Here is a 288,358-nt window from a genome sequence, read left to right as displayed (position 1 = left end):
CTATCCTGTTTAACATCTTCACATCAGATGTTCCTCCCCTTCCAGGTGGTGGTATTCTGTTTTTATTCGCCGATGACACTGCCATCATCTATAAGGGTCGAGTGATCCGTGCTCTAACGAGAAGACTGCAGGAGGGCCTCGATGTTTTGTCCGGCTATTTCAGTAGCTGGAAAATTTGTATCAATGCGGCTAAGACACAGGCCATTCTGTTCCCACACTCTAGATCACATAAGCTTGTTCCGCCTAATGATGTGTATGTCAGCCTCAATAACACTCCCATTGAAAGGTCGAGGGAAGTGGTTTACCTGGGTCTCACAATCGATGCCAATTTACTATTCCGTCCCCATGTGGACAAAATAATTAATAAATGTAATATCCTCAAGAAAGTTTTATATCCACTGATCAATAGGAGATCGTCATTGTCCATCAAAAACAAGCTTGCTATACACAAGCAAATAATACTTCCGTTGATAGAATACGCTTTGCCGGTTTGGGAGTCATGCGCAAAAATACATCATACTAAATTGCAAATTTTCCAGAATAAACTACTTAGGATGATACTTGACAGTCCTCCAAGAACTAGAAACACTGAGATCCATCGTCTGGCTGGTCTTCAAATGTTGGTTGAGAGAAAAATAATAATTCTGGCTAGGCTTAACACTTAAACTGTAAATAATATGTAACCATAAACCAGTGTAAATAAAACATCATTTTTTTACTTTACCTAGGCAAACTTTCATTCTTCGTGAGGAAATCGACTGAACAACATCGTTGCTGGGCGAGCTGGACGGCGAGGGATCGAATGCTTTTCTCAAGGCAATGGGGATGGAGGACTAATATTATGGATAAAGCAAAGTTTTCCTAGGGCCTTTTTGATGGTTAGAGACGAATGAACTGAAGAAGTTTAAAATCTCAAACAAGGAAGAGAAGCAAACTTTCAGTATAGTTCTGTATTCAAAGCAATGAATATCGTTTGTTCTTCCTCGTTTTGCGTCATCACATGTCTTCGTTTCGAATTGAGCTACCGACTAGGCTATCATCAGCTCACCAAGAAAATACATATTCTGGAATTTTGTCAGTGATTTGGTTTCGCTTGCCAGTAGCAAAACTAAAGATGATAACTGCGCTTATCTCGAGCATGTATTGTTCTGCGAGCACAAGAATGAATCTTCAAACAATTATCGTCGAATGATTCTATAATAAAAAAAAAACATTTCAGGGCGACCAAACTGGTAGAACGGCTGTTTCAAGATTTTCGTAGCATTATAAAAAATTATCTGCAGTTACAAACAAGCGACTTGAATTAAACTACAGCGTAGTTCTACGTTACAAATGCGGTCGTGTCTTGAACACAACCTCGTATAATTTTTTTATCCCATTTGTTTATTTATTTAGGTTCATTATCATTCTAGCTGTTTTAATCGTTCCGTTATATGTTTTTTTTTTTTGATTTTCTATAAATTGTAAATTATACAGTAGAAGAAATTAAGGCGCAAGAGTATTTTTTCTGTTCCATCACATTATGGTAAATTACACAGTTGTAGCCATTTAGGCGTAAGAGTATACCTTCTGTTCTTCCATTGTTCAGTAGACCGGACAGCGGATACAGTTGTTATCGATCATTGTTCTGTTATAGAGAGAACAAAAGCCCGATGTTTCTTGCAGAGCAGAGCAGGTCGATCTTCATTCGACCGTGGATCGATCTCCATCGCTGATGATTGTTGTGTGGACGTAGTTATCCTATAACAACACAAAGATGTTCAATTGAGGGACCTGAGTCTTGAACTCACAATCGATCGCTTAGTAAGCGAACGCGTAACCAATGTTGTTACGAAGACCCCCGCTGGAAGATCTTAATATGAATGATATGTGGTTTCAACAATACGATACCACTTGCCAAACAGTGCACGTTACAATGGTTTTATTGAAAAGTGAGTTTGGTGAACGTGTTATTTCGAGAAATAAAACTGTCGATTGACCGCCTCGTTCATGCGATGTGACGCCCTCGGATTTCTTTTTATGGGGCTATGTCAAGTCACTGGTATGTGCCACCAGCTAGCAAATTTAGAAGATCTCAGAGATAACATCCAACGTGGAATTCGCAACATTCCGGTTGAAATGTATGGCCGAGCAGTGGAAAATTGGGTCCAACGCTGTGAATGGGCCCGTGTTGACCGAAATCAAATTTTGTTCTTAAAATATTAGAGGTGAACTACAACCAGAAATAAAAAAAAACTTTTTAAGTTAAACGGTTTCATTGTGATAAAACAGAATAATAATATAGATAATGTACTAAAAGCTGAAATCGTGGGGCACGTTGGATTTCCGTTATCCATATTAAAAGTTTCAGCATATGCCCCACGATTTTATTTTAGTCTCATCGATGCCCTAGATTAAGGGAAGTGGTGTGATAACTACTAACTACTACTTGCCTTATTATTTTTCAGCTTTTCATACATTGTATTATAATTATCACAATGAAACCGATTAACATAAAAAGTTTTTTTTTTTACTTTTTGTTATTTTCTAATTCTTAGTACATTATCTGTATCATAAATAGATTTCTCTACCATAAAAACATTCCCCATTTTTTTTAAATGTTTGATTTTTACCTAAATTTTGCGGAATGTTTTTCATGAAGTACTGTACTGTTAGTCAAATCATTTCATTTAATACCGATAATGATGAAATTGCAATACATAGTCACCATTTTGTGTCGGCGACCTTTTATGTTGTTCAAAATGTTGTTTATTCTTCAAGTCAAGTCCATTCATTTGATGCACATGTCCCATTTAACAGTTTTTCAAACTAATATGAAATCAGCCATTTTATAGCGGCGGCCAAATAGGATTTTTCAAAATAATGGAATACGCAGTATTATAATGACAGCAGAAATAAATGTGTGTTCCAATTTTCAGATCAAATAGTCAAAAAGAACGGGTCAAATTTTTATTAATGTGGGACATCCCTACAGACGTGCAAACATACATACAAGTAGGTCAAGTTGAATGAAACCGTTTAAAAAAATTATAGGAGGTTGTGTCCAAGATACGACCGCATTGTTGACGTAGAACTACACTGTTATTTTATATAAGTCACCATACATTGGTGGCTTGAAACTACTAGGAATATAAACACTTTTCATCATTTTGCGCTATTCTCAAAAGACCTGTAACACCCATCGATGCGAATTCGCTGATGACTTTGTCAAGAGCGACCGCCTTCACCACCAGCGGGGGGAGCTTGATTTTGGTTGCTGTCTGGGTAACGGCGTTTACATTTTCGACCGACGCGCCGAAATCGCCTACTTCGCTGTTGTTCGATGCGGTGTCACACTCGCGAAGGCTCGGTTCAGTGCGAGCGCTTTTCACTGCACCAACATCGCGTGCAGCAGTAGATGACGCTTGCCTCGAAATTTTATTGCCCCTGGCAATGCGTTCGTTTTTTTTGCAGGACTCGAGCCTGCCTTCCGCTTCTTCTTGCTCATCACACACTACGCGAAGCGTCCTATTTATGACGCGGAAAACAAAACACACGATACGAATAACGTGAAAAACGAACAGAAAAACCAAACGACGATATCCAAGTTGGATTACTACTGGTGGGGTCCAATCTTAGATCGAAGCGCAGCGAACTGGATTGCTCAACAGTTCGATGCCGAATGAAAGTTTGCCTCAGCGAAATCCACTGTTTATACTGTAGGCAAGTATTCCCCTTCATTCTTCTTCTTTTCCTTTGTTCACGGTGACTTTATATCCTATGATTTCCCCTTCGTTGCTCGTCGATAAGTTGCTCGTTATTGACAGCTCTGTTCGGGAAAGCACACAAATGGACAGAACAAATGTATGGGAAAATGGAAACGCTTAAAATTTTCATGAATTTCAACCATCTACAAACCAGAGGAATCTAATGTATAGCATATTAAACAAATCTTACGGAATTTCCTATTCGTTTAGTATGTAAATCTCGCAGTTATTAACGTTAACTTTATTTCATAAAAACGTGATCTGTTTTCTGATTTGGCACCCTTAATGAAAGACGTAGTTCTACGTCAAAAAGTAATTGGCTATTTTGTTACTGCGGTCATCTTGGATTTAAATTTTCCATAAATAGCTGTGATCTACTGGTCAAGCCCCTTCATTTGATACCCATATTGATGGGGTATTTTTCCAAAATATATATTTTTGTTAAGGCTTATACGGCTCTGTACGTGTGCCCGACACGGGATACTTCCTATTGGGATGCAGCTGACCATTAATCAGCAACGCCCCCCTAGTCTGTACCCCATATCTAGCGTGGTGCTTCTTTCTCGACTCGAGGAATCCAGGATAGAATGGTCACTAGCCGGCACAATCATCAGCTCATGTAAAGTTGTCACGAGCGGTACAATCCTCAGCTCATGGTGAATGACCGGTGGGCTGCACAATCTTCGGCCCGTGAATCTGTAAAAAGTGTGTGTATGTATTGCCGTGACTAAGTAAAAGTTTAAGGATCGGGTAGGAGAGATATGAAACAGGGATACAACGGAGGAAGCATCATTAAACGTTGACATCAGGATCACGGCTACATAAGATATCCCGGACGGGGTATCCGATTGTCTGCCTAGTGCCCTCAATGCTCTGGAAAGCTGAGAGCGAGCAGCATGGAAGCGGATACACGACCAGACAACATGCTCGATGTCGTGGTAGCCATCGCCACAATCACAAAGATTGTTATCTGCGATCCCAATGCGATAGAGATGCGCGTTTAGGTTGTAGTGATTGGATATAAGCCGAGATATCACGAGAATCAAATCACGACCTACATTCAATCCCTTGAACCATGCATTCATCGAGACCTTAGGGATAATCGTGTGTAACCAACGACCGAATTCATCTTCACTCCACATGCACTGCCAACTTACGAGTGTGTGCTGACGAGAAATGTGGAAAAATTCATTATAAGCAATTTGCCTTTCAAAAAGTATGCCTTCTGAGGCGCCCACCTTAGCTAGCGAGTCCGCTTTCTCATTCCCAGGAATTTTTTTTTTTTTTTTTTTTTTTTTCAAATTTAATATATCGTTTATTCCATTCTATTTTAAAATATTGTTTACATTTAAATTAATTTTCGCATCTTAAAAAGAATGCAAGTTCGCCTACATCGATTCTATCGTTCATTGAATTTACATAGGAGATGTATAATATAAATATTTTCAGTATTTGACTTCGTTTGGTAGGTCCGATGTTTGGCAGCGCTGGTTTAATCAATTCTTCGAAAGACAGGAGTTGCCATCCTTCTAGTATGTCAGTTATCTTCCGTTGTACGTAAGCCCATGCACCTACTACGCGGGGGCAGCTACTGAATTTATGTTGTAGTGTTTCTACTGCAGCATTACAATGTAAGCAGCCTTCACCGTCTGCTCGTTGAATGGTTCTCATCAGTTTTCTGTGCTCTATCTTTTCGTTTATAAACAAATATAAGTTGCTCCGCTGGCATGATGATAGCTGTTTCGTCGCAATGTTCTTCCATATTCGTTTCCAATTCGCTTCCGGATTTCTCCTTTCAATACGAGGCGTTTCAGTTCGCTCCAAGAAAAAGCGGTGTATTAGATCGCTCGTGGGATGTACTCTAACAAGTGGGGGGAGAAGGGGGATTTGTTGGGAAAGGATTTTGAGGCAGGGAAGGTCTGCGGGAGGAGGGGTAGCTTGGTTCAGAAGGGATTGATAATAGGGAAGGGAACCACTTGCTTGCATGTGACGATTTACCAATAGCGCTTTGCATTTTATGCCTGGTAGATGCAGTTTCAATCCACCAGCTTCTTTGTCACGCGCCAGTTGCTCCATTGGAACTCGCGCCGGTATTCCGCGCCACAGGAAGGAGCCCATGATCGCCGCTAGTTTCGCTGTGTGGATACAATACGTTGGCAGGATTGATGCCACATACCATATCTTTGCGGTAATGAAGGTGTTCAGTAAAATAATTTTTTGTTGTAAATTTAGATTTCTCAACGAGTGTAACCACACCTGCTGAGCAAATTTCGATACAAGTGCGTTCCAATTTATGTTTACCATTTCCCGGATCGAGTTGGTAAAAATCACACCCAGGATCTTCACCTTTTCTGCTGTGACCAGCCACGGAACATTCAATGGATTCTCATCTATGAGCCCGACGTTTATTGCAACAGTTTTTAGCCTGTTGAGTTTTGCTCCCGCAGCGTGCTCGAAATCATTAAATAGATCATTGATACTCTCTATTGTATTTGTATTGGTTACAATCACAGATATATCATCTGCATAGGCCACAACAAGATCGGAACCGAGTTGTCGCTCTAGTTGTTTCAGAAACGGGTGGAGGTATAGGACGAAGAGCAGCATCGACATCGGATCTCCTTGCCGAACCGAGCGTTCGATGCGGATGCGCTCCGAGAGGTGTCCGTTCACTAGTAACCGAGAGAAAGATCGCTCGGCAATTCGAACTAATAAGCTTACGAAAGCTGGGTTTATTCCTAGCTGCCGCATAGTTTGGTGAAGGTAAGAAAGGGATACCCGATCGAACGCATGGTCGAGATCGTAGCTAATCAGCTTCCCTTTTTGCTTGCTCGCTTTCAGCTGTGCGATTCTATCTTTCAGAGTGCCCGTCGTTAGAGCACTTTTGTGCATCGCTCAGTACTTGATGAGTCTGTATTACACGCTCGAGGCGAGACTTCAGGATTCTGCTCAAGATTTTAAAGTCCGCATTCAAAAGGCTGATTGGTCGATATCCTCGTGCAGTGTTTTCTGCTCCTCTCTTTCGTACTAACACGATTATACCGTTCGCGAACTCAGACGGCATCTCCGATACTAGGGCCTCGTTTAACACAAGGTTCAACTCTCGGTGGATGACGTCAAATGTGCGTTGATAAAATTCGATGGGTAACCCATCACTCCCCGCCGCTTTCTTCTTAGCTGATGTTCGAATTGCTGACCAAATTTCTGCTGTTGTTATCTCAGCCATGCAAGCTTCGTTCGACTCGTCATTTATTGGTATCACCCTCTCGCATTGGAATGGATACCGAGATGTGTCCTCTACCTCTGTCGCTGTGTACAATCTCGTGAAATACCGAAGCAGATGGTTCTCGATCGCTTCGGAAGTGTTTAGAGTTTCGTCGTTTTCGCCACGCATTTCTGTGATAATGTTTTTTTTCCTACGTCTCTCACCCAGCTGAAATGTACTGATGTTTTCTCCAGCATTAATGGTGTCGTTGATGCGCATGAAATTTTGAGAGAAACTGCGCTGATGCGCGAGCATTTGTGCCTTAACACGGTTTATTGTGGTTAGCATCGCAGGATTCTGGAAATACCCATCATACGCTTGCTTTAATTGCGTGTATAGTCGTTGATGTTCCGCGTAAAATACGCTGTACGCTTCTCGGGATTTCCATCGAAAAAAGGACTGAATTTTTTTCTTAGCAAATGATAGCCACCACGTGAGCCAGTTTGGGTAGTTTTGCCTCTGTCTTGTAACATATTGCCATGAGATTTGGAATTCATCTATGTTCTCTGCTGTTAAAACATGTGGACGTAGCGACCAGTATGCGCGACCAGGTGCGCGTCCGAGACTTGGGAGGCATATACGAGCAGTTAGCGCTTTATGATTTGTAAACGAGCACACGTGTGTTGCTGCATTTCGCAGATGCCTGCAAAGTCCATGGGTGACGTAGATGCGATCGAGCCGAGAGACAGAGTTGTGCGTTATATATGTGGGGGCAGGAGTCGTGGGATACAATTTCACCCAAATGTCGCTGAGTTGGAGCTGCTGTATGGTGGATTGGAGGGCGGGGCTGTTGTTGTAGCCTGTCGAGTCACATGTGCGCAGCACACAGTTGAAGTCGCCAGCGAGAATTATATTGTCGGTATTATGACGTAGATAAAAAGAAATTGTGTCATTAAAGAAACGCTCTCGTTCGGCGCGCATTGCTGTGCCCGATGGTGCGTAGATGTTGACCAACGTCGTGTTTTCGACGCGAAGAGCAATCAGTCGGCCGTCCCAACTTTTTTCGATATGGGAGAAACGTATGTACTCTTTTAGTGCTATTGCCGTCCCTCTCCTTGACTGATCAACGTTTATGACGACATTGTAGCCAGGAATAAGCAGCTGCTCGTTCTCTACCTCTTGCAAGAACACGATGTCAAGATCCATCGTTCTGCAGAAGGTTTTGAGGGCATTGATCTTCGTTTCGTTGGTAATATTGTTTATGTTTATAGTGGCGACGTTGTAACTGGCGATATGAGTCATTATATATTGGCCTGTTCCCGCTCGTCGTCGCTTTCGTCCCGGCGCTTCTTGCATTGCCGGCGTGTTCTCGAGCGTGTGATTGAAATTGCCGCTTCGTCTGTTTCGTTCCCATCGAATTTTCCACTAGCAGGTCCGTGGTACACTTCGCCACTAGCAGGAGGTTGTTGACCAGAAGTGCTGGGCATTGACCTGCTATCCGATGGTTGTTTCGAATCCGATATGGGTATGATGGGAATAGTGAGAGGAGGAAATTGTGTTACCGACTGCGTATCGATCGGTTTACTTGTCTGTACAGGCATCGGCTGTTGTTGCTGTTTCTGCTTTTTCGACGGCGGGAATCGCAATGCTGACGTATTTTGACTCGGTTTCGCTATTTTTTGGACTGGCGGCTTCGCAATCGGCTTTGCCGTTGCTGCTGCGGGCTGTTTCGTAGCATCGGCGTACGATTTTTGCACTAGCAGCTTTTTGTTCTGCACACAGGACGCTCCGACATGGATGAATTCCCGGCAGTGTCGACATGTTTGACGCTGTCCAAAATAAGACAGCAATGTTAATTCGCCATCAATGACGACCCACGACTCAATATTTTGTTTCACGATCATTTTCGCGATTCGAACACCTGTGCAGATACCCGGAAAGAAGTACTGCTGGTCATTTCCGCATATCTGATCTCGTATTGAGATAACATCACCATATGCGGAAAGGAATTCAGTGATGGCTTCATCCGATACATCTTCAGACAAATCGAACAATTTGACCTCCACTGCACCGTCCTCCATCGTAATTCGTAGGGGAAGCTTCACCCCTCCTTCCACTGTCACTTCGTGCTTCCCATCGTGCTCTTCACACACTTTTTGTGCCAGCGCTAGATCAACGACCTTCACGAAGGCACATCCAAGGCTTCGGCTGCATTGGATTCGTGTCACTTCACCTGGTTTTAAACCCAGAACAGTCCCAACGAAATTTTGCACTTTCGCATAGTCCGGTTTTCGTTGCAACACCGCATAATCTATGCGGAATGTGTTTTCGCGGCGTACCATCGCGGAGTCGTAGTATGCGACAACACGCAAACGGCTCGGCGACAATAATGACGCAGCGGAACGATAGAAAAATTAGCTTGTTTTGACTTCCTATTTTGGCTAAAGCGTGAAACGCGTCTGCTTGGCTCGGAAAATGAGCGCTAACTGCAGGAATCGAGCAATGAGAGGGAACCCATGCTAAGGTAATCTTGAATAATTTTTCGACCAAAACACTCAATAGATGTCTTGTTCTTGTTAGGAAATAAGATGAGCGTTTATCAACTTTCATTGAGCGGATTGCCTCTATTGAGCTGAGACTGTCTGAAAAAATAAAATAATGGTCGATGGGCAGTATTTCAATTATCCCTAGAGCATAGTATATCGCACCCAGCTCAGCGACATACACGGAACAAGGATCTCGGAGTTTAAAAGAGGCACTGGAATTTTCATTGAAGATGCCGAATCACGACCTACATTCAATCCCTTGAACCATGCATTCATCGAGACCTTAGGGATAATTATCCCTAATATTGTTTTTAGAGGCGAATGAACTGAAAAGTTGAAAACCTCTATAATTCATCACGTTCGTTCGTTCCCTAATATTGTGAGCCTCCGTGGATAGGTTGTTCAGGGTATCTTGCAAGAATTTTAATGGGGTTTGTTCCGAGAAAATATGTGATTCTACTAGGGTGTGTCACATCAAATTGCATCACGGAAAAAACGCTGTAGAAATTTAATTTTTAGGAATTATATCTTCAGCTTTCGCTTATAATCAGATAAGAGTGTATAGATCACGTTGTCCATGCTTCACTGTCAATTTTTTGTAAATTTCGAAAAATGTCGTCGAACGAAAAAGAGCGTCGTGAATTAATCCTGTACACTCATTTCGAGAATCCGGAGTTGTCACATCGGGACATCGGTAAGATGCTGGGAATCGTCCAATCCACGGTCAGCAGAGTACTAAAACGATACTTCGAGAACCTAACCATCGACCGGAAGGTGAAGAACGGCAAAAATGGATGCTCCGTCAGTGAAAAAGATCACAAGCGCGTAGTTAAGCAGTTTAGACGTGATCCGAGAAGTTCGGTCCGGGATGTCGCCAATAAGCTGAATTTGTCAAGTTCATTCGTCCAGCGGACCAAGCAGCGGGAGGGCCTGCGTACATACAAGGTTCAGAAGGCTCCAAACCGCGACGAAAGACAAAACATGGTGGGGAAGACGCGAGCCCGGAAGCTGTACACCGAAATGCTGACGAAGCCGCATTGCCTGGTAATGGACGACGCAACCTACGTCAAAGCGGACTTTCGTCAGCTGTCGGGCCTGTTGTTCTTCTCCGCAGAGGACAAATTCAGCGTTCCGGAGGAGATTCGCAAGCAGAAACTATCCAAGTTTGCCAAAAAGTACATGGTGTGGCAAGCGATCTGCTCTTGCGGAAAACGGAGCGCCTCCTTCGTGATGACCGGCACGGTAAACTGGCAGGTTTACCTTAAGGAGTGCCTACGGAAGCGCTTACTACCACTATTGAAGCAGCACGAGGGCCCGACCATCTTCTGGCCGGATCTCGCTTCGTGCCACTGATCAAAAGACGTGTTGGAGTGGTACGAAGCCAACGGGGTCACCTTCGTGCCAAAGGAAATTAACCCGCCCAACGCGCCGGAGCTTCGCCCTATAGAGAAATATTGGGCGATTATGAAGCAGACCCTCCGGAAGAACCCAAAAGTTGTCAAATCGGAGGCGGACTTCAAGAGAAAATGGATTTCTGTTCAAAAAAAAACTACAACCTGACGTTGTACAGAACCTTATGGTCGGGGTAAAGAGGAAGGTGCGAGCATACGGGCTTGGGCTCGAAGTATGAATAAAAAGAAAATGCCAAAAGTTGTTTAATAGTTTTTATTTTACTGTCTAAAATTTTCAAAAGGATAGGTCTACTGGGCGAATTTCTACAGCGTTTTTTCCGTGATGCAATTTGATGTGACACACCCTTTAATCAATCCCTTTCCAGTCGACCTCGGACCCATCCGTTGCGATTCTGATCGTATGTGATGAACACTGGGTCGCCCACCTTCAGTGGTTTCGAGTTTTCCAGCTATTTGGGGTTCACGTTTAACGAAGGGAAATACTCTTAGCCACCGCTTCCATAGTTCATCGGCGATCGATATATTGAGACCCCTGGTAAGTGCTTCGAAGCGCTTCAGCCTGACGTGTCGGTGCGATGCAAGGATCCATCAACTTCAACGATGCAAGGTACCACCCAAAAAATGATCTGGCATGAGCGCCTCGGCGTTCGTTGTGGACCAATGGCCTGAACAATTTCCGCATCCTTTCGGTAGCATCTGGAATGATCTCGATTTGCGTTCGATCAATCCGACGACGACATTTCAAAAGGATCCTGTAGACGCCACAGGTCGTACGCAGTAGAACATTCCACCGGGAAAACCGGCTGACATCGATTATTGGTTCATGAGCCTTCGATAAGTGGCATGCCCGAAGTTTGGTCTTCGTGTTTGGTGCGAGTGTTTTCTGTATCGGCCACGTTTCCTCTGGTTGCTGTAGGCACGGAGGTCGAGCAATCCAGGGTCCATCAGAATCCAAGCAAGGGCTTTTGCCCCCCTTGGTGAGCGTCAGTCTTCAGATTGCAACGCGGTGCTGATTGTGTAACAAGATTTTTGTATCCAGTTGAGTCTCCACTCCTTGTGCCTCGATTCGATTTACATAATAGGATCCAACACCTCTATCGGATCGATTGTAAAATGCGCCCGATCTGTTTGCAAATAAACGAACGAGTGATTAGTAATTCTGAAATTAGAGAAAATCTGTTCCTGGAGAAACGACTCGAATATCTTGAGTTTGAAAGATATTAAGTCAAAACCCTTCAATAAACAAGCACTTGTTAAAACGGATGTGATACATGAATATATCAAAACATTCACAACTTTTACAAAAATAGTGTTTATTTGTTTCTCCCTTCCAAAACACAGTCTGCGATCAGAGGTACTTTTTGTTAATCTGTTTATCTTTTTTTCGTTATTTTTCCTTCTCCTGTTTCTGTTCTCAGTTTCGGGGGGGCTAAATATAAATAAGAAAATTGAGTTTGGGTTACAATGGTTAATATGGTTTTCTCCCTTACAACATCACTATATGTGTGTTTTCTTCTCTCATTTTTTTCTATTCTTGTTAATTGAATTAAACGACAAAGTTTTAACATACAATTATTTGCTCTCCAATCCCAACTTCGCCTCTCTCAAATTTCGCCTCAATCAGTTACAGAAAAAAAGCATGTTTTGTTCTACAGCAGAATCAATAGTAACTTGTTCCGGTCAACAGTGGTATTTCGGTCGGTTATTTTATTTTCTTCAGTTCTGCGTCTAACAAAGGAATTCATTCCTTTCATCAAAAAGAAACCTTAACGAAAGATTGGGACAATATCTTAGTTATATACGTATTTATATTATTAAAGAACATAAATAAATAACATTGTGGTTGTTGAAGGTGGTAAATAAATAAAACAAAAATCGTCTCAAAAATTATAGGAAAAAACAAAATCAACAGCGGTAGTTCTTTTTTTTTTGGTGAAATCTTAATGGAAGCGAAAACAAAATCAGCAATTTCTCAAATGGGACATTAACTTTCCTTTCGGGTGCCGTTTGTGTTGTGCTTTGCTTGATTGTAGACTAGATGGTTGTTAATACACAGCATATAATCTAGATTGATTCACGAGTTACGAGTGATGATGTTCAACAGAAGAAGACTTACTTCTGTCGTTGTTTTGCTCTGAAGTGATTAGATGATTATAAATGATTATTCTTCTTCTTTCTTTGTTTTTAAGAGGCTTTAAACTTTGCAGTTCATTCGCCTCTAAAATGATTATTATAAATTAGTGACGAGATTTCCCTCTGCTAATGTTTAAATAAGGTGTTTCTCACTTTAGTCGTATTTTTGGACAGTTTTAATCTCTTCTTAAAATGATTCGAAGCTAAAATCTCCCCCAATTTAACAAGGAAGCTTCAGTGATGCAGTTATCTTCGCTGCGAGCCCGCAAAAATGCGCGACACCTATCCTTAAGGGGTCTATAGATCATAGTAAAGTAGATTGGTTTCATTTCGAATATAGATACTTGTGTCTCCCTCCTATTCTAATCGTTATTGCTACCAAATAACAGTAATTGTGTTAGAAATTAGATAAATTAGTTTTTTTTTATTGTTGTTGTCGAGAATTACTGGCCGATTTTATCCTACTGCGCCGATAGCGTATCGGCCGATACGGACGACGACGAAGACGCTGAGTTTTCGGCCTCACCACTCGATGCACCTCCGCCAATCGTCGACGTCGTCGTGGATGAGGAGTCTCCATTCGAGAGAGAATCACTACCACTCATCTGGTCCGCGCTGTCCACAGAATCGCCGAAGCTGTTGGAGCATCCGTCAGCGAAGGTGGCTTGCTTTTTCAGCTCTAGAAACTTTTCGGCGTCGAAGCGGTTCTTCTCGTCATCAATGTCCTTTTTGGTTTGAATGAGAAATTATAATTGGAGAGTGTGAAAGGTTCGTTTTTATTAACTATCTCGACAGTGAGTGCTAAAGTTGCTTTTTGCTGAACAAATATGGTGATGATTTGACAGGTATTATTCTACTCGTGGAACATGCAACATTCATACATGGCCTATTGAATATTCCAAATGATATTTACAGAATTAAATTGTTTCATTTTTTTATATTATGCGCCGATTGGTATTAGGTATGTGATGTTAACATATTACGGTCCGCTCACGAGTTTTCTCGTATTTCGCGTTCTGTCTGTTAGAAATGGATCACGAAATAACCCGTGTTTTCTATACGCTACACGCTGCTTAAATGTCGTAGCCTCATTTTGAATAGTTATAATTCACAGAAAATATTTTTTACACAATATCATACTTCAAAAAAGTACTAGAGGAAGTTTACCCCAAAACGCGCGGTCCCAGGCGTATGTTTTACAGATTTCTTTGCGGTCCTTAATATGTTAAATAGCATATTGTCTTTTGATGCGTTGCCAACATTATAGCTCTAGTGGAGCGACATGATAGGCAATGTTGCCACATTGAAATCTGTATTTCTTAACTTAAAACATCAAAATCTTTTTTATCAGTAGAGAAAATATAAAATCTGTATTGCGAATTTTGCACCTGATAAAACTTTTGCGTTACATTTATGTACGAAGTAATAATTGCATACTTGTAGCAAAGCAGTCTTTAGAAAACATATGCTGCGCTACACTTGAGTTTAATTTTCACCAGCGCGCGTTCATAACAAATACGTATTCTCTTTTGGTACGAAGTGTACAAAATTCATAAACACGAGAGCGCCGAATGAACGTAGCACAGAATTCAGATACTAAATATCGTTTCTCACTTGTGTGATGCGCGTCTCATTTTCTACACATACACACACATCAAACTCTAGCGCTCGTTTTGTCTTCGCTCGTTTTAAGCAAACCATAAAAACAACAACGCACCTCCATAACAACTGTATACGCTTGTGTGAAGAAAAACAACTCCACAGCGAAAGCAAACCAGATTCAAGCGCGGGGTAAAACAGGTTTAGAAATACGGTGCAAATCACGGCGCAAAACACGACGCGAAAACAATGCTGACAACAAAACATTTGATCTGTGTTTCTGAGCGTGCTCATTCGCCAGAGCGCAAGCAAGTGTATACAAAGAGTGAGAGCTCAACTGAGTACAAAAAACTTGTTACACATCAGCACCGCGTTGCATTCTGAAGACTGTAGTAAAGTGTATATATTCTGCTTATCCATAATTTTTAGCTCTTGATCACTGGTGTAGCTTGGCAGTTGTTTTTGAATAAGACTATTTTTCAATTTTCAGGCCTATGCAAAAAGTTTACTCTGTAATTCTTTCTCACAAGAGGTATAATTTGATGAAAATGTGTAATATCTTAGATTGAGAATTTTAGATTCCTCGTGGTGTTTATACATGGTCTTGCAGAATTCAGCCTTGGTGTCATTTGACTACTGTACTGAGGCACTTCCCCCTCGGATTTTAACAATTTCGATTTGATATTTGCGTTCACTGGTTCTGTAGCGAGATGATTTCAAACTATTGTTTTGTTCGCATTATATTGCGAAAAATACGATTTCTATCACTACTGTATTTGACACATTTGACAGTAGCAAAAATAGTTCATCTTGTTTCAAAATCTATATAAAATCTGCATGGATATCCTATAATCTGTAATCTGTATATACAGATTCTTGGTCAAAAAACATGCCAAAAATCTGAATCATTACAGAAAAATCTGTATATGTGGCAACACGGATAATAGACTAGATTGAATCATTGGGGAATCTTATTTCCAGTATAAGGAAGGAGCATTAGTCACTCTCTCAAGGAAGCACTTCACGATATTAACGCATTCAAAGCAACATGGTTTGTCACCTATACTCCTGAAATGCTATGTGAGCATGCTGGCGACTCCTGAAGCACATCTGTTTAATCGGTTAACAGACAAAACTTTCCGGAACAGAAGACCGCAAACGAATCCAAAAAACTTGGAACGGCTTAGTCCCAAACAACTATTTCTACACTGAAGCAGCGGTCATCAACACCAACGAAGAAACGCTGCCTACCTAGATGTGTTGCGACTGCCAGAAGACAATCGTCCACTCTTGGGAGTACCACTATGCGAAGAATCATGTTGGTGTCCTCAATGAACTGATTCGTGTTCTACACCTATTTCATCTGCATTGCTTCAGAGATTGACATGAACGGTCGCCCACGAATGCTTACAATGTGTCGAGGAAGCGTATCCAGAGTTCGTTGGGAGGCTTGATCAAAACACGATGAATACGAGACATAGAGCGAGTGTATGTACCAATTTTCTTTCACAATTAACCCTTTCCCGTACAACATCGAGTCTCACTCGTGGTTGGCAATATACGGTTGAACAATCCGCACCCGATTCTACATCACACAATTCCTAAGATTGATGTTGAACAACGCCTGAAATAAAATGGATTTAAAATCATTACCGGGTACAATTTTAGCTCACGATTTTTTGAACACTTGCAGAAAAATGTGTTGCTACCACATAGAAAAACGAATTCAATACTAGAAAGTTGATTTACGCTCACAGCTTTACTTCAGAAGTTTGCTTATTCCATCTGAAAATCTTAAAGCTTCCTGAGCGGTTGGCAATAGCAACAACAATCCTTGGAGTGGATTTTATATTGTGTCATAATATGAGCTCCATCAACGGCGAACTTTTCGAGTTTATGAAGCGCACAAAAACAAACAGAACAATTTTTGTGCATAGATTTTTTTTGTATCAATTAAATAGAATTTTAAGATAAGTAAATATGGAATAGAGCGCATGCACTGATATCTAAAGATCTTCATTTGATAAAGGATTGAGGAGTAAAGGGTCGAAATTTATAAGCGATTTCAAAACGCCTGTACTTTCGATATAAATCGATATAAATCGTGGATATCGTACGTACATATTTTAGTTGAATGTGTATATGCGTTGTAGACAAAAGTAATTGCAAGAAAAGATAAAACGTTTTTAGATTGCTTTAGATTGTTTCTATAAATTTTGAAAATATATTCACAATTACAATCCAATCAACCTGATTACAGAGAAGAGAAGTGGAACTTGAGAGAAAAAAGTGGCAACGATTTGTGGCAAGAAAATGTAAACAGTGAAAAAATTGACAGATGGTTTACGCTCTAAAAATTGAACATAATGTTGAGATGTCTCTAAAAGGGTGGGAGACATCATATATAAGGTGGGAGGTTCGTATATAATGTTATTAATGTTAGCATCATCATGATAAACACGGCGAATGGGATAGAAATTACGAACTGAAAATTGAGTAAAATATACATATAGACGCTGAAACGCTGTGGACTAATATTATAATGCATTTTTATCGGTTTATGTATAATGCATTATCAAAATAAACCCATATGTATTGTAATCATAACTTGCTGTGCTATTCAGAACAACATTTATGGTCGTATTCCACCAATGATGACAAATATGTAATTTACGAATGAAGCTTCGCCATAGAAACTGAACATTGAATAAAAAAATTAAAATGTGGTAAGAGCATCAGTTGAAATATTTTAAAGCATTCTCATCGGAATAAATTGAATGACACAATAATTATACGACTAAATGATGTATGTACGCTTAAAAACAACATAAAAATATGATTTCTGAATTAATTTCTTTTTTTTCAGTTTCGAACACACCCCGTAAAAAGCCATTTATATTTTTTTAAATACCCTCTGTTGGTATTGTATCCTGAATTTACAAGGCAATGAAACGTTAACGTCAATTAGTTTCTAGTAATCAGCTTTTTAGTTGCAGGTGAAATTAACCAACTATATTTTTTTAGTATTATATATATTCCATGCCAAACCAACATAGTGGTTCTCAAATTTTCGTGTAAATTGGTAGTTTTGTTCCTTATCGTTAAATATTCGATTCCATTCCATTTTAGGGTGGTTCAAAAAATCTAGTTTTTCCCCTTTTTTCCAAAAATATTTTTTTTAAATTCATATCTTTTGAACTACTAAACCGATTCAGATGATCGACATATCGAATTGGCCAGTTAGCTAGGTTTTTTTGAAAAAATACTATACTTGTAAAACAAAAATAATTTTGTTTTCTTAATTATTGGTCGTAATTGTTCTTTATAGTTTTCATTCAGGGGCGCTATATTTTTTTATATTTTTTCTCGAAAGCTGAGGATTTTTTAGATAACATATCCTAAAATGTGTTCTTCTTCGTTTTTAAATTATAATTTTTCAAATTTAATTGATGGTTCAAAAAATAATTTTTCTCCTATTTTCCAAAAATGACGTTTTTTAAAAAATCATAACTTTTGATCTACTGAACCGATTCAGATAATCGACATAGTTAATTTAAGTCAATAATTTCACACTTGCAAAAAAATAATTTTTATTTTTAAAAAAGAAAACAGATACAATTATTAATCACGAAAACAATTTTTTTTCGCTAGTGCAATATTTTTCCAAAAAATTCTAGGCTTTAATTTGATATATCGTTCATCTGAATCGCTCTAGCAGTTCAAATGTTATGAATTTTTGAGAATAGGAAAAAGGGGAAGAAATTAATATTCCGAACTATCGGTTAACTTTAAAAAATTATAACTCAAAAAAGAAAAAAGAACATATCTAATTTTTAATAAAAAATGTGAATGTGTAAAAAAAATTTCAGTATAAAAAAAATATAGAAAAATATAGCGCCGTTGGTGCCGAAACCATGTAAACTATAAAAACGGATACAATCAAGAATTACGAAAACAAAATTCTAATTTCTTGCAAGTTTGATATTTCTCCAAAAAAAAAAGACTAGCTAATTAACTTCAAATGTATTGATCATCTGAATCGGCTTAGTGGTACAAAAGTTATGAGTTTTTGATAAAAGTAATTTTTGGGAAAAAGTGAACAAAATCGAATCACCCAAAAAAAAATAATACAGGTTCAATGTTTTACCATAACGAAAACAAGCTACCAATTTTCACGAAAATCTGAAAAGCACTATATCAGTTTGGCATGAAATGGCAATAGTTCACAAATTTCAAAGTTCGCGTTTTTCTTTTTGTTGTTCATGTCTTTTAGTGCGGCCATAATAATAATTAGGATTACTGCATTTGGATTGATGCTACAAAATATCATTAACTTCCTTGAATAGTGAATGTGATATAATTCACTTTATATATGTATATATATTAATAAATATTTTCAAACGAATAAATTTGTAAAACATAATGCAAAACTAAATACTTTTATACAGTGCCTTCATTTTTTGAGTTTAACGTGCAAATACCCTTCAATAAAAATGGTATTGGAACAACAGAGTAAAACTGACATACAATTATGACGGAGGATTGCTTTTTGTTGGGCGTGTGCTCCAACTGGCGAACCGCCAATTAAAAGGCACTCCAACTAAAAAAGCGCCAATAAGCAAATGGTACTGTGAAACTGTGAAAAATATATAAAAAATACACAATCGAAGACTCTTTATGTCGTTTATGAGTTTGGTCTTTTTAAGTTACTACTAGGCATGTTTGCGGATTAATGGAAAGATATGATATGTTGAACCTTGAAATAAGTTTGAAAGTTAAGAATTGGAAAAAAAATGAAATTCATGTGAATGGAGACGACTTTTGTGTACAGCACATGCCACTGGGGCCTTTTGCTGATTAAGTAAGTAAGATTTCTTCCAAAACATCATAACTTTACAACCATTGAGTCTATTTCAAAAATCGTCATATAAAATGAAATCTTATTCTTCTATGAATCAACTTCAATACTACAGAAAAACTTTAATTATAAAGCTTAGAGAATTTGCGACTTAATTCTCCACAATTCGCTCTTTCACACCAAATTTCTATCTTGTCGAAATTTTAAACCTCTCAAATTGAATTGTCAAAATGATAGGTCAAAGAACGAAAAGCAGGAAAAATTAACAAATAATGTGGGGGGGGAGGGGTGGCGTAAGTAATAAAGCAAGGGTAATCATGGATTTTTCATAACCATCTTAGCAAAATATTGAAAAAAAAAATCCTTTTTTAATTTCTCTTTCAAATTTTGATAAAATTGCACTGAATAGTTAAATAAGGGCAATATTAATATTTAAATAAACTTATGTAATTATAAACATGTTTATATGAACCTTCCCATCTTCTCATTCTTCATTAAAGACCTTGCGTCAGGACAGCTAGAAATCGATACACTCTCAAATCAAGTGTGCCTGAAAAAATTATATTCTTCACGTAAACAAGCGATGAAAATGTGAACACTTTTTAGTCAGTGAATTGTATGGAGTTCCACTGCTGTGCTAATTATTTCGCTTTCATTTGATTCATAGAAAGTACCAGTAGAACTATTTCCTACAGAGCTATTCTCTATCGAATGATCCGTTTATCCTTTAATTTTGAATCAAAAATATTTCATGAAATAATAAACACACCGCAAATCGATGGTCAAATCTGCCAACTGCAAACTTGAAAATATTCTATACAAGGTCCAGTTGTTGCTTTGACGAATGCATTATTTTATAACAGAGTTATAACGTTTCAAAAATCACTCATAATTTTCGATGTTGCTCCTCTATTTTTTTGTCGAGTGTAGTTTTTTGCCCACTCCGGAGTACGATTGGTCACAGGAAATGTCGATTCATTTACACATTCGCTTCACTTTAAGTCATCAGCGCAATGAGAAACCTTTTCCGCAATAGTTCCGGGAATTTTCAAAGGGCACCAATAGCGTATTAGAAATGTTTTCAATGTATATTTTTTTAATCTTTCAACTGCTTATTGACCATTCTTCATTGAGTGTCTAGATGGCTTTCAAAATGCTCGCGGGGAAAAACTACCACTCCTATTCTGTATTTCGATCGATTCGAAATATTTTGATCGACTTGATAAAATTCCATTCTGTATTCCGTTAAAGTTGTTTTTGCATTTCGTTCAATCTGCATCTCTTCGAACATTAAATGGGCAAAAAAATAGGGAATGAAAAAATTATATCTCGAACAAAACAATGGTTTCGGACGGAATGCACAGTCGGGATATACATCAGAAAACTCACGACTCATTGATTTTTCACTAACCTTGCCCGAAAAGTTATTTGTATTGCTTTTTGGTTTCCCTCCACTTAAATCCTTATCAAAACATCACTTATCAAATTCGAACAGTTTACTAAAGAACAATTTAACGCCAAATTAATCAGTCGCTGCCCCGATCCTCCCCATTTTTTTAAATTTGTACATTTTTGGTTTGAAATCTGCTGCCCGATTGAAATAAGTTCTTGTGAAATCAATTATTTTATAGAAAGTTAATTGATACCTCAAAAACATGAAGACATGTTTAAACTGCTGAACAAACTTTGTCATAAATTGTATAAAGTATCGAAAACTATTATATCTGTTTGAAATATTGTTATATACAAGATGTTAGGTAGCTGATCCGAAAAATTTCGGGTGATAGAGAATCGTATTTGATGAAAAAATCTTCCACGCTTATGGTCAAATCAAAAAAATCAAAAAATATGGTCAAAAGAATTATTAAACTTTCCCTTGAGACCGTTGTTTTGCCTTAAACTGACTTTAATTCAAAAACTACACTACTTAGCACGATTCAATTGTTTTCATTTGAGAAAACTGGGCATAAATTATGTTGTGAATCATTTAAATTTTTGCAAGATAACAGGAAGGATAACAGTGTAGTGTCGAGGAAAGAATTGTAGAATGGTTGGACAGCTTCAATTTGGTGGATAAAAACAATCCAGTTTATCATGCATGTGTGGAAAATTTATAAAAACCTATAAAAGCACAAAAATTTAAGTTTCTTCTTTACCTCTAAAAGTTACTTGGTTCCATTAATTTAAATGTTTTACAACTGCATTCTACGCAAAATTTTCTTATTTTTCAAATGAGTAGCACAATTATTCTAAGTGACGTACTTTCTAAATTAGAGTCAGTTCAAGACTCAAGAAAAGTTCAACAACACTAGTTGAGAATTGACCAAATGCGTAGAATTTTTTCGTCAAATATGATCCTCTATCACCTCATGCAATATTCCGAATCAGCTACCTAATTCCACGTATATTTTTATCAGAACGCTGGCTCAATTTTTTGACAACTAGTAGAAATTGATGAGATTAAAATACTTTGGAAAAATAATTTTACACGCAATTCTGAAAAAAAATCGAAAACAAAACTGAAAAACTATACAGACATTATTATCCTAAGACTAACTGTTCTCGAGATATAACAAAGTGTATGTAAAATTATGTATGATGAAAAATTATTTACGCTTATCATGAAATCTCAACCATTATGGAATCGATTAATTTTTATAGTTTTGAACTATGAGTGTCTATACATACCCCGTAACTATAAAAGTTCGATCATAGGAAATAGCTTGGTCATTAACAGTTTACGTGAGATATTTTTATAATACAGATTACACTGAAAAAGATCAATGATATGAGAAAAATTATGAACGTTTGACTGGACAGCGCTCTCAGGCGGCTCAACCGTTTATTTATAAATACGAAGAGTTTTGAAACTGTCCACGTGGACTCGATCTATACCCCCTCCCCCCTCTCCGTGGACAAGCGTGGACATTGTCTTACCCCCTACCCCTCCTAAAGTTGTCCACGTGGTATGTGGACAGCCCCATTCCGATGCGTTGAAACAAAGCTCAGTACGGCTGAGCAGTTCATTCGCAGATAGGGCTTACGAACCGTTAGCACCAGTGGAGGCAACCGTACAAGTACCCCGAGACCCAGATCAACAACTGCTACGCTCTGGCTGACGGCAAAACTCGGCACGCATGTACAACAATTGAGCGTCATATTAAAACGACTAGAACGTTATTCTGACTCCGCAAAGCTCCTTCATCTTTATATATAAAAGAGAGTTTTTCCCACGTACGTATAACTCATCATCACGGGAGAATGGCTGATCAGTATATTCGTTATTTTGACGTAGGACTACGTCTAACCGGAAGATATAGGGGGTGAAATGGAAATCTAGGCACTGAACAAGTAAGAAAAAATGCAAGATTTGGAACGCTTATAACTCGAGCATTTCTCAATAGATCGCAAAGGTGTTTGCAGCAATTGATAGGAAATATATCTACGCATCTATCATAATGAATAACATTTCATTTTTCTTGAGATAAATAATTGAATAATTGTGAATATCAAGCATTGTCAAAATGCACTATGCCAGTCAGCTTAAAAATCCCCGCTCCGCTGCCGTAACGATCATTCTTTGTGTGGACACCGACTGGACAACATCGTTGCTGGACGAGCTGGACGGCGAGGGATCGAGTGCCTTTCTCAAGGCAAGAGGGCGGAGGTGGTAGCGCTGGAGTAGAGTAGAGTTTTCAAAGGGCCTTTCTCAAGGCTAGAGACGAATGAACTGCAAAAGTTTAAAGTCTCTATAATACAATACCTTCCTTCCTTCCGTAACGATCATACTCATTCAAATCGTACACATCAACAAACCAACCCAAGCAGCCATGTCTGGACATGGTAAAGGAGGAAAATGAAGGGAAAGGCAAAAACCCGCTCGAACCGTGTTGATCTGTTCCCCGCAAGGGTAGCTAGGCCGAGCGCGTTAGTACCAGTGCACCAGTCCACCTAGCCGGCGTTATATAGTTTCGGTCGCCGAAGTGATCGAGTTGGCTGGTAAAGCTGCTCGCGACGATAAGAAAAACCGCATTCAGAACAGAACATATCAAGACAACAACAGGCAGTTGCAGCGAGTGGCGAGTGGCAAACGCAATCGCAAAACGGCATCAGGTAGCAGAAGAAAAAAGTTTGTTCTTTATACAAACTGCTTTGGTGGCAAATCCAGAACAAGGCGGCATCGAGGGCGTTCGAAATACGTATAACTCATCATCACGGGAGAATGGCTGATCAGTATATTCGTTATTTTGACGTAGGACTACGTCTAACCGGAAGATATAGGGGGTGAAATGGAAATCTAGGCACTGAACAAGTAAGAAAAAATGCAAGATTTGGAACGCTTATAACTCGAGCATTTCTCAATAGATCGCAAAGGTGTTTGCAGCAATTGATAGGAAATATATCTACGCATCTATCATAATGAATAACATTTCATTTTTCTTGAGATAAATAATTGAATAATTGTGAATATCAAGCATTGTCAAAATGCACTATGTGCCCATTTTTGATTGGTCCATTTGTGCTCCTCAAATCGTACCGACCAAAACGGGCAACCAGAGCAGCAGCGAAATAGAATGAAGCACGATTGGAAAGGAAAAAGAAAAAATGAACGAAACATTGGTCGCAGTCTCACACATGCGTAATTCTCTACCAGCCAGTCAGCTTAAAAATCCCCGCTCCGCTGCCGTAACGATCATTCTTTGTGTGGACACCGACTGGACAACATCGAATGAACTGCAAAAGTTTAAAGTCTCTATAATACAATACCTTCCTTCCTTCCGTAACGATCATACTCATTCAAATCGTACACATCAACAAACCAACCCAAGCAGCCATGTCTGGACATGGTAAAGGAGGAAAATGAAGGGAAAGGCAAAAACCCGCTCGAACCGTGTTGATCTGTTCCCCGCAAGGGTAGCTAGGCCGAGCGCGTTAGTACCAGTGCACCAGTCCACCTAGCCGGCGTTATATAGTTTCGGTCGCCGAAGTGATCGAGTTGGCTGGTAAAGCTGCTCGCGACGATAAGAAAAACCGCATTCAGAACAGAACATATCAAGACAACAACAGGCAGTTGCAGCGAGTGGCGAGTGGCAAACGCAATCGCAAAACGGCATCAGGTAGCAGAAGAAAAAAGTTTGTTCTTTATACAAACTGCTTTGGTGGCAAATCCAGAACAAGGCGGCATCGAGGGCGTTCGAAATGGTTTTTTTTTCAAAACCACGAGTACTAAGTTTTCTAAATTGGAACCATTCCATAAAACAAGGCGCTTTTCAGGGCCATTAAACCTTCCAAAAAAAGAGTTTAGGAAATACAGTTCAATGCTTTCTGAAACAATATCCAAAATAATAATAAAACACAAATTGATTTTTTCATAATTTGTTTGCCAGAATATGATGAGTATGTGAATTTGGCAGTTGTTCTGAGCTTATTGATTTTCACCAATTCTTAAATTGCTTCTAGATTGAAAGTACAGTAATTTACACTTATCTCGACATTTAGCTAATTGGATGGACCTGTAATGCGACATATTTAGTTGGACATTTTTGTAAACATAGAGTTCGGGGTCCAAATTATGACCCCACATTGAAAGTCGACACTGTACCACTGTCATCGCAAATGTTCAATTACAGGTTAAAATTACCTCCAATCCGATACTGAGTGGTGGTAATGCGACGTGCCATTGAATGTAATTTACTGTAAAATATGTCACAAGCTGGATGGGAAGAAATTTTCAACTGTGAAAGCTGTGGCGAGTGGCAAACGCAATAGCTAAACAGGAAGGTTTAACCGAACAAGATGGGAATATCGAGTGAAAAACACAACACCAAAGGTTCTTTTCAGAACCATCAACATATTCATAAAGAATAAACAGTAAACTAATCCATTTTTCAGGTGGATAGGTAGGTATTCACGTAGGAGAAGAAAATAAAACAATATATTTAAAATATATATTTAACAAAAGCTGTCCCCTTTGTATAGTCCTACGTCACTCCGGTTATGTCCCCGACATTACCCACCCGTCTTTTTTACCAACCAAAATATTCTCTAGAAATACATTATATGGCAGAACAACGAGTGCCGGGTCAACTAGTTCTTTATAAATCAGTAGGAACTATTTTGTCAACTACAGAAAATATTTTTTTCGCTACACTTGGAATGTTGTTTCAATAATTTTCTTACCCAAAGACTTCTAAGAGTTTTTTAGGACTGCTAAAAACGTACAATTTGAATTTGGGAACCAGTTTATGTGAACAAAACGCGATTATAGATGCAAGAAAACCGATGCAGTCGTAGTCGGACAAGCAATACATAACCACCGGAACCTTAGAATGATATAGAAACTATCTGAAAGCTCATGACTTCATAACTATATCTTCGTTTCTCGTCGGAGTATAAGAGTTCCCTCAAATTGAGCCCGCCGTCGTGAGGTTCCTACAGATTGCGATGAAGCAGTGGAGCACCCAAGTGGTGGAAAAAATTTGTTCCAAACCGCTTCGGGCAGTTAAACAACCACTTAAACCCATCAATAAGACGCTCAAGAGAAATGATCTATGCCAGGGGTTCTCAAACTATTTTGGGTAATAGACCCCTTTTCCAGAATTAAGTGATCAGACCCCTTTAGTCAAATTTTTAAACAAAAATCTATTTCAAGTTTCTGTCTTATTCATACAAAATTCTTACTAATTTCAAGACTTTGCGGTTGGTTTATCTGTTATAACTAAGGCCGTAACAACTATATTGCCACCCACAGAAAATATTTTTTTGCAAACTTGTAATATTCCCCTTTATTCCAGGCCGATTACGCCAGCACCCATTGAAACCATCAGGACCATCCAAATTGATCTTGTTTCCGTCAGTGAAGATCACCAATACATTAAGAACTTTTCGTTATGGTATATAGCAAAATGTATTCTTTTGGAAAGATTCTTTGTCACAACATATCATGTCCCACAGTCGATTAATGTAAGCTTTGGCAAAACTCAGACGTCTTCCGATGTGAGATGGTGTAAGATGAGGAGCGTTAACCTTTTAAACCCTCTTTATGAGGATTTTTTTACTAAAACTTGACGAATTGTCACCCGAGTAACATTTAAATTGAAATGTTGCTTTATGATTTTTTTTCGTTTTGGATGGGGAAAAGGTTGCTAATTTGAGTAACGTCATTAAAACTAAATCTTATTTCCGACATTCTTCAAAAAAGTGGAAGTAATGTGACGAACCAGCCAAATGTGTTGAAAGTAACTATAATACAGGAAAAAAATCACTAAATGGAGAGTTATGCTACAGATTCCATGAAGTGTCATGAAGTTTACAATATTCGATAACGCTCCAGCTCCAGCAATCCACAGTGAAGGATATTTTTTTTTAACTATTAAATCTGTTTACTCGCTTTTCACAGTCGCAGCCGCAAACTCGAAACCAATTCAAGCAAGACAGCAGCATCTGAGAGTGGACTGAAAACGTTGATTCCCAAACTGGAAAATTTCTAGGACGACATTTCGGAAAGCCAGCAGTTACTGAAGGCACTCTATTCTGTATTCCCAATTCCCATTTCGTTCGAAACTGTTATTTCTTTCGAGTTATAATTTCGCATTTCCTGTTTCTAACGTTTTGCCTATTTAATGTTGGAAGAGAAACAGATTGAACGAAATGCAAAAACAACTCGAATTTTATCAAGTCGTTCGAAATATTTCGAATCGATCGAAATACGTAATAGGAGTGATAACCACAAGGTTGGCGTGGGACTACCGTTGTCTTAAAAAGCATTTGTATTGTATTGATTAAATTATCGTTTGAATGAAACAATTTTCGAATTCAATTGATTTCAACATATTTGCTTTGTAAGTAAAAAAGGTTGAACAGTTGCCATGTAAGATTAATTCATGCATTGTAATAGATAATATTCTTCGTTACAAGTAAATTTGACCACCGTCATTTTACCTTCGATATGATGCCAAGGACTACCAAAACATGTGAAAGGAAGAATTGTCAAACGATCATTGTATTTTTACTTTTTTTCTTTTCACTCTGAAATAATTGCATCTCTCATGTTTACGTAGTTTTCGAACCGCGAAAGTGCATTCACCTCTAGTGTCTTAAATGACGATTTTCCCAGGCTTCTCAATTTAGAAGTACGTTTTGTCTCATATTCCGAACAGTCTCAAATTCCGATCACTTCACTTTTAAATGTAAATTTACTAAACTTTTATGTTATAAATAATTGAATAATGAAAACACAGACATTCTTTGAGGTATAGGCTTCGTTTTGACATCATTTACAGGTATTGATACAGCCTATAATTTATAATATTAGACATTTTCAAAAAAGTGACAGTCAAAACCAATGATGAAATGTTTGCGTTAGCAAATTCATAACTACGGATAACGGTTGTCTATTTGATGAAAACACGGCGGTTGTTGCTGCTGATATTCGTGGAACAATGGCCTTGAAGTCTTCACAAAATGCAGACATTTTATCGTCCAATAGTTTGATCGGCTTCTTGATCAGTACGGAAAGATATTCATACGCACACGCACAATGCATCGATTCAGTTGGGTCGGTGTTTGCGCTAGCTCAAACCGTACAAAACTACCGTCCGATAAAATGTCTGCAGTCTGCGGAAGCTCTTATGGCGGGTTTACATTAGGGAGATCTATAGCTATAGATGGATTTATTCACGTGAAAATAGGTGTAAACGGGTGAGAATAAATATGATACACTTATTCGAGGTATATATAACTTGAATAAATTCAGCATATGTAAACGCTTGTGAATTTCTCACTGGTGAGAAATCACTAAAGTTGGATGCAGTTCTACTTTAGGTGAATAAATTCACCGAAAATATGAATATATTCTTTATAGAAGTTCACGGTTGATGCGATTTCTATAAATCTCATCATATTTCTTCACATGAATATATCACTAGTCTAAACCCACCCTTAGAGTATGAGCGCCACGCAACTAAAACTCGTTGCCATCGCTACGCTCCTGCCGCTCATGACACTGCTCCAGCCTCTCCTGTCGTTGCTGCCGCTCCATGATGAAACGATGACCTTAGCACATCCGTTCTGCTCCGCGGTTAGAAAAGAATGAAGGTTTTGGAAAGCAACAGCCAAATTAATATCATTCTATTTGCGATAGAATCACAAGTGGGAGTGGTGTGCAATATGATTCTTCATTTGTACCCAAATTATATTCCGCTATTACTCTGGTTGCTCGTTTTGGTCGGAGCCATTTGAGGAGCACAAATCGGACCAATCAAAACGATGCACACAATGCGTTTGGACAATGCTTGACATTTCACAATTATCCAATTGTTTGTCTCAAGAAAAATGAAATGTTATTCATTGTGTCAGACGCGTAGAAATATTTCCTATCGATTGACGCAAACACATTTGTGACCTATTAAGAAATGCTCGAGATAGAAGCGTTCAGAATCTTTCATTTTTTCCTACTTGTTCAGTGCCTAGATTTTCATTTTACCCCCCATATCTTCCGGTTAGACGTTCACTGGAGTCGCTTTATACGCGGGGATAAGTGCCGCGTAAACAAAAACCGCGTAAAAATAAACTGGGTAATTTTCAAAATCCGTGTAAAAATCTAACAAACAGTGAATTAGTAGTTTGAATTGCAACCCATACTCTAACAATTGATTACCTCAATTTTTTTGCTATCTGTATCTTCTTTAATTTCTCAGCTACTAATCAGTGATACAATACAAACTCATTTCGTGAAATGTCACATTAATTAGCATATTTATTTTCACGCGGTTAATGCGTCCCGCGTTGAAAAAAACGCGTAAATTTCGAAATCCGCGTAAAACAACCGCGTAAAAAACCGCGTGAATTCCGAAATCCGCGTAAAAATAAACCGCGTAAATTCCACATACCGCGTAAAAGAAAACCGCATATGAAAAAAAAAAACGCGTAGAAAACGACTTCAGTGTAGTCCTACGTCAAAAAATTATTTTTTATGCAGAAATCTTCATTAAAATTAATATTGAAGTAGTGTTCGGAATATGAATCATGTTTCTACGCATGACTCAAATTCCGAAAACTTCATTTTCAAATGTAAATTTACTGAACGTTTGATGTTAATAATTGAGTAATCAAAATCCTGAAATTCTTTGGGTTATAGCCTTCATTTTAACATCATTTATAGGTATCGATACAGCCTATAATTTATAATATTAGACATTTGCAACAAAGTGACGGTCAAAACAAAATGATAACAAGCATCGTTAATTTTTCAATTTTTGTATTTTTTTTTGTTGTTTTCATGTTAAGTGCTAGAAATGGTAAGAATCTACAATAAATGGATTAAATAAAATGATGTTTATGCAGAAATCTTCATTAAAATTAGTGTTCGGAATATGAATCAAGTTTCTACGCATGATTCAAATTGCGAAAACTTAATTTTTAAATTAAAATTTGCTGAACTTTAATGTTATAAATAATTTAATATTCAAACCCCTGACTTTCTTTGGGCAATAGACTTCATTTTAACATCATTTACAGGTATCGATACCGTTATAGCGCCCTTGGTCCCGAAACCATGTAAACTATAAGAAACAATACAATCAATAATTACAAAAGCAAAATCCAATTGTTCTTGCTAGCATAACATTTTTGCAAAAAAGACTAACTAATTAACCAGGTCCAGTAGTTTAAAAGTTATGATTTAAAAAAATGCATTTTTGCTGTTCGGAATTTGAGACAAAAGTGATTAAACATATTTTTAGTTTTTCACCATAAATATGTATTGGTAAATCAATTTTTTTTAGTCAAATGAAAAATAAGGCTCTATTATATACAAAAATCAAATTAATTTCGCGAAAGAGTACCATTTTGAGTAATGAGACACTGTTCAATGGCCATCAAAGCTTAAGTGTTCGGAATATGAGACAAAACGGTACTCGCAGTACATATTTGCAATGCGAATTCTCCCAGGCATCTTTGTTTTGAAATTCATCTTAGGGAAACACATTTCGGTGGGAACAAAAATACCCCCGACTTGCATGTATTGTCAAAGCGGATTCCCTCAGGCACATTGATTTTGAAGTCTGTGTTGGGGGAACCGTAAGTCGGGCCAATCAAAACTTGGCAGTTAGGACGTTTAGATAACTCTTGACATTTTACAGTTATCCAACTGTTTATCTCATGGAAAATTACATTTCATTAATTGTGATAGACGCGTAGAAATATTTCCTATCAATTGATGCAAACATCTTCCCGATCTCTTAAGAAATGTTCGAATTCCGAATGCTTAGAACTCGAACATTTCTTAAGAGATCGGGAAGATGTTTGCATCAATTGATAGGAAATATTTCTACGCGTCTATCACAATTAATGAAATGTAACTTTAATTTTTTCCTGCATGTTCTGTGTTTAGGTTTTCATTTCACCCTCATATACTCCGGTTAGACGTAGTCCCACGTCAAAATATTTGCGGCATGCTTTCTAGCGTTGGTTCTTTGTTCAATCGAAAGTAAATCTACTAACTCTGTTGACTTTGACATGTGTTCTGAAAAGCTGCTGCTAAGTTGATATGGATCAAGATGCTGCGATTTTGTGTTCGTTTCATCTGATGTTTTACACCCATACCTCGCTATACGGCCGCTCTTTATACGGCATTTCACTATAACAGACCTCTTCAATTGAGGCACGTTTTCGATTTACGGTCTAAAATGTTTCGTTATAACGGCAAAACAAAATTTGAGGATTGGTTCAAAAATCACTTTTGTACAGAAGTGAAACAATATTTGCGATACAATAACTTAAGCAACATACAAATTAGGTGTAATATGAAATTGTTTCATTTTTTTATAGATTATTGTTGGTTTTTATGTATGTATGTTGTATGTATTGTATGTTTTATGTTTATGTTACGAATGCAGTTTTGATTTAAATGAAATAAAAATAAAAAAAAATTAAATGCATTTTGAATGATAAATCACGTTACATATTTAACAAATTTGGAACCGATCTGGTTGAATTTGTATGAATTTGTATTAGAATAATTGATTCCTTATACGGCTTTTCGCTTTGCGGCCGAAGCGAGGTATGGGTGTATCTTCAATTTCATATTTCTTGTTTCGGTAAATTTGATCTTTCGTAGGAGAACGAACACAAAGATTTGATTACAAGGATACACCCATGACACCCGCCCCAGGAGTCTCCCATCCACGCACTGGAGAGTAGTAAACCTTCTTAAAAACTAATTTCGTATTCAGATGTCGACATCGTACCGTTGTCATCGCGAATACATTCCATTTTGTTTTCACTGTGAAATGTATACGGGAATGAAGCACTTCTTCTTTTGCGCCTATTTTGTTTACCATTCTGAAGAGCTAGCTTTACTCGCCCGAAAAAAGCAAACAGAAGGTACTGAAGAACCTGACTATTTGATCACATTTCAAAAACCGCAATAATAAAAATTCTGATCGGTTTATTTAGCAATCGAGAAGTATTGCAATTTTTTCATGATTGGTGACGAAATTCCATGATCTTGCCTCATTTTATTTTAGGTAGTCAATACTCTATCGTACTTTCGTTCTAATATCTCACAAATTTCGCCGGTTATTCCAGTTGGTTCTGTTGCAATGGAAACACTAAATGCCAATAAAATGTAAACTAACTCATCGCGAAAAATGCTCTGATATAGCAACACAGCCTTTCATTCCATGAAAGCAATTATGATCATGAATACTTACCTGAAGACGCTAGACGTTAGTAACTTGCAACGTACAACATTTGCAGGTGGGTTTATTGAACATGCAGCGATGATAGACATTTACCGAACTCCAAACGACAACGACAAATGATTCTACTAAAAACTATGATACAGTGTTCGGTTAGTAATAGTTAATAAATTTTATTCATTTTCGAGTGAAATATAATACATTATATGTATCTATATTGGAAGGCATCGATATTCGATTAACTGTTAATCATCTGTTATTCAGCTTTTATCACTTTGGTTTGATTGTTTTTAAGACTAGATACAAACCCTTCGAGAAATCGGCGTATAAAACCAACTAAAAACGATAATTTCATTTTTTCATTCGAGTCGTAACAAACAAATTCAAAGTCTAGAGATCCGATCTGATTCGATTCAACACAAAGGGTCAAAAATCAACATTCGGAACAAGGTTCCAACAAATGGTCAATAAAATAACAAAAACGAAATAGTTTGGTTTCGTAATTTGAGAACGGAAGAATTGTTTCAGTCGTCAGTCGATTTGTATCGGATCAGCCGATACGGGATGGCACTTTCAATGCTTCCACCACTGCTGTGGATGAGCTTGTATCGATGAAACGATTGGGTATTGCCCTTGTGGAAGTGATGTTGAATGCGCCCCGTTCCGGCCGAGATGGCCATATCGAAGCTACTGGTGCTGAGCGCCCCGTGGCGATTCAAGAAACCTTTCGCAAGATACTGAGCCCTTCGCTCCCTGTGAGCATTGAAATTACCATTCTTATCACTAGTGCTGTTAATGTTATTGTTGTTAGTATCGTGATTACCACAGCCATTTTTGTTAGTATTGGTATTAGTAGTGGTAAGTGGAAGGATTGCAGTGGTGATGAGATTGCTAGAGGGTGAATCATCGCAACTTATACACTGGGTTCCAGTTGGGCGGTCACGATTGCCCGTTATATCATCAGTGCCTTCCGATCCGAAGGTATCGTTTACCTTGTTTCGTACTATAAATGGTAGCTTTTCGCAGATCTTCGACCAGTCACGTGGTAGAGCCCATGAGTGGGGAGATTTGGAATAGTAGATCAAACGTTCGTATTCGTGAACGATTCTCACTAAAAAAATAAATACAGACACAAATTGTGACAGCAGCATAATTGAACACTTCTAAGCGCCTCCTACCTGGTGTAGAATCGTCCTTCGTAGCTGGTGTGGCGCCAGCGCCATCTTTTATGCCCTCCGGTGCACTGTCCTTACGCGAAAAATGGCTTCTTCTCGATCGGCTCAGACCGTTATTCACGGGCGTCGAAGTGACCAGCGTTGAGTTTGATGAGCTGGAGCTGTCACCGGATTTAAGTCCACCCGTCAAAGTTGGTGGATCCACGATGAACACATCGTCATCCACTTCGGTACAGTTTAAATTCATCGTTCCCATACCAGCAGCCATAGCATCCAATCCGACGCCACTGTCGACAAACGGTGAGCCGGTTATGAGCGGATGCTGTCCAGCCATCGGTGTCACTGGTGACGCCAACGAGGTTGGAAGATCAAAACTGGATCCCATCTCTACAGAGGCTAGGAATTCATTACTGCTGAAGTAGTCATCCAACACCAGTTTGGCAACCTGAAAAATAATTCAGCCGTATTAGGACCAATCATCTGTCGAGGCGAGATGAGAGTGCTCTTACCCTAACCAGCTCGAAACAATCTCCGGTAATCTTGATGCTGTGCCTGCCTATATTGACGGTGTACTTATACTCCCCCAGAGACGCATCGTTCGTTGAGAAGCTGTGAAGCAACATACCCGACTGTTGCCCATTGTTCTGGGACCCGTTTCGAACCAGCTTCGGATGGGATGGATATTGCTGCTGCTGCTGCTGATGTTGCTGGTACATGGTATTGTTGGCCAGGTTAAGATTCAAACCTGCAGCCGATTGTGGTCCCGAGATTTGTTGATTTGGCACAAAGGCGCTCTGATTGGACAGCATCGAGTTGCGTTGGCCTGCATTGCCGGACATTGTAATGTTTGACCCATCCGAAATCTGCCGCCTGGGGATCATTTCGTCCGAAGCGGACGATGCGAGCGAACTACACGAGCCATCCTGGGATGTCTCCAGTCGCACCGGAGATGCATTACGACGGATTGTGTCTTCGATCAATTGCTTCGCGTAACTAAAAAAGGGCAAACGTTATATTACATAGCAGTTTGGACGGTTCGAAGGTACCGTGAAGCTCCCTTATTTCAGCTTGTGCATAACTTCGCCCACTTGACATAAAATACTGTATTTCACCCTCGCTACCTTATTTCTTCTGATAAATTTTGTTTGTGTATACTTGCAAAACTACAACTATTCGAAAAAGAGAAAGTGGGTTATATCTTTGGTATAACCGCAAGGTTGACGTAGGACTATCGTTGGTTTGGAGATCATTTGTTCAATAAATTCATGATAATCACTTCAATCGAATGATAAAATGTCTACGAGCTATAAGACCAGGGCATGATCTTGCTGCTCTGCAAAATTCTGTAAACAATAATTCAATTTATATTCTTGTGTATTGGTATTGGTGACTACCATACACTGTTTTTTCATAAGTGTGTGTGCAAGCGCTAAGCATTAACTAAATGCTAAGTGCTCAAGTGTCAAGTTTATTAGCGAATTCGTTTTTAAAACTGAGTCAGTGCCAAACTGACTCTGTAATAAAAAAACGTTTTCAGTTTCACGAATGCGGTGGTTTGTTGGTGTGCGTTATATAGTCTGATTTGTTTTTTATTTACGACGGCAAATGTACAGTGTCGACGTCTGGTGGTGATATTAGTGCTTGGGAGGTAAATTGTTCTCCATCAGATCAGAAGGGCCAAGTGCAGTGTAAACATATAAAAGTTTGAATGAAAATTTTTACTTAATATTGTTTGATTACCTAACACATGTAGTTCTGACACTCACTTAACCATTTGTCGATGCATTTCCTGTTTGTTCCACAAATAATTACTATTATAATATAAAACCATCATTAGACACAGTTTTCGTTCAATATTCTGCGATATCGGAAAAAAACTTTTATTTAATCACATAAAATAAATATTCGATACGTTAAAGTAAATTTTCATTCATAATTTTGATTTTGAAATTTATTCCACCTGAATATCCATCATTATTTGCACCTCCCAATGAAAGCACACGTAGCTTAATGCCGTCTACTCTTCTCTTCAAAATCAGAATCCGAATTGGATTACGATTCCAATAATACAAAAGCAAAAGCAGCAGGTTTTCTATTTTCATAGTCTTTATTTTTAGATTTTCCAAAACAATATTCGGAACTTGACAGTTCAGTATAGTTGTATTGGTGAACCCGAGTGCTAACCCGTGAAACATCTCAGTGCGAAACTAACATCTTTCGGGGCGAACTAAAGGGTGTGTCACATCAAATTGCATCACGGAAAAAACGCTGTAGAAATTCGCCCAGTAGACCGATCCTTTTGAAAATTTTAGACAGTAAAATAAAAACTATTAAACAACTTTTGGCATTTTCTTTTTATTCATACTTCGAGCCCAAGCCCGTATGCTCGCACCTTCCTCTTTACCCCGTCCATAAGGTTCTGTACAACGTCAGGTTGTAGTTTTTTTTTGAACAGAAATCCATTTTCTCTTGAAGTCCGCCTCCGATTTGACAACTTTTGGGTTCTTCCGGAGGGCCTGCTTCATAATCGCCCAATATTTCTCTATTGGGCGAAGCTCCGGCGCGTTGGGCGGGTTCATTTCCTTTGGCACGAAGGTGACCCCGTTGGCTTCGTACCACTCCAACACGTCCTTTGAATAGTGGCACGGAGCGAGATCCGGCCAGAAGATGGTCGGGCCCTCGTGCTGCTTCAATAGTGGTAGTAAGCGCTTCTGTAGGCACTCCTTAAGGTAAACCTGCCCGTTTACCGTGCCGGTCATCACGAAGGGGGCGCTCCGCTTTCCGCAAGAGCAGATCGCTTGCCACACCATGCACTTTTTGGCAAACTTGGATAGTTTCTGCTTGCGAATCTCCTCCGGAACGCTGAATTTGTCCTCTGCGGAGAAGAACAACAGGCCCGACAGCTGACGAAAGTCCGCTTTGACGTAGGTTTCGTCGTCCATTACCAGGCAATGCGGCTTCGTCAGCATTTCGGTGTACAGCTTCCGGGGTCACGTCTTCCCCACCATGTTTTGCCTTTCGTCGCGGTTAGGAACCTTCTGAACTTTGTATGTACGCAGGCCCTCCCGCTGCTTGGTCCGCTGGACGAATGAACTTGACAAATTCAGCTTATTGGCGACATCCCGGACCGAACTTCTCGGATCACGTCTAAACTGCTTAACTACGCGCTTGTGATCTTTTTCACTGACGGAGCATCCATTTTTGCCGTTCTTCACCTTCCGGTCGATGGTTAGGTTCTCGAAGTATCGTTTTAGTACTCTGCTGACCGAGGATTGGACGATTCCCAGCACCTTACCGATGTCCCGATGTGACAACTCCGGATTCTCGAAATGAGTGCACAAGATTGATTCACGACGCTCTTTTTCGTTCGACGACATTTTTCCAAATTTACGAAAAATTGACAGTGAAGCATGGCCAACGTGTTCTATACACTCTTATCTGATTATAAGCGAAAGCTGAAGATATAATTCCTAAAAATTAAATTTGTACAGCGTTTTTTCCGTGATGCAATTTGATGTGACACACCCTTTAGTGCGACACTTAGTGCGAAACTGAGTGAATAAAAAAACGTTTTGACAGCAGTTAGTGCGGCACTGGGGTTGAAACTGAACAAAAACGAATTCGCTATATATAAGACATTCTCCGTTGTTTTAGTTGTTTTGATCAATAAATCTGGAAAATGTCAAAGGGAAAAGTTCTCACGGAGAGAGAAGAAAGACAAATCGATGCATTTCACCAAGAAAATGTTGATATCAGAGAAATTGCTCGTCAGATTGGACGATCCCATCAAGTAGTGCTCAATTATTTTACGAATCCTCAAGGATACGGTAAGAAGGATAGAGCTCCACTAGGGATTGTTAACCGGTTTTACCGGTAATACCGGGTCATTTTCCATTACCGAATTACCGGTAATTCTACAATCAATAACCAGTAATCTCGGTAATTGTCTTTTTTACACCATAAATAATATTTGCCTCTATGCCGCTCTGGAATATTACTCGAGAATCAATTGGTCGTTGTTAAGTCAAACCGGACCATGTAACATTTTTATGGGTTCGAGAAAAACGAGCTTGAAGTTTAGTGCTGTAAGGGGTTTTCATTGATCATTCAAAACGATTTCGATCCGTTATTCCTGCTGTATGCATGATTTTCCAAAACTGATGAATGTGGTATGTAGCTTAAAGCATGCTTAACGTAATGCGATCAACAACTCGAAATTTTTAATTTTGCGACTTGGTCCCCTCTGACATAACACCGACCAAAAATGATCGAAAAAAAAAACAACTGGTAGTGTTGCGCCGATTGTACGACCTTCGAACTTCAGTTCAAAAATCGCTGCTCGATCTGAGCAAGAAACACGAGATAAGCTTCAGCGATGAAGAGCTGACAGTGATAAAGAAATTGATTGCCCTCGAACCAGTTCTGGTCGCTATTGAATTGCTATTTCGGAAGAAATGCATCCTTTATGAAGCTGACGTCAGATTGCAATTTAGCTATAATAGCTATCAAAACAAACATCGGAAAGCATGAAGCCCTGATTGGAAGGATTACAAAAAGACGATTCGTATATTTGTTCCCGTATATGAATAATCATTCTGCTCGTGATCGTGACACAATCAATTATGACTTTGGCGTCTTCTGTCAAACGTCACGGACTGCATTTCACGGCATTTCAAATTGTTACTGACTTGATCAAATTTGACGATGATGATATTGATTCCGTAGCTGGACAACAGGAGAAAAAATCCACTGGACGATGCGAAACCTGCAGTTGAACATCAAGGAAAAACTTGAACCACGATTGCAACAATCAAAGGTATCAACGTCCAGCCCAAGCTAAACGTCTACAATGTTAACCCCTTGCCATTTTTAATTTCAAACAGCATGGGCCAATCACGAACACAGCGAGTTCTACTATGCTATGCCTACTATGCCGATCGTACGGACCTGAGTTATACCGGTAAACAGTGTTAGGATTTCGATCAATATTGAATGATACACAATGTGTCATGCAAGTAACCTCTCACGAACATATAATCAAAATTTGAGTGGATCATTCACATACTTGTATGAATGACAGTAATCACTTGTGTTACACTAAATGATCAAACCAAGAGAGGAACGAAGACTGTTGATTGCATATTCGAACTGTACAAGTTTGAACCGTATATAGCGTCCCGTTCTACTATAGCGAAAACCACTGCACATACAAGTGCAGAGCGAGAAGTGATACAAGAAAAATAACATTCGGTCACCATTTGCGGACAGTAGCGAATGGGAAAAGAGCTAAAACGTGAGTGTTTTTGTTTCTCACTGAAGCGGTGTTGCTGGTAAAACTATGCTCTCTCTCTCTCTCTCTCTCTCTCTCTCTATATATATATATATATATATATATATATATATATATATATATATATATATATATATATATATATATATATATTTCAAGGGATAGCAGCGTTAAAAATGAAAAATATAATCTGACAACCCTTCCCTTAGCCTCCATCGAGCTAAATATTTTCAGAGAATGGATCAATTGGCAAACACTGCCGGTAAATGAAACAATCTTTGAGTCTTGTCTTACTATCCCACGAGCACCATGCGCCTGAAGCTATGCAATTATTTCACATCGATACACCACGAGTGAGGTTCGATTTTGTACGTTCTGGCACAGTCTAATCGCCCACGAGTGTCGTTCGACGTTGTACGCGAAAGAGTTAATCGATGCGTATTATGAATTATTCTCCATTTATCAGTTGTTGTATTGTACAGGGTCTTTAAGATTAAACCACTCGGTGAACAAAATTCTGCATACACAACTCTAACATTACGAATTCGAAGCTGTTGAAAATCCGAGTTATTTCTTCTTTAAGTTCCTTCAAATATTGTGGCTTATTAACATTGCAACGGGACGGCGCCAGTGGTTGTATGGTTAGCGTAACAGCCTCACAATCCGATCGGCCTGGGTTCAATCCCAGCTGGCGTCGTTGGGATTTTCTGAGGCGAAAAATCTCTGGTTACGTCTTCCTTCGGAGCGGAAGTAAAAGAAGTTGGCCCGGCTCATGAGTTGTTGAGTCTGATAGGTAGGAACAGGTGGAGTCGCCTCCCTGATGTCGGTGATTGGCACTAAAGTGGCGGAAATAGGCCGACGAAAAATAAGCGAAGATAAAAAAAAAAAAAAACATTGCAACGGTCTTTCACGTCCCCCCAGAGGAAGTAATCGACGACGAGAAATGTTGAAATTCTTACCATAAGAAGACAAAGTTTCACTAAGGCTTCGGTTGTTCGAATAATACGAGTTCACTAAAAATACACGTTCTTGTAAATTGTACATCTTGACACTAAAAACCGTCCGGTCAGACTGAACGAGTAGCCGAATATTATCGTCCCGAAGTGGGGAATGCAGTGTTACCATCGACGGGGGGAAGACATTTTTTTATAAGGAGCTATTCGATTTTTTTGCGCGAGTGTTCAATCTGAAAGACCCTGTATGTTGTCCAATCAATTCGTGCTTAATTCACGTTTTATCGTGTAGGTCTTGCTACTAACAATTTATGTAATGTTGGTCCAGGATATCATCATATCGAACATGTTGTTCGGTAATGTAAAAAATACATTTAAAGAATTGCTGGTTGCTGATTTAGAGGTTCGAAAGGGTATATTCACGCATATCAGATTCTGATAGCTTGAATAATCTTTATCTTAATATATGTATGTCTTCCTTAGATGCCCGCTTCACTTTCTCGAATGCACTTTCCCATTCACCTTTCCCTTTCCTATGCATAAGCAGAACTTCGCACCCAATGAGATCTTTTCACTACAGCAGCTACACGAAGTTCTCAAGAGAGCACTAATGGCCATAGGATACTAAATATACATCACCTGGCTATGAAGTTATTACAACCCCCTACAAACAATGTTCCGGACAACGTGGAAACGAAGAAGAAATGCTATACCTAAAATATATTTCTGTAGCCATAGATTCATTTGACTTAGGGTTATATTTATGTAGATCCTTACTATTTAGACTTGGTTTCAAAAATGATAAATGATGACTCTATGTTTTCTTCTGCATTATTGAATAAACAGAAAGAAAGGGTAGTAATGGCTTTAATGGTATTTTTGTGTACATTTTTGAACAGAATGTTGTTCCTGGTTCTACCACGTTATCACATCTTAGGATACAAGTTCATACAGAAAAGGTTTTTTTCAGGGCTTCCTTTTGATGTATCAAAAAAGAAAAAAAAATTGATTTTGAACAATGAAAAAATTTAAATGCAATTACTACACACAATCACAGTCCTATGTCAAGATCCCGTACGTGCCCCTAGGTCCAGACCCATCAATTTTTTTTGTAAACTAATCATTCTGAATAAAAGCCGTCAAAATTGGATATTTCAAAGTATATTTTTACCGGTAATTTAGCGGTTTTACCGGTAATTTAGCGGTTTTACCGGTAATGAAATTTTTATTACCGAATAACCGGTTATTGAAATTTTGGCACGGTAATGCAATCTCTACCGACTACGAAGCACGGTGGTGGAAGTATCGGTGGGGCGGGGTTAAGAAACTTAGCGCAGACCAACGGTATTATGACTGCCGATAGTTACATCGACATTTCGTGCGAGAACCTAAAAGAATACATGCTGAAAATGGAGCTGGAGGATAACTACACCTTCCAGCAAGATCCCGAAGCAAAGCCCCGTCTTGAATCCTATTGAGAATTTATGGGCGACTTTGGACAACATGGTGGACGAAACTGACGTTACGAACAAGCAAAACTATTTTGCTGCGTTGAAGAAAGCTTGGGATGAGCTGGACCCCCAACTCCTCCGGAACCTCGTGAAGAGTATGCCAAAACATTGTTAGTTGGTTATCGAGGACTATTATTTATTTGTTCATATTTGTTTTAATAAATCATGAAGTCGATTTTTATGTGATCGGTGTTAAGTCAGAGGGAACCAAGTCGCAAAATTAAAAAAATTTGGAATTATTGATCGCATAAGGTTAAGCATTTTGTAAGTTATGAGATTTGGAGAATCACGCGTACAGCATGAATAACGGATGGAAATTGTTCTGAATGGTCAATGAAAACACCACTATGCAATAGAGATGGGCAAAATGGTTCATCTCAGTGAGCGGCTCAGAGCCGTGCGTTCAATGAAAAGAGCCGGCTCATTTGAGCGGCTCAACGGTTCTTTTCAAGAAATGGTTTATTCGGATATGTAAAGAATGGAAGACATAAAAAATAAAGTTTAAAACAGTAATCAGTAATAGTATAGTGTAGTAAAAATATTACTTTACTGAAGGTTTTCTCTGATATATTTCCATCACAATAATCTTTTTTATTTTTTTTATTTATAAACATTATCTTTTCAATGTTATCTGATGAAAGTCTATTACATCTTTCACTGCAAACCTGTCCTGCTTTCGGAAAAACTCGCTCACATGGTACTAAAGTCACCGGAATACATAATATTTTCAAAAAAAAATAGAGCCGCGGAGAGATAAATTTCCTTTCATTCCACCAAAGCTAAGGGTCGCTTATTCTCAGCAAATGTGGTTCCACTAAATATTTATCTACAATAGATATTGCAACAGCTTTTGGATCATGTGGGGATCGAAGATTGCCAACCAATGTATCAAACTCCTCCCATACAGATGACCGCACTTCACCACCAACGATTTGTAGTAGTTTCGTAGGCGTGTATTCTATGGACGTCATTTTTAGCGTCCTTATCAACGACTAATGTGCACAGTAGTACTTTCTGTTATCCCCAAAACCTTGCTGCTTGAAGCGAGGATCTAGCAGTATTGGTTAGGCTACTAATTCGCCTGACTCAAGATTTGTAAAAAACATTACCAGCTCCGAAATCAATTCATTACAGAGCTTTTTTAAAATCACTAGAACTGATTGCTATTGATCCATATAATGTTGGTCATGTCGAACTATAAGTCAGGAGAGTATATCAGTTTTCGATAACGACACAGTTTTCTCCCCGCTTTACATCCCAAAATTTTTTTAAATGTTTGGAATGTAACTTGCACTTTACATAAATAACTGTGTTCTACTAGTCAAGCCCTTTCATTTGATACCCATATGGGGTTTGGACGAAATTTGTTTGTCTGTCATTTTGTAACAGCCGCCATTATGGATTTCCGTTTTACATAAATAACTGTTTAATCCTACTAGCCAAGTCCTTTCAATTGATACCCGTATTTATGGGGTTTCGACAAAAATACGTAATCCGCCAAAATTTACAACCATACAAATAGCTAAAAAAACCGCTTAAAAATCAACATGGGAAACATATTTCTTCCGCACTGCCGCAGGCCACGGTGCGTCAGAACGAGCGTACGATCCACGGTTCCAATAAGCCGGCTCTTAAAAGAAACAAGGTTCTTTTTTGAACCGTGGTTCTCAAATGAACGGCCCTTGAATGAACCGTTTCATTTAAGATCCGTTCACTTGAGAGCCGCTGCTCATTTTGAAAGAACCGTGGATCGTACGATCTTTCTGACGAACCGGCTCAAATGAGCGGCTCGTGAGCGCTCGCCCATCTCTACTATGCAGTCAGAGTAAATCATGTACACCCAGGTTTTTTTTTACACGGGGGATACGTACCTCGTAAAAAAATCACGCAAAAAAAAATCCGCTTTAATTGTAAAATCCGCGTCAAAAACGCGTTAATTCGAAAATCCGTAAAAAACCGCGTTATTTGGAAATTGGAAAATCCGCGTAAAAAAACAGGTCACCTAAAATCTACGTAAACATCGTGATAAATTGCGACACTAATTTCCGTCATAAGCGCTAAGTTCGGTCGCAAGCACTGATCACCGTCATATGCTCTGAGGGAGTATGAAAAAGAAATGTGAGCTGAGAAGGAGATGTAATATTGCCCAGGTTTTATTACGCGGTACCCGGGTAAAAAAACACGTTAATTAGAAAATCCGCGTAAAAGAACCCGTGTTGATTGGAAAATCCGCGTAAAAAAAACTAGTAAAAAACCTCGTAAAAAACAGCGTAAAAAAACCTGGGTGTACTATTAGTGCTTCGAAAATTACAGAGAACTGAACTTCAATTTCGTTTGTCTCAAATTATAAAAATGTCACATGTCTGGTCTGACCGACCATGTGTAACTTAAAAGTATCCATTTAGGAACAAAAGTATTTTTTTTATTACGTAATATTGACTGCGATACCGAAAAGTTTGAAAAAAAATTATATTGGAATGTTGGAATACTACGATTTCGAAATATACGCTCAATCAGTAGTTTTTAGAGTACACAAACGTTAAATATTGTCCTAGCTGAGCGGTATATGGGTACTTCACGGTAGTCGAAATTGACTTACTTTATTTTTTCCTCGTTGGGGCCGGTAATCTGTACAAGACGTTCCTTAGCTCCTGGATTAACTGAAGGGGAAACAGAAAATACAGATTACCACTACTCTTCCAAAAAACGGTCACAATCGTACGTCACACAACACACACGCAAATAAAATATTTATCGCAATCGCTTCTTTCTCTTGTCGTTTCTGTTTATGGGATAAAGAAGGAAACCGTCGCGCCGGAATCGACCAAGCATTAGCAGTAGTTATGAACAGAGTGCAAAAATGAAAGCAATGAAACATGTGCGCTGTGGAAATGCGTGCATTCGGTCAGGCCGTAATCCAATAATGTATGGCGGAACACTCTATTATGATCTATTTTTAAATCACACAAATGAAAACGTGCATCTTCTTCTGTATGGTGGATGTGGTCAGTTTCTTTTTGCTGATCGATACGTGACATTGTTATCAAGCATTGTTAGCCAAAACAAAAATTATTTTTCTCTTCGCTCCAATCCACACATAATTAGGTGAGTTATTACTCGTGATGTGCTGTTTATTGCTGGGGTGCAGGTGTTAATGATTTGTGCTCTGGGAAAACTCACACACAACTAATCCCCTGCTAAGGAATGAATGTTTACCTCTTTGGAACGATATAACCGTTTCGCTTAATTCCTCAATCATGTGAACTCTACGTCCCTTGATTCCCATTACTTAGAAATATAACAAAGATTCGGAAAAAATACTGGTTTTAGTATGATCATATGGTACACCCGATCTTTTCTTGTTGAAACTATCGGAACCTTACATTACCTTTTCCTGAATCAGCATTGCGAATGACGATCTCGTCCTTGCAGTACGTCTTGCCGGGAATTTTGGTTGGCTTCGGGAACTTGCCCGAGGTGCGAATTAGCTCACCAGGGGACAGCGAGGGAATCACCTGCTGCCCAAGAGACAATCCAGGAGGGGAGGTGCTTAGCAACGATGGATCACCCATAAGGTCAGGCTAGATGGAGAGACCAAACGAGCATGATTGGAATCCAATTCGCATTTTGGTGGAATCGATTAATTTAAAACCACTCACCTCAACGTTAGTCGCCTTATGTTTGTAGTATGTGTTGATACCGTCCGACACCTGCCAGGATTTGGCACGAAGCTCGATTAGCTCGAGCAGATTGAGCCGAGTCATGATATTCAGCCGCTCGTCCTGTGAAGCATTGCGGAAGATAACAAATGCCTTGTCCAGTGTGTCTTTCGACACATTCTCAAGCTGCGGACCGTGCAGCCGCAGGTTTGCGAGCAGCGCATTCATACCGTCCGCATTGTTGCACCCATTGGCCAAGTTGGTGGCCACGTTTTCCGTCAGTGAGATAAGTTCTTCAACTGGAAGATGAAAAGGATCTGTTTTTTGAGAAGGTTCCTTTTGGGATTTAAGGACTTTCTTTGAATTAATTTAATGAATGCATTATTATATATTTGAACTTTTTGTCTTGCATAAATGTAGAGATTCCAACTGTAGGTCGTAGCAAATTATATGATCTTCCACAGCGCACAATATTATTTTTATTTACAGTAACTCTAGATATGTTTTTTATATAGAGTTACTATGAGGTGGTTTCTATCATGCCAGTCACACAAAACCAGCCCCAATTGACGACGATTATTACGAGTGTGGTGTGATGTATACAATGAAATTGATTGAATGATTGATCACATTCCACACCAACGAGGCTAACGACCTTTTAATGCGAAAAAAATGATACCAAAAAATATAAAATTGTTATACAACGTTGAATCATCTCTGGCGAAGCAATTTATGACTGACGTAGAGGTGTTCCACAGTTATCATTTGGAGCAGTAATTGCAGGCTGATTAAACAGCTTTCGAATTTGTCAGGTAAATTAAATTACGTTCTCTGCTTTGAAAATTTTGAAGTCGGTAAAATTTTTCCGACTCCGATTCCTAATATGTACTATGAAATTCCTTCGGACTCCGACTCCGTCACCATAGCCCAGCGATTATGTTCAATTTGTCGTTTACGTCACCAATACAAATACGGGAAGTACAGTAGTGTCGAAAATTTCATTGTCAAATATGTTTTTGTGCGATTCGAGATTCGGTTTAACCCATTAACGACCAAGCTGTTAAAATTATTTTTTTAACGAACTTCATTGGTGTAATTTTGATTATTGGCGTTACAGAAACCCAAATCTTCAAGAATTATTTTTTTCCGTCCTTCCGTTTTCCGGAGAATGACAAAAAACCGAAAAATCGCCAAACAAAAACATTGGCTAAAACCTACATGTATGATCCTGTAGGAGGTTCAATCCAATGGTTTCTTTTTCTCCATCACAATGTGTGTTCTTTTATCAAAGTAATACTGTAAGAAAGTTTACATGTTTTTGCATTTTAGAAAGTTTTGTTATTTATTATGTTAAAGGGTGTGTCACATCAAATTGCATCACGGAAAAAAACGCTGTAAAAATTTGCTCAGTAGACCGATCCTTTTGAAAATTTTAGACAGTAAAATAAAAACTATTAAACAACTTTTGGCATTTTCTTTTTATTCATACTTCGAGCCCAAGCCCGTATGCTCGCACCTTCCTCTTTACCCCGTCCATAAGGTTCTGTACAACGTCAGGTTGTAGTTTTTTTTAACAGAAATCCATTTTCTCTTGAAGTCCGCCTCCGATTTGACAACTTTTGGGTTCTTCCGGAGGGCCTGCTTCATAATCGCCCAATATTTCTCTATTGGGCGAAGCTCCGGCCAGAAGATGGTCGGGCCCTCGTGCTGCTTCAATAGTGGTAGTAAGCGCTTCTGTAGGCACTCCTTAAGGTAAACCTGCCCGTTTACCGTGCCGACCATCACGAAGGGGGCGCTCCGCTTTCCGCAAGAGCAGATCGCTTGCCACACCATGCACTTTTTGGCAAACTTGGATAGTTTCTGCTTGCGAATCTCCTCCGGAACGCTGAATTTGTCCTCTGCGGAGAAGAACAACAGGCCCGGCAGCTGACGAAAGTCCGCTTTGACGTAGGTTTCGTCGTCCATTACCAGGCAATGCGGCTTCGTCAGCATTTCGGTGTACAGCTTCCGAGCTCGCGTCTTCCCCACCATGTTTTGCCTTTCGTCGCGGTTAGGAGCCTTCTGAACCTTGTATGTACGCAGGCCCTCCCGCTGCTTGGTCCGCTGGAGGAATGAACTTCACAAATTCAGCTTATTGGCGACATCCCGGACCGAACTTCTCGGATCACGTCTAAACTGCTTAACTACGCGCTTGTGATCTTTTTCACTGACGGAGCATCCATTTTTGCCGTTCTTCACCTTCCGGTCGATGGTTAGGTTCTCGAAGTATCGTTTTAGTACTCTGCTGACCGTGGATTGGACGATTCCCAGCATCTTACCGATGTCCCGATGTGACAACTCCGGATTCTCGAAATGAGTGCACAGGATTAATTCACGACGCTCTTTTTCGTTCGACGACATTTTTCCAAATTTACAAAAAATTGACAGTAAAGCATGGCCAACGTGATCTATACACTCTTATCTGATTATAAGCGAAAGCTGAAGATATAATTCCTAAAAATTAAATTTCTACAGCGTTTTTTCCGTGATGCAATTTGATGTGACACACCCTTTATGTGAGATTATGTACTTTTCGCACATAGTTGCTTTAATCCGAATTTATTGTCCAATAAAGTTATACAAAATCGAATGAAATTCATGGTAAGTGATAGCTAATAAATTGAGCTATCATTTGATGCCAAAACCTTACCATATGATAACTTTCCAAAGCCATGAAAAATTATCGAAATTATTGTTCGATTTTTCGAACGCTTGGCCTGAAATGGGTTAATAATAAAATCGCACGAAATTAGGTATGACTATAATACGAAAATCTTTATCATTCGATAAAGAATATTTTTATTTATCTTTAGCAAAATTTCCATTGGTCGGAAAAGGGTCTAAGAATAGTTATAGGCCAAAACCTGTACAACTTGTATGAGTGAAATAAATTAATTTGAAAAAAAAATTGAAATGAAAAATAGAAAAAATATACTGAAAGTGCTACAACATACAACATCCATTATGTTAAATTATCTCAGCATGACACAAGATTCCTTTCTCTTGTATCTTCTATGGAGAGAGTTTTTAGTATTTCTGACGTATTGCACTCCTATTTCTAACCACGAAAGTTCCGTTGTGCTATACGATTTATTTGAAAACCCATGCCATGGTCGCTTTTTATCAGACCTTTCAAATATTTATTGGCCTTGTTGAAAATTTGTTCTTGAGTTGTCCGAGACTCATGCAATAGCGTAAAGATACTGATTCAGAATCTGTTCGATTTTTTTGTGTACTTGTACGCCATAAAACGACTTTTTTTTGGAACCCCCTTACTTCATCAGCTTGTAACTATTCTAACTATGCATATTTTTCCGTTCAATTTTTGTTTTATTGTTTAAGAATAAATAAACAAATAATGATATAATGGATACTTCCTTTTTACTTTTTACTTCCTTACACAGCCAGACTCTTTCCCCCGTACAACTCATGAACGTTTTGGCCTATAACTTTTCTTAAACCCTTTTCCGACCAATGGAAATTTTGCTAAAGATAGATGTAAATATTGTATATCGAATAAGTACTATCTCGAGAATGTGTTTTGGGTCCTTTCATATAACCTTTTATCAATTTTCTTTAACATCATAATTTTTTTCCATACAACTTGGCTTATAACTTTTCTCATACCCTTTTTCGATTAATAAAATTGTGGCTGTAAGATAGGTAAAATATTTCTCTATCAAACAACTTCGATAATTCTATTCGAACAATTTTTTTTGATTTTCAAAATTCTGTATATTTTCCTATATTGACCCATGCTCACGTTTCAGTCTATATCTTTTCTCTGTCACGATCAAGAAAAAAATGAATTTTGTGGAAAGATGAATGATTCAATTCTCTATCTAATGAGCATGATTTTGAAGGTTGTTACTTGATAATAATCAAATTATTTCAATTGAAATAATTTATTATTCATTAAATCCATGAAGCCGTTGAACAGAAGCTTGCACGCAACAAAAACTTTTATCCGATAATTCCACACAAGTCCGTAAAGAAGGAACGCAAAAACGAGAAATCTCGTGAGCGGTCCGCAAAATGTTAATACAAAAATATGTAAACTTTTCTATAGTATTACTTTGATAAAAGAACACACATTGTAATGTAGGTAAAAAAACATTGGGTTGCACCTCCTACAGGAATAAAAGGGCTGATTTTGACCAATGTTGGTTCCTTAGTTAAATGTGCCCATCGTCCGATGTATGGAAAAAATGTTGGAAACTGTGAGGGCTATTCATATATATATTTTTTGGAATTTAAAAAAAATACGTTTTTGAGGAAAATGAATTTTAATTTTTAAATAACTTTTTTTTCAGCGAAATTTTGTTCCAAAAAATGTTTGGTATTTTTTCGTAAAAATTTAAACAATTTCATACTTTGACATGAATTTTGAAGGTATCATTGTTTTTAAATTATATTTTTTTGTAAAAATTTAAGAAAAAAAATTTGGCTTTTACCAAAATGTTGTCTAATTATTTTTCGAATATTTCAAGCATGCAAAGTTGCTTAAATGGCCCAGCTTTACACCCACAACGTTTCACTGCTATCTCAGATGGTGCTGCTAACGGACAGTTCGTCATTACTATCACATTATTCATTTTCAATAAGATTTCAATAAGTAAAAATGTTCAAATTGTGATTTTTGGGTATTTTTCCCTTTTATTTGGTAAATCATTATAACATTTACTATTTCGATTAGGCAAATTACTCACAAACTATTCTACTATTCGTTCTTTGACATCAAACTGCTATCACTTTTACTTTCGCTGCACTTTCATTTTAAGCACACCATGTTTGATCTTCAATTGCGACCATCAAAAACCATTTTCTACTCCACTGTGTCCACGTGACAATTACGAAGTGAAACGGCCACAGTCTGACACTTGTGTTCAAGTAGAGCAAAAGAATCATGAGGTTTTTGAAAAGTTATATAAAAATGGATTTCTGTCTGATTCTTATGGACTCGGAAACTACTGAACCGATCGACATGAAAATTGGTATGTAGGGGTTTTTGGGGTCGGGAAAGGTTCTTATGATAGGTTATCTTATCTGGAGGTTTTAGGGTGCAATTAATATTTCTCCTCTCTTACCTCTCTAAGGGGGGACTGCCATACAAATGAAAGACAAATTTCTGCATAACTCGAAAACTAATCAAGCCAATGGAGCCAAATTTGGCATGGGAAGGTTTTGGAGGTCACGAAACGTTTATATGGTGAATACACACTCCTCCCCTATCTCTGAAGGAGGGGGGGGGGCTGCCATACAAATAAAGCATACATTTCTGCATAAGTCAAGAACTAATCAAGCAAACGGAACCAAATTTGGTATGTGGAGGTTTTAGGGAGCAATAAATGGTTTTATGGTGGTTTGACACTCCTCCCACCTTTCTAAGGGAGGGCTGCCATAGAAATGAAACACAAACTTCTGCATAACTCGAGAACTAATCAATCAAGTGGAGCCAAATTTGGGATGTGAGGGTTTTTGGGTACGAGAAATGTTTCTATGATAGTATGACACCATTTCCTCCTCTGGATAAGAATAATGCACATATTTTAATCAGACATAACAATTGCAAATTTTCGGAAAACTCTCTGAAAAAAATGGGAAAAATCAAAAAATTCAATTCGCAAGTGTTCTACAATTACATATTGACAAGCGTTGTCAGTCCATTTGATGTTTGCGGTAACGAAATCGATCTTCGTTCGAAAGTGGAAATGGATTTTAAAGTGATAAAACGCACTCCTATATCGTCAATAGATAAAAATGGATCGCCGAGTGTGTTGCTAAGAGCAAAACTGGAGAAAAGAATTGTCCAATTTAGGGCTGTCTCCATTATATCATATTTTCTGTATTAACCATTTATTCCATGTAACGGAGAAATATGTTATTTGCAAGTGGATGAAAAATCTTGCACGAGAATTGTGTCTGAAAATAATATAATATAATGTCGAGTTTTGGTAGAAGTACTGATATTTTATAGTAAAAATTGTAAATAGTAAAAATAGTATAGTAAAAATTTCCAATTTGAAATGAGTTCTGCGATTGGACTCATGGACATGCGCCTCATAGGAAAACGTGGATGTGATAACAAAAAATTAAATTTGGACGGGACGAAGTTTGCCGGGTCAGCTATAATAGTATAAATTTACCCCAAGACGAGAACGAGACGAGCTGCGGGCAAGTTCTCTCTATATCCGGTATCGGAAGGTGAGGGACGTTTTGCAAAAGATTTGTTCATCTTTGATCCCCTAAAAGATTTTCAGTAAAAATATTGATACTATAACAGGGTGTCGACTCAAAATCCGAAAATAAATTCACCGATATTCTCTGATTTTCCAGTAATTTTTCAAAAAAAATCCAGGTGTAGACTAGTAATTAAATTCTCTAAATGTATTTTAGCTGTAACTTTTAAAACATCTAGTTAGCTTAAACAATGAGATTTAAGAACGTCTGTCGATATTTTCCAATAAATTAATTGTTTGTGATTTTGTTTCCCGTAGTCGTTTTATTAACTTTGATTCATATGACGATAAAAAGAGCTCAACATCTTTATTAATGCTATCCTTCCAAAGTGAAGTATAGCATCATAAACCTATCGCATAGCACAACCGTTTCCTCCCACATATTTTCATAAAAACATTCGCTAATGGAAAAGCCCTCTCAACGTTGAGGTTTCTAACGAGAGACGGAAGACCATTTTGGGTAAAAAATTCCGTAGACCTGTCCTTTTCAAAAATGGTCCAGTCGTTAATTTTTCGAATCATAGTGAGCAAACTTGTTTATGTTGCTAGCAATATTCTTTCAATGATAAATCTGCTGGAGCTCCACTGATAGATACGACCAAAATCCGTCAAATATCAAAAAGCCAAACACCCATACCTCGCTTTACGGCCTAGATACGTTCCATGAAATTCGGCCGCAAAGCGAAAAGCCGTATAAGGAATCAATTATTCTAATACAAATTCAATCAGATCGGTTCCAAATTTGTTAAATATGTAACATGGTTTATCATTCAAAATGCATTTTATCTTTTTATTTTTATTTCATTTTAATCAAAAATTAAATTCATTTAAATCAAAAATACATACATAACATAAACAAAAAACATACAATACATACAACATACATACATAAAAACCAACAATAATCTTTAAACAAAAATGAAACAACTTCATGTTACATGGAATATGTGTATGTTTACACACCTAATTTGTATGTTGCATAAGTTATTGTCTCGCAAATATTTTTTCACTTCTGTACGAAAGTGATGTTTAAACCACTCCTCATTTTTTTTTTGCCGTTATAACGAAAATTTTAGGCCGTAAATTGAAAATGTGCCTGAATTGAAGAGGGCCGTTAAAGCGAAATGCCGTATGAAGAGCGGCCGTATAGCGAGGTATAGGTGTAGTCAAAAGCTTCTCGAATCGTTTTCCCCTCCATTTTCTATCGGAATCAATGATGGAAAAATCCAGGATACATCAACGCAGTGCTTCGCATCTCAGACGAAATTTCAATATTTGTCAGTCATAAAACTTTGGCGAGATTTTTTAATCCTTTGATGAACCGTGTAAAAGATGCAATCCGAGGCTACCCAAATTCTAGAGCTTTTTTTTCTTCATTTTGAAAAACCAGTTGCAGCTCGCGTAATATGACCAATTCACGTTTATACCGTCCATCGACACAAAAAGAAGTTTGTTCAAATATATAATTCCCATGCCTTCTTCAAAAGCTGCAAGTTCATTCCTGATGCTTGAGAATGTCCCAAGAACATTGATGTCATGTAACTATTCACCAAACCCAACCTCTTCTTCATCCCAAAATCTGACATTCAGATCCATCTGTAGCCTCTTTGAAGTCTTGTTCAAAGTTTCATCGAACCAAAAATCATCATTAAGCTCATTTTATCACGCCCTAGTTAGACCTTCTCGGCTTCCTGGTTGTCATGAAACATTCTTCTCAATACTACCATGTATTTTTCAGCAGTGTGGAGTGATTTGTGCTACATAACTGTTTCCAGACACCGCGGGAGCTCAGCTTTCATAGTATGATTTCCAAGCATTAATTTATTGGCAGTTTTCGAAGAAGAAAAGGAAGGGAATTGGTTGAAGCTGAACGGCAGATACTGATGCCAAAAATGCCAGAAAAACATCGCGAATGTAAAAGCCCTCTACTTTTGCGCTGTTTACCCTTCGGAAGGCAAACAGGCAAACGCAACCTGAAAAACCTACAGAGAGTCAAACTAGTCAAGTACAACTTTTTTTTACTGCAATTACTGCAATAATCAAAATTATAATTGATGGAATTTCATTTTTTTCCAGATTGGTGACGAACTTCCCTGACATTGTTTGAATTCCCTAATATTCCCTGATTTTCAAGGATTTTCAAGGTAATCGACACCCTGTAGAAACAGTAGCAATGGTAACAATAGCAATATTTTGTTTTATATGATATTCTGCTGACAATTCCAGTCTTCAGAAATGGAATGTACAAGTCCATGCATGCGATAATTCGATTAAACATTTTTCTGATTCCAACGAATCCACGTCGAAGGCCGTGGTCCGAAATTCATATCAACCTTCATGATACATTTATTACCACTCCATAAATTAAAGAAAACCGACAGGAATTCCCCATGACTAATTCCGATGCAATGATTGACAGGTTGATTACCTATCTATCGTTGCTGCGAAATCATGTGTGACAGCACGAGCAGCACCCCTGTATCCGATGCGTTATCCTTTCAATAATTGATCGTTGATGTTGGTCAAATCTCAAATTTTTCAATGCATCACTCGCGGCTGATAGAATCCTAAGACACTGTGCGTCAGTGTCACGAGGCAAACATTTTAATTTAATATGCATTTTGTCAGCTTTTTTGTTTTTTACGTTGTTTTCATTTGACGGTTGACGATAGGAAAGCCACACGTTACTCGAGGATATGAAACGTGATCAACTTGAGTGGTTGTTGGTACACTGCAAGAACAAATTGTTCTCCGAAATAACGGTGAAAACACTGTGTCGGTTGCGTAAATCGCTAATCCCCAGCAGTTCTCACGAGACTTGTGGTATCCGAAACAGGAATCGATAGAAGGAAGAGATCAAACGTATACTCACTAGACTGAACTTCATACACGGGCACATGGACGTGGGACTGCTTCATCGTAGACTTGAGCGGACGTGGCGGTTCCAAATTCTTCACCGCTCGACCCATCTGCGACATTGTTCTGGTAATGTTGCTCGGATGCGTTTACCGAAGAAATCGAGGCTGATCCTTTGCGTGCCCGGTGGGGGAGGCTCCAAAAGCCGCCTCGTCGTCGGTGTTAATGGAACAAGTTTGGCAGCTTATTTCGATTCGTTTGCTGTGGGCTTCGTACGGCACTGAAAATCTTCTTTCACTTGCTGCGCGAGGCACCAGCACCAGGGTAATGACTTTCACTCGACCGATGCCGAAACAAGACTGATAGTTGCCGTTCGATATTGATGGATTCCTTTTCCTGGCGTAATTAGTAGTGGTATCAACGTGGTGCTTCTTAATGCTTCCTCCGGTTTCTACTGCTCCTGCTCCTTCGCGAGTGTGTCCCGTGTGCTGTGTTGTCTGCCCTCCCGCGTTAGAACTAGGCAGTGCATCCACAAACACTCCCTCACGTGGAGATAGATCGCGGCACGGAAAACTATAAAACCGTACGATGGTAACAAAACAAAAAGGAAATAAATGGATTGCCGACGTTTGCGCACCTCCCCTGCGGGCGGAAAAGTATAAATGAAAGAAAAGAACTGTAGTAAATAAGCTGCTCAGCAATGGTGGTATAATGGGATGGTTTTATCGAATAAACAAAGTGGAAACACCGGCGAAATCCCCTCAAAAGCCAATAATTTCGCAAATCCTACGTCACCGGCCATCTCCTCCGTAACACTCACATTAATCAATTACATGCAAAATGAAAAATAACTGCATGGTGTTGCGCTTTCACACCAAGAAAATTCAGAGAAAGCGGAAACTGTCTAAAAGCGATCTGATCAGTGAATGTGAAAGATAAAAAAAGAGAAGTCATATCAATTATCTGCTGAATAATGCAACCGTATGTCGGTGGAAAACTTGCAGCGAAAGGAGAATGAAAATAATGAAGCCAATAAAAAAAATCGCGTCATGGGGCAGCAACACATAATCTTCCGTATGATCCGCGTTTCGCTGATCCCTCCTCCACATACACGTTCAATGTGACGAATACGGATAAAACTGATCCATGATCGCGCAGAGATGACACATTCGTATTATTTTCTCGCATTTTTTAAACCCTCCTTGCACTGACTGACCTCGGCTCTTTTGCAATATTTTTTTCTCTTCTTTCCAATAAGTAATATTACGATACATCTGACCGAACTTCTGTTTTCAGAGTTTATAGTTTCAAACACCTCAACAAGCACAAGGGTCAGGTAACCGCCCACTATTGGCTGCTGCGCTCGTTGTCCTCCACCAACGCTACCGTTGCAGTAAACCGTTCCAAAAGAAACATTTTCCTATCACTACTAAACCCAAAGCACAGCTGCTGTCAAACGCGCTAATGACGGTGCGCGAGTTTCTTTTTTTTTTGCTGCAATCTACCGCGAGCAAAAGAAAAAAAATATTTCATCGCACTTTCCCAACATCCGCCCTTTCCGAGAAGGAAACGAAATTATCCGCACACGTACAGCAACACTTTATCCGGCCAATTGGGCAACAATCTAGCAGCGGCAGGATTCACGAGTGACAATTATGGGAAAATTACGCATTTTCCTTCTGCACGGTTCACCTTTTCTGCTGCCTGCTGCAGATCCAACTTTCCTGAACGCGAACAATTTGTCGAATGTGGAAAATGTGGATATGTGTAGCGACAGCGCCGAGAGCTTAGTGGATGCTTTCTCGCTCCCCCGCACGCGACTCGAGTGTGTGTGTGTGTGTGTGTGTGTGTGCGTCTTTATCGGGTCTTTTCTCACGGCATTGATGAATCCAAGACGGGTCTATGGTACTAGGTGAGGCCGTTTCGTCACTAACTTGGTTAGGGGAGCGGTATATGAAAACAGCACGGAAGAAAGTAGAAGAGGAATTATTTGCTTGTAGCGTGAAAGAGACAGACTGATCACGAGCGAGCTTCGGCAATAGCGTATTGTGTTTTGTTTACAAACAAAACACAGTAGACTTCCAAGATGGCTGAAGAGTGGTTTTAGCAAGTTGGCCCACCTTAGTATATACTTCTAGGCGCCTTGGATGAATCGTGGCTCGCGGTATGAAAACTCCTTCGAAGAGGTTTTTTATAGTGGAATTGGACTAGACATCAGCCTGATTGTTGGAACAGGTTTGATCAGCTGAGCGAAAAGCTTGGCTAGCGCTCACTAGGATTGGACAATTATCTAGCCATTTTCATGTGAATCCAGCTTGGCAATACGGCCTAGGTTTACCCAAGGCGCGTAGAAGTATATCCTAAGGTGGGCCAACTTGCTAAAACCACTCTTCAGCCATCTTGGAAATCTACTGTGTTTTGTTTGTAAACAAAACACAATACGCTAGTGCCGAAGCTCGCTCCTGATCAGTCTGTCTCTTTCACGCTTCAAGGAAATAATTCCCCTTCTGCTTTCTTCCGTACTGTTTTCATATACCGCTCCCCTAACCAACTTAGTGACGAAACGGCCTCACCTAGTACCATAGACCCGTCTTGGGTTTACCCAAGGCGCCTACAAGTATATACTAAGGTGGGCCAACTTGCTAAAACCACTCTTCAGCCATCTTGGAAGTCTACTGTGTTTTGTTTGTAAACAAAACACAAAACGCTATTGCCGAAGGTCGCTCGTGATCAGTCTGTCTCTTTCACGCTACAAGCAAATAATTCCCCTTCTACTTTCTTCCGTGCTGTTTTCATATACCGCTCCCCTAACCAACTTAGTGACGAAACGGCCTCACCTAGTACCATAGACCCGTCTTGGGTTTACCATCTTATTGGTTCTGTACAACGATAGTTCAAAAAAAATTATCCTCAAATATCGTTTGCAATTGTGCTGTACAGATATCCTTTCTTCCTAAAAATTCAGGGTTGTTGCGGGAAAGATCTAACACATTTCCTACAAAATTTCTGTGATGTTATGTTCAGTGTTCGGGGAAAATACGGAAACGTTAAAGAAATAACCATTCCTTGATTATCTTCGAATAAGAAATGATTCGAAACCTTATTCGAAGTTTATCAGTGTTTCATCAACGTTCTCGTATCTTCCCCAATTACCGATTAGTAATTCCAATAAGAATGGTAGGCAGAAGAAGGTCAAAATCAGAATCACGTGTTTCCCTATTTTCATTCATAGCTTCTAGAACAGTTGGCGCGTAGATTTTTATCGCTTGGAGCGAGTGTATGTTTGACTAATACCAGGGACAGACATACAGCTGTACTTGCGTTGTAAGTGTACAGCGTTGTACAGGTACTATCGTACCATGACAGACATACTATGGTTGTACATTGTACCGCATGTCAAACTGATAATCAGGAATTTAAATCTATTGCATTCGGGTTGACGACGGAATGGTGTCGACATCTGGATACGACATTAGTTTGTGTGAGGCCAACTCTTCTTCTTTTTTCTTGGCATTGTTTGCCTACTAGAAGTACGTTGTTCTGACCCTAATTTAAACTATTTTCTATAAATTTCCAAATATTCTCACCAAAACTTACCATTATAATATAAAATTATATTTAGACATAATTTTTGTATGATATTTTTTCACTACTTGCATGCAAAAGTGATTTTCATTTACATGGAGTACTAATTTGATTTGGGAAAAATAATTATCATTCATAGTTTTTATTTTGAAAGTGTGTTCATTTCTTCTGCAAACCCATATTGTCATGCCTACTCCCCCGTTTCGTAATACGAAGCTCAATGCCGTCAACGTTCTTGCTTGTTTATTTTTTGTATCTTTATTTCTTCAGGATGCTGAACGTAATCAGAACGAAAATGATTCAAAATAACAGAAAAATTCAAATGCTGTTGAAGCAGAGCAGAAAATATAGGATGTTAGCTTTGATATCTAGGAAGCTCTACAGGAAATACGTTTCGTTACTCTCTAGTCCGGTTAAATCCCGAAAACGTAGGGTGTGGTCAACTGTAAGATGCATTTAAATATCAACTTTAATTTCTCTAACTATATCGGTCTTTCAGGTAGAAAATTCTAGATTTTGGGAAGATGAAGTACCAAAGTTTAGTGATAAAAAGTTCAAAAACACGTTTCGGTTTGACAGATGTACGTTTAATTTGTTGGTCAAAAAATTATATCGCCTGCAAAGAGAAGATACTCTTTGGCGGTCTGCTATTCGGTTGGAGAAACGCATCGCTATTGCCCTGTATGCTTTCGGATCGTCAGCGGAATATAGAACTATTGGAAGTCTATTCGGTCTAGGAAGAACAACTACGAGTGAACTGGTCATTGAAATCTGCAATGCGGTTGTAGATGTTGTGCAACACGAAGTGTTTGACGCATACCCACCAACCTCGGAGAAGAAATCAGAAATAGTCGGTGGCTTCGAGAAACTGGGTTTTCCACAATGCTACGGTGCCATTGATGGATGCCATATAGAAGTCAAAGTACCAAAAAATGAGGCAACCGACTACTATAACTTCAAAGGATGGCATTCGGTTATTCTGTTTGCTGCGGTGGATCATCGTTACCGGTTCACATATATCAACGTAGGAGTTCCTGGCCGTTCAAATGATTCAACTATTTTTGAGAACTCCAAACTCAAAAAAGTACACTGCACGAACGAGACATTTAAAGCGCATTCGAAACTAATCGAAGGGGTTGTAATACCGATACTGTTGATCGGCGATTCGGCTTTCAGACTGTCAAACCAGGTGATGAAGCCGTTTCTATTTTCTGTAGATCAGCCGGAGCATGAAAAGTTATTTAATTATCATCTATCAGCATGCCGACGGGTTGTAGAGAATGCTTTCGGCCATCTGAAGGCCCGTTTTAGAAGAATCGGGAAAGGTTTGGAGGTCGACCTAAGTAATGTCAATACAATTATCAAAACTTGCTGCATTCTACATAACCTATGTAACAACCACAATGACCATATTAACAAAAAATGGATGATCCAGATTCAAACCTTAAATTCGAAGCAACAACCACAAAGAGGATTGATAGTAAGAAACGAAAACGCATCAGCATCCAGGATTAGAAACGCACTGATGGTACATTTCGGTAAATATCACAGGGAAACTGTCCCATTATCTCCCTCTATATTCACTGTAAAAACAGTGGGTGGTACCCACCACCGCAAACTTTTCATCAATTTCTGTATTCATTTGATTTTTTGAACATGTTTTATTTGGTTCAAATTTCCAATTTCCAATTCAAATTTTATCGACCAGCTTGCTCATCAACGCGTTATTTTCTTTCATGAGCTCGATTATTTGAAGATCTGTAGTCTTGGAATCCTCCATAAAAGTAACCATATTTTCGTTTTATTTTATAGCCAATTCCAACAATTTTTCCTGCACATTTTGTTTTCTCTTTTTAGGAGCGGAATGCCTGCGGCTTGATGATGGCAGTGTCGGTGATGGCGATGATACTGATGATGTCGGCGCAGAAGGTGACATAAACATAGATTGAGCGAATGTGTCGTTCTCCGGGTTGTACGCTTCATCTAAATACTCAGCATCGCAGTAGTCATCATCTGGAACAAAATAAAAGATATTGTTAGTTGCTTCGTTAATGCCTGATATAGATCAAAAAACTGTTTTCAAGTTGAGTGAAAAACTATAAAATTTGGCTGGAATACTTTCCAGAAGATGCCGGATGAACTATCTATTCTATCTTGAATCAGAACCCAACTCAAATTACTCATAAATCCAAAGCTGCTTCAATGAAAATGAATTTGAATGCTAAGACTGAGTGGTTATTTACATACATTCACGTTCCGCGCATGATTCTGCAAGGTCTCAGTTTGATTCTTTTCAGAAAAATTATACCAAACAGGTCATTTGGACCACCGCTAAAGTCACCCATTGCATGAGATTTGATACTATATTTGTACGACTCAAATTGAAAGGGAAGTTCTTATCTCACATTTAATAAATTAAAAATGGTAAGGAAAGCTTTCTAGATGATGTTTAACACAAGAGAAAGTCGATCCATGCAGTCTCCTTCTTTCGAAAATTTACTGTCAAAATTACTTTTAACTTACCGGAACCAATCACCTCATCCATCAAATCGCGAGTGCTGTTTTGTTTATAAGTATTGAGAAAGCTGTGTAGAATATCAAAATAATCCCAAGAAGAAGGTGATCCTCCCGAGGGCCCCATGGCGTTTCTTTCGGATCTGTAAAAGCACACTATCTCAAAAAATTGCCCGTAGACTCAAACGTTTTAACAGCCGAAAAGCATGTTAATTCGAGCCAAAATAAAAGCATATTTGGTCCGTATGCTTTGTAAATATGTCTTTTTAGTAGCTCAGTTGTCAAAATAATCACAAATGCCACAAAAAATATCTTATCTCTGGCATTAATTTCATGAATTTTTTCAATGGATCAGGAATTTATGAAAATCAGGGGCACTTGTGATTATTTTGACAAAGGGCACATTTCCCCACGTAGGGACCAAATATTATTTTGACTTGATTTTATATTCTTTTCAAAAAGTATCTACCTGTACTTCCGAGAGAGATTATTGATCCGGTTTTTCAATTCGACCGCCGTAAGTATAACGCCGTGGCCTTTCAGCTCCTCACACATTTGCTTGTAGATGTGGGAGTTCTTGGAAGTGCTCCGAAGGGACAGAATATTGTCCTTCCACACTTCAATGACGACCAGCATCCCCGATTTGTCGGGTGTTCGGGTTCGATTCCCGTTCTGGTCGGGGGATTTTTTCGTCAAAGAAATTTCCTCCGACTTGCACTGTGATCACGCGTATTCTAGAGCTTGCCACTCAGAATGCATTCAAGGCGTGTTATTTGGCATAGAAATCTCAACTAAATATGTACTAATAAAAATGACGCAAGTAATACTACGTTGAGACGGCGAAGTTCCTCTAGGAACGTTAGTGCCATTGAAGAAGAAGAAGAAGATCCCCGATTTGTCGAGCATCGTAGCCTTCCTTTTCTTTGCTAGCTCCATTACCATTGTTCAACTACTCTTGGCCACAGGTATATATAGTTTATAGTTTTTTTCCTCACGAACTGAATAGGAATTGGAATTGGTGTTGGATTTAAGAGACTTTAAACTCTGGGAGTTCATTCGTCTCTAACTGAATATTTAACACTGCGGTGTTTTGATTCGGTGTTGACAAAACTTGTTCATGGTGCCACCACTACCCGTCTATGGTGCTGCGAGCAGTTGAAATTGACATGCTGTAACCATGTACAACGGTGAAATAGGTCGGTACAGATACAGCGATTGTACCAGGGGTATGACTAAAACGTCAAATCCCTCATATTGCCAATGTACCCAATATTGCTGCGGTTTACTGACATTTTGGTTCTGACAATAATTGTTGTTTACAACACGGTCCGGTTATATAGTTAAATAGTGGTTAACTTTAAACTCCATGTTAGAAATAAAGCCGCGCAATTTCCGCGATTTCAACGATTTCAATCCCCGCAAATGGTATGTTGGTAAACAAATGACGCCATATTGATTTTGACTTTGGGTAGCCTATATTCAATTGATGTCTAACCCCTGGGAAATATTGTTTAGAACGTTTAGGACGTACGCCGCACATAGAACCAACACAAACCATAAAATAGGCGAGCGAGTGAGTGAGCGATCGTAAAACCAGGTGTATGACACGATTATCGCTATCTCACTCTACCTACCGTCATCGCATATCTCACTATCCCTCTGCTGTAAAAGTTTATCATCGACATCACGATATGTCAGATGGTGGTAAATTCAGGGGTACGACTAAAATGTCAAATTCCTCATATTGCCAGTGTACCCAATATTGCTGCGGTTCACTGACATTTTGGTTCTATCAATTACTGTTGTTTACATCTCGGTCCGGTTATATAGTCGAATAGTGGCTAACTTTAAACTCCATGTTAAATGTGAACACCTCCATGTGAAACCGAAATATGAAAATCGCTCATGCAGCTAGAATAAAGCAGCGCATTTTTCGATTTCAATCCTCGTAAATGATATGTTGATAAACAAATGACGCCATATTGATTTTGATTTTGGTAGCCTATATTCAATTGATGTCTAACCCCTGGGTAAATTGGTAATTCGCGATGGTGTCGACGTCTGGTGGCGACTTCAAACAAGGGCCATAATTTGTGTCCCAAACTCGTTAGTGTAATCTCTATCAGATTAGAAGACACGAAGCCGGTTTTAAAATTTTAAAATTTGAATGAAAATTTTCACATCATGTTATTTAATTACTTGAAACACGTATTTCTGACTTTCATTCAACCATATGGCTATACAATTCCAAAATTATTGCTGATTTTTTTCATTATAATATAAAATTGTCTTCAAAATAGAATACTAATTTCATATGGAAAAGCTAATTTTCATTCATAACTTTAATTTTGAAAACGTTCATTCCGACTGCAAATCAGCTATTCGTTGACGCTCCCTTAAACTAGTAAACGAAGCACAATGCCGCCAACGCTGATCGCTGTTTTGAAGAAAATAAATGCTTTTGACGTTTGAGATGTTGGCACCAAAAACATGGCGGGTGTCATACAGCTGCGTAAAACCAACGGCCGGTTGTGGCTGGAACAGAAACAAAGGATTCATATCGATAGTCACTCATTTCATTTTTCATATTTAGATTCATTCATATCGATAGTCACTCTGATTCTTGACCAAGTGGCACATAGAATTTATGCCTATATGAAGAAGCATTACTCACTTTCTCCTTCACTCCCAGTGTTTAACCTAGGATTAGGATTAGGAGCACAAAATCTGTATAAAAACCCGACAAAAATTAGATAAAGTATGTAGTCTTAGGCTGCCTTCTGCAGCCAGAAGTTCTCTTAACATATTGCGGACCGCTCACGAGTTTTCCCGTGTTTCGCATTCCGTATGTTACGGATGGATCACGAAATAACCCGTATTTTCTACACTTGATGGTTAAATCCTTTGTTTGCCAAGAAACTAACAAGACCTACCGATGACTCGCCTTCGTCTCATCCACACCGAAGGAGACGATGTCATTCGTGGAATCCGAACAAATGAAGCGTTCAAGTTTGACCCAAAACGTGCGGTCCCTAATATGTTAAGTAGAATTGAGACCCGTGTTGTTCCTTGAATATATCACAGTCTTGAGTCCGCTAACGAGAGATCAGCAGCATCCAGACTTCCTACGTTCGAAGCAATGATTGTATATGTAAGCAGCCCCATGGCTGCAAGCGCGCTAGCGAAACACAGCAAACATAGGATGATCACACACAATAAGTAGACATAGAAGGTTGCTATAGGAACATGTAAACTATTGGAAAAATTAGACATTATAATGATTCTTGTGCAAACGACTCGAAAGAACTGTTGAGAGAAATGAAGTGGATTTTAATTGATTAACATTAACATCGATTAACCAAGAATAAGATACTACTGAACTTGTAATATTGGGTTGGGGAAAAAGAAATGTCGTATTTCTGATCGAAATTTGACGCTTTATTTAACATACTTAAAATTATCCAATTTAAGTCAAATATGCGCCGTTTTGTTCGCAAACTTGATGCCATTCAGAAGGCAACTTCATTATCCCCCCCCCCCCTTTATAAAGCCCCCCTTCTTATTTGCAAAAAAACTCAGACAGCCATTTTTCGCAAACCTCTTTTGAGGCCAACTTAGTATTACCAAGAGCGTTTTGCATGGACCGGAAGAGATGATAATCACTTGGAGCCAGGTCCGGACTATACGGTGGGTGCAATAGGACATCCCATCCGAGCTCCCGTATCTTCTGGCGAGTCATCAAAGATGTGTGAAGCCGAGCGTTGTCCTGGTGGAAAACAACACCATTTCTATTGATCATTTCTGGCCGCTTCTGGTCAATCGCCTGCTTCAAACGGGAAAGCTGCTCACAGTAGGGAACCGAGTTGAGGGTCTGGATGATTTCAACGATTTTATCGATTTCCACGACGATTGGCCTACCAGTACGGGGTGTATCTTCGACAGCCACTACACCAGAACGAAATCTATCAAACCAACGCTGTGCTGTGCGAATCGTTACAGTATCGGGTCCATAAACTACACGAATTTTTTCGGCCGCCTTCGTTGCAGTTTTACCTCGCAGGTAGTAAAAACGTTAAATATGGCGAATTTCTTGCTTAGTGGACTCCATCTTTGACGCGCTATAACTTGAGACTGAAAAGGACAATCACAACACTGTCAAAACGACACTTGTAGCATAGATTGTCGTCTTTAAATAGCCGTATAGTATGACCCGATGCGATAAGTACAACACAAGATATGTTTAAGTGTTGCCATATATTGACAATATACGTCATTTCTTTTTCCCCAACCCAATATATACACATTAGGATACATTAGGAGTACATGAAAGGGACTAAACGTAAGTTTACACAAATAATACAATTGAACTGCTATTGAACTAATTATATGTATCAAATAGGAAAATTATAATATCTCCATCATACAACACCAAATTCCGTGTTTCATTCCCGGAGTATGATAGCTTTAGCTTTCTATATATTTAGTACTTACTTGATCGAAAGCATAGTGGTCATAGTCCTTCGTCACGTGGATCCCCAAGAAGTACCTGAATAGGAATGCTTGAAGTGTTGATGAAGCTGTTGATGAACTCTTCCTCGGAGTTGCAGGCGACGACCATATCGTTAACGTATGCGAGGATATTGGTGACCTTCCCATCGTGGTTGCGGATGTACAAATACGTGTCGGATTCGACCTGGTGGGAGCCCATAAGCTTAAAACTCCGTCGATCTTCTTTTTCCATGCTCGAGCGAACTGAATCCGTAGATGCTGCGCTTGAGGTGACAAACCATGGTGTTGTGTCGAGCGGAGCCAGTGGAGCTTCTTGCAGCTCCGCGTACAGGTAGGCGTTCTTTATATTATGTTGCCTGTTATCTTAGACCAGCAGTCTGATAGTGGTCTTCGTCTTGGCAAGCACCCCACGTTGCTTATACTACCTCTACGGTTCCACTCCCGGCTCCGGATAGCACCAATGTTCTTTCCGCACGAGCAGAAACTCGAGCTTCAAGCGCCAGGTCGGATAGTTGCTTTTGCAGCGGATGGCGGTTTCTCTCAACAACTTCTCCGATAATCAACCGAAGAATGTGCTGGCCTTGGCCCGATGTAATACACTGGAGTAAATCGTTCGGGTCGAATTTGCACAGTCGTCTTGATTTCACCGATTAGTTTGGCGATGACAGCTAAATTGACGGTATAATCTTGACTCGCGGGTCACATCTTCTTAACTGGGGCCTGGAACAAACGCTCAGATCTACACCTCCCCATTGTTGACGTCGTATCAATCCCATACGTTTCGAGTGGTTCCCGGAATAAAACCCTGCAGAAAACGACTGTAACATAAACGACCACTCAGAAAAAGTGTAGTAGGCTAGAAATATATTACTGCGACGATTTATTCCGGTCACTGTTTTTGAAATATTACATGACCATTTTTATGGCCACCCTAGTGTCCATATCCTAAAATTCTTATTCCGCAAGAGCACAAAAATTTCCCGTGTGCTACTGGTATATTCTTTGTCATAACACACTTTGATACAGAGAGCTTCCACTTCTTCGAGGGTGTGTAGTGAATGTGACTGCTGCACTGCTGTTACGCAATATCTTCCACTAATTTCATTCTTGTATCGAGCTGTGTGTGCATATGTATAAGAAATCAGCATTAGGAACGGATTAACGTGTTGTGCTTGCTAGCTCGCTCGCGACTGTGATTTCGAATCGCGGATGGCCTCTTTATACCAAATGAGTTGAAAACGGGCGGAAACGAATGTTTTAATTGCTCGTTATTGACGGTACGGGAAGGTAAGCACAAAAATCGACAGAACAAATGTATGGAAAATTAGAATGCTTCCAGCTTTCATTGATTTAAAGTTACTTTGGTTACTTCCACATACGCTTTCACTTCACTTAATGTTTTTGTGTCTATCACCATTGTCACGGACAGTTGCGTGTAAAACTAAACTCCCAGAAGTGGATAAGAGAAATATCGGTTGCATAATTCCGGGCGTTTGAACATTACAATGTAAGAGATAATATTCAATTTAATTAAGCATATGTTTAGAATGACAGGTTTGCGATCATACCTCGATGATCTGGTATTTCAATGTCAACTATTCGGACTCATCCCACGATTCATTTGTTTGATGCGTTAGTTTGCTGAAACAAACGCTGGTCAAAAGATAAGTAGCAATACTTGGTTGCTCATGAATAATAAAGTTATTGAACATATAGGGATGTAATATATTTTTTCACGTAGAACTACGTCAGGAAGTGTGCCAAATCAGAAATAGGTCACGTTTTTATGAAATAAAGTTGAACGTTAATAACTATTTTCACTGTGAACGAATTCTCATGATTTGCATACCGATCGAATCGGCAATACTCTAAGATTTGTTTGACACGCTATACATTACGATTCGCTAATCTCTTATCGGTTTAAATTCATGAAAACTGGAAGAACTTCCTTTTTTCCTGTGTAACTTGATTCCGCCGCTGGGAATCACCCATTGCAACCGGAGCACGAATACACGTCTTACCTTGTTGGCTCTTTGACTCTCTCTGATGAGGGATGCGGTTGTGACAATTCATCGAGCTCGAGACGGCATATAATATATGGTGGAATATGAGACACCATGTCTTGCCTCACACTTCCTCCTTCCTCTCCGGAAAAAGGATTCCAATGCCATTGAAAAAAAAAATGTAAGGGATTGCATCTAGGACACGACCGCAATTATATCATGCAATCCACTTGTTTACCACTTCAAATATTTTAGAATGCATCGAAATGTTTGTAATAGATTATGTTCTAATGGTGATCATTATCAGACTTCATTGTTCTTGGGAAGCCTACTTGATCAGCACCCCACAACATCCAACACTGTACTCTGGTGCTCAAACTTTGTACATTTAACAGGTCGTGGTGCACCTGATTGGATGATCTATTATTTGTTTACCGACATTCTAATACGATATTCATCCAAGCTTCTTATATGTTCCGGTCATGCCAAGAGCAACGGTTTCCATACGCATTTCGGATCAAACTGTTTTACATTTCCTTTCCGGTGGTTCATTACGGAACAAATTGCACATTATTTTACCCACTTGTTTGCGTCATTCCAGTTCACTACATCTGTCAACGGATAAAACTCTCCAACTTGGCTTTGAGTGGATGTTTTGCGTGAGCTATCCCCAATGTTTATCCTTGAAGCTGCTGGGGGATGACGGCACATCCATTTTTCACTATGATTCCTCTAATGGAATCCAGATCACCGCTACCGATTTTAATTTCATCAAGCTCATTGGCCACGTTTGAGTTTCCATGGCATGAATAATGTTTCGTCTCGCTTCGTGCATTCACAAATTTCCTCCTCGGAAAGAAATTCATTGTCCCTTAAATCTAAGTTCATGTGGACTTATTTTTTTGCAAAATACATTATCTATTGGACTGTTATTTCCAGCGGAATTGAAAGGACAAGTTTAAACTAATCACGACAAACAAATAATCTTTATTCGAACGATGTTCACACTTTGAATAATTAAACACGAATGAAAAATGGTGTTGTCCACCGTTTTGCTTCCTCTTCACACAGGGCTGCCACCCGTTCAACCAACAATACCAACATGACAGCACGAAGAGCCAAGGTGTATCGAGAAATAGGTGGCACAGTAGTTGCAATCACAACACTCCTCCTCAACGTTTAGTGCCACCATTTGATGACAGGCCCAACATACTTGAGAACCTACGTTGCTTCGTTGTTCCCAAAGGCTTGGTAAGCACGTCCGCTACCATGTGCTCAGTTGGACAGTACTCCAACTTGAGGAGACCCTGCTCACACAGCTGCTTAACGAAACGCTCTCTTGTCTCAATGTGTTTAGACCGACGGTTGATCTTTTCGGAGTTCACGAAACTTATACAGCTCTGGTTGTCTTCCATGACCGTTATGGGATCATCAACGGGTGCCCCCATCTCCTTCATTAACCCTTGCAGCCAGATCAACTCTTGCATAGCCTCGCTGAGAGCTACATACTCTGACTCCATGGAAGACAAAGTAACACACGTCTGTTTACGACTGGCCCATGAAACAACCGCACCAGCATAGAAGAACGCATATCCGGTTGTTGATTTCCTCGTCATCGCGTCGCTTGCCCAATCAGCGTCAACAAAGCCCATCAGTCCACCTCCAGTTCCATTGTAAACTAATTTCCAATGCTTTGTTGCTTTCAAATAGCGAACCACTCGCTTTGCCGCAACCCAACAAGCCTCTGTCGGAGCACTCACTTTACGGCCAAGTATCGCTGTACTAACAGCTATGTCCGGTCTCGCACACACCGCGGCATACAGAAGACCACCAACGAGACTTCTGTATTTGGTTTCGTCATTGAAAACAGCGCTTCTATCTTCCACTTTCAAAAAACCTTCGTCCATTGGCGTCTTAGCAACTTTTGCGTCCTTCAAACCAAACTTGTCTATCAGTTTATCAATATAGCCTTCGAGGCTCACACTGTAGTCACCGTTCTGTCGTTCAATTTCTAGACCAAGAAAATAACTCAAATGTCCCAGATCAGTGACCTCAAAATGCTTCTTCAACGATTGGTACACTGCGTTCATTTTGTTCTTATCTTCACAAGCAACAGCTATATCGTCCACGTACACCAACAGGAAAACTCTCTTACCATCTTCCAACTTCTGGTACAGACACGGATCAGCACTACTCTGCTGGAAACCCATATTCACCAAAACACTTTGCAGTTTTTGATTCCAGCAACGCGCGGACTGTTTGAGCCCGTAGATGCTCTTTTTCAAGCGACAAACCAAGTGCTCCTTGCCTTTTACCTCGTATCCAGGTGGTTGCCGCATAAACAAATCTTGCTCGAGCTCTCCATATAAGTAGGCCGTTTTTATGTCGAAGTGCTTGAGTGTCATTTTATTCTTGGCAGCCACAGAAAGCAACACGCGAAGAGTTGTGTGGCTTGTAACGGGAGCGAAAACTTGGTCATAATCTTCACCAAATCTCTGCGAATAACCTTGAGCCACCAGACGCGCCTTATGTTTGATCACCAGACCAGCTGAGTTCCGCTTCAATTTGAAGACCCAGCGGCAACCAACTACTTTCCGTCCGGCAGGTAATTCCACCAACTCCCAGGTTCCATTTTCCGCGTGAGATCTCAACTCACTCGACATTGCTGCTCTCCATTTAGCATTTTCTTCACAGCTTAACGCTTCCTTCAGATTCCCGGGTTCAACTTCCCTTTGCATAGTACCCGTTGCGTATGCCTCCTCAATCAATCGGACAGGCGCAATTCCCTTGCTCGGACGTGACGATCTACGAGCTGTTTCATTCATGGGAAAACCTCGAAACGACGGCTCATCATCGGTCGCACTATCGTAATTCGACTCATCAAGATCGGGTTCACTTCCATTAGAATTATTAGTACCGGCATCGCTTACATCTGCGTTTGCTTCATCTGGATATGGAGTAGGCTCAAGTGACACCACTACTACTCCTCCTGTCTTCGAAAGCTCCTTCTCGGAAATATCATCATCACGTTGTTCCAAAAACTTTGCGTCTCTGCTTATAGTTATTCCTTTCGTTTCCAGGTTCACGAAGCGATAGGCCTTCTGCCCCTCGGCGTAACCAACGAACACTAGTTTATCGGCCTTTTTATCAAGCTTCCGACGCTTCTCTTTTGGAACATGCACATAGGCTTCCGATCCAAACACACGAAGATATCCGTACGAAGGTTTCTTCCTATACCACAGCTCGTACGGTGTAGATTCCACTGAAGATGTAGGCAAGCGATTCTGCAGATAGTTCGCAGTCGAAATCGCCTCCCCCCAGAACAGCTTATCCATTTGCGAATCTGCCAACAAACACCGCATCATCTCAACAAGGTACCGATTTTTGCGCTCAGCTACCCCATTTTGCTGTGGGGAATACGGTGCAGTTCGTTGGTGCACGATTCCACGATCCGTCAAATATTGTAGGAGAGACTGACTGCCAAACTCTCCACCGCCATCCGATCGTATTACTTTCGGATAACGTCCAAACTGGGTATGCATCAGTGCACAATATTCTCGAATCTTATCTTCAGCCTCCGACTTCTTTTGAAGCAGGTAGATGACTGTATAGCGACTGTAATCATCCACCATAGTCATGAAGAATCGACTACCACGCACTGTGGACACCTCCATCGGACCTCCCAAATCGGTGTGCACCAAATCCCCAACGGCGGTAGCCCTCGACGATGACACTTTCGGAAACGATTCACGGCTCAACTTGCCTTCACAACAGGGACCGCAAACAGATTTCACGTCGCATCGATCCACTTTCAAACCGTGTCCCAAATCGTTCCGAACAATCTTTAACAATGCCTCCGTATCACGGTGCCCAAGACGACGATGCCACAGATGTATACACGAAGCTCTGTGATTAAAATCTGCTAACTTGGCTTGCTCTTGAAACTGCGTCAGATGATATAGGCCGCCCTTACGTTGGCCTACCAGAAGCACATTTTCGCCTTTCAGGACTCTGCACTCGTTCTTCTCAAACAAAACCTGAAACCCCAAATCGGTAATTCTACTTACAGAAAGCAGGTTTGTTGCTAGCGATGGTACGTGGTACACGTTGTCCAGCGAAACGTTCATCCGGCCACCCTTTCCGTTCACGGACACAAGTTTGCTGCTACCTACGCCAAGTGACTTAATGCACTGACCGTCAGCCAGCGAGATTCCTGTCTGTTTCGATTTGTCCAGGTTCTTCAGGAGAGACGCGTCGTTTGTCATGTGGGAAGTAGCACCTGAGTCGAAATACCACAACCCAGCGTCTTCAGCTTTCCCAACAAACAAACACAGATCCACTGTTTCTTCAGCCTCTACGGCCACGTTCGCCTTTTCACCAGGCCTTTCTTTCCTGTCCGCTATCAATTTTCTGCAGTCCCGCCGAAAATGGCCTTCTTTCCCACAGTAATGACAAACTTTTTCTTTCTTGCCATTTTTCTTGTCACTTTTAAATCGATTGTCACTAGCACCACTGGACACCAATGCTTTCTCCGATTTCACACTATCTTGTGCTCGACGTCGACCTTCATCCAAAAGTTTCCCTTTAACGAAGTCAACCGTAAGGTCCACATCAGGCCTACTCTCCAGTGCCACTATCAAACCGTCATACGATTTAGGCAAGCTGGATAGCATCAAGGCCACAAACGATGGATCCTTCATCTCTTCACCAAGTGCAATCAAACGAAGCCGCAATGACGTGAGCTGTTTCAGGTGTTCTCCAATGTCACCAGCCTCCGGCAACCGGGTAGCAAACATCTGGCGCATGATGTGGATTTTGCTCGAAAGAGATGACCGCTCATGGTAACCTTTGAGGGCATCCCACATCTCCTTCGACGTATGTGTCTGCATCACGTGAATTAACTGGCTATCGTCCAGTGCCAGACCAATCAGCGCCCTCGCCTTCTCGTCGTTCGCAAACCACGTAGCATCAGCGTTCTCGGGTTTTGGATCGGACACAACTTTGAGCACTTTCTCACGTGATAACAGAAGCTGCATCTTAAACTTCCAAATGGTGTAGTTCTGGTCACTCAGCTTCTCAATTGAAACGTGTGTTTCCGCCATCTTGCTTTCGACCCGCACGGACACGTTCACTCTTGACACGCAATCTCACGATAAACACTTTTTCGCGACGAAGAACTGCAAAACTTGAACCTTTCCACAATCAACTGGGCCCATAACCTATTGGACTGTTATTTCCAGCGGAATTGAAAGGACAAGTTTAAACTAATCACGACAAACAAATAATCTTTATTCGAACGATGTTCACACTTTGAATAATTAAACACGAATGAAAAATGGTGTTGTCCACCGTTTTGCTTCCTCTTCACACAGGGCTGCCACCCGTTCAACCAACAATACCAACATGACAGCACGAAGAGCCAAGGTGTATCGAGAAATAGGTGGCACAGTAGTTGCAATCACAACATTATCCACCATAACAAAAAGTATGAGAATTACTCCACTGTTCACTCTCCCGTTCTACCCCTCCTGCTGATTTTGAGCATATTTTATCTCAGTTTATGTGAATGATTTTCATGCAAAGCTTATTGTTAGTGGTGTATCTTCGCTGTTTACTAGAATCAATACAGTGCCCAATGCCTTAGGATATACATCTGTTCACAAAATAGTTTTGTTCGACTCCGAACAGAATCCCAAAAACGCCGAAATAATCATGCGTCGCTTAACGAGTTTGAATGCGCTTTAATGTTCTTTGCCGCAGCTCCATTTCAGCGCTGTGATAACTGACCACAAGGGAACATACATTCTCGCTATATTCTCGATGTAAGCTCAGATAAATTGGATAACTGTCGGAATGTTTAAATATTTCCATGTTTGATGCTTCAATACTGAAACCATTTTCACTAGGCTGTTGTTCCAAGAATCTAAAACGCGTCTGAATGCACGTTCACATTTAGAGAAAGGTTATTGGATCTATGATTTTCAGGACTTGAGGAAATGTCTCTCTCAGTTGGTTTCTGCATATAATAAAACAACACCAGTATCTACAATATCATTATCCACAGCCTTGAGATTACGCATCATTTCGCGCTGGAACTTTTCGATGCGCTACTGATGCCGAACATCATTTGAGTGAAACGACACAATCTGATTGCTGATACAAATATGGTAAGTTCACGCGATTCATCACTCTATGTGTGATAGATAGAACTTGGCGAAGTACAGTTTGCATCATACAAACTTCACCTTCATCTCATCGATGAGGGGTATGAAAAGTATTCTCAGGAATTGCCTTGTACGGTGCTCTGATAAACATCACTCAACTAAGTTCGTTTTACGCATACTAGTTTGCGCCTTTTTCCTCCTACCCCACCAACCTATTGCGATAGGCACATCTGGGCAAAGATGTGTTTGTGTTTCTTCTGCATGCATACATCATGCGAGCGGCCTTCTCAGCTCGCTATGTATGTATGCGTTCCTCCCTTCGTTTCTTTATGTGGCTCTCCCAGGGCACGGATTTCTGCAGTTCTCTCTACACGCTTTACTCTTACATGATAGAGGCTTGTCTAATCATGTTTTTCCCTCAGGCAGCTCTGTCACTGCACATTTCAACTGGCGTTTCTCACAGCTCGCTTTTCATTAATATTTGCGGTTCTCTCAACACGCATTTTATTCCACCTGTCCTCTCAACACGCTGTTTATCGTAATGGTATCTATTTTCTGTTGCTCTCCCGGCACACATTTATTTAGGTGGTCCTCACAACACGCCTTTTTTTCATCAGTATCTGCGGTTCTCACAACACGCATTTCATTCCAGCTGTCATCTCAACACGCTGTTTTTTTATAGCTGTTACTACTTTATGTGGCTCTTTCAGCGCACACTTAAATCGGCGGTTCTCACAACTCGCCGTTTTCACTAATGTTTGCGCTGCTCACAACTCACTGTGTACTCATCATACACCTCTATATCTCGCAGCGCACATAGAGAATTGCGACTCAATTCACTCACTTTTCCCTGAGCACAACAAAACCATCATTTTGGATTTACTTCCTCAAAGGTCGCACCAAATCATTTAATGGATGCCAATGGGTGATTTCCAAGATGTTTTTTTGGTTTTGTCAGTTGTATTACGCGAGAACACAACAAGCCTGTCACAGTCGCCAAATGTGTAACTTGATTCCGCCGCTGGGAATCACCCATTGCAACCGGAGCACGAATACACGTCTTACCTTGTTGGCTCTTTGACTCTCTCTGATGAGGGATGCGGTAGTGACAATTCATCGAGCTCGAGACGGCATATAATATATGGTGGAATATGAGACACCATGTCTTGCCTCACACATTTCCCATACATTTGTTCTGCCGATTTGTGTGCTAATCCTACCCGTATTTTGAATGCTAATAACTCGAACATTTCTTAACAGATTGGAAAGATGTTTGCATCAATTGATAGGAAATATTTCTACGCGTCTATCACAATTAATAAAGTATTATTTTCCATGAGATAAACAATTGAATAAGTGTAAAATGTCAAGCGTTATCTAAACGCCCTAACTGCGAAGTTTTGATTGGCCCGATTTACGGTTTCCCCAACACAAACTTCAAAATCGATGTACATGTGAGATTTCCACTCTGCTCTGCAAATATACATGCAAGTCTGGGGTATTTTTGCTCCCACCAAGCTCTGTTTCCCTAAGTGGCTGGGGGAATTCGTTTTGTCAGAACATGCAAGTCGGGGGTATTTTTTGGTGTTGAGTACTTTTGTACTTGTTGTCGGAATATGTTTCCCTAAAACGTACTTTTCAACTAAGAAGCCTGGGGAAATCATCATTTCAGATACTCGAGGTGAATGAACTTTCGCGGTTCGAGAACTACGTAAACATAAGATGTGCAATAATTTCAAATGGAAATGTAAAATACAATGATCGTTTGATAATTCTTCCGTTCACATATTTTGACAGTCCTAGGCATCATATCAAACATAGAAGGACGTTCATCAAATTAATTTGTAACGAAAAACATAATTACAAAAATTTCGATGCATTCTTAAAAAATATTGGAGGTGGTAAACAAGTGGATTGCATAATATAATTGCGTAGTTCTACGTCGGAAATATGCGGTGGTGTCCTAGAGATCTCTTCCTATAACTTACTCTTCAGATCAAACTTGACTATTATGTTTAAGAATTGACATCTAACATATTCTTTTTCTAAGCTCTGTCTTACTCGTTCGAATAGTGAGAAGCATTTAGTGTAGGACATTGTTAGAATCATTTTGTAAGAACCATTTTATATTTTTTTAAATAATAATAACTTCTTTAACTCGTAGCAAACCCGAATTTATCCACCTCAAGATCAGTATAATCTGAGCTACTCCCATATAGGATTCTAAATTTGAATCCTTTCATCCTTCCTATTCACTTGTAATATGATATACGGGACACGAGGTTTGACTTAATTATTAAAACAGAAACTGGTTAACAGTGTCGGTCGGAAAAATAATCTTCATATAAAACATCTGAAGGTTTTCAAGGAATTTGCTAAAAGCAAAAAGTGATGCAGATTTTCTTTAGACGGATATCAAAATTATGAAAAAAGAATTTAAAAAAATGGGTGGGTTATACCTATGATATAACCGCAAGGTTGACGTGGGACTACCTTAGCGTAGTAATCATTTGTTTGTGTTGATTAAACTTTTGATTGAATGAAACAATTCCCGAATTCAATTGAATTCAATTTATTTGCTTTGTGAGTAAAAAGACTGAATAAATGTCATGTAAGGTCAATTCATACATTGTGATAGATCATTTTATCCGTTACAAGTAAATTTAATGAAAGTTCTTTTACGTTAGGTATGATTCCTAGGACAAAATATATGAACGGAAGAATTATCGAACGATTATTTTATTTTACATTTCCCTCTGAAGTTTGAATCTCTCAAGTGTACGTACTTCTCGAACTGCGAATTTGCTGGATTTGATGAACTTCAGGCACTCAGTTTCGATTTTGACATGTACGTCGAACGCACATTGTTTAATCAATAGGCGTTATCGCAGTAAACGGTTATCAACATTTTGCCTAATCATCAAATGGTATGCGTAGAAATTCAGTGAGTAGAGGATTTGAAGGCATATCCTTCAATGCAATCTTGAATAACGAAGCCAAAGCGTTGTGTTCGTAGCTTTTTGTAATCCGTGTTAGGAGAACGCTTTTTTGAGAGCAAAACAAAACATACGGGTGCAGAAGTATCCCCGGCTTGCATGAATCAACAACATCAACTTCTAGTTTTTATACTACAGATGCTTTAAACTTGAATGTTCATTCGCCTCTAGTGTCTGCAAGATTTTCCCAGGTTCCTTAGTTTAGAAGACCGTGTTAGGGAAACATATTCTAGACTGTACAAAGGCAAGCGAGTATAAAAGTGCTCGCATTTCGCATTCTTTTGCAAAACCGATTTCCCCAGACATCTTGACAATTTTCACACACTCCATGGATTTGAAGTCTGTGTTAGGGAAACACATTTCAATCGGAACAAAAATACCCACGACCTGCATGATTTTGCAATGGAAATTTCAACACGCTCCATGGATTTGAAGACTGTGTTAGGGAAACACATTTCAGTCGGGACAAAAATACCACCGACTTGCATTTATTTGCAATGCCGATTTCCCCCAGGTACCTTAGTTTTGGAATCTTTGTTAGGGAACACATTTCGGTGGGAATAAAAGCTCTCCCTACCTTCATGTACAGGGTGGGCCATTTAAAGTGGAAGGATTTGTTTTTGCAAAAGCAAAGTAAAGAAGTGGAATTTTAAATTATTTTTTTTTTTTTAAATTAATTTATTTTGGTCCAAGGAGATTTGTTCTAACTACTTTTTGATTATGATATCTCGTAAATGACCGCCTCTGGCCTTGACCGCAAAATGTGCCCTTTTTTCGGCATTTTCCATCACTTTGCCCAATGTTTCGGCCGATATGGCAGCAATTTCTTGTCGGATATTGTCTTTCAGCGCAGCCAGGGTCCTTGGTTTACCAGTGTATACCTTGGATTTTAAATATCCCCATAAAAAAAAAGTCAGGAGGCGTCAAATCAGGTGAACTCGGTGGCCAGTCATAATCGCCGTTTTTCGATATTAATCTTCCGGGGAACATTTCGCGCAATAATTTGGTCGTGGCAGCCGCTGTATGGCATGTAGCGCCGTCCTGTTGGAACCAGTAATTGTCCAATTCATTTTCACGAACAAATGGCAATAAAAAATCGGTTATCATTGTCCGATAACGCTCCCCATTCACGGTTACCGTTGCTCCATTTTCGTTTTCAAAGAAGTACGGGCCGATGACTTTATCGGCATAAATGCCACACCACACAGTAACTTTTTGGTCGTAAAGAGGTTGGGTTTCGATGATTTGAGGGTTTTCAGTAGCATAAAACCGACAATTTTGTTTATTCACTCCTCCATTCAAGTTGAAATGCGCCTCATCAGACATTATGATTTTTTGCCAAAAGCCACAATTGAGAAGTTATTTTGAATGCACAGCTGAACAATTTCAGCGCGTTGTTTAGGTGTGTCTTGTTCCATGGTTAAAATTGTACTGAAATGACGCTTCCAACGCGGTATGACATTTGTTAATCTGACATCTCTGTCAAAAGTTATGGGGTTGCCAGATGCTTCCACTTTAAATGGCCCACCCTGTATTTGCAATGCCGATTACTCCAACGCTGCTTGGTTTTGAAGTCTGTGTTAGGGAACATATTTCGGTGAGAACAAAAGTCCCCCTTCTTCCATGTATTTGCAATGCCGATTTCCCCAAGGCTGCTTGGTTTTGATGGCTGTGTTGGGGAAACCGTTAATCGAGCCAATCAAAACTTGGCAGTTAGAGCGTTTAGGTAACGCTTAACATTTTACTTTTATCCAAATGTTTATCTAATGAAAAATAACATTTTATTAATTGCGATAGATGCGTAGAAATATTTCCTATCAATTGATGCAAACATCTTTCCGATCCAGTAAGAAATGTTTGAGTTATAAGCATTCGAAATCTTGCATTATTTCCTGCATGTTCTGTGTTTAGGTTTTCATTTTACCCCCTATATATTCCGGTTAGACGTAGTCCCACGTCAAAACAGTTTCTTATGAATGATAGTATCATTTTTTCCTTGTTTGAAACATGTTATCAGTTCCGTTCAGTTCTTCGCCTTTAAGAAACATTCAACTTTACAGTTCATTCGCCACTTGAAAATCACTTTTTTAATATTCTTTAATTCAAAGTATGGCTTCAAAACAATATCGTTGAAAATATATGTTATGTGAAAAGGAAAAAAATGGCCATATTCTTTATAACTATCTTCCGTTATAACGATCGTGCGAATGTTTGAATTACAATAGCTTGCTCTACAATGTTGGAAAAGCTTCACGGTTACCATTCAATACTCAAAATATTAACAAATAAATATTATTTATTTATTTATTTATTTATCACCGTCTCGAATTGTTTATAATTCCTCAGACTGAATCCTTATATTAAATTCTTAATCCTATTTTTAAAGACAGTTTTGGACACGTTAAAATCCAACACAGCACAAGCACTATTGAATTCACGGAAACAATTCTCTAAGGGGTTATGGAATCCGTAAGAAGTCCTATGGCGATTGATAAACAATAGATCTCGCTCACGTAGTTGTCGAAATGGTACATAGAATGATACATTATATAATAAGGATGGACAATCAAAGTTTCCATTTAACAGATCAAACACAAATATTTTTTGAATGTTGGCACGTCTAGAAGCTAACGATTCCAACGCGATCAGTCTGCAGCGGCTCAAGTAGTCGGGGAGATGGTCTGGATCTATCCAAGGCAGTTGTCGGAGAGCATATCTAATGAAACTACGCTGTACTCTCTCCATTCGTGTGATTTGGGTGATGTGAAACGGAGACCACACGCAGACACGCAGATACTCCAAAATGCTACGTACTAATGAGCAGTATAGCGATTTGATTGCGTAGACATCTCTGAAGTTATTGGTGCACCGACGAACAAATCCAAGGGCAGCAAACGCTTTAGCGGTAGTGACGCAGATATGCTCATTGAACCTTAGTTTGTTATCTAGGACGACTCCAAGGTCGCGAATGGAATCAACACACTCTAGTGTTTCAGGCCCGACTGAATAAGAAATTCAATTCGAGACTGCCGGCGGGTGAACGACACTGTTTTGCATTTTTTGATATTCAATTCCATTCCGTTATCCTCACACCACCGCCGTAGCTCCTCTACGTCAGCCTGAAGCGCGCAACAGTCCAGATGGGATGTTATTGATCTATAAATTTTCAGATCGTCGGCATAGAGCAGTTTTCCAGCATTCAGTCGAAAGCTCAGGTCGTTTATGAACAAAACGAAGATAAGCGGCCCAAGAACACTTCCCTGTGGTACCCCTGATGTGATGGGAAAATATCGAGAGTGAGAGCCATTGATGTTTGCATACGCCCACCGTCCAGATATGTAGGAACGCAACCACTCACACATCCAATACGGAAAACCTAGGTGACTAAGTTTCGCTACTGCAAGTTCGTGGGGAACCTTGTCGAACGCTTTCGAAAAATCGAAGTAAATTGCATCTACCTGGTGTCTGAGCTCGATTTCCGTTGATAAAAAGTTAGTGAACGTCATCAGATTAGTTGTTGTCGATCGAATTATAATAATTGTTTTTTTTTCTACTAAGAGATGACGAATTGTTTTTTGTTACACATTATTACAACGTATTCGGGCCAGTGGCCTCAAATTCCATTTTATGGCGTTGCAAATTTATTTTAGTCTAATTCTAAAAAATAGAAATAAAAAATACCTATTCATTTAGGACAACCGGAACTAGAGATACTTGCCTTTTGTCATGTTACAATGGGCCTGCGGGAGCTACATTTTTGCATAGGACTATGTCTTTCATTTCAATATATTGGGTAACTCTACGAAAAATGTAACGATTCATTAAGAGTTTTCAAACGCATATTACTCAAAATCGTTATTGTAACGTATGTTGTGTTGTACACTATTAGACAGGAAGTTTATCAAGCATTTGTTTGCCTATGGCATGAACAGTGGATATAGTAAAAAAAAATAACAATTTGACGATTGAAATGGGTTTGTTATTTCGATTTTGCTTGCCACTCGTATTCCCTCACAACGCAACGAGCAATATTTTTGCCTACAATTCGGCGTTAGCTCACAATGTGATTAGATGCGTATTATGAATTCTAGAGCAACATATCAAAAGGGCCTATCTTCTTTGATCGATTATCTTCATCTACTTCCTCTTTCATCAATAACTCAGCGGTAAAAGCATTTCCTGATGCGTTCGACGGTAAGGAGTGTCAAAGGGAACCTCGTTTATCAAACTACATGCCAAAAACTGGAGCAAAATCTGTCTGAAAGGCCGTAGTTATCGAAAGAGAAAGTCGATCAATGAAGATAGACCCTTTTGACATGTTGCTCTAGAATTATTCTTGATTTGCCGATAAAAGGCATTTATCAGTTGGCAGAATCAATGAAGGTATGATCTAGGAATGACCATGAAGACGATATTGGATGGTTTCACTCTATTCGTCCCACAGATTTGACGAGAGCCTGGCCCAAAAGGTTAAACGTTGATAGAGATTTTATTAGATTGAAGTTCAGGTTGTTGTCCAATCAATTATTGCTCAATTCACGTTTTATCGTGTAAGTCTTGCTACTAACAATTTATGTAATTGTGGTTCAGGATGTCATTATACCGACCATGTTGTTTGGCTATGTACAAAATGCAATGATTCTTGTGAGGCTGTCGCATTTGCTCAGGGTGTTCTTTATATGGGTGACGAAATTCAACTTGCGATCTAAGGTTAAACCTAGATACTTCACGTTATCCGACCATGGGACTTGTTTCACTCATGCGGTGATATGACTTCGAGGTAGGTTTCGTGGACTCCGTTCCCGCGTGAAGAATATTGCTTGAGAATTATTAGCGTTGATTTTGATTTTCCATCGCTTTGGTAGTCTTCAATAGCATTTTGAACCACACTCTCCGCATTGTTACAAAATTGTAAATACAACAAAACGATATTTTTTCATCTTCGATTTGAATTTATTTTTCGATTAATACACAAAACATATGCAAAATCTAAACAAAAAAGAGGTATATCTCAACGCAAACAAGTGCCAAATTGCATTCACCATATTGTCCAGGAAGCTAATCGCAACACGAATAATCAACATTCAAATCAAGCTCATATTTTAATCCACTTCGAGGTATTGCATCGCTTGCAAAGAATAACCATTAGTTAACACTCTCAGCACTATCGAAATTTAACTAAAATGAATCCATCATTTAGCGAAGCGGATCATTTTTCTCCCCCTAACCAATCGTTGCGAGCGAACGGCTGATTCTATTCGGCTGAGTCATGTTGCAAATTTCCGCACTGGAAGATATCAACATTATGAAATTCTTATCAATCCAGGTGCATATTCCAGTGCTTACCTTATCATTCTTGGCAAACAACTAGTATCCAGTCTGTATTTTAACACGCTAAGAATGGCGAGGGTTCGCAACGTTGGATTGAAATCCAGCACATGGGTATCACTGTAGTCGTACGACACAGAATTTTGCGTGTGTGATGGGCTGCAGAATAGGAACGGAAACTGTCAGTGATTTATATGCTATGGAATAAACCAAAAGGATACTACCAAGTTCCCCCGAATAAATACATTCGATGACCAATAACGAGACACGACTGTCGTCGCCGAGCTCTCGGGGGCTGTCCTTTCGGACGCAATCGCTGCCACACGTATCGCTCAGGATCGAAACAGTACAAATCATTGAAGTGCATATCCAGTATACCGTTGTAACCACCGAAAACATAAATTCTGTTGTTGTATACAACTATTAATAGAACAAAGTTAGGTCAAGAGGAGATTCATGCACAGCATCAAGGCAAATTTACATGACGAATGGCTTCTCCTGCCCAACGGCTCTTCTCCTGTCGTTCTCGGCATTACCCAACGATCCGTTCGAAGATCTAGAAATACAATTTTCGAGCAGTAGATCTCCTCATGTGAATGATACGGTCCATATGCGTCTCCTCGACCGCCAAACACAAACATCTTATCGTCAACAATAGATGCCGAATGGAAGTCCCGATATGTCGGTGGTTCGCCCTGCGTGTGAACGTAAGTCCAATGCATAGTGTTTAGGTCAAGATAGTGCACATCACAAGAAAACTTATCCATATCTTCTTCGAAACCTTAAGCAAAATCAATGGTTAAAAACACTATTGGTGTGCGACGTCTTTTTTCGTACTTACCGCCAAAAATGTACATCCGATCACGATACACACACGCGGAGTGACCATCTCTCGCCCCAGGAATTCGACCTGTCACCTTAGGTTTACTCCACCTCATCGTTTTCGTGTCATAACAATACAAAATGTTACAAACGACTTCATCGTTTCTTCCTCCCCAGACGTAAACTTTATTCTTGTGCGCTGCTGCTGTGTGACCGTACCGTTGGAATGGGACATCGGGGAACCTTGATGGAAGCCCATTCTCGTCTCTCATGGCCGGAGTTAATTGCCATCGCAATGTGCTCGTGTTAAGTATGTGTACATCGATAGCACTGGTCGACCGATAATCCTCCCCATTGCAGTAACCACCGAAGGAATAAATGTATTCTCCCACAGCCACGGATGCGTGATTTACTCGTCGTGGGCCACCCTCAAGGTTGACTATCCAGCGCATAGTTACTACAAAAGTTCAATCAACTGCAATACAGTCTCGACAAAATCCTACAACTCACTGATAATATCAATTATTCGATTGTTTTCTGGAACTAACCTGCAACAGAAGGGAAAAAATAATATCGTGTGAAATTACAAGACGTAGATTTTCTGTGTAAACAAATTTTTATCTTCTGGCAGGTATACTCGCAGAAATAACAATCTCAATTACATACCTAACGTAAAGCGTTTTAGAATCTTGAATGAAAACAAATTGAACAAAGTATCACCATTGTATCCATTTTCTTTCCTTTCCTTTACAAAATTGTGTTTTTCGTGAAACTTACAGTCTGAATATTTTGTTTATTTGACGTATACGTAATGGCCTAATATTCATCACAGAGAAAGAAAGACTGCGAACAAAAACATACGGGGTACTGTGAAATGAAACTATTGTTTTGGTGGGTGGTATTGAAAATGATATTTTAAGACCAGGGATGCCAGATGTAGAGATGAAGTATCATCAAATATTTTTTTTTAAATATACAGTAGAACCCCAATTATTCGCGAGCGGATAATCCGCGGTGCGGGTATGTGTACCAATTATGGAAAAAATATGTCACCAACTTACAGAAATTTTCGAATAAATACTATGTTTTAGTTGAATTTTTCTAGCGGTTTGAACACTGTTTTGCAGATTGTATAAAAAACTTGTTTTAAAATGTCCTCTCCATGTACCAATTATAGTGATAGTGTTCCTGGAGCTTCACCATAAGTGTATCAATTATGGTAGTAAATCATTTACATGGAAAACGTATCAATAACAGTCAAATAAGTTACTCCGGGGCAAATTGAAATTCGAGGTAAGTTAAAACGGAAATCATAGCTTTTACTAAGAATGATGGATTGACGTGATAAACATTAGTAAACATTATCTTTCAACCCACCCTAAGACCGTCATTACCAGAATATTGGAATGTTTTAACGCAATCCGCGCCTTTGTTTAAAAACGAAACATTTCCAAAATTGATATTTTTCGAAACATCCAGTATGAATCCCTATTTTTTATCGAAAGTCGTCTGTTATACCTTGAATATGTTGCAAAAAGATTTCAATTTGGCGACTTAGGCCTTCTACACATTGGGCACCGCAACCCGATCTGTGTTGGCGATATCAATCGCATCTCCAACTCAGCTCTGCACATTGAAGCAACTCAAACGCAATGAAATTGTTAAGTTTTCATCCGTTATCATACATCACACGTCATCACGCTGGCTGAAATGTCATTTCTTCAATTACCACGGATCATATGGAGAGCGAACTATTAAACTACAGTTTTTAAAAAATGTCGCAATCTATTTTTTTCTTAATTCGAACGAAATGAAATAAAATATAAAGCACTTTATTTTTGAAATGACATTGAATTCAATATATGCGTGGCTTTCCAACACTCTTCATTGGTATCAAATCGAGCAGCTTTATAATACAACATGATCTGTGCAGAAAAATGCTGCCGATTCAGTCCAATATTAAAATCAACTGCGTGAAACAGATAACCGTCATTACAACGAATTTTATAACATAAAAAAGACAAGGAAATATGACGTATCGCCCTTGGGCAGGCCACTTGATTAAGATTCCACATCAAACTGAAACAACTGAAAAAATAATTCTAATGTAATTGTAATTCTTATGTAATAATAAACATTTATGTTGAACATTCTATCGTTAGCGAGTTTAAATGTTTGTTGAATTCTCGCAATAGTGACGCACTGCTCTCATCATGCATCTCCTTCGACATAATCTCGGCAGTGGTTAAAGCAGCATCCATTGAAGCATCACTGGGACTGTGCTCATCGGTTATTCCGTTCTCTCTCCCTCTATTTCATTCGTATATCCGGTGTTACTAGAAGATGCATCATTCTAATTCATTTTGAATCGTGTCATACGGGACTTGGACGCAAGAAAATTGCGTTTCATTTGATGAAATAATGTTTTACCGGAGTGCTCTCTCGTAATTCACAAATCGAAATGTCCATTGTTTATAAAGTTCAGACTCCCCCGAATCCATACATACACACGAATGTATGAAGAACGACTGCCACTACAACTGCGCCTTGCTTCGGAATATCTTCACCTGAAAACAGTAAAAACAATATATGAAAATGTGTATTAAATTAGTAAAATCCTTACATTCCATTCGTACTTCTGTAAACTAGGCCAATCTTGAAAACATTGTTTGTTATTACAACTGACAAATGCTGATACTTAACGAACACAGAAATAAAAAAGTCAATTGAACGAAAAAGTTACCGAATCAGAAAAGTTGGTCCAACCTAAGTTGCCAGTTGCCTGGTGTATATGCTCCCATTTGATTACACATGCTCTCAACTTTTTTGACATATTCGTTAAATTGCTTTCCAACTTAGGTTGCCTAGTTTGTAGATGGCCTTAGTGATTTTTTAAAATAACTTTCAAGTTGAACTTTGAAAAAAGCGTTTCAACTTGCCCCGGTGTACCTTAATACATTTTTGGATTTTTTTTAATGAAACAATTACTCTGAATCTTACTGTCAATTGAAACGGAAAAGCAATTTATTCATTAAAAACAAAATATCTATTCCTGAAAATGTATACCAAACTCATACGTTTCGGTTTGCCACTAATAGTGCTATCCTACTCCACTACTGAACATTCCAAGGCCCTATAATATGCAATCGCACAGCGAGGAAACGTGAGATTTTCGTATTCTGATAATTGGATAACATTGCACGTTTCGGTATGACGAAAATTGGTACATAGATATAAAATCGTACCAGTTATGAAAATACCAGCTTTGTTCGATGAAATCGTTTAAATTTGACGAATCACAACATCAAGATGATTATAACGTATGCGTTTACAATGTGTTTGCATCAAAACAGCCGCCTTACAGCGTGAAAATTTCATTATTTTGATAACACTATCCTTAGCAAAACGCTAGGAAGCAACTATTTTCAAACTATATTTTTTTAATGAAGAAAAAAGTTTCGCATGGAATCAAGTACTGAAATCGAATCCCTACGCTCTTTTGAGAATCGATTCATCAAGATCGATCTTTCTATGAAGATCGCCCAATCCTAGTCGTAGATCTAGGAGAAGCAGTTGTGTAAGTTCGGTGAATACAAAACGGTCACAAGTTATATTTAATACATCCCATTCACTTAAGTGAAAGGGATGGTGTAAATGAGGCGAAATCATCAGTTCTAGTCGAAACATTGTTTTCCAGAATTTTCGTATGACGTATGGATGGACGGGTTTTTTGGGATTTTTGCCAACTGAGTTCTAAACAAATGGCAATTGTGAAGTACAGATTTTTTCGTTATTTTTGGTACAGATTATGTACGGTACAAAGTACAGATTTTCGTCAAAAAGTACAGATTGGTACAGATTTTTTCCGTGTGTGAAGTTTCTTACATTTGAACAAGGCACTATTGACGACATTTACGCCCTCATATCATTTGGTACTGCTGATCATAAAAGCATAAAAGCATTACAATGCAATAATTGATCAGTTTCATAAGGACGGAATTCCTTACAAGAATCGTCTGAAGGATTCACGTCGGACGGCGTGACCGTGATGATGGGACTCTCGAATTCCTGAATGTGATTGATAAAAATCGATTATCGAGATCTAATAGTTGTCAAGTGTACATGCCATTCGCTGTGCCAGTTATACATGTGATAAAATTCCTAACTAAATTGAGCATTTATTGAGGCGCATACCCTATGATCAGGAAGTACCGGGTATTTTTCATTAAAACAGAATAGAGTTAAATTTCAGGCAAATCTATTTTATCTCCTTCATAATATGATCCATCTGAAGCAACACACATGTGGCGACGAAGGGATCTTCATCTTGGGGAACAAAAAGTCACAGGACGGTTGTGTCTGAGACACGACCGCATAGTTGATGTAGGATTTCGTTAGGCTATCTGTTCACTTTTTCGAATATTTGGGTGAAAATGGGTGAAAATGGACACAACAAAACAGACAGCTTAAACCGAACGACACACTTTGGTTTCTATTTATGAAAATTGAAGTAAATCGTTTCATATATCAAGTCATTGTTATCACAAATGCTACCATATACAATTTTACACTTACACTTGTGCTAAATTTTTCACAATACACGTTCAGTCATTGATATGAAATTTCAGAAAGCAACCAACATTAAAGTTCCAAATTTAAATTTTATTTGCTAGAATTAATCGTATCACTCACCTTACTTGCAATATAAAAAATGCCCCCAACTTGCATATATTTGCAATGCCGATTTCCCCCGGGCACCTTAGTTTTGATGTCTCTGTTACGGAACACACTAGGTGCTCCTGTGACCGAGTGTTTAGCGTCACACCCAACATGTCAGGGGTTCGAGTTCGATTCCTATTTTGGTCGGGGGAATTTTTCGTCAAAGAAATTTCCTCCCACTTGCACTGTGATCACGTGTATTCTAGAGCTTGCCACTCAGAATGCATTCAAGTCGTGTTATTTGGCATAGAAATCTCTACTAAGTACTAATAAAAATGACGCAAGTAATATTACGTTGAGACGGCGAAGTTCCTCTAGGAAAGTTAGTGCCATTTAAGAAGAAGAAGAGAACACATTTCGGTGAGAGCAAAGACTCCCCCTACTTTCATCTATTTGCAATGCCGATTTTCCCCAGGCATCTTGGTTTTGACGTCTCTGTTAGGGAACGGCTGCATCTGTCGTTAATTTCGACCAATCAGATGTGGGTAATTCCGTCAGGATAGGGGTTGAGATTTTTCAATTGTTCGATAGTTAGTTTCATGACATATATTATTTTATTCAATATAAAAAGTTGTTATTGCAACAGATTGATGCAAAAAATTTGACGTGCTCGATTTTCAATTTTCAATTTTTACCCCAATATGTTCCCGAAAGACGTAATCCTACGTCAAAAAAAATTGTAAGAGGTTGTATCTAGGTATGTGAAATGACGATTTTCCCAGGCTTCTCAGTTTAAAAGTACGGGAAACATATTCCGATTTTCCCAGGCTTCTCAGTTTAGAAGTACGGGAAACATATTCCGATCTGCACAACAACGAGCGAGTACAAAAGTACTCAACACCAAAAAATCTGTTAAGGTTAGCAAAAAAAAAAAGAAATTCTTCCAGTTTCTATGAATTAAAACCGTTTAGAGATTAGCGAAATGTAATGTATAGCATTTCAAACAAATCTTAGAGAGTTTCCGATTCGATTGGTATGCAAAGCATGAGAATTCGTTCATAGTGAAAATAGTAATTAACGTTAACTGTATTCCATAAAAACGTGACCTATTTTCTGATTTGGCACCCATCCTGAAAGACGTAGTTCTACGTCAAAAATCCATTATCGATAAAAGCCATGTCAGGCGAACACGATGCTTGTTCGATGGTATTTACTTGATGTTTGGTCAAATAATTCAGTACAATTCGGGCTCGGTGCGATGGCGCGTTATCATCCTGCACAAACCACGAAAAGTCGGCCAGACAATAATGATCGGATGGCACTAAAATCTAACAGATGTGCGCCTTAAGGTCGTACCAACCTGAGACGAGACATGACAATAGGGGGCCGATTCCGGACCACTTTTTCTGTCAAACTCGGACCACTTGCAACACGGCTTCGGATTGGTTGATGAGGAAAATAATTGACAAACATAAATATACAGAAATGGAATTTCCAACATTTTCACGGTGTTGCCAAATATATTCAAAATTGAATATCTTTGTATTTTTTTTTTTGTTATTTTCGTTTCTATTACGTCCGGTGTTTAGCTCCCGATGAAAGGGCAACATTGCATTGAAATTTCCATCACTTTTTGTGATTCACTTGCCATTTAGCATGGCATAATAGCAGCGACATAGCAGAGAAGAGCAGTCAATTATTTTCCAACCGGATGGCAGTTAGCAATAAAATAACAAATAACAAATAACTACCATGGCAGCAGAAAAAGTATTTAAAATCATGTTGGAACTACAAAAAATCTGAATAAACGCTGTTATAATTTGGGAATGTATTATGTTATCAATATTTCAGTACTGTTAGTATTTAAACGATATCAAAGTTGAATTAGAAGGCCTTATTCCCGTATACACTTCACGGTGAAAACTGAAGTGTATCTGCGATGACAACGATATGGTGTTGATATCTGGATACGAAATTAGTTTTTAACAAGCCTTACTACTCGGCCCGAAGGCACTTTTAAATTGCCAAAATCTGAATGAAAAATTTTACTTGGCGTTATTTATTCACTTGAAGCACTAATTACTTACTCTAACTTGACCTATTTTCTATACACTTTCCGATTTTCTCACTAAAACTTATCATTATAGTATAAAATTATCTTCAGATACAATTATTGTACGAGATTATTTTACCAAATGAAGAAAGCAAAGTTATCCATTCACATTGAACACTAATTTGATACGGAGAAGTTGATTATCATTCATAATTTATATTTGAAAAGTGTTCATTCTACCTGAAAACCCATCATTTTCTTTTACTCGTAAAACGAAATTTAATTGCGTGTCGTTCATTTCGTTTTCATCGTGAAGTGTAAACGGTAAGGCCCATAATCTCTTGGTAAATCAAATGTACTTTGAATTTAATTCATGTATATCAACATATCATACTCCTACTATCAAATCTACGTTTTCAAGTTTGCTTTATCTCATCACATTTAATTTTTTTGCAATACCAGGAAAATACTCATAGTTTAAAATATGTGACATTCGGTTGAAAAATTAATACAAAAAATGGTGCAGCTCAGAGAATACATGATACGAAAAACACATGCTTTTCATGGGAAAATAATCTTCCGAAATTTTACATTTGGCAACCTTCACATCTCGCTTCCCTGTTATCTTGCACTTGGTCGACGAAAATGCAGGAAGAAGAGTAAGAAGCCAGTTGTCACGTCTTGTGTTAGGTACCAACATAAGAAAAAAAAATAGACAGGTTCCCGCATGCACGGTACGTTTAAAAAAATCCGGTTCTTCCTGATCATAGTGTATATACCTATATACACTGGATTTTTTTACGCGATTTTTTTACGTTATTTTATTTTACGCGATTCACTTTTTTTATAATTCGTTCATTTTTACAGGCTCAGTTACATAAGTTTCAAGGAGCCGAATTCTACGCGATTCTTTTGAAACAACGCGATTTTTTTTACGTTATTTACTCCAAATTACGTCGCTTCGTTGGGAAGAGTAAGAGAAGAAAAAAAAATCTGCGAGAATTTTGTGTGGTTGTGACGAGCGCGCGCTGGTGATGGATAATCTGTTTTAAAAAATACGCGATTATTTTTACATGATTTGCTCGAAACTACGTAATTTTTAGAATTCAAAATTCAGTGTATCCAATAGCCCAAAAAGTACTAACGATTTCGAGGTAATATAGTAAATTTTGGGACTTAAGTCGCCTAAAATCCTACACCCTAAACTCGGCGAGTATAAAATTACTAAGAAATATGGATAATTTTCAGCCAATAATGGAAAATTAAAAAAAAATCAAATGAAACTTTTGTTAGAGTTCTCAATTAATAATTTTGTATATTCCAGTGGAATTTCAGCTCGGTTTTGGAGTTCAGCTGAATTAAGGCCTGATTTTAATCGTTTTGGGCATAATTTTTAGATAAATTTGAATGTATTTTCAACAAGTTTTTGTTTATATCCATATAAATGATTAGCTATTTTTGTTACAATTCAATAAAGCCTGATTATATATAACTGATTATTTACAACTCGTCATTAAAACCTATTAAACAAAAAGCGCTGGATAAATCCTTTTTGGGTCTCACAATAATACAGCATTTCCTATTTCCCCCAAAGATTTAATGACAAAATCAATGTTTTTTTTTGAGTATGTTTTGCCCCAGAACAACAGATTGGATCGTTTGTTCCAGATTGAAAAACCTGAATTCACGATGCTACATGAAGAGCTGAATGATTTTTATTTGATCATTCTCACTAATATCTGCGAGGGAATCTCACGTTGTTTCAATGTCCAATGGTATTAGATTTGAAGATCATTTGAAAAGCGGCAAGAATTTTTAGGTTGGAATGGCAGCAGAAAAAATTACCAGAACAATGGGCAGCGAAAAGCAGATCATTTATAAGGATATTTGTCGTAGTTTTTTCGTGGGGCTGATCAAGCAAATTAAAAAAAGATTCGATTTTGATGATCCGTCGCTCGAGGCTGCGGCAATGTTAGTTCAAATTGTCCAATTTTTTAGCTTTTCCAATTTGACAAGCATTAACGTTATGTTAGAGGCGTTTCCAAGGTGCTGCGATGGGAATACACAAGATCTGGAGAATGAATTCCGGGCCATAAAGATAAAATCACTCCGTGAGAATATCACAGTTTCAGAGAACGAGCATGTGCAGAATTGGAGGACAAAAATTGGATGAAAATTTTTTTAACCCCTCTGGTACAGATTAAAATGTAGCAACACTGGGTGCAGTGATAAGACCTCAGCCGGGACGAATGAAACCACACCCTACATTCGGGATCTTGAACCATACACTCGTCGAGACCTTAGTCAAAATAGTGTTTGCAACCAACCATAATCATCATTCCACATTGTAGTAATCAAAAAAATATTCTACAATTTAATTTTTCAACTCGAACTAAGAAACCGAAACTTTTAAAATCTCTTCACACTTTGACATCAATTGGCATTTTGTGTTCCATTGATTCATTTGAGGTTACGATTTCGGATAACGGAGATAGCAGATTGAAATGACAGTATTATTGGTGTTTCCACCTTTACTCAAAATTTTGTCTACATAACGATCGCGTCAAATTGACGTATGTCCGTAGAGATAAGATAGGTAACATATAGAACTCAGATATTTCAATACTTTTAGAGGAAATAGACTTGAATATATATATTCACCTTGATCAATGGATAAAAGTCATTTCAAGAGATAGAATATTCCAGAGATGGTTTACCTCCATTGGAGGAGTATAACTTCCTTTCTCGTTTGATCCATGACAGCGCAGTTCGCGCTCAAACGAAACCCATCCCAGGTTCCACTATTCGCCGAAGGCCTCCCAATCTATGGTGGGATAGCCAGTGTTCCAAGCTTTATGTAGAAAAATCGAATGCATTTAAAGCTTTTCGGAAACGTGGAACCCCTGAAAATTTTCAAACGTATTTAGCCCTTGAAGATCAATTTAAAAACCTAATCAAAGGGAAAAAACGTGCTTATTGGCGAAATTTCGTGGGAGGTTTGTCACGAGAAACGTCAATGAAAAAATTATGGAAAGTGGCTCGAAACATGAGAAATCGCTCTTCAACGAATGAAAGCGAAGAATATTCACATCGATGGATTTTTAATTTTGCACGGAAGGTTTGTCCTGATTCCGCTCCTGTGCAAAAAATTGTTCGAGATATACCACAAGATAGGTGCGATCTTGATTCCGAGTTTTCGATGGTAGAATTCTCTCTTGCTCTCCTTTCTTGTAACAATTCGGCTCCAGGATCGGATAGAATTAAGTTCAACTTGTTGAAAAGCCTCCCCGATGTGGCCAAACATCGCTTGTTGAATTTATTCAATAAGTTTCTGGAGCATAATGTTGTTCCGGATGATTGGAGACAAGTACGAGTTATAGCTATTCAAAAACCCGGAAAACCCGCGTCCCACTTCAATTCGTACCGCCCAATAGCAATGCTGTCTTGTATACGGAAATTGTTGGAGAAAATGATCTTGTTTCGCCTTGATCGATGGGTTGAAACGAATGGGCCACTCTCAGATACACAATATGGGTTCCGCAGGGGCAAGGGTACGAATGATTGTCTTGCGTTGCTTTCTTCAGAAATTCAAATGGCTTACGCCGAAAAAAAAACAAATGGCTTCAGTATTCTTGGACATAAAGGGGGCCTTCGATTCTGTTTCAATAGAGGTTTTGTCGGACAACTTACACTCTCGGGGTCTGCCGCCTCTATTGAATAATATGTTATATAACTTGCTTTGTGAGAAACATTTGAACTTTTCTCACGGAGACTCGGCAGTAAGTCGGGTCTCTTACATGGGCCTCCCTCAGGGCTCATGTTTAAGCCCCCTTTTGTACAACTTCTATGTAAGCGACAACTTGCAGATGATGGAGTGGTGTCTGTCGTAGGATCAAACGAATCCGACCTGCAAAGACCCTTACAAGATACTTTGAACAATTTTTCAACCTGGGCCATTGGGCTAGGGATCGAATTCTCCACGGAGAAAACAGAGATGGTGGTTTTTTCTAGGAAGCATAGACCAGCAAAACCAAAGCTTCAACTTTTGGGTAAACCGATCACTCATGCTATGTCATTCAAGTATCTTGGGGTCTGGTTCGACTCCAAATGTACTTGGGGGGTCCATATTAGGTATCTGAGTAAAAAATGTCAACAAAGAATAAACTTTCTCCGTACAATTACCGGCACCTGGTGGGGAGCCCATCCCGCAGATCTTATAATGTTGTATCGAACAACTATTCTCTCAGTGATGGAGTATGGCAGTTTCTGTTTTCAATCAGCTGCCAAAACACACCTCATTAAACTCGAGCGAATTCAGTATCTTTGTCTCCGTATCGCGTTGGGATGTATGCCCTCAACGCATACCATGAGTCTCGAGGTTTTGGCAGGCGTACTCCCACTAAAAGATCGCTTCAATTTATTATCTCTTCGGTTCTTCATCCGGTGTAAGGTCATGAACCCATTGGTGATCGGAAATTTTGAGCAGCTGATCGAGTTAAATTTTCACTCCGGATTCATGAGTTCATATAATGAATTCATCTCCATGCAGGTTGATCCTTCTTCGTATATTCCCAACCGTGTTTGTTTCCCTGACTACATCAATTCCTCTGTGCAATTTGATCTGTCCATGAAGCAAGATATCCATGGATATACAGATTACCAACGTTCAAGGATCGCTCCAACGATCTTCGATGAAAAGTATGGGGGTATCAATTGTGATAATATGTACTTTACTGATGGGTCCACTATAAATGAGTCCACAGGATTTGGAGTGTTCAACGAATTTTTTAGCACCTCACACAGTCTTCAGAATCCTTGCTCAGTGTATATTGCTGAATTGGCAGCAATTCATTGGGCGTTGGACAGCGTCGCCTCACGACCTGTTGAACACTATTACATTGTAACGGATAGTCTTAGCTCTGTCGAAGCTATCCGTTCAGTGAGGCCAGAAAAGCATTCGCCGTACTTCCTTGAGAGAATACGAGAAATTTTGAGTGCTTTATCCAGACGCTGTTATGTCATTACCTTTATCTGGGTCCCTTCACATTCCTCCATTCCGGGTAATGAGAGGGCTGACTCATTAGCAAAGGTAGGTGCAATTGAAGGCGATATTTATCAGCGTCAAATCGCCTTCAATGAATTTTATTCTTTAGTCCGCAAAAATACCATCGCTAACTGGCAACGAAAGTGGAATGAAGATGAATGGGGCCGGTGCTTTCACTCGATTATCCCTAAGGTTAGCCTCAAACCGTGGTTCAAAAGTCTGGACTTGAGTCGGGACTTTATTCGCACCTTCTCCCGACTCATGTCCAATCACTGTTCGTTAGATGCGCTACTCTTTCGTTTCAATCTTGCCAGCAACAATCTCTGCGTCTGTGGTCAAGGTTATCACGACATCGAGCATGTTGTTTGGTCGTGCGAGGTGTATCTTGTCGCCAGATCGAATTTAAAAAACTCCCTTCGGGCCCGAGGAAGACAGCCCAATGTGCCGGTGAGAGATGTGTTGGCTCGGTTAGACCTTGATTACATGACCCAAATATATGTTTTCCTTAAAACTATCGATCTTCGTGTGTGATTGTCCCTATGTCTTCATACCCTCCTTTTCATCCATTGCGAGCGATTGCCCCCTTTGGTATAAACAATAAAATAAGTTGAAATGTAAATATACAATAGATATACGAATAGATTTAAGAATTGAGTGTGATCATCAACATTGTAACAATTCCCTTATATCCCATCCCCTTCCTGAAAGAATATGTCACCCTTCTAAACTCGAGTAAACCGCGAGTAATCGGTTTTCCACCTTACTAACCATAGTGTTAGGAAAATTGTATATGTATAGTTTCAAAAAATACATTTAAGAATTCGGCTCCTTTAAACTAATGTAACTGAGCCTGTAAAAATAAACGATTTATAAAAAAAAAAGAGATAGAATAAAAATGCAACCGGTTTTTATAACTTTCCTTACAAAATTCGAAATGCATCAAAATGACGCGTCCCGTAAACCTAGTGTTAATGCAGAATATAACTAAAAACCGCCCCATTCTTACTTGGTATGAGCATTATGAACATTAAAAGTACACTAAATTGAATTGAATCACTTCAAAACCGCTCAATATACCGCTCATTCCCGTTTGTTTGAGAAACCTCCTAAGTGCACCAACTTTGAAGCCTTATATTTTGATATTAACCTGTTATATTGATGATGTAGTGGTCCCAAATAATATGTTATAGGTCTAATAATCGAATGATAACTTTTGGGTCCGCGGGATACTTGATTGCAATTAAAAGAGATCGGATTAGGAAGACGACAAAGTTGGGAACCTCTGGTAGAGCGGCTATCCCACCAACATTACTAGCGTGTAATCCGTGACTATTTGACGTGACTTCTATTATTGGTAGAATGAAAGATTTATAAATGATCAAGAAAAACATTTTCCAAACCCCTTACGCATATGCAATTATGCGTCACATTTTGATGCCGTTTTGATCGCGTTCGCGTGAGAGATGCCACTCTGAGAGAGATTTTCTGCATATGGGAATTCCCCACCGAATGAGTAAGATTCGAACAACCACTTAATCGCCTATAGTCCGTACCTTGGGGGCGAATGTGCCTTCACCTGTTCAATTGCCTCGTTTGCATACGAACTATCGCTCAGCCTTGCCAGGACCATAACAAACACTATCGGCTGTGATATTCGAACAAAAAAAAAACACCGTAAGAACTATGATTAACATTGGGTGGAAGCGTCATCTATTTTCCACGAATTTTTGGGCACTGATTGGCCCGCCAAGTCGATTACTCTCAGGCGCATGCTGAGCACCACCATTGCCGGACCACGTGTTGCCCGGCTCACAGATTTTATGAATGAATCACGAGTTTATGAATGAAACCCATTACTACGAGCGCTAGTAGAAAGAGATCACAAACCAAAGTTCGATCGCGACTGAGAATGGTAATCGCAGCGTTTGGTTTGGGAGATTTTTCACTCTCTCACGCTTGTTGGTGGGATGCCAGGCGCACACACCACTGACTTCGATCTTCGTTCGAGACCGTTTTGTTTCTATCTTTTGCACTCTCATCTGCATTAATCATCGGTTGATTTTTGTTAAATTCGCGGTATTCAGTAAGCCTCCAACTGTCAACTTGTTCAGATCGGCGCCTTTCGAATTGGTCGTTATTGGAAGAAAATGTGATTTTGAGTGGATTGAAAAATGTGCTATGATGCTCGCATCTTTTTATAAGTTTATCGAAAAGGTGCCCGGTAAGGTGCCCAATGTGTACCAAAAGAAAAGTCAGTGGCGGTAGTAAATGGAGCTACCAGCGAGTGAGACGAAAAAATGCAGGATGATGAGTTTAATCGTGAAACGATCGAAGTCAGTGAAAATGATTCATCCTCGGAGACGGAAAAGAGTGATAACAGTCCCATCTATCTGCCCACCAACCCACTCGAGTGGACCAGTGAAGATATCGGATCCTGGGTGCAGTGGGTTTCGGAAAAGTTCAACATCTTCCCGAACCTGGAACCGGGAAGATTTCCAAGCAATGGTGTGGAGCTGGCCAAGTTTAGCAAGGCGGACTTTTGGGTTTGTGCCGGCAGTAAAGCCGGCGGTGACACGTTGTCGAAACATTTTGCTCATCGGTTACAGATTGGAACAGGAATCGAGGACATATCGCTAGCGAACGATACGGATCCAGGTAGTGATTGTTTTCTCATTGGAATAGAAATGATTTTCTCTGCGTCGATATCTAATGGTAGCAATCTTGATAAATGACCGACAGCGTGCACCCCTTTCCTTTGATTCTGTGGGGTGAGTGTTTCCGAAGTAAGTCCGAGCGGAAATGAGGATAGGAAATAAAATGACTCTGGGTCAGTTCCAAGCATTCGAAGTGATAATCCGTTTCAGTTTGACTCACCTTTGCTTTCGTTTCAGACTGAGAGGGAGTCGATAAAATAAACCTTTCCTGATGGTTATCTTAGAACGGATTCAATTAAAGATAATAATGGTTTCCGTATAGATTCATCCTATTGACATGTTTATTGAGTTTGTTTTTATTCTAACATTATTTTTGGGCAAATCTGAAGTTATTTAAGAGATTTTCATTCGATTATTGTACTGATTCAATGATGTTTATTGGTGATACAATGATACAATGATTCTCGTCTTGAAAACCGATATGAATCACTTCCCAAATTTACTATGATTTTTTTCAGGATATAAGTTTTATTCTTTGTTAGCAACCTGTCGTTATTATTTAGGATGAACGTATTTTAGGAGGCTTGTTTTAAGAACAATTGAAATACTACAAACGTACTAATACACATGAAAAAAATATCTAGACTACACTCGACAAAAAAATTAGAGGAACAGAAGTCGGAAATTTGGAGTGATTTTTGACATGCTGTATCTTCATGAAAAATCAACGCATATCGATGCAAATACAATTAACCTCATCAATCAGCTTTTTTTTTGGTTCCAAGAACGTTCCTGTAGGACCTTTCCACACAGAGATATTTAAGTTTGAATGAAAAAGTACCCATTCGTCTTTGATGATGAATAATTCAATAAACAACCATCGCACCGCAAATCGAAAAACAGTTTTGAAATCTCCAATAAATTTTGCACAAGGATATTTTGTTACTTTGACGAATAAAAAAATTATTTAAATTTTTTGCATCAATTTCAAAAAAGTGTCAAAAACAGGATTTTCATATTGCTTTACAAAATCCACTGTAGTTCTGCAAATATCGCAGTAAATTCTAATGTTTGCAGGCAATTTTTTAGCCTAGTTTATTCCCTAAACATCTGTGAACGTTTCATATTGATACAGCCGTTTTTTTCTAGCCGATTCTTCAAAGTTTGGAGTAAATTAGAGGAGCATTTAATCGCAATCGTATCAGAAGTACAAAATCCTGCGCGACGCTCAGAACGAACGATTCGTAAATGATGTAAATAAAATAAATAATTCAAAATGATGTGCATCCTATCGATATGCGTTTATTTTTCACGAAGTTACAGCATGTCAAAAATCACTTAAAATTTCCGACTTCGCATTCTGTTCCTCTAATTTTTTTGTCGAGTGTATTTTGTTTTTCTCAACGGTATCTTGTTTTATAAGACAAGATAGTGATAGAGATTGTTCTATAAGACGATGAGATATTACTAATGATTGACAGACAATATCTCCCCAAACTGCTCTTCACCTCGATGGTCTTCTGTAATTTACGACCGGATGCTGCTCTTATTCTGTTTTTTTAAAGAATCACTTTGAATGTTTTTTTAACGCTCATGAAAAATTAACATCCAGATTGAACAATTCCAGTCTGTACCACAGAACTAAACTCCAATCCAACAATCATTGGCTAATCCACTCCTCTCGAGGAACAACTCAACGAACAAAAATGTCCACAAACAACCGACGGCAACGGAGAGAACCATGGAGCACAATAAATAAATGATCTCCACCGACAGTGTGAACCATTGTCTGGCTACTTCATACCGAGCGGGCGACAATAATGGTTGTCACTCCCTTTAGCCTGGCCCCTCGATTCAACCGAGACCGAAGGGAGCCAGCTTTTCCGGCTGATGACAAACATCAAGCGGGTTTTTACAAGGAATTATGCTAATTTAAACAATAAAGTCACCCCGCTTAAGACCTGCCAGTTCACATTTATATCAATTTCCCATCCGACCTCTTCGGCATCTCGAAGAGCTAGGGGTGAACCACCATTTCTCCGTGGGGGTCCTTGGCTTGGCTGCTGCTGTTACTGCTGTTGGGGAAATAGCCGGAATCATTGCAGCACGCCAGATCGCACACTCGGCGGTGGTCGCTCTTTTTTCCACCGCCACAAAGTAGCAGGCGGAAGCAGGAAGGAAGCGTTTATAAATTGTATAAGGTACGATTTCCTTTCGTTACTGTTGCTGAGATCTATGTGGCTTTTTTGGGAGCAGTTGTTGTGGATAAATGTCCGACGTATAAATATTATTTCAGCACCAATTCAATATTGGCGGTCTTTAAAACATATCTTGATTCAAAATAACATTGAATGTATGGTTAGCAGAGTAAAAAAATAGTTGCATAACTCAATGTTATACAAACAACAATCAGAAATCAAGTGGGTCGTAGAGAAATACGAGATACGAAGTATACGTAGAAACGAATAAATGAAACCAAAGGTTGACAGATTGTTTCTGCTGATTTGTCAAACACAGACTCATTACCAGAAATACAAGAAGAAATGTAAACCGTGAAACAGAAGTGTAAATTAAATATAATACGATGAAAGCATAGTTACAAGAAACTGCAACTATAATTTAGTTGGACAGCAGAGTAATGTAAATAAGGAGGACTAGAAGCGTAGATATTTGTCAAGCTACATATGTGTCGCCTAGTTGCAAAACCGGCCATCTCCAAAAATAAAAATTTCACAGGGAAGACGATTTTCTGTAGCATCATAACAGAATGAGATGAAAAGTAAATCTCTTTGGTTGTTAGTGACGTTAGGCAAGGATGTTTGAAAGCACTCATTCAAATAACAGGGGCATATGGAGGGGGATGGTTATTCAAATTTTAATTTTGGATTTGGTTGCTTTTGCAACTCATTTTAGAGTTTACCGGTTTTGCAGCTAATTAGAACAGAAATATCGTTATAACTAGCTGTGTATATTATCGACAGCTAGTCGAACACCAGATGCTATCCCTGGTCATTACGCACAATGCTACAGTGCGTGCGGAAACCCTCGGTTGAGACAACGATACCCCTTATCCTAATCCCAAACCTGTCCTGTCTCACAAAAATTGTTGCCCTTTCAACCTCGAGTAAACCGCGAGTATTCGGTCGAATCTTACTAAACATAGCAATTAGTTGAAACTTTGTATAAACAAACCTTGAATTAGCGGCTCCGCAAAGCTCATGCGATTGAGCCTTACAAATAAATGAATTGGAAAAAAAATATTATATGCACAACTATTGGGGGTTTCCGGATGCAAATGAACAAAATTTTTTGAATAAGTATTTTTTGATTTTTGGAAAAAATATATATTGTGAATTTTTATTGAGGAACACAAACATTGAGACGATAAAATTGACTAGAATAATTTGAAAGGCAAATAGCTTTGAAAACAGTTTATAATGGATTTCGACACTAATAAACATCCTGGAACTCATACTCTTGTGGCATTACCGTCTTTGACTGGTTCACAAATTTCTCCCTGACTTCCTACATCGTCCCTCTCTCCTTCTCTGCTTCCTTTTCCTTTAATAGTTAATGCCAAGAAGTTTACAACAAACTTTCTCGCTCCAACCTCCGTTCTGTACAAAACCCCTCTTGAACCAGTATTATGCTTGTGATAAAAATATTTTTGTAGGGGCGAATTTCAAGTGCCATAGTACATAGTTTTGAGGAATGTAATGCTGACACTATTCCAATCCGGATTAGTGTAGTCTATTCCTGGCTTGAACACCGTTCCATTTCTCGAGAGAATGCCGTTGAACTTTAAAGGCTGAACGAGGTTCTCCATTTTTATCAATTTCTTGTCAATTTGGGCAAACACACGATCTGAATAAATGAATGCCCGGGAATGGGGCAAACGACCTCCACCTTTTCAAATGATTAGGGGCGCACCTGGTCATCCAGTATTATAGCATAAACATCATCGTAGTATTTTTATCTTGGCCTTCACAGCCGTCATCTGAGAACAGTAATTCCGGTGAAATCGGTATTCTGTAGCCTATGGAATAATGTTCAAACAATTTAATTTGAACTCTTTGGGTTATTCCTGCTCTCTCCAAGTGTGAATGAACACATTATGTTTTGCCAATGAGTTTATTATATAGGTGATCCAAACCCAATGTTAAATCTTGTGTTGAAAATCATTCTGAAATATTCTGAAACTTGGATAGTCGCCTGGCAACATTCATTTTGATCTGGAACTGCAGCGCGCCCTAGCGGATATGGAGATGGCCGGTTTTGAAACTCACTGTCGAGAGGATTTGGTCGGTTTTGCAGCATATCATGACTTTCAAACGCGTGTTTTATAGGGAATTAATCAATTTTGTCACTGTTTCTCACTACCAATTAGTGGAACAATGTATCTAAGGTCTAAAAAACCGAAAAAACAAATATCTCAAATTTGAGGAGTTGGCCGGTTTTGCAACCAGACGACACATATGAATTATATTAAAATATTCTGCCTCGAACATACTTATAAAGCGAGTTTCGCCACAAGGTTGTCACAAGTCTTCTGTCAGTTTTTAGAGTTGGCACATAGCTCTTTCGCGCTAAAGATAAAGATTTCGTGCATCATAAAAAAGGGGAATTGAAGTTGATAGAAGCTGTGCATCATTCTCCAGTCTTCATGAACATTTATTAAGCTCGATTGATGCTAGCCCTCTAGGAAGCGAGCATAATGTCGTTTGGTGAACCAATATCCTTCCCGAATTGCTCACCAACTAGTTCTGTATGTTTTGTTTCATATTCAAGAACACAAGTGAAGAACATCGGTCATCTTCGTGTCACTTACGGCCAAGTGAAACGATGTATAATGAGACATGAAACATACTGCACATAATGATGATGATGATGGTCCGCCTCATACCCTTACAAAGGTTTGAACAGGACGATTTACCTTATAGATAATATTTATTTTCAAACATATCAAGAAGTTAGTATTAGAAAAACAAAAACAAAGCGAACAAACGAACTATTTATCAATAAAACATTAAAAATAGGCATAAACTGCGAAAAACCAAACAATGTTCCTATCCATATTGACATTGACATAGTCATAGTCTCAACTTCAGGACCAAAGTTTTCATGTCAAGAAAATTTCCAACCCGAGAAGATCCTTGACTGATTGGGAATTGAACCCAATATCCAAAAGTTTTAACTTAGAACATAAAAGAGATCTGCTACAATCAGAAATAATCGATACAACCATCTGATGAAAGAGTGTTTACGAAAATTCTGAATGAGCTATCCCAATTCCAGTTTCCACTTCAGACCCTACATAAAATTTCATTGTGTGTCAGTTTTCTGCCAGTGTTCATTATTAACATTAGTCCAGGCCCACCGAACGCGCGCGGGGCTCAAACTTTTGCAGACAACGTTCGTTTTTCTTTTTTTTTTTTTTTTTTTAATATTCTATATAAATAAAAATGTAAGGCAAAATCTGTTGGTAAGCGGAAAACTCGAAGAAGACATGGTCCGATTTTAGCCTCCTGTATTTTGTTGTATTCGTCTCTTCCCGTAGATCAATATAGTGGAGAGAAAAACCGGAAAATTTTCGGAAAACTCTGAAGGAAGGTCGGAAAATTCGGAAAATTTAATTCCCACATGTTCGAAAATTACATCATAATAAGCGTTGTTAGTCCATTCGATGTTTGCGCTATCGAAATTGATCTTTGTTCGTAGGTGGAAATGGATTTTCAGGTGAAATAACGCATTCTTATATCTTCTATCTATATAAACAAAAATGGAAGGCCAAATGTGTTTCCCGAGGAAGGAATGGTCCGATTTGAGCTTTCTTTATTTTGTAATATTCTCTGTATCAAACATGTATTCCATGAAACGGAGAAACATGTTATTTCCAAATGCTTGAAGAATAGTGAACGAGAATTGTGTCTGAAAATAATTTTATATTATAAGGACGAATTTTTGTAGAAGTACTAGACAATTTATAGTAAAAGGAAATTATAAAGGGTCAAAGGGTAATCAATTAATGAAGAGTTCAGTGATTAGATTCACTAACGTTTATCTAGTAAGAAAACGTGGATGTTTGAAAGTATTCAAATCAAAAAAATCTATTTTGGGCGGGACGAAGTTCGTCGGGTCAGCTAGTCTACAATACAATACAAAGAAAACATCATCATCATTAAAACTAACATGGCAGTTTGAGATACCTGTAATTTTTTTTTAAATTTCAATAATTAGTAAACATGCATAAATTAATTTACAAATTTTTTTCGAAAACCTGTTTACAAAACAGATTTAACGTGGGAAATACACATTCTCTTAAACTCTGCCATTGTGGCCGCTCGTTTTATTTCCCTGGGCATCGAATTGAAAAAATGTATTGCTTTGTATAGCAACGAGTTCTGCGACCTACTGAATATAAAGTTAGGTGTTCTTGCATCATCCGCGTTTCTAGTATTGTTTCTATGAACATCACTTCTCTTTCAATTCGATCACACAAATATCGAGACAGCATACCGTTTAAAATTTGAAAGATGAACACCATTGTCAAATAATAAATTCTTTGCTTCACAGATAGCCACTGTAGCGCGTCCAACATCAAATTAGAGGAAGTGTATCTATTACATCTTAAAATCAAACGCATGACATAATTTTGTAAACGCTGCAATCTCGTTAATTGTGTATTGTTTGCAAGTAACAGGATCGACGAACAAAAGTCTATATGTGGTGAGATCAATGATTTATATAACTTAATTTTACTATTTATTGTCAACTCTTTCTTCAAACAACACAAAACGTCGTACTTTTCGGCAATCTTCTTGATAACATTATTGACTTAAAAGTTAAATTGTCATCAATGATAACTCCTAAGTATTTGATTTCTTTCGCCGCGTTCTAGTGTCTCACCATCTTTTTTAAAATTAACGTCTATACTAGAGTTTGTGGAAGAAATTAGCATGTATTTAGTTTTGCCAACATTCAATTTCAATTGTTTGAATTTAAGCCAGAGAATGCAAATCTTCGTTTATGTGTTCCTCGGTTTCTTTTATATCATCCACGATCAAATTAATGTCACAATATCGTAAAACCCGTCGCAGATCATTTATATATAAAATAAACAAAATGGGCCCTAAGACACTTCCCTGCGGCACCCCGAGTAAGTTGCCGATGGGATCGGAAAAAGAATCATTGAAACGAGTCTTGTGAGTCCTGTCGCACAAATAGCTTTCGAACCATTTGTACGACATTCCTACAATTCCGCTCCAATGTTTGTAATAATAAGGGCCTAGAAATTGTTTCAAAAGCCCGTTTAAGATCCAGAAATACCGCAAATATAGTCTCTTTCGCCTCGATATTCTCTTTCCATTTTGCTAACACCAGATTCAGAGCGGTTTCACAAGAGTGTCTCTCTCGATATCCCGACTGTTCCGGTATAAGCAAATTGTTGTTATCTACAAAATGCATCAGCTGTACTTTCACAACAAGTTCTAACATTTTTTTTCTAATATGTGCAACATGTTAATAGAGCGGTACTCTTCGGCTTTATCCGTCCCATTAACTTTGGGGATCGGATTCACAAGGGATTCCTACCAAAGCGTTGGCACGTGCCCAGTTCGTAGAGATTCATTAGGTCCAGTAGATCGTGTCCAATGACATGAAAGCAATTTTGTATCACTTTTGGGTTGACATTATCGATACCAGCTGATTTTTGCAATGAAAAACAAATATCTCTTAACTCAGCAAAAGTGATGGGTGAAAAACATTTTAGTCTACAATTGATATTTTTATAAAAATGGAACATTATTGTTTGTTACAAATGAATCATTCAAAATATTTCCCATCACTAGCTACCACTTTTCCATTTTCCTGGCGGAGCTTGAATGCCGTCAAGATAAAACTCTTTTGCGTTTGTGGCTATGTACAAATTAAGCTGTTATTTTGGATTCTTCGTACGAACAGAACTACTGATCGGCCTGACCGTGTGCCATCGAACGGAACAAGTAATAATCGGACGGCGCAATATTTGAGGCGTTTGAGTGGTTTCACGTAGGTTTTGACAGGTTTGACAACGTGAGTCCGAGCATTGTTGTGCTGTAAAATCACATTTTTGTGGCTCTGCTCGGATTATGGTCATTTTTAGTGATGGTATGCAGATGTTCAGTTTAAACAATCCATAACGAATACAGGGTCTTTCTGATTAACCGCTCAGGCAGCAAATTTTTATAGCTTCTACAAAAATGAACCGATTTTTATTTTTTAAAAACGAAAATAAAGCTTATTTTAGGACATTTTCGATGTGACCACCCCTTTTTTCGGTAACGCGTTTTAAACGGTGAACAAAATTCATTATACACAACTCTAACATTACAACTTCGAAGCTGTTGAAAATCAGAGTTATTTCTTCTTTAAGTTCCTCCAAATTTTGTGGCTTATTAACATAGCAACGGTCATTCAAGTACCCCCAGAGGAAGTAGTCGACGACGAGAAATGTTGAAATTCTTACCATAAGAGGACAAAGTTTCATTAAGGCTTCGGTTGCTCGAATACGATTTCACTAAAAATACACGTTCTTGTAAATTGTACATTTTGACACTAAATACCATCCGATCAGACTGAATGAGTAGCCGAATATTATCGTCACGAAGTGACGAATGCAGTGTTACCATCAACGGAGCGAAAAAAATATATGAGGAACTATTTAATTTTTTTTTGCATTAGCGTTTAATCTGAAAGACCCTGTACAATCGACATGAACCCATCATATACAAAGCATAACCTTCACTTTTTCCTATTGAATCCGTTTTTCATTACCAGTCACTATGCGATGCAAGCTGAGAATGGTAAGTGCTAAGTGCTAATACTCTTCTTGCGTTTGACAAGGAGCCATACCTCCAATTCAACGTCTTCGAAGATTCTTCCCTGACGGAATTGCTACCAGTGCAGGTCGAGGACCACTCTCCGACATTTTTTCCTCGGTATATTTTTCGTACCTAGGTGTGTCTTGGGAGGATGATTGTTCAATAGACAGAGCGATGACTATGTTAGGTGAAACGCGGAAAGGCGGAACAACATCTCATCAGCCTGCGTATGAAATACGATAAAGCTTCCCCATCGAGGGAAATCATTCCACAAATTCTCGCTATTCTGGACCTTGGTTGGTCATTCCGAGATTGCTTCCTTTCACTGGCCTCAATACCAGTGCCGGGGTATGATCGCCGATGCCGATGGGGATTGCTTCACGTACCGGATACTGGGTGACTCTTTTCCGAAGCCGGCATTGGTTTGTTTCAGATCGACATTAGTTTGTATGAGGCCAACTATTCTCTATCAGATTAGTCGGCCCTAAGGCAGTTTTAAATTGCTAAAATTTGTATGAGATTTGTTTCTTGGCGTTATTAACTTACTAGAAGTACGTTGTTCTGACCCTAATTCAAAATATGAACTTTCAAATATTCTTACCAAAACTTACCATTATAATATAAAGCTATCTTTAGACACAATTTTTATATGATAGTTTTTCACTACTTGCAAGCAAAAGTGATTTTCATTTACATAGAAAACTAATTTGATTTGGGAAAAATAATTTTCATTCATATTTTTTTTTCAAATGTGTGTTCATTTTGTTCATATTGTCATGCCTAAACCCCCATTTCGTAATGCGAAGCTCAATGCCGCCAACGCGAATATTCACGAGTGTAATGCTGTGTTGCATACATGAAGGCGCAGAATGAATTATTGAAATTAGAGAAGTCACTTGGATAACACGCTTTTTTCTTGACTGAGGAACATTTCTTATTCTTTCTTTTCATGTCATAGTCCTGCACTTTTTTTCATTCCTAAAGTACTCATTTCTCATCATTTGCTAACGGGTGAGTCAGAAGTAGCGAGACTGAATGAAAACATGTTTAGTAAAAAAGGTGTTTTTTTCTAAATCAATCCTTTATTGCATTTTTACAAGTCCATACAATGTGCGTTTGTGGTGTGAAACAATTAGACAGATAGAGGCCCTTAATCTTCAATCTTCCTCAAGATTCCCGGAACCCTCATCATCATGATTTGGAACACCTTGTGGAGCAGTTTTTCGGCACATCTGATGATGCGGGGTTTGAGTTGTTGAGTTGTGGAGGCTTCCCAACCATCTTCGTACACCGACTGGGGCAGTATGACGTGAAGCAAATCCCCAATACGACTCGATTGCCGCGTCTGGGCAACATTTGGGAGATTGTCTTCTTTGCGTACAAATGGTATGTTATTAGCGGTCAATCCATCCAACGAAGTCAACGAAGTTAGTTGTTGTTATGTTATGTTGACTAATCATCCGAAAGACACGCTCTCGGAGAAAACTCTGTTCCACGATTTTCATCGTAAACAAACGAAAACACACTTAGCACGAATAGTGCATGCAAAGAGGAGAACAAAACCACGCACAGCTGCTTGTCTCTCTCTAGCGCGTTCGGTGGAAAACGTGACATAAATTCAGTTCATCAATATCATCTGACCAAAAACCTCGTCGACTGTCTTTTAATCATTGGTCAGGCCAATGCAAGTACATGTTACTCATGTGTCTTCGGAATCTTGAATACCACGTTTTGCATGTTTTGATATCAACAACTGGTTCATAACGATTGCGAATCATAGGGAAGGCTTCGCTTACCGTATGTCCCGAGTCAAAGTGACATTGAATAATTAATTCATGCTGGTTAAACTAGGCCGCAGGGATGTATTCGGCCGTTCGATCTGGGCTTGCGGTTTACCAGTTCCCCTATTAGATGATATTAGATGCTCAGCGGTTACTTGGGGTTCTGCTAGTGGGTGGGTACACAACAGCCAATGGTTCTAGTACAATTCGTAGTTTAGATAATGAGAAGAAATTTTTGGAAATAATTTTAATGTATTCCGGCACGACCGTAACTTATCGTTATCCCCTCCAGACTTCTTCTGAGATAACGATAAGTTGCGGTCGTGCCGGAATACATTGAAATTATTTCCAAAAATGTCTTCGCTTCTTACGCTTTCGTCCCAGCTAGTTTCAGTTGCAAGAATAACATTGAATTCAGTGTCAGGCTTAATGTCAAGGTAATGCATGCTACCTTAAATGTTTAGTTATTAGTCGTGAAACCAACCGAGTCAAATGGATATAAGTCTCATTGCCATTAATGCAAATTTCACTTCTGAAGAACTTATAACCGAAAAACATAAAGGATTTGAACATGTTTGGGCAAAATTATCTATAGCTGGCGAAGTATACATATTTGCTACCGTGTATTTCCCACCCGAACACGCAAATGTAAAGTCGTATGAATTATTTTTTCAAACGGCAAATCGAATTACGAAAAAACTAGAGGTGAAATTGCATATCTAAGGCGACTTCAATCAAAATAAAGTAGACTTCATTCCCGATAACGATAATGAATGCATTCTACTTCCAGTCGTCGGGGAAAATGAAACCCTTCATTATATATTTGACGAAGTTGCACATCTCGATTTTATTCAAATAAATCACGTAACAAATTCCCAAAATTATTATTTAGACCTATTTTTCACTAACATCACCGACGACTTTTGTTTGAATGGGTCCATGACTCCCCTTTGGAAAAATGAAAAATTTCACACAGCAACTGAATACTCAATCTTTGTACATAACAGACTGGGAGTACGAAGAAGTACCGGAATACAACAAGACGAACTTTGAAGCAATCAAATGTAGCCTACAAGCCATAGAATGGCATACTTTATTAAACAGCGAACGAGATGTCAAGTTATCCGGACATATTCTTCACGAAATTCTGAATAACATAATAGCAGAATTTGTGCCGAAGAAATTCAACCAGCAAATATCCTATTTGGTATAACGCTCAATTAAGAAATATAAAGAATAGAAAACAAAAAGCACACAAAAAATACAAAATAGACAAAAGTAATCAAAATTTGCTGGAATATTCTTCTTCTTTCTTTGTTTTTAAGAGGCTTTAAACTTTGCAGTTCATTCGCCTCTACTGCTGGAATATCAGAATATTTCCAAAGAACTAAATTTTGCCATTAAAAGTGCACACGAAGAGTATAATAGAAGGGTCGAAACAGAAGTCAAATCATGTCCGAAGAAATTCTTTAATTACGTAAAGTCTAAGCTCAAAAGCAATAACTTATCGATTCTTGACCTTTGAAAGTAAAATTACCATCTACAAAGCATTGATCGCTCCACATTTCGATTATTGTGCATCTGTGCTATTTCTCGCAAATAAGAGGCAAATGAATAGAATGCAAATTGTTCAAAACAAGGCCATGCGCTTGATATTGAGATGCGATCGACTTACTCCACGAAGATTTATGCTTGAATGCCTACAATGGATGTCAGTGGGACAGCGTATCAAATATTGCACTCTTACGTTCATATATAAGATGGTTAGCGGCATGACACCGAACTATTTACAAAACACGATAACGTATGGAAGAGATATGCACCGATATAACACAAGGCAAGCAAGTGACCTCAGAACCATGAACTTTCGAATGTCATGTACCCAAAACTCACTTTTTTATAAAGGATATCGCCTGTATAACACATTACCAAATGAAGCAAAGACAGCAACAAGCCTTCGAATATTCCGTAGTATTTGTAAAGAGTTTTTGAAGCATGATTTAGATTTTTGACCCTGCATATAATTAATGTTAGTGTGTAAGATGACGAAGTTTAACGGATATTTGTATTTTCTTATCTTTGGACTATAATGATGATGGTTAACTTAAACAATATTTGTGAAATCTTCAATAGTTTGAGCCCGCGCGCGTTAGCACACATAGACAACTTGAGATAGAACATATGCAAAAACAATTCTTTTTAATGAAAGCATTCAAATGGGTTTAATGTGGAAACCAGAGGTAAGCTAGGGATAGCTCAATCGGAATACTTGTAAATTCATCTTCTCAATAGATAATTATAACAAGATTTTTCTGTGTTGTGGCAGATCTTATTGCAGATTCAGGTTGACACGTTTATACCCCAGATTGAATGTAGGGCCTGAAGTATCGGCTGGAATTAGGCTTAGGTTTGCTCAGCTATCTGGTTTCGAAAACGATTAACAGACCGTTGTCGGGTATCCAGTGAAGCGGGAATTCCTTTGTAAATTTTAGGCTAATGCTGACATAGGTATTGGGTTCAATTCCTGATCGGTCAAGGATTTTTTCGGGTTGGAAATTTTCTTGACATGCCTTGGGATATGTAAAGTAATGGGCCTGAAGTATTGGCTAGAATTAGGCTTGGGTTTGCTCAGCTACCAGAACTCGGAAACGATCGCAAATGCAGGCCGTGACCGGGGATCTGATAAAGTGGGATTTCCCTTGTAAGTTCATGGCTAATATTGACATAGGCATGGGGTTCAATTCCCGATCGGTCCAGGGTCTTCCCGGGTTGGAAATTCTCTCGACATGCCATGGGTTAGATACGTTAAGTTGATAACATAAATTGTTCTTCAATTAGGAATCTATGTTTGTAATATAACCGGTCCGTTTGTTTTGTTTTTTACTTCAATGTGCTTACTGGTTATTTTAATAATTGTTACATAAAGATCAACAAGAGAACTCGTACAGTACAAACTTTTTGAGGAGATCATCATCATTATTTCATTATTTCATAAAACGAGGAAATTATTGTCTTTTGAGTGTATGTGTGTCCGTGTATTTTTCTTGTCAAGACTATGGTGATGATGGTATTTTATTTTTTTTTGCTTTTATATATATCTTAGTTATTCAATTAAATTTAAAAAATAATTGTGAAGTCTGCAATAGTTTGAGCCCGCGCGCGTTGGCAAATATAGAGAAACGTGAGATTGAATAAAAGCAAAAGAATTTTTGATCGAATAAAACAAAGTCATTCCAAGGGGTTTAATGTGGAAACCTGAGGTAAGCTAGGGATAGCTCAATCGGAATACTTGTAAATTCATCTTCTCAACAGATAATTATATCAAGATTTTTCTGTGTTGTGGCGGATCTCATTGCAGATTCAGGTTGACACGTTTATACCCCAGGTTGAATGTAGGGCCTGAAGTATCGGCTGGAATTAGGCTTAGGTTTGCTCAGCTGTCTGGTCTCGAAAACGATTAACAGACCGTTGTCGGGTATCCAGTGAAGCGGGAATTCCTTTGTAAATTCTAGGCTAATGCTGACATAGGTATTGGGTTCAATTCCTGATCGGTCAAGAATTTTTTCGGGTTGGAAATTTTCTTGACATGCCTTGGGATATGTGAAGTGATGGGCCTGAAGTGTCGGCTAGAATAAGGCTTGGGTTTGCTCAGCTACTAGAACTCGGAAACGATCGCAATTGCAGGCCGTGGCCGGGGATCTGATAAAGCGGGATTTCCCTTGAAAATTCATGGCTAATACTGACATAGGCATTGGGTTCAATTCCCGATCGGTCTAGGGTCTTCCCGGGTTGGAAATTCTCTCGACATGCCATGGAATGAATACTTTAGACAAAGGCTTAAATTGTTCTATCGATTAGTAATCTATGTCTGCGGGATAACCAGTCCGTTTTCTTTCCAATTTAATGTGCTTACTGGTTAGTATGATGTAATAAACTCAGTAACTCAATTATTATCAATAAGATAACTCGTCCCGCTCAAGCCTTTGTAGGGGAAAGAGGTGGGACCATCATCATCATTTTTATAAAAAAAAAAAAATAACTTTCCATCGCAGATGCATCTCGATGAAGATGTAGGGCGTTCTTCAAACGAAATCTGTAATCTCTTTGCAAATTTCTTCCAGGAAGTATATACCACATTTTCCGAAGAAAATCGCGATCGGGACTACTTTTCTTTTTTTACCGAAATATCTAAATGACATATCGGTAAACTATCTTTCACAACAAGAAATATGCCATGCATGAAAGAAATTAGATGGAACGAAAGGACCAGGACCTGACGGAATAGCACCTGTATTTCTGAAGAACCTGGCTGAGGAACTCACCCTTCCCTTACATTGCATTTTCAATATGTCACTACAAACAGGAATATTCCCAGAAAAATGGAAACAATCTTTTTTGGTACCTATCTTTAAATCAGGCAACTGCAACTAATCTGTTGACATTTGTGACTTTTATTTCGAATGCAATGGAAAATGGCAAACACGTAGAAGCTCTTTACACTGACTTCAGTAAAGTATTTGACCGCATCGACATTCCATTACTACTCTTCAAATTGCAGGAAATAGGAACAAGGACTCTGAAACTGGCTGAATTCTTATCTAACAAATCGTGAACAAATTGTTCATTTTCAAAATTCTATCTCAAATCCAGTAAAAGTCACTTCGGGAATCCCACAAGGCTCTCATCTTGGTCCTTTTTTTTTCATTCTGTACGTTAATGACATCTCCTTCGTTCTCAAGCGTATAAATGTACTTGTGTATGTAGACGACATGAAGTTTTTCGCGGTAATAAAAACGACATCGAAGTATTCCAAAACGAAATAAATGTATTCCATACTTGGTGTAATAAAAATCGACTAAACCTGAATGTAAAAAAATGCAACTCCATTACATTTAGCAGAAAAAATCATGTCTTGGAAATCAAAATGTAAAGAAATGTGAAGTGTTTAGAGATCTAGGCGTCGTTCTGGACTGTAAACTCACGTTCATAGAACACTACAACTCTGTAATCAATAAGGCAAATAGTGTGCTGAGCTTTGTCAAACGCTTCTCACATAACTTCCAGGACCCATACGCAATCAAGGTTTTGTATATCAGATACGTAAGGCCCATTCTGTAATACTGTAACATCGTTTGGAACCCGTATATGGTCGTACATGAAGAACGCATTGAGTCAGTCCAGAAACAGTTTCTTATTTGCACTCCATAAGTTGAACTGGACCTCATATGAAGCACGCTGCATGCTCATAAACACCCAAACACTAAAGGTTACGGCGTTGCAACGCTTTCTTTTGTTAATGATCTAATTTCGCAACGAGTACAAAAATTACTAGAAAAATAAAATTTGTATGTACCTGGGCGTCAACTAAGAACACGCAATTTGTTTCTAAACAAAACATCCCGAACAAAATAATGCAAACAACGCTCCTATCAATCGCATGATGCGTATATACAATCAGCACTGCGAATTAATTGACACAACAATGAATAAAAAACAGCTAAAAAGAAACATGTACCGTAGGAATAATATTTAACTTAAGAAAACATTGTAACATTAGTATTTATATAATTTATATAATATATATATATACTTATGTATGTGGTCTACATTTGTTTGACGAAAATGGATGAATAAATAAATAAATAAATAACTTGTTTCCGCATGAATAAACAAAAGAGACAATTGTAAATGAACTTTGAATGTATAAATAAATTATTAATTGAATAAATAAATAAATAAATAATTAAATAATTCGCTTCGTATTTGAAGCGACTGGATCAAAAAAAAACTCTAAACACCAAACTGCATCCATGGTCCACCGGCGAGACATGAGAGTTGGTGTACGCTATTTATACTATAAATGTCATAACACTGTAAAAAAAAACAAAAAAAAAGGGTGGGTTATATCTATGATATAACCGCAAGGTTGACGTGGGGCTTCCTTAGCTTAGCAATCATTTGTTTGTATTGATTAAACTTTTGATCGAATGAAACAATTTCCGAATTCAATTGAATTCAATATATTTGATTTGTGAGTAAAAAGATTTAATAAAAACCCGCCTACAGAACAGAGCACATTCGGTTCGGTGACAACAACTAGTTTCAGCGAGTGGCAAACGCAAAACGGCATGTAAGCTCAATTCAAGCATTGTGATAGATTATGTTCTTCGTTATAAGTAAATGACATTCCTTTTTCGTTTGGTATGATGCCTAGGACAAAATATGCGAACAGAAGAATTAGCAAACGATTATTTTATTTTACATTTCCCTCTAAAGTTTGCATCTCTCAAGTGTACGTACTTCTCGAACCGCGAATTTGCTTGATTTGATGAACTTCAGGCACTCAGTTTCGATTTTGACATGTACGTCGAACGCTTATTGTTTAGTCAATAGGCCTCATCGTAACAATTAGTTATCAACCGCTTTTGTAATCCCGGTTAGGAAAATACTTTTCGGAGTGCAAAGAAAACATGCGGGCGCAGAAATACCCTCGGCTTGCATGAATCAACAACTTCAACTTCTACTGTTTATACTATAGAGGCTTTAAAATTGAAAGTTCATTCGCCTCTAGTGTCTGCACGATTTTCCCAGGTTCCTAAGTTTAGAAGACCGTGTTGAGGAAACATATTCTAGTCTGCACAAAGGCAAGCAAGTGCAAAAGTACTCGCAGTTTGAATTTATTTGCAAAACCGATTTCCCCAGACACCTTGGTTTTGAAGCCTGTGTTAGGCAAGCACATTTCATTCGGAACAAAAATACTCCCGACCAGTATGAATTTGCAATGCCAATTTCCTCAGGTTCTGAAGTCTGTGTTGGGAAAACACATTTCCGCCGGAACAAAAATGCCCTCAACTTGTATGTATCTGCAATGCCAATTTCCTCACGCTCCATGGATTTGAAGTCTGTGTTAGGGAAACATACTTCAGTTGGAACAAAAATACCCCCGACTTTCATGTATTTGAAATGCCGATTTCTCCAACGCTGCTTGGTTTAGAAGTCTGTGTTAGGGAACACATTTCGGTGAGAACAAAAATTCCCATACTTTGCAATGCCGATTTCCCCAAGACTGCTTGGTTAAGATGACTGTGTTGGGGAAACTGTAAATCGGGCCAATCAAAACGAGGCAGGTAGGGCGTTTAGATAACGCTTAACATTTTATAGTTATTCAATTGTTTATCTAATGAAAAATAACATTTTATTAATTGTGATAGAAGCGTAGAAATATTCCCCATAAATTCATGCAAACATCTTTCCGATGTTCGATGTAAAAAATGTTCGAGTTATAAGCATTCGGAATCTTTCAATTTTTCCTGCATGTTCTGTGTTTTGGTTTCCATTTAACCTCCCATATACTCCGGTTAGACGTAGTCCCACGTCAAAAACAGGTTGTATATCTTGCTTCCTGGTCGATGACCAACATTTCTTCAATGAACCAATGGGCACTGAATACTTCTGAACTTTCATCATAGCACAAGTTGTCAATTATACTTCAAAAAATAGTTTTTAAAGAATTGTACAGTAATCCAGCCTCCATTTTTAGAAAACAACGGTATGTATGTTTGCCTGTATTTTTTTTTTTTTTGCAGTTTCAACACGAGTCATTGGTCGAAGTAAGGTAAGTTTTTGATTGTTTGTTGGGGATTTTTGGTTGCATCTTGCGGTAAACAATGAGTCAATCCTCTGAACCTTCGTTGGTCATCTGCTGAAATGAAATCATCAAATCACGTCCATCCCGTATATTCGTTAAGTTTATATCCCGTAGCTATCCGCTTGCTGTTGAGTCCAACTTCCATGCAGCCCAACACGCGCGCACATAAGCCACTCTCCCGGCAAACGCCGGGTCAAGTTCAAGAAGAACGCACGTCCGGGATACAAAGCGACAATTTTAAATCCCTATGAATAAATTACCAATAGAACAAACCGCAGGAGTCTGCAGTTATTGAATTTTTATAAATTCGTTTGTGAGCATCCGTAAACGAAGTAATGCCGACGCACCCGCACCGGCACAATATGCACCGGATCCGGAGGAAAATTGACTGAATAACTTCACCAATTGAATGCCGTCACGAGTCGTGCGATTACCGTCCACTTATGAGGTAGATACTATCGCTATCGCTACAATGGCATTCCCCCCTTACACATCGGTTGAAATCATGACAGGAATTTTTCTCAGCACTAAATCTTCCTTCCCCGGGAGTTGTTGGCACGGGCATTAAGTGTGGCTCATGCGCTTCCGCAGCAAAACAAACAAACGATGGGGAGGGGGGAAGGCACACGACGGCTTTCCGTTGTGAAACATGATGCGAGGGAAAAGGGTGGAAATCTTTGCCAATCGGGCAACAACAAAAGATTTCCCAACGCGGTAACGGACGGTCAGTAGCGTGACAGTGGTTGACGGGATAAGATCGAGATCGAAGAAATTGTGTGCTTTCGCCTCCAGATGAGCGCGAGTGTTGAGTCGGTTGGTCTTGGACTGGGCACGGCCGCCATGTGGAGATTTTCCGAGGATCTGCACGTCGCGACTCGATTTGCATCCGTGCGGGTTTATCCCGGAAATCACTATAATCATCACCACTCGCATCCACACCATCACCATCATCGTTCGTTGCCGCTGCTCTATGGAGGTATCTGTCGCTGCTACTACTTCTCTAGTGATTAATGCAAATCTACCCAAGTGACTCACACGCATTTGTAGCCGAGAGTAATCCTACTTTTATCTCATAAATTGGTTTCGTCGGGGTGGTTTCGAAGCTCTCTACAGCGGGGCGCCAAATGTGTTCGCGGACGAAATACCAGGAAAATTGGCGAAATCCGTTGTGTGGTGTTGTGTTGGCTTGATTTCCAAGAATTGCTTGCGCCGGCTTTAAGCGCTTGGTGTGTTATGTAAAATAACAGCTGAAGAAACCTGTCGACAAAGTCGAGTTGAAGAGGCAAAAAAAACTACGGTCTGAATCTCCAAATGTGTTTTATCGCGGCTTCATTATGACCGAATTCGAATTGAATCATTACCAAAACCGCGTACATTAAGTGTGTTTTTATCGTGGGAATGAGTTGTGGAGTTGGCAGTGGTGACTCAAATCGCAGAGAAACAGAACTATACGCAAAGGACTAAGTAATCACGTTATGCCACATCTCAACGACAGTTATTATTCTTGTGTTAGACCAACAAACACCAAATCGAGTCCGAATTAATTCACTTTATCATTGATTTACAATAAGAATGATTATTAATACATGTGTTAATTATTTGTTTCATACAGGGTTAAGCACTACTTGCATGGGAATGTAAAGTACCCAATACAACACAAAGGCCAACTTATTCATTTTTCGGTTTGATAATTACACCGTTTCGAATGTTCGCCACGTAATCACTTCCACGACTCAGTGCCTTGAAGATAATTTCCAATTTCTTTTCAATGATTCCGATGCTCAAGTGATTGAGAATTTGTCGCATAATGGGCTGTCCACATACCACGTGGACAGAAGAATCATGTTTTTGAACACCCCCCTCCCCCACCGTGGACAAACGTGGACTTTTTCTATACCCCTCCTCCTGTTGTCCACGTGGACATTACACCAATTATTTCTAAAAATATCAAAATAAAATTGAACCTCGCTTAAATTTCATTTTTGGATTACTTCTATTTTCTATTTTATAGTTTTATGGATAAAAATGTTAGCTTTATTAATACTAACGGATTATTTTAAATTCATTTATTCGGAAAGTTATTTGTATCGCTATTTAGTTTCTTCCAAATTCCACTTATGTTGTCAGATTGTTTTCACCGCTAAAATCCACATAAAAAATTTACTTTTGAATCTATTCTCGGGAATTCTTTATTATTATTCTTATCATAATTATTATCATACTCAATTATTAACCGACGTAAATTGGTTGAGCTGTATATGTTTTCAAAAAAATCGGACAACGAATCTTAGGGCTTCATTACAAAATGGTTATTGGAATCACGAAACAAAGCAGCAGTGATAAAAAAATCGATATCGGTCATGCTATTCAAGTTATAAGAATGTCGTGTTAAATTATGTAGTGTTGGTTTGTTTAACCCACAAATGGCGGCTCAAACGAACAATGAACCTGCATCATGATCGCTGGCTTCATGTACCAATGATCTTTCTGTTCAACCTCGTATGTCTTGGAAAATTTTAGGTTGTTCCCGAATGCCGGCTTTGACCCTCTAACGGACTGTGAGAACTAGGCATGTAATCAACGCAAAGTACAATACAGCCACATGTTTGCATGCTGAAATACACAAAAGATTTTTTTCAATAAACAAAACAATTGAAAACATTAAAAAAAATTGGTGGTAATATATAGTTATAAATTGGTGGTAATATAGTTATACACCCATACCTCGCTATACGGCCGCTCTTTATACGGCATTTCGCTAAAACGGCCCTCTTCAATTAAAGCACGTTTTCGATTTACGGCCTAAATGTTTCGCATAAATTCATACGCCCAAAAAAAATCAGACACGTTGCTAGATATCAGAATTAGCTACAACAGTTAGGCTATAAGTAATAATGTATTGCTAAAGAAGAGAAAAAAATAAAATTGTTGGTGGCAATATAGTTACCACTACCCGTAAAAGGGTTCAGGGAAAAAATCCAAAGCATCACTCTTATAGACACACAATTATTCGAATATATTGGGTCATGAATAATTTTTTTGAAGCAAAACTACGTCTAACCGGAAAATTAGGGGGTAAAATGAAAATCTAGGCACTGAACAAGTAGGAAAAAATCAAAGATTTCGAGGGCTTATAACTCGATCATTTCTTAATAGATCGCAAAGATGTTTGCAGGGTATGGGTTATACCGTGGATGCATCAAAGCTTCCCAACTAATCGCCCTATTTTTTTGGCGCGTCATCAGAGATTTATGTGACACTTTTCTGTTGAACGATTTTGGTGGTTTCTTCCATAATCGCCTCGTGAAAACTATCCAGTTGTGAACCGCACAACAATGAATTAACTATTTGGCTATGTACCTCCTCATGATCGAAGATTCGCTTCCAGTTCCACCATACACACAGCGTCCCTTTTTCAAAGTCAAGGCTTTGATAATTATTTGTAGTGGTTTGTCTTGCTTATCCCACCCATGATCTTTTGCGAACGATATCGTATTCTCCTATTTCTATCACACGTGATTATTTGCTCCAGAAATGGGTTGATTTAGTTGTGCTTCGCTGATGAAAATTAGTCAATCAACTTCCTTTAGAATAATTCATGTGGCTTCCAAACATCGAGTTTCTCTGCGTGGCCTCTTTTTCAAACTATTGATTGCCCAATTCTTATTCCTAGTTTACACAGTGTGTGGTATTGCTGAATCGATCCTTCCGCAACATCTAAGCCCAACCTCCCAAAACATGTTTGGTTTCTCGTAAAAAACTGGGCAAGGTTATTTTTATGCTATTCTATGAGTCGAAGTTATTGCACTCAAGAAAAGTGACCCGAGCAATTGATAACCGGAAGGTGCAATAACTGGTGAGGACGACGGGTGAAATAGCACACCTTAGGGAAACATGACATTTTCGGCCGGGCTGTCAAAGAGAATGAAATTTGACATTGTCCGGTAGAATACGAAGTCTATCATATTGGCTAATTCTGTTAGTTTGTTCTGGATCGCTGACTTTTATTTCGTTTAGTTTTAAGCAGTACTTGTTAGAATTTATCGATGCTTTGTCGAAGCACATAAAGCAGAATTCCTTTTCAATCTCACCAGACACAAGATGCAATAATATGGAACCGATTTATTGTAGCGTTCTATGTAACCAAGCTTCACCAGGTAGTTCGTTGTTCATTTTCTCTTGGTTCATCACCTTTGGAGTTCTCGAAAGACAGATACAACAAACCCGTACCTAAGAAAACTATGTCGTGCATTTTTCAAATAACACGATTCTAAAACTCTTTGATGGTGTCTTCGTCCTGGCGGAATGTAAATAAGTTCATCACTCTCAGTTCATGTGCGTTACCCTCAGAATACGCATTTGAGCGAAACAGTTCAATGATATGAAAAAATATAATCTTTTACGGAGTACACGTTAGGAGCGGCAAGATTGAAATTCGATGTAAATGCAGAGCAGATTTCATTCATTTTTGATTATATTGTATTTTCAGAAATATTTATTTTATGTGTCCACGTGGACATTATTTGAACCCCCTCCTCCCTCACCGTGGACAAGCGTGGACATTTTCGTGGAAAACTGTCACTAGCGAGAACTGCCAAACTCTTGTGAGTTTGGTGTAAATCAAGGCGCTTGTATAAATGTATGACAGGTGAAGCAACATCATCACTTCAATAAGAAGGGGATTACGGTTTGTGGAGCGGGGGTTGTTTGTTTTGTTATTGCTAGGATACGCCATTTTTGCATTTTCACATGCGAGAGTAGGGTAACACGGGGTGAGTTGGACATATGGGGTGATTTGGACCACCCCTTTATCTCAAAAAGTACGGCTCAACTTAGATTTTTTATAATGCCATCTCCTTCTATTGTTGAACCATATGTACCTAGTGTAAAAAAACTTTGCTAAAATTCGACAGGTGGAAGGAAACGGTAGCATGAACACAACAAGCACTTTGATTGTCAAAAAATGTGAGTTTTCCGATCGTGCTTTTAAGGTTTTTCCCGCTGATTAAACAAACTTTTCGTGTATTATACAGTTAAGTTCTGTTCGTCTACAGAAGAGGAACAATTTGATGCAGCGAAACTGTCAGTTTGATAACAATAAATGGAATTAATTGCATTTCAATTTTTGCATGTTGTGTGGGGTGACATGGACACGTTTCTGTGGGGTGAATTGGTCCTATAGGTTTGAGGCTTTTCTTTTGTCTAATTGATTCCAGATGCCACTGAATTACAAAAAGAAGATGGGCAGACAACGTTGGAAGAAGGGAGAGCTTGAAAGAGCAACGCAGGCCATCAAGAACGGATTTTCTTTGACCAAGCATCGAAAGTGTTTGAAAATGCTCGAAAAACAGAGAAAAGATCCATGCAGAATTCGAGATGGTCTCAATCCAATTTTTCTGGTCTGGAATCTGACCAAGACACCTGGTATCGATCCCAGAACACTGTTACTGATTGTAACATTATCCCAAAATACTTTACATAAACATAAGTACGTTTTTTTTCGATGAAACACACACTGGACCAAATCACCCCACAGACGGTCCAGATCACCCCGCATCAAATTTTAATGTCCAAAAATCATCTCTTTTATTTTACGATATATTTGGTAATTTGAAGCTTGATATAATGATTAAACATTTTTGATTGAGAGAAAACAAGTGTAGCTCAGTATACAATGTGACATTTTTTTATTTGGACCGTATTGGTTTGGAAATATTAGGCGATTTGCTTAGGTGGTCCAAATTCCCCCCTTTTCCCCTAGTGGATGAACTGGATTAGAATGAAATTCTACAATATCATCCCTTCTTTTTCACAAAAATTCGCGAAAGCCGAACATAGTAGGCATCGTTCGAATAAGCGTCGTAGCAGTTTGTAGAGAGCCGCCGGCAGCGTTCTGATGATTTTCCTGTTCTTCCGACCGGGTAAAGATTTTCACCAGAGCTGTTTGTAAACAATACCGACAGCAATTCCAATATGGCTGAAAGTGCATTTCATATGATTGTTTCACCTGGTATATATAGAGGCGCCTTGGTGTAAATCAAGGCGCTTAACATACTGTCAGGTGGGCTAAAATGTGAAGCCATGAATTTATAGGATGAAATTAACACACTTCCAAAATTAAAAAATAATGAAAGAAAATTTACTTTTCTGTATCGAATACGTATTCTATGCAATACAGTATTACGTTTTCTCGCAAATTGTGAAATAATATTGAACTGAAATTGTGTCTGTCGAATTTTTGTAAATGTTGTGTGTGGCGAAATATATAGCCAAATGGTTAAGTAAGCGTCGTGTTTTAAGTAATCGAATAACTTAAGAGTCTCCATTCAAATTTTAAGATTGCAAAACTGCCTTCTTTAAATTTTCGCGAATTAGATTAAATTTTAGCGAATGGGCGCACATTGCTCCATAGATCTGCCTTGAGCTCGCCGAGTAGTCTGATAGTTTGGCAATGACAGCTAAATTTGCAACACATCTTGACTCGTGGATCATATTCTCTTGGCCGGGGCCTGATCAAAACAACTAAATCAACGGAAAATGTAACTGGTTTTATAGAAACATGACACTTGAAAAATACAAAAACTTTCGTTTACGCTCAGCGCTTGCACATACACATATGAAAATCATCCAATGTACGGTAGTCACCAATACATACACATTAGAATATAAATTGAAGCATTGTTTGTTTACAATGAGACAAAGCAGCAAGATCATCCCCTGGTCTTATAGAAGTTGGACAGAGTGTAGTATATATGTATTATTAAAATTTGTCCAACATTTTTTGGTCAAAGATACAAATAATGAAGATAGTTTCGATACAAACATGCTCTTTTCGCACTGCCAGTTGCGAATCAACTACAAATAAATCTAATCGTAATGATCCAGGATCGTGAAAGCCTCGTCCTCGTGGTCGTCTATTATAGTAGGATTTAAAATATGAAACTTCTCAGACGACAGAATCAATGGAGTAGAGTTCATCTTATGCGGGCGCTACACGATTTGTCCAACGTTTCACTCGAATGTTGGACTCAAACATTTGGCTCGATGAATCGACAAATGTTGTGACGAATGTGCTGCTACACGGTGAAGTGAATGTTCGATTCAATGCACTTGGTCCAAACATTCGGCGAGTATTTGGATCGAATGTTTATTGTTTTTATTTACCATCAAAAACGTTAGGAAACTGGATTACGATGCGAGTATTGAAATTGCTGCCGTAGCAGTTGTACTGATATCGGGCTGTAAATTAAAAATGCTTGAAATCAACATTATTAAACTGCAATATTTTGCCGAATATTTTGAATTTTATGAATCAATTTCATAGTTCCTTCATCTAAAACTTGTAAACAAACCAATCTGTCAAAGATAGATTCGGACGAATCGTGTAGCCGTGTAGCGGTGTATCGAATGCCATCGTGTGCCGAATCAACGAATGACAAAAATCCTTTGCCTCGTGCCACTCGCGTTGGAAGGTAATCCACAACGAACGGATTACCTTCCAACGCGAATATTCGACACTCGACATTAGAGGTTCGTAGCTCGTCAGTCGACTACACGATGCGTCGAATCATCGAGCGTCCAGCATTCGAGGGTGTTCGTAGCATCGTGTAGCGCTGGCTTTAGAAGTTGGTTAATGGTGCCCAGGCTATAATATATAACCTATCATGGTATCGTTATAGACAGGGATCATGGGAACAACTTTGCTGAGGAAAACATGTTTCTAGAAAGCATTCGTGAGAATTTATTAATTTTTCCACGTTATGAGTTCTTTCTTACCACTGCTTAGCAGCGGCGATGTTGTGAACTGAAAAAACGTTAGGCGAAAAAATTGTATCGCGTAACGGATCCGTGAATTGACCTCCAAGACCAAGTGATTTAACACCGTTGAACTATTTTTGTGGGGTTATGTGGAGTATCTGGTCTACGCCAATTCATCGAAGACGATGGACGCATGGGAATATAGCATCCGTCACTTTGTCACTGATATACGCCCTATGATTCAAAGTGATCGAAATTCGGACTTCCCAATTGGAATTAATGGTGATTAACACCATTCAGCTGTGTTCTATTTCAATTTGGAATTTTATGTGTCTATGGAAATCACCCTGTATTTGATTGCAAAAATCGATAGAGCCGCAGTAAGCGTACTTTTTTTGCCGGCAGGAAACTCCGATATCAATCAATTTCAATATCAAAGTATCAATTTTGGCGAAACGAAGCGATACACGAAGATACTTTATGAGTTTATGCTAATTTATGAGTTCCTTGATACCCCACTGTATTCTGATGAAGTTGTGAATTATCTACTAATTGAATTCTTGGATTCGTGTTGTTGTCACGCATTCAAATGATAACACGAAGCGCGAAAAATCATTGATAAAATCCGGCAAACATCAATATCCATAAATCGTATGAGGGCCTGTGCCTAATGGTACAAACGGAAGCTTGACGTAGGACTGTGATTGCTCGGGAAAATTGTTTCTGAATTTAGATCTTTCGATTGGTCAGAAATTCGAGAATTCAAATAATTTAGCCCTGAATTGAGACGTTTGATACCGGAAACATTAGGCAAAGAACAATTTACAAGTAAATTTGGAGAAGTGAAGTTAATCCACTTCACTTTCCCAAACATTTGTATTTCTAAATAAAAGGGAACATAAGATTATGATCTAATATATCTCGAATAAGTATATACAAGTGTACCTCCAAATCGGACATCGGTTCTTTCCTAGCAAAATTCTCTATATGGCCAAACAACGAGCGGTGTGTTTCACCATCTTGTACGTTAAGGCGGCTAACGGTTGTCCGAAAGCCCTCAAATCGGTGTGAAATTGATAGCTCCTATGATATGCTTTCGAGAAGCATGGTGTCTTCAGCAAAGTCGATCCTGGATTCCAGGCCAATAGAAAAAAACTCGTTACGCGGAAATATTAATAACATCTCTCGTATGCTTTCCTCAGCAAAATTTATGATCCTATGATCTCTGGCTATAACGGAATGACAATAGTTTAGTTCAAAATATCACCGCCAGGACGCGTAGTGGTCAAGCAAAATCAAAACGGAAAAAACATAACTTATCAGAAATGCTTTCTAGACACATTGTGTCTTTTCCAAAGTTGATTTATGATCCCTGACCTAAATGGGATGACAATAGTTTAATTCACAATTTTACCGCTAGGGCGTTCAGTGGCAAAAAAAATAATCAAACCGAGTAAAAATCGATTATTCCTCAAGACTAATTTTCCAAAAAATTGTGTCTTCTATAAAGTTGGTCTTATGATCCCTTGTAAAATTTGGAGCAAAAACGCGATGCCCAGATTCACTTTCTCCCGAAGGCGCTTAAAAAATTACCTCCTAGTAACTGAAAATAGCTTCATTCTGTTACAAACGAACTATAACATCAATCTTCACTAGGTATTCCTTTTCCATATGTTTATTAATCATAATTACCTGATTTGCTGCGATGCTTTAATTTGAGCGGTGCAGCAGGATGTACAAAAATGGCCGGTGCAGTTGCTCGTCATACATTTTTGACGTAGAACTACGTCTTTCATTAAGGGTGCCAAATCAGAAAACAGGTAACGTTTTTATGAAATAAAGTTAACGTTAATAATTATTTATGCCGCGAACAGATTTTGGTGGGGGTTTCCGTAGCCACATTGGTTGCGCGTTCGCTCAGTAAGCGATCGATCGTGAGTTCAAAACTCAGGGCCCCCATTGACCATCTTTGTGTTGTTACAGAACAACTACGTCCACGCGACAATCATCAGCGATGGAGATCGATCCACGGTCGAAATAAGATCGATTCATCCATACAACTGCTCTGCTCTGCATAAATATCGGGCTGCTGTTCTATAAATAACTCAACAATGGATCAACGACTGTCTCCGCTGTCCAGTCTTAACTGTGGATAATGGAAGAACAGATAGAAAACTCTTTCGCCTAAATGGCTACTGTGTAAATATGTACCATTTGCAATGGTATAGAAGGGAATACTCTAACGCCGAAAAATGGCAACTGTGTAATGTGCTAATTATAGATATGATAAATATGTGACATGTACACGATTAAAATTCGGCTCTGTTACAGCTAAAATGCTAATGAGCCTAAAATAAAAAAAAATAAAACAAAAGGGATAAAAAAAAAACAGATTTTGGCGATTTACATACCAAACGACTCGGAAATTCCCTAAGATTAGTTTGATATGCTATACATTACAATCCCATGGTGTGTAAATGGTTAAAATTCATGAAAACTATAAGCGTTTCCATTTTCCCATACTTTTGTTCTGTCCATTTGTGTGCTTTCCCGAACAGAGCTGTCGATAACGAGCAACTTATCGTCGAGCAACGAAGGGGAAATCGTAAGACATAAAGTCTCCGTGAACAAAGGAAAAGAAGAAGAACGAAGCGGAATATTTGCCTATAGTATAAACAGAGGATCTCGCTGAGGCAAACTTACATTCTTCGTGAGGACACCGACTGAACAGCATCGTTGCTGGGCGAGCTGGACGGTGAGGAGTGGAGGCTCCGTTGGTGCATTTGACATTGTATCAATGCATTGAACTGACGCTGTTAAGGTTTTGCACCACAGGAAATTATTTGGGAATACCAAGTTATTCAATAAGTTATAATAAGTTATAAATTTATTTGGGTTCACGTGCCAGTTGCAAAACTCCCTTCAAATAGGATTGCATTTGCGTTAATCATGATCATAATGAAGCAGTGCTACTCTTTTCGAGGTTGTTGAGATTAACAGGAAGAGTTTTTTTCGATTATTTAGTCACCAAGAAAGTAAATGTCGTTCTGGAATTTTTTATGTGATTTGGTTTCGCTTGCCAGTAGTAGTTCTTCAATAAGGATGATAACTGCGCTTATCTCGAGCATGTATTGTTCTGCGAGGACAAGAATTGATCATTAAACATTAATCGTCAAATGATTATACATGAAAAGAATATTTCAGGGCGACAAAACTGGTAGAATAGTTAATTCAAAATTTTCGTAGCATTATAAAATAATATCCGCAGTTATAAACAAGCGATTTGAATTAAACTACAGCGTAGTTCTACGTCAATAATGCGGTCGTGTCTTGGACACAACCTCCTATAACTTTTTTCTTCTGTTTAATCGTATCATCGTTCAGGCGGAAATTACCCAGATTTTTCTTCAGACCTTCTTAATATAAATACTAAAGAGCATCTCGAACGTTTTTAGAACTTGGAAATCGGTGGGATAGTATTTTAATCTTCTATTAAAAATAAAATGTCAGCTAATTTAACATTATGTCTTTTACCTCGCCCTATATCAATGTATTAAACCTCAAATGTGTGATCAGGCTATAAGATTGGTGAACCTCTTTATCGCATTTGAATGCGTATCATACAACTTAAAAAAACGTTGTGAAAAATGTAACTTTTTTGATTATGAAATAATCAAATTTTTGAATAACGACTTTAGTATGAAAATATTGGTAACTTTACCTTCACGATGTACATTTTTATTTACTACTAGCTAACCCGGCAAACTTCGTCCCGCCCATTTACTTGATTAATTCTCGAGTAATGCAGAAATTTGTGTTTTATTTGTATGGCAGCCACCCCTAAGAGAGGGGGGAGGGGTATCTAACCACCATAGAAACATTTATTGCATCCCTAAAGTTTCCATATGCCTAATTTGGTTTAATTTGCTTGATTAATTCTCGGGTAATGCAAAAATTTGTGTTTCATTTGTACGGCAGCCCCCTCTAAGAGAGGGGGAAGGAGTATCTTAACACCATAGAAACATTTATTGCATCCTAAAACCTCCACATGCCAAATTTGGTTTCATTTGCTTGATTAATTCTCGAGTAATGCAGAAATTTGTGTTTCATTTGTATGGCAGCCCCCCCTTTGAGTGGGGGAAGGACTGTTTAACCATCATAGAAACATTTATTGCATCCTAAAACTTTCACATGCCAACTTTGGTTTCGTTTGATTGATTAATTTCCGAGTAATGCAGAAATTTGTGTTTCAATTGTATGGCAGCCCCCCCTTTGAGTGGGGGAAGGACTGTTTAACCATCATAGAAACATTTATTGCACCCTAAAACTTTCACATGTCAACTTTGGTTTCGTTTGATTGATTAATTTCCGAGTAATGCAAAAAATTGTGTTTCATTTGTATGGCAGCCCCCTCTAAGAGAGGGGGAACGAGTATCTTATCACCATAGAAACATTTATTACATCCTAAAACCTCCACATGCCAAATTTGGTTTCGTTTGCTTGATTAATTCTCGAGTAATGCAGAAATTTGTGTTTCATTTGTATGGCAGCCCCCCCTTTGAGTGGGGGAAGGACTGTTTAACCATCATAGAAACATTTATTGCACCCTAAAACTTTCACATGTCAACTTTGGTTTCGTTTGATTGATTAATTTCCGAGTAATGCAAAAAATTGTGTTTCATTTGTATGGCAGCCCCCTCTAAGAGAGGGGGAAGGAGTATCTTATCACCATAGAAACATTTAATGCATCCTAAAACCTCCACATAACAAATTTGGTTTCATTTGCTTGATTAATTCTCGAGTAATGCAGAAATTTGTGTTTCATTTGTATGGCAGCCCCCCCTTTGAGTGGGGGAAGGACTGTTTAACCATCATAGAAACATTTATTGCACCCTAAAACTTTCACATGTCAACTTTGGTTTCGTTTGATTGATTAATTTCCGAGTAATGCAAAAAATTGTGTTTCATTTGTATGGCAGCACCCTCTAAGAGAGGGGGAAGGAGTATCTTATCACCATAGAAACATTTATTACATCCTAAAACCTCCACATGCCAAATTTGGTTTCGTTTGCTTGATTAATTCTCGAGTAATGCAGAAATTTGTGTTTCATTTGTATGGCAGCCCCCCCTTTGAGTGGGGGAAGGACTGTTTAACCATCATAGAAACATTTATTGCACCCTAAAACATTCACATGCCAACTTTGGTTTCGTTTGCTTGGTTAATTTCCGAGTAATGCAGAAATTTGTATTTCATTTGTATGGCAGCCCCCCCTTAGAGAGGGGGGAGGGGTCTCAAAATATCACGAAAACCTTCCCCGGCCCCAAAAACCCCTACATACCAATTTTCATGTCGATCGGTTCAGTAGTTTCCGAATCTATAAGAATCAGACAGACAGACAGACATCACTCCATTTTTATATATATAGATAGATAGATAGATAAAATCAGTTTCTAGTGATAGCTGGATAGTACCACTACATACAAAAAGGAATTTTTTCTGACTTTATTCAGTTTCGTACCACTGTGCGGCTCACACACCGGAGCAATAAGCAACTAGCAAACTAGCAAACTAGCAACATGCAATAAGCAATATTATCGCCAATGGGTTTTTTCATTTATTTTCTGTTGATTTCGCACAACGGCGCAATACGATATTGATGGTCGAATCACGTATTTTATGATCACGTTATTGATTACATCACCTTTTTGATTACATCCCGAGTTGAAGCGTTCGAATTTGGTCTAAGATTGACTTGAGCCACTCAATCTATTTATCAGAATGTTGCCTCATCGCTGCTCGTGGCTTGTGAACTAAATTTCCTGAATTTTTTGATACACTCTGACAAACCTGATTCTATTTCGTTGCAAACCAAACAGTAAAAATTTCAACAAGATACATTCATGCATTCATGCATGCTTAGAATAAAGTATATTTAACGTCAATTTCGTTCTAAAGAGTTGTTTGTTTATTTATTGTGCTTAAATATGATAATTTCAGCCGTCCAGTTTCTACCATTTCACAATTCATAAGTATTATCAATGAAAAACTGAAAACAATCGGCTGATTTACATGTCGATAATTGACAACCTTGACATTTCGGCCAATAACCTGGAAATATTCGTGTTGGAATACTATTTATCAAATGCTGCTGAACGATTTGAACAGGATTCAAAACTGGAGAGTGAGCCGACCAGTCCAAAAAATTATGTTTTTGGTCCTTAATCCATTGCTTACTTCCTTGCTGATATGAATAGTAGCATCGTTGTGCTGGAATGTGAATTTTTTGTGACGATATCCACGCAAAAACGGTAGGAGAGAGGACTCCAGAGCATGTATGTCATTCTTGAATGATATGAAAGCTATCTTAAGCTTTCCGGTTGCACAGAATCCCTCCCAAACCGTACACGAGCCCCCACCAAAAATCCTGGTTGAAAAATACAGTTCCTTTCTATTTTTATTATCAATTCCTGTTCATTATCATTAAAAAAAACAATGTTCACTGTATCAATTATTCAATGTGATTTTTTTTTCGCAATGTCAAGTTTATTCTGTACATAAAAAAATACATAATTAATTCATATCTAAATAAAATTCCATATTTGCAATATCTATGATTCCGTTAGTGTCATTTATGAATTTCACATAGTTACTAAAGATTCTTAATAATTCATCTCTTTTAATTTTCCCTATACGATTCAATGACGTTCTCAGTAAGTCTCCACACGATAGTTGTTGCCATCCTCCCAAGATATCTGCCGTTTTCCACTGCATTCTTGCCCAAGCTGCCACAACTCGAGGGCACTCGCTTATTTTATGCGCTAATGTCTCTTCCATTGCATTGCAATGAAGGCAGTTCGCTCCATCCGCCCGCTGTATGGTGTGCATTAGTTTTCTGTGCTGTGGCTTTTCGTTGACTATTAGGTACAATGCACTGTGATGTCCCGATGAAATTTGTTTCGATGCGATGTTGCGCCATATTCGACTCCAGTTGAGTCCTGGATGTTTTCGTTCTATCCACGGCAGTTCGTTCTGCTCAATATAGTATTTGATTATAGTTTCACTAGAGGGATTTTGTTGGATCGGAATTGGAAGCAGCGACATTTGCTGACGAATTTGTCTCAGGCATGGGAAATCTGCTGAAGAAGGATTCGTTTGTGTGAGGAGGGAGTAATAGAACGGGATGGATGAAATCTCTTGTAAATGCCGATTAATCAGCAGCGCATTACATTTTAGCGCTGGCAGTTGCAATTTCAGTCCGCCCTGCTCTATGCTTCGCGCAAGCTGCTGTATCGGCACTCGCGCTGGCAACCCTTTCCACAGGAACGAACCCATTGTTGCAGTTATTTTTGCTGTGTGAATACTGTACGGTGAGATTATCGATGCCACATACCAAGTCTTCGAAAGAATGAACGTGTTTAAAAGCATTATCTTCTGACATAAATTTAGGGTCCGTTGAGAATGAAGCCAAATATTTTGCGCTATTTTGGAAACTAGCGCATCCCAATTCAGCTTCACCATTTCCCGCAGAGAGTTAGTGAAGACGATGCCTAGAATTTTCACCGTCTCCTTTGTCTGAAGCCAAGGCACTGTCCATAGATTTCCATCGGTTACTCCCACATCGATAGATACCGTCTTTTGGCGATTGAGCTTAGCCCCAGCGATAAATTCAAATTGACAGAACATTTCATTGATCTGTTCGATTTTTTGTGTAGATGTTGTCACCACACTGATGTCATCTGCGTAAGCTACACACAGGTCATTACCATCACAAATACACTCCACTCGTGTGAGAAGTGGATGAAGATACAGCGAGAATAGCATCATCGATAATGGATCGCCCTGTCGAACCGATTTCTCGATTGGGAAACTTTGTGAGAGATGGCCGTTTATCAACAACCGAGACGTAGAACGTTCGGCAATCCGCTGCAGTAACCCGACGAAACTCTGATTGATACCGAGCGACCGCATGGTTCGGTGGAGAAATGTATGCGAGACCCTGTCGAACGCATGATCGAGATCGAATGATATTAGTTTTCCTCTTCTCTTTTCGGCGATCAGTTCTGCTATCCTGTCTTTAAGAGCGAGAGTAGCTTGGAATATATTGCGACCGGGATTGCAACATTTTTGTGCTCCGTTCGGCAGCCGATGGTTTTGGAGCACGTGTTCTAATCGGACTTTCATAATTCTACTCAGTAGTTTATAATCTACGTTTAGCAGAGTAATCGGTCGGAAGGCCCGCACGGTGTCGTTATTATTTCTCTTTCTAACTAGCACGATTATGCCGCTTGTGAAGTCTGAGGGGAACTGTGTTGCTATCGCCTCATTCATCACCAGATTCAACTCTCTGTGGATGACGTTGAAAGCTCTCTTATAAAACTCTACTGGTAGCCCGTCAACTCCAGGGGATTTTCTAACTGCTGACGCTTTTATTGATGTGTATATCTCCTCCGTGCTTATCTCTGTCATTAAAGCGAAATTCGGTTCGTTATCTGAAGGTATTACTCTGTCACACTCAAAGCTCTCTCTCGACTCGTTGTTCTCTTCCGGCGCTGCATAGAATCCCTTGAAGTACTTGAACACATGTTGTTCGATTGCTTCGGAACCTCGCAGCAATTCGCCACTCTCATTTCGCATATTCGTTATAGTTGTTTTCTTTTTCCGCCTTTCCCCTAGCTGGAATGTGGAGATATTTTCTCCAGCTATAATTGTGTCGTTTATGCGCATAAAGTTTTGCGCGAAAGATCGCTGATGCGCGAGCATTTGCGCTTTGAGTCGGTTGATGGTTGTTAACATATGAGGATTTTGGTAATAATTGTCATAAGCAAGTCTAAGCTGGTCATATAACCGTTGATGTTTGACGTAAAATTCGTTGTATGATTCTCGGGATTTCCATCGGAAAAATGAGCGTATTTTTGGCTTCGCACATGATAGCCACCATGTCATCCAACTGTTAAAATTTCTTCGTTGGCGGGTCCAGAATTGCCACCGAATTTTAAACTCCTCCATGTTCTCTTGTGTTAGTAGATGTGGACGTAAACACCAGAAGCCTCTACCTTGCGCTCGACCGAGGGGAGGGAGACAAATTCGTGTTGTCAAAGCTTTGTGATCGGAGAAGGAGCAAACGTGAGTAGCTGCGCTTCGTAATTGCTCGCACATTCCATTGCTGACGTACAAGCGATCCAGCCTGGAAGCTGCGTTGTATGTAACATATGTGGGTGCGGGGGTTGAAGGATATAATTTAACCCATACATCATGCAGCTGTAGTTGCCGCACCGTTGCTTGTAGAGCGGGACTCGTGTTGAAGTGTGTAGCGTCACTTGGCCGAAGCACGCAGTTAAAATCTCCGGCTAGTATGACGTGCTCAGTGTTATGTCGAAGATAGAATGCGATCGTACCGTTGAAGAATCGCTCTCTCTCGGCACGCAAAGCTGTTCCCGATGGTGCGTAAATATTACATAGCGTCGTATTCTGTACTCTCAGTGCGATGAGGCGACCATCTAGACTCTTCTCGACGTGTGAGAACTGAATGTGTTGTCTAAGCGCTATTGCCGTCCCTCTTCTCATATGGTCAACATTACATACTACATTATAACCGGGAAGACTCAGATGTTCGTTCTCGACCTCTTGCAAGAAGACGATGTCGAGGTCCATCGTGCGGGCAAAGGTTCGTAGCGCGTCAAGTTTAGTAGAATTTGTGATTGTATTTATATTCACAGTCACGATGTTGTAGCTGACGAACTGATTCATTGTGTCATTGGTTCTCCTCGCTCATCATCGCTTCCCTCTCGCCGTTTTTTTCCCGGCGATCTTACACGAAGTCTACGGGTCGAGAGTGAGGTGGATGAAGAGTCAGTTTCGTTGCCATCGGATTTGCTACTAGCGGTTTTGCGAACCACTCCGCCGCTAGCAGGGAGTTGCTGGACTTGTGTATCGTTCAGTGACCCACTGTCCGATGGCTGAGTCGCACTAGGTAGTGCGGATGGTGCTGTTATGTTTGCTGAGAAGCTAAGTCTTCGGTTTGAAACTGATGTCGACGACGTGTCGGTTGCGTTGCCATCGGGTTTACCACTAGCAGTTTCGCGATCCACTCCGCCGCTAGCAGGGGGTCGCTGAACTAGTCTATCGCTTATTGACCCGCTGCCCGATGGCTTAGTCGCACTTGATGATGCGTGTTGTGCTGATAATTCCGTTTCGGATTCCAAATCAATGGAATTCGGTGGAGGCATTAGCAGCTGCTGTTTTTGTCTCGATTGTGGCTTGGAACTTGATGGTTTCGATAAATCTTGCTTTTTTTGTCGACAACTTCGATGTGGTCGCTCGTGTTTCTGAAGCAGGCTGTCTTGCAGCATCAGCATATGACTTCTGGACCTGCAGTTTTTTATTTTGTGCGCATGTGATCCCATTGTGGATAAAGTCACGACAGTGACGACATGTTTGTTGTTGCCCAAAATAGGACACGAGTGTTCGCTCTCCATCGATCGTTACCCACGATTCGATGTTTCTCTTCTTTGCAACACGGGTACCTGTGTATATACCCGGGAAGAACAAGTCAGAGCCGCATACTTGCTCCTGTATCGATATCACTTCTCCGTATCTGTTGAGAAACTCAGCGATTCTTCGGTCAGTGACTCTCTCGGAAAGATCAAACAATTTTACTTCGACCGCTCCGTCCTCCATCGTGATTCGTAGACGGTGCTTTTTCCCATCTACATTCACCTCGTGTTGGTTGTCGTTCTCGTCACATATTTTTTTCGCTAGCTCGTGGCTAGTGACCTTGATGAATGCGCACCCGAGCGTCCTACTACATTGTATGCGTGTTACTTCTCCTTGTTTCAACTTTAGTATCGTACCACAGAATTCGTGGATTTTTGCGTATTCCGGTTTTTTCGGGAGGTTCGCATAATCAATGCGAAAAGTGTTTTCGCGACGATTCATCGCGGAGTCGCCGCACGCTGTGTCAACGGCTCACCGTTGCACGTCAATGAGAAATCTATTGACTACTTTGAGAATAGTTTGTGATCGACTTTCGCGGCAATTATTGCAAAACGCGTCTGCTCAGTACGAAAGTTGAGCGCTCACTTTTTGTGATTAGCAAATGTTTCCCTTCTCCTCAGCACAAACACGTCAATGAGAATTTATTGTCCGTGTTCTCTTTTCACTTCATTCATTTCAGTTATTCACAGTTTCATTTGGAAGTCGTAGAGAAGCACATAACATATTTGTTAACTAGAGAATCGTGTTGTGTAGTATATCGAACAATTTTTAGAGAAATTCAAATTCAATTGGTATGCATCAAAATCCGAGAATAGTTTCAGTCGCATACCAACTCATCAACGACCAGACAATATTTTGTTACGAAAGTCATATTGATTATTGGGGTAAAAGGAACCTAAATCACCTCCAGATTTTTTATTCGAGAAAGGTATTTTATGACTTCAAAAAAAAATTTTTTGTGCTTTCGTATAAGCGTCAGCGGTGCCGAAATTCAATAGATAGCAATTTTATCTTCCGCAATTGTTGTTACCTTATTGTTTGCACTGTTTATTTTTAGTGTTATTTTTAGTGCTATGAAAATCCGTATTTGGGATTTGCGGTATTTACATATGAACGCTACCGGTGCATCGCTCATATTTCGAAACAAAAATTAATCGGGCAAACGAAATGCACCAGGCAGAAGTACAACCAAACTAAAGGATTGTTTGCAAAAAAATTATCATATCTTTGCTTGCGAAAGTCATGCAAAATTATCTATGTTGCTGTGCGTTTTTTAACAGCTGGTCGTTAACGGGTTAATGAAGCCTCAATTTATATAAAAAGCCGACGAAAACTTGGTGAAGCCCCCAAAAATAACAATTCAACAAGTTGTTTCGATTTAATATCATCAATTTGTAAAAACAATACCAGTTCATTTTTTTTGCGCAACAACGGTACTGTAAACCTAAAAAGCGTTTGCGAGCAGTATTTACCCTCTCTCCAATATTAATATACGTCTTGTGTTAATTTTTTCAATACAGATTCGGTGCCGCGTCACACGCCATGTTCTTCTAGTGATATTTGAACAATACCCATGCACAAGACCTTGAATTGGTGAAAAGATTCCTTGTTTTGAACACTTCTACATTTGCATTTAATCCTAAAACCTTGACTTTTTGACTCTTTCAGAACCATACCAATTGTTGAATGCCGCATCCCATCGTTTGGTAGCACAAGGTTAGTTCCTGCTTTTGATTATTCTTCTTTCATAGGGTGATATAATTGATTTGAGTCACCACCTCAACTAACTTCAGTCGTACTTATAAAGCAACACAATCACGTAGCCGACATTTACCATATCTACCCTAAACCATCACTGCTTGCCTCAAGTTAACACACACACGCACATCATAATCACTTCTTGTCATTTTCCCCTTTTCAACCATTGCCTCTCTAACCGATGCTGTTGTTATTATTGCCGATTTCTATATAGGTGGGCAGATCCAACTGTGGCAGTTCTTGCTCGAACTGCTCGCTGATTCGTCGAACGAGAGCTTCATCCACTGGGAGGGAACCAATGGGGAGTTCAAACTGATCAATCCGGACGAGGTGGCTCGACGGTGGGGAGAGCGAAAGGCGAAACCGAACATGAACTACGACAAGCTGAGTCGCGCCCTGAGGTAAGCGTTTGTTTTTTATCTCTCTTCTTTTCGTTTGCAGCGGCACAGTGGGCTGCAATCGAAAATATAGGCAAATTTTAGGAAAAATGAAAATGATTGAAAGTAATAAGTAAATAAAAATATGCTTTTTAAGACGAAGGACCTGATCACGAACGTCACATCACAGTGAAAACGATATGAAGTGCGTACAAATTGCATACAATCCAGTTCGTTTTCACCGTGAAGTGACGTTCGTGATCAGGCCCGAAAAATAAAATCAAAAACAATAGTCACGACAGAAAAAAAGGTTTTATATCTGTAAACAGTTTTGCCTTTTCGATGGATTTCACTTTTCTCAATCGATGTAAAAAGTATGTCGATTTAGGTTCTTCGACGACGAGCAGGACTATCTACCCGCAACTCGCAAAACTTCACAGCGGACTCTGTGTAATTTTATTCTAAATATGTTTGCGACAATATGGAGATTGGAATAAAAGATTAAAGCCTCTCAAAAACAAAGAATGGAAAAGATTGAAAAAGCTGTATTTGTACTGCGATATACTAGTGGAGGTTTTTGATAAATTGTTTCAAACAACAAAATTTGACAACCTTGTTTTTCACCTTCCTTTTACAATATTTTTGATGACTATTATACAGCATTAGTAACATACAGCATACAGCGTACAACGTATACAGCATTAGTAACATTTTCTACAAAAAATCATAAGTCAAAAATAGAAATGAAAAAAAACAAGTTATCAAAATTTGGCTTTTGGCAATTTGTAAGAAAAACAATAAGCTCTGAAAAAACTAAATCTAATCTTGAAAAAAAATACTTTAAACCAAAATTTGAAAATATAAACATTTTCATCTCAATACATTAAAACGTCCTAATAAGAAAAACAGAATTATGGCGAACAAATCTATTTTTTTAATACTCTCTATTAATAACTCATTCATCTTAAAATCTATAAGGTTGCTCGAAAAGTAATTACCGATTTTTTTCATTACAGATCAAATACATTTGTTTTGTACATAGAATGAACACATAAAGAAGGGATGTACACAATTTTAAAGCTTAAACTCTCTAATTTTTATCTTGGTGCATGTAGATGTACTGGACAAAAATATCGGGAAGAAATAAAAAATAGTTTTGTTTCTGTTTTTTCAAAGATTTTGTGGTCAAACACAATTAGCCAATTAACCAATGTTCCTGTAGGATCTTTCAATACAATACAGATATTGTTGTTTAAATGAAAAATTTCCCCTTTGTCTTTGATGATGAATTGTTCAACGAATAATGATCGCATCGCAAAGTTTTGAAGTTTTGAAAACTTCAATAAATCCTGTACAAGGATAATTCGTTACATTGATGAAAAATAAAATATTAAATTTTTTTGCATAGATTTCGAAAAAGGGCCTTTTGATTTGCGATCGTTATTTATTGAACAAATTATCATTAACAGGAACGTTATAGGAATCAAATAGAGCTGATTAATAAGCCTGAAATTAAAATTTATTCGTGAAATATTCCAAAACTTGAGAATTTAATCTTTAAAATGATGTTCATCACATCTTTATGCTCTCATTCTATGTACAATTTTTTGTTTGTAATGAAAAATCGGCAAAGAAAAGAGTTTTTGGATCAGCTGCCTTAACTTTTCAGTAACTTGCGAGCTATCTTGAATGGTGCGATGATGAAGTTCTAAAAATTGATTCATGACATCACACACCATGGAACTCAACATTTTAGTCAACTCATGAGAGGATAGGCCGGAATTTTCCGAGAGTGCGATACGCCTGTTCTGGTGACGCCATGATACAAACTTATCCTGGAAATAAATGCCTACTTTGATTCTATACGCTTCTACTTATTTCCTCCTACTCGATCTTATGAAGTAGTTACTGATAATGCAGGGACTTGCAGAATATGCTTATCTTTGCTGAACATATGAACTAGAGCTGATTTCACATGACTACTGTTTGCTCGAACTTTCAGCATATCTTGGAGACTTTTTGAACTCAGTTTGTTTCTTGACTTTATGAAAATGGAACTAGATAAACTGAAATCTCGTTCAATAGAGCACTGTGTTGCAGGTACAGCAGGAACGATCTTAGCAATCGCCCAAAGTTGCGGCCCCTCAAATCTCCTCGCTGTCCAGTAGGGTAACACGGGGTGATTAGGTCATATGAGTGATTTGGACCACCCCTTTATCTAAAAAATTACGGCTCAACTTGAATTTTTTATAATGTTATTTCCTTCTATTGTGGAACCGTATGTACCTAAAGTAAAAAAAAACTTTGGTATAACTTCACAAGTAGAGGGAAACGGTAGCATAAACACAGCAAGCACTTGGATCGTCAAAAAATGTGAGTTTTCCAATAGTGGTTTTAAGGTTTTCCCGCTAATTAAACAAACTTTTCGTGTATTGTGCAAAGAAGTTCTGTTCGCCTACAGAAGAGGAACAATTTGATGTAGCGAAACTGTAAGTTTGATAACAATAAATAAAATTAATTGCATTTTAATTTTTGCGTGTTGTGTGGGATGACATGGACACGTTTCTGTGGGGTGAATTGGTCCTACAGGTTTGAGAGTTTTCTTTGGTCTAATTGATTCCAGATGCCGCCGAATTACAAAAAGAGGATGGACAGACAACGTTAGAAGAAGGAGTAGCTTGAAAGAGCAACGCAGGCCATCGAGAACGGATTTTCTTTGACCAAGCATCAAAAGTGTTTGAAAATGCTCGACCAACAGTGAAAAGATTCATGCAGAATTCGAGATGGTGTCAATCCAACTTTTCTGGTCTGGGATCTGGCCAAGACACCTGGTATCGATCCCAAAACATTGTTACTGATTGTAACATTGTAACATTATTCCAAAACACACTGGACCAAATCAGCCCACAGACGGTCCAAATCACCCCGCATCAAATTTTAATGTCCAAAAATCATCTATTTTATTTTATGATTTATGAAGCTTTATATAATGATTAAACATTATTTATTGAGAGAAAACAAGTGTAGCTCAGTATACAATGTGACATTTTTTATTTAGACCGTATTGGTTTGGAAATATTAGGCGATTTGTTTAGGTGGTCCAAATTCCCCCCTTTTCCCCTACTGAATAACGTTGAAGGGGTTTATCTGCATCGATTCTTTGTTGATATTGAATACTGCGAATCTTCAGTTCCTAGGAAGCCGATTGAATCGTTTGAGTAGCAGCCAATCCAATGGTGCTAGTTAAATACTCATTCAGTCTGAATTTATCACAAGATGGAGTTTCAACACTCAAGCAAATTTTAGGGATTGAATAATTTTCTTCTAGTAGGTTATTTCCAGATTTGATCCTTGACCAAATATGCAGACAAAATTTCTATAAAAATGGAATTATTGGTGAAAAAAACATGGTTTTGAGAAATAGTCACCACTATGTCTTCCTTCAATGTCTGCGGCTGAGAGAGCAAACTCGATACATTGAAATTGAGACGCGGGTCAAAAGTGACAGTTGCTCGGAAGATATGATTACGAAACAGCTAATTTCGACGACGATCCATTGATATAATGAGCTTCTTTTTGAATTGATTAGAATCTTCTAGCTTCTAGCGAATACTACCATATGCTCGAATCCATTCGACGTAGACATCTGACAGACTTAACTCGAGTTTTTGTACAGCTATTGTGCATTGATACAATGGATTAAATGCAGTTACATATTCCTTAATTAAATTCCAATAGTTTGATAGGTCTGAAAAGTGATAATCATTTATGCTAAGACTGAATGAAGACTTGAATATTATAACACTTATAGTGCTCAAATCCCACCTCCAATGGATATTCGATATCATCTGACAGAATATCAACTAATTGACCATATTTGACGCGTTGTCAATTGTAATGGACATTATTTGCTACATTTCCACGTCGAAGGTTTTCAACAAGCTTTGATGTTTTGGCTAGTGTGAAGATTGTGCAGAAAGGGAATTGTTAGCATTATTCATTCAGCACATGTAGCAAACGACGGAAGAACCTTCACCTTTGATCTCGTTCAAGGTTCAAACATTTTTCACAGATGCAAATGATACAATAATATTTACCAAGATTTCGTTTCACAGCAACTCCACTGTTGTTGATGTACTGACAGTTGATTCCCAGCATGCTTCGATACATTTTTGATACAATGTCTAATTTGAGTGAAATCAGCTTCCCGTTCAACTCTTGGCCTATCATCCAATCGATACCGTCTGCGGCTTTTGTCACGTACTGAGTAATGTTGTGTCTATTGATGGTCAAGTTATAGGCCCTGAGCAATGAATCTACCACTTCCCGAAATCCTTCCCATTCCGTGGCTTCGAACGGAAGTCCATGTATGGTCACCATCTTGATAATTCCACCTACTAGCCGTTGCTTTGTCATTCTTATTGTTATACCTGCTCTTTGCAGCAGGTGGACACAAGTGGTCATATTCCACCGGGTGGCACAGTCGGAAGTGACGCTAGAAATTTGACTGCCGGAATACCTTCTGCTCACATAAACAATTTTCTCCCAGGACACCGCAAATCATCTTTTCTCCATTAAACAAGCACTCTTCCGTGTAGGTGGTAATGATGGAGCGCTTTTCATGCTCCCGTCTCGACCACTGGTTACTTTTGGCACTACAGATACTTCTATGACCGGCGGATGGTTTCTCTTCCTGCCGACGAGCAAAAATCACTCGATTCACATTTCTCATTTTTCACATTTTTCCGCGCCTCGTTTTGTATTTGTTTTGGTTTGCTTAATGTAGTGAACTGTTCGACAGGCCCGTGAGTGAATAGTTGCTACATTCATTCATACTCATGAATCAAAAACACTAAGCATACTAGCAGCTGTGTTTCTCGTGAGTAACACATGTGTCACATTCATTCTTACTCATGAACAGTGTGTTTGTGTGTCGTGTGAAAATTTGTTCTTTGAAACCAAACCGCTATTTATTTTACTATGATAACTTTTGATTTTCCAAAAATTTTGACAAACATCGCATTGAATCCGATAGAGTCTAGCTATGATTGTTTGAAGTCATTTGATTTTTTTTTGTACGCTTCATGAAAAACTAGTAGCTATTAGAATTTATGATATTAAAGTGGAAACTGTAGTTTGAGTAGCCTACAGCGTATTTACACAGAATCTAAAACAATCGGAGGAAGACGACGCAGCTGCCAATTTTTTTTTGACGTTGAATTGCTGCATAGCAAATTTTACAATGTTGTAACTGCGGGTTTTGGTGCTCAGTGGCACGCACGAAACTCCCTTAAAAATGCCATAGGGTCGGCATATGCTTTATTGTTTGCGTGGGGAAAAACCTAGCGGTTGGCTACGTTGCCTTACCACCCAGTTCCTTAACCTACACTCACCTGGAAGTCGGGTTGCGACGACTCGATGTTCCGGTTGTACGGTTCTCCAAGCTTTATTCGTCGTCTTTCGGGAAATCGCGAACTCCCGTCCTTTTTTTGTAATTTCCGCGGATAATCTACGATCGCACCTTTTTTTCGCTCTTCGAAACCATCTTCTCAGTCTTTTAACCAAACTTCCGTCTGCGCGAACAATTGCTTTTTCGACGCGCGAAACTCTTCTCTTCTCTAAAGTCGTGAACTAAATCGCGCTAATTTCGTGTGTCTCACGCGTTCACCTCCACGAACAGTCACAATGCTTTGATGCGGATTTTAATGGAGAAAAAAACAAGGCAGCATAAATTGCATTTGAGAGAAACTGAGAAACAAATCAAATAATATGTTCGGCATTGTTAGACAACCGAAGAAAAAAAAAAGAAGGAAAAAAGACCACCGCGAATTCCAAAATTTTTCATTAGTTTTAATTTTTTACTAATGATAATATTTATTTGAAGCATATAATCAAAATAAAACTACATTGTTACAGGTGTCGAAATATGAATCAAACCTGAAATTGAAAATTAGCGTGATTATATCATTTCCAATTCTTTGTATTCATGCCACTGATGGGTGTTTTGAGACGCGGAGAACTTTAAATTAGTTACCTTGATCACTTGTTTGGTGTTTAAAAGGATTTGTTGTTTCATCATAAATGGTTGACACTCGAACAACGTCTACAAATTGTGCAGATTTTTTTCAGAAAACATGATTCAGCACATCGCGCTCTTCGTTCATTTTACAGTCGACATAATCGAGCCAGAGCATAACCAGAGCAATTATTTCCAGCAATCATGAACTCTTTGCACATCACTTCTGTTCTATAGGATAACACGCATCTTCGTAGACGTATATATCTTAGTTGTTGTTCAAAATGGAATAAGGATATTCCAACTCTCTCATTAGTTCCAACAGTTTTTTAAATTTATTTTTTACTTGCAGTTAAAATACTACATTTGTATCAGATTAGAATTAATTTTGGTATAATGTTTAGAAAACTATTGAGTTGTATATGCTTCACGCTATTATTTTGCTCTGTGTAAACAAATCTTTTATTTACTCTATTATGATGGATAAATTCATCGCATAAAGTACATAAAAAGCAACCAGCCACTTTTATTTACTCAAAAGAAAGCCGAAAATAGTCTCGATATATCAAAATGTATTTATATAATATGAGTGAACACAATTTTTATGAAAGTCAAACGAATCAACATTTATTGTGGATATATGAGTTTAATATTCGTTTTCTATCCTTCATGAACGAACATTATAATGCTCAGCGGATATGGAGAGTTTTCTAATAAAAACGATGTGATATAAGATTGACATAAAATACAGAAATTCGATCAAAATGTTGTGGAGTTTTATGATGATTTGAACAAAATATTATTCAAATGCCCCACGCACGACTTCTTTCTAATTTGGTATAGTCGCATGCTCCAACTTTCGTTGACTTGGTGCGCCTTTTTCCACTGGAATGACAAACATATCTCGGTCACAAGTTCATCAAGAGTTGCTACTTTGTTGGCATAAGCTTCAGACTTAATAATTCGCAAAGGAATTGGAGCACATTTCTCTTCAAATTTATGGATGCATTTCTGAAAGATCTCTTCTAGGGTACCCAGGTAGACTCTTCCGCGAACCTCCGTTGTGCTAGTCCAGGGTTGAGAATTTTATTCTCAACACTCCAACAGTTTAAGTCTGTGTGTCCGTGCACGCCCTTTCCAGACAGGAATTGCATATTCAATCGGATTGTTTATCCATCTGATTATCTAGGCAAAGTTTATAGTTTTTGCTTATCAACGAGTACAAAAACCGGAGCAGAATATTATATTTCGTTCTTATTATCCCAACGTGAGACTAAAAATCAGATCAGATTCAATGATGGAGTCACCAAACCGAATTCTAACGTTACCAACAAGTCTGAGTTCTCGGTATAATACTCTGTTAGGGCATTCAGGCCAAAACCGAAGTGCCGTCGGCAAATTGGGACAAAATTCCAATCATTCTATTCTAACGCGGTGTCGAATTTCCGTTGATGAAATCAATTCATGCAGATCATTCTGCACAGGACGTCTCAGTGGATGAATAGTAGTTTTCGGAGTACTTGGCATTAGCAAATGCCAAGCCTTCCCACATCTCCTTTCTTTTTTCAAAATCCGTTTAAATAATTCTCTAAAGTTTTTATGAAAGTGTATAAAATATTTCTATTTTGACTACTTAACCTTTCAAAACAATTCTTAGACAGAAATATTTTTTTTCAACAACTATCAAACAAAGATGTCATCAAAACTGTGATTCGTTCAGTTTAATTCATTTAGGTTTGCAGTTTCGAAATACGGATTCTGGAAATCCAAACAAAAACTGCCTCACTACTAGAGGACATAGAGGACAGTTTAATTGTCCTGTAATTGTAATTGTCTTATCCCTAAATTGGATACATTCAAATTTTTAATTCATAACTTCAATTGTGATGTTTTTGCTCTGTCCGAAACTTGGCTTTTTTCGCGAGATGATATCTCTTTCCACGATTTTAATATTATACGCTTGGACCGTGATGATAGATACGGAGGGGTGCTATTGGGGATCAATAAGTGCCACTCATTTTTTAGAATTGACCTTCCACCTATTGGAGGGATCGAAGCTGTTGCTTGTCATGCAAACATCAGAGGCAAAGACCTCTGTATTGTCAGCTTGTATTGGTCTCCGAGAACTGCGGTTAGCCGCAAACAACTTGATGACATGTGCTCACTCCTTCCTGAGCCACGATTGATCTTGGGAGACTTCAACTCTCACGGAACTGCCTGGGGGGAACAGTACGACGGCTTCAATATGACCGTTTTGAATACTGGAGAAACAACACGTGTTCCTAAACCTCCTGCTAACCCAAGTGCTCTTGACCTATCGCTTTGCTCGAATTCACTATCGTTAGATTGCAAGTGGAATGTAATCCAGAACCCCAACGGTAGTGATCACTTGCCAATCAAAATTTCCATCACCATTGGGTCGAATTCTTCTGAATCTATAAACATGGCATATGACCTCACAAGACACATTGACTGGAAAAAATATGCGGACGCGATTGCTCTAGCCATCAATTCCAGAGATGGTTTACCTCCATTGGAGGAGTATAACTTCCTTTCTCGTTTGATCTATGACAGCGCGGTTCGCGCTCAAACGAAACCCATCCCAGGCTCCACTATTCGTCGAAGGCCTCCCAATCTATGGTGGGATAGCCAGTGTTCCAAGCTTTATCAGGATAAATCAAATGCATTTAAAGCTTTTCGAAAACGTGGAACCCCTGAAAATTTTCAAACGTATTTAGCCCTTGAAGATCAATTTAAAAACTTAATCAAAGGGAAAAAAACGTGCTTATTGGCGAAATTTCGTGGTAGGTTTGTCACGAGAAACGTCAATGAAAAAATTATGGAAAGTGGCTCGAAACATGAGAAATCGCTCTTCAACGAATGAAAGCGAGGAATATTCACATCGATGGATTTTGAATTTTGCACGGAAGGTTTGTCCCGATTCCGTTCCCGTACAAAAAATTGTTCGAGATATTTCACAAGATAGGTGCGATCTTGATTCCGAGTTTTCGATGGTAGAATTCTCTTTTGCTCTGCTTTCATGTAACAATTCTGCTCCAGGAACGGATAGAATTAAGTTCAACTTGCTGAAAAACCTCCCTGATGTGGCGAAACATCGCTTGTTGAATTTATTCAATCGGTTCCTGGAGCATAATATTGTTCCAGATGATTGGAGACAAGTACGAGTTATAGCTATTCAAAAACCCGGAAAACCCGCGTCCGACTTCAATTCGTACCGCCCAATAGCAATGCTGTCTTGTATACGGAAATTGTTGGAGAAAATGATCTTGTTTCGCCTTGATCATTGGGTTGAAACGAATGGCTTACTCTCAGATACACAATATGGGTTCCGCAGGGGCAAGGGGACGAATGATTGTCTTGCGTTGCTTTTTTCAGAAATTCAAATGGCTTACGCCGAAAAAAAACAAATGGCTTCAGTATTCTTGGACATAAAGGGGGCCTTTGATTCTGTTTCAATAGAGGTTTTGTCAGACAAATTACACTCTCGGGGTCTGCCGCCTCTATTGAATAATATGTTATATAACTTGCTTTGTGAGAAACATTTGAACTTTTCTCACGGAGATTCGGCAGTAAGTCGGTTCTCTTACATGGGCCTCCCCCAGGGCTCATGTTTAAGCCCCCTTTTGTACAACTTCTATGTAAGCGACATCGACAATTGCCTTACACAAAATTGCAGCCTAAGACAACTTGCAGATGATGGAGTAGTGTCTGTCGTAGGATCTAACGAATCCGACCTGCAAGGACCCTTACAAGATACTTTGAACAATTTTTCAACCTGGGCCATTGGGCTAGGGATCGAATTCTCCACGGAGAAAACAGAGATTGTGGTTTTTTCTAGGAAGCATAGACCAGCAAAACCAAAGCTTCAACTTTTGGGTAAACCGATCACTCATGCTATGTCATTCAAGTATCTCGGGGTCTGGTTCGACTCCAAATGTACTTGGGGGGCCCATATTAGGTATCTGAGTAAAAAATGCCAACAAAGAATAAACTTTCTCCGTACAATTACCGGCACCTGGTGGGGAGCCCATCCCGAAGATCTTATAATGTTGTATCGAACAACTATTCTCTCAGTGATGGAGTATGGCAGTTTCTGTTTTCAATCAGCTGCCAAAACACACCTCATTAAACTCGAGCGAATTCAGTATCTTTGTCTCCGTATCGCGTTGGGATGTATGCCCTCAACGCATACCATGAGTCTCGAGGTTTTGGCAGGCGTACTCCCACTAAAAGATCGCTTCAATTTATTATCTCTTTGGTTCCTCATTCGGTGTAAGGTTATGAATCCATTGGTGGTCGGAAATTTTGAGCAATTGATCGAGCTGAATTTTCATTCTGGATTCATGAGTTCATATCATGAATTCACCTCTATGCAGGTTGTTCCTTCTTCGTATATTCCCAACCGTGTTTGTTTTCCTGACTACATCAATTCCTCTGTACATTTCGATCTGTTCATGAAGGAGAAAATCCATGAAAATCCAGATTATCTTAGATTGGGGTTCGTTCCTACGATCTTCAATGCAAAGTATGGGCGTATCAATAGTGATAATATGTACTTTACTGATGGGTCCTCTATGAATGAGTCCACAGGATTTGGAGTGTTCAACGTATTTTTTAGCACCTCACACAGTCTTCAGAATCCTTGCTCGGTATATATTGCTGAATTGGCAGCGATATACTGGGCGCTGGACAGCGTTGCCTCACGACCTGTTGAACACTGTTACAGTGTAACGGATAGTCTTAGCTCTTTCGAAGCTATCCGTTCAGTGAGGCCGGAAAAGCACTCGCCGTACTTCCTTGAGAGAATACGAGAAATTTTGAGTGCTTTATCCAGACGCTGTTATGTCATTACCTTTGTCTGGGTCCCTTCACATTGCTCAATTCCGGGTAATGAGAGGGCTGACTCATTAGCAAAGGTAGGTGCGATTGAGGGCGACATTTATCAGCGTCAAATCGCCTTCAATGAATTTTATTCTTTAGTCCGTAAAAATACCATCGCTAATTGGCAACGCAAATGGAATGAAGATGAATTGGGCCGGTGGTTTCACTCGATTATCCCTAAGGTTAGCCTCAAACCGTGGTTCAAAAGTCTGGACTTGAGTCGGGACTTTATTCGCACCTTCTCCCGACTCATGTCCAATCACTGTTCGTTAGATGCACTACTCTTCCGTTTCAATCTTTCCAGCAGCAATCTCTGCGTTTGTGGCCAAGGTTATCACGACATCGAGCACATTGTTTGGTCGTGCGAGGTGTATCTTGTCGCCAGATCGAATTTAGAAAACTCCCTTCGGGCCCGAGGAAGACAGCCCAATGTACCGGTGAGAGATGTGTTGGCTCGGTTAGACCTTGATTACATGTCCCATATATATGTTTTCCTTAAAGCTATAGATCTTCGTGTGTGATTGTCCCTACATCCTTACACCCTCCTTTCCTTCCTTTGCGGGTAATTCGTCCCCTTGCTATAAATAGTAGAATAAGGTGAAATGTAAATACACTATAGATATACGAATAGATTTAAGAAATGAGTGCTCATCAACATTGTTACAATTTCCTTATATCCCATCCTCCTCCTAAAAATATGTCACCCTCCTAAACTCGAGTACACCGCGAGTAATCGGTTTTCCACCTTACTAACCATAGATGTAAGAAAATTGTTTATATATGTAGTTTTAAAATTATATTTAAGAATTCGGCTCCTTTAAACTTAAGTAACTGAGCCTGTAAAAATAAACGAATTAATAAAAAAAAATAGAGGACAGTTTAAGACAAAACTCACATGTATCTGTGAAAACTTATGTTTGCTAGAACCCAAACGCAGTATTTGGCAATGCAATTGTTTTCCGAAATGATCTATCGTATGTCGCATAAAAAAGTGTTTTCTAATATTTTTACTGGAATAAAGCCAGAATCTCAAAAGGCCGGAATAATTAACTTTTTTTCATGGTGTGGGTAAACCGAGCAGGTAGTGTGATGTGCGAATCGTAGAAGTTTATCGCTCGCGAGACAAATAATTCCATTCAGCTTGGATATGCAATCATTTTAATATTCGTTAAGTCTCGAAAATTTGAAATAATCCACCTTGAAATGATATTATGTCTCCCCCTTGAAATTACTTATATCTCCAAAACCTATGAAGTGATTTTTGCATTCGGCAGTTCAATTTCCGCTTGTGGACGCCGGAGCATTCCATAGGAACAGAATAAATATGTGTACTTGATCGTCTTATCTTCACTGGCAGCTGTCCATTTCACCAAACCAGAACAATTATCTCAATCATTTAAAATTTCCACTCTCAAAAAGTTCAACCATTTTACGAAACAAAGGAAATGGATCACAAAAACGCGAATATGAATTCTTACATTTGATTAACTCTTCGAGCGATGTTGATGGGACAATTATCAATGTGGGAATATTGCAAAAGTATTCGCATATATCTAACGCTTCGATTGTTTAAATGTCTCAGGAGATGGAGTCATTCACAGTTTTAATGAGAGATTGATCAAATAACAGAAACCGTTCAAATTATGTAACGTTACTTTACCTTAGTCATGCTTACAGTTGAGCGGCAACTTTTCCGATCTGCGTGGAGGATCGGTTGATTCATCTCTCACTCAAAGTCCGCATTCTTCACACGGATGCCTCCAATGCGTCACTATGTTGCTCGCATCAATGTTGGCCAAATAAGAAATGTGCGGCCAGTTTTATGCTCTCTTTTTTATTCGCAGCGCTTGAAACCATAAAAAGAATCAGCCACGTGCTTTCGAAGCAACTGGTCAAACTTGAACCTGCTCCCAAGGCGGAAGCTGTAAATATGCGAAGAATGCGAAAGAAAGGTGACTCATCCTAATGTTATGTTACACATTTCTCGCGGTGGTCGAGCCTCCAAGGCGATTAGTTATGAGAATCTGCGCGCGAGATGTTTTTTTGTGGTTTTCTTTCATTCTAATGTTTCTGATTTTTTTCTTTCATCTCCTACAGATATTACTACGACAAGAACATTATGACTAAAGTCAACGGCAAGCGGTATGCGTACAAATTCGACTTCCATGGGCTTATGGCCGCTTGCCAGGCACATTCACAACTAACCGATCCCGGTCCAAGTACGATTATGTCGCCCAGCTACGGCAGATATTCGAGCCATGGTGAACCATACGTCGGAGGATCACCGACCAGCAATCAACCGGGAAGCAGTCCGAGAAGCTTCACAAGCCCCGATTCCGGATCGTCCACTTCCTCATCCTCATCCACCTCGCATGGAGCTATCAGCGGCGGTAGCTCGGCACCACTGGCCATGGCCCCATACTGGCCGTCGTATTCCTCGTATTCAACTCAAACCACTGGTACTTCTGAGATTAACGTTCCCGTTACGTCCCCTTCCTCCCAAACGACGACATCACCGGCAACAACGACGCCCTAGGAAGGTTGCGCGCGCTCTAGAATTAAGGTTCCTAAAGTTAGACTCAAATGTCCTCATAGATGCTACGATGTAATTTGTAATTTGTTTTTAACTTAGATTAGATTAAGTTTTCGCAGTAATCGCTGTAACCGTTCATACGTAATAGAAGACGATAATATTGTATTTATGTAGTAATAAACATGACAATTAAAAACGATTATCACTCACGGATGAGAGGAATCAAATCACGACCACATTGGTAGGGGTCGAGGGATAATCGTAAGTATATTCACAGTTTTCACAGTTTGTTCTAGGTGTCAAAATGATTGCACTATAGCTGCATTGGGCGGGAAAACGTTTACGCGGTGGTGTATTACATACCCGGTATGTTATAGTACTACGGTGACATGTACTCGCTCGCGTAGAGGCGGTGTGTGATTGTATAATAAACTGGGTAGCACAATATTGCCGCTATTAGATTACTGGCACACTGCTAAGTGGACAAAGTACAAGCGCCGTAAATCAATTAAGCGAATATAGTCAACCTTGTGCAGCCCCCCATGTGGACGCGGACCTGTATACATTAGGTTGGAGTAGAACAACGTTGTTTTGCATTTTGATCGAGAGAAGATATGTAGGAAGAAGCATAGAAGATCCAAAGTTATGATCATTATATTAGATAATGATGGTAAACTTTATAAGATGATATTATTGAGTTTGAAGGAATTCAGCGAAGAGACGCAATTGTATGCTTGACAAAATGTTGATGATTGGAGAATACAGTATGCATCTGGAAAAAAATATGAGACTTTTTTATTATTTTTATTTTTAATCCAATTTAGTTTTTTCTAGTTTTAAACACTAACTGTGTTGAAGAGTGTGCTTCAATTTCAACCAATATGTCCTCCACCCATATCGACGATCGCTCCGAGACGACACCCAAAGCTCTCACATACTTTGATAGTCGCTCAGAAAATCCTTCAATAATTGAGGCACGTATGGATTTGAAATTTGATGAGGATAGAAGGTCACATAATTCCAGACAAGAATCCTTAAATTTTCCTTTTGTAGCTGTATTATAGTGATTTGCAGCCTTTAGGCTGGTTTTCCACTCGGACCACGGCTTTACTTCCATTCCGAAGGAAGAATGTCGGAGATAAGAATTAAACTCCTGACATTTAGCGTGAGAGGTACTGCTATTAATCATTATGCCAAATCGCCTCCTCTTGCTCGTCCGCCACATCCGTTTCTTCATCGAAGCGAACATGGTCTCCGTCATGCTGGGACACCACATTTGCTTCCCTTTCGTACGTTGATCTAATCCATGGAAAAACATAGTCCTTAAGAATACCTATGTCCGCATTCACACTCAGTCCTTCTCTGGTAAAAACGGGCTCGATTTTATGTCTTCTGTAGGAATCAACTTAACGTCTGGTGGTTGTAGGTCTGTAGGTAGTAGGTTTCGACCAGTGTTGCCACATTTTTATCTTACCAGAGGGGTCAAAAATCTTTCTCATCTGTACTTTTTCTCTCAAAAATCTGTACCATCGAAAATATTTATTGTAGAGAAAAATCTAAAGGGTGTGTCACATCAAATTGCATCACGGAAAAAAACGCTGTAGAAATTTAATTTTTAGGAATTATATCTTCGGCTTTCGCTTATAATCAGATAAGAGTGTATAGATCACGTTGGCCATGCTTTACTGTCAATTTTTCGTAAATTTGGAAAAATGTCGTCGAACGAAAAAGAACGTCGTGAATTAATTCTGCGCACTCATTTCGAGAATCCGGAGTTGTCACATCGGGACATCGGTAAGATGCTGGGAATCGTCCAATCCACGGTCAGCAGAGTACTAAAACGATACTTCGGGAACCTAACCATCGACCGGAAGGTGAAGAACGGCAAAAATGAATGCTCTGTCAGTGAAAAAGATCACAAGCGCGTAGTTAAGCAGTTTAGACGTGATCCGAGAAGTTCGGTCCGGGATGTCGCCAATAAGCTGAATTTGTCAAGTTCATTCGTCCAGCGGACAAAGCAGCGGGAGGGCCTGCGTACATACAAGGTTCAGAAGGCTCCTAACCGCGACGAAAGGCAAAACATGGTGGGGAAGACGCGAGCCCGGAAGCTGTACACCGAAATGCTGACGAAGCCGCATTGCCTGGTAATGGACGACGAAACCTACGTCAAAGCGGACTTTCGTCAGCTGCCGGGCCTGTTGTTCTTCTCCGCAGAGGACAAATTCAGCGTTCCGGAGGAGATTCGCAAGCAGAAACTATCCAAGTTTGCCAAAAAGTATATGGTGTGGCAAGCGATCTACTCTTGCGGAAAGCGGAGCGCCCCCTTCGTGATGACCGGCACGGTAAACGGGCAGGTTTACCTTAAGGAGTGCCTACAGAAGCGCTTACTACCACTATTGAAGCAGCACGAGGGCCCGACCATCTTCTGGCCGGATCTCGCTTCGTGCCACTATTCAAAGGACGTGTTGAAGTGGTACGAAGCCAACGGGGTCACCTTCGTGTCAAAGGAAATGAACCCGCCCAACGCGCCGGAGCTTCGCCCAATAGAGAAATATTCCTTTCTAGGGTATATTCTTGAATTCCTAATAGAAATATGAAGAAATATGAAATATGAAGGAAAAAAATATTTTTTTCAAATTTCTAGACTAGAATACTGCCCCTTAAGTATTCGCTTAATTTTATATTACCCATATATGTTTCCCTTAGATGTTATTTTGTTATTATTTTGCCCGCTTCACTTCCCTTCTCTTCATTTGTCCGTTCTACATTCCCTTCCCTATAAATGAGCCGAGGTTAGCACTCGTATGCCTTCATTGTGTCGTGTTCATATGACTTAAAGCTACCTGAGTGAATGCTATAAGCTAATTGGCAACCTGACTTGTCTTCAGGTTCCCAATCAAAACGCGTATTACAGCGATGGTTTGTCTCCACAGAGTCAGCTACTGCTTCACACTTTGTGATTAGGGTTACATTTATGATTTTGCAGAGATTGGTGCCGATTGAATCTAGCTCCACTCGATTATCCGGGCTTGCGACCAGAAATTGATCTTCTCAGTGATTTCGTATTATTTATCGTCAATCGAAACTCTCTGCCAGATACAATAAACGCAGACGTGTTAAAACACAGTGACGGAATTGTCATTGTATCACTGTTAAGTCGAATTTAAATAGTGACAGCTTGCCAAGTCGGTCTAGAAAAGGCAACCAATCTCATGCTGTCCCAGAAAAGGCCACTCTTGTAGGTACTTCTTTTGATAGATTTTCCTGGTTAGAAATCTTAACTGTTTCAGGGGTTCTTCCTAACTTTTTTCTCTTTGAAACACGAAATTAAATGTAGCAAATCGAATCAAATGTAACGACACCTGTTGAGTCGGGTACTGGAAAACTAATGGTTATCGTGGAGGAGCTCTTCCCGAAGCACGACCCAGATATTAGGGAGTAGATGTGGCGAAACGCCTGAAAATGTACAAAGTGCCCGGTCTCGATAGAATCCCCTGTGTAGTATTGAAACTGGTGATTCGACAGACTCCGGACATGATAAGCGTGGGACTGCAGAAATGCCTACACGAAGATCGCTTCCCCGACAAATAGAAAATCCTGAAGCTGGTGCTTCGTAGAAACTCATATGCAGGGCTCGGCATAGTCATAGTCAACTGACTATGCCGAGCCCTGCATATGAGAAATGACTTTTGGCTTCTTCACGCAGTTTCTCCACCAAAACGACTAAACAGTCAACCGGGCGTTTAGTCGCTTTCCCCCTCTACCACTCGACTATCTCATTTCTTTGTTCCCAGTCAAATTGTCTTCATTGCATTTTGAAGTGACTTCCCCCAAAAGAAAATCTTTCCCCTCTCTCCCTCCCATGTGTCATTTATGCATGCATCGATATTTGAGTTCAACGTGGTTTGACATACGCTACGGTGAACTAGATTTTTTTGTATCATACACGAAAATTACTCACACGTATAAAATAGAGTGCAATGTGTGTGCGCTATGCTGAACGCTATTTACTAACACTAACGCGAGGACCTTTATAGAATACCTGATAACTGTCTACGTTCATTGGTTTGAGTTCACGATGGGTAGACAATAAACCGTCCTTTAATGGGGTAACTACTTTTTTGCATCAGAAATCAAGTTTTCGTCCCTCTTTATATGGACGTAAAAATAAAATTGGGTGCGCGGGTAAAAATTTCGTAGTGGGTAGAAATGTGGATTGAAGCCAGTTGAATGAAGAGGCAGATTTGAATTCATGAGTCGCGTCAGTTAGAATAACCACTGACTGAACTAGTTATTTATCATGAAGTGAGAATCAGGAATCACTACTCATCTTATAGCGGGGGTCATAGTAGGTGTACCTGAAATCATTTGACAGCCAATTGTTTGGAAAATCTATATCTTTCAACACTAAAAATTTCACGTTGATTCGTTTTGTTTCAAAAAAGATGTGCAGAATGGAAGCCGAGAGAAAAAATTCCATCTGGAGAATCCGTATACGAGAAGGTTATCGTAATTTCCGTGCCTGCAAGCCACTAAACCAGATGCTGAACAAAATCTGCTAGCCAAAATACGCGTTCGAACAACAAAGTTTTGACGAAGTACGGAGGGTGCATGCTAATGGATGACGCAATGTGCGTGTAGTTGAATTTTGAACAGCTCCCAGGCCTGGAATTCCACAAATCCACTGCCAGAGGAGATGTCCACAGCAAATTTAAGTTCGTTTTTGCCAGGCAATTCATTATTTGGCAGGGAATTTCCAACTGTGGACAAGAAACCAAGGTTCCCGTCCCAAACAAGACAAAGGACTCGAAAATGTGTAGGGATGAGTGCCTCCCGAAACGTCTCCTTCCATTTATGAAGGCTCATAAACGTCCGATGAAGAATATTGGGCAACTACAAGGGAACTTCGATATAACGTCACTCGATATAACGTACATTTTACTTCGATATAACGTACACATTTTCAATGTTTAAAAAATATTTTCGGAATACGTATTGAGAGTTTCATGTCAATCTCACAGGATCAACCAAGGCCACTTGGAGGTCTGGGTATAGTTTCCTGAATTTTAATTAGAGATTTGGAAACCCCATCAAAACAATCTTTCTGTGTATTGTGCATTCTGAATAAGCTGATTATAGTCTCATGTCTGAAACCATAGATCATAATCAGGACTTCCATATTTGGATTCTGGCATTACATGCTCTGCATTATCGAACACTTGTGCTGAATAATGAAAGGTGCATGTGGTCATTTTATCTATTTACCCTTAAGGTTAATTTCTGTTAGAATCCGGAATCCCATATCATTTTATACCAGCGTATCTCAAAAATTTTGACAGCAAGTTTGTTGGAAACCCTGTAATTTTAGGCGGTGAAAGCGCTGAATGTGGCTAAATCGGCAGTAAATGATGTACTGAAACATTTTCGTAAACGCGCAAGCGTTGTTCTGATGGATCAGTGGACGGATCTTAGTGAAACATACGATCGGAAGCTGAGGTTTAAATTAATGAGATAATTAACGCAAACTCTCGGACAACGACATCGCCACAAACACAACTTTAACCAAAGTCCATATCTGGAGAATCCATATGCGAAAAGGTTATCGAAATTTCCGTGCCTGCAAGCAAACAAACAGGACCGTGAAGCAAAATTTGGAAGCCAAAATTCCACTTGTGCCTTGAAAGTTTTACAGCAAGGTTTTGGCGAAGTACGAAGGATGCTTGCTGATGGATGACCAAATGTACGTAAAGATGGATTTTGGACAGCTGCCAGGCCTGTTATTCTAGAAGGACACTGCTAGACGAGACATTCCCAGCAAACTTAAGTTAGTTTTCGCTGATAAATATGCCAGGAAGAGCATGATTTTGCAAGGGATTCGTAGCTGTGGATAGAAAACCAAGGATTTCATCACAAACAAGACAATGGACTCGAGAATGTATAGGGAAGAGTGCCTGCAGAAACGTCCAGTGAAGTTTTGACCAGATTTGGTAAGGTACCACTATAGTCCAAGGGTGCTTCAGTGGTCCCCGTGACAATGGAATCGATTACATTGAAAAAGGCCCCAATCCTCCCAATTGCCGCCAATTCCGCACAATCGAAACATATTGAAGCGTAATTGCGGAATGTGTGCCAAAGTGACTCGGGATGCTGCAGACATGAAGAGATCGTGGAATAAAATGGCTGCTGAGGTTGACCTACAGGGAGTCCAAACTTTGATGAAGCGTATCCGAAGAAAAGTATGAAAACAACACTGTAGAGGAAAATTTTTAAAAATAAATTATCTATATTCTGATATAGAAACATTTTTTGTACCTTTAACTAATCCCGAGATACAATTGGTTTTATGATTCCGGATTCTAAATGAATCATGCTTTAATCAACAGTATAATCATGAGAATGATTAACTTCATCTTCCAGTTGAACTTTTCCATCATTATTGATTTATCTTACCCAAACATCAACACATCAAGTTCAAGTGGAAATTAAAGAAGGGTGTCAGACATGAAGAGATCTTTGAATAAAATGACCGCTAAGGTTGACTAACAGAGATGGAGAGTCTACAAAGAAAAGTATGAAAATTCACTGAAAGTGTAACGAAATATTTTTTTCAATGTTTTATGTTATGTTTTGTTTTATGTTATATGTTATTTACCTTATTTTTACAATATTATTACTCACAGTCCGCCTTCCTCCACTTCTCAGGGCTTGTCAGGACTAATAGAAGTCCCGTCCCAATAGTTTCATGCATATATATTTTTTGTTTTAAAAAATATGGAATGGTTAAAACAGTTTGAATGTGGTAATTTTGATCTGAGAAACTGCTCCAAAAACGACCAGAATATCAGCAACACAGAAGTGATTTTCTATGATAATTCATAGAAACAACGTCACAACGAGCAAGACCGACCAGGAAAACCATTGAACTACTCGATCAGGATCAACTACGGCTGCGGTTAGGGATTGTTAACCGGTTTTACCGGTAATACCGAGTCATTTTCCGTTACAGAATTACCGGTAATTTAACAATCAAAAACCGGTTATTTCGGTAATTTTGATCTTTACACCATAAATAATATTTGCTTTTATGCCACTTTGAAATATTGCTCGAGAATCAAATAAGATCAGCAGTGTTGCGCCGATTCTACGACCTCCGAACTTCAGTTCAAAAATCGTTGCTAGATCTGAAAACGAAACACAAGATAAGCTAAGGCGATGAAGAACTGACAGCGACAGTTGACAGTTAACAGGAATTGGTTGATGCCCTCGTACCAGCTCTAGTCGCTGTGAAACTGCTATTGCGGAAGAAATGCACCCTTTTCTAAGCTGACGTCAGATTGCAATTTATGCTAGAGCAGCTATCGGAGTAATTATCAAAAATTTTGAAGCAGCTGCTTGAAGTCCTGATTGGAAGGATTGCAGGGGACGTTTCGTATATGATCAGTTGAACAGTTGATCATCAAGCAGCATCAAACCTGAACGACGGTTGCAACAGTCAAAGGTATCAACATTCAGCAACATTCAGCCACGTCTATAAACGGATTGATGAAAACTCTCGGACAAGAGTTTTCATACAGAGGGCATCAGAGGCAAATACATGAAAATGGTATTCGATACTCTTCTACACAACATAATTTAGATAATTTTTTATATAATTTAATTTGTGTTGTCGAAGATGGTAGAAAAAAATAAAATAAAAATAATTGGACTCTGAACGGGCGTTTTCTCCTTCTGGAAACTTTGTTAATGAGATCCCATCTACGACAAAATTAACATTCTTTGTGTCATTCTTGTGTCCTCTACAACCCAACCCCACCTTTAGACGGGCTTCACGGATTTTCTTTTCAAATTATTCAGATATTATTTTCCATGTTAACCCCCACTAGAACGTCTTTAGAATATTTTCATCTATCACACATACACATTGGTTTTAAGCTGGCAGCTTTTTGCTAGGAGTATTTTATGTTGAAAGTCGGAAATTCGAGATAAAAGTGGAATGGGTTTCTTTTAGACAAATGAAAAATTTGGTTCCTAGAGGGTTAAGTATTACTTTAACCAGCAAAAACTTGCAAAATGTTTTTTTATAAACTAATCATTATAAAAAAAAGTCGTTTCTACAAGAAAATGGTTTATTTTAAAGTATGATTTTGTACCGGTAATTTACCGGTTTTACCGGTAATGAAATTATCATTACCGAATAACCGGTTATTGAAATTTTGGCTCGGTAATGCAATCCCGAGCTGCGATGTATTCACAAGCTTTGGCACTTCTGATGAATACTTGTTTTAATCGATTCCTTCTTATTGTGAAATGTGCAAAAATGGCTTGATGAGTGGCTTGGTAGGAAAAAAGGGTTTTTTCATGAATTGATTGACAGATGGGAAAAACGTGCGGCTTCCAATAGTCATTACTTTGAATAGAATACGAGGTTTGTTCAAAGCGTATCACTAATTGTTTTTAATCTTTTTTGAAGCAAAACGAATCAACGTGAAATTTTTAGTGTAGAAACACAGGATAAAACTTTGTACTTCAGCTTTGACGGTTTGGTCGTGGATCAAGTCTGCAATGCATTTGTGAATGAAACAAAAAAACAGTGACCCAGAGGAGTTGATTGCGTCACAAATTTCTGAAAAATTACAGATCGAAAGCTGCCCTCTGGCTTACTGTAGAGGCAATTAAATTCAATTTTGGTAAGACTCGTAATGATTATTTGATAGCGTTCAAAGATGGAATACGAGAAGTACGGTGGAACAATAAGAAAAAAATTGAAAAACAATTCAAAGGGTTTCTGAATATCTGCTAAGGTCAGTTAGGCTTTGCTTGCAGTAATTTCGCTAGTTCTTAATATGCTGGTAATGAAAAAAAAATCAAAGGATTTTCCAATATCTGCTAAGGTCGGTTAGGTTTTGCTTGGAGAAATTGGGTTTCACTGGTTCGTAATACTTTAATTATTAACCCCGAGTTGCCGCGGGTAATCGGTAATGCTAAGATTAGGTTAAGGTTAAGGTATTGTTTAGATTAGGTTAAGGTAGGTTAAGTTAGGTTAAGGTTTTCTAGTCATTTTAGCAAACGAAAATGCTAATTCAAAGCACAGGTAATGAATTGTAACTGATGAAAATGAAATAAATAAAATGAATAAGAATAAAAAAAAATGTCAAAACACGTGCAAGCTATGCAAAATTAAGTGAACATTCGAAATAGCCGAACTTGTCGCCATAAGTGAGAGACATGAGTACCAACATAATGCTGCAAAAAAAAAAGTCACAGGAGGGTTGTGTCCGAGACACTACCACATAGTTGACGTAGGATTCCGCTAGGCTATCTGTTGATTTTGGATATGTTTGAAGAATTACATCGTTAAACTCTTTGATAATGATTTGATAGCCCTGAAAAGAGCCGTTTTGTTTGGTTGTTGGATATTGTTTGTTCACTCTACCAGTGATGATGACAGAAGGAAGGTAAACAGTCGTTGAATGGTGCGTTTCAGATAAAAGAAACGAGATATTATGAAAACCGCTCTCTGTGATCCTAGACGAGATGTCTCATGTCATATGTATGAATGAAATAAAGAAAAAAAAACTCACCAATGTAATATAAGATAATAGCAATACCGAACACAATTATCAATTTTTCTCATCAGTAAAAACATGTTACATATTTGAAATGAAAAACGTAATTTTCTTTTATAATTTTTACTTTATGAGTGCTTATTAAACCCAATGCAAATTTTAATTGGACTAACAACACCTAATACTATATGTAGAGTATATGGGAAATCACTTTTTTAATATTCCTTCACTTTTACAATTTCTCACGCCGTATAAACTTTCCTTGTGTGAAAATGAACACAACAAAACAGACAGCTTAAACCAAACTGTTCTCGAGCGGGAACACACCTTGGTTTTTATTTATGAAAATTGAATTAAACCGTTTCATATATCAAGTCATTTTTAACACAACTGCTACCATATACAATTTTACATTTACACTTGTGCTAAATTTTTCACAATACACGATCGGTCATTGACATGAAATTTCACGAAGCAACCAACATTAAAGTTTTAAATTTAAATTTTATTTGCTAGAATTAATCGTATCACTCACCTTACTTGCAATACAAAAATGCCCCCGACTTGCATATATTTGCCATACCGTTTTCCCCCAGGCAGCTTGGTTTAGATGTCTCTGTTAGGGAATACATTTCGGTAGGAGAAAAAGCTTCCCCTACTTTCATGTACTTGAAATGCCGATTTCCCCCAGACAGCTTGGATTTGATGTCTCTGTTAGGGACCCGCCGCATGTGTCGTCAATTTCAACCAATCAGAAGTGGGTATTTCCGTTAGGATAGGGGTTGAGATTTTTCAATTGTTCTATAGTTAGTTTGATGATATATATTATTTTCTTCAATATAAAAAATTGTTATGAGGTGCCGAAATCGATTGACGCAAAAAATTCATCAATCCATTATGAGATGACCGAGCAATAAGCGTTTGAAATTGGACAATTTTCACGATGTCCTCGATTTTCGATTATCAATTTGTACCCCAATATGTTCCCGAAAGACGTAATCCTACGTCAAAACATCTAAAATCGCATATATGTAACCCACGGAAATTCACGTCATCAGGATTTCTGAGGAAAGCAGTGCGAAATTGAATGTTGGACGATATGTTGAGTTAGCTTTAGCAGACTGATGTTACATGACAGTAAGAAAACACATATGAAAGTAATTTCTGTAACAATATGCAAATGCACTCGAATCGCGAGCCATGCAGCCCAATACAAACTTTCATGGTTCAAATTTAGCTCAAGTAAAATTAATTGAAATCGCTCATTCAAAAATCAAATCAGACGAAAAAAGATCCACTGATAACACTCAACACTCCCAAAATAACTTATCTAACCATCTGAATCGCTAATAATCTGCGCAATTCCTGCTTATTCCTTTCGCTATTCTTAACTCTTTAACTGTCGAATTAATTTCGCTGATATACATGACAAAGCGAACATCAGCCAATTTGACAAAAGTCATAACACCCAAGAATATAGAACCCATTCACAATGGCAACGCACAATACTCGGTGCTCGGTGCTCTTGATTTATGCTCACTCATACGGCCACTCCAGGCATAAGTGTTACCCTAATCGAGATTCAAATGAGCTATTTATCAATGGTTGCGCATATTATTGTCGCACAGAATTATAAAAACTTCCTCTCGGGCGCTGGCCAGCTCCAGTTCTCGTTCGACAGTCGTTCGGGTGAGTGAGTGTTTCGGGAGTTCCGGGAGTGCTTTTTTCGTTCAGATTAGTGAAAGTGTTTCCCCCCATTTTTTTCAAAATGGGCAGAGGTTATTGTGTGATCCTGTTGTTCGTTTGTCTCAAAGGATTATGCTCCGCCGGAGATACATCCTGTAAGTTTGGTGAAATTGCTGACTACGGCTTGCATATATCCTGTGAAAGATCATTCTTATCAGTGCTAGTAGGGATGTGGCTAATTTTAACTCAGCTAGAAAAACAACCGATATCTTGGGAAGTGGAAAGGAAACAATCTGAATTGTGATACTGAATCGGTTGTAATAAATTTAGGCACGAAGAAAGTGAAATGACATTGAATGGTGACGGTTTGGTGAAAATAGTGACGAGTTTGCATGACGATGCTGAAAAATTGGATACTTCCTGCCGATTCGACAAATTGATCCCATTCCAAATGCATTCCACCAGAGTGCTAGAAAGTTTAAACAAAGTAGAACCATATCTATGCCAACACGATCACCACAACAGCCGCTGATAAGAGTGACTGGCGCGGGTCATCCGGTAGCTCTCGAAGCGAATTGAACAATATCTTCGCAATATATGTAACGACATGCAGTTGATGTTGGGTTCGATGTGTTTCTATCCTTCACTTACAGCCGAAAACGGTAGCGCAGTCTTATCTCAAACGTGGCCGGAGAAGTTGAAACACGATTTGCTAGAAAATTATGATCGCACCATCCGACCGGCACAGCACTACAATGTGACCAATGTTGATGTGAAGTAAGTGGCGTCAAGTGAGATACAATAGCTCCGTTGGATCAACGGCAACGTGGGAACTAAGTATGTTTTATCTTTACATGTTCTCTCAAGGTTCACCATCGTTCACGTTGACATCGATGAGGAACATTCGTTTTTCTCCGTGAGTGGATGGATAAAGATGGTAAGGATAATTGATAAAATAACTATGTTTTAAACATTGGTTGAGCGTATTCGGGATGAAGTTTTGTATACGTCGTGAAGAACTTCCTTCATCTTCAACTTCCTTCCTTCATCAATTTATGCACAACTAGCCACAGGAAGTTCTATCTTTTAATATCATCAATTTAGCGCTTCCTAGGTTGCATTAGGGTGACCATTAAAAAACTTTTTTTTTTGCTCTAACTTTTATATTTAAAATTCTACATCAAAATTGTCTTCGTACGACTTTTAGAGCTTATCAATACCAACATTTTGCAATGCAGAATTTGTCAATATCTTAATCCTGCTCAATGTTATTGATGGGTTTTCACCCAAAAACTCATGATTTCAATTTTAATTTAATCAAATGCAAAAAATAACATATTTTTGAAAATCACAGATTGTATAGATTCTATAGAAATTTGTTCTTTCAAATTCCGTCCACAAATTATGTTTGTCCCAGAAAGAATGGCAAACAATTGAAGAGAGCGTAGTTTTTGGGAAGAAATATCAATAATTTTGAGTGAAGTTGAGATATTGACAAGTTCTGCACCAAAAAATGTTTGTATTAGTATGTTCTAAAAGTCTTTCGAAGGCAGTTTGTATGTATAATTTGAAATATAAAAGTTAGACGCAACTTAGAAAAAAGACGCTATATCGGTTATTTCAAGAGATAGAAAAAAAACTTTGTTCTACAAAGATGTCTCAAATAACTGGGGCTACAACATTGTCGAACTATGTTTACCTCTATCTATGAAGATAAGAAAGTTAGACTTTCTATTTCATCGACGTTTTTGGTCACCCTATTTTTGATAACATGAAAATGAGCGCGCTATCATATGTAATAACTTTGTCGAAGACAGTTTTTGTCTAGAGAATAACTGTCGAGCTCTAAATGCTAATTTACACTTAAATGCATCTCCTGGACCATTGTGCAATGGGCTAACAATACCTCGACACAGAAATTGGAACCGTTGTCTTGATGTGTTTTGTATACACCTTGTTATCAACCCAAAGAGGCGGTATGGGCTTTGGTTTATTTTTGAGCACTTGAGTTAGTCGCCGGTTAGAACCGGTTCAAGTTTTCCACCCTAGCGGCAATGATTTCATTTAAGGCGATCCTTAAACCTGGAGAGCCAAAAACAAACATAGTGTTGAAGCAAGAATTCGAAAATATAGCATTTTGATATTTAATTTATACTGCGATCCGTTGTTCTGAATGACCCCACATTTCTCACTGTAACTTTGTCAAGGAACCAAGGGGTCAAGGAATCAAATGATAGCTTAATTTATTAACTTCCACTTAGCATCAATTTAATTAAATATTGTATAATTTTACTGGACAAAAAAACGGTTGGAAGCAAATATGTATGGAGGGTTTTTTGCAATTCCCATAACAACGCATAGAAAAATACAAAAACATGTAAACTTTTTTAGTTTTACTTTGATAAAAGAAAACCCATTGTGATGTTGAACAAAAATCTTTCGATTGAACCTCCTACATAGGGATACCACCTGGCCAGAGTTCAAAATCAGGAAACCCGTCACAGCTGCGATTATGACCTAGCCGTATCATTCTTCAAGATATAAATAAGTAAAAAAAGTCTTATGTGATTTGGACTTCAAGAGAGCAAAATTCCAAAATTTATTCATTTAACACATTTCTCACACGATCCAAGCGGTGAAAATATTTTGGATATGATGACTTCTGTTTTACGAGCACAGGAGGTTTTATGACGGTTTTCGAGTCTTTAAACATCATGTGCAATAGTACATTCCATGGATTTAAAGATGTTATGATGTATTGCAGTATGACACGCTTAAAGAAGCTCCAATTTATCTCATCTCGGATTTTAAATGCCTGAACAGTCTGTTTAATTCACGTTCTTTTTTCCTCTGCAATATTTCAAGATGTTTCTGTTTGCGCAATTCCTCTTTATGTTCCTTAACTGCCCCTCTTTCTGTACCTTCATATCTTCAGCGTGCTTCTTATTTTTCTTTTTCTGTTCACTTTCGAGTGTATTTTCTATTATGTTTGCTCCGTTTTGGTGTCTGAAGAGCCTGAAGAAAATTTGCAATATCGTCGGTCTTTTCCTTACCATCGCGCATAGCATTGGTACAATCTGTCATTGTATCCACCGTTTCTGTATCTCTGGACCAAAAGGATGCAGACCACAGACGCGGAAACCATTAACGATAGTGGACATCGTGATACCTGAGTCGATGGCTTTTTGCAGTAAAGACAGAAAAATTTCCAAGGTCAATACTACTCCACCGTGGTCTATTCGCCAGTTACAGACTGCTGCCTTCCATGCACTTTTTATTGGTTGAAATATCGCCACAACCGCCGGCTGGGTAGTACGTGTTGTGGGGTACAGCGTTTTGTTTGACTTACAGCTATTGAACCTATCTAACAGTTTATACAAAACGTACGGTGTCAAATAATCCTAACGCTACTTAAATCTAATTGCTATCATTAGTTATATTCGTCAAAAGGTAATACTTTGCCTAAATCTAGTAAAAATTATACCTAACTTAAAAATATTCTAAATCTAGCAGATTAATCTAGGAATTTGTAACCGATAATCTGAATTCGCCACTTCAACGTAGTTGGCACCCCGAGAAAACATTCATCAGCTTTACTGATCGGGTGGAAATAGTAAACGTGAGTTTCAATTGTATAAGAAGAGAACATAATCGAACTACATATATTGATTCCTATAGGAATTTTATAATTCTTCATCCAAGTGAAAATACAAAGGATTTATAAAAACGGAGAATATATTATTTCGGTGCGCCAACAGTTTATAAAATTCGTTTAGTCGAATAACCTGGATTATGTCGAACCGTAATGGTAATAAGCCGGTCACGGATGCTGTTCCCGAAAAGGCACACACAAATCGTGGAGCAAATATTGATGGTGTGCATGTGGTGACAACAGCGGAAAATGTGGAAACGACTCTATCAGGGCGAACATGCAAAATATGTAGAGGTCCTGACACTAACGAAATGGTTAAGTGCAACCTCTGTCACGATTGGTACCATTACCGTTGTATTTGTATGACGGATGAAGTTGGAGACAAGTGCTGGTGCTGTCCCAAATGCGCAGCTGCAACCGGGAACCAGCAAACAAGTTCAACCGCCGATCAGCAAATCGCAACAACGAGTGGTGTCAAAAATGCAGGAAAGCAACACCCGAACGTACAAGGAGTAATACCACCGCAACAGAACATACGTGTAACCAGGAGTTCTGCTAAAAAGGAAACTGTTTCATCAGCTGTGCTGTCTAAGCCAAATTCATCCTTGAAAAATCAAGCAGGTGCGCCACCAGTCGCACAACCACACCAGGCGATTGCGCCACCTCAAAAGGAGGTTGTAACTACCGAAACACCTAGGGAAAAAGCGCAGTCAACTGGCTCTCGTCGTTCCCTTAAACTTCAACTACAGAAATTGGAGGAAGAATATGCTCTCAAACGTGAATTCATTACGGAAAAATACAGTATCCTCGAACAAATGAGCGAGCAAGATGGATCAGCGTACGGTGGAGGCAGTGAAATCCACGAGTGGGTGGAACAAAACAATACGATGCTCGAAGAAGGAAGGTTGGATGAAGTTCCACCGAATGCTGTGCGAGACATCGCGGTACCAGACAATAACATTCCTGCTCCAGTTGATGATAATAGACTTCCGTACGTTCCAAGGCCACAGAATGTCCCTCAACCTACATTGATGCACAACATGGAGTTACCGGAGCTCCCTAGACAGCATAACCCGCTGAATAGTCAACAGCTTGCTGCTCGACAGTCAATATCTAGGGACCTGCCCACATTCTCGGGCCATCCCGAAGAATGGCCGGTTTTTTTTTTGTCAACCTTCAATAGTACCACGACAATGTGCGGATTCTCATCAGAAGAAAACACCATTCGACTACAGCGGTGCCTGAAGGGCAAGGCGTACGAAGCAGTGAAATGCTTACTTATGCATCCGTCAAACATTCGATGTGTGATGGATACACTGCGTATGCTGTTTGGACAGCCGGAGTCGATAGTACACTCTCTGATCTCGAAAATCAATTGTTTGCCAGCGATAAGGGAGGATAAACTCGACACGATTGTGGATTTCGCTGTTAACGTCCGAAATTTCTGTGCGACGGTTGACGCATGTGGCTTGGAGGAGTATTTATACAACATCTCATTGTTGCACCAGCTCGTCGCGAAACTCCCTGCCAACATCAAGCTGGACTGAGCTCGCTACAGACAAACTATCCCGAATGTTAATTTGGCTGCGTTCGGAAACTGGGTATATTCATTGGCCGAGGCTGCTAGCATGATTGCGATTCCGCCTCAGGAAGCGAAATTAATCCGTAGCGATTTTCGTGCGTCCAAAAAGGGAAATGCCTTTGTAAACGCACACAGCGAGACATCCGGTGATACACCATTCACGGTTTCAACGAAGCTGGATGCTGAGAGAACGCACGTAATCAACGAATCGTGCAAGATATGCAGAGGGAGATGTAGAGCGATCGAAAAATGCAAGCAATTCTTGGAACTTTCCAGGGATTCACGATGGGCCGCGGTTAGAGAGCATGGGCTCTGTCGTAGATGTTTTCGTGTCCACAACGGCACATGCAAAGCAAAGCTATGTGGGAGATCAGGATGCACATTGAAGCATCACGAATTGCTTCACAATGAACAAAAGGCTGTGCCGCCAACCACGAGGGTTTCTTCACAGCACACGGTTCTACCGTCCTGTCAGGAAGGAACTAGCAGGCAATCGCACGACTGCAACGTTCATCGTACAAATTCCAGTTCCGTTCTATTTCGCTATCTGCCAGTTGTGCTTCACGGAAAGAATCGAACCATTCAGGCGTTTGCATTCTTCGATGAAGGATCAGAATTAACCCTTATTGATCAAGAGTTAGCGAATGAGCTCAAACTTGAAGGTGTTGAACAGCCTCTGTGTTTACGATGGACTGGTGGAACGCAGCGCGATGAAAAGAATTCTCGCCTCGTTAGTCTCGATATCGCCGGAGTTCACCACCAAGACAAAAGGTTTCCTCTCACATCCGTTAGAACGGTGAAGGAACTTTTGCTACCAATCCAAACGCTGGATGTAGCTTATCTAGAAAGAATATATCCCCACCTCCGTGGACTGCCTACTGATTCGTACAGTGACGCCCAGCCACGCATTCTGATCGGTATGAAACACGCCTCGATCGGAATGGTTCTAAAATGCAGAGAAGGGAAGCTTGAGGAACCGATAGCTATGAAAACACGCATCGGTTGGACAATCTGTGGTGGACTTGGCTGTGATGACAAAGTAGCTGCAGCGCAATGTATGGTGCACATGATCGCTGACAATCAAGACTCGGACGAACTGCTTCATCAAACTATGAAATCTTACTTCGCCATAGATAGTCTCGGTGTGTCTAAACCAGACAAAATTCTCCTCTCCTCTGAGGACCAACGTGCTCAACATATTCTTCAATCGCTGACCACATTCGATGGAAACCGTTACGAGGTGAGACTGCTTTGGCGACATGACAACATTCGTTTGCCAAACAACCGAGCAATGGCACTGTGCCGACACCAACATCTTCGAAAGCGCATGGAAAAAGAACCAGAACTCGGGGATGTACTCAATCAAATGATCGCTGATTATGTGGCGAAAGGGTACGCCAGAAAACTCACACCAGAGGAGATTAATCGAAAATACAAACGCACTTGGTATCTGCCTGTATTTCCGGTGAGAAATCCGAATAAACCCGGGAAGGTCAGGCTGGTATGGGACGCGGCTGCAAAAACGTTTGAGCAGATTTGGATAAAATATTTATCTGATGTACAGAATAAAGTTCTAGACATTCATCCAACCATTAATACTTTTTCCAACCACCTATTATACCGGAATTTGTTGCAGTATTTCAGAACGGATCATTCGAACCGGCAAGATTATATCCGGCGGATCAACACCGTCATCAGCTCCAAAGCTGAACATGGCATCACATTTTCGGGCCCGTCAGCCTGTTGAACTTCAAACACGATTTACTTCCCCAGCACCGCCTTAGTAGTGGGATGAAGAAAAAATTAACTGTCATTTTTGTCCACTTACCAGGAAAAAAAAGGATTCGGTCTTCCGCTGGAATCCAAGAATGGTTTCACTTTGAACAAAAGAGACTGCTTCACGACTGGGAATCCCTTACACTCCATATGATTTCCCATTTCTCTTCCGGCATTGTCTGAGGCCCTTGATTTTTCCGCTCCATTTACCACTCAAACGGAAGCGGATCGTTGACTCAGGGATTTCCCAAAATTTACAAGCACGATGAGGCCATAATCTCACTGCAGGGGGCGTCAACGTGGCGTGAGCGGGGCGTGTTCACTTCTCGTCACGATATTTTAATTCACTCACATTGTACCGTGCCAATGCGTGTTTTTGAATGAAAGAATGAAAATTTGTTTATTTTTCAATATTCCAACATCGTTGGACATATCCGGCTAAAAACTCGGAGGGTGAAAAACATGAAAAAAAAATTAATTATGCCACTACTACAAAACAAACATATGCTAGAGAGAAGCGGAGAAGTACAAATATCGCCGGCGTGAAGTGTTTTCGTTAGCACGCCAGCCACACGTCAAAACCACGCTCACGACACGTCAGCCTGGTGTGAACACATCGGTAAAATCCAGCCGGGTGACGTCTTTAGAGAACCCCTATTGAACTGACAGGAGCCAACATATCGAGTATCTCACTGACATTTTCCCACATGAATTGGGTATCCCACTGACAGTTCTGCTTGAGATTTTGCTAACGCCCCTAGCATCAATCATAGCACCCGGGTGGTAAAAACACACACGATTAAGCGTAAGCGTCACACGCCCCACCCAAGCCACGCTGACGCCCCGCTGCAGTGAGAACAAGGCCTAAATCGATTTTTCACCGTTTTTTATGCTTCCGATGCACTGTCGGACAGCATCTTCATCGTAAACATCGATGCATGTGGCCGCACATTTTCTTCTGCTGCTCCATCCTCAACAAAAGTTTTAATTAATTCAATAGGCTCAAAGAAGAAAAATAACTTATCTTCCTTTAGTAGATATTAGGACCGCAATTATCACGGGAAGTTAAAAAATGCTCGTAACTGACGCACGCACTACGGTTTGTTTATATCTGCACTATCGTTCGTTTTGATCTGTCAAGCAACAAGTCTAACCGCAAAATGTAGGCACGATTACTACCATTATTATAGGAACAAAAGCTCGAAAATTCTTCCTATAATGGAGTTTTAATTTTCTTATATAAATTTATTATTAATCACTTATATTTATGCAGAATCATGTAGGAATAATCGCCAAGAAATTTTCTTTATGCGATTTTTACTATTTCACGTTATGAAAATTTTCCATCTCGTTACAAATTTCCTAAGCGTAAGAGATTTGATCACCAGTGAACTAATCTGTTTAAAAACATTATACAGATTAGTTTGAAATACAATACAGTTTGACCAATTTTAGAAGTATCTTTAAAAATTTATTAGAAATCGTCTGAAGATGGTAAATAAACCAGTGTATGCGTAAATAACAACGACGGTTACATTCCCACTATTACTGGTACACCCACAATTACTGGTGCATTTAGCCTATTGGTCTAGAGATGGTTTCAATACAAGCGACAAAAAGCGAGAAGGAAAACTTTCAACGCTAGAAGACAATGAATTGGAGGCGAGGTTTTCAACATTCGGGGACCTCTGTGACCTGACGATTTCTGTAACACATTCTGAATTCAACAATTTCATCGAGTAATAACAGAAGAATATACAGTAACGTTTGCATTAAAAAAAAATGGACAAAAATGGCCGATTTCTCATGGGTTTAACTTCACATGTACTGACGAAACTACTCATACAGCATCAATCATAGTAACCCATGAGTCAGCAGAAAAAAAAATTACAGCTCTATCAGTCGAACTCTTATCGTGATGGCGCGTTCAAAGAACGGTACCTCGCCCCGTCGGAAACGGACATCGTGCGGCACTTTGTGGACGCCAAATACGCCCGTTCCGGCGTCTACAACATCTTGGCACTGTTGGAAAACAATCAGAGCATCGAAATAAAGCCCGGTTCCGGACGGCCGACGACCCTGAGCGACAAGAAACACCAAAGGAAGCTGAAGAGAAAGATCGAGGGAAAAGTGGCTACATCGCTGCGTGCGCTTGGCCGGGAGGTCGGTGCATCCGGCCAAACAATGAAAAAATACCTGGCGAACATGGACACACATGTCAGGAAGCGGAAGACCCATACACTGGTCTTGGAGCTGCAGGCAATGACGCAGCGGCAGCGGCTGAATAAGATGGTCAAGTTGATTTTCCCTGTGAATCGCGACGTGGCGGTGGAGATGGCAACGACTGGCAGGGTACTTCGTATTTTACTTCCCCTACGAAAGAAGTGAGCTCCGAAGTGAAGTTTATTTCACACATCAAGTTCCCCAAGAAGGTGCTGCTGTGGCTGACAATCAGCGAGAAAGGGATGTCAAAGCCGCTCTTCTTTATCACCGGATTGGCCATGAACAGGGAAATTTGTAGTACAAAGTGCCTGCCGGAAGTTGCGTCGTTCATCAAGAAATGCCATAAGGGCGAAGACGCGGTGTTCTGGCCGGATCTGGCGTCGGCCCACTACTCGAAGCGATCGTTAGAGGAAATGGAGCGGCTGAATATCGATGTGGTACCCAAGTCGGCGAACCCGCCCAACTGCGTCCCATCATGAATTTCTGGACAAACCTGAAGCGTAAGATCTACTCCAGCAATTTTGTCGTGAAAACTGAGAAGGAGTTGATAAATAAAACGAAGAAAGAACTTAAAAACATGACTACACGAATGATTTTGTCTGCCATAGGGAATGTTCCGGTTAACTGCCGGAATACCGCTCGCAACGGCGTAGATTTTTTTTGCAAGTAAGCTAATATAAATTACCTTCCATGGGAAATTTATCAAACTCAATTATCTGTCTTAGTTTTTTTGATCACCATCCGAAAAAAGTCCATTTTTCCATGAAAACGTTATACATAACAAAAATTTGAAATTAAACTCAACTAAAATTAATCATGAATAATATCTAAAAAAAAAAGGGTATGATTTCTTGAAACCCGAGTTCTCAATGTGCAAACTAAGTTTATCGTTGCATCTGGTTGTCTAGCTAGCGGTGCTGCAAGACCAAGTGAGTGCCACATTAAACTTAACCGAACGAAAAAGCATGACATGCATGTTCATATCTTGGCACGAAAAATGAATTATCTCTATTGGATGCTCGACCAAACAAAAATACTAATAGCCTATCTCCTTCAACACGCCCAGAACTGGACGGACAATCGCATGATTTGGAACCGCGACGAGTATGGTGGCCTGCAGTCGATCACCATCCCTAGCAGTAATCTGTGGCACGCGGATTTGAGAATGCTGTCAACCACGCTGGAGCACGATGATACGAACTTCTATTTCACTTGCAACGTACGAGTAGCGAGTAATGGAATGCACGAATGTACGATACGGCTGAACTTCAAGACGTTCTGTGAAATGAACTTCCGTAAGTGGCCATTCGATACGCAACATTGTCCGGTGGTGTTCGGCAAGTCAGTACCCACCGGAAACAGTAGTGTACGAATAAATGCATTGCCCGGACAATTGGTAATACCTTGAGATGTAAGAGTAACCCACAAAATCATATAAAATACAATTTCAGTATGATCAACTGTTGAAAAATCCCAACTGGGCAGTGACCAAAGTATCAATTGAACCATATCTGAACCCAATGGAAGACGAGCTGAGAGATTTTACAGGTCTTCAGTACGGCATCGTTATTCAGCGCAAAGGCAAAACATTCCAAAGCACTATTGTAACTCCTGCGGTGGTATTCATCCTCATGACTTTGGTGAACTTCTGGCTCCCACCGGGTGCTAGCGAAAAGATTTTATTAAGTTGTGTTAACGCTGCGCTGGTGAGCGCATTTCTTCTGTACTTCACAATGCATCTTCCGTTGATGGCCACCAGAACACCATTAGTAGGTTGGATCGACATGCAATGTACTGTCGTTATAACATCTTGTTAATAATGCTGTTCAGTTCTATTTTTCAGTAATAGTCTATACTTGACCTCTTTCTGTCTAATAATGTCAGCTGTGGTCATCAACATGGCGAAAACGCAGCACAGAAATGCAGTTCATCCGTACATAAAGGCTTTTCTGACACTCCCCGGTGTGTGCATACTGATAGGCACTGGTAAAAATGCAAAAGTACTGCAAATGCTTGAATGGTGTACAGATTGACAGCACTTAAAATGTTCCTTTTTGTTTAGAACTTCACCGAAGATGAAGATTGGACTGGAGAGATGCAAAATGACACCATGACCAGGGAGTCTTGCTCGTCCGCTGACGAGGTCACTCAGGCTCAGCACGCCATTCAACAGGATTGGATACAATTCGCCGTTGCACTGGAACGAACGTGCTTTATCATTTATGTTTTCGTTTATAGCATCATGGCAGCATGTTACTTAAACTAACTTGTACACCTCCGAAAACTATACTAGAAATAAACTGATCATTTAAAAAAACAGCAAATTCTGTTAATTCGCACTCTATCGCTTCGTGCAAACTAATAATCATGCAAACTAATCTTGAACACTTGCAGGCCTGGGTCGACTACAAACTCAAATGGAATCCGGCTAACTACGGGGGGTTGGATGTAATCAGAACGAATCCAGGCAGTGTCTGGAAGCCCGATTTAGTCCTCTACAACAATGCCAAAGGTTCTGACAACAAACACTACGGTGAAACCAATGTACTGATTTACAACAATGGTAAAGTTCTGTGGGTGCCGCCCACTGACTATCACGGTTTCTGTGAGCTGAATCTACGCATGTGGCCCTTCGATCATCAGACATGCTTCATAAAAATTGGCTCTTGGACTTACGATGGCTTCAAGCTAAACATTACTGCCGAAGGAGATCCAGAGGTAGGACTATGATTTCGCATAAAATAATCGTTATTCAACGCTCTAGTTTTAGACCAACATCTTGATAGCAAACAATCAATGGTCAATTCGGAAGCTCACAACGGATCGCCATGTTGTATACTATTCCTGCTGCACGGAACCATACGTCGATATCCAATACAACGTAACTCTGCAGCGCCATTCGGCCACATACAAAGCGATCGTCATCAGTCCGGCTTTCGTGATCATTCTGCTTGCGCTGTCAGTGTTCTGGATTCCACCGCAATGCGGAGAAAAGATTGTCCTCAACGGAGTTATCCTCTTGGTCGTCATAATCTTCCTCATCTATTTCGCCCAACAGCTGCCAGCCATGTCAGGAAACACACCGCTAATCGGTAGGGTTGACAAATCCCCTGAAGATGAAATCACGATCACATCTTTCTCTCCCAATTTTAGTTATATTTTTCAGCACTACCCTCTTCCTCGTGGCGATCAGCACCATCATCTCGATTATCGTTCTCAGATTGACACGCATCAAACACTCACGACCCGTACCCAGGGCACTCAAGAGCCAACTGGATGGATGTGTTGGATCGATGCTTTTTGTCAGCAACGGTGGAAATTTCCCGTCGGAGGAAGACAAGGAGGCAGCCGGGTGTACCGTTGGTATCGATTCCAAACAGTACGATTGGTGCCGGGTGGCAGTCCTAATCGATCGACTGGCTTTCTCCGTGTTCGTAATCGTATTCGTTATTTCGATCATTTATTATAGTATCTAAGCTCTGTGTTCAGTAAATTGCTAATGTATATTGTAAGGTTAAAAAGTTAACCAGAAAATTATAACAATAACGCCATTAAGTCACATTACGCTATAATAAAATTGCTTGCTTGCTTATCTTTTTCGAATGATTCTAAATTACTTCTTAGCTAGAAAATCCTGCTTTTGTCACGAATTCCCGGAGACTTTCATTCAGTTGTTGTGCCGTGAATCTTCCAATGGAAGGTCTTAATCAGTTAACCAACTTAAACTGTCGTTATCATCAATTTTATTTCGTTCATTACTCTCAACCAAGGATGAAGTTCATAAAGTTTTTTTTTTTGAATAGTTAACCTAAAGTCATGTTGATTTCTTTAGATTCGGTATACGGAATTCCTTTGATTCTATCATTTGAAGTCCGTCAGCCTGTTAAAAGACCTCGAGAAGGAAAGCCCCGACAGCTGTAGCAGAATTGACTATTTTCAATGAACAGGACTGTAAGGTAGTGAATCTTATTTTTGAAAATTACCAACGCAACGACCATAAGGGAGCGTCTCAATTTCTTTGATCATTTGATCCGACAGCTGAACTTTGCAGGTTAAAAAGATGTGGTTTCCCAGTTATTTTTGAACCGCCCAGTATAGTTTTGATCTGTGAGTCATCCGTCAGTAGTCACCTGGAGAGAATCGGTGATAGCAAGACGTGATTCGAGAAAGAATTTTAGGCGAGGAATTGAAGGAAGGCGATTGAAGCTTGAAATAACCGCTCAAAAAAAGTATAATGTCACAAGTAGGCTAGAAAAGTTGTGACGCGCGAAAAATATCGTAGTAAATATCAAAAATATCAAAATATCAGTAGAGAAGGCGAAGTCTCCATCCAACGAAGATAAAGAATCGAGACGGTCCAAGCCGCTAAGATAACGCAATCTGAGTCGACCGCCGACCCGTCGTCGGAAGCGGCGGTCGCTCGCACGCAAACTTGTGTTCCACTGATTGGTTTGAAACATAGGATGTGATCCTTTAGCAAGGTCCGACCGAGTTCTAGCGAGCGTCGAACTGCATACGTTTGCCTGCTGCATTACGTTTGCCCGGTTAATTTTTGTTTTGAAATGTATCATTCATTGTATCACTATTGCACCATCTGAAGAAATTTCCACAATTATAGGAATTTTGGTTTGGACATTTAACACGCAAAATCATAATTCGTATGGCATGCGCATGATATCACAGACCGTCTCATATTCATGATGTTTTTCCGCGTCAGAATATTTCCTTGTTACCTTACCTTTTTTCTGAGCGGTTGTTTCTGTTGCAGTTGTTTTCTGAGGAGATTATTTCCCGGGAACCAATTAAATGATATACACTCACAAAGCAAAATCTTAAATGCTCAAGTAAAAAAAGAAAGTGACAAAACTAGAAAAATCTTGAAAAAAAACTAGAAAAAACTGCACAAAATATTTCTCTATTGGGCGAAGCTCCGGCGCGTTGGGCGGGTTCATTTCCTTTGGCACGAAGGTGACCCCGTTGGCTTCGTACCACTCCAACACGTCCTTTGAATAGTGTCACGAAGCGAGATCCGGCCAGAAGATGGTCGGGCCCTCGTGCTGCTTCAATAGTGGTAGTAAGCGCTTCTGGTAAACCTGCCTGTTTACCGTGCCGGTCATCACGAAGGGGGCGCTCCGCTTTCCGTAAGAGCAGATCGCTTGCCACACCATGTACTTTTTGGCAAACTTGGATATTTTTCGCTTGCGAAGCTCCTCCGGAACGCTGAATTTGTCCTCTGCGGAGAAGAACAACAGGCCCGGCAGCTGACGAAAGTCCGCTTTGACGTAGGTTTCGTCGTCCATTACCAGGCAATGCGGCTTCGTCAGCATTTCGGTGTACAGCTTCCGGGCTCGCGTCTTCCCCACCATGTTTTGCCTTTCGTCGCGGTTAGGAGCCTTCTGAACCTTGTATGTACGCAGGCCCTCCCGCTGCTTGGTCCGCTGGACGAATGAACTTGACAAATTCAGCTTATTGGCGACATCCCGGACCGAACTTCTCGGATCACGTCTAAACTGCTTAACTACGCGCTTGTGATCTTTTTCACTGACGGAGCATTCATTTTTGCCGTTCTTCACCTTCCGGTCGATGGTTAGGTTCTCGAAGTATCGTTTTAGTACTCTGCTGACCGTGGATGAGTGCACAGGATTAATTCACGACGCTCTTTTTCGTTTGACGACATTTTTCCAAACTTACGAAAAATTGACAGTGAAGCATGGCCAACGTGATCTATACACTCTTATCTGATTATAAGCGAAAGCTGTAGATATAATTCCTAAAAATTAAATTTCTACAGCGTTTTTTCCGTGATGCAATTTGATGTGACACACCCTTTAGGTCTCGAGTTGTTTAGCAACCTGCTCCCCCCTCTATAGAGAGGGGAAAGGAGCGTCAAACCACCATGAACCATTTATTGCTCCCTAAAACCTCCATATGCCAAATTTAGTTCCATTTGCTTGATTAGTTCTCGAGTTATGCAGAAATTTGTGTTTCATTTCTATGGCAGCCCCCCCTTAGAAAGGTGGAAGTGTTGAACCACCTAAGGGTGGGTTTAGACTAGTGATATATTTATGTGAAGAAATATGATGAGATTTATAGAAATCGCATCAACCGTCACTAGCGTGAACTTCTATAATGAATATATTCATATTTTCGGTGAATTTATTCACCTGAAGTTTGAGTTTGAGCATATAGGTTATGAGTACTAACCGCCGGACATTTTTCAGAAGCTCATGTTGCAGATGATGGTGATGCTATCGATGTCATATATAGTTTGTTGATATCATTATGCTGGGGATTCCGTTCGGCCGATACGAAAAAGATCTACAGTATTTGAAGTGCAACATATGCCACCCATATTTTGCCTAGTAAAAAATGTAAATCACAACACTTATACCAAGTCATTCTTCATACGTTATGAATGAAACAATGTAAAATGATGATTTTTTAACCTTTTCAGCGTAGAAAGAATATCTGAAACCGGGAAATTTGAAGAAGAATCCTTTTTTTCCTAAAAAATTTAAACGAATTTTATACAAAAAAAAAGTAAGGGGTTGTATCTAGGACACGACCGATTATTTTCGACGTAGAACTACGCAATTATATTATGCAATCCACTTGTTTACCACTTCGAATATTATTTTAGAATGCATTGAAATTTTTGTAATAGATTATGTTCTTCGTTACAAATAAATATGATGATACGTTTGATATGACTACCTAGGACTAGCAGAGTACAGCAGCAGAGTACTAAAACGATACTTCGAGAACCTAACCATCGACCGGAAGGTGAAGAACGGCAAAAATGAATGCTCCGTCAGTGAAAAAGATCACAAGCGCGTAGTTAAGCAGTTTAGACGTGATCCGAGAAGTTCGGTCCGGGATGTCGCCAATAAGCTGAACTTGTGAAGTTCATTCGTCCAGCGGACCAAGCAGCGGGAGGACCTGCGTACATACAAGGTTCAGAAGGCTCCTAACCGCGACGAAAAGCAAAACATGGTGGGGAAGACGCGAGCCCGGAAGCTGTACACCGAAATGCTGACGAAGCCGCATTGCCTGGTAATGGACGGCGAAACCTACGTCAAAGCGGACTTTCGTCAGCTGCCGGGCCTGTTGTTCTTCTCCGCAGAGGACAAATTCAGCGTTCCGGAGGAGATTCGCAAGCAGAAACTATCCAAATTTGCCAAAAAAGTACATGGTGTGGCAAGCGATCTGCTCTTGCAGAAAGCGGAGCGCCCCCTTCGTGATGACCGGCACGGTAAACGGGCAGGTTTACCTTAAGGAGTGCCTACAGAAGCGCTTACTACCACTATTGAAGCAGCACGAGGGCCCGACCATCTTCTGGCCGGATCTCGCTTCGTGCCACTATTCAAAGGACGTGTTGGAGTGGTACGAAGCCAACGGGGTCACCTTCGTGCCAAAGGAAATGAACCCGCCCAACGCGCCGGAGCTTCGCCCAATAGAGAAATATTGAGCGATTATGAAGCAGGCCTTCCGGAGGAACCCAAAAGTTGTCAAATCGGAGGCGGACTTCAAGAGAAAATGGATTTCTGTTCAAAAAAAACTACAACCTGACGTTGTACAGAACCTTATGGACGGGGTAAAGAGGAAGGTGCGAGCATACGGGCTTGGGCTCGAAGTATGAATAAAAAGAAAATGCCGAAAGTTGTTTAATAGTTTTTATTTTACTGTCTAAAATTTTCAAAAGGATCGGTCTACTGGGCGAATTTCTACAGCGTTTTTTCCGTGATGCAATTTGATGTGACACACCCTTTACTCAACACAAAAAAATCAAAGCGTATTCCCCCAGACACATTAATTTTGAAGTCCGTATTAGGGGCAATACAACTCAGTGGGAAAAAAATACCCCAGACTTGCATGTTTTGACAAAGCGGATTAAGAAGTCTGTGTTGGGGAAACCGCAAATCTGGCGAATCAAAACTTGGCAGTTAGCGCGTTTGGATAACGCTTGACATTTTACAGTTATTCAATTGTTCATCTCATGAAAAATAACATTTTATTAAGTGTGATTGATGCGTAGGAATATTTCCTATCAATTGATGCAAACATCTTTCCGATATATTAAGAAATGTTCGAGTTATAAGCGTTCGAAATACGGGTATGGTTAGTACACAAATCGGCAGAACAAATGCATGGGAAAAAACGAAGTTCTTCCAGTTTACATGAATTTAAACCGTTTAGAGATTATCGAATTGTAATGTATAGCATATCAAACAAATCTTAGAGAATTTCCGATTCTATTGGTATGCAAGTCATGAGAATTCGTTCACAGTAAAAATAGTTATTAACGTTAATTTTATTTCATAAAAACGTGACCTGTTTTCTGATTTGGTACCCTTCCTGAAAGACGTAGTTCTACGTCAAAAACAACGACGAAATCATCATTAGAAAATCGTCGTTTTACAATGTGATATGTATATTATGAAGAATGGCTTAGTATAAGTGTCGTAACTTCAGTTCTTCTCAACTAGGTAAACGATGTTACTGTGTTGCGCTAAAAATACTGCAAATCCTTTTCGTATCGGCCCCTACATAATCACGGATATCAGCCAACTTACCATGATATTAATTTCATCGCTATTGACGAATTTACGCAAAGCTGAATCAGCTCATGCGACACCTACATTAGAGCTCAGAACCACGAAAGTGATGATGTTTGTTTATTCCGCGCACTGAAAAGCAAGATTCTGTCGTGATTATTCATTTTATTTCTATTTAGATTAATTTCAAACATTAAATGTCGTCAGTATATGGTAAGAAAGTTAGGGCTTTGTATATTTACGATGGTTTCAACACGCGATTGAACCAAAGTTATTGATAATATTCGAAAATTTCAGGTTTGATAATGCATACAGGTTATGAATACGGTGGATAATGGTGATGATATAGATATCAAAAGCCAATTTGATATGATATCGATTTCATCGCAATTATCCATAGTATCAATTGACGAATTTACACAAAGCTGAATCAGCTCATGTGACATCTACATTAGAGCTCAGAACCACAAAAGTGAGGGTGTTTGTTTATTTTACGCACTGAAAAGCAAGATTCGGTGGTGATTATTCATTTTATTTCAATTTAGATTCATTTCAGTCATTGAATGTCGTCGGTATATGGTAAGAAAGTTAGAGTTTTGTATATTTACGATGGTTTCAACACGCGATTTGACCGAAGTCATAGATAATCTTCGAAAATTTGAAGTTTGATAATGCATACCGGTTATTGATACTATGGATAATTGCGATGAAATCAATATCATACCAGATTGGCTGATATACATGATTATGTAGGAGCCGATACGAGAAGTATTTGCAGTATTTTTAGCGCAAAACACCACATTCGTCGTTTACTTAGTTGAAAAAAATTAAAGTTACAATACTTATAACAAGTCATTCCTCGTAATGTACATAGCACATTGTACAAAGATGATTTTCTAACCTTTTCAGCGTGGAAAGAATACATGAAACCGGGAAATTTGAAGATAAATTCTGATTTTTCTAGAAAATTTGAACGAATTTCATACCAAATAAAACAAAACATCATCATTTCACTCGCTGCGCCATTTGGTTGTAAATCCAACGTAAATTCGTCAATTGACGAATTTACGCAAAGCTGAAACAGCTCATGCAACATCTACATTAGAGCTCAGAAACACAAAAGTGAGGGTGTTTGTTGATTTTACGCACTGAAAAGCAAGATTCGGTGGTGATTATTCATTTTATTTCAATTTAGATTCATTTCAGCCATTGAATGTCGTCAGTATATGGTAAGAAAGTTGGAGTTTTGTATATTTACGATGGTTTCAACACGCGATTTGACCAAAGTCATAGATAATCTTCGAAAATTTTATGTTTGATAATGCATACCGGTTATTGATACTATGGATAATTGCGATGAAATCTATACCATATCAAATTAGCTGATATCATTGGTTAAGTAGGGGCCGATACGAGAAGAATTTGCAGTATTTTTAGCGCAAAACACCCTATTCATCGTTTACTTAGTTGAAAAAAAAATAAAGTTACAATACTTATAACAAGCCATTCCTCGTAATATACATAGCACATTGTAAAATGATGTTTTTCTAACCTTTTCAGCATGGAAAGAATACATGAAACCGGGAAATTTGAAGATAAATTCTGATTTTTTCTAGAAAATTTAAACGAATTTCACACCAAAAAAAAAACAAAACATCCTCATTTTACTCGCTGCGCCATCTGGTTGTAAATCCAACGTAAATTCGTCAATCGGACAAAAGTTTCTGAGTTTTTGCCACTGTCCAACTGTACAATGAATGTTATAGCCATCTGTGTATCAGTATTCCAACTGAAGAACAGAGAAAATCGAGCAGCTCGCGTTGACGAACATAAAGCACCGACATCTGGTGGCGACTTTCATGATTGTGAGGGATATCATTTTCTAACAGAATGGCAGGCCCAGAGGTAATTTTAAATTGATAAAATTTGAATGAAAATGTTATCTTGATGTTGTTTGATTACATTGAACACGTATTTCTGATCCTTACTTGACCATTTTTCTATGAATCTTATGAAATTTCTATCAAAACATATCGCTATAATATAAAATAGTTATCGGACACAATTTTCATATCATATTTTTTCACTATTAACGGGAAAACGTATTACTATATTACATAGGATGCATATTGGGTACGTAAAAGTAATTTTTTATTCATTATTTTGACTTTAAATGTGTGTTTATTCCGCTTGGAAATCCATTATCCCGTTTCGCTCCACAATGACAGCACACGAATGCTCAAGCCGTCAACCCGAATTCCGTCATCATTCGTGTGTGTAAAAAGAAGACATCTCTCGTGTGATTAGCAGCACTCGCCCAGTTTCTTGGATACGTTTGCTTTGGTAACATAAGTTTTCAAATTGTCATCCCTTTGTTCGATTCCTTTCCTGCTGCCGTGTGGAAATGCGTTATCCACAGTAGATTCGCACCAAATATGCTCCACAAGAACGCAAAACCTGGTTACAAAGCGGTTATCAAGAAAACGGCCACGATACTGATCGCTGTCGAAGCAATTGCTTTCGCCGTCTCCTACGCAGGCTGGTATCGGCTGAACACAAACAGAGGTAAATCCGATTTTTCCGAGCTCTCTTCCAGGCTTCTCGATAATCATTTATTTTGAGTTGGTCATTTGCTGTTTATATTTTTATATACATTGCTTGCTGTCAGATTTCAGATATTATATAAACGAAAACTATCCCTTGATTCTGGAAAGTTACTACCAGGTGGGAGAGTTCTTCAGCTCGGACCAATCGATCCGCAAACACGACCAACTAATCTGGAAACAGGAAAAACAATTCCCGAGCAGTGAATGATGAATGTTTACATCAAGTCAGTAATATATTTAACAGTTTTCGGTGGAGTCGGTTACGTTCTATCGGAAGTGACCAAACCAAGTAAGGAGAAGATTGATAAAATCAGACAAAGTCAGAGCTACGCGGAAAGCGACGATAAAAGCCGAAAGGCACTTTTTATGAAGAAGTTGAAGGAAGCTGGCGAGAGCAGCGAGCCAATCTATTTGAAGAAAAGGAAAGAGGATTAAAACAAAATTATTCTGTTAGGTATTTGCGATGGTTTCAGTTCCAGACAGTTTAATTCTACTAATGAATTGTGTAGTTTCTTTTAGAAACACGAAATCAAACCGAAATGTCCGACATCGTTGATCACAGTGGATTCAGTGGGAAGGAAAAAATTACCGAAATCCTCAACCGCCGCCACAAGGAGCGCGAGGTCCAAATTCAAGCCGCAAAACTCGAACGCCTGAAGGATGCCGATGAGACGGAGGCAATACAATACTTTGAGTCATCGTTCGATGCGAAGGTCAAACTGATCCTCAACGGGTTGGATACCGTGGCGAAAAGTGACTCGAAAGCCGAAATCTTTGCCGAGGTTCAGAACGAGATCTACGATTTGCAGCGGTATCTATCCACATCGACTTTCTTCCTGCACGAGTATAAAATTAAAGTCTGTCAGAACACGATTAACGATCTGTGCAAACAACTAGAAGCCCTCAAAAACCAGTTAATCCCCAAGAAAAAGTTTGGGTTCAAAAGTAAGAAAACGGTAAAAATCAACCAGTCCGGAGGGGATATCACCGATAAAGGTAGAGATCACACGAAAGATGACGATGCGAACAGAGATAGAATGAAGTGGACCTTTTGTAGCCGGAGAAACGAGATGATTGTACTCTCTCGGACATCGGTGGATGATCAAACGATCACCGCTTCGAATCTAACAAATTGTATTGTTCGACTGGAAGGACATCCCGGTTCGCTGCAATTCGCAAAATTGGAAAATTGTCTAGTGATCAGCGGACCAACATCGAGATCAATATTTTTGGATAAATGTGTAAACTGCAAATTCGTAGTTGCTTGCCAACAGCTGCGCTGTCATCAATCCAAAGCTTGTGATCTCTATCTGAAAGTTACATCCAGAGCTATCATCGAGGACTGCAATCAAATTCAGGTGACCCAGTATAATAACAGTTATGATCTTTTCGAGGAAGATTTATCAAACAGCGGTTTGGATCCAGCAGCAAACAATTGGAACGAACTGGATGACTTCAATTGGCTGGCAACAGATAAACCATCCCCAAATTGGTCCGTTATCAACAATGATCAACTAATCCACAATTGGGATTTGTACCAAAACGAGTTTCGAAAGAAATATGGGCTTACTAACACATGAATAAAAACGCTTTTTGCTTTGGTTTTCTTAGCAGTAATTATTTATCGACTCGTAATGTGTTTTGTTTTTCTTCGACCTAAATCACTTCCACTCGGTTCCGCCTAGTTTTACAAGGATTCAAATCTAATTTAAACCTTATAACCGACCAGATGACGCTTGCCAATGCACTCGCCCACATAGAACCAGAAGCAAACCTCGGCAGTGACCAGTGTATTCAACCAGGCTTCCTTCACGGTCAAGTTCTTCCACGCGCCGGTGCGAGCCCCCGAGATGATGCGGGCGATTCCATCGCGGATGGCCGGAATGTCACCTGGCGTTGGTGGGGTGAGCTCTACCCGGGCGTATTTCATGAAAACATTGAACTTAGGCCGAGCCTGGGTAAGCAGAGCTGTGGAAACGAAATATATATCCGTAAATTATGTAATCAGGTTCGCAACCATTCGTTGAATGATTTTTTTTCGGTCATCTCTGGAGAGAAATAATTCTAAACGTGTACTTACTCGACATGAGTGTGGATCCTTTGTTAGCAATTGAAGCCATTGTTTCGCTATTGTCTGCGGTTCCAAAAATAATGCAAAATGTTAATAGAATACGATATGAATCAAATGAAATGTCGCAAATTACTTTATGATCAGCGCCTTGCCAAGTTCGAACACACAAGATTTGATGTTAATTCTTGCGCATTGACAGTCATAGTATCCACTGAACGTTTCACGTGAGGGATAGAACTCAGCAGATAAATGGAACTAATTGAAGAACGAGATATAGAGGCGTTGGTGTACACTGAAGGGTTGAACGGGTCGAATGTGAACATTTCTGTAGAACGAGAAATTGAACGCACCGTTAATTTGACAATTTATTCTACTTTCAATTATACAGCATTGGTTATATTTATAAACTACTGCATCCCTCCTTACATGCAGGGCAACCTCTCATGATTGATTCCTTTCGAAACCTTGGATATAACTTTTCGATGGGATTACTGTCCGAATGAATATTCATCTTCCCTTCGACCTCGTCTCTCCGGGTTCGGGATTTCAATGGATGGAATAGTGACTGCACTAGCAGCTTCCACCAATTTCTCCAGTCAAATCTTGGAGATCAGGAAGAGTGATCCGGGATAGTGTCTGTCGATGATATGCCCAATTCAATCTTACTGGGGGCAATCACTCTACCAACTCTTGCAGTACAAATACTCTTCCAAATCTGCTACCTTGATAGTGGCGCAAACATTCTGAGCGGCTACCCCGAAATAAATAAGCGTATGCAGCTCCTATGCTTTCGGTATCGGCATCTCCCGTATGTTGTTGATGAGCGGATGTACGATGATCTCTGGTCTACCGAACAGCATTCTCAATGTGGCGATGATGCTCGTAAGGTTTGATGGATACAAAAGGCGACATCGTACTGCTTCCAAGGCTTTTCCTTCAGACTATCAAATTTTCGTAACTTGCGATGAAGAGAGGCAATCCTTCAGGAATGCCCGAAAAGGTTGGTTATTCGCTGCTAATCAATCGGTTGAAACGCACCCATTTCAGAGCCACGTGTAGTTGAACACGCTTCTCTAAATGCTTTTTTTTTTATCTGTATTATAGTGACTTTCAACTCATTTGGCTGATTCGTCACTTTAACTTCCATTTTTGGAAGAATGTCGGGAGTGAGAATTGAACTCGTGACCTTTAGCGTGAGAGGCATGAATGTTACCACTACGCCAGATCGCCTCCTCCCTCTAAATGCTTGCCTCTTCCCTAAAAGCTACGACTGCTGTGTCACTAAGACATTCGGTTAATTATTCCCGTTCGTGTTCATTGTATGTAAGGTAAATGATTTTGGTTTGTCCAGTCGAAAATGTGATCATGGTTTGTCCACTGTTTTGAATGTTCTAGTTCAGCGCACCTGTGTCAAATTAGGTATTCGAATATTTCAAAACATATGAATAATATTGTCTTCCTCATGATTTACAGTAGTTACAGTGATCGAAATATACTATTCGGATTAACATGTTTTAAAGGATTATAAGATCCACATTCTGTTGGTGTCAATGCGCACCTCACTTGAGCTAACTTTTATTCAACCAACAGATTATTTGGCACGTATTCAGACCATTTCTGGATTATAACACTTACAAATATTGTAAACATCATTCTTGCACACCATTTGTATCAGATTTACATAGCTAAACCATTGAATTAACGCATTTTAATGAACTCAATTCTGATGATGAGTTGCTCAATTCAATAATGTTGTTTTGTCCACATGATTTTTATGGCAACCGTTTGGAGCGCTGCAGTTTGTTTATTGTGTCTGTCGCGTATAGCAGAAATAAAGTTTCTCTATGTTGAGTGTCTTGAGGTGAACACTTTTAAAATACTCAAGAAAACGCGATATTCTGAAGAAAGCCCAAATTATGAATGGATCAATATGATGACCGTAAACTCAAGCAATGATAAATGCAACATCTACTTGAAAATTCGAATGTTTTCATTCAAAAATGGTGATTTCTAAAGCCGGACAAACCATGATCACTTTTTGGACAAACCATGATCAGAGGTGGTCAAACCATGATCATAATGCCTCTTTGAGGAAATTTCGACAAACCCAAACTCGTATCGATTATATGTCATTTTCATGAAGAAAAATCGATTTGCATTTACTAGTTGCGTAAAAACACCCCAAATTGTACAAACTAAGATCATTTACCCTAAAAGTTTCGCTGAACTTGCTGTTCCGCCACAAACGGTTTTCTGTCTCGTACCTGGTGCTTCATACTTTCTAGCTGACGTTCGTATTTTCCTCGTTCATTTGACAGAATAGGGTAAATGATCTTGGTTTGTCCAATTTGGGGTGTTTTTACGCAACTAGTAAATGCAAATCGATTTTTCTTCATGAAAATCACACATAATCGATACGAGTTTGGGTTTGTTGAAAAGCCCCAAGTCTCTTGTTGCTAACACTACCATAAGGTGTTGAAATTATTCAAATTTTTATGTTTTTTAACGATTTTCCTTAAAGAAGAATTATGATCATGGTTTGACCACCTCTGATCATGGTTTGCCCAAAAAATGATCATGGTTTGTCCGGTTTTAAAAAATCTCCATTTTTGAATGAAAACATTCGAATTCACAGTTAGATGTTGCATTTATCATTGCTTGAGTTTACTGTCATCATATTGATTCATTCATAATTTAGGCTTTCTTCAGAATATTGCCTTTTCTTGGGCATTTTCGAAGTGTTCACCTCAACACAATCAACACAGAAAAACCATACTTCTGCTATGCGCGAAGCACACCATAAACAAACATAAACAAACTGCAGCGCGCCAAGCGGTTGCCATAGAAATCATGTGGACAAAACAATTTTATTGAATTGGACAACTCATGATCAGAATTGAGTTCATCAAAATGCGTTAATTTAATGGTTTAGCTATGTAAATCCGATACAAATGGTGAGCAAGCATGATGTTTACAATATTGATAAGTGTTGTAATCTAGAAAAGGTCTGAATACGTGCCAAATAATCATCTGGTGATCGATTAAAAGTTAGCTCGAATGAGGGGCGTATTGACACAAATAGAAAGTGTATTTTATAATCCTTTAAAACATGTGATTTCGTAAAAATGTATTATCAAACTACTATAAATCATGTAAAAGGCAATTTCATTTATATGTTTCGAAACATTCGAAACATTTGACACAGGAGCGCTGAATTAGAGCATTCAAAAAAGTGGGCAAACCATGATCATATTTTCGACTGGACAAACCAAGATCATTTACCCTATTTTGATATTGATAAATTGCGTTCACTTGGACATCCCTATCACAATCTTGTGACGAAAATAATCAGATTTGTTTATGGTATATCGAAGAACGAAGAAATGTATTGGTTGCACACACGTAAATAGAAACTAAACAAACTTCAGCTGCGATATTTGTGAGCTCAAGTGTTGAAAAATATAGACTTTCGGCTCAGCTAATATAGGATATTATATAAATTGGTTGCGCACATATAAAAAACGCTAAAAAGGAAGAACATTTGCTATTTAAATTGCAAAATATTTGTTTAACTAAGTTTACCAAAGGCAGAACAAATTATCAGTTTATAAATATCCTGGATAAGTGGTATCGCTTGATTAGTGACCTTCAGTTCAGTGCCGTTCGAACAGCACGAAAATAAACATGAACTATAATATCAACGGGACAGTCGATGGCGATACGATTGTGGATTTTTCGTCGCTCGGTAGGAATTTCGCAATTGTCAGTTTGAATCGTTCCTAAAAAACAACCCATTTTCATTGCTCCACAGATGGGAAAGTTCACGAACTTATCAACGCTGCCATCAAGGTCCGAAACAATGCGTACTGTCCGTACAGCAAGTTTGCCGTAGGAGCTGCACTTCGCGCGAAAACTGGCGAAATTTTTACAGGATGCAACGTAGAGAACGGAACGTTCGGACCTAGCGTATGTGCGGAACGGACTGCCCTATGCAAGGCCATCAGCGAGGGGCACCGTGAGTTTGAAGCGATCGCCGTGGTGGCGTATCAGGAAACACACTTCACAACACCATGTGGTACCTGCCGGCAATCATTGGCCGAGTTCTGCCCGAAGGACCTGCGGATCTATGTTGCCAAACCATCGCCAGCACGTGTGATGGTAACTTCACTGCAGAAACTATTGCCTCATGCATTTATGCCAAACTTTCTGCGTGAATAGTTGTTATTGGCCTCCGAAAGCGTGTGGAGAGTGAGGAATCGATATGATTTCTAAATGCTTTTGGTAAATGTTAATCTAACGCACAATTTTAACGGAACCGGTTTATTATTTTATTGTGATACAATTTGTGGTAGCTTGTGTGTGTAGTGATATGTTATTTACATTTGCTTTATATGTGAGGTATATAGCCTTCCAATCAATGTTATTGCCAAATAAACAAAGAACGACCAATAGTAGCTTTTGAATTTTTTACGATTTACGAAGAAATGTACAGCAACAAAAACAAGAATTGCAAGAATTTCGGATAGTTCGAGAGCAAACATAACAGCTTTGATTGCTTTCCTATAGGCGTTTATAACGCATATTTACACTTGCTTTGACACCATAAAAATCCCCCCAAAACATGGCCCAAACCAGAACAACATCGCACGAACCTTATTCTTGGACAGCGGTCATTTCCGCATCCTGTTGTTCTCCCCTGCGAAATTTCAGCTGCTCCGAATATTCAGTATATATTCGCTGCCACTTTGGCTGTGTTTTGAGTTGATCCAAAATTTCTTCGAACAGTGTGTACTTTGAAATACCGAGAATAGTCGATTTGGCAGTGTCTTCAAGACGGAACGACGTTCCCAACAGTTGATCCAGCACTTGGCGTACTTTCGCTTCGGTACCGTGTTGCGCCAGCTGAAATCCTAGCATCAGATACCAGTGCTGCATTTCCCTCGGTGAATTGATCATTTCAGCGAGCTTTATTTGATTCTCAACGAACGCGAGCATTGCTGAGGTTTGCCAACCATTGTTTGGGCTACAACACACAATATCAAATTAAATCAAAATAATCAACATAGGTAAATAACAACTAGAATGACATACTTCTCTAGGAAGCTCCGTGGATTAATTGGTTGAGCATTGGCAAAGCATTGGACCGTTGTAAGCGGAAATGACTTCATGTTCCGCACGTTGGCACTTGTTTTACCGGTGAACAACCCATGCCGCATGATCGGATCAGATGAATTGGTGATGAGCCAACTCTCCAGTTTTTTACAATAGGAAAATGATGCGCCATTTGCAAGAATGATGAATGGAACACCTTCGTCGGATACGTGAAGCATTGTTGCGAAGCCTGTTCGAAGGAAAAAATAGTTTAACCACTTCGCACGCTTCCATTTGAATTCGAAAGTTGATTTTTTTCTAATTTTGCAGACGCATTATTTATGACCAAAAAAGATAATTTGTATCATCGGTCCAGAGATGCCAGGTTTGAAGACATGTCTTCATTTGGAAGACATTTGACTGTGAAAACATTTGATTTTGTGAAGACATTTCAGTATGACAGCGAACGTGGGTTTATATTAGATATATATTATTTCTATGAAATTTTAACTGTTGGCCGAAAATATCGTCAAAAGAAGTAAGGCTTTTGTATCAGTATCATTCACTAGCTTTTTATCAGTGTCAATGTTTGTTCTTAGTAATTTTTGTTCTTAGTAATCATCGGAGGTTTTTGTCCCGGGCCATTCACTTGGTTTTTCAAACTTTTCCAACCAGAAAATCCACGAGCATATAGAATGAATTCAACAATAAAGCGACATATACTTCAAATTCTGGAGAACTTCAAGCGGTCTGAATACATATTGTCTCTAGAAGACACTAATTCATTCGCGCTCGAGAATTCGAAAGATTGTGACATTGTATTTCTATTATTTAGGACCTATACTATACAATAGATTAACCTAATAATTAGTTTTATGAATATAGTTTGAGTTAAAACCAAAACTTCTAAGTTGAAATATATTGAGTTATCACAGTTCCATTTTTGTGGAAGACTGCGGCTATATTCACTCAATCAATGGTTTATCGAGTCAATTATTATTTTTAAACTCATAAAATTTAGTTCGTAGTTGCGCAACACTTATTCACATTTATTGAAATAAACTTCAGAACCTCAAGGTAAGCTTAATGAAATGCTCTATTAAACAATATTAATTGGAATAAACATTGAATAAATTATCAAACTTTGTTCAAAAATGAGTTATGAATTTTAGTTTCCTCCGAAGACATTTGAAGACATTTTTTTCGTACCTAGTGATCCCCGATAATCGTTCGATTAATCGATTTATCGAATACTTCCTACAGAAATCGATTATTAATCGAACGAATATTGCGCAACTAATAATCGAAGCGACCGAATGAATTACATCGATTAATCGATCTAAACCCAGAGAAAAAAAAACGTACGGCCGCTGCAGTTTTATCCTGAAATTCAATCATTATCTTTGACGCTCCCCTATACTCGTAAAAGAAGATTAATGCCGTCAACACGAATTGAGCTTCGTTAACGAGTTAAGGAGAGCGTAGAAGATAATGATTGGTTTTCAGGCGGGATGAACACTTTTTTGATTTCAGATGGCTAGCAAATGAGAAATATTAGTCTAACTAATTATTTCTTTCAGTGTAACGATTAATCGATTAACCGATTACTTGGGGCGATTAATCGTATCGAAGAACAAACTTCTGAAGGAATTCGATTAGCTGATGAACGATTAATTTCAAAAATCGGGGATGCAAATGATTCTTCGGACAATGTGGGTAAAGAAAATATTGCAATTTAAGCTCCGCTGTATTATATTCATTGACAAGTCATTCGCGAATTCAAATTACAGTGTCCACAATTCATCAGTCACCTAGCGACCAGACGACAGCGAGGTTTTCGAAATGGTCTTTCTCAAGGCAGAGTGTTTAGATTACTTTTCCAAATTGGTCTTTGTTGGTAGCGCAACGTCGACCAGCGAGCCTAGCACAACCCTGATTTAGGCGACTAAAAAACGTCAGCCGCACCCACTGACTGAGAGATGATCGGAAACCATTCAAACAAAAAGAAAACAACGAAATTGATTGAAAGATCCCGGGTGCGACAGATTGCGAATGCGAAAAGAAAATTTATGAATTATATGTAATTTGAATTGAATTTAATTATTGTTAATTTCTATATGTTTATATTTCTGGTAAGAGTCACATCTAGTTTCCGCAACATTTAATCAATCGCATCTAAAACCTCTCCAGAACAGTATCTACGACTGGTAGTATAATATAGGAATTGTAACCTACAATTGGAAAGATTTCTCCAACATGTTGAAATAGAATCCTTGAAGTCTACACAGTTGAGGTACAGTACAGTGAGTAGAACTCCCATGAATGTACATTCTAATCTGAAGATTTTCTTTATTGGTAGGATTTTTTAGGATTTGATTTCACGAAATTTTAAGCCGCTGTTGTCTATCGCCAACAGTCTTTTTTTGAGGTTAGAGGCGAAGTAACTGATGAATTTTAACGTCTCTATAATTCAAACATCACCATCATCACCATTCATGTCGTCTTGCTTCAGCTATCAGACAACAATCTTTCTCAATGCTAATTTCACACACAGCGGTTTTGTTCGATTCTAAAGGTAGGTTTAGAGTTCCCGTGAACGTGCACGCGGAGAAACACTTTTTTGTTAATAATTCATCAGTCCATATATAAAACGCGAGGGAAACATCTTGAGACGATAGGAAGAAACATTTTCTAGTTAAAAAACATGTTTAAACACAATTCATATTAGTAAAAGTGGATTAATTCAATATTTCACAATGATTCTGAATTTCCACCGTGGAATCGAGATGTTGGTGAAATCACCATAGTTCACCGACTTCGGTGAACGTGAACGTGAAAACAGTGGTGAATATAGAAATCAAAATATTTCCCCGTTCGAATGTCCCAAGGCACTCTGAAAGTTATTTCACCGTGAACTGTAAAAGGATAGGGGTAGTGGGGGCAAATTGGTCATGGGGGGCAAAGTGGTCACCTGCTTGTTTGGTAGTATATCTATTGACTATAGATGCCGTATTGATAAAGGGTGTGTCACATCAAATTGCATCACGGAAAAAACGCTGTAGAAAATCGCTCAGTAGACCGATCCTTTTGAAAATTTTAGACAGTAAAATAAAAACTATTAAACAACTTTTGGCATTTTCTTTTTATTCATACTTCGAGCCAAAGCCCGTATGCTCGCACCTTCCTCTCTACCCCGTCCATAAGGTTCTGTACAACGTCAGGTTGTAGTTTTTTTTTAACAGAAATCCATTTTCTCTTGAAGTCCTCCTCCGATTTGACAACTTTTGGGTTCTTCCGGAGGGCCTGCTTCATAATCGCCCAATATTTCTCTATTGGGCGAAGCTCCGGCCAGAAGATGGTCGGGCCCTCGTGCTGCTTCAATAGTGGTAGTAAGCGCTTCTGTAGGCACTCCTTAAGGTAAACCTGCCCGTTTACCGTGCCGGTCATCACGAAGGGGGCGCTCCGCTTTCCGCAAGAGCAGATCGCTTGCCACACCATGTACTTTTTGGCAAACTTGGATAGTTTCTGCTTGCGAATCTCCTCCGGAACGCTGAATTTGTCCTCTGCGGAGAAGAACAACAGGCCCGGCAGCTGACGAAAGTCCGCTTTGACGTAGGTTTCGTCATCCATTACCAGGCAATGCGGCTTCATCAGCATTTCGGTGTACAGCTTCCGGGCTCGCGTCTTCCCCACCATGTTTTGCCTTTCGTCGCGGTTAGGAGCCTTCTGAACCTTGTATGTACGCAGGCCCTCCCGCTGCTTGGTCCGCTGGACGAATGAACTTGACAAATTCAGCTTATTGGCGACATCCCATGACCTGCTTAACTACGCGCTTGTGATCTTTTTCACTGACGGAGCATCCATTTTTGCCGTTCTTCACCTTCCGGTCGATGGTTAGGTTCTCGAAGTATCGTTTTAGTACTCTGCTGACCGTGGATTGTACGATTCCCAGCATCTTACCGATGTCCCGATGTGACAACTCCGGATTCTAGAAATGAGTGCACAGGATTAATTCACGACGCTCTTTTTCGTTCGACGACATTTTTCCCAATTTACGAAAAATTGACAGTGAAGCATGGCCAACGTGATCTATACACTCTTATCTGATTATAAGCGAAAGCTGAAGATATAATTCCTAAAAATTAAATTTCTACAGCGTTTTTTCCGTGATGCAATTTGATGTGACACACCCTTTAGTCACCTTATGTTTGAAGAATTTAATGACTTTTGAGTCACTCTGTACTTCAGTAGAGCTCTCGCATGTCAAAATACAAATGAAAACAGAAATTACTCTCTCGATAGCCATTCGGCCGTAGTTCTGTGCGTATGGTGTCTAAGGGTGGGTTTAGACTAGTGATATATTCATGTGAAGAAATATGATGAGATTTATAGAAATCGCATCAACCGTTTACACTAGCGTGAACTTCTATAATGAATGTATTCATATTTTCGGTGAATTTATTCACCTAAAGTAGAACTGCATCCAACTTTAGTGATTTCTCACCAGTGAGAAATTCACAAGCGTTTACATATGCTGAAGTTATTCAAGTTATATATACCTCGAATAAGTGTATCATATTTATTCTCACCCGTTTACACCTATTTTCACGTGAATAAATCCATCTATAGCTATAGATCTCCCTAATGTAAACCCGCCATAAGGAATCTCTCATGAAATTTAGTTCTATTTCTATTCACCATGTTTTTTTGAGTTGTTTGTTCGCAATGTAGTTCACCGTGAAATGATCGTACTATTCCACCACCTGTTCAAGTTCACGTTTACGGGAACTGTAAAATTTTTGTTCGGTGAGGACACCGCGTCGATTTGTATGCCGTCTGATGGAGAGTGCCTCTGTATTTTTGCATCACATCATAGTTGAATTTGTACTGAAGTGTTAGTTTAAAATTTCTAAAATGCGAGCTTTTCGTTTGGGTAGCAAAATTTGGAGCAGTCATACCTCTTGTCGGTTGAACAAAGTGGTTTGCCAATCACTTCATTCTAATGATAAGAGATGTATTACTAATGCTGGTTACTTATTTGCCTAAAGACTTTAAACTGCTCGCGCTAATTTTTGTTTTTGTTATTGTGTTGAACAATTTTTTTCCACCACAGAACGCATCTTTTGAATATGCAAGAAGGAAGCATAATAGAAGTAGAAGAGAAATATTCAATGAAATGTACATTTGACGGTTTTCATACTATGGAGATTGTAAGAATGGTTGATTCTATGCTTTATCAAATAGATAACGGTAGTGGTGGAATAAATATATAATCGCCTGGAGCCGCACTGTGTATAGTATGAGACGAATGTCGCGATGCATACTGATTAATCATGATTCATGCATCAACCATATTCAGCTGCGTCTACAAAACAACGCAAACGGCCGCTTTCGTTTTGGTAATTTCGATGCATTCTAAAAATCTATTCTATAGTTATTTGAAGCTGAAGGGAGCCTCTGTGAATTCAGTAATATGTTTGTATTTTTATTGGTGTAATAATATTGTTTTGAATTATAGTGGTTTTAGGCTTTCTCAATTAATTCGTTTCTAGCATTGAAAAAAACACAATTTCAGAAACTCCACTAAACAACGTCTTGAGAAAAACCATTTCGAAAGCCTTGCTGCCGACCAGTCGCTAGCGGATGACTGATGAATCGTTAATGACTTATTTGGGATTTTTTTTCAATCGTTCATTCAATAGTTTCGCCAACATCAATAGTTTCGGTTCGGATTTTCTGTTGCCGTTCTATGCTTTTGAGATGTTTCGTTCTGCGTTGAACATGTAATTTTGCTGAAAAACTACTTGGATATCAAAGAAGATAAGTATTCCAGTTTCAGTGCAGCGAGCAATCAACAGTACATGTTACTGCTTAAAATTAATTTGACAATGACAAAGACAACTCCTCACTCAGTAAAAGCATTTATTTATCAGCCCTTGTCATCACTAATAAATATTTATATCAAAGGGTTTTGTTATTAAATTCCTTTCATGTTTGTCCTCGCCGGCAATAATTTTGTAGTTCTATGTCAACAATGCGGTTGTGTCTTGGACATCTGTAGATATGGTAACCTTGGCCAGCAACTGATTATGTCTGTTGGTATACTGCACATCCTTCCACATCGTCCTTTTCATTACTTTCAGTGAATACGGTTCGAAGTCAAACGAAATTTTCATTCAGATATAAAACACGTTCATTTTCATTTGACGATTTGATAACTTCGCTTCAGTGTGAATAATAACTCAAATGAACTTGAAACGAAACAAGACTGTTCAGAGGTGAAGTGATATCATTTTTATTGAACGTGAAGAGTGAGTAGCATTATGTTTAGCCTGCATGAGTTTGCAATGGCGATAGACACATTAGTGAATGAGGATGTGCCAACTAAAGCAAAATTGTAAGGCCCTGATTATGACTCATTAACAAAATTGAATTTCTTATAAAAATCAGGACAAATGCTAGAATATGAAAAATAAATCTGGACGCCCCAAAAACATCTCAAAATCAGGAAATGTCTTGCTAAATCAGGACAGATGGTAACCCTAACCTTAGACCATAATAAATAACCACGTCACTCAATTAATTCAAGCATTGCAGTCGATAATCATCAACTATTCTAAGCAAATTTACTTCTAGGATAAAAACATTCGAAAACGACTAAACGTTGATAATTTTCAGCATTAAGCAAAATTTTGACTGTAATTTGACTGTAAATTATACGTACAGTCATAAAATCGGATCTAAAATATTTATAATTTTTTTTCACAATTTTCAAAAATCCTTTTTGTCCATTTTTTTTCCTGTTTGGCGCACTGTTGTGTGTATTCACTACGCATACTGGAACATAAATTTTTCAATTTCGTTTTCGCTCTGCTGTTGTTGCCTTTGGATATAAAAGCAGACGCTATCACTTGACGATTTAAACTGCCCTATTCTTTATCATTTGTATGTAACTGTCACATTTGAAAGGACGATAAATGCTTTCAATTGAGGGAATTAGAATGAAACAATATTAGTCTTGCACCCAGTCTTGCATTAGTCTTGCAGCTGCATACTGCACATTCTTTCACATTGTCATTTTCATTAATTTCAGTGAATGCGATTCGAGCTCCAACGAAATTTTCATTCGAAATGAAACACGTTCATTCATAAGAACCTTTAATCTTCATTTGACCATTTGATAATTTCGCTTCAGTGTAAAATGAAACGAGACTGTGCAGTGCAGTGATATTGTCTCTTTTGAGCGTGAAGAGAGAGAGTGAAAGGTGATAGACTCATTATTGAGTGACGATGTATCAATTGAAGTGAGCTTGTAAGGCCCTGGACCCAATAATAACCTAGAACATTGCGGAGGACACCAAGTTATATATTTTTTGAAAATTCTTAACCAATTTTTGTTTAGGCCCTTCCTAAACAAAAATTGCGATAAATCGACAATGCAAGTTGACCGTTTTTGGTCATAAAGAATGCGTCTGCAAAATATGAGCCAAATTAAAAAAAATACAAAAAATAAGTTTATGAAAAATCAAACTTCATTTGCGATGAAACAGCTCTGTACTTACTTGTTCCCATAATATCCTGGCAGGTTGCATTCAGGAAGATACATTGTTCATCCAAATCCCACACACGTATCGTGCAATTCTCTGTAAGAACAGCTCCCAATTTGCAACTTGAACTCTACAAAACAGAGGCATAAACATTATACGAACCATATACATTATTTTATAAACTTACAAACGTGCAGTGCAGCACCGGACTCGTAAGACTCATGATCGGGAGTATCGGTGCGCCTGTGTGGATATCCGCGAATCGAATGCTTCCATCCACGCTGCAAAACACTACAAATTTTTTCGAAATTGAACAACTGACAACCGGTGAACCAATAACGGTTTCCCATATTTTTTTGTCCGGTCCAGGTACTGTCAGCAGATTACCCACCACTCGGCACAGGGCTCCGAAGCCAGTTTTAATGGCATCGTTCGTTAATTGTATCCGATAATCACCGAAGGCTCTCACCGTTGTTCCCTTCAGAACACTTGCCTTGCCAGAAAGGACAGGTTGCGGTTGTACTCTGCCCTCTGTTCGATTATCAGAAGAACTCTTGACCGATCTTTCCGGTGAGAATTCAACTCGTCTCGGGGGACTGGGAACTCGTTTCTTCAACCGAACATCAAGCTTAACTGTTTGCTCCACTAGATCATTTATTGCCGATTCGTTGTCCTTCGGCGCTACGCTGACACTCGAAACAATCGGATCAGCTTTCATTTCGACAGTGATAATATTGCTTTTGCTAACACTACTACTAGAAAATTGCCCACCACCGGACGCGGGTGCTTCAGCATCGTCATTCAGTGGGATAAACATCGGAGTGATACGACGCTTTCCATCGGCTGTCTTTGTTTCAATCTGCTTGAGAATAGGTCGCTGGGCTTCCTGACTAACAGTAGATTGAGTCGCACTTGGTGGAACTTCTTTCTGGGCGGGTTTGTTTACGACTATGGCAGTTTTCTCTGTTTGTGATGGCATTTGGTCAGGTATTAACGAAGGTGCGGTTAGTTTGTTTTGCGTAATTTTCAAAAATTCTGCATTCTCTATAATCATATCCTTATCAGATTGGGCGTTGAGATCCAATGTTATATCTTTACCATACATTCGTTGATAGAGACTGTTCTTGTCTTCTTCCGAAAGTGGCGTTCCAAGCTCTTCGGCACTAAACTGAAGACATGCGACATGGCCATCGCCACTACAAGCCAATAAAATGTAACCATCATGACTCCAACTCAAGTCCAGTATTGAATCCTGAAAGAGATCATGAATCACCACCAGCGGTCGCTGCAGTGCTGTCAACCAAACCGACAAACTTTTATCCCTTGCACCCACCGCTAAGCAGCAATACTGTTGAGATTTGTTAGTCTTGGGCGCGGTCCTCTTGAGAATCGAGTTGTGAAATCTGACGCATGTTACAGCTTTTCTGTGACCAACGAAATCTTTGTCACATTTCCACCCATCTCTTTCGATAATTTGTGCTGTTGGTCCTCCTCCGTTCATGGCATGAGCCGACACAAGATACTGACCGTCAGGAGACCAAGACAATCGCAGGATATGTGTCGTACCACCACATTCCTCAAAGGGCTCCGTAATAGTTTTGAACAGGGAAAAGTTTGACGTCTTCCATATTTTCAACGTTCTGTCATCGCTCTGCGATGCAACAAACTTCCCCACCGGATCCCACGTTACTCCTTTCACCAAACCGGTGTGTCCCTTCATCACCTGCAGAATAGTGGGAAACTGCTTCGCGTCCCATATAATAACAGTATTATCCACGCTACAGCTAGCTATGAATCGATCCTGTGGTGACCATGCTAAATCCAACACGTCCCCAGCGTGCCCTCGCAACGTTGAAATACACCTCCAGTATTCTGCCATTTTACTTGTTCCGAAAAAACTTCCCCCAACGGATTTCTTCCAGATCATAATCAACTTATCGTCGGCGCAGGACGCCAACATTGTCCCGCTGCCACTCCACCGCACACAGTTGACACACGCCAAGTGATTATCCATTTGGCAGAGCATCCTCGGGACATTCTTATTCTTCTCCGCTTCCTCATTGACCACTGGCAACAAGTTCCAGATGACGACCCGACCGGAATCATTTCCCTGGCCGCCGGTGGCAAATTTTTCCCCGCCAGGGTGAATATCGATCGAGAAAATTGATTTCTCTGTAGGCAGTCAACCATTGATAAGCGTTAATTAGATGCAACATTCGTATATATATTCTTCATACCATCATGATGGACCCAGCTTGGCTGTAGAATCTTCATTTCTCCACAATTTCAAACCAGAAATCACAATCGAACTTAGAACTTTTCATACTAAAGTTTCACACCTACCATCGCATTGACTAACATGGTTTCTTAACGTTTTTTAAATTACAATTATCACTATTGAAGGCAAAAATATAGACAATAAAATTGCCACAACAATAAACATTAGGTGGTCCACCGCGAGGCGATGCGAAAACCGTATAGTTTTCGCAATTTGTTGACAGATGAAATGCGCCATAAATGCGGACCAGAGGAGGCGTAATCTGTGAAACAAAAAGGGGGTATTGCTTTCGACACTTTTGACGTAGGATTACGTCTTTGAGTAATGTACACTTCTATTCCGGTTCCCGATCGGGTTAGAAATTAGCAAAATGATGCATTATGTTACCCGTTCGACTTTGATTAAGCACATTTATCAATCCGTTCGAGTTCGAAATTTGTTTTCCAGCATCGCAAGGATGGCAAATTTGCCGACATGTTCGCAATTTACTGATATTTTATTTTTGTCGCAAACTCTATCCTGTTGTACCCTTATATTCAGTGATGTCTAAATTTTTCATTTATTCGATTATCGATTAATCGTTGGGGCATTTTTCAATATTCGATTCATCCGAATAATTGTCTTTCAATGTTCGATTAATCGAGCGAATATTTATTCCTTGTAATAATCACGTATCACGTAGTCATTGTGGTCGCGTGGTCGATGTTAGATGGTTGAATAAAAAAATTATATACCCTTATTCTTAACCTAAAAAATGCATTAACCTTGGGAAAGATCCCTTCTTTCATTAATCGCGATTACAGTGACAATTATTTGATGTATTCATATTTTGATTTTCAATTATTCAATACAAAATTACTCGATTAAAATTTCAGATATTCGATTATTTGAATTAATCGAACGATTAACCGACGTCTCTACTTATATTTTAGTTGCAGACTGCAGGGATGTAGTATTACTTTTTTTTATGGGTTGATTCAGCTCTCTGCGCTAACAACCTCTTTTTTCAGACACTTCTTTGCGATTCTGGCGGATACAAAGATAGCTGGCAGATATTTATACACATTAACATTTCAAATTTTCGTTGAAAACTTTCAAAAAAAATCATCTGGCATCTCTGGAGATGATGACATTTACTCTTGTATGTTTATAAAAGGCACTGTTTATACCCAGCAAACATTAAGTCGTATGAATAGCTATAATTGGAGGCGATATACATACAACCAAGACACATTTGTATGATATATGATGCAGATAACTAGCATATACACACAAAAGTGCGGGCGATATACGTATATGCCATATTTTGTACGCATATAAAGCCGTATATAACGATATGCGATGCTTTTTGGACTGATATGCGATTTGATACGACAACGTTACCACTCAATCCATCGATGACATGGAAAATCGTGTTTTTTGCATTTTATGCGATTTTAGATATATATGATCGATATTTTGATTGATATTTTATGCGATTGTGATTTGATACGAAATTATATGTGACTTATCATGTGCATAGTTATACGATTTAATGTTTGCTGGGTATTTTGTGCGCTCTATTTCATCTGTGTATAAAAAGATCAATTTAAAAGCAATTTTCGTGCTCAGGAATATTTTTGTGTAATTTATACAGTACAATTACTCTCTGGGTTGACTGCTACCGACCGTGTGAGCTGTCCAAACTGAACTACCACAAAACGCAAGCTACGCATCTAATTGAGGGGTTTAGAATGCAAGGGGTGTAAGTAACTTGATCGATTTCTCTTCATCAACTTTTCCTTCAGTTAATAACTGAACTGCAAAAACGTTCCAATTTGAGTTTTCTATAGAATCCGATAGATGAGGCTCTGACCTGTCTTCCGCATTGTCAAATACAGCTGGGAATGTATTAGGCTGTCAAAAAAGTCCTGCGGTATTTTTTTTGAATTTTCATTTGTTCATAAAATTAGTTACAATCATCTGTTTTAAGTCAAATACGCGCTGTTTTGTTCGATGACTTGTTCCCAACGAGATGCCAACTTCATAAAACCCCTGTTATAGAAGCTCGCTTCCTTATTGGCAAAAAACTCGGATAGCCAATTTTCACAGGTCTCTTTTGTGGCTATCTTCTGAGTACCTAGCTCGTTCGCCATGGACAAAAACAGGTGGTAGTCACTTGGTGCAAGGTCCGGACTATACGGCGGATGCAAAAGAACCTTCCATCCGAGCTCCCGGAGCTTCTGGCGCGTCACCAGAGAAGTTTGTGGCCTGGCGTTGTCCTGATGGAAGACAATGCGGCCTCTGTTTATCAAAGATGGCCTCATCTTCAAGAGTGCTACCTTCAAGCGGTCCAGTTGTTGGTAGTACAGGTCCGAATTGAGCGCTTGGCCATAGGGAAGCAACTCATAATAGATTATTCCTTGACAATCCCACCAAACACACAGCAGAACCTTCCTGGCCGTTAATGAGGGCTTGAACGCTTCAGCGGGCTTCAACCACGACCGTTTGCGCTTCACGTTGTCGTAAGTGACCCACTTTTCATCGCCAGTCACCATCCGCTTCAGAAACGGGTCGATTTTGTTGCGATTCAGCAGCGATTCACATGCGTCGATACGGTCAAAGATGTTTTTTACGTCAACGTGTGTGGCACCCATACATCGAGCTTCTTTGTGAATACAAGCTTCTTCAAATGGTTAATAACGGTTTGATGACTTATCCCCAGCTCTTGGCCGATGCTACGGCTGCTACTATGCCGGTCTTTCTCGGCTAATTCAGCGATTTTGTCGCAATTTTCGACGACAGGCCTTCCGGAGCGTGGCGCATCTTCGACGACCTCCACACCAGAACGAAAACGTTGAAACCATCGTTGTGCGGTGGAAATGGAAACTGTATCGGGTCCATAAACTGCACAAATTTTATTGGCAGCTTGAGATGCATTTTTGCCTTTGTCATAGTAGTACTGTAAAATATGTCGGATTTTCTCTTTATTTTGCTCCATATTTGCGACACTATAACTCACGAACGACTTAACCAAACAAAACACTGTCAAGGACTATAATATAGCGCAAAAATACCTTTCCAACAAGCTATAGTATGACTCGATACAATGAATACAACTAGACCTACGTGCTTACAACGACACCTCGCGGAAATACCGCAGGACTTTTTTAACAGCCTAATATTTGAAGCTAAGTTATGACCAAAAGAGAGAGTCGATGTAGAGAAATCGATGAAATCACTTACACCCCTTTCATTCTAAGCCCCTCAATTAGTCTTTGCTCCCAGGATGATTTCACGCATCTCATGTTCTACGGTCTTTCCGGGGTAAGAAAATTCGCATCATGTGTCTGCTGTGGGAACTTTATGGACCTGGCGTGGAACTTCAACACACTGGAATAGAGTTCTTCACAACGGCCTCGAACCGGAAGATGGAAATAATGACCGTCAGCAGTAACTACCACATCGAGGTGAATCCATATGATGGTGGTCATGACGGATTTGATCAAATAAATTGCTCAGACGCAGCAGATTGATCACAGTGGACAGAGAAAATTTAAGACGATCGTCTTGCCGAGGATGAGTTTACAAAGATGCCAAGCATGCGCTGAGAAGAACCATGGAAAAGTATGTGTCTGCGTGCAGATTGATTTTGTGCGTCAATTGTACTTCGCGGGTTATTCCCGCGGTTAGAAGCCGTTACTTGTGAATAAGAGTGCCGAGTCCATCTGAGGAGGATATTCTTAAAATTTTAAATGTAAGATTGTCATTTGTTTGTTTCTTGAATATAACGGCACTATATGCATTTCAGCACATCGAAAAGAAAGAAAGTTTACACATTCCTTCAGAGCTAGCGAAAATAATTACCGCCAAGTCCAAGCGCAATTTCCGACGAGCTTTCCTCATGTTGATAGTTTGCAAGGTACAACAGTATCCGTTCAAGATGAACGAAGAGATGCAGAAAACCGACTGGCAAGTATTCCTCCGAGAAACCACCAATCAGATTGTCCTCAAAGTTCACAGAAACTGGAAGCGGTGAGGGAACGGCTATAAGAGCTGCTAACCCAAGGCGTCTCATCGGATGTTATATTCCGTTAATTAGTACACAATCTGATTGAAAATTGCGATGAATCTGGAGGCGCAAACGTAGAACTTTGCCGGGTAGTATGGACACCGGATGCAGCAAGGATGCAAACATATATTCCATTTGGAAGCTTTCGTGGTGCAGTTTATGGCACTGTATAATCAGTTTCTCAACCAAGCCTCTGCAATATAAATGGATGATTTTTGAGCGATTCGAGACCGTATTTTCCTTTCGTTTCATTAAAAAAAATAATATTTTTTTGTGTTCATCTCACGTTTATTGACTACTCTTCAATCGTTCTGGTAATACTAATCTTGAAATAAAGGAACCTCGCCTTGTCGGTTTCTAACCACTACGAAACCCCTACCGGGCTAGAATTACAACAGCGTTATGTTTTCAAGATTTGCTTTCATCATCGGGAAATTCCGGAAAACTGACACTCTTCAGGCGTGTCCAACTGATCGCATTTGGCACGTCTGGGATGCTATGGCCAACAACTCGTATGTAGGCATTTCATCCGATTAATGCCATGAAGTTTGAAATGGTTTTCTCGAGTGAGGGATATTTTTCCTTCAAAACCTAGTACACCCTGAAGATGGTAACCACACCCTGTCGGTTTCCTGTAGCCAGAAAGCGATTGTTCAGACATGCAACTAAAAATGATCCATTAACGCAACCTTCATCGGTAAATGTTTACAAAACGACGCTTCTCTCAGTGGTAAACCGTCACATCCGTGTCGTTGCTGTGTTGTATTAAGAATCTGATGAGTAACCTCCTGCGACCGCTCACGGCTCTAAAATTCAATATGAAAATTTTTAAATCCAAATCTCTATCATTTTACATGGTTTTACCTTTTATTCGAATGTATTCCATTCCGCAATAAATAATTTCCTGCCGAAACTACAACTTCCATAACCGTTTGCCGTTTTTGTTTTTGTTCTGGTTTTACAGTTGTCTGATTGTTGCTACGAAAGTTCGAAACTCACCCCCTTTGGATTTGTTTGGATTTGAGGCGAACGTGTAGAATGCAAAATTTTCGAACTCGATCGGGATGTGAAATACAATCGCCGATTGTGAACCGGAATGAGGGTGTATTTCATGAAAACGTGACCTGTTTTCTGCTTTGGTACCCTTGATGAAAGACGTAGTTCTACGTCAAAAAGAAGGGATTGAATTCTCACATTAGACCTCTTTGGAAATACATAAATCGACTGCATATAGCAGACGTCCCGAGTTTCCAACACGTCTAGTAAAAACGTGGAGTTCTTTCCTTGGGTAGTCAAAAGGTTCTCTCTGGTGGCATCACTATTCGTACAATGTCAAACTTCATTATCGATGTCATCGAAACCGTTTCCACACCGACAAATAGTCACCTCTATTCCGGTACACGATCGGGTTTGAAATTAGCTAAATGATGCATTTTGTAACCTGTTCGACTTCGATTAAGCACATTTATCAATCCGTTCGACTTCGAATTATTTCAAAATTTTTTTTTCATCATTACAAGAATGCCAAATTTGCGGACATGTTCGCAATTTTACTGATATTGAATTTTTGTTGCAAACTCTATCTTGTTGCAGACTGCAGGGATATGGTAAACTGACCAGACCCGCATTTAAACAAAATGTCCGGCGAAATATCCCGCATTTGGCAAAATAAACGAAAATGTTCCGCGATATCAATATATTTCAATATCAATATAATTTGATCATGTTGATTTTCTTAAATGGATGAATCTCAAAAAAAAACTTTTATTTGGCAGACTGTTCGAGAGCTCTTCTAATGCATCCAAAGATTAATACGTTGAGCTGGTTTCATCGCACCGACATTGGGTTTTTTCTTTAGAGAGTGTCAACTGGAAGTGACAGCAACAAAATTGGAAAATATTTTTTGTAAAAGTCCCCTATTGATCCGCAGGGATCAACGTGAGTCAGACGAGAAGTTCATCTTTGGTCCCCTAGCTCGGTCAGGGCTTAACGTTTTAAATAAGCCGGAAGAACTAGTGAACTCGACAGGAAGAGGCAGAGTTGTTTGATGAAGTATCGTAAATGAAGCGCTGGGTGGTCTTACGGAAGTTGGCCGGAACCTGAACCAGGGCCGATGAAAAAATGTATATCGGCGTGTTATTTTACCTTGTCATGGCTTTGGTGGTCGTCTATCTCTCTGTTTTGGCCATTTGCCCAAACGTTTTCTGTCGGCGGCAACTGGGGAATGTTGGGAAGGTTGGTGGTCTTCACGACAATGTTTATCTCCAGCCGATCCATCCTTCAGTGATCTTTTGGAATAATTGGCTGATCCCAGATTCGGCATAAAGACCACATCACCTTCCCAACTCCGGCAAGCACTTCGTACTATATATCTCCCCGTTCACCATTTGACTCGAAAGAAGAGCAGCTTGGACATTCCCTTCACGTCTGTCAGAGAAGGATCTTCTTCGAGAATGCTTACCGAATTTGTTTGGATGAATATGCAACTTTGACCGACTATAATAGCGATTATGTTGAATTGAATTGCGATCTAATATGAATATATTCATGAATTGTCAAAGCACCAAATACGACTTTTGCCATACTCATATACGATTTATTACAAACATAGAAAAAAACAAATGGCGCAAAATATTTTCGTGAAATGTTTATTATAGCCTCACGAATCGCCATTTTTATATATGAGTATTTATGTTTGTAGAAATAATAATTGTTTGATTGACTTATGTTGGGCGTGGAATATGAATGTTTAAAATTGCACAGATTGATGTTTGGTGAAAACTGCTCCGATGTTGGTTCCAACTTCGGTCATCTGGATTATCATCCACCAGCCATCTCGCGCGGCTATCTGAAATTAAATTCAACAGCGGTTAAAACTTTCGAGTGCATCAGCATTCCATTAACATTTCAATATGATGTAATATGTTCTTTATTAGGATCTAATATGATTTACTGTTTCATGATTTTCTTCCGCATGCAACACGATTTACTACAGTACTGAATCGATTTAAATTATACGCTTATGCGACACACAAACTGCATTAGCGTAATATACGCATATGATGCGGATTAAATATATTTTACGACAATGTACATCATAAAATTGATGTTTATTATACCGAATTGCGACTTAATTTGATAATGGTATATGAAATCGAGTTTCTACATTTTATGCGATTTCAAATATACACGACACATACTTTGATTGATATTATATGCGATTATGATTTATTCGGATTTCTTGTAAGACTTGGCACGTGCAAAATTATACGATTTAATGTTTGCTGGGTAGCCTCCACTTTTGCATGCATATGCCAGTTAGGTGCATTATATGCCAACCAAATTTTAGGGCATATGATGTTATATATATATATATATATATATATATATATATATATATCCTTGTTATGCGATTTAATGTTTGCTGGGTATATACATAACGTTTTGTTTTTTGTGTCACGCGTTAGACCTCTGACCATCTGGTCACTTTAGATATGGTATTTCTTTTTTTATGACTTAGTTCAGTTCCCTGCGTTAACAACCTCTTTTTCAAATGTCACGATGCGATTCTCGTGGTTAAAAAGGTAGCTGGCAGATATTTATACACATCTACATTTCCGGATTAACATAGCAGACTTTCAAAAAAATCATCTGGGAGCCCTAGGGATGATGACATTTATTCTGATAAAGGCCGCCAAAACGAAAACAACACATTTGTAAACTTTCATTTCATTTCCTCATAAAAGTGCGAAGGTTTGGCTTTTCTGTTGAAATCTTCAGGTCTGCCGAACGGAAGAATCCCTCGGGATTGAGATTAGGAAATGTACCTATCTATGCGGGAATATACCATTTACACAACAATTTCTGCTATGTAAGTTTGGTACAAATTGAATGCCGACGTAATTCATGAACGTTTATGAGCATTTTTAAAATTGTTAGCTAATGATTACCATGAACACAGATTGTTTGATTGTGCTCTCGAATTTCCTTCTTTAATTCAACCATTGTCAACATTTTTATGTTTTCACTACTGAAAGAGGTAAATAAATAACATGTTATATATAAAATTGCGCAGAATTAAATTTCTTACAAACTCATCGCAATCAAATAATCTTTTATGATTATAACATTGTAATTTATGGAAAGAACTACAAACCTTCCATAAGCTCACATGGCAAAATTTAAAACCATCATCACTTTCACCGCAGCGCCGCCTAGATGTAGATTTGTACGTTAGATCGCCAATACTTTTGCTGAGGGACAAGGTAATACAAATTTGACGGAAACAAGATTCAAGTATACAAGGTGGTACAAAAGTAATGATAATATAACATCCCCTTTTCATTGTATAAAAAAACTATTTCAGAACAACAAAATCATCAAACTTTTTTGGTAGTTTTCTTTCACATTTCGATCAGCTATTTTGTTTCGGTCTCTGCGTTGTGAGCCTCCAGGTGTGTGGATTGTCAAATCCCTTTCTATTGCAGCTGTTGTCTGATTGTTATTGAGCCTGATTCTCGAATACACTTCACGGTGGAAACGAAATAAACGGCACGCCATTGAACTACGTTTTACGAGTTAGTGAAGTGTCCAAGATAATAATGAGTTTTCAGACAGAATGAGCACTTTTCAAATAAAAAATCATTAATGAAAATTTACTTCTACGTATCAAGTTGATATTCAATGTGAGTGGAAAACTTTGTTTTCTTCATGTGATATAATAATCTCATACAAAAATTTCATCTGAAGATAATTTGATATTATAATGATAAGTTTAGTGGGAAACTAATCTCGTATCCAGATGTCGACACCGTACCGTTGTCATCGCGGATACGTTTCATTCCGAGCCTTAAGGCCCATTTATACGTTGCTAGTAGCTGACTTTACAGTGAGCAGCTACTGGGCCGGTGAACTCGCTTGACAATTGGTTGACTCGCCTTGTCCGTTCACACAGTGTGAGCTGCTGACGAGAAACTAGATACTACTGCATTGGCTTACCAGGGATGCCAGATGATTTTTCAAATGTCCATCAAATAGTCAGAAACAGCAATCAGGTCCGAATTTGTCAGATGATTGATCCCAAATCGAGTTCTCTATTGACAGTTTTTTATTACACATTTACACATTTTTATCGCGAAATACACGCTGACCGTGTATAAAAACACTTTGAGCTGAATTTCTTCGAACTGAAGGTACTATCCGAAAAAGCAGAAGGGCAAAAGGATTTGGGCCAGGAATTGGATGCAAGGAAAAGGAGCAACAAAAGTAATACTGAAGGTACTCTACGATGATGATCCTCTAGAGTACAGAGCAGTGTTGAGAAAAACACCTGAATAAGTGGAAACACTGTTGGAATTCATTGGTCCAAAAATACAACGCCATGATACACTCATGAGAGGTGCTATACCTGCAAGAGTGAAATCAAAAAACGACATTGATGTGGCTTTCTTCTGGAATATCGTTCAGATTGTTGTCGATATGTTTTAGAATCTCGAAAGCATTCATAGCTAAGATAATTCCGGAAGTATGTGATGCTATAAATGGCAGTCTAAAATATTTTTTAAAATTTTATTTATTTCGCCTTGCCAACAGCTTGTACCAATTCGTGAAATAAAAATGATAGTAGATTTGCAAGTGAATGAATGAAAATGTCCTTTTTTAATTCGAATATGTATTCTGTTTCTTAGATCAATACTTTTTTTTGCAAGTTGTGTGTGAATTTTGAATGAAAATTGTGCCTGATAATGATTCTATATTAGAGATTCTCAAGAAAACTATCTCAAAAAGAAAGCGTGCCCGCCAGCGTGCAAAACAAAATAACAACGATTTCGTTTAGAAACTATGAGATTTTTATTTATTTTTCCAATAATTGTTAAGTCTATAAATATCTTCGTATATTTTCAATTATCTTAAAAATAGAGACATTTCTTTACATTTGGCATCCCTGATTCGAACACTAAATTTTGTTTTTGACGTTTTGAGGGATGCGAGTGCGAGTGAATTCAAAAAACTTTGAAGTAGCTCGCACGCCGGAAAACACATGACACTAACTGGCATGATGTGTTCACACGGTGTGAGTAGCTGCACTGCAGCAACTGACTAGACCGACTCGTATGCTTACTCGCACCGTCTGAACCCGGCTTTATTCCCGAATACACTACACGTGAAAACAATGTGTAGTGAGTGCAACCTTATTCAGGAATACACGCCACTGTAAACATTTGGTAGAATTCATTATCAATACACCGAGTTCATCCACCGATGTTATTCTGGTTTACACTTCACGCTCTCTATTGTGTAAACAGTCATACACTCTCCCGAAAAGTTGGTATATATGACGAGCTTTTTGGTAAATATTACCAATTTCTAATAAATGTTTGCAATACGAATTCTTCGTACATATTAAGCGATATGACGTCAAATCGGCCAGTATAACCCAGTATAAGCTGAGAGAGAGGAGCCAGCTGAATGACAGATAGTTTGTTTTCTTCTTATTCTTTTTACGCATTCTCATCAAGAAAATTCAAATCGGACAATTTCAATCAAGCAAGTTGTTGTCATTCATTTATAAGAAAAGTGTTCAAACTTGCATGAATTTTCGTGTGAATAAATCCATCTATAGCTATAGATCTCCCAAATGTAAACGGGCCATTAGAAACGACATCGGAAATGAACACAGGGTCATTTTGGTATCCACTCCATATTCTACACGAAGTTCATTTTTATACTTCACGATCGGTGGAAACGCAAAAAAGTGAAGTGAGATGTAAGCGTAGTGGAAACGTAAGTGTAAGTGGATACGGGAATAAGGCCCTCCGTTTCCACCGTGAAGTGTATTCGTAGTGTATTCGAGAATCAGGCCCTTCGTTTCAACCGTGAAGTGTATTCCAGAATCAGGCCCATGATAATTTCCTCACTCACCAATTGTATGATCCATTTGTTTTTGTTTGAGATGACAGTTTAGCTGGGAGGAAGAAGAACCACTAGTGATGCCGATTTGTTTTGTTAATCATTCCGTATTTTCGACCAACGAATTTTCGATGTTTGCAATACGAATTCTTCGTACATATTAAGCGATATGACGTCAAATCGGCCAGTATAACCCAGTATAAGCTGAGAGAGAGGAGCCAGCTGAATGACAGATAGTTTGTTTTCTTCTTATTCTTTTTACGCATTCTCATCAAGAAAATTCAAATCGGACAATTTCAATCAAGCAAGTTGTTGTCATTCATTTATAAGAAAAGTGTTCAAACTTGCATGAACCCTTGTTTGTGAGTACACTTGTGCGTTTTTATCTCCGATTTGATTTTTGACGTAGTACTATATCTAACAGGAATATATGGGGATAAAAAATTTGAACACTGATCATGTAGTACATAATAAAATATGTACCACGTCAGCCCACATCATGGTTTCCAGCAAAATCGGCTCATTCGAACAAGTTTTGTTTTACTTTTGATAATTTCGATATAGTTGTCTAAAAGAATTATTTCGATGATTTTAGTCTTTCTCTCCTTTGTATGTGATATAATTTGTATACCATTTCCAATAGTCAACATATCTGTCGCTTCCAATCAGTCTACATAAGTGTTGCGTTCACTCTGCCCTCCCTCACAACACCCACTTCCCGTTTGTGAAATTGTTGAGTGAACATCGTTTGTGCGAGTGTCAAGCAGGAATGAATTGTCTTTCTCAAGATTCATTGTACCCCTAATAAGTTCTTGAAAAATGTAAATGTATTTCGCCATATCAATCTTGAGCAGCGATAATATGATCCAACCGCTGTTAAATTATAATTGAGTGGTTTTCCGTGCTGGCACCTACTTATATACAGATTTTTGTGATTTCAATAGCTTGCTTTCAAAGCAATTTTTGAACTATGCAAACAAGTTTTTGGATCAATAAGTATCACACATATAACACGTAGACATTTTTCTTTCGAATGAAGCGGTTATCATACCATTTATTTCAACCGGCAAAGAGGTATTATTGCTCAACATCCTGTTTCTCCAATGTAACACTCTCGTTCTCGAAGCTTTGAACTTACACCCCAGTATAGAAATGAAAGATGTAGTCCGACGTCAATATTATTTTCTCATAAAATGTCTTGCAAAAATGTCATGTTAAAATTTTCTACATATTTCAATACCTCCCCTTGGTTCACCGTGACTGGTTCACGCTGACATAAGGGCGATCACAACAAACGCGAGCTGGCTCCTCTCTCTCAGAGAATAAGCAGTCGGTTCAACGTTCGTTTAACATATACAACATGTTATGTTAACCCTACCTTTATGCATATATTGTTTTGAATTTATTTAGCTTTGTATGCATCTTTATTCATTTATTGAACTATCTAAACTATTTAAATTATTTATTGAACTATCTAAACTATCGACATCTGGTCCTGCTTCGATTGAGTCTGATCCATGGCTACAAATTAGGAAAAAATACACAGTTATTACTATGAATAGCTACGACAGACTACTCAATTCTCACCATTATCCTCTCCCAGAACCAGCTTGTAATTACTTCTCAGCCAAACACATTCGGGAGATATCATGAAACTGACAAAACCCAGATGGCATTAAGTGAAGCTAGTTTATGCCTCGTTGCAACATTGACTTGACGCGCAGGATACGGAACCTGCGTCGTAAAGAATCCGGAAAACATCTAATTGATCGAACCACCGATCACAATCGTCTGCAAAACGTTTATGAAGTTGTCCTTGACCGAATCCAACAGGTAGAACTAGGACTCGACAGGGCTCGTTTTTGTGTATCGAAGTAGCCAGATTCCTTTTTATTGAAGTAATATCTTCGCAGACGAGCAAAAATCATTGCTATCCAATATGTATAAATATTAATTAAAGAACATAAATTGAATTGATTTTCACGAATATTACTTACCTATCCCGAATCTGAGTTAATACGACCTTCTTCTGTGAAGAAATCAATATCGGGAAGTAGTGCCTTGCAACTCAATTAACAACTCGGTAATTAGGCTAATAAAGTTATTTTCTTCGCGGTTGCCAGTAATGACAATCGTAGAAGTTACTAACACCGCGAAGAAAAATGAATCAATCGTTGGTAGGGATGTCTATTGCATCTGACATTCATTTTACAAACGATTGGTAATATTTACAGAAAATATGTACATTCTACTGTTTGAATTACAAAAGATTTGGAAGCTTTTTTTTAGTAATCTATTTTCTGGGTGTATCGACACAACTCGAGGACAAACAAATCAAAATACAACTGACGTTTCTATTATGGTGGGTATTGTAGACTCGTGTTCAAAAAATACAAATTACACTGTTTCAACGTTATATTATATTTTGAATGTATTCTCTTCGGATGATTTTCTCAGACTCCCAAACGGTTTTATAATGGAGGGGAACCTCACAGTCAGGGGTGTGTACATTTCAGGGTTGACTCTACTTGCACATTCGAGGGGTTGTCAAAAGTTTTGTTTTTCTTTCTCTTCTACGCTTACAGTATAGACTAGTGATATATTCATGTGAAAAAATAGGATGAGATTTATAGAAATCGCAACAACCGTTTACACTAACGCGAACTTATATGCTGAATATATTCATATTTTCGGTGAATTTATTCACCTGAAGTAGAACAGCATCCAACTTTAGTGATTTCTCACCAAAGAGAAATTCACCAGCGTTTACATATGCCTGAATTTATTCTATTCATAGTGGTTATATATACCTCGAAGAAGTGTATCATATATATTCTCACACGTTTACATCTATTTTCGTGTGAATAAATCCATCTATAGCTATAGATCTCCCAAATGTAAACGGGCCATTAGAAACGACATCGGAAATGAACACAGGGTCATTTTGGTATCCACTCCATATTCTACACGAAGTTCATTTTTATACTTCACGATCGGTGGAAACGCAAAGTGAAGTGAGATGTAAGCGTAGTGGAAACGTAAGTGTAAGTGGATACGGGAATAAGGCCCTCCGTTTCCACCGTGAAGTGTATTCGTAGTGTATTCGAGAATCAGGCCCTTCGTTTCAACCGTGAAGTGTATTCCAGAATCAGGCCCATGATAATTTCCTCACTCACCAATTGTATGATCCATTTGTTTTTGTTTGAGATGACAGTTTAGCTGGGAGGAAGAAGAACCACTAGTGATGCCGATTTGTTTTGTTAATCATTCCGTATTTTCGACCAACGAATTTTCGATGTTACGTATTTGGGGAGTAGGCATGACAGTATGGATTTTCAAAAGGAATAAACATACTTTTAAAATAAAAATTATGAATGAACATTATTTTTCTCAAATAAAATTAGTACTCAATGTAAATGAAAATCACTATTGCATGCAAGTGATGAAAAAACGTCATACAAAAATTATGTCTGAAAATAATTTTATATTATAAAGGTATGTTTTTGTGAGAATATCTGAAAATTTATAAAAAATAAATTAAATTAGGTTCAGGAAAAAGTACTTCAAGTAGATAAATAACGCCAAGAAACAATTTTCATATAAATTTTACCAATTTAAAACTGCCTTCGGGCCGACTAATCTGATAGAGAATAGTTTCTCTCATACAAACTACCCAGTCTACTTTGTTATGCGAGATTGGTCCCAATAAATGGTGTCGACAACGGTGCCGATATCGTGCCATTTTGCAATGATCTTGTCGACCTACGCTTAATATTCGACAACCAAATACGAGCCAACACTGTGCCAATCTGGCACCATGTCGACCGATCGCAAAATAGCAAGGATGAATGAGAAAGTAAGAAAAAAGAAATGATGAATTTTATTATATGTACAAATACATTATACATTACATTATTATATTATTATACATTGTATGATACGCATGGCTATTTTGAAATTTATTACTATTTTGTATGATTTCACACCGATCGTTCCCTGCCGGTATAGCAGTTACATTATATCAATCCAGGGCATCCTCTGGAAATATGTGTATTGCCAGGACGATTGAAAAATCTAAAAAATTCTGGGCAATATGAAAAATAAGAGAATTATAAATCGTTATCTGTAACAATATCAAATAACTTACACTAACCGCTCGATCTGTTTCGGAATGATTTTGTGAGTTATACAATAATATGAGCAGCTTAGAATATTATTGCACAAATAGGAGAAGGCCGCAAAATGCAAAATTATTATTTGCAATCATTCCAGTTTCCATTACTGAAACAAAACATTAATCCATTATATATGTAACTACATCGATAGAAACCGATGTCCATACCTTACGTTGTGATCCTTAGTGGGAAGTTCAAATTTAGACCTCCGATGATCGGCAATATCCGGGAAATTTTTTGTGAAGAAATCTCGGATCAAATGCTGCTAGTGGTTACTTTTTGTTTTGAAAAACTGCATATTAGTCAGAAACTGGTGTTCTCTCATAGTCGAGGGAATTGACCTTGCTCAATGTAAATACCCTTCAATTGTTCCGCTTCCAACACGTTATCAGCATACCGTTGAATACGTTGGCCGTAGTCTTACTTCTAACGACAGATCAAGACATAAAATGACACAACACCGGAACGTTTAGAATCTTTGAGCATACAATTCATCACTGAAAAACTGTCCGCATCATTATGTACTCATCGTTATCGTGGCGGTTCTCTTTATATCACCATAATCACGCATAACTATATAGATGAACTCAGGCTGCATATCGTCCATACTGCCGTTTTTCTTCCGAAATAAAAATATTTGATGTACGGAGACCCGTCCATGAAATAGATCGAACGACTGTTTGGTGCTGCTGTACTTAGTTTACTGCATTATGTAGATGTCGCACTCTATTAATGTTATTCAGAAAATCTGAATTGTGGGCAGGTCGACGCCTTGCACATGTTGGCAAAAAAGTGACGTCATGTTGTTCGATGAATGCATATAAAAGGTCGATAAATCGATTGCAAGGTGGCAGCATTTGAGATCGATTGTTGACATTTCATCGACCCAATCTTGGCGGGAAAAACGGAATGTGGGAACTGGCTTCAACTCGAGCGTAACGCCAAACTGTAACGCATCACATTCGGTATTCCATTATTTGGCCACTTTACCCCTAGTCATATGACATTCAGCTGGATACAGATTTTTCATCTAGCTTTTTGCTTACTTGTTTCGCGAAAATTAGGAAAATCAGTGTTGTGCGGAATAGATCAGAGCAACATTTGCTGTTCCTATTTGAAGAACATCTTAAAGACATCACGCTATAATGTCGGAGGTTCAGGATTTGATGTCTTCCCTACCGGACGATAAAATTGGTAAGTGTGATTTTGGATCTGTTTGTTTTTCCATCGCTTCGTGATTCGCGAGATCGATATTGGAGATTTTTCTTTCGGTTTTCCGTAAATAAACATTCGATCAAAATTTTCTGAACCATTTTTACACTTGATACGCAAAAACGACCAAATAAAAATTTATTCGGAAATGATGTTATCTAAGAAAAATTTAAATCACGTGACATCTCTTTTTCGTAGACATGATTGCTGCTACGAGCGTTTTGCAGCAACAGGCCGGAGACATCCGCCAGAACAAACCCGCTTGGTCGTCTTATATGCAGTAAGTTGATGCGTTGATATTCAGTGACCCTAAATCTAAAGAAATTAATATATGCTTTCCGTAGGTCTTTGATGATTTCACAGGAAGATTATGCATGCGTCAGCAGTTTGGACAAGGATAAGAAAACGCAAGCTCAATACTTGCAGGAAAATCCGAATCAGTGCGCCAAAACGTTCTTGAATTTACTGGCTCATGTTTCCAAGGACCAGACACTCCAGTATATTTTGGTGATGATTGATGATTTGTTGCAAGAGGATCGCACGCGTGTCCAGATTTTCCACGATTACGCAAACAAACACAAGGAAAGCGTATGGGGTCCGTTCCTGAACTTACTGAATCGTCAGGATGGGTTCATTGTAAACATGGCTTCGCGTATTGTCGGTAAGCTGGCTTGCTGGGGGCATGAATTAATACCCAAGTCCGATCTGCACTTCTATCTGCAGTGGCTAAAGGATCAACTGACCGTGGCCGTGAGTATGGCAAATGTTTATCTAGCAGAATAACTCTCAAAATTATTAACATTGACGTGAGCTATGTTCGTTGACGTTAATCTTAACAAACCTGCCGCAAGAAATTGAGTTTCTTTGATAGTTGAATGCTGCGATGAGTGTGATGTTCCTGTTTTTCTTCTGCCTGTCGTGTTCTTATTTGAATTATTTGCGCTTCCGTTACTAACCCACTGTAAATGTTTAAAAATAGTTTTCCGCGTGATTTGTTTTTCTTTTAACTCTCTTACTGCTTGACATTATACCGATTAGTAGAAAGTTACTGTAAACCTTCAAATATTTGTACACCCCTCTGCGAGATAGGCCCAAAAGCTTTTGGAAGAAATAGAGGAGGCCGAGAAGAAGCGAGCTGAAGAGTCAGCACACCATCACGGACACGGACATCATGCTCATCACGGTGGAGCCGGTGGTGGTGATCACCATCACCATCATCACCATTTCTTTAGCCACAATCACCACGACCACCATCATCAGCAGTTAACGGAGAAGTACCGCGAAATTTCAGTCGCTATTGACGAACCACGTCAGCGTGCACAAGGCGAAACCCTCGTCTCCCTAACGGTAGTCCATCTAACATAAACAATTCCGAGGACCACCATTTATTCAGTAGCGCGCATTTCTATCGCTCATTACTTCTTTGTCATAATTCTCGAATTAGGAACTTGTGATCTGCGGAAAATGCCATGTTGTCACCGATAACAAAATCTATCACACCTTTATTGTAGTATTAACTCATTTACATTCAATGTAGCACTGTACCAACACACACAAATCGCTCTCAACTCATTTCATGATCACCATGATCAAGAACAAGAAAAGTATTTTCTAATCCGATTGTTTTTATCTCCAGAACAACGAATACATTCAATCAGTGGCTCGTTGCCTGCAAATGATGCTACGCGTGGACGAGTATCGCTTCGCTTTCGTCACTGTTGATGGAATTAGCACGCTGATCAGCATCTTGTCTTCGCGGGTGAACTTCCAGGTAACTGTTCCTAACTAGGATATTTATACAACGGCGAACATGGTGGTTTTTGTATATCTTTAAAGGGCTGATTCTAAAATATTTTTTGTGAGAAATATATGACTGAAATTGGAGAACTCTCACTCTCGAGCAGGGATGGTAAAAAATCACATTCAATGATCAAATTAAGTAAGGTAAATGATTTTGGTTTGTCCAGTCGAAAATATGATCATGGTTTGTCCACTTTTTCGAATGCCCTAATTTAACACACCTTTGTCAAATCAGGTATACGAATGTTTCAAAACATATAAATAAAATTGTCTTTTTGCATGATTTACAGTAGTTTAATAGTATATTTTTACGGAATCACATGTTTTAAAGGATTATAAAATACACTTTCTATTTGTGTAAATTCGCGCATAGCAGAAATAAAGTTTCTCTGTGTTGAGTGTGTTGAGGGTAACACTTTAAAAATGCCCAAATAATGGCAATATTCTGAAGAAAGCCTAAATTATGAATGGATCAATATGATGACAGTAAACTCAAGCAATTATTGCAACATCTACTTGAAAATTCGAATGTTTTCATTCAAAAATCGTGATCCCAAAACCGGACAAACCATTATCAGAGGCGGTCAAACCATGATCATAATTCCTCTTTGAGGAAAATCGTTAAAAAACATAAAAATTTTAATAATTTCAACACGTTATGGTAGTATTAGCAACTAGAGACTTGGGGCTTTTCCACAAACCCAAACTCGTATCGATTATATGCGATTTTCATGAAGAAAAATCGATTTGCATTTACCAGTTGCGTAAAAACATCCCAAATCGGACAAACCAAGATCATTTACCCTATATCCCTCTAGTCGGATGTTATTAAATCAGCGGATGATGAGACCTTGTTCGTAAAATGTACAGGAGACGATCAATTGAGATCTTATGACGATCGTCGTGGGATTATTATTTCTCTATTGCATTGACCGCAATGAGTGGCTGACTCACTCTCGTGTCGATTTTATTCTGCTGTCGTATCGATCGATGCAATTGATTAATTTTATCACCAGCAGATTTGGAAGAATCTCATCCCGTCCAAAATCGTGTTTTAGATTCCAATAATTCTGAACATTTACATTTCTCTCCAAATAGTTTTTCTAATAATAATTCAATTAGTGATTTCACTAAACACTTTTCGAATTTGATTCGATTTAAGACTCTTTTCTATTTTGGAGATAAAACGGATCACATATTTATTCAATTCAATTCTGTGTGGTTACGTTTTTCGTTGCAAATTAGTATGGACGTATGGTATTCATATATCGTGGACTTCCGACATATGAGGCAGAAGGTTTATTGAACGACCAATTTTTATTAATATCCCGTCAAACTTGTTGCATCTCTTAAGTGTACATACTCTTCTGACCGCAGATTTGCTTGGTTGAATCTGGTTGATTTCAAGTATTCAGTCTTCATATTGTCAAATGGATACTGTTGGAACAATCGGTTATAGCGGAAAATGATTATTAACATCCTCGGTATCGGTATTAAACGGCATGCGAAAATTTTCAGGGAACTGACGGCATTGGAATATATGCTTTGTGAGGACCACACAATTATTATTAGAGCGGTTTAACGTCCGACTGGAAATCATGAACGTCAATTTAATGTCCTTAAGATAAATTTATCCTTTGAAGGTCATTAATCTTTCTAAAGATGATCAGATGGAATATATCGTGATGATGTTTTTGCAACTTACTAATGTTCTGATGTTTCATAACACGGTACCCTATTGATCATTCGCCGAAAATGAATAAAATATATCCTTGAAGTTAGCCCACGGTTTTAGTAGCAGTGCAATATGGTGAGCTAGTCTCAGGATAAGAAAGCATTTTAAAATAAAGCTTAAAACTTTCTCAGCTTTGTGATAGCAGATAATCATTACCCATTTGAGTCATATGAGCATTCCCCCCACAAACTGTGAATAGTCTATCTGCATACACATTATATAGAGTTCCACATTCCACAATTTTATGGGTTAATTTATGTAATCAAGAACTTTTCTAGTCACCAGTTTTCTCGCACCCGAAAGGAGTGTTCTGTGTTTGGGTTGGCGGGAAAATATATCTCGCAAGACCACGTGCTCGATGTCGTGTAGCCTTGGCCAATAACGCGTTTACATTAACTCATAAAACTAGTGATTTGATGGGGATTATTGTTTGTAGTATGAAGACAATCACCAAAGATTCTCTTGTAGATGAATCTAAACACCATCTGGAAATCCTCTGTGGAAAATTACCACATTAAGTTGAAAGTGGAAGCTAGCCATTGTTGTAGTATAGGTAAACCCACGGGTAAAAATGGGGTAATAGTGTTTGTGAGAGAAGAGCAAAGCACACGCAAATAGAGCAATTCACTGATCAGACACTGTGGCGTGTCTGGCACTTCATTGACACGAGTCTTGGAATACATTTGAAAAAAAAAAACAATTCAATACTAAAGCAAAATGTATGAACGACATGTTCCGATGAACAATTACAAATATAAATATATACATAGAAGGTGCATTTGCATATGAAGTAAAATTCTGACTATACGCGAGCGTAACATGAGCAAATTTATAACACATGAGAATTGGGGCTCTTTTGGTATTAACAAGTTCTTCCGCATAGTAACTCGATGTTGAGAATTCCTTAATATTTTCCTTCATTGATCGTATTGTTTTCACATATTCACGTTGGAGAGCCTTATTCCTTCTCTTCGTTGGTGAGGCATTTTGATTGAATGTAATACTTTTCCGTTTACTGTTTTTGAAAGCATAGGCAGCCGTGGCAGTGTTCCGAGCTCTGCAATCCAATTTTCTTACCCAATGTTAAAGTTGCTAAAACTTACATTATAGACCCCTTAAACGTAAGAATGATAATTCTGTTGATATCAACACAATTTCATTCTATTGGTTTTCATGACATGAAACGCTATGGCTCAGGAATAACATTTTATTGGGTGAATGTTTGTCAGAGACCAAAATGTGGCTTGCGAAGTGACGTTTTAAGTGCTGGTGGATCACACAGGAAGATGAAAAAGATCTCACTTTCGCTCGCGTTTGAGAAAGAACGGGATAAGCTTATCATATCTTCCGACGAGCTTCCCAAAGAGAAGTTGCATGATTCGAAAACTGTTTTCGTTGCCAAGTTGCCAAAAAGTTGGGATATATGAAATATAAGTTGAAAAAAACTCAGCTGTTATCAAGAAGAAGCGACAGGTTAGTCCGAGCTCAATTAGTACTAATTCGGATCCTCCGAACAAGAAAATTATGTCACGTTATGTCTAAGGGCACGAACAAATTGTTCGAACATTGTTTTTGAATTTAGTTCTTTTACTCAGCAATTTCTCAGAAATGCGTACATTTTATAACCCTAATATTCCAAATGGCGGCTCTGATAATAGCCGTTCTGTTGCACCAAGTGAATATACGAAGCGTCACTAACTGGGCGAAAATGGAAGACCAGTTATCGACATTCGCGTTTTAACTGGTCCGGCATGTTAAACGTCAAAAAAAATCGAGGGGCACTTCATTGAATTGTTTGATTCGTGTCGATCATGAAATTGGATAAACAAAAGAATTCCAATGGAAGTTTCGCATTGTGTGCGACAACAGGTATAAAATATAGTTTGAGGAAATTATTTTTCTGTTATTTAATCAATGTTTTTGTCATGCAAAAATGATGTCAATTTTCATAACATTTCAAATTACATTCGAATGTCCCTCATAACAAACCTTCCATCTGAATATGACGTCGATTGTTTACGAAATTCTGTTTTTTAACTGGACCAGTTAACGTTCGACCAGTGAAAAAGCAGACCAGCTAAACCAGGACCAGTTAGCGAACGATTACTGTATATCGTCCCATTCTTCTTCTTCTTGGATGGCACTAACGTTCCCAGTGGAACTTTCGACTTCTCAACGTAGGTATTACATGCGTCATTTTCATTAGTAATACATAGGCGTCGTGCACAAATTACGTAATGCTAAAAACGCGTTGGCATTGGTGCTTTCAACCCATATGGCGTTAAGCTGAAAGGAACATGGGTTGATTTAAATTGATGTTGATTTACACACATGTAACTACTCCTTGGTTCAATGCAGCAGTTCCTGTCGTTACATTCGCTACTTGCAAATGGTTCTGGGATGTCCTTACGTGACGAGCAAACCACTCGGTCTAATATCGTACTGATTTCGCTTCATCGATTTTGGGGTTTGCGAACTATATATATTCTGCTTTGAGGGAACATCCATCGATCGTTATATTATTCCACATATCAGCTAGCGATTCCCCTGTATACTTATAATATTTCGTTTCCAGTTGAGATCCCTTATGATCGTGAGAAAGCAAATTTATTTCGTTTTCCCGCCGACAATCCCGATCTGTTTTTCAATATTCCATCCATTCAAAAGTTTTGGAACGTGTAGAAACTACCCGTGATCTAGGGATCACGGTTTATAGCAAACTCCGGTTCAACGAACATGTAAGCGCGACAACCGCAATGGCCTTCGTAGTCTATGGATTTATCCGACGCAAGTGGCACCGATACATACGCTCTTAAGGCACTATACTGTTCGATTGTCCGCAACATCATGGAATATGCTACTCCGGTGTGATCGCCTTATCATGCAATCCAGAGTTTTTGCGAATGGAAAGGGTTCAACGCAGCTTTATTCGGTATGCTCTTCGACAACTTCCGTGGAATGATCCAACAAATTTGCCAAATTATCGAAGTCGCTGTAGACTCATTCATCTTGCACTTCTAGCCGATAGACGCAGCAACCTTCAGAGACTGTTGGTATTTAACCTCATCATTGGAAAAATAGACTGCCCTTCTCTCCTGTAAAATATTAACTTGTACGCACCTTTCCGTCAACTTCGTGAGTGTGATTTAAATTTAGTTAACCGTCATAGAACAATGTATGGGTACAACAATTGTTTTGATAACTGTGTTAGATCGATCAATGATGTAAGTGCTGTTTTTGATTTCAATTTGTCTCAATATGTGTTCAAAGGTAGATTAAGGAACTTAGATTCAGTCTGTGGAGTTTGTAGAAACTCGAGTAAATAAATAAACAAATAAAATATTGAACCAACTAACTCCCGGAGAAGAGGAGCCATCCGACATTCAACGATTGAGAGCACTACGTTCTGGAGCATTTGTAGTAACGCGTATTGGATCAAGATTCAATTGATTGAAATAATAAATCGAAATGACCTTTTTAAAACGAGGGTCTGGTCCTCCATCCACATTAATTATGATTACTGCCTAGATTATTTCCTAAAGCTGAATAATCTCGAATTCAGGCAGCACGCTCAACCTGTTAAAATCGAGCCCACGAGAAAATGCGTTCAAAAAACAGTGTCCTCCTGAACGAACCGCAACGTACGCAACGGACCAATGTATTAAACTGCTTCAGCATGACCAATGTGCCCTAGTATCCTGCGATAACAGACGGAATAAACTTTTGTTTTGCAGCAATGACAAAACTAAGCTCTGTGTTTTTGGTCTGAAAAAATATTTTTATCTCAGCTTTTTCTCAAAAAATCTGTATTAAGTTTATAATTCCAATTTTAGCTTTAGAATCATTGATTGGCATAGAAATTATTGATAAGACGATGTTGATGGTATCCACATAATGCCAGGAAACATATACTCTGCAGTAAAAATGCATTGCATTATTGAGGTGCAATGGAAATTTATTCAGTTACCAGGGGATGCTTGTTCACATTGGGCAACGTAAATACATTCATTATGATATATTTCAGGGACACGCAAAAATGTAATGGTAGTAATAAATTCAAGGGTAGCTTAATAAGAGTCAACGCTTGACAAGAGCACATTAAGTTACTATATACAGGGTGTCGACTACCTGGAAAATCCTTGAAAATCAGGGAATTCAAACAGTGTCAGGGAAAATCAGGGAATTTCGTCACCAATCTGGAAAAAAATAAATTCCGCCAATTAGAATTATGATTATTGCAGTAATAGAAAGTTCATGATACCAAAATAAATTGTGTTTGACTAGTTTGACTCTCTTTTGGATGGTGTAGGTGCCTGTAGTTGAACTTAGTCCTTCAGATGGATAAACAGCGCTGGGAAACATACAGTCAATCGCAAAATTGAGTATGTTGTTTGTTATTTTTGGGTTTTTCGAGGTTAAAAAGTAAATAATTAAAAAGAGGCGAATGAACTGCAAAGTTTAAAGCCTCTTAAAAACAAAGAAAGAAGAAGAATAATTAAATGTAATAAATTAAAAAAATTGAAATGGTCACATTTCTACTTCATATTTGAAATACAAAACAAAAAATCTCCAATTAAGACGTGGCAAAATTGAGTGCACAGTTCAAGTTTTTCTTTAAAAAAAAATTGAAATCAGTTCAGAAATGTTAACAGATTACAAAAATCAATCCCCTAGTATTTGGTATGGTCCCCCTTTGGCGTCCAGCACTCCTTGCAAGCATCGAGGCGAGATATCGGGTCACTGTAGACGGAAGTGCCTCCCAGATCTCCATACGCGTCGTTTTGAGTTCCGCTTCATTCCCTGAATTTTTGTCCTTGATGGTTCTTGATTTCCCACCATATATACTCAATAGTGTTCAAGTCCGGTGATTGCGGGGGTGTTTTGAGTTGACTGAGACATTATAGAGCAGGCATATCCACACCATGAAGTCAGTTTGCTTCGGGTCATTATTCTGTTGAAAGTAGTAATCATGAGGGAGTCCCAATTTCTGAACGGGAGACTACAGGTTATGTTCCTGGAATATCAATTAAGCCATCTTGTCCAACGCCTAATCGATAAACTTTATGGTTCCAGATCCAGAAGCCGCCAATGTACCATATTGACTGACTGCTGCTGCCGTGTTTTACTGTGGGAACCAAATGCTGAACCAGGAGCATCGATCCTGATTTCCTCCACATTTGTCTTCCAGTCGATTCAAAGATATTGGTTTTCGGCTCATCCGTATAAAAGACCTTGTTCCAGAACTCCTTAGGTCTATTTACATATGCCTTAGCAAACTGTAGTCGTTTTTTCATATTCACCTTTGAGATTAAATATTTTTTACGGCCAACACGACTTCTCGGATTGCCTCTGTATGCTGCTCTCCGGACAGTGTCTGCGCTGACAGGTCTTCCAATGTTGCCAGCTACTTCGATAGTCAATTTAGAAATGCTTGTTATAGGGTTCTTCCGCAATATTCGCAAAATTACTCGTTCATCATCAGGAGATAGGATTCATTTGTGTCCTCTACTCGAGAAATATTTCTATTTCGAAGATCTCATACTCTTTATCTAGAAAAGAACGAAAGTCGAAAGATGGAAGCTTTTGCTTTCAATGAATCAAATTTAATTAAACGCCTACGAGAGGCTCAAGCGAAATCTCCCGAGGTGAAACTAAGAAAATTTCGAGAACGCATAGAAGAAACCTGAAAAATTGCAAAAAAATTGTTTCGGTAGAATCATGACATTTTTAAGAGATCGATCCGAATCAAAATGAAAATGACTGGTTTTGTCATTTTCATTGAAGACAACTTTGAACTGTATTGATAAATTCAGTTTCTTATCTTTTACTACGCCTCTCAGTCGTCGTTTAACTTAGAAATAAAAATTAAATACATTAAAAATCACAAACAATTCATTTATTGGAAAATATCGAGAGTCGATCAGAAAAAAAACATTGCCATACAAATGAAACACAAATTTCTGTATAACTCGGGAATGTGTTTAAAGGGGGATGTTGATTCGATAGCCTTGAGAGCGGAGGTTCTGGTCCGATGGTGCACCGTTTCACTGGGGGAAACGTGTCTCTGGACACTTGAACTTAAAGTTCTCAGCGGATACACTTTCGGGAATCAGTTCTGGAAGGAACTAACTGGGCAAATGGCAAAAAACACACGTTGCGACAGGATTAAAATGTAAACTCTTTACTACTCAGTATTATGGAAGAAAAAACAGGATTCAACACGTTCACGTTTTGTTTCACGTCTCTCTTTCGTTGTTTGCTGCTTAGCGGTTGGAAAAATACTCCTGTGATCCTTGCTGCTAGACTGCTATTCCTGGTGACCGGAGAATCACCAAAAGGAGGTGGGGTGAAACTTGCGAACCAATGATTCTCTCTCTTCAGGGACTGAACAGGGGAGCTGCCATACAACTGAAAGACAAATTTCCGCATAACTCGAGAACTAATCAAGCAAATGGAACCAAATTTGGCATGTGGAGGTTTTAGGGTGCAATAAATATTTATATGGTGGTTAAACACTCCACCCCCTTCTCTAATGGGGAGCTGCCATTCAAATGTTAAACAAATTTCTGCATAATTCGAAAACTTATCAAGCAAATGGAGCCAAATTTGTCATGCGAATGTTTTAGGGGACACGAAACGTTTGCATGGTGAACAGACACTCCTCCCCTTTCTCTGAGGAGGGGGCTGCCATACAAATGAAACTAAAATTTCTGCATAACTCGAGAATTAATCAAGCAAATGAAACCAAATTTAGCATGCGGATGTTTTAGGGTGCAATAACTGTTTTTACGGTGGTTAGACACTCCACCTACCTCTCTAAGGGGGAGCTGCCATACGAAAGTAAACGGGGTCGATTAGAAGATCAATCAATAAACAGTTCTGCGATTGGACCCATGAACTTGCTCATAGTATGGAAACATGAATGTTTGAAAGTATTGATAACAAAAAACCAATTTTGGGCGGGACGAAGTTAAAGTCCAAGAAATTTGTAATATAATGAAATGATGAAATCTCAAATTGGACGATTGCTTCCTCTAGTTTTTCGCTTACCCCTTTCCAGAGACCACCCCCCCCAAATTTGGTTCCATTTGTTTGATTAGTTCTCGAGTTATGCAGAAATTTGTGTTTCATTTGCAAAGGAGTGAGCGCAAAACTCAAAAAAGGAATCGTCCGATTTGAGATGTTATCATTTCATTATATTTTCTGTATCAAACATGTATTCCATGTATGGGAGAAACATGTTATTTGCAAGCGATTGGAAAATCTTGAACGAGAATTGTGTCTCAAAATAATTTGATATTATAATGAAACGCTATGATAGAAATACTAGGATATTTATTTTAAAATGAAATTGTAAAGGGTCAATTAGAAGATTATTCAATGAACAGTTCTGCGATTGGACCCATGAACGTTCGCTTAATAAGAAAACGTGAATGTTTAAAGGTATCGATAACAAAAACTCCATTTTTTAACGGGACGAAGTTTACCGGGTTAGCTAGTTAAAAAATATATTTACAGTAATCTCAAACTGCCAGGTTCGTACTGCTGATGATGATGTTTTTTTTATTAGATTGTAGATTGGTGGGCCATCATCATTATCATCCAGCTTAACCATTCACTGACTACGTTTCGCAATTGCAATAATTTTTAGGTTCAATACCAGCTGGTGTTCTGCTTGTGGGTGCTGACCTTCAACCCGCTACTGGCGGAGAAGATGAACAAGTTCAACGTCATCCCCATTCTGGCGGATATTTTGAGTGACAGTGCCAAGGAGAAGGTCACCCGTATTATTCTGGCCGTTTTCCGCAACATGATCGAGAAGCCGGAGGATTCGCAGGTCTCCAAGGAACATTGTATCGCTATGGTGCAGTGCAAGGTGATGAAACAGTTGCAGATTTTGGAGCATCGTCGTTTCGATGACGAGGACATCAATTCCGATCTGGAGTTTTTGATCGAGAAACTGCAGAACTCGGTGCAGGATCTGAGCTCTTTCGATGAGTATGCCACTGAAATCAAGAGTGCCCGTCTCGAGTGGTCTCCGGTGCACAAGTCCGCCACGTTCTGGCGTGAGAATGCTCAGCGTTTGAACGAGAAAAATTACGAACTATTGCGCATTTTGGTTCATTTGTTGGAGACCTCGAAGGATCCCTTGGTGCTGTCCGTGGCCAGCTACGACATTGGGGAGTATGTGCGTCACTATCCTAGGGGAAAGCAGTAAGTTGTAGTAGATTCAGTATGATCACAATGAGCTGGTAATATAATTGTCAATGTTAAATCAACAGCATTATTGAGCAGCTCGGAGGGAAGCAACTAGTTATGCAGCTGTTGGCCCACGATGATCCCAATGTACGCTATGAGGCTCTTCTTGCTGTTCAAAAATTGATGGTGCACAACTGGTACCTGCAATATTTTTTTTGAAATCGTGTACTGTTTAAAACATTCTCTATTATTCCCAGGGAGTACCTCGGAAAGCAGTTGGAGAAAGATAGCGAAAAAACTCCCCAGACTGGTGGCGCCATCAGTGGAAAAGCTTAAGAGCCGTCTGTTTCCAGTGTTTATACGAATGATTTACTTCCCTTTCGGACAAAGAAGAATATGCCTCGATTCAGTTATATTTTACATTCCTTTCCATGATCGAATCAACAGCAAGCACAGTTTATAATGTGTGAAGTGTGTCCATCATCCAGCTTTGTGTTGTTTGTTCACGATTGTATATATTGGAAAGCAAAACTGCGTCAGCCAAACCTCAAATGTTAATCGTGTATGTATTTTGTTAAATGATGTATTATTGATCAAATGAAATGTTTAAAGTATCCTAGCGTAAACGTAAATCTGGTGGAATATGTAGTTTTTGTCCTGTTTAAAAGAAACTACTAAGCAAAGCTACGTAAAACTTAATATGTAATCAAATATTATTCAGCGTAAAAAAATCACCATGAAAACTGTTCGGCGACTATTTTTTATTGTAATTTTAGTTCAATGTCCGAAAAACTGCGTCATATCAATCATAGATCCTAGTATATCTCGAATTAATCAGAAACTATCATTGTTCAATTGGTTAAGGAAGGTTTGAGGAAAAATCTTGAAGCGTGAAACCAACGGAAGAATCGAAGAAACAGGTAAACGTTTAGATCGACTTTTGTTATGTACTTTCGTCTGCTAATGGAGCCTTTCGATTACTAGAAGCGAATTGAAAGCAAGATCAAATTTCCTGCATTGATCTCCCAACGTTCACACCTGTTCAGGTCTATCCAGGAATAGAGAATTCAGATCTCAGCACAAGATCCTGGACTTCCTTACGGAGTATTTCAACTGCTTGTCAGATTCATTTCTTGCTAGGGTTCTACATTCACAACCCTAACATTACGACTTCGAGCTGCAGAGCTGCACTTTTTCATCAATGTCACTGACAACTGACGAGCCACGTTAGTCACTTCCTATTGACAAAAATCTTGGTCAACTGGTGACCGACGGAGTATGATGCAACACTATGCCTGCTACTGAGCTTAGTGAATCTGCTGTGACCGATCAAGTAGGCGGTAAAATTGTCAGTAACGAATTGATGATTGTCGCAGATTGCATTTTATCTTCATCGAGCAAGCTTCGATTTTCGTTCACGCGTCAGCGATAGCAAATCATTTAGGCAACAGAATACATATTATGGGCACCTTACACGATCAACCGGATTGACAATAAGTGTCTTCAATATCGTGACAGCTAGGCTTTCAACATCTGATCTAACCTCAATCAATATTTTTCCACCTTACACGGTCAATATCGCCCTCAACCCGAGACAACGAAAATATCCGCGATTGCTAGTGGCGACATTCGAGTTTGGGATCCAAACTATTCTCTATCAGATTAGAAGGCTAAAAGGCAATTTTCAATTGGTAAAATTTGAATGAAAATATCTACTTGGTATTATTTAATAAGTTGAAGCGCGTAGTCCTAACCTTAACTTAACCTACTTCCTCTGAATTTTCAGATATTCCTACTAAACAGTATTATTATAATATAACGTCAATTTCAGACATAATTTTTGTATGGGATTTTCTCACCACTTGCAGAAAAAAAAAGTGATTTGCATTCACATAGAATACTAATTTGATTCGTAAAAGTTAATTTTCATTCATAATTTACACTTTAGAATTCGGTTTTTCTTCTCAAAAATACATCATAATACTCGTTTCACAAATACAGACTGTTCCTTTCAGTTTCAGAGATGCCAGATTATTTTAGTTTGCCAAAATATATGCAAGTTATTTTATCTGCAAGCAAATGTTTTTATTCCATAAATGAGACTATGACAGTAGAACCCCGATTATCCGCGAGCGGGTGATCCGCCCTGCGGATTATTCGTGACTGCGAGTTCCATAGTAAATCAATAGGCCTTTCCGGAATTTGTTAGTGAGTGGTAGGCCCATGCTCTTTTGTTGTGGTCATGACTTTTACATTATTTAGCCACTGGTGTACACGACCTTATAGATGGATAGTTGATTGATTTTTGTATTGATAGAACATAGTTTTTATGTTGAAACATCTCTTTTCGTGTTTGCATTTTTTTGTCCTTTAATGGGTCATCGCGATATTCGTTAATCGCGGTGAGTTTGCCCGACTATTCCGCGGATAATCGGGATTCTACTGTAGCTTGAATTAACACATGATGTTTTTTCATCTGTGATTTCCCCAGATCTTCTCATTCTCCAAATTTTATAGCGGAGTGTGAAGAAACACACAACCCGCTCACTAGCGCAAAGAATGACCGAGTTCAACGTTAAAAAATTCCTAAAACGTTGTTAAGTTTCATCCACTCTCTCACCATCACATTGTCAGTTTACTTTGAAGTTTTGATTTGTATCGTGAAAAGTACCGTATTTTGCTATTCAAAGTATCGGTTTTCCAAACCAAAAGCTTCCATTTATGATTCCTACAATTTCAGTAGTTTATAAATTTTAATTGCAATCGCAAAAAAGACTAACAAAAATTAAATGTGCGCTTGCATATCTGGCAACTCAGTCTGGAAGTCCGTGAGGTAAAACGTCAACATCATGCATCTATATGAAATGTCACGATATTGATGCTCGAAAATCAGAAAATTCGGATTTCTGCGTCGTCGGCCATGTTCAGCTGTCATTATGCTCTCAAATGTCATCATATTGTCAATAAAGTTGACCGTGTAAGGTCCGCTTTAGGGTGGCAGCGAAAATGGTCATGTCAAATTTCAAAACCCGAGCATGACCTGTGCAAAGTTTCAGTTCAATCGGACATGGTCTAGGGGTGCCTCAAAACGCTCAAAGTTTTGATTTTTTGACCCTCGAAAATCTCACAAGGGGGGAATACATGAAATTAGGAAAATCAAAAACCCTTTCACCCGCCAGAAAAATAGAAACATTTACACCCAGAGAAGAGTCTGTGTCGCACCCGGGGCAGAAGAGTCGATGTACAAAAGGATCATGAATGCCTGTATAAAAAAACCTACCCGATAATACTAAATAAAACTGATTCTTGCACAACCGGTATTGAAAACCTGTTAGTCACTGTCCCGAAACATAACACAACAGCGTACACACAATTTTGTTTCAGTGTCCTTGGTGAGCTCGTAACGCCCCACACCACTTGTTTTGTTTTCATTGCACAAAATGCGTAATGCTGGAACGTCAGTCATCCTATCTCACACAGAGGAGAAAATCTGTCAGAGTTGATCGACCATTCGATTGATAGATTCACTTTTAATTGCAATTTCTCGCGAATTGATTTTTCCTTTCTCTCTGTATTTGCCTTACATTCACCGTGTGTGTCCGTTTATGTGCGTTATATTCTCACGGGATTGCTACGTATTGGAGTCGAATTGAAATCTCAAGACCCCGTTCGGATGGTGCCCTTGAAACGATTATCGAATTTTGTTTTGATCCATTATAATCTCACTGCGGACAGTGGCACAGCGACTCAGCTGAATAGCAGCAACCAATAACAGCAGGAACAACAACAAGAAAGCTAAAAGAGACGCAGCGAGAGGCGTATCGCAAAAACGCAACATAGTGGACAACGACAGCGAGACGAAAAAGATGATGTGTCAAAGTGAAAGAGCTGCCTGTGCAATGGATGAGCTTTTTTCTTGGTTGGAATAAAAACAAGCATCCTTTTTCGGTACACAAAAACAAGGTTTCGCTGCCCCGTCTCGTCGTCAATACGGAAACTACACTTTGTGATTTCCGGACTTTCCGAAAATCGAAAACGATAGTGCGTTTAAATGAAAATTAAATGAGATCGTCTGTAAGCTATATGTTATCGCAAGGACCAGGAGACCCGATAATGGCGCATCCCGATTACGAGCAGCATCACTATCATCACGGCTGTCTGCTAATTTTGGTGCGTGGAATTGGACCCCTGAAGCCGCGTTCGTTGCAGCGGGTATTTGAGCGGATTCAGCGAGTGAACAATGTCAAAATTCCAGGTACAGGACACATTGATTCGGCAATTCGACTCGGCTCTGCTAGTTCTATGTTTTCAGACTCGTCGGGAATCACGAGAGATATTTGGGTGCGCTACATCCGTGACCATCCGGTGGAGAACAACGATTGGGGGGATTTTCAAACCCATCGTAGACTGCTAGGTTTGATAACGGTGGGAAAATTCGACTATCAGAACGAACTGAATGAACTGTGCAGGGTTCATGAATCGCTCAAAGTGAAATACACAAATACGTTATTCGACTCGAGATGTCTACTGTTTGGACCAAGCAGAGAAGAGCTGCAGAAAATTGCGAGCAATTTGGAGGAGAAAAAGGATGCAACCATCGAAAATTGCTTCCAAACGCCGTCCAATTTTAAAAGCCGAGCATTTTTCTATCCGGAGAACGATCCATGCTCTAATCTGGAAACAAAGATTTCAGAATTCATTACTTCGTTATACTACATCTTGGAGTTGAAGCGTCTCGAGAAAAGCCGGGAAAAGATCGACAAGGTGCCACTTTTGTTGGCACCGTTCGAGAAGAAAGATTTCGTTGGACTAGATCTGGAAAGTCGAAACAACAAAAAGCGCTGCGTCGGTCGAATGACCAAGCATCTAGCGGACCTGACACTCCAAGCTGGCCTGGTGGCCGAATCGCTGAGTCTTTTCCAAACAGCGAGTGAAACCTTACGTGCCATAAGCGACTCGCTCTGGTTGGGAGCAGCATTCGAGGGACTTTGCGCTGCTTCCGCTATTATACTCTATCCCAACTTTCGCTACACAATGTCGATTCAACGAAACTCTAGTCTACAGGAAAATGCCTCTTCGCCACAAAAATACAATCTTGCTAGGAATCAACTACTAACCAATAGCTACAACGGTGATGCTGCGGGGTGTAATCTCAAGCAGAAAAAGACAGACATGATCATTAATCTCAACTCGGAAACTGCCTCGATTCCTGATAAAACATCCGCCTCGTCAAATTCGTCGGCGTCGTCAATCAGCTCAACGTTCTCTTCGGCTTCCGGTGGAAGCACAGCAAGTGCCAGCTCGTCATCGTTAACCGATTCCGGGACACTGGGGAACAAATCGACGGTTTCGCAAAAATTTCCACCGAATATTCTGCAGCCGGCGGAAATCCCTGCTCGTTATAGGGAAGCTATAATCAACTATAGTAAATATCGTAACGCTGGAATCATAGAAACGGAAGCAGCTCTCAAGGCGGCCAGAATTTGTATCGAACAAGGCAAGAATTTGGATGTGGCCATGTTCCTTCAGAATGTGCTTTACATCAATCTTAACATGAGCGAACAGCAGCGAGTGCGGAGGTTCGAGGTGCTCACGGATTTGTACCAGAAGATTGGTTACAACAGAAAGGCAGCCTTCTGTCAGAGGCTGGCCGCTTGGCGCCATGTAGCCGTCAGTAACTCCAATCCAGATTGGGGCCAGAGCTATCGGTTGATGTTGGAAAGTTTCTCCGGGCATAAGCTGTCGCTGGAACCGCACGAAGTGCTGGAAAATAACACGGGTTGGCCTGTACTTCAAATCGATCTGCTCCAGCAGTTGGTGGGAACGGCGCGAAGGTTGGGCCAGTCCGCGTTGGCAACGAGGCACATGACTTTTTTGCTGCAGACTATGTGGAAACATTTGACACCTCAGGAGCAAAAGGAGACGGCGTTACAGTTGCAGAATTTGAGTGCACAGTGCGAGGGAGCTCCGGTGCCGCTGGTGCTCGAGAACGGAACGGTGATTCCCCCGGCCAATTTGACTGATTTGCCGCTCTGCAGCCAGCTGGTGGTGAAGGACCAACCCTCGCATTTGAGGCCTTTGAAGGTTGGTTGAGAAGCTTTAAATGTTACGGTGGCGATCCCGATTCGGATCAAGTATAAGATTCGAAGATTGGGTTTGAGTGTCTCAATTCTTACAAAGCACTGAACACGTCTTATCCTCCGGAACCATAATTTATTCTGACTTTCGATTTAGAATTCATCTCAAAGCCAACTTCTATTATATAACAAATAATATATCTCTCGTTCCTAGAAATTTTATGAAATCAGAGATCGAAATTCTCGCTCAGCTGCAAAATACAGTGACTCAAATCCGTAATCGTCCTCCACCATGCAGATCTCTTTTCCCTTCTTTTGAAAGTCGAAAACAAGTTTTCGGAATATTCTATTTAGATAAAGTTAAAGTGTCATATGAAAGTTAAAAGGTTTGCAATCTGTTTTCAGAATAACGGTTCATGTATCTCTGAAAATGGCGAATGTATGTGCTAATGTATGAAAATTGACTCAAATTATGATACGATTATGAGAATCGTACGATTTTATGTTTGCTCAATTTGGTTTTCATCGATGGTGTATTGGATCAGAATGTTTACTTGACCATCCTGAAGGGGAATATGAAGCAAAGTGTCAACAAAATGTGATGGAATCGGGGATACCACTTTTGCCAAGACAGTGACCCAGAGCTCAAGACATATAAAGTTCGCACATGGTTACATTACAATTACTCAAAAGTTATTGATATTCCTCCACAATCTCCTGTCATCAATCCCAGTAAAAAACTGAGGAAGTTATCTGTGTAGGAAATTTAGAAACTATGAAATTTCTTGAAAAACGATTTTGAAAACCACTTGATGAAAAAAATGATAAATATTCCATTCGAATACACCAAAAAACTCGTAGATAAGGCCAAAGACAGCTAAAGATAGTTGCAGTGAACAAGGGGTACCATACTAATGATGGAATTCGGAAATCGGCCAACGCCTTCGAAATCGAGTAGAGATTTCAACCAGCGTACGATTAAGAGTTTGAGTCAATTTTCATACATTAGCACATATATTCGCCATTTTCCGAGATATAAAATCCATTATTCTGAAAACAGATAGCAAACCTTTTAACTCTCATGACACTATAACTTTATCTAAATAGAATGTTCAGAAAGCTTGTTTTCGACTTTTAAAAAAGGAAAAAGAGATCTGAATGATAGAGTACGATTACGGATTTGAGTCACTGTAAGAATTCAGTCAATCGATCCAGTTTTCGATGAGTTGTGCAATGTTGAAATTTTCGTCTCTTTCTTTTCACCGGAACTTCTTTTCCAGAGAGAAGGAGATGTTGGAAAATCTCTTTCTCTGAAGTTCAACAAGAATGTTTTTTCGTCTCATTTAGTACTAAAAATACGGAGCGAAAAATCAAAACTAACTTTACCAACGTTTGCCTCTTTATACAGCGTCTAAACGACCTGCATTTGGATAGTGTTTGAAGTGTACAAATATTATTAAATATTAATCTCATATTTACTTCATGATGAAACCCAATGTTACCACATGTTTTCATGCAATGTTTTTAGCTTGGGTTTTAGCACTGAAGAAGTGAATGACCATTATCGGCATCAATAAATCACTAAACACGAAACTATTTTTCGGCTAATCATAACTCGCCTCAAAATAAAAATCGGCATTGGGTTTTCTCGCGAGAATCAAACTGAGCGTCTAACATTTTTTGCCTCTATTATTCTTAACTTTTTTCCCTGTGGGTGAAAACGGATGTTTTTTCCTTCAAATCGGCGAGCTCTGAATTAAATCCGTATCTCTGTATGGTTTGTTGTTTGGTTTGCTTGTTGCGTATCTTCAGAGAATTTTTACAAAATACGAAATTTTTCTCTGTGTGATATTGAAAGTGATTGCATCAACTTCTCGATTTCTATAATAGAGCCCATTTATTCGTTCCTCTCCCGAAGTTCCAGGAACGTTAACGATCTTCTTCAGATGAGCCTCTTTTCTTTGATATGTTGCTCCAGAATCCGAGTTTTCAACAGTTACTCTCGGGCCTGAGCGTTTTCAATGTATTGAAATTTTTAAAGGCTCTATAATTCAGGTCACGGTCATCATTATTCAAATCACAGTCTTGCTCCAGCTGGCAGATAGCTGTATTTCTCAATCCTGATGTCAGACACAGCCGTTTTGCTTAATACAAAGGGAGATGGCAATATAGAGATTGCACATAGTGGTACAATTTTGTTCGGTGAAGCCACCGCGACGATTTTCATGCCATCTGGATGAGAATTCTGTGTTTTTGCATCGCATTACTTCTGCATCTATACCGGGGTGTAAGTTTGAATATTCTTAAACGAGAGCGAGCAAAAACAAAAATGAGCATTGATAGCTCTTTGCCGGCTGAACGAAGTGGTATGACCATCTCCTTTGAAAAATGAAAGGTGAATGAGTGATAGTTGTGACCAGTGCCGAAAATATTCACGTTCACGACATTGAAATGCAGTGAATTTCAGCCTAGCCTAGTGGGATAAACATCGACATTAACATGCCATGAAGTTCATTTTTCATTTGTATCTTCATTTCCGTCATGTTATTCGAAACGTCGAAATGAAGATCACTATGTGTTAGTGAAAACCAAAGCATAAAATTCATCGTCAACCAATTGAGAGCGAAATCGATTAGTGGTAGGGGAAGGCCATTCATCACATAAAGTTCTTGTTTTTAGTGACTTCAGCATTGATATGTGTAGTATAGCTCTTTGGCTATGTTTTATGAATCTACTTCCGATGGTCCGGAAACGACACACACCCCCAATCATATGGGCAATGGGTGAAAATAAGAGACGAACGGAAAATGAACCTAACCTTGTTTAGATTTTCGGTTTAATAATAGTGGCTCTAAATGACCTGTAATGATAGAAACCCCCTACGATATGGATATTGGGTGAAAGGACAGAAGCAGAAGGATGGCAATTGGAATACGAATATCGCCTTCTTCTCAACGTAGTGTTACTTGCGTCATTTTTATTAGTAATTAATTTAGATTACTATGCCGAATAACACGCCTTCAATGCATGCTGAGTGGCAAGCTCTAGAATACGCGTGACCACAGTGCAAGTCGAAGGAAATTTCTTTGACGAAAAATTCCTTCGACCAGAACGGGAATCGAACCCGAACCCCGGCATGTTGGGTGTGACGCTAACCACTCGGCCACGGAAGCACTTACGAATATGAATTCCGAATACCTATACGAATATCGTATCCCGATGCTATTTTGGACGCTCAAACGCTCACCGCAGCACAACGTTCAACGCTCAACGAAACCCATAATGTTGCCTTTTCCGGATCCCTGGTCCTTTATCTGTTTCCTAAATATGGAAGTCAAACACGTTCTCAATAAAAAATTACTGCAAGTGATGAAGATCAACTTGGATTTCATGATAAGCATTTGAAATTATTGACAGTAAAGAAAGTGCCTGAATGCAGGCTTTTCGGAACTCATTCGTGCTGTTTTCATTACCACGTTATACTCGTTATGACAGATATGATGTTGAGTTTCAACAGAAGAGAATTCATCCGAGACTGGGAAAAAGTTTATTCCTCCATTCGTAAATAAATTTTTAAAATTTGTGGCACTGGATGTGACTATTGACTCAAAAAAAAGTTCATAACACAAAAACTGTTGAAATCACAAAAATCTGTAGATATGCTTGGAAGTCCATCAGTTTCTATTTCGCTATCGTTTTGAATTGACGTTCAAATTTTTTCCGCCTTAGAATGCATTCTCAGAATATGTGCGAAGTAACATACGAATACTGAACAGAACGTACCGCTTCGGTTCTCATACCGTTACGTGGAGAATGGTTGTGCATGATTGATTCACACGTACGAATTGTTAATTCTATGCGTTATCAAACAGTGCATTTTTACACGCGTGAACAAGAATGAATCACGAATCACCCATCTTATACTGCTTCTACAAAACCACTCAAACCCAACTATCTTTTTTGTTTTTTTTTTTCAAAACATTCGACTAAAAAATTAGTTTAAAAATGTTGATGCGTTCTGAACTAATATCCGAAGTTATCGAAAGCGAATTGATTTCTATATTTTTGCTGGAAGTTAGTTTCTGTTCTGAGCGTGTTTGGATTTGTTGGTGTAATGATGATGTTTTGAATTATGGAGGCTTACTAAGGTCCTCACTGTTCGGTATGCCACCGAAACGCAACAGAAAAAAGGAAGAAACCTGTAACATTTATGTTCATCCAATGACGAGTATAAAAAGGCAGCATCGTCAGCTAAGAAAATCAGTTTTTATTCCAACTTTTGTACGCGTAACATCGAGCAAATAAATAGAAACCTATCCGAACAGTGTTAATCTATTTAGACCAAGTGTGTAGATCCACATAGCAAGCACTTTGATAGTCAAAAAATGTGAGTTTTCCGATCGTGGTTTTAAGGTTTTTTACGCTAATTAAACGCTTTAAGGTTTAAGGTTTTTTACGCTAATTAAACAAACGTGTATTGTGCAGTGAAGTTCTGTTCGCCTACAGAAGAGGAACAATTTGATGTGGCGAAACTGTAAGATTGATAACAATAAATGAAATTAATTGCATTTTAATTTTTGCGTGTTGTGTGGGGTGACATGGACACATTTCTGTGGGGTGAATTGGTCCTACAGGTTTGATACTTTTCTTTGGTCTAATTGATTCCAGACAGTGCCATAAATTATCAAAATTTATTCACGAATGGAGGAATTAGATTTTTCCCAGTATCGGGTGAATTCTCTTCTGTTAAAACTCAACTCCATATCTGGCATAATGAGTATAACACAAGAGTCGAGTCGCGTGAACTTTGTCTGGTATATTGATCGAAAACAGCATGAACGAATTTCGAAAAGCCTGCATTCAGGCACTTTCGTTACTGTCACTAATTTCAGGTGATTATCACGAACGTTAAGTTGATCTTCATCACTTGCAATGAATTTTTATTGAAAACGTGTTACCCATTGCACATTGTATGTCATTTCCGGGCAATCGTGAGTAAATTCATAAAACGTAGCCAGAGTTATTCTATACATTACATTGCCGAAGTCGCCAAAAATAAGAATTTTGTGTGATGAATTGCCATCCTTTACCATTAATCGATTTCACTCTCAATTAGTGACGCTGAATTTTATGCTTTGATTTTCACAAACACGCAATGATCTTCATTTTCGACCTTGCGAATACCATGACGAAAAAGAAGATGCAAATGAAAAATGAACTTCATGGCAAGCATATTTATCGACTCTCGCTTGAGCAGTAGGTTATCAATACAAGGAAGGCAGAAATTCGCCGAATTTGAATGTCGTGAATGTGAATATTTTCAGCACTGATTCCAGATGCCGTTGAATTAAAAAAAAAGGATGGTCAGACAACGTTTGGAGAAGGAGGAGCTTGAAAAAGCAACGCAGGTCATCGAGAACGGATTTTCTTTAAACAAGCATCAAAAGTGTTTGCAAATGCTCGACCAACAGTGAAAAGATTCATGCAGAATTCGAGAGGGTGTCAATTCAACTTTTCAGGTCTGGAATCTGGCCAAGACACCTGGTATCGATTCCAAAACATTGTTACTGATTGTAACATTATCCCAAAATACTTTACATAAACATAAGTATGTTTTTTTCGATGAAACACACACTGGACCAAATCACCCCACAGACGATCCAAATCACCCCGCATCCAATTTTAATGTCCAAAAATCATCTCTTTTATTTTAACATATATTTGGTAGATTGAAGCTTTATATAATGATTAAACATTATTTATTGAGAGAAAACAAGTGTAGCTCAGTATACAATGTGACAATTTTTATTTAGGCCGTATTGGTTTGGAAATATTAGGCGATTTGCTTAGGTGGTCCAAATTCCCCCCTTTTCCCCTACATACATACATACTACATGCAGGCTAAGGTCTATTGAAACCGAAAATTCAAATTTACAGTCCTCCAGTTCAACTATCCTGCGGCCGATTCAGATTAGAACCCTCACACCTTCTCAAGTCATCCACTTCTAGGCTCAAACAAAGACCTACGTGGAAAACTAAACTAGACACTCGTCCTAGAGAAAGGCCATTTGGGAAGCAACGCTGCCGCTGTCATCTGATCGCTAGCAAGTTGAGTGAAAATCGTATATGACTTATTGGTGACATTTTTCGATCGATCAATTAATTTTCGTGAATTCGATCAATGTTTTCTGGTTAAAAGTGTCGTGAAAGAGCAGTGGATCCAAGCTGGATGTGGAGAAAGTATTTTTCAGCAGTGAGAGCTGCGTTCTTTGGTGGAAAACTGAAGATGAAAATTTGATCCGCAGTGGTTGCTGTCGAACTTTCAGAATTATTTTTATTTTTTTATTTTTATGGTTTTTGGATATCCTAAGTGGTTAAAAATCTTTCTTAGGCGCTCAACAGTTTTAGAAGCAGTGATTCATGATTTCAACTTTGTTATACTCACATTCCATGCCAAACCGATTCTCAGATTTCCGTTTTCTTCCTTACCTCAAAACATTCGACCCGTATTCTTTGTTTTCTTTTCATTTCGACATTTCAAATTGAACCCAATGAGCTTTTTGTATGAAATATTACATACCAAAATGTGGACGACGGAAGATGATTTGAAGAAGAACTTGTTGTTGTTTGATGGCATTCTTAACTTCACCTATCGTTGAGGATGGTATATATTAATTATTCACTGCACCAACGTAATCCCTTCCATCATTATCTTGGTCTGTACACCATTCAGGTGTTCATCGAAGTGCTGCCTCCACCCTTCGATTACTTCACATTCGTTCTTCAGGATACTCCCATTCTTATTCCAACACATTTCTGCTCGTAGCACAAAGCCTTTTCAGGTTGCATTGAGTTTCCGGTAGAACTTTTGTGTCTCACAAAAGCGATGCAGCTGTTTGAGTTCTTCATATTCCTCCTCTTCCTGGCGCTTTTTCCCCTGAAGAATTGGGTTTGCTGTCTCCACTTCTGTCTTTATCGTTCCACGTTCTGACGGGTACTTTAAAGCAGTCCCGCTTAGCGTTCGTCTGGTATAACACTTGCTGACCATCATCATCGAACAACTCGTCTCGTCGTCTTCGCTCCACGTGACTCAGGAAATTCTCCGCTACGCTGTTTATGGCTGTTTTAATCGTGCTCCCACAGTCCTCAAGAGGAGCTTCGTTAATTTGGTCCTCTTCCGGCAGCGCAGCATCGAGCGAAGGCGCATAGTTCTCGGCGACATCTGTTTGCTTCGATCTCACAAGATTGAACCGTTGTTGTCAACTGAGTGTTTTGGGCGCATCTTCATCATCACTAGGTAGTGGTCCGAATCTATGTTAAGGCCATAATAGGTTCTGAAGACAACTATGTCAAGTATGTTCTGACCGTCCATCAGAACATGGTCGATCTGAGATTCTGTTTGATTAGGTGACCTCCAGGTGTATTGCAGGAGGAATTTGTGTTGGAAGACGGTACTGTGAACGGCCATATTCTTAGAGGTGGCGAAATCGATGAGTCTTAAGTCGTTTTCATTTGTTAACTGGTGTGCGCTGTACATATCAATTTTTTTTTTTAGCTACTCCTCTTTGCCGCAGCCCTGGTAGATGATATGACCCAGTTCGGAAAGCATACGAAACTGAGAGATCGACAATTCCACGTCCCAAGTTCCCAATCGTTAGTCCGTTTTCGTCGCCTGGGTCTGTGTTGATTAGTTCGTAAGTTAGTTCTTCTTGTGTATCGATCGTTGCTTGGTGTTCTTGTAGTGCGGCTTGCAAGGCCTGCGACCAACCCCACTATCTCGTAGGAGGACCATCGTAACACTGCTGGCCCGCAATGTTTAAGGTATATTAAAGGTAATTTCTCGCAACCTACCTTCCGGACATAGAAAGTCTCTATAACGGATAGTAAACACTGGGTAATTCCAAAAATTCTATATGGAGTAAGGTTCATTAGCCGAGGTCGGGAAAACCCGCTCAAGATGATTGACCCGGTATATAAGACAATAATGGTAGCCATCGGTACCTTTAGTACAAGTTCAACCCTCGCTGTTATGGACAACTATCATTTGATCGTCTAGTTACGAAGATTGTAACCGATAGAGCTATCCGTTACCTTTCAATTCCTGGCCGAGACCATAGATATACAGCCATTCTATGTGAAAAATTTCTCTATTGAAAGAAAAATTTTAACGCTTTCGCGTGAGTTCTGTTACAATACTAAAAAATTTATTCAAAAGTTTCACAATATATACATGGTTCCTTAAACTAAGATTGACGAGGAACATCTCCTCTCTCTCTCTTGAAAACCGATAACATATCGGTTTCGTTTAGATCATCTACCTTCCTTGTCCCTTCTTCTAGCGTATGGTAACGTGCAGTCTGAGACGGCTGCACTACCCTAAGAAAATACCTTAAGTTTATAGCACCTCGTCGGTGCGCCTATCTTATTCTTGGATTTCCCCTTTCCATCCTTCGCTCTAAATAACATCCTTTTATTTTATTACACCCTGCTGGTGTATCTGGCTGAGCGCAGCTAGGGATGGAAAAGGGTAATAAAAATGCATCCTAAATGATGCATGCATTAAATTGTTTACCGGACGCTATTTAAATATTCGTCCATTCTGAATTTATGACCGGCAATAATTTCGAACTACAAGCGTTTTCTAGCCTAACAAAACACTTGAGCTCTTACATCTTTTAATTGCCTTACATTGGTCCTTTCTAAACGTTTCTATACCTCGCTTGGAGGTCTTTTCTAAATATAATCTCAAATATTGCTTATCTTATGGATCTGTAACTCGATCCGCGATAAGCCTCAGCTGTCCGTAACATTCCGGACTCCGTAAATCTACTACATAGATTTACTCAATTATAGACAACTATCACGGTTTAAAATAATAGGAATATTTCTTGATTCTTCCTGAACTCTATTTAGCCGTATCATGTCTAATAACGAAGGCGGATCATCATTTCTTCTATTATTTTGTCTATTACTTCTTCTCTTTAATTTTATGTATACGTAAATTCCTACTATTATAATCATTGAAATAACAGTTATGGTACCTCCAAATGTATATACGTGTTTCTTTTTTATAAAATCGTCTTCAGGTATTACTGTATCCTTTATATCTACCTTTTCATATGGATTTCTACTCGAGATAGTTGTATTCAAATTTTCATTTATGTTTGGTTTTTCTAGTACATATGGTAGTTTCTGAATAGGTTTAAAAAATATTCTAGCTTCCCTGTTATGTCCAGATATTTGGGCATAACGAATAGTTTTTTCTGTTAGGATCTTACAATCTGGGAACAGTTCTATGATCGCGTTCTTATAAGGCGGTGACATGGCTACATTATTACAATGGATTATTATCTTGCTAGGGTCGCTCGTTGTGTACAATATAGAGTTGATCTTATTCAATTTTGTTAACATGGTGTATGGTTCTTCCATCATCTTTGTTGAGCATTTTTGTTTTATCGTTTCATGAAGTAATGCTCCAGCTATGCAATCTGGAACTCTGGTTAATTCTGGCTGATTTACCACATAATGACTTTCATTAAGCTTTATTAAATTTCCATCTGGGTAAAAAAATTCATGTTTATTATTAATTGCTATTACATGGTGATCTATTTTTATAACACTTCCATTTTCAGGAATAGGGATTACATTGAATACTTCGAAGTTTTCCTTATTAATAATTACATTTTCCATTATTATATTTACTGTTCCATTTTCAATTTTAATGTTGTATTTAACTGCAAGTGGGTCTCTAAGGATTGAGTATCCTTCTGGTAATTGCTTCTTTATATTTTGAATTGCCTTTTGCATTTCATTTTCGGCTAAAGGGTGAGTCTTAATTATCCTGTATTTTCGAGTTATGCCATCAATCAATTGCAAAGCTAACGTTGTGGTCTCAAAACATTTTCTTGCGAATATATTAGTTCTTTCTTCGGAATACTTTCCCTTCAAAGATAACATTCCTTCATTTAGTCTACGAATTCTTACGCTTAATTCATCTCCCATATTTTTGCTTCTTTGATTCAATAGTCTCATGGTTTGTGAGATATCATGAAGTTTTTGCTCTTCGTGAATACGCAAAGACTGTACTTCGTCTTCCACATCATTACTCCCAAATAACAGATCTTTCAAAAACCCAAGTATTCCACGACTCCTTTTTGATCGTGATAAAAAATTTATTTCTTGTTTTGCATTGTTACATTGTCGTTCTATCGACATTACAAGTTCTGTCAAAGCGCTGTCTTGAGTTACATTCCCCATGAACTTCAAGGTTCTTTCTAAGTTCGAATGAATAGAGTCTAGCATAGAAATATCGTCGTTAGGAATTAAGTTGGATACAATATTTGTCCTCCAAATTCCTCGCTTTACTATACATGACCCAACATGATCAAACATTAAACCCCCTTCCTCAATAGGCTGGATGTTGACGGCATTTGTCAAATTTACCAGTACTAGAATTGCCATTGCGGTTACGATAGCCTTTTGTATCGTGCCGGTATATGGTCTTATTTTACCTATGACTTTCTTTTTTGTTTGTGGCTTCGGTTTCAATTTTGACGCCAGCTCTTTTACATGCTCGATGTTAACCGTTTTTCTTACTCCCCATTCTTGAGGATTTCGCGGTCCCTTAATTTCCTCTTTACTCCCTGGGGCACTTTTAATTACTCCAACAAAGTTAAGAGGTGGTGAGGAAATAGTGGTATCTTTTGAGCTCTCGATTTCATTGTTCTTACTTACATCTAATACTGCTAATTTTACAGCTGGTCTAGTAATTTCACCTTTAATTGTTTCCACGGTAGCGGATCTAACTTGCCCATCCATATTAGTTGTTGTTCTTATCACCTTGCCCTTATGCCATTTACCTTTCTTTTCTTCATCGGCAAAAACCACGATATCCCCTACCTTTATAGGTTTAGTCTTCTCCAACCATTTATTTCTTTTAGTTAGGGTTGGGAGGTATTCTTTTATCCACCGATTCCAATATCCCTTAACAATTGATTGCGCTCTTTTCCAGTGTTGACGAGTTGCTTCTGCTTTGGAAACGTCGTCGATCGTAATGACAGCTTCACCAGCGCAACCTAACAGAAAGTGATTAGGAGTTAAAACCTCATCGTCTTCTGTATCTAAAGGAATATGCGTTAACGGGCGATTGTTAATGAGGAATTCAACTTCGGTTAGTATGGTTCTAAGTTCATACTCTGGTATGGTTTCTTGTTTTTGAGGTAAAAGGCTTTTAACTTCTCTCACCATTCTTTCCCATACTCCACCGAAATGCGGTGAAGCGGGAGGATTAAAATGCCATTTGACTCCGTCGTCTGATAGTCTTCTAAGAATTTTCTCAAATTCGTTTCTTGCTCCAATGAAATTAGTTCCATTGTCGCTGAACAACTCTTGCACTTTACCTCTACGATATTGTAAATTTCGGAAACATATAATAAAAGAGTCTGAGCTCATATCTTGTGCTAATTCGAGATGTACTGCTCTTGTTGTCATACAAGTAAACAAACATCCCCAACGTTTTTCAGTGCGTCTTCCAATAGACACGCCATAAGGGCCGAAATAATCTGTGCCTGTATACGTGAATGGCTTACAATATGGTGTAGTTCTAGAACGTGGTAGGGCTGCCATCATTGGAGGAATTGGCTCCGCAGACATATTTTTACAAAATTGGCACTTCCTTCTAACTGTCTTAATAGCAACTCTGATGTTTGTTATCCAGAATTTTTGTCGCACTGCCGCTATGGCAGTCTCCAGGTTTTTATGTCGATATTTTTCGTGATAATGACGTAATATCAAAGTGCTCACATAATGCTTGTAGGACAGAATGATAGGTGTTCTGGCTGAAGTTGGTAAACAGTTAGCGTTCTCAATACGTCCCTTTGATCTCATTATTCCATCCGTGCAAATTTCCGGGCTAAGTGCTCGAATTTCACTTCCCTTATGAATTTTCATTTTATTTTGTAAGAGTTCCATTTCTTTGGGATATGACTCCCATTGAGCCTTATATATTAAAACGAGCTCAGCATAATCCAGGTCCTCCTTGTCAATATTTTTATTGAAGCTTTGGTTCCTGCATTTTGATTTCAGCCAATCGATATATTTGAATGCAATTGCAACAGAACGCTTCAATCTCACAAAATCCGAACACCAATTTATGTGAATGCTTTTCAGACCACTAAACTCTTTCGATTGAATAGTGTGCAGTGGTCTTAATTCTTCGTCAGTGTCGCTTCTCTGAACTTCATTTGGCCAGTTTTCTTCATTATCATATAAGAACTGTGGGCCTGTAAACCAGATTGAATTACTATTTGATAATTTCGTAGCTTCATCCGCTGGATTATTCCTACTATTCACCCATTTCCACTGGTTTACGTATGTGGTTTCTAATATTTCTCCTATCCGTAAGGCAACAAACTGTTTGTACTTGCGTGGTTCTGAACGAATCCATGCTAATACAGTTTTGGAATCTGACCAAAATACTACTCTATCTATTGATAGACGTAGCTCGTTTTTTACTGTCTTAGCCAATCTGCTTCCTAATACAGCGGCTTGTAATTCGAGTCGTGGTATGGAAAGCATTTTAGTTGGTGCGACTCTTGCCTTGGCAGCCACGATATTGACATCAATGTGTGACTCATATACACTCCTTAAGTATACTGCTGCTGCATAAGCATTCTCAGATGCATCAACGAAGACATGTAGTTCTCGTTCTTTTGGGTGAGAAGAATTGGCATATGAACGTGGTATTCTTATTGCTCTTGCTTCTTCCAGTTTTGTGTGCCAGTTCTCCCATTTTTTCTTTAGTGCTGGGTTTAATTGTTCATCCCATGTTATTCCACTTTTCCAGAGCTCCTGCATTAGAATTCGAGATTGAATTGTTATATGTGATAATAAACCAAGTGGATCGTAAACACTCATGCTTTGTGAAAGCAGTTTTCGTTTCGTAAACTCCTGTGTAACAGGAATATCCACCTTGTAGCGAATAAAATCCTTTTTTGTATCCCAATACACTCCGAGTACTTTTTCATATGATTCCTCAAATTTTCCTAATAAGTCTTCTTTAACTTCCGTTCTATTTTCTTCCGGGATTTGTCCCAATAGCTCATTACTGTTGGATATAAAATTTCTGATATTGAAGTGCCCATATTTGTGAATGGTAATAACTTCGTTCACAATTTTTGAGGCATTTTCTAAATCGTCGAAACTATCTAGGTAGTCATCCACGTAATGGTTGTTTTGAATGGCCTCTACTGCCTGAAGATGACTTTCTCTGAATTTCTCAGCATTTGTGTTTTTAACAAACTGTGCGCATGCGGGCGAGCAGGTAGCTCCAAAGGTCATCACTTGCATCACATACACGTCGGGATCTTCGTCAAAGTTTTCCCTAAATAAAAACCTTTGGGCATTTTGATCTTCCTTTCTTATTTTAACTTGATGAAACATTTCTTTGATGTCTCCAGTTATCGCAAATTTTCCTTCTCTAAATCGTATTAACACTCCAAATAGCGACGTCGTTGCATCCGGGCCTTGTAATAAATTCGTGTTTAGGGACTCTCCCTTAACCTTAGCAGCGGCATCAAAAACAAGCCGTGGCTTTATGGGCTGTTTATTTAGGTTCACAACTGTAAAGTGCGGTAAGTAAAATATTTTTGGATCACGTTGCTGCTGTTCTGTGGGAGTGAGTTTTCTAGCGTATCCCTTGGTTTCATATTCCTTTATTTTCTCAACATACCATTTACGTAGACATTGATTTTTACGCATTTTTGATTCTTGACCACGTAGTCTGTTCATGGCTGATTGATAGCTATGCGGAAATTGTACATCCTCCTGTTTCCAAAGCAGCCCAATTTCATAACTTCCTTCTTCATATTTCAAAGTGGAATTCATGATATCAATCGATCTTTTTTCATCGTTAGACATCAAGGTTTTTACAGGTACTTTTATCCCGAAATCTTCTAGGCTAAAATAATTTTCCATCATTTTATTGAAATAATCTGATGAATCAATTTCGTCGTTCATCAGCACGTGTCCTTTCAATTTTTTATGTTCGTTAGTTTGCCCGAACAAAACCCATCCGAGTTTAGTGTTCTGTGCGACTGGTTCATTAAATTTACCTGATCGCGTCTCCCTACCGCTTATCAAAAACGAATGCGGTAAACCTAACAGTATTTTTGGCATAGCATTTTCATATCCTTCGAGAGTTATATCTTCTAAGTGATTGTATTCTCGTCGTAATTCATGAATATTCATTGACTGTGAGGGAAGAGATAATTCCGACACAGTCCTCAAATTATGTATGTTATAACGTTGATTATTGCATCCTTGTATACTTAGGGAAATTTCTTCACTATCTAGTTCTTGCTGAGTTTCGCCATTAGTCCAAACCAGCGTTAAGGGGTTGTTACGCCCTTGTGTTCCAAGTTTATTTTTAATATCAGCGTGAATCAAACTTACTGATGACCCAGGGTCTAAAAATGCGAAAGTTTTAATTTCCTTTTTTCCGCAGCCCAATGTAACTGGAAGGATTTGATACAGTATTTTGTTCTCTTTATTTACATGACAATTAACGCTTTCTGTATTATTAAGGTTAGCATCTCTCTGAGTTGCTCTATGCAGTAATGCGTGGTGTCTAAGTTTGCATCCATCGATTCCACAAGGCTTTGCGATCCTGCAATCTTTTGCCATGTGGTTTGTATAATTACAACATGCTAAACATAGCCTGTGTTTAAAAATAAAATCACTCCTTTGTTGAACGTTCATATTTTTAAAAATTGAACATTCTGATGTCTTATGCTCGTTTCGGCATGCGAAACACTTTGGTAGGCGCTTCGGCCTATATTTTTGTTCCTTTACAGCATGTGTATTCAGATATCCGCTCTTATGAGGTTTTTCTTTCCTCTCCGACTGTAGCATCGTGGCCAACTCTTGTTTTCTTTGTATCAGCTACAAACTTGATCCATTGATGATGCAAGTCGTTTGGAAGTTTTAAAACTAAATCACGAATCAATCTAGGATCATTGAGATATTCATCGTGTTTTAGTATTTTTATATTTGTCACGAAACAATCAAGCGATGTTACAAAATCAATCATTGTTTGGGGTGATCCAAAATGTGGATTCCTCGCATTTAGCATTTCCTTCAATAAATTCGAATAAATGGTTTCGGGATTTCCGAACCGTAGATTTAGTTTTTCCATTATTTTTGGAACATTAGCTTTATCGATTAAAAGAGCGCTCACTAATTTCAGCGCGTCTCCTTTGAGATATTTCTGTAAACGATTTATATTTTCTAAATCGGAAAAGTTTCCTTGAAGGGTAGTTTCTTCGAACGTTATTTTAAATCTAGGCCATATCTTATATGACCCATCAAAATAGGGGAGGTCTAAGAGAGATTGCCGGTGTAACAGTCTATTTGAATCAGGGGTTTCTTCTCTACCCTCGTTCTTAATTTTAAGAGTTTCTACTAGAGCCCGCATAGATTCTCTATGGATATTCATCATCTCTTCTATTGGTGTTGGTTGTGTTTTTTGAAGTCTTAACAATTCGTTCTCTATGGTCTTGCATTTGGGGCATATCCATCTTTCTGTTTGTTTAGGTTTTTTATTTAGGCCTGCGCATGTCAAATGGAACCATCGGTCACATTCATCGCACGCGACTAAATCGTCCCTAGAATCAGGCTCATTGCACAAGCGGCAATTGCCATTCTTATTCCTAATGAATTGATAAGACATGACTAAACTAAAATGGAAAAATCACACCTTTTTTGTTGATCCGGTCCTATCTCCGTCTTTCCGTGTTGGTGCTTGGGCGATTCTCTCTTTGTCCTGGGAGGCCTTCTGGCTCGGATGTTGTTGTCACCTCTGGTGGTGCTACTGCTGGTGCTGCTGCGTCTACTGCTGCTTAAGGTTTTTGCTGGTTAATTCACTTATATTTGTCTCCGTTTGAAAGGAACACTTTTGGCATCCACTGCCGGTTTCTTAATCAATTCACAATGTTTATTTCGGTTGAAAGAAACACTTTTGGCATCCACTGCCGATTGAAGAGTTCGCAAATTATCTTTGAAAAAGACTTTTTATTCGCGATTAACACTGTTGGCATCCACTGCCGATAAATTTTCGCGAATTATCACTTCTCGCATCCACTGCTGAGAAGAGTTCGCGAGTTAACTTTGAAAAAGACTTTTTATTCGCGATTAACACTGTTGGCATCCACTGCCGATAAATTTTCGCGAATTATCACTTCTCGCATCCACTGCCGAGAAGAGTTTCACTTTTGGCATCCACTGCTATTTGAAGAGTTCGCGAATTAACTTTGAAAAAGACTTTTTATTCGCGATTAACACTGTTGGCATCCACTGCCGATAAATTTTCGCGAATTATCACTTCTCGCATCCACTGCCGAGAAGAGTTTCACTTTTGGCATCCACTGCTATTTGAAGAGTTCGCGAATTAACTTTGAAAAAGACTTTTTATTCGCGATTAACACTGTTGGCATCCACTGCCGATGAATAGTTCGCGAATTAACTTTGAAAAAGACTTTTTATTCGCGATTAACACTGTTGGCATCCACTGCCGATAAATTTTCGCGAATTATCACTTCTCGCATCCACTGCCGAGAAGAGTTCGCGAGTTTCACTTTTTTCCACTTTGGAAATCTTCACTGCTCCTCTCTGGAGCCACCATGAAAAATTTCTCTATTGAAAGAAAAATTTTAACGCTTTCGCGTGAGTTCTGTTACAATACTAAAAAATTTATTCAAAAGTTTCACAATATATACATGGTTCCTTAAACTAAGATTGACGAGGAACATCTCCTCTCTCTCTCTTGAAAACCGATAACATATCGGTTTCGTTTAGATCATCTACCTTCCTTGTCCCTTCTTCTAGCGTATGGTAACGTGCAGTCTGAGACGGCTGCACTACCCTAAGAAAATACCTTAAGTTTATAGCACCTCGTCGGTGCGCCTATCTTATTCTTGGATTTCCCCTTTCCATCCTTCGCTCTAAATAACATCCTTTTATTTTATTACACCCTGCTGGTGTATCTGGCTGAGCGCAGCTAGGGATGGAAAAGGGTAATAAAAATGCATCCTAAATGATGCATGCATTAAATTGTTTACCGGACGCTATTTAAATATTCGTCCATTCTGAATTTATGACCGGCAATAATTTCGAACTACAAGCGTTTTCTAGCCTAACAAAACACTTGAGCTCTTACATCTTTTAATTGCCTTACATTGGTCCTTTCTAAACGTTTCTATACCTCGCTTGGAGGTCTTTTCTAAATATAATCTCAAATATTGCTTATCTTATGGATCTGTAACTCGATCCGCGATAAGCCTCAGCTGTCCGTAACACTATGCCGAAACGATAGAGTGGTTCTCAGATTTTCGTGAAAGTGGTATATTTGTTCTTTTCGCAAAATATTACAACCTTATTTTTTATTTTTCATTAAGGTTACCATTTCCATTCTAGGGTGGTCCAAAAAATTAACTTTTTCCTCTTTTTTCCAAAAATGCCTTTTTTCAAAAATTCATAACTTTTGGTCTTCTCGACCGATTCAGATGATCGACATATCAAATTAAAGACAATTAGACATTTTTAAAAAACAATATTACACTTGCAAAAAAAAATTGATTTGATTCTCTTGAGAGTTGAGGATTTTTTACACAAATATCTAAAAATCAGAGATGTGTTTTTTTCGTTTTAACTTATGATTTTTCAAAGTTACCCGATAGTTGAAAAAATCAATCCGAGTATTCCCCCTTTTTCCAAAAAATGGTTTTTTGAGAAAATCATAACATTTGAACCACTGGACCAATCCAGATAATCGACATATTAAATTAAAGCCAATAATGTCTTCTTTAAAAAAATATCGGTCCATTAGTCCGAACGTTAATTTTTTTTGAATTAGTCATTTTGAAAGAAAACCATCGGTTGATTTTGAAAATTCATAACTTGAAAACGAAAAAAATCACAATTTTTATATATTATATGTAAGAAATCCTCAGCTTTCATAAAAAAAATAAAATACAAAAAATTATAGCGCCGTCTAGTCCAAAGCCATGAAAACAACAAAAAACAAATACAATCAATAATTACAAAAATAAAATCAATATTTTTGGCAGGTGTAATATTTTTTTTTTAAATGTCAACTAATTGTCTTTTATTTAATGTGTCGATCATCTGATTCAGTCGAGAAGATCAAAATTTATGAATTTTTGAAAAAAGTCATTTTTGGAAAAAAGAGGAAAAAGTTGATTGTTTGGACCACCCTAAAATGGAAATGGTCACCCTAATAAAATAATGAAAAATACTGATCTAATATTTTGCAATACGAAACCAAATTATCGCTTTTCACGGTATTCTGAGAACCACTATATCGGATTGGCATGGAATCTTTATATATAAAAGAGAGTTTTTCCCACGTACGTATAACTCATCATCACGGGAGAACGGCTGATCAGATCTACGCCATCCATATTGTGCGACTTACCTCGTGCTGTGTCGGTGGGAGAGTGCCGAATCATATATGGAGGAGTAGATATTCGGCTCGTGTGTATGTGTGTGTGTATGCGGTGAAGCGTTACCCGATTAACGGCTGTATACTGTTGCGCTTGCGGTGGTGTATAATGGTACTAACACGTTATAGGTCAAGCCCCAAGTTAAGTTATATTGACATTGTGTTTTATAAGCCACACATCTCCCCCTCTCTCCAAAGAAAAAAATAATCACAGTTACAACTGCAACCACCATTGCAATCACCGCAGAACAGTATGTTTAGTATTAGAAAAAAATGAAGTAAGCTTCATTCATCAAACTTCCAATTATACTATTACCAATGTTTCTAGGAGACATTATCCTGAATCTTTGGAAAATATTGATTTTTAGGTTATTGTAATCAAGGCACTGGTAACTGTCTATGCTATGTAAATTTGAAGTTACGGGCGACAGGCACAGATTTATTAATTAATATTGTTTCTGCATCCTCTAATTGCAGTTCTTTGTTTTGCTTTTCTATAACTTACTGTAGGTGTGCTTGTATGCTACGTATTCTGGAATGTTAGACGTTCGGCAAATGTACCGTCATCGAGCGTAGATTGCTTTAGATATTCTTCTCGAAAGTTACGCAGCAATATATATACTATTTTCGGATACTGCTTGGGAAAGGTTTGATGTATTGCGATGGTGTAGTAACCCTAGGCTCTTGAATTCTCATAGATGAATGTGGAAGGCTAGCAGTTGAAACAGGAAGCTGTTGGAGTGCGACTACCGTCGAGAAATCAGCAAGAATCTTCGTGTTGCTCAACTTTTCGCTCATGTTGCTTTCCTTTCGGGTTACCTGAGTTTTTTCGGTCTTCTATGCGGGCTCATCAGCATCACTGGAAACACCTTTCCGGTCGCTTGCATTGATCTTATTTCCAGCTTCTTCGTGGCGCTGTAGTTCGATGAACCTTCGCGGCTGTTATCATCACTCGTACTTTCATCGAGGCCGCTGGGATTTGTTTCCTGCGTCGGTTTTGTATCATCAGATCGGAGTTCAGCGGGGTTATGGTTTTCTTTCGACCGAATGTATTTTCTGTCGTGTGTCATAGTTCAAGCTTTTCGAAAGTATGTTGTAGAGATTACGAGTTTCAACCTGCAATTTGCCGCATACATAATTTTAGCTATAAGACACCGGTGAACTAGCCATTGAATACTGTATGCATTGGTTGTTCGGTGGATCTCATTCGATTATGATTACTAAAGATATTGTGGCGTTTTTAGCTAAACATTTTTTATATGGCTTCTTCGGCCAATTATTCAGCTTTTTGTTTTGCTTTATATTTTTTCATGGCGTCGTTTTGCATTGACTGCAGCAGATGCATTTTTTTATGGGAGTCGTTTTGGAATTATTGCCGCAGATTTACAATTATGTATGTTTTCAATTGCGTCGTTTTGAAATGATTCTAGTAGCTTTGCAATTTTGCATTTTTTTTGCGTCGTTTTACACAGCTGCTGCAGTCAGCTTTGCAATTTTGAATTTTTCAATTGCGTCATTTTGCATTGATTGCAGCAGATTTGCAATTTTTGCATTTTTTCCCAATGGCATCGTTTTGAAACGATTGCAGCATCTTTGAAATTTTGCGTTTTTCTACAATAGCGTCGTTTTGAAACGATAGCAGTTTTGCATTTTTGCAATGGCGTCGTTTTGAAACAAAATTTGATATTTAGCGTTTTTCATGGCGTCGCTTTGCATTGACTGCAACAGATTTGCATTTTTCCAATGGCGTCGTTTTTTAAACGATTGATGCACATTTCCGGCTCTTTTCGAAATGCATTGCGGTTGTCACAATTCACTTGCTTTTAGCTCGGCCTCTTATTTGCAATTGCAAAAGTATAGAGGATTCTTGATTCACTTTAAATGAATGGCAGGATCGCCAAATGTGCGACTTACCTCGTGCTGTGTCGGTGGGAGAGTGCCGAATCATATATGGAGGAGTAGATATTCGGCTCGTGTGTATGCGGTGAAGCGTTACCCGATTAACTGCTGTATACTGTTGCGCTTGCGGTGGTGTATAATGGTACTAACACGTTATAGGTCAAGCCCCAAGTTAAGTTATATTGACATTGTGTTTTATAAGCCACACACATATATTTTGTGAGTTCGTCTTCACCCAAATTAGAATGATAGAGTACTTTGGAAAATATTTGAGATGATTGGAAAAATTCTAAAAAATTAACTATGCATATCTTTATATATAAGAAGGATATTTAACATAAAAAGGTAAAATTCGAAAATAATAGGTATATGTATGTTTCGCTGTGAAAATCATCATTTAGATCAATTTTACAGATCTGAACGATGACATACAAACTCTCTTGAAATATATTCGTTATTTTTACCAACCAAAATATTCTCTAGAAATAGGTTATATGGCAGAACAACGTTGGCCGGGTCAGCTAGTGGCTGTATAAATAGATATAACCCCTCCCCCCATTTTTACCTTTCAAATTACTTGCTTACTCTTCGTCTTTTAATATGTCTTCACTGATACTTTCAAAGTGCGAAGAGTATGTTTCCGCTCCTCGTCGCCAGATGTGGTGATCCCGATGCGGATCAAATATAACTCTCGAAGGTTTTGTTTGGGTTTAATCAATTCTGACAAAGCACTGAGCATATCTTACACTTCCGGATCTATAATTTATTCTGCCTTGCTTTTTACAATTCATCTCAAAGCCTTCTACTATTTAATATTGAACAGTCACTATATGCTTTCCTTTCCAGATTGTAGTTTCGAAGGTTGACAGTGGTCCATTTTTGTTCACGCCCATCCACTTCAGTTCGATCGACCGACGTCAGGCCAAAGACGATAGCAAAATAACCTTCAATTGGGTCCAGCATGATGTGTGCGAAGTAAACGTGAAACTGACCAATCCCCTTCCGTTCGAGCTGCAGGTGACCGATATTCGTCTGCTGACAACGGGAGTCGTTTTCGAAGCGTTTCCCCAAACGGTAATGCTTCAGCCGAATGTTCTGACCACGGTAGCCCTGCACGGAACTCCCATCGAGAAGGGTGAGTTAGATATCAAAGGGTACAGCACTCACACGCTGGGCGTGAAATCCAATTGCCGTCTGAAGTATATGCTGCACCGCAAGCAGCGCAATTTGCCTTCGCACTACCAGTTAAATGTGATTCCCGCGCTTCCAAAGCTAGAACTTAAGACAAGCCTCCCGCAGACGGCGACATTCAGTGGGATGCCAAACGCAGACTGTGTCACCACATCGGCCAGCATTACTCTGTACAACGGAGAGCTGGGGGAGTGCACGGTAACTTTGACCAACAGCAGTAATATTTTGATAGAATACATCGAGGCCGTGTTTCACTCCAATATGGATGCGAGTCTGCAAGATCGGATTTTCCAGCTGTCGTCTGATGAGATAACATCTAAGCTGCCCATCAGGCCGAAGGAGAGCATCGATTTCAAGTTGCTGATTTACGGTGAGGCAGACTTTCTGGGTGCCGTTGCGACCGGGCAACAAATGTATTCGCATTCATCCCATCAGGATGGCATGAATAGTGCCGGACCTCAAAGTTTGACTGTGTCTCACAGCGGAGGAGTGGCGGGCACGTTCAATGGCAGCGGGAATCCGAGTATTCCGAGTCGAATCAGTTCGCCGACCAATACTCACAGACGCAACGATCCGCTGATGTCCAGCTTCAGGTCAACACATTCAGGACATTCTTCGTTGGCTACGTTAAGCATGGGTATCGCAACAGGACACATTCCGAGGCAATTGGAATCACAATTGCGGTTCAAATACTCCGGCGGAGAGGGTTTACAGGAGGGTTATTGTCGGCAGTGTGCAATCTCGTTCAACCTTGAATTGCTTCCCAGTGCGCAGATCACTAACTGGGATGTACTCTCGGCTGAAATGTGAATATTGACGTTGTGTGAAAGAAATACATTTTAAATGATTTTATTTTCTTGCAGCCCTTCACAATTCTACTTGGTGCTGGACGTGGTGAATCTCACCGCTCAGGAGATGTCCCTCAACTATACATCTAATAAAACAATACTCATTGAGGCTAAGGAAAGCTGCCGCGTGCCAGTACCTGTGGATCGATGTCCGCTCCAACGTATTATGGCTTCAATGGAGCAACAGCTTCAATCGTTGAACAGTACCTCGGCGGATGCTCATCCGAGTATTCTTAGCGGGGTAGGTGGTCACACCAGCAGCGATACTGCCGATCTCACGGAACGTGTCTGCTCGGAACACATCGCCGAGAACGTAAATCTGAAGTGGTCTCTACCGGCGCTGGACTGCAGCGGGATTGCTTCCCTGAAGGGTATCACGCTAGCGCCAACCATGCTGGATCTGGTGACGGTATCACCATTGCACTGGGGTAAAAGCTTTATTTTTAATTACATTATTTTTTTCGTCGTGCGGTGACTCTTTCTTCGTTTATTTTTACAGACTCAGTTATACAGGTTTTTAGAAGTGGAGATATTTTTCTTCAGGGAGAGGAGGGGATATAAGGGATTGATACAGTATTGATAATCAAACATGAAGATCGATAACTTCAAGGGAAGCCTAGATTTGAAACATGCAATCTGACAAAATTGGACTGTTTCCCTCGGACTCATAAGAAGTAGGGATCGGATTTGGCTGACAAGATATTTTATTTATTTATTCACTATGACTCTACATCCCATTGAGATTAACTCTGATTCACTAATTTTCTCCAATAAACCCGATCCATGGCTGCAGTTCTCCAACTCCCGACTGCACCGATTCTTGTCAAGTCCTGCTCCACCTGGTTCAACCACCTCGCTCGCTGGGCTTCTCTCCTTCTTGTTCCTACCGGATTCGATGCGAACACCATCTTTGCAGGGCTGCTGTCCGGCAATCTTGCAACATGCCCTGCCGACCGCACTCGTCCAGCCTTGGCGACTTTCTGGAGGCTGGATTCGCCGTAGAGTCGCGCCAGTTCGTGGATCATTCTCCTTTCCCATACTCCGTTTTCCTGTATACCACCGTATATTGTTCTGGGCACTCGGCGTTCGAAAACACCAAGCGCTTGTGAGCCCTCTTAAAACATCGTCCATGCTTCCTCCCCATAGAGAACAACAGAAGAACAGAATCAGGGAGTTGTACATGGTACGCTTCGTACGGGGTCGGAGTTTGTTGGACCTCAAGGATTTGCGGAGCCCATAGTAGGCACGACTTCCATTGACAATGCGTCTTCGAATTTCACGGCAGTTGTTGTTGTCAGTTGTGATCAACGAGCCAAGTTAGACAAATTCCTCAACCTTCTCGAGCTCGTCGCCGTCGATCACAACACTACTACCAAGAACAATTCTGTTGCGATCAGTCCCTCCTGCTAGCATGTATTTAGTCTTAGACGCATTGATCCCAACCCCAATCAGCCCTGCTTCGTGTTTCAGTCGAGTATACAAGTCAGTTACCGTCGCATGTGTTCTTCCGATTATGTCCATGTGGTCGGCAAAGCAGATAAACTGATAAACATCGTTGCCTGAATCAGTCTTGTCAGTTTTCGGGGATAGCCGTGATCGCCCATGATCCTCCATAGCTGTCGTCGGTCGATTGTGTCATATGCGGCCTTAAAATCAACGAAGATGTGGTGCGCAGGGATCTGGTACTAGCGGCACTTTTGGAGGATCTGCCGCAGTGTAAAAATCTGGTACGTCGTCGAGCAACCGGGCATGAATCCGGCCTTATAACTTCCCACAAATCTACTTACTATTGACGATAGACAGTGGAAGAGGATCTGAGACAGAATTTTGTAGGAACCATTCCTTCCATTCCTCCGGTAGCTGTTCTGTGTCCCAGATCCTGACTATCAACCGGTGCATACACTCTACAAGTTTTCCCGGACCTCCCTCGAAGAGCTCCGCTTCGAGGCCATCCTTATCAGCTGCCTTGTGGTTCTTAAGCTGATTAATGACCTCCTTAACTTCACCCATGGTCGGAGGTGATACGTCATCGTTGTTCACTGCACCGGTGTAGTCCTGCTCAACGCCGTCTTGGTCTCCTGCTGCGCGCTGTTCAGGTGTTCATCGTAGTGCTGCCTTCACCTTTCGATCACCTCGCATTCGTTCGTCAAGATGTCTCCTTCCGCGGCACAAAGCCTTTGTGCAAGGCGTTTAGTTTCTTGAAGAACTTCCACGCATCTCGATAACGATAAAGCAGCTCCATTTCGTCACACTCTTTCTCTTCCAGGCGGCGATTTTTTTCCAGAAATAGATGTGTTTGCTGCCTTCGCTTCAGTCTGAACAAAAATCTCTGGCTATGGGAAACTGGCCAACAGTTTTTAAGGCACAAATAGCTGCAATAATAGAATGTTTAAATAGCTGCCTCAAAGGAAAAAAAAGACATGCTAACATCTGCATATTCTCAGACAGTCAAGCAGCACTTAAAGCTCTAAACTAAATTCTATCAAATGCTCTTCAAAAATTCTCTGGGAATGCATCTTCCTTTTACGGCAATTAAGTCAGATAAATTCGGTACAACTGTACTGGATTCCTGGCCATTGCAGTATAGAGAGCAACGAGCGAGCAGATGAGCATGCCACGAACGGTTCAAGCTCACCCTTCACTGGTCCAGAACCATTCTGTGGAATTTCCGATTGTGTGTTGATGAGCGAGCTGAAGAAATGGGAAGATCGGGAAGTGATTGCCAATTGGATAGCTGTACAACTTAACTAGTCAAAAAAATTATAGGAGGTTGTGTCCAAGATACGACCGCATTGTTGACGTAGAACTACGCTGTTATTTTATATAAGTCGGTTGTTTATACCTTCGGATATTATTCTATAATGCTGTGAAATTTTAGAGACAACTACTTAGTAGAATAATCTCTGAAATGATTTTTTCATTGTATAATCAGTTGACGATAATTGATTGATGATTCATTCTTGCCCTCGCAAAACAATCGTATGTCACAATTTATTTCATTGAAATTTTACCTCGAAGGCTATTCCGGTGGCCTTTTTCGAAATTGACATAGACTCGGCTACAGTCGATTATATACATGTTGCACCAGCACCATTATTCTATATCTCATAACTACATCAATATATCTTTGGTACCGCATGTAAACAACAACAATGACAACACTTGCAAGTATCAAATATCATGCTACATGTTATTTAGTATTGCCTCAAAGGAATCGCACCTCTAGATATCGTTCGTACAAACTCAGCGTAAACCAAGCGCCAAACAAGCGTTCACCATAGCATGCATACAGAGTCATACATTGGAGGCTTGAAACTACTAGCAATATAAACATTTCTCATCATTTTGCGCTATTCTCTAAAGAAACGCTTCTGTTAATATTACTGGCCTCGAAAAAAGTTGCATTACTTTCTCATGCTCGAGAGAAGCACAGCTGTCACCCTTAGTGGAGGAAGTTTTGCTACTGGTAAGCGAAACCTTATCACATACAAAATTCCAGAACATTTACTTTCTTGATGACTAAACAAGAGAAATAAACTCTTTTTGTTAATAACAACCTCGAAAACAGTAACAATGCTTCATTATGATCAATATTGACGCAAATGCAGTCCTAGTTGAAGGTAGTTTTGCTACTGGCACGCGAACCCAAATAACTTATAGCATTCCAGTAAGACATTCCGGATGCTTGGTATTCCCAAATAATTTTTTGGTGCACAATCATAACCATAACCATAACAACCATAACTGCTTCGCCATGACGTCAGTTTAACGCATTGATACATTCTCAAAGGCACCAACGAAGCCCTTATGAAGACGGAAAATAAACAATGTTAACTGCTTGGAAAAAGACTGAATTATGCCACACAGCTTGTACTCTGCTGTAACACCCATCGATGCGAATTCGCTGATGAGTTTGTCAAGAGCGACCGCCTTCACCACCAGCGGGGGGAGCTTGATTTTGGTTGCTGCCTGGGCGTTTACATTTTCGACCGACGCGCCGAAATCGCCTACTTCGCTGTTGTTCGGTGCGGTGTCACATTTGCGAAGGCTCGGTTCAGTGCGAGCGCTTTTCACTGCACCAACACCGCGTGCATCATTTGATGACGCTTACCTCGAAATTTTATTGCCCCTGGCAATGCGTTCGTTTGCTGCAGGGCTCGAGCCTGCCTTCCTCTTCTTCTTACTCATCGCACACTACGCGAAGCGTCCAATTTATGACGCGGAAAGAAGAACACACGATACGAATAACGCGAAAAACGAACCGAAAAATCAAACGACGATTTCCAAGTTGGATTACCACTGGTGGGGTCCAATCTTAGATCGAAGCGCAGTGAAAGCAAAGTGAACTGGATTACTCAACAGTCCGATGCCGAATGAAAGTTTGCCTCAGCGAGATCCACTGTTTATACTCTAGGCAAGTATTCCCCTTCATTCTTCTTCTTTTCCTTTGTTCACGGAGACTTTAAATCCTACGATTTCCCTTCCGTTGGTCGTCGATAAGTTGCTCGTTATTGATATCTCTGTTCGGGAAAGCACTCAAATGGACAGAACAAATGTATGGGAAAATAGAAACACTTTAAGTTTTCATGAATTTTAACCATTTAATAACCAGGGGATTCTATTGTATGACATATTAAACAAATCTTACGGAATTTCCGATTCGTTTAGTACGTAAATCGCCAAAATCCGTTCGCGGCAAAAATAGTTATTAACGCTAACTTTATTTCATAAAAACGTAACCTGTTTTCTGATTTGACACCCTTAATGAAAGACGTAGTTCTACGTCAAAAAATATCACGCTGAGTTTTAAAATTACTCAATTGCTGAGTCTTAATAAGATAATTTCTAGGAAAATCACTGGTCTTATAACAGGACACTGTCCGCGCAAATACCATCTTAAAAACTTAGGTTTAGTGCAAGATAATATTTGTCGCTTTCGTAATGCCGAAAGCGAAACCTCGGAACATTTAGGCTGATGTCACATTAGGCGGATTCGCCGCCGCGGATATCGCGACGGTTTTTTTTCTCGATATGAATTCGCTTCCGAAACCGCCCCGCTCTGTGTGACATGGCTCATTCACAATACACTGTAGATCCTCCGCTGCGGTTTTACTCGCGGAATCCGCCTAATGTGACATCAGCCTTACTCTACAATTGCGGAGCTCTAATAAGACACAGACTTCACACAGACTAAGCAGTAGATAAGCTTGAAGTGTAGTAGAAAGATAGGGCCATACCCATGGGCCATTCAAAATAATGGACGCAGTGATTCACACCCAACAAGGGAAAAAATGCTGCTTTGAAGTCGATGGTGCGTTGGGACTCTGTACTCACGGAATTTCAAGAGGATCTGCCGTGAGGTGAAGATCTGGTCAGTAGTAGACCGAACTTCGATGAACCCTAACAACCTACCACGAATCTGTTTGTAAGTGGCGATAGATGACGGAAGATGATTTGGGAAAGTACTTTGTAGGCGGCATTTAGGACGGTGACTGCACGAAAGTTTTTACAGTCCAGTTTGTCATCTTTCTTGAAGATAGGGCAAACAACCCCATCCTTCCACTACTCCGGTGACTGCTCTATTTCCCAGATTCTAACAGTCGGTCGATGCAGACAATTAACCAACTATTCCGGACCCATCTTGATATGTTCAGCTCCGATGCCATCTTTTCCAGTCGATTTGTTGTTCTTAAGCTGTTTGATGGCGTTTTAAAAGCGTTCGGGGAGCGTCTGTAGACCGCTAGGAAGCCTGGAAGTTGCAATCGTAATCCGGACGTGGCAGCGACGACAAAGAAGGTGGCGGCGAAATATAAGCGGATTCCTATCCAATATCTCCTATACTACTGTGCAGCGGGTTGTCGATGTTTAAGAAGGTGAAGGAGAGTTTTATACAGGAGTTTTATACCGCATCAGGAAGAGGGAAGGTGGCCGAAATTTTCAAAACCATCAAACTATCGAAGTTCCCGAAGTTCGAAATACTTCTTCTGACAGGCCTGCAATTGTGGTCTGAAAAGCGGCATTTTCATCACTGCGGGAACCATCAATCAAGCGATCTACGTCCAGGAGTGCCTAGAAAAGCTACATTTCTCAAGCAAAACAATAGACTTGTGCTGTTCTGGTCGGACTTGGCGAGCTGTCACTATGGGAAAAAGGCATTCGAGTGGTATGATGCGAACAACGTGGTTGTGGTACCCAAAGGCCACAATCCTCCCAACAGCCCAGAACTCCGCCCTATCGAACGGTATTGGGCCTTGGTCAAGCGGAACCTAAAAAAAAACTTATAAATCCCTGGAAAACGAACAGCAGTTTATATCTGACTGGCGTTCGGCGACGAATATGGCAGGGCTGTTGAGAAAAATTTCCCGACTCCGACTCGGACTCTGACTCCTCACAACTATTAGTATCGACTCCGACTCCGACTCCGGCTCCTGCTGAAAAAAATGTAATAATTCGAAACCAGGTATATCATTAGGATGTTTTTTTAAATTTACTGCATCCCAGCACCACAGATTTCGCTCATGAATTAAAGACATAAATTAAGGTGAAGCCAGTTATATTTTCTTATTTCACGATTCGCTCCTGTTTTGTTTCTAGTATTGTTTCACGGATACAATCACACGTTTGTCTTGCACGAATGTCGTAATGCATCACTACAAGACCCACATATTATTCAGTTGTTGTATGTTTGCAGTGGGTCAAGAAGTGGTGACTGAATACAGGTTTAATAATCGCGACGTCTACGGTTAGAATCTCGATGTTGCTTTTCACTTTTGTTCGAAGGGATTTTCTGATTCAGAAAATATGAACCACTTTTTCGCAGCTCGTCTATTTTATTCAACGGCTCAAAACTGGAAAAACAGGAAGAAATCCGGATAGCTCATATTGGGTTGCCCGGAAAGTTCGTGCCAATTTTTGAGAAAACAAAAGCATGAATTTCATAGGCAGCCATCTTTTACGCTGCCTTAACACAAGAAAGACTGAAACTTTATGTATACTTAGATTGCCCAAAAGCAGTCAAAATCACTGATTTGCGAAAGAATTAATAATTTGTAAAGAAACTGGTTTTGAATTCATATTTAATACTTTTTATATTTTTTACAGTTATATGACAAGTTATTAGTGAATATCAACAATGAAAAAAAAATTTCACTTGGGAAAAAATGATCCTTATTATTTATACATTTTTTTTACAAAGTAGAGTAGAAATCTTTTTATGTGTAAATCTTCCGCAAGCGTACTTTTGACATTCTTTATTATTATCATTTGTAAAGGGTGTGTCACATCAAATTGCATCACGGAAAAAACGCTGTAGAAATTTAATTTTTAGGAATTATATCTTCAGCTATCGCTTATAATCAGATAAGAGTGTATAGATCACGTTAGCCATGCTTCACTGTCAATTTTTCGTAAATTTGAAAAAATGTCGTCAAACGAAAAAGAGCGTCGTGAATTAATCTTGTGCACTCATTTCGAGAATCCGGAGTTGTCACATCGGGACATCGGTAAGATGCTGGGAATCGTCCAATCCACGGTCAGCAGAGTACTAAAACGATACTTCGAGAACCTAACCATCGACCGGAAGGTGAAGAAAAAAATGGATGCTCCGTCAGTGAAAAAGATCACAAGCGCGTAGTTAAGCAGTTTAGACGTGATCCCAGAAGTTCGGTCCGGGATGTCACCAATAAGCTGAATTTGTCAAGTTCATTCGTCCAGCGGACCAAGCAACGGGAGGGCCTGTGTACATACAAGGTTCAGAAGGCTCCTAACCGCGACGAAAGGCAAAACATGGTGGGGAAGGCGCGAGCCCGGAAGCTGTACACCGAAATGCTGACGAAGCCGCATTGCCTGGTAATGGACGACGAAACCTACGTCAAAGCGGACTTTCGTCAGCTGCCGGGCCTGTTGTTCTTCTCCGCAGAGGACAAATTCAGCGTTCCGGAGGAGATTCGCAAGCAGAAACTATCCAAGTTTGCCAAAAAGTACATGGTGTGGCAAGCGATCTGCTCTTGCGGAAAGCGGAGCGCCCCCTTCGTGATGACCGGCACGGTAAACGGGCAGGTGTTGGAGTGGTACGAAGCCAACGGGGTCACCTTCGTGCCAAAGGAAATGAACCCGCCCAACGCGCCGGAGCTTCGCCCAATAGAGAAATATTGGGCGATTATGAAGCAGGCCCTCCGGAAGAACCCAAAAGTTGTCAAATCGGAGGCGGACTTCAAGAGAAAATGGATTTCTGTTCAAAAAAAACTACAACATGACGTTGTACAGAACCTTATGGACGGGGTAAAGAGGAAGGTGCGAGCATACGGGCTTGGGCTCGAAGTATGAATAAAAAGAAAATGCCAAAAGTTGTTTAATAGTTTTTATTTTACTGTCTAAAATTTTCAAAAGGATCGGTCTACTGGGCGAATTTCTACAGCGTTTTTTCCGTGATGCAATTTGATGTGACACACCCTTTATTTTTGTTTTATAGTTGAAGCAAAGTCGTACATGACAAATTTAGCGTTTGTTAGAATAGTTTACATCTGATAACTTTGCAGTTGATCTTTGTGCGTCTTCATATTCAGATGATTTTTTTCTGTCTTGCTGCTTTGTATTCCGTAAAAAACTGTTCTGCGGATTGAAACAAGAACTCATTCCGGTTTATTTGGCATATAAAGTGTAAACCTGCACCTGGCCTATGACGGAAATAATTGTTCATCAACTGTTCTATTTTAGTCGATAGCAAGCCTGACTATTTTCAATGAAGATGTCCCATATTTCCGAAACCGAGGCAAATTTATTTGTTTGTAGGGGTCTACTTTTTTTTTATTTTTTCAAAGCGGATAGATCGTAGGATTTGCTAGAACTTTCCTGTGGCCATAATTTTTCTGAAAATATGGGATCCCGCTTTGGTAAGTAGAAATAAACCAGTTGTATTTTTTTATGCCTTTTAAATTCCACGAGCATATAAAACCCCAATATATGCATGTATTTCCGGTATTACTGTTGTCCAATCGTTCCTCAAAATTCGGCAGCCTTCTTCTGCTGTGCACTTTTTAATACGTTTGACAATATTGTTATCTATTATCAACGAGAATGCACTCATAATATTATATGAAATAATGTTAGAGACTGAGTCTGAACTACTTAGTACTTAGTATCTTACATATTTATTGAACATATTGATGACACTTTGATGTTAATCATTGGTGATCGACTATTCATCGTTATTTTCTTTGAATATAATCCGCTTCATCTTCAGATAGTAATTAAGAATATGTTGTATCTAATTCTATATCGGAACAATTTTTATTTATGTTTCTCAGATTTTCCAATAACTCAGTTCTATTTCATATTCATTTAATAATAAACGCGAAATAAACAACTTGTTAGCACAAGAATCGCTGCATAGAGGCACAACAAGTACTACTTTAGCTTCACAGAAATTGAAACTTATCAAGTATACGCCCAAGTCCACAAATTACCATTTACTTGTATGTTATCATGTGATGGTTATCGAAAAATAATGAAAACTGTTATTTCAATACAAAGCCGAACTGTTCATATAAGATATAAGAATTCGCTCAATTTAATCGTGAGAGTCATATGATTATCTAAAAAAGCAGTCAAAATGACTGCTCTTGGGCAATATAGGTATAACACATATGTATGTACCGAAAATGAAAGAGGGGGAAGTAACTGCTATTATAAATAAACGTGTTTATATGTTGTACAAATAGTCACAATATTCTAAAAAAACATGCGGCATTATACACATAGTTGTTTTTCTAATTGAAATTTAAAAGCAGTCAAAATGACTTCCTTGCGCAATCTAGTGTTAAAATTATATCATCCCAGAACATATTTCTTTCTTGTATTACAGAGTTTAAGAGTTCTATAAATGTGAGTTTAGAGTCCAGAACGACACCTAGATCTCTAACTATTTCACATTTTTCTAAATTTTGATTTCCAAGGCGTATATATTGGGTTGGGGAAAAAAAAAGTCGTATATTGTCAATATATGGCAACACTTAAACATATCTTGTGTTGTACTTATCGCATCGGGTCATACTATCTAAAGACGACAATCTGTGCTACAAGTGTCGTTTTGACAGTGTTTTGATTATCTTTTTCAGTCTCAAGTTATAGCGCGTCAAAGATGGAGCCCACCAAGCAAGAAATTCGCCATATTTTACGTTTTTACTACCTGCGAGGTAAAACTGCAACGAAGGCGGCCGAAAAAATTCGTGTAGTTTGTGGACCCGATACTGTCACAGCACAGCGTTGGTTTGATCGATTTCGTTCTGGTGTAGTGGCTGTCTAAGATGCACCCCGTACTGGTAGGCCAATCGTCGTGGAAACCGATAAAATCGTTGAAATCATCCAAGTAGACCGGCATATGAGCACTCGCTCGATTGACCAGGAACTGGGTATAGACAATAAAACCGTTTGGAACCATTTGCAGAAGATTGGATTCCAAAAAAAAGCTGGATGTATGGGTGCCACACGAGTGGACGCAAAAAAATCTTTTAGACCGAATCAACGCCTGCGATGCACTGCTGAAACGGAACGAACTCGACCCATTTTTGAAGAAGATGGTGACTACTAATGAAAAGTGGATCACGTACGACAACCTAAAGCGAAAAAAGTCGTGGTCGAAGCGCGGTGAGCCGGCCCAAACCATCGCCAAGCCTGGATTGACGGCCAGGAAGGTTTTGCTGTGCGTTTGGTGGGATTGTCCGTATAGTCCGGACCTGGCTCCAAGTGATTATCATCTCTTCGTGTCCATGCAAAACGCTCTTGGTGATACTAAGTTGGCCTCAAAAGAGGCTTGCGAAAACTGACTGTCTGAGTTTTTTGTAAATAAGGAGGGGGGGGGGGGGGTGTTTATAAGGGGTGGATAATGAAGTTGCCTTCTAAATGGCAACGCTTTATGACGCTTTATGACGCTTTATTTAACATACATATACGACATTTCTTTTTCCCCAACCCTATATTTGATACATTTGTTTTATGCTGGCCATAGAGTTCAAGTTTTTGTTATTGAAATAATTTTGCAGGGATCTTTTGATGATTTATATTTTTTCCCAAAAACCTACAGTATCATTACAGTGAATTAGAGAGGAATCAATATTAATAATCTCTTTGAATTCAATACTTACGAATGAATTTTTCATCACCAAATGAACAAAGCATTCCATCAGTGGGTGAATTGATGTTTTTTTTTAATTTTGATGTTATTTGATTCGATAATAAATATATTTACTATAATTTTACCAATCAAGTTGATTCTACTTTGAATCTGGCAAGCAAATGTTATATTACATCTTATTATATTGACTTTGAATTTAAAAAGGTTCTCTTGTATTGCACTCTGAAAAGTATTCTTTCAATGATAAGTTTTGCGACTATTCATACATAGACACCATACAATATAATGTTGTTCCTCAAACATAATCTCGTTATTATTTCTAAAATTCGTCATATATTCTCGTTTCATGATTGTGCGATTTATGCGTAGTGAAAATAAATCGGGATTTTCACTTCTTCACTTAAACGGGATTTGTCGATTTGCAATGATCATACAAATTGATGAAAAGTTAGGTACAGGTTTGTATCAGGAGAATATAATTATATGTTATATAAGATTAGCATCATACATGTGCGGACCAAAGAGTTATTATTACCGTTCTCATTTTCAGCTAAACAAACTTTGACAGGGATCCTAGCATTTTTTTACGAATAGTTTTCATTCTGATCAAGTAAAAATACGGAGAACTATTACTACCGTTCTCGTGGAAATTTTGATGTTCATTTTGTGTATTACTGAAATGGCTTATCATGGAATAAAATTTTGTTTATTGAGTTAAATATTTTGATTCTATTGGGTCCTAGTTGAAAGACCCAGTCGTATTAGAAGTCGGATTCGAAAAAAATATGCCGACTCCGACTCCTAATACAATGAAATTCCTTCCGATTCCATAGCACAGAAATAAGGTCGCTGAGACCACGAGACTGCTGTGCAAAATTCAAGAGAGGGGGTTAAGCGGAAGGCACAGCAGTTCGGATTTAGCAAACCAAAAGAATAAATGAACATTTTTCCCTTTAAATATATGAATTGAACTATCATAAGGAAAATAAGAAGATTTTGTATGACGAATTTTGACTGAAAGAAACGATTTTTGTCGACCAATTTTTGCGCGTTCCAGTCTTTATAATATTTAAGGTGAGAAAAATCTCAAAGAAAGTCACCCACACGACGGTAGTCAAAAATAAGCAATTTGTCTATCCTGCTTACTTGGAGTACCTGCTGAATATGTGTACCTAAAACTCCTCCTTTCTTCTTGCAGAGGTCAAGATCGACGACCAACAGGTGGCGCCACAATCGGAGGTGACATGTGTGACGGGACAGTTCATAACGCTCAGAATTGGCATTTGCAATCTCTCCGCTTCGGTACTGCACCATGTGCAACTCTCGATTCAGTTCTACCAGGACTACCAGAATGGTCACCACAATTATCGTCTGGAAACCCGTGTCACGATGACTGGACCGAATCAGTGAGTCCAAAAAGCCTACCCAATTTCCACAATTTTATTTACGTTTTTTTTTTTATAATTCCAGTACCCTCATACCGGCCTTAAACAATAACGAGAAAGCGTTTCACGAGTGTTCGGTGATATTTTTCACTCCTGGTCGCTTCAAGGCAGACATCCAGTGTCGATCACTGGACTCAACAGGAGATGCTGTTGCCATGGGCACTACTCCGGCTGCTGCCGCCGCCGCAGCGACTTCGCCATCGCACGTTTGGCGATTTATACCCCCTGTCGAAATCACGGTCATAGATCAGTAAAAGTCAGAACAGAACAAGTCGGAACTAAAAGCGCGAGTTAAACAAAGAAATGTTTAGGGTTGGTCATTTTTCATCAAATTTTGAGGAAGCTAAAAAAAAGTTGACACCCAGGTTCAGTTAATATACATTGAGGTCCTCAAACGGATTAGGTTTATACGATGTTTATTTTTTTCGCAATTCGTTTTTTATATAGTTATAGGTAGATGCTTAGTCGGTAAGGCGTTGGTAAATTATTGGAAAGCAGAGCAATATAACGATGAAATTATGTGGCTTTCGCCCGAGACGGAAGCCGCGCGACGACGAATAGAACGTAACCCCGTTAAACAGAAAGGTATAGCTTTTCCGCTTACAATATTTCTCGTTGAAATGATTACTATGAATACGCATGTGAATCAAAGCTACGTACAGTAAAATGAAGTTATTATTTCTTACGTCTTTTTACATTCGAGACTCCCTCGCTATTATGATTTTGTATTCTAGCAAGCAGGGACACATATATGGTAGATATTATGTATTCAAATATAACAACAATAAACTACGCAAGAGCAAACAGATGAGCCAACATACAGTATAAGCATTAGAGGAACTATAGGACGCTGTAAGAGCACTCAGATTTTTGTTACAATGGAAAAATGGATGTTATTTATTATTAAATAAATGAAAAAAACGGAAGCAAAAGTGATCGTATCAGTTGATTGGATATAAGAGTACAGACGGAAAGGAATAACCATAACAACTCATTTCTAGTCAATCCAAGGCATGTTGTCGGCGAATGGCGAGGTAGTCCTAGTCGAAGCGAAGCTACTAAGAGGGACTCGATTTTCATCTTTCATCTTCATTGCCGGTTATGCCGTGTTGTCCGGGAATATCCATGAGGATTTATCCAGCAGCGGATAGCTCCTGATAGCTTGTATACGTGGGTGCCTAGACCCAGCTGAGCCGACGGCATCGATGGCCTAATGGCCGAGTCAGTAATTATAAGGATTGGTTAATGGGATAATGGTAGCTTCATTGATTCCGGCAGCTTCGGCCGAGTATTGCTAGCAGTTGCCGGCTGGAAATTATTGGGAGCGCTCATCGTGAAACCAACCCTTGCACCTTTTGAATCCGCCCGTGTATCGAATCTCGTATTTGAGCAATTCCAAATGAAATCGACAAATGACAAAACATGAACATTTTTTATTCGAATGAAAGTTTGTATTCCGTTAGGGTTGGAGGAAGTATGAGTTTTCCACAGCAATTGGGAATTTTTTGACTCAAGTGTGACTTTTGAAAAGAGCGTATCGATTTTAGTAAGAGAAATATTTGATAATTTAAATCTCAAAAACTATTAGTCGTATCGAAATAGTGTCTTAGAAAGAGTTATAGAGTATTGATGTTGAAACGTGAAAAAACGTATACTGAAATAGAAAAATTAGTACCCTTTTTTATTTACGAAAAAAAACTTTAATCAGCAATATCTAAAATATGTACTTTTTTTATTTTTTCATATAAAATAGAAGTCATGTACAAAATTTAGAAAATGAGTCCAAGATGGTTAAAATATTTTTGACGAACTTTGTGGAACATTGAATTTTTATGAATTTTTGAAACTTCGAATTTTCGTATTTTTTTTATTTAAATCGTTTATTTTTACAGGCTCAGTTACATAGGTTTAAAGGAGCCGAACTCCTTACTGTATTGTTACTAGTATATAAACATTTTTCCTTAATTCTAATGTTAATAATATAGGAAACCGATTACTCGCGGTCGACTCGAGTTTAGAAGGGTGACATATTTTCTTCAGAAAAAGGAGGGGATATGAGGATATATTGACAATGATCACACTCACACTCTCAATCACACTCATCACACTCAATTCTTAAACCTATCTTATATCTAATATGTATTTACATTTCATCTTATTCTTAAGAAGGGATCCGATCTCTCACAAAGGAAAAGGAAAAGGAATTTTCGTATGTTAGCTATCATTTTAGCCACAAATTATGAATCCTGATGTGATTTCAAATAAAAAAAGCTCATTATCAATCTCCTTCTAAATGCAACCATTCTCGAGATATTTGAAAAAACATTTCTAATTTATTTTAAGTTATCTTTTTTAACCCTCTACGACCCATGTTTTTTTATTTATCTTAAAAAACCTATTCCATTTTTTATCTCGAATTTCCGACTTCCAACATAAAATACTCCTAGCAGAAAGCTGCCAGCACAAAAACAATGTATATGTGTGATAGATGAAAATATTCTAAAGGAGTTCTAGTGGGGGTGAACATTGAAAATAATGTCTGAATAATTTGAAAAGAGAATCTGCAAAACCCGTCTAAATGCGGGCTTGGGTGTAGAGGGTTAATTTTAATTTTTTTTTCAATTTATATATGTATTTTTTATTTTTTTTTCATACAGTTTTCAAACAGTTTTTTTTCATGGTGACCCTAACGTTACTTAGAAAAAAGGCGCTATATCGATTATTTCAAGAGATAGAGAAAAACTTTGTTCTACAAAGATGTCTCAAATAATTGAAGCTACAACATTGTCGAACTATGTTTACCTCTATCTATAAGGATAAGAAAGTTCGATTTTTTAATTCATCGGCAAATTTTGGTCACCCTATTTCTGACAACATAAAAACGAGCGCTCTCTCATGAGTGACACCTTTGTCTAAGACAGTTTTTGTCTAGAGAATAACTGTCAAGCTCCAAATGCTAATTTCCACTTGAATGCATCTCCTGGACCATTGTGTATTGAGACGGCAAAAGTTCCACAGGGAACGTTAGCGCCATTCAAGAAGAACTACGACACTATTTCGGTACGACTCATAATTTTTGAGACATAAATTATCATAGATTTCTTGAGCTTGAGCTTGAGCTTGGGTAGACTGTACAATTCGTAGTTGCTCTCCGTGATTGACCTGAACCAACCAAATTGCACATAGAACACACAGAATGACGCTTGGGACTAGCAAATCATTCTCGTTGTGCAATTTTCGGTGATTCGAGCTTTAAATGGTCAATAACGCCACCGGCCACGTCCTTACAGTCACCAGGGGAAGGGGAGGAATATAAGTATGATATTCGCCGCCCGAAGGCCAGAAGGGTCGCCTCTATAGCGTGGTTCTCTAGCGTTTATCATGGAAGGGATAGTTGTTAGTGGGAATGGTTAAGAAAAAATCAGGATTTACTGCGGTAAGTGATGTGATTCTAAAATATTAAATTTTATTTTTTTTAATATTTAAATTTTTAATTTTTAATTTTAATTTTTTTAAATTTTTTAATTTTAAAGTTTTTAAATTTTAGAATTTTTAAATATTTTTAATTTTGAAATTTTCAGATTTTCAGATTTTAATTTTTTGATTCTTAGATTTTAAGAATTTAAATTATTTTTATTTTTTTTGAATTTTTAGTATTTAGAATTCAACACGTTAGGTCCCGACTTTCTCCAGCCGTGCCCTCCATTCAGTGCGCATCAAGAGCGTCTAAGATATTTATTGTATAAATAATAAATACTCAGCAATTCGACTAGTAAGTAGTCACATTTTGTAAAACATCCGAAAACAAACCGTACATATTTTCATTTTACTACTCTACAACGAATGAGGAACCTCTAATCTGATTTTATAAACTCAATCCAGTGCCTGGAATTGAAAAACCAGGAACCAGAAAAAAATTATAGGAGGTTGTGTTCAAGACACGACCGCATTGTTGACGTAGAACTACGTAGTAGTTTAATTCAAGTCGCTTGTTAATAACTGCGGATATTATTTTAAAATGCTACGAAAATTTTGAAATAACCATTCTACCAGTTTGGTCTCCCTGAAATCTTATTGTAGAATCATTTGACGATAATTATTAGATGATTCATTCTTGTGCTCGCAGAACAATAATACATGCTCGAGATAAGCGCAGCGCATCCTTAGCAGAGAAAGTTTTGCTACTGGCAAGCGAAATCAAATCACATAAAAAATTCCAGAACGTCATTTACTTTCTTGGTGACTAAATAAGCAAAATAAACTCTATCTGCACTCGAACCCAAATAAATTGATGATTTATTATAACTTATTGAATAACTTGGTATTCCCCATTTCTTTTTGGTTCACAACCATAACACCTGCTTCACCATAGCGTCAGTTCAATGCATTGATACAATGTCAAAGGCGTCCACAGCTCAGTCCGAAATGAAGACATGTGATGGCGCAAAACAAGGAAGAACAAGCGATGTGCATTGCTTCGTATCGAGAACGATACTGAAAGTTTGCCTTTCCTTCCTTTTCTTGTTGAATAAAAGAGACTTAAAACTTCTTCAGTTCATTCATCTCTAGCCTTCAAAAAGGCCCTTAGAAAACTCTTCTCTTTCCTCATACTACTCCTCCACTCCCATTGCCTTGAGAAAACCATTCGATCCCTCGCCGCCCAGCTAGCCCAGCAACGGTGTTGTCCAGTCGGTGTCCTCATGAAATTTGTCTCAGTAAAATCCACTGTTTATACTCTAGGCAAATATTCCCCTTCGTTCTTCTTCTTTTCTTTTGTTCACGGAGACCTTACATCTTACGATTTCCCCTTCGTTGGTCGTCGATAAGTTGCTCGTTATAGACAGCTCTGTTCGGGAAAGCACACAAATGGACAGAACGAATATATAAGTAATTAGAATGCTTCCAATTTTCATCAATTCAAACCATATACAGACTATGGGATTGTAATGTAATGTAATGTATAGCAATCTTAGGGAATTTCCGATGCGTTTGACATGTAAATCGCCAGAATCCGTTCACGGCAAAAATAGTTATTAACTTAAACTTTATTTCATAAAAACGTGACCTGTTTTCTGATTTGGCACCCTTAATGAAAGACGTAGTTCTACGTCAAAAACTAATATAAATAAATAAATGCTTTCAACTAACTAACTCACTCCAAATGAAACCTGAAATTAAATCTTCTGACTCAAATTTAGAGATGTGCCATCCGCTCATGAGCTGTTCATTCGAATCGCTTCATCATAGTGAGCGGTTTCGGATCGGCACGCAATCAAAAAAACGCAGCTCATCAGCTCATTACGGAGCTGGAGCTGATGAGCTGTTGAGCTGTTGAGCTGATGAGCTGCTGAGCTGTTGAGCTGTTGAGCTGATGAGCTGTTGAGCTGTTGAGCTGATGAGCTGATGAGCTGAAGAGCTGTTGAGCTGTTGAGCTGTTGAGCTGATGAGCTGCTGAGCTGTTGAGCTGTTGAGCTGCTGAGCTGTTGAGCTGTTGAGCTGATGAGCTGTTGAGCTGTTGAGCTGATGAGCTGCTGAGCTGTTGAGCTGTTGAGCTGATGAGCTGTTGAGCTGTTGAGCTGATGAGCTGAAGAGCTGTTGAGCTGTTGAGCTGTTGAGCTGATGAGCTGCTGAGCTGTTGAGCTGTTGAGCTGCATAGTTGTGGAGCGCAAAAGCTGCAGAGAGTGAATTGCGAGACGCGAAAGGATTTTTCGTCTCCCGCGCTTCATGGCATGACGTCAGTTTGTTTTCGTGTATCCCTCTTCGTACTTTAGCTTTAGCAGAAATGTCAGATAGGAAAAAAGGTTTTTATTTTGAAGATATTCAATCGTTCGTTACTTCATTTAATTGTTCATATATGGCCAAACAAAATAATAAACATTATTATATGCTTGTAAATAAATTTGATATATTACATTGTTATTTAAACATTACTGTGGAAACACATACATTTATTTCCGCGTGCTGAATCAAAACAATTCAGAAAACCACCCGGCATAAATGTTGATGATTGATACTGGTCCTTTTGTTACATTTGTGATCGCGAATAATTATTTTTCTTAGTGGATTTATTTTTATATCCTCGGATGCAAAAAAAAATCTCGATGGTTTTTTCAAAAAACCTTGTCTCGGTCTATATTCCTGGAGGCATGTTATTTGGCTACTGCTGGTTTTTCTGTTGTTTAAGTTCAGCATATCCTAAGCATCTCCTATGTTGGATTTCAGCCGTCTATTAAGAAAATGCACACTATGCAATATCCCATGGTGATTACGTTTCATATGCAATTGTGTGGACAACTGCAAAATTCAACTGAGCTGAAGAGCTATTCCAAATGAACAGCTCACTTGTATGAGCTGAACGGCTCTGAGCCGCTCACCATGATGAGCTGATTTGCCCATCTCTACTCAAATTATGAAATTCTGGAATTTAAAATCTCTAACATAATTAAACCCTGGGCCTGACCATGAACGCCACCCAACGGCGAAAACAAGACGAAGTGTATTTAACCTTGCATACAAATCATCTCGTCCCCACCGCGAAATGGCGCTCAAAAATTCGATGCACCTCTGTACGAAAATGCGGCCGAATCGTATGCAATTGCGGGAAGTAGACGGATACCAAAGTACATAGAATAGAAGGTAAGGGATATTTCCTGTGTATACACACGGAGAGCGCATGTATTACACACACAACGAAGATAGTAATAAAAAATCCTCAATTTGTTCGAAGTTCTGAAGTTTTTTCAATATTTCTCGATTTTAAAAGTTCTAAACATCATAAAAAGTGGCAAAATCGCCGGTCGAGTCGTCGGTAAACACGATAGTGTACTTGTTTTTTACTGCAAGTAACGTTTTATGTGAATTTCTATCGATTTCATACTGAATAGTTTTTGTTTACTTCAGCAAAATGTTGAAATACCACGTTCCGCGATGCCGGAACAGAATAATTTCGAATGAGATAAACTAATCGGAGATGTTTTCAGTTATCCCATGCATTCGCTCCTTGGATCGGGAACGAGAACGACACTGCTTCGATATAACCTCTCCACACATTTGTTTATCGGTTTTGCATTATTTCTATAGTACAGGTGCGATAATTTTACTGTTTTCAATTTGAAAATAATTAAGTATACCACTATTCCATTATTTCGTAACATATTTCGAGACAGTTCTTGTGTTATAATTTAAAAAATTAAAAAATGTTTGAATTTATATGGATTCGATCTATGGTTAATAACAATTTTTTGCTTTTTTTCTTTGCCTACCACTACTTGAACAAAGCAGGGAGTAGACTACCTTTTTATTTTACGTACTTTGGACGGATACACAGAATTGCAGCGGTACGGCTGCCAATGCAAATCAAATGAAACCAGTATGATGTATGTGTGAGAGAGAGGAGAACTTGCTGGAGAAAATAAGAGAGAACTTGAGAAAAACAGCTCCACTTAGCTCAACAAAACAAACACCCTCTCTACACATAAACACAATGAGGAACGTCACCGCACATAACAGCGTGTGACCCTTATACCATGGACAGACATACAACTGTACTAGCGCTGTACGTGTACAGCGTTGTACAGGTACCACGATAGCATGACACACATACTTTGGTTGTACATTGTACTGCATGTCAGACTGACAATCTGAAGTTTGAATTTATTGCATTGTATTTTCACCAATATTTCAATGAAAAAGGTTTTTATTTAGCGTCTAAACTATCGAACACAACAAATATGTTTCAATCTGAGTTATTAACTCAAGAGAAAGTCAATGAAAAGAATGTATACCAAATGTTTTGATTCGTTTTGTTCATGCTACCCACCACTAACCGTCTATGGCGCTGCGCACAGTACAACTGTAGCCATGTACAGCGGAAAAATAGGTCGGTACAGGTACAACGATTGTACCGAGTTGCTTGCATGGTTCTAGCACTGTACATGGTGACAGACATACAATTTTCGAAGTACAACGCAAGTACAGCTGTATGTCTGTCATAAGTATTAAGAGCAAAGAGTCTGTAACGCCTGCAGATTCTCCCTCGGTGATATATTCACTGCGGCACATAAACACACACACACACTTCGTATTAAAATGAAGGAAAAATAACACGCGATAACAAAATCCCGTCCGGATTATAATCAATCGTAAATAAACGCGTACAACTTTTCCTTCAGAAATATAAACGTCACTTGCGAAAAACACACAATGTTTTCAATGTTTTTTTCTTTTTAGAAAGATCACTTTTTTCGCCGATATTCGAATTGCACACCAGCTGACGCGGAGCGAAGAAAAATTATGTCTACACCCGACGACGGTCCGATCCTCTCCATAAATTATCATAGATTTCTCTTACTAAAATGAACACGCCCTTTTCGAAAGTTACACTTGAGTCGAAAAACCGGTCACTGCTTGATACTCTACGATTTTTTGTTTTAAATCTCGTACATATGATGAAAGCTACCCGAATTATTAAGCTGGGAACAGAATGCCGCGCTATGCGTTGCGTCGCGAGAATTGTGCTTTGACACTTCATTTTAAATTCATGTGTGTTTCCATTTAGCCGCCCACAATAATGCGTTACGTCATTAGCATCGTTGTACTAAACGCTTACATTTGTTCTAACTGCTTGCGCCGAATATATCAATGTGTTGTTTTCAAGAACATTTAACTGATTCATGGACACATCAAGAACAAGATTTTCGTACGAACTGAAATTCATTGAAAAGAAGTATAAAGAAGTTATTATGTATTCATACTTATGCAAAGTTAAGCAACCGATGCAAACTGAACATCGGCTGAATTCATTATATTTAAGGTAATGGTGAATGAACGGAAATTGATGCGTAATTAAAAAAGTCACAGGAGGGTTGTGTCCAAGACACAACCGCATAGTTGACGTAGGATTCCGTTAAGCTATTTGCTGCATGCTGATTTTGGATAAGTTTGAAGAATAACATTGTTAAACTCTTCGATAATGATTTGGGTTTGTTTTGTCTGGTTGTTAGGTATTGTTTGTTCACTCCGCCAGTGTCCATAACCGAGTGACAATGATAGAAGGATGGTGAATAGTCATTAAATGGTGCGTATCACGTACCAAAGTCGCCCTCTGTGGTCCTGGACGAGATGGCTCCTGTGTTATGTATGAATGAAATAAAGAAAAAAAAGCTCATCTATAATAATTATCATTATTGAACACAAGTTTTCTCACCAGGAAAAAAGTGTTACTTTAGTATAGAAAAAATATATTTGAAATGGAAAAGGTAATTTCATTTTTAATTTTTTTATTTTGTAAATGTTTATTCAACCCATTTCCTTTTCGCTTTAAACATAGCGGAACACGATGCTACATGCCTCAATGACGAATTTCAATTGGGCTAACAGCACCCAATACGGTATGGAGAGCATATGTGAAATCACTTTTTCGAATACTCCTTCATTTTTCCAATCGCATGAACTTAAAAAAATAAAGTTTCATATTTCAAGTCATATTAACACAATAGCTACCATATACAATTTTACACTTACAGTTGTGCTGAAAGTTTCACAATACATGATCGGTCATTGATATGAAATTCCACGAAGCAACCAACATAAAAGATCCAAATTTCAATTTTATTTATATTTTATCAAGCATAAGTTCTATTCAATTCATTGAAAAATCATTCATCAATCAACCCATCGAAAGATTCTTATTGGAACGAAAATAAAAAAAAACCCGTTCATTGCTCCCAACTTATTCGCCAACACGTATGCAATCAGCAATGTCCACGCTAGTTACAATGAGCCTTATCCATTTGTGCGCGTAGTTAGTTCAACTATCGACCACGAGGGTATTTACATGCTGATTTCCCTTAGACACCTTGGATTTGAAATATCTGTTAGGGAATACATGTCGGTGGGAAAAACAGCTCCCCCTTCTTTCATGTATCTGCAATGACGATTTCCCCCAGGCAGCTTGGTTTTGATGTCTCTGTTAGGGAATACATTTCGATGGGAACAAAAGCTCCCCCTACTTTCATGTGTTCGCAATGCCGATTTCCCTCAGGCAGCTTGGTTTTGATGTCTCTGTTAGGGACCTGCCGCATGTGTCGTCAATTTCGACCAATCAGAAGTGGGTATTTCCGTTAGGATAAGGGCGATTACACATTATCCGGTTTCAGCCGGACCGGTTTCAAAAAGCGCCGCTGGGTTTGGACGGATAACCGGATAACAATGTGAAAGAGACCTCGCGCTACACAAAACCGTACATCTTTCACATACACATACATGCATTTGTTTATACAGTGATTTGACAGGTAAATATTGCTGCAAATATTTCTGCTACATACAACTGATTGCTGTTGGGTGGCTGGCTCAATTCGACAGCCCACAATTTCCAGCTCCCAACATTGTATGGGGAAATCCTTTTCCGCACCACAAATTGCTGTCGGCGAACAAAAGTTCGAACTGCTATCCACGCAATGCCGACAGTAAATACAAAACGGAGAAACACCCGGCATCACATCAACAAACAAAATACAGTTCTGGTAGAACTACTTATATTCATATGAAAACACTAGTTATATAAAACATATATTCACAATGTACAGTTTCACAAAATTACAATCTGTATTTATTTAGCAAAACATCCGATAAAATATTTAATTTATTGTTGATTCCATGGTGGACGATGTCGGACGTATCTGCTCCGCAGAATTTCCGCTTACGCTTTGTTGATCGCATCTCTGTGCGATGTTCCCGATCGCTATCGGCAGCGGTGAATTCCCCAATTCCCTTGCGCATCTTTTCCGATCGCATATGAGTGAGCGAAGATCAAGCATCTGTACCTTGTTCTTGGTATAGCTGCACCTAGCTGATCGAGCCCGTGTTTTTTGAATTTCCACTATTGTTTTTGAGCAGCTTAGGGCATTCACCCTCTCATGATATGCCTTTTGGGGTTGCAACGACGAACCTGCTCAAATTTGCGTTCCTTTGAGAGTACATACGGACGAATGTTAAAGTGTGGCACGCCATGAGCACGGCCAAAGTGAGTGCAGGCCTCGCAGACATTACGCGCACATCAGGACGGTGTTCTTACCGATAAGTTCAACTTACCGATAAGTGCGATCAGAGCGGTCAGAGGTATAAACCTTTCCGCCCCATTTCAAAATACGTTCGCAAACCTTTTCGGTAATTCTCAGAGCGCACACGTTTATGTTAGGCGCATATGGTTCTACAAAAGTTCCCACAACGACGGCAACGTAAATTTGCAATGATAAATTAACATGAAAAACTTACTGGACAAAAAACATGGCTGTCATCAACAGTATTACAAAAACTAACTTTTGTCCAGTTGCTGTGTACTCATCCACTCACTAATTTATTTTATTTCTAAACACACAAACAACATGATTTATTTCACACGCTCCGTTGCACATATTTTTTAACAGTCCCAGAAACACGGTTAGATAAAAGTGTAAAATTTTATGAAGCAATAATAATAACAATTTCTAACAAGCTAGGGGCACTACTTATTTATGTGTATTGTCTGTTCACTTCCTGTGATCATCTTGAAATCTGCCTACAAGCACAATAGCACACACATGCTAATACATGGGACGAAAAATTGCATGAATCGCACCAATACTAACAGACATGACAAACATCTGTCAATGCGCGTTGATGGCATTGGGCTTCGTGCTACGCTTTTGGGAAGTGATAGTAAAAATAAATTTTCAGGTGCAATTAACACATAATCAAAATAAAAATTATTAATGAAAATTAAATTTTTCTTAAGAAATATGTCTTTTGTGTAATAGAGTAACGCGTTCTTTTGCAAGTTGTGAAAAGTTCTTAAGCAAGAATTGTGTTTGATAATAATTTCATATTATAATGATGAGTCTTGGTGAAAATATCAGCAAAATTATACAAAAATGATTAATTAAGAGTCAGTATTACGTGTTTTGAACAATCACATAATATGAAGTAAAAATTTTCATTCAAAGTTTGAACAATTCGAAACTGTGTTAAGGTCTGATAATCTTATAGAGAATCATTTGCTTTCCCAAACTGGTATCTCCACAAGACGTCGACACAATACTACTGTCATCGCATTTAATGCTTGTCCGGTCACCGGACATTGTAGTCGCAGTAGACGGCTGCATCACGGCGCCGTAAATAGGTTGGTACGGTCGAAATTTGCCATTTGGGTTTCAAACCGGTCCGGCAGAAACCGGATAATGTGTAATCGCCCTTAGAGTTTTCACTGGTGTATAATCGATTCTAAAAGCGAATGATTTTTTATGAGTTGCTTTTGACCCATCTTATAAAAGTGAAACCAACGAAGTTTTTTTTGCAGAATCATTTAAGTGTATAGTAAAAAATAAAAAAAATTGTCTTATCTATTCGACTCAATAATTTCATTCGACGGATAGTTTTGCATGGACCATCTCAGGAGTATACAATATAATGTAATAATTAAATTCAAAATTCCAGTTTTTTTTATCCTTCCGTTCTTCGGATAATCAGTTTTCAGATTTCGCATCTGTTTTTGGATCTTACGAAACAACCTGTTTGAAATAAAATTGCAGTAACATTAAAAGAGTTTGGTGTCAACGAACAGTTGCTATTGGTTGATCCAAACAATAAATCTTATTATGTTTTTGAAAGGAAATAACAAAAACCTATACTATTTTAATAAATTCATTTCAGAAATGTTCCTGGAATTTACAGACAGAAAAACTATCTCGGTTCTTAGATTGAAGTATTAGAATCGAGCTATTTAGCAACTCTTCTTATTCAGAATTGGAACGAAGTCCCCATTTAGCGAGCCCAAGCCGCCAAGATGACGCAATCCGAGTCCATCGCCGACCCGCCGTCGGAAGCGGCGCTGTCTCGCACGCAAATCTGGGATCCACTAATTGCCCGGTTAGTTTGAAACATAGCATGCGATTGCCCGGGGCGTTACGTTTGTTCGGTTAATTTTTTTTTGAAATACAATACCGCGCCGCAATGTTCTACACTGGAGAAATAGTTTAGTAAAAGCAGCTACCAAATCTTTAGTAGCAAAAACATTGGTAAAATATACACATTTTTGTAAATATTACTAAAATTGCGTAAAAAAGATGTCAGACGCAATGAATGTTCCTACCAGGAATTCGTATATTTTACTTCATACCATTAGTAAGTTTGTTTTTATTGTCATACCTAACAACTGTGATGTGCGCACTTTGTCTTTTGTCTTTTGGAGACGAAGCGATTTGGAGGTAAGCACTTTTTTTTCCAAAATATATATTTTTATCAAGGCTCATATGGCGTTAGCCTCACGGGGCCGGAGTTCAATATTTTGGCAGTTCTTCTTATTATCTATGTTAGTAATATGTAACCGATTACTCGCGGTCGGCTCGAGGTTAGTATTACAAGTGTTCTCGTAATTGGGATGTTGCTGTCTCCAATGCTCTGTACATGTGCCCGACACGGGATACTTCCTATTGGGATGAAGCTGACCATTAATCAGCAACGCCCCCCTAGTATGTACCCCATATCTAGCGTGGTGCGTCTTCTCGACTCGAGGAATCCAGGATAGAATGGTCACTAGCCGGCGCAATCATCAGTTCGTGTAGAGTTGTCATGAGCGGTACAACCTTTGGCTCTTGTTGAATCATCAGTGGACTGCACAACCTTTGGCCCGTGTATCTGTAAAGAGTGTGTGTATGTATTGTCGCGGCTAAGTAAAAGTTTATAGATCGGATAGGAGGGATATGAAACAGGGACACAACGAAGGAAACATCATTAAACGTTGACATCGGCGTTTCTGAGGAACAGGTATAGATGAAGCAGAAGATCAGGATCACGGCTACCTAAGATATCCCGGACGGGGATATCCGATTGTCTGCCTTGTGCTCTCAGTGCTCTAGAGAGCTGAGAGCGAGCAGCATGGAACCGGATACACGACCAGACAACATGCTCGATGTCGTGGTAGCCATCGACGCAATCACAAAGATTGTTTGCTGCGAGCCCAATGCGATAGAGATGCGCGTTTAGGTTGTAGTGATTGGACATGAGCTGAGATATCACGCGAATGAAATCACGACCTACATTCAATCCCTTAAACCAAGCACTCGTCGAAACCTTAGGAATAATCGTGTGTAACCAACGACCGAACTCATTTTCACTCCACATGCGCTGCCAACTAACGAGTGTCGACGAGGAATGTGAAAAAATTCATTATAGGCAATTTGCCTTTCAAAAAGTGTGCCTTCTGAAGCGCCCACCTTAGCTAGCGAGTCCGCTTTCTCATTCCCCGGAATCGAGCAATGAGATGGAACCCAAGCTAAGGTAATCTTGAATAATTTTTCGACCAAAACACTCATTAGATGTCTTATTCTTGTTAGGAAATAAGATGAGCGTTTATCAACTTTCATTGAGCGGATTGCCTCTATTGAGCTGAGACTGTCTGAAAAAATAAAATAATGGTCGATGGGCAATGTTTCAATGATCCCTAGAGCATAGTATATCGCACCCATTTCTGCGACATACACGGAACAATGATCTTTGAGTTTGAAAGAGGCACTGGAATTTTCATTGAAGATGCCGAAGCCAGTGGACCCGTTTATGTATGAACCGTCAGGTAAGCACTTTGTTTTTATTGAATTCAATTATGCCCTCAACTCCCCCGAGAATTTGTTTTCATATTTTCAGCGGGGAAAATATCACAAGAAATTTTGATCCATATTAACATAATTGACCTAATACCATTTTTTTCTTTCTTAGTTGGCCTTAAAATTATGTGCAGTACAATCATTCATTATAAACAAATCGGAGATAAGTATTCTTTTTTTTTACATCATTACATCAGTCACCTCGGTCGGGAAACTATTTTCATATTCCCGCCAAGGATAAACATCAGTTATATTTTATACATTACAACACTATTGACATTTTTCCTTGTCTTTACAGCTGGCATGATCCCAGACTCGTAATACTTGTTTACCAAAAACCATCCAAGCTATGGAATTGAAGGTAACGGCGAGTTTGTCGCTAAGATTGGAATCTTTCTTCAACACATCATCGACCGTAAAAATCTTAAGGTGAACATACATAATTTATTGCATATTTAATATCATCAACATATGTATTTCTTTTCTTCATAGGGACACGAGAGAACAAAATACGGATGAAACGTGCTAATTCTACCGTCACTCTGCTAATCAGCTGCTAATCAGCTAATGCAAATCAGAGCGATGCAGCAGGAAGAGGAACGGGAACTTGCTTTGGAAATGCTCATCAAATAGAGGTGGTTGAGGCTGCGATTAAAATTTGCCTCTTGTACGCAGTTTATAGAATGATTCCAACGAGAATTATTGATGTTGTTTATAGAATAAGTTATTAGTATAATGTATTCTAAGTATGTAGAATTAAACGCAATCAAATACAATTTTTTAAATTAAAAATAATTATTAAAAAATATTGTCATTATCCCTGATGATTACCTCTAACAAATATGAAGCAAAATTTTCACTGTTATTGCACCAATGTTGGACCAACAATTTGTAGTTTGTTTGACATATGTGCCTACCATTCTTTTTTTGTAACATGTACCAATGATTAGTAGGGTAGAAAATGACTAGAGAATTGGTAACATGCACCAAAAAATTCGTCATATTTACTAAATTTTCCTCTCAGTGTAGCCTACGGCACATTATACCAGGGACAGACATACAGCTGTACTTGCGCTGTAAGAGTACAGCGTTGTACAGGTTCTATCGTACCATGACAGACATACTTTGGTTGTACATTGTACCGTATGTCAAACTGACAATCAGAAATTTTTCCAATTTTCACCACATATTTCAATGAAAAAGGTTTTTATTTAGTGTCTAAACTATCAAACACAACAAACAAGTTTCCAATCTGAGTTATTAACTCAAGAGAAATTCAATGAAAAGAATATTTACCAAGTGTTTTGATTCAGTCTGTTCATGCTACCCACCACTAACCATTTGTGGCGCTGCGCACAGTACAACTGTAGCCATGTACAGCGGTAAAATAGGTTCTAGCGATGTACATGGTGACAGACATACAATTTTCGAAGTACAACGGTAGTACAGCTGTATGTCTGTCATAAGTATTAGGCGAATTCGCCGCCGCGAATATCGCGGCGGTTTTTCCTCAGCTGGCACACACTGCGGTTCCACAGGCGGTTTCATTAGGTTTCATTATTCTACAGAGAACTGTCAATTTCATTTGTTTTGTTTTTGAGTCGGAACTAATACCGATGAATGTGATATACGTGCGAATGATTGGGAACAATTTTATACGAGCACTGAAGAATATTCGAATATTAAACAAGTGGTGGTTCGAATGCGTTTTATTCCGGAAACCGTGAATGGCCCTTGTCTGTAATTCAACTGCTGAAACAAGGCGTTACGTATTAGTTTTCAAATCTTGCATCGCACTAAACGCACCCATCGAGATTTGTTTGTTTTGGTTTTTGCTCCACTCCACTCCAGTTCGTCATCAAGAAGCCGATCTTTTCAATGCACAAATTGAAATATTTTATAACACGATGACCAAACGACCCCTGAAACCGAAGAAATTCACCCCATCCAATCTCTCGAGTGTCGACCCGCTTCCGGTGGACTCGGTGGACGAACAAACCGAGAAAATCGTAGGTATTTTTACCGGTCTCTCTGTGGAAGTATGCAACCCGGAAGCAATGCTGCGACTCTCGTTTGGCGGATGTTTCGGACAGGGAACGCTATCGCGTTCATTCCCAGTGTCCGTACGAAATCATGGCTTGGCAAACACTCAACCGAAAGTAACACGCGAGAGACAGCTCGAGAGGCGGAAAGAATGGAAACGGAAGTATGATTTATGTGCCGGTAATAGCAGTGAGGACATTTGTGTGATGGATGAAGAAACTGAAAAGCAATTGGCTGCTGGAATCATCAGTAGAAAACAGCTGAAACATGTCGTAATGCGGAAGCAGGAAAACCCCTTTCCTGTGGCGGAAAATTTGAGCCTAGGCTATGAGGAAACATTGTTTCTAATTAAAGAATTGAAGTGCCTAGAAGTTCGGACTTTGGAAGGACTGCTTTTACCACAAGAGCAGTTAATTGAAAGATTTGTGAGCATTAAACGTAGTTTCATTCCATCTTACGTTGCATTTATATATCTCAAAGCGAGGAATTGGGTTATAAAAAGTGGATTGAAATTTGGAGGTGATTTTCGTAAGTCTTGTATTTTTACAAATAAATAATTTTATTGACAAATATATTTCACGCACTCACAGTTATCTATCATAAAGGACCTCAGTTTTTTCATGCTTCCTATGTCGTATTGGTGCAACCTTATCGGGACAATGAACGGCTAGGGAACATTCATTACATGGACAATCACGATTTCCAAGCGTTCAATAGAATTGCCGAAACCACTGCCAAGGATCTTCTGATTCTAGAAGTTCATTATCCGACCAGTTTAGATCCTGCTGACTATGTTACGTGTATGGATCGGTTAACAGAATTCAAAGTGAGTGAAACATTTCCAAAACATCATAATCCAACGGCTTCTCGTAATAAAAAAGATTGTAAGTAGAATAAAATTCACAATGTTCCTTTAAATTATAAACTTTTGTTACAAAATAATAAGATACCGCATAACAGTCCCTATTGGGAAGTCTGATCCATGTTCATGATCCGAAATTTCTTCGGTATCCCCGTTCGCCTGTATTCGCTTCGTTCTTGGAGATACATCTCCCGGCATTCGGCTTTGAATGTTTCGTCTTCATACCACCGCATCGAGCACTTTTTGAGCGCTTCGTTTTGCTTCTGGCACTTAACGGCCATAAGGATGCCGGAGCCCTTGCAGCAGTCTTCAAATTCCTTAACTTCGGGTATGCACTTCTCTGTTTTGGCTCGATCCCGCATAATTTTAGGAATCAGTACGTCGATTTCCACCTTTCGCAGACGTTTATCGTTGGGATCGCCTACGAGGACAATTTGGATGATGAAATTATGTAAGCAAAATATACATTGGGGAAGATGTTATTTACCTAAACCATGGGGGCCACCTTGATTGAGACCAATTTTAGTGGACTGATCGCCGCTGGCACTATATGCGTGAGCCATGGTAGAACTGTGTTTCAAATTGGATTCCGATTAACAATTGATTATGTTGCTATGTCATTAAATTGGTGCCGAATCCTAGATAATTATGAATTCCTGAGCAAAACAAAAATAAACATTGCTTTGGAAATGACGTTTTTGGTTGTCAGGTGTACTCTGATAACAACATGTTATTTCGGTAACGCCTTTATGCAATCACGAAATTACCGCATGTCCATATCCCCTTTATTCCGCGCGGCGAATGACATGTGGATGTGGCTCAAGTCATGACGTTCCCGAAGGCGAATGGAATGACCAAGACGGGTCTATAGTACTAGGTGAGGCCGTTTCGTCACTAAGCTGGTTAGGGGAGCGGTATATGAAAACAGCACGGAAGAAAGTAGAAGGGGAATTATTTGCTTGTAGCGTGAAAGAGACAGACTGAGATCACGAGCGAGCTTCGGCAATAGCGTATTGTGTTTTGTTTACAAACAAAACACAGTAGACTTCCAAGATGGCTGAAGAGTGGTTTTAGCAAGTTGGCCCACCTTAGTATATACTTCTAGGCGCCTTGGGAATGACTATAGTTTGTCACTAATGGCGGGTTTACATTAGGGAGATCTATAACTATAGATGGATTTATCCACGCAAAAATAGATGTAAACGGGTGAGAATATATATGATACATTTCTTTGAGGTATATATAACAATTTGAATAGAATAAATTCAGGCATATGTAAACTCTGGTGAATTTCTCACTGGTGAGAAATCACTAAAGCAGGATGCAGTTCTACTTGAGGTGAATAAATTCACCGAAAATATGAATATATTCATTATATAAGTTCGCGCTAGTGTAAACGGTTGATGCGATTTCTATAAATCTCATCATATTTCTTCACATGAATATATCCCTAGTCTAAACCCACCCTAAGATAAAATCAGACAACAGGGGGTCTTTTAAGGCTGATTTAGACGATGCCAGTCAGCGCTCTAGTTGAAGTATCCAGTGAATAGAGAACAGACACTCTGTTCCAGTTAGAGGCCAATTACTTGTTCGATACTGGTACAAATAACTTGAACAGAGTGTCTGTTTTCTGTTCACTGGATACTTCAACTAGAGCGCTGACTGGCATCGTCTAAATCAGCCTTTACGGACCAAATTTCTGTCAGTGGTTCTGATTTCTGATTGGCTGATTTGGATCAATTTTGTAAACAAAGTCGATTTTTTCAGTGCTGCCAATAAAAATAAATAGCGTTGGATTTGTATTGAATTTAGAAATAGTGAATTTAATGAATATTACGATATTTAGTTTGAAGGAAATGTGAAAGAATTATATACAAGTTTATGTATGTGTTTTTTCACAATGGAATAAAATGAACGGAAAAACACTCATTTGTCAATTTAGCTTCGTTAGGTCCCTAATGCAATTTCATATTTCGAAACATAATTTCCATTGCTAAGAAGAAATGAAAAGTCTCATCATTCATTATGCAGATGGGAGAGTTGTTAGCTCTAGCTCGTAAATATGAAAAAAGATGGTTGATACAATCCAGGTTGTGTTTTACTGACTACCAATTGTTACACTGCTGACATGTTCTTTCCCGCTGACTTATTTTGATGACATATTGTATAGTATTTAGTACATATAGTATATATAGTACATATCAGGCTGTCAAAAAAGTCCTGCGGTATTTCCGCGAGGTGTCGTTGTAAGCGCGTAGTTCTAGTTGTATTCATTGTATCGAGTCATATTATAGCTTGTTGGAAAGGTATTTTTGCGCGCTATAATATAGTCCTTGACAGTGTTTTGTTTGGTTAAGTCGTTTGTGAGTTTTAGTGTCGCAAATATGGAGCAAAATAAAGAGAAAATCCGACATATTTTACAGTACTACTGTTGTTATCGCAGTAGACATTGCCTAAAATGTAACCAACGAATTGTACTTCTGTTATATATAACGTAGCTACGTAGTTTGTTGATTTGAATAAAATTTTCATTAGTCTTCTAACACCCAACCTGAACGGTCTAGTTTTTTACATTCTTATCCGCAAAAGGTTATGGGCCCAGGACAGGTCATAGCCGGAAGAAAGAAGATTTTTTAAAGAAGTAGTTAGTCAACCCAAGATGAGCCACGGAGGAGACGGCAATGGAAACGGTGCTGGAGTTCGGACTGAACCAATCAAAGGTTGATCCGTGCCTGTATTTCCGGATCAGCGGTGAGAAAATGATTTTCGTCACTATTTACGTGGACGATTTCATGATCTTTACCAATGATGCCAAGCTGAAGCAAATGTTGAAATCGTTCCTTCACAACCGCTTCAGAATGAAGGAGCTTGGTGAAGCTCCTTTCTGCCTGGGACTGAGGATCACGCGTGACAGGAAGAACGGCAAACTGTGGGTAGATCAGGAGCACTACATCGACAGTATTTTGCAACGGTTCAACATGGAGAATTGTAACCCAGTTTCGACACCAGCAGAGGCGAGCGTCAAACTGGACAAGTCCATGTCTCCGGCGACACAGGAGAAGATGCGCGAAATGAAAGAGATTTCTTACCAGGAGGCAGTGGGGTGTCTCACCTATCTGGCGCAGGCAACGCGGCCGGACATCAGTTTCGCAGTAAACCAAGTCAACCAATTCAACGCGAATCCCGGACGTAGCCACTGGAACGCTGTCACGCGTATCATGAGGTACTTGCGAGGCACGCGTTCGAACCGTCTAACGTATTCGAAGCAGAATAGCACAGGCTTGGTTGGTTTCACAGATGCCGATTGGGGAGGAGAACCGGATTCCAGAAAATCCACCACCGGATACGTCTTAACGTTCATGGGAGGAGCTGTGTCGTGGAACGTCAAACGTCAACCAACAGTCGCATTGTCCTCGTGCGAAGCGGAATATATCGCGCTTTCCCGCACAGTCCAGGAACCACTTTGGTGGTACCAGTTCCAGTTGCAGATTTTCGGCATGCATCAGATTCCCATCCGATGTGACGACCAATCAGCCATCTGTATCGCTCAGAACCAAGGGTACAATCCACGAATAAAGCATCTAGACATCAGGTATCATTTTGTACGAGATGTCCTGGATCAAGGAGTAGTGGAGCTGGGATATGTGAACACGAAGCAGCAGCCCGCTGATGGGTTCACAAAGGCCCTGGCAATCCGGAAGCTGGAAGAAAATAAAAGGTTAATTGGATTCGTTGCTTAAGGAGGAGTGTTGTTATCGCAGTAGACATTGCCTAAAATGTAACCAACGAATTGTACTTCTGTTATATATAACGTAGCTACGTAGTTTGTTGATTTGAATAAAATTTTCATTAGTCTTCTAACACCCAACCTGAACGGTCTAGTTTTTTACATTCTTATCCGCAAAAACTACTATGACAAAGGCAAAAATTCATCTCAAGCTGCCAATAAAATTTGTGCAGTTTATGGACCCGATACAGTTTCCATTTCCACCGCACAACGATGGTTTCAACGTTTTCGTTCTGGTGTAGAGGTCGACGAAGATGCGCCACGCTCCGGAAGGCCTGTCGTCGAAAATTGCGACAAAATCGCTGAATTAGCCGAGAAAGACCGGTATAGTAGCAACCGTAGCATCGGCCAAGAGCTGGGGATAAGCTCGATGTATGGGTGCCACACAAGTTGACGCAAAAAAACATCTTTGATCGTATCGACGCATGTGAATCGCTGCTGAATCGCAACAAAATCGACCCGTTTCTGAAGCGGATGGTGACTGGCGATGAAAAGTGGGTCACTTACGACAACGTGAAGCGCAAACGGTCGTGGTCGAAGACCGCTGAAGCGGCTCAGACGGTGGTGAAGCCCTCAACGGCCAGGAAGGTTCTGTTGTGTGTTTGGTGGGATTGTCAAGGAATAATCTATTATGAGCTGCTTCCCTATGGCCAAACGCTCAATTCGGACCTGTACTGCTAACAACTGGACCGCTTGAAGGTAGCACTCATGAAGAAGAGGCCATCTTTGATAAACAGAGGCCGCATTGTCTTCCATCAGAACAACGCCAGGCCACACACTTCTTTGGTGACGCGCCAGAAACTCCGGGAGCTCGGATGGGAGGTTC

At 39.1% G+C, this 288,358-nt stretch overlaps 16 protein-coding genes and 1 long non-coding RNA gene across 29 annotated transcripts in view; 10 read left to right on the top strand and 7 right to left on the bottom strand.

Annotated features, from left to right (window-relative positions):
* LOC129775670 (mitochondrial import receptor subunit TOM70) overlaps window positions 1-745 on the top strand; it is a 5,666-nt gene extending 4,921 nt beyond the window's left edge. Inside the window, exon 4 of the mRNA XM_055780667.1 lies at window positions 729-745. Within this exon, the coding sequence (XP_055636642.1) occupies window position 729 (1 nt within the window). The 3' untranslated portion in view covers window positions 730-745. The remainder of the gene's footprint in view (window positions 1-728) is intronic.
* An 11,460-nt stretch (window positions 746-12,205) lies between these two features.
* On the bottom strand, window positions 12,206-55,764 carry LOC129774009 (eukaryotic translation initiation factor 4E-binding protein Mextli). 6 transcript variants are annotated; one of them, XM_055777696.1, is made up of 10 exons: window positions 55,615-55,764; window positions 53,939-54,564; window positions 44,789-45,087; window positions 44,518-44,710; window positions 44,346-44,417; window positions 43,729-43,789; window positions 33,885-34,368; window positions 33,379-33,820; window positions 33,193-33,311; window positions 12,206-13,767 (listed from the first exon to the last, which is right to left on the bottom strand). In XM_055777696.1, the coding sequence occupies exons 2-10, from the start codon at window positions 54,042-54,044 to the stop codon at window positions 13,504-13,506; spliced, it is 2,040 nt and encodes a 679-aa protein (XP_055633671.1). In that variant the 5' UTR covers window positions 54,045-54,564; window positions 55,615-55,764; the 3' UTR covers window positions 12,206-13,503. The 6 variants fall into 6 exon arrangements, with proteins under 6 accessions (XP_055633671.1, XP_055633666.1, XP_055633668.1 ...); XM_055777691.1 differs by lacking the exon at window positions 12,206-13,767 and having other exon boundaries at window positions 32,349-33,311; XM_055777693.1 differs by lacking the exon at window positions 12,206-13,767 and having other exon boundaries at window positions 32,349-33,311; window positions 53,939-54,495; window positions 55,615-55,727.
* Window positions 55,765-59,221: 3,457 nt separating this feature from the next.
* On the bottom strand, window positions 59,222-61,663 carry LOC129774010 (uncharacterized). The gene is made up of 3 exons (XM_055777698.1): window positions 60,491-61,663; window positions 60,031-60,065; window positions 59,222-59,520 (listed from the first exon to the last, which is right to left on the bottom strand). Exons 1-3 carry the CDS (start codon window positions 60,655-60,657, stop codon window positions 59,309-59,311), a joined length of 414 nt encoding a protein of 137 aa, XP_055633673.1. The 5' UTR covers window positions 60,658-61,663; the 3' UTR covers window positions 59,222-59,308.
* An 18,995-nt stretch (window positions 61,664-80,658) lies between these two features.
* On the bottom strand, window positions 80,659-82,721 carry LOC129777091 (kelch domain-containing protein 3-like). Of its 5 annotated transcripts, XM_055783157.1 has the most exons (7): window positions 82,510-82,721; window positions 82,354-82,391; window positions 81,863-82,300; window positions 81,503-81,802; window positions 81,246-81,441; window positions 81,040-81,180; window positions 80,659-80,980 (listed from the first exon to the last, which is right to left on the bottom strand). In XM_055783157.1, the coding sequence occupies exons 3-7, from the start codon at window positions 82,293-82,295 to the stop codon at window positions 80,917-80,919; spliced, it is 1,134 nt and encodes a 377-aa protein (XP_055639132.1). In that variant the 5' UTR covers window positions 82,296-82,300; window positions 82,354-82,391; window positions 82,510-82,721; the 3' UTR covers window positions 80,659-80,916. The 5 variants fall into 5 exon arrangements, with proteins under 5 accessions (XP_055639132.1, XP_055639133.1, XP_055639131.1 ...); XM_055783158.1 differs by lacking the exon at window positions 82,354-82,391 and having other exon boundaries at window positions 80,660-80,980; window positions 81,863-82,318; XM_055783156.1 differs by lacking the exon at window positions 82,354-82,391 and having other exon boundaries at window positions 80,660-80,980; window positions 82,510-82,720.
* Window positions 82,722-95,754: 13,033 nt separating this feature from the next.
* LOC129779758 (DNA-binding protein D-ETS-6) lies at window positions 95,755-148,524 on the top strand. Its single transcript, XM_055787426.1, has 4 exons — window positions 95,755-96,254; window positions 134,462-134,509; window positions 134,766-134,952; window positions 147,944-148,524. The coding sequence occupies exons 1-4, from the start codon at window positions 95,897-95,899 to the stop codon at window positions 148,380-148,382; spliced, it is 1,032 nt and encodes a 343-aa protein (XP_055643401.1). The 5' UTR covers window positions 95,755-95,896; the 3' UTR covers window positions 148,383-148,524.
* An 11,076-nt stretch (window positions 148,525-159,600) lies between these two features.
* Window positions 159,601-172,467, top strand: LOC129777058 (acetylcholine receptor subunit alpha-like 1). Of its 2 annotated transcripts, XM_055783113.1 has the most exons (7): window positions 159,601-159,786; window positions 160,285-160,408; window positions 160,499-160,568; window positions 169,931-170,260; window positions 170,316-170,637; window positions 170,695-170,864; window positions 170,927-171,188. In XM_055783113.1, exons 1-7 carry the CDS (start codon window positions 159,714-159,716, stop codon window positions 171,128-171,130), a joined length of 1,293 nt encoding a protein of 430 aa, XP_055639088.1. In that variant the 5' UTR covers window positions 159,601-159,713; the 3' UTR covers window positions 171,131-171,188. The 2 variants fall into 2 exon arrangements, with proteins under 2 accessions (XP_055639088.1, XP_055639089.1); XM_055783114.1 differs by lacking the exons at window positions 169,931-170,260; window positions 170,316-170,637; window positions 170,695-170,864; window positions 170,927-171,188 and adding exons at window positions 171,259-171,582; window positions 171,635-171,956; window positions 172,018-172,467 and having other exon boundaries at window positions 159,606-159,786.
* A 7,234-nt stretch (window positions 172,468-179,701) lies between these two features.
* On the top strand, window positions 179,702-180,233 carry LOC129775855 (uncharacterized). The gene is made up of 2 exons (XM_055781013.1): window positions 179,702-179,984; window positions 180,088-180,233. Exons 1-2 carry the CDS (start codon window positions 179,855-179,857, stop codon window positions 180,231-180,233), a joined length of 276 nt encoding a protein of 91 aa, XP_055636988.1. The 5' UTR covers window positions 179,702-179,854.
* LOC129775856 (uncharacterized) lies at window positions 180,230-180,460 on the top strand. Its single transcript, XM_055781016.1, has one exon. The coding sequence runs from the start codon at window positions 180,230-180,232 to the stop codon at window positions 180,458-180,460; it is 231 nt and encodes a 76-aa protein (XP_055636991.1).
* A 104-nt stretch (window positions 180,461-180,564) lies between these two features.
* On the top strand, window positions 180,565-181,653 carry LOC129775853 (tubulin-specific chaperone C). Its single transcript, XM_055781011.1, has one exon. The coding sequence runs from the start codon at window positions 180,565-180,567 to the stop codon at window positions 181,603-181,605; it is 1,041 nt and encodes a 346-aa protein (XP_055636986.1). The 3' UTR covers window positions 181,606-181,653.
* On the bottom strand, window positions 181,621-182,322 carry LOC129775854 (ATP synthase subunit g, mitochondrial). Its single transcript, XM_055781012.1, has 3 exons — window positions 182,230-182,322; window positions 182,106-182,159; window positions 181,621-181,993 (listed from the first exon to the last, which is right to left on the bottom strand). Exons 2-3 carry the CDS (start codon window positions 182,143-182,145, stop codon window positions 181,734-181,736), a joined length of 300 nt encoding a protein of 99 aa, XP_055636987.1. The 5' UTR covers window positions 182,146-182,159; window positions 182,230-182,322; the 3' UTR covers window positions 181,621-181,733.
* A 3,132-nt stretch (window positions 182,323-185,454) lies between these two features.
* Window positions 185,455-188,251, top strand: LOC129778410 (cytidine deaminase-like). The gene is made up of 2 exons (XM_055785297.1): window positions 185,455-185,841; window positions 185,908-188,251. Exons 1-2 carry the CDS (start codon window positions 185,781-185,783, stop codon window positions 186,312-186,314), a joined length of 468 nt encoding a protein of 155 aa, XP_055641272.1. The 5' UTR covers window positions 185,455-185,780; the 3' UTR covers window positions 186,315-188,251.
* Window positions 186,644-197,222, bottom strand: LOC129778409 (protein HIRA homolog). Of its 2 annotated transcripts, XM_055785296.1 has the most exons (6): window positions 196,972-197,222; window positions 195,833-196,906; window positions 194,922-195,778; window positions 194,750-194,864; window positions 187,188-187,437; window positions 186,644-187,119 (listed from the first exon to the last, which is right to left on the bottom strand). In XM_055785296.1, the coding sequence occupies exons 1-6, from the start codon at window positions 197,006-197,008 to the stop codon at window positions 186,750-186,752; spliced, it is 2,703 nt and encodes a 900-aa protein (XP_055641271.1). In that variant the 5' UTR covers window positions 197,009-197,222; the 3' UTR covers window positions 186,644-186,749. The 2 variants fall into 2 exon arrangements, with proteins under 2 accessions (XP_055641271.1, XP_055641270.1); XM_055785295.1 differs by having other exon boundaries at window positions 194,922-196,906.
* An 11,872-nt stretch (window positions 197,223-209,094) lies between these two features.
* LOC129780174 (uncharacterized) lies at window positions 209,095-210,091 on the bottom strand. Its single transcript, XR_008743851.1, has 3 exons — window positions 209,970-210,091; window positions 209,560-209,902; window positions 209,095-209,493 (listed from the first exon to the last, which is right to left on the bottom strand). It is a non-coding gene; the product is annotated as an uncharacterized LOC129780174 (long non-coding RNA).
* A 3,046-nt stretch (window positions 210,092-213,137) lies between these two features.
* On the top strand, window positions 213,138-225,841 carry LOC129777187 (V-type proton ATPase subunit H). 2 transcript variants are annotated; one of them, XM_055783311.1, is made up of 8 exons: window positions 213,138-213,341; window positions 213,558-213,639; window positions 213,704-214,109; window positions 214,449-214,706; window positions 214,996-215,130; window positions 224,546-225,108; window positions 225,177-225,290; window positions 225,351-225,841. In XM_055783311.1, the coding sequence occupies exons 1-8, from the start codon at window positions 213,293-213,295 to the stop codon at window positions 225,427-225,429; spliced, it is 1,686 nt and encodes a 561-aa protein (XP_055639286.1). In that variant the 5' UTR covers window positions 213,138-213,292; the 3' UTR covers window positions 225,430-225,841. The 2 variants fall into 2 exon arrangements, with proteins under 2 accessions (XP_055639286.1, XP_055639287.1); XM_055783312.1 differs by lacking the exon at window positions 214,449-214,706.
* Window positions 225,842-228,570: 2,729 nt separating this feature from the next.
* On the top strand, window positions 228,571-267,158 carry LOC129777229 (protein brunelleschi). Its single transcript, XM_055783384.1, has 6 exons — window positions 228,571-229,348; window positions 229,406-231,177; window positions 252,433-253,583; window positions 253,641-254,053; window positions 265,955-266,162; window positions 266,227-267,158. Exons 1-6 carry the CDS (start codon window positions 229,156-229,158, stop codon window positions 266,453-266,455), a joined length of 3,966 nt encoding a protein of 1,321 aa, XP_055639359.1. The 5' UTR covers window positions 228,571-229,155; the 3' UTR covers window positions 266,456-267,158.
* Window positions 267,159-282,683: 15,525 nt separating this feature from the next.
* LOC129776706 (tRNA-splicing endonuclease subunit Sen2) lies at window positions 282,684-283,860 on the top strand. Its single transcript, XM_055782502.1, has 2 exons — window positions 282,684-283,408; window positions 283,471-283,860. The coding sequence occupies exons 1-2, from the start codon at window positions 282,745-282,747 to the stop codon at window positions 283,770-283,772; spliced, it is 966 nt and encodes a 321-aa protein (XP_055638477.1). The 5' UTR covers window positions 282,684-282,744; the 3' UTR covers window positions 283,773-283,860.
* LOC129776707 (COX assembly mitochondrial protein homolog) lies at window positions 283,393-284,504 on the bottom strand. Its single transcript, XM_055782503.1, has 2 exons — window positions 284,230-284,504; window positions 283,393-284,163 (listed from the first exon to the last, which is right to left on the bottom strand). The coding sequence occupies exons 1-2, from the start codon at window positions 284,303-284,305 to the stop codon at window positions 283,844-283,846; spliced, it is 396 nt and encodes a 131-aa protein (XP_055638478.1). The 5' UTR covers window positions 284,306-284,504; the 3' UTR covers window positions 283,393-283,843.
* Between the last annotated feature and the right edge of the window lie 3,854 nt (window positions 284,505-288,358).

This window comes from Toxorhynchites rutilus, chromosome 3 (genome assembly GCF_029784135.1).
Source record: "Toxorhynchites rutilus septentrionalis strain SRP chromosome 3, ASM2978413v1, whole genome shotgun sequence".
Taxonomy (NCBI): Eukaryota; Metazoa; Arthropoda; class Insecta; order Diptera; family Culicidae; genus Toxorhynchites; species Toxorhynchites rutilus.
This window is presented reverse-complemented; position numbering and strand designations above follow the sequence as displayed.

Coding starts and splice junctions, on each gene's coding strand:
- LOC129775854 (XM_055781012.1), bottom strand. CDS start 182,145: ATGGCTTCAATTGCTAACAAAGGATCCACACTCATGTCGA. Junction 181,994..182,105: donor AGGATCCACACTCATGTCGA/GTAAGTACACGT, acceptor TCGTTTCCACAG/CTCTGCTTACCCAGGCTCGG.
- LOC129777187 (XM_055783311.1), top strand. CDS start 213,293: ATGTCGGAGGTTCAGGATTTGATGTCTTCCCTACCGGACGATAAAATT. Junction 214,707..214,995: donor AAACCCTCGTCTCCCTAACG/GTAGTCCATCTA, acceptor TTTTATCTCCAG/AACAACGAATACATTCAATC. Junction 225,291..225,350: donor AAATTGATGGTGCACAACTG/GTACCTGCAATA, acceptor TATTATTCCCAG/GGAGTACCTCGGAAAGCAGT.
- LOC129777091 (XM_055783157.1), bottom strand. CDS start 82,295: ATGCGCTGGATAGTCAACCTTGAGGGTGGCCCACGACGAGTAAATCAC. Junction 81,442..81,502: donor CAGGAGAAGCCATTCGTCAT/GTAAATTTGCCT, acceptor TTCTATTAATAG/TTGTATACAACAACAGAATT. Junction 81,181..81,245: donor TATTTATTCGGGGGAACTTG/GTAGTATCCTTT, acceptor CCTATTCTGCAG/CCCATCACACACGCAAAATT.
- LOC129778410 (XM_055785297.1), top strand. CDS start 185,781: ATGAACTATAATATCAACGGGACAGTCGATGGCGATACGATTGTGGAT. Junction 185,842..185,907: donor TGTGGATTTTTCGTCGCTCG/GTAGGAATTTCG, acceptor ATTGCTCCACAG/ATGGGAAAGTTCACGAACTT.
- LOC129775853 (XM_055781011.1), top strand. CDS start 180,565: ATGTCCGACATCGTTGATCACAGTGGATTCAGTGGGAAGGAAAAAATT.
- LOC129774010 (XM_055777698.1), bottom strand. CDS start 60,657: ATGCTGGTCGTCATTGAAGTGTGGAAGGACAATATTCTGTCCCTTCGG. Junction 60,066..60,490: donor AATCTCTCTCGGAAGTACAG/GTAGATACTTTT, acceptor TAAACAAAACAG/CACTCGCGATTTGATGGATG. Junction 59,521..60,030: donor GGATGAGGTGATTGGTTCCG/GTAAGTTAAAAG, acceptor ATTTTGTTCCAG/ATGATGACTACTGCGATGCT.
- LOC129777229 (XM_055783384.1), top strand. CDS start 229,156: ATGAGATCGTCTGTAAGCTATATGTTATCGCAAGGACCAGGAGACCCG. Junction 231,178..252,432: donor CGCATTTGAGGCCTTTGAAG/GTTGGTTGAGAA, acceptor TTTCCTTTCCAG/ATTGTAGTTTCGAAGGTTGA. Junction 253,584..253,640: donor GATGTACTCTCGGCTGAAAT/GTGAATATTGAC, acceptor ATTTTCTTGCAG/CCCTTCACAATTCTACTTGG.
- LOC129777058 (XM_055783113.1), top strand. CDS start 159,714: ATGGGCAGAGGTTATTGTGTGATCCTGTTGTTCGTTTGTCTCAAAGGA. Junction 160,409..160,498: donor GTGACCAATGTTGATGTGAA/GTAAGTGGCGTC, acceptor TGTTCTCTCAAG/GTTCACCATCGTTCACGTTG. Junction 170,865..170,926: donor GCACTGGTAAAAATGCAAAA/GTACTGCAAATG, acceptor CTTTTTGTTTAG/AACTTCACCGAAGATGAAGA.
- LOC129775855 (XM_055781013.1), top strand. CDS start 179,855: ATGCTCCACAAGAACGCAAAACCTGGTTACAAAGCGGTTATCAAGAAA. Junction 179,985..180,087: donor TCGGCTGAACACAAACAGAG/GTAAATCCGATT, acceptor GCTTGCTGTCAG/ATTTCAGATATTATATAAAC.
- LOC129774009 (XM_055777691.1), bottom strand. CDS start 54,044: ATGTCGCAGATGGGTCGAGCGGTGAAGAATTTGGAACCGCCACGTCCG. Junction 44,418..44,517: donor CAATGCTGATTCAGGAAAAG/GTAATGTAAGGT, acceptor TATATTTCTAAG/TAATGGGAATCAAGGGACGT. Junction 43,790..44,345: donor GGTTATATCGTTCCAAAGAG/GTAAACATTCAT, acceptor TTTCCCCTTCAG/TTAATCCAGGAGCTAAGGAA.
- LOC129776706 (XM_055782502.1), top strand. CDS start 282,745: ATGACCAAACGACCCCTGAAACCGAAGAAATTCACCCCATCCAATCTC. Junction 283,409..283,470: donor GAAATTTGGAGGTGATTTTC/GTAAGTCTTGTA, acceptor ACGCACTCACAG/TTATCTATCATAAAGGACCT.
- LOC129775856 (XM_055781016.1), top strand. CDS start 180,230: ATGATGAATGTTTACATCAAGTCAGTAATATATTTAACAGTTTTCGGT.
- LOC129779758 (XM_055787426.1), top strand. CDS start 95,897: ATGCAGGATGATGAGTTTAATCGTGAAACGATCGAAGTCAGTGAAAAT. Junction 96,255..134,461: donor AGCGAACGATACGGATCCAG/GTAGTGATTGTT, acceptor TGACTCTTTCAG/AACCATACCAATTGTTGAAT. Junction 134,510..134,765: donor CCATCGTTTGGTAGCACAAG/GTTAGTTCCTGC, acceptor ATTTCTATATAG/GTGGGCAGATCCAACTGTGG.
- LOC129778409 (XM_055785295.1), bottom strand. CDS start 197,008: ATGAAGATTCTACAGCCAAGCTGGGTCCATCATGATG. Junction 187,438..194,749: donor CCAGGATATTATGGGAACAA/GTAAGTACAGAG, acceptor TCCTTCGAACAG/GCTTCGCAACAATGCTTCAC. Junction 187,120..187,187: donor CCACGGAGCTTCCTAGAGAA/GTATGTCATTCT, acceptor TGTGTGTTGTAG/CCCAAACAATGGTTGGCAAA.
- LOC129776707 (XM_055782503.1), bottom strand. CDS start 284,305: ATGGCTCACGCATATAGTGCCAGCGGCGATCAGTCCACTAAAATTGGT. Junction 284,164..284,229: donor AGGTGGCCCCCATGGTTTAG/GTAAATAACATC, acceptor TTGTCCTCGTAG/GCGATCCCAACGATAAACGT.